Below are 287,643 nucleotides of genomic sequence, written 5' to 3' on the forward strand. Positions count from 1 at the left end.
GTAGAGCCCCCACTCTTGTCTTATCCAGTGCCCTTAGTCAAGAACACTTTGGTCGGTGTAACGAACAGGAAACTGTTAAAAAGTAAGCGGAGTGTGTCAAACAATTAGAAATCTCTTTAGTCCGAAATGACTGTTGTTAACAAAATAAATCGGATGCCATCATAATACTCTGTATGCGAAACGTGTTTCACTTTATCGACAAACTGAAGTGGGTTCATTATCGTGGTCATCTCGATTTACCAAGGGTAGACGGACAATAAGTTTGTTTTGAAAACTACGATTGCCGGTGTACCTTGTTAATACAACTGTTTGGTAGCCGCTGTTGCTTCTGGCGTGGTCACTGAGCGCAGTTAACCGAGTCTGTGTTGGTCGGTGTAGTCGTTGTCCTCTCCTGGCAAGTTGTTGTTGAGGTCGATGGTGTGGTAGCCGTAGTCATGAGCTCACGACGATGGTAGCTGCTTCCTCCTGGCTGTTTTCAAGCCAGTCCCAGACCAGAATGGATTGGAGGTAGGGGGGGGGAGAGACTGGGGAAAATGAGAGTGAAAAGGGAAGAGAAACGACGAAGATAGGAAAAAGAATGCTAGGTTAGGTAAGGGTGCAGGAATGGTGGGAGAATGAAAAGAGGGGTTACAAGAATGAAGACATGGAGGAGGGGGAGATAGTAGGTAAGGACAGGAGATTATAGGAAGGAGTGATGCCAAAGGATACCAATGAGAGAGAAAGAAAAGAATAGGAATAAGAATAGAAGGGACAGAAAAAGAGATGAAAAGCGCCTAACAAGGACCAACGCTTATCTACCAGCCTCGAGCTCTGTGTCTGCGACCAGACAACTGCTGATGATGAAGCGTAGAGTGCTCTGGCACTAACATGTGCCACCTCATGTCTCTCTCGTCCTATAGGCCGGCACTGCTGTCTCGAGCTGAACAGCGCCTAACAAGGACCAACGCTACCAGCCTCGAGCTCTGTGTCTCCAGACAACTGCTGATGATTACGCTGTCTCGAGCTGAACAGCGCCTAACAAGGACCAACGCTTATCTACCAGCCTCGAGCTCTGTGTCTGCGACCAGACAACTGCTGATGATGAAGCGTAGAGTGCTCTGGCACTAACATGTGCCACCTCATGTCTCTCTCGTCCTATAGGCCGGACTGCTGTCTCGAGCTGAACAGCGCCTAACAAGGACCAACGCTTATCTACCAGCCTCGAGCTCTGTGTCTGCGACCAGACAACTGCTGATGATGAAGCGTAGAGTGCTCTGGCACTAACATGTGCCACCTCATGTCTCTCGTGTCCTATAGGCCGCACTGCTGTCTCGAGCTGAACAGCGCCTAACAAGGACCAACGCTTATCTACCAGCCTCGAGCTCTGTGTCTGCGACCAGACAACTGCTGATGATGAAGCGTAGAGTGCTCTGGCACTAACATGTGCCACCTCATGTCTCTCTCGTCCTATAGGCCGGACTGCTGTCTCGAGCTGAACAGCGCCTAACAAGGACCAACGCTTATCTACCAGCCTCGAGCTCTGTGTCTGCGACCAGACAACTGCTGATGATGAAGCGTAGAGTGCTCTGGCACTAACATGTGCCACCTCATGTCTCTCTCGTCCTATAGGCCGGACTGCTGTCTCGAGCTGAACAGCGCCTAACAAGGACCAACGCTTATCTACCAGCCTCGAGCTCTGTGTCTGCGACCAGACAACTGCTGATGATGAAGCGTAGAGTGCTCTGGCACTAACATGTGCCACCTCATGTCTCTCTCGTCCTATAGGCCGGACTGCTGTCTCGAGCTGAACAGCGCCTAACAAGGACCAACGCTTATCTACCAGCCTCGAGCTCTGTGTCTGCGACCAGACAACTGCTGATGATGAAGCGTAGAGTGCTCTGGCACTAACATGTGCCACCTCATGTCTCTCTCGTCCTATAGGCCGGACTGCTGTCTCGAGCTGAACAGCGCCTAACAAGGACCAACGCTTATCTACCAGCCTCGAGCTCTGTGTCTGCGACCAGACAACTGCTGATGATGAAGCGTAGAGTGCTCTGGCACTAACATGTGCCACCTCATGTCTCTCTCGTCCTATAGGCCGGACTGCTGTCTCGAGCTGAACAGCGCCTAACAAGGACCAACGCTTATCTACCAGCCTCGAGCTCTGTGTCTGCGACCAGACAACTGCTGATGATGAAGCGTAGAGTGCTCTGGCACTAACATGTGCCACCTCATGTCTCTCTCGTCCTATAGGCCGGACTGCTGTCTCGAGCTGAACAGCGCCTAACAAGGACCAACGCTTATCTACCAGCCTCGAGCTCTGTGTCTGCGACCAGACAACTGCTGATGATGAAGCGTAGAGTGCTCTGGCACTAACATGTGCCACCTCATGTCTCTCTCGTCCTATAGGCCGGACTGCTGTCTCGAGCTGAACAGCGCCTAACAAGGACCAACGCTTATCTACCAGCCTCGAGCTCTGTGTCTGCGACCAGACAACTGCTGATGATGAAGCGTAGAGTGCTCTGGCACTAACATGTGCCACCTCATGTCTCTCTCGTCCTATAGGCCGGACTGCTGTCTCGAGCTGAACAGCGCCTAACAAGGACCAACGCTTATCTACCAGCCTCGAGCTCTGTGTCTGCGACCAGACAACTGCTGATGATGAAGCGTAGAGTGCTCTGGCACTAACATGTGCCACCTCATGTCTCTCTCGTCCTATAGGCCGGACTGCTGTCTCGAGCTGAACAGCGCCTAACAAGGACCAACGCTTATCTACCAGCCTCGAGCTCTGTGTCTGCGACCAGACAACTGCTGATGATGAAGCGTAGAGTGCTCTGGCACTAACATGTGCCACCTCATGTCTCTCTCGTCCTATAGGCCGGACTGCTGTCTCGAGCTGAACAGCGCCTAACAAGGACCAACGCTTATCTACCAGCCTCGAGCTCTGTGTCTGCGACCAGACAACTGCTGATGATGAAGCGTAGAGTGCTCTGGCACTAACATGTGCCACCTCATGTCTCTCTCGTCCTATAGGCCGGACTGCTGTCTCGAGCTGAACAGCGCCTAACAAGGACCAACGCTTATCTACCAGCCTCGAGCTCTGTGTCTGCGACCAGACAACTGCTGATGATGAAGCGTAGAGTGCTCTGGCACTAAACATGTGTCTCTCTCGTCCTATAGGCCGCACTGCTGTCTCGAGCTGAACAGCGCCTAACAAGGACCAACGCTTATCTACCAGCCTCGAGCTCTGTGTCTGCGACCAGACAACTGCTGATGATGAAGCGTAGAGTGCTCTGGCACTAACATGTGCCACCTCATGTCTCTCTCGTCCTATAGGCGACTGCTGTCTCGAGCTGAACAGCGCCTAACAAGGACCAACGCTTATCTACCAGCCTCGAGCTCTGTGTCTGCGACCAGACAACTGCTGATGATGAAGCGTAGAGTGCTCTGGCACTAACATGTGCCACCTCATGTCTCTCTCGTCCTATAGGCCACTGCTGTCTCGAGCTGAACAGCGCCTAACAAGGACCAACGCTTATCTACCAGCCTCGAGCTCTGTGTCTGCGACCAGACAACTGCTGATGATGAAGCGTAGAGTGCTCTGGCACTAACATGTGCACCTCATGTCTCTCTCGTCCTATAGCCGGACTGCTGTCTCGAGCTGAACAGCGCCTAACAAGGACCAACGCTTATCTACCAGCCTCGAGCTCTGTGTCTGCGACCAGACAACTGCTGATGATGAAGCGTAGAGTGCTCTGGCACTAACATGTGCCACCTCATGTCTCTCTCGTCCTATAGGCCGGACTGCTGTCTCGAGCTGAACAGCGCCTAACAAGGACAACGCTTATCTACCAGCCTCGAGCTCTGTGTCTGCGACCAGACAACTGCTGATGATGAAGCGTAGAGTGCTCTGGCACTAACATGTGCCACCTCATGTCTCTCTCGTCCTATAGGCCGACTGCTGTCTCGAGCTGAACAGCGCCTAACAAGGACCAACGCTTATCTACCAGCCTCGAGCTCTGTGTCTGCGACCAGACAACTGCTGATGATGAAGCGTAGAGTGCTCTGGCACTAACATTGCCAATGTCTCTCTCGTCCTATAGGCCGCACTGCTGTCTCGAGCTGAACAGCGCCTAACAAGGACAACGCTTATCTACCAGCCTCGAGCTCTGTGTCTGCGACCAGACAACTGCTGATGATGAAGCGTAGAGTGCTCTGGCACTAACATGTGCCACCTCATGTCTCTCTCGTCCTATAGGCCGACTGCTGTCTCGAGCTGAACAGCGCCTAACAAGGACAACGCTTATCTACCAGCCTCGAGCTCTGTGTCTGCGACCAGACAACTGCTGATGATGAAGCGTAGAGTGCTCTGGCACTAACATGTGCACCTCATGTCTCTCTCGTCCTATAGGCGGACTGCTGTCTCGAGCTGAACAGCGCCTAACAAGGACCAACGCTTATCTACCAGCCTCGAGCTCTGTGTCTGCGACCAGACAACTGCTGATGATGAAGCGTAGAGTGCTCTGGCACTAACATGTGCCACCTCATGTCTCTCTCGTCCTATAGGCCGGACTGCTGTCTCGAGCTGAACAGCGCCTAACAAGGACCAACGCTTATCTACCAGCCTCGAGCTCTGTGTCTGCGACCAGACAACTGCTGATGATGAAGCGTAGAGTGCTCTGGCACTAACATGTGCCACCTCATGTCTCTCTGTCCTATAGGCCAACTGCTGTCTCGAGCTGAACAGCGCCTAACAAGGACCAACGCTTATCTACCAGCCTCGAGCTCTGTGTCTGCGACCAGACAACTGCTGATGATGAAGCGTAGAGTGCTCTGGCACTAACATGTGCCACCTCATGTCTCTCTCGTCCTATAGCCGGACTGCTGTCTCGAGCTGAACAGCGCCTAACAAGGACCAACGCTTATCTACCAGCCTCGAGCTCTGTGTCTGCGACCAGACAACTGCTGATGATGAAGCGTAGAGTGCTCTGGCACTAACATGTGCCACCTCATGTCTCTCTCGTCCTATAGGCCGGACTGCTGTCTCGAGCTGAACAGCGCCTAACAAGGACCAACGCTTATCTACCAGCCTCGAGCTCTGTGTCTGCGACCAGACAACTGCTGATGATGAAGCGTAGAGTGCTCTGGCACTAACATGTGCCACATGTCTCTCTCGTCCTATAGGCGACTGCTGTCTCGAGCTGAACAGCGCCTAACAAGGACCAACGCTTATCTACCAGCCTCGAGCTCTGTGTCTGCGACCAGACAACTGCTGATGATGAAGCGTAGAGTGCTCTGGCACTAACATGTGCCACCTCATGTCTCTCTCGTCCTATAGGCCGGACTGCTGTCTCGAGCTGAACAGCGCCTAACAAGGACCAACGCTTATCTACCAGCCTCGAGCTCTGTGTCTGCGACCAGACAACTGCTGATGATGAAGCGTAGAGTGCTCTGGCACTAACATGTGCCACTCATGTCTCTCTCGTCTATAGGCGCACTGCTGTCTCGAGCTGAACAGCGCCTAACAAGGACCAACGCTTATCTACCAGCCTCGAGCTCTGTGTCTGCGACCAGACAACTGCTGATGATGAAGCGTAGAGTGCTCTGGCACTAACATGTGCCACCTCATGTCTCTCTCGTCTATAGGCCGGACTGCTGTCTCGAGCTGAACAGCGCCTAACAAGGACCAACGCTTATCTACCAGCCTCGAGCTCTGTGTCTGCGACAGACAACTGCTGATGATGAAGCGTAGAGTGCTCTGGCACTAACATGTGCCACCATGTCTCTCTCGTCCTATAGGCCGACTGCTGTCTCGAGCTGAACAGCGCTAACAAGGACCAACGCTTATCTACCAGCCTCGAGCTCTGTGTCTGCGACCAGACAACTGCTGATGATGAAAGCGTAGAGTGCTCTGGCACTAACATGTGCCACCCCATGTCTCTCTGTAGCCGCACTGCTGTCTCGAGCTGAACAGCGCCTAACAAGGACCAACGCTTATCTACCAGCCTCGAGCTCTGTGTCTGCGACCAGACAACTGCTGATGATGAAGCGTAGAGTGCTCTGGCACTAACATGTGCCACCTCATGTCTCTCTCGTCCTATAGGCCACTGCTGTCTCGAGCTGAACAGCGCCTAACAAGGACCAACGCTTATCTACCAGCCTCGAGCTCTGTGTCTGCGACCAGACAACTGCTGATGATGAAGCGTAGAGTGCTCTGGCACTAACATGTGCCACCCATGTCTCTCGTGTCCTATAGGCCGCACTGCTGTCTCGAGGTAACAGCGCCTAACAAGGACCAACGCTTATCTACCAGCCTCGAGCTCTGTGTCTGCGACCAGACAACTGCTGATGATGAATGTAGAGCACCACTTGTCGTCTCGTCGGAAGGTTGGAAGGCAGTAAGGGTTGAGAAGGAAGAGAAGGTGAATGAAGGGTGGTAAGTGGAAGGAAGAGATAGGAAAGGTTTGATGGAAAGGAAAGGTAATAAGGGGTGGAGAAAGGGTAAAGTTGGATTTGCAAGGAAGGAGAGAGGGAGTTGGATGGTAACAAAGTGTGAGGTAGAGGTGAAAAGTTGAGAAGTTTGAAATTGGTGTGAAGCAAATGTGTAGAAGGCAAAATAGGAGGCTATTGGAAGGTTTGTGGGAAGGAAGAGGTTGGAAATGATGAAATGATGACAAAGGGAAAAAGAATTTGTCTGGGATGAAAGAAGATAATTGATGAAGTATATGTGTGGGAGCAAGGAGTGAGGTGGTGGAAAAGGAAGGAATGGGAATAACCTGAAACATAAAAGAGAAAGTACAACTGTGCTAATATATGCACCAAAAGCATTGTGAAGCTAATTATCATTGTGTAAATATGTGCTGCCAATTACTTATACACCTTATACATGTGAAAATGAGGTGGCTTGATGGATAAAAGAGTGAATTCCACAAAAAACCTAGAGGCAGTTCCTTCCAAGCCAATCCATGCAAGTAGTGGAAGAAGTAGTTGAGTGCCTATGTATTTGTGTGTGTGCTCTGTTGCATGCGCGCTTTGAAGTGAATGCAACAAATGCAGATAACAATTGTCATTCAATGGAACTCAACTATGTCATTCAATAAAGTGACAATCTAAATACACAAACACTAAATCTTAATGCAAAGCAGTTACATGAATCAATGTGTCTACATTATTATAATCTTGAAAGGTGACATTGCAAGTGAAATTACTAAATACATGTGTCAAGGGAGTTGAAGAGATGTGTTGTGGATGCAGGTAACATTCTTATTTCAAGAAATTTAAATATGTCATTGAATGAAAGGAACTCAGTTTAATCAAAAATGTCTTTATAGTTTGTGCCACTTACCTTATGGGCTGACCTGACCTGGTTTTAAAAGCTGGTTTACCAAACCTGTTATCTGTAAATGATGAAGAGCACACATTAATAAAGCAATGGTATTTTGAGGTAACTGTAAACCCAATACAATAACTTCTGACCAAAATTCCTTCAATTCTAGACCACGTGTAATAGTTTAAGAGCACCTAGATTGATAGTATCTGTATAGCACCAAAGAATGAAAAGAGTCAATTATTATCATGAATAGAAGGTCAGAGTTCATGAGTAACATTAAAGAAGCACATGACAACCTAGGAATAAGGGGAGTTAAGAGTTACTTAGCTGTAGACTGTTACTTCATTACTCATTAAATGTGCAAATACGGTACTCGATGATCCATATTTCTCAATATTCTTTGTCTAACCAGCATGTAAATTCCTCCATTAATCTTGGTTCCAAACTGTGTGTGAGTCTCAGTTGTATATGCACCGGTGTGTGTGTGCCTGTGAATGTATGTGTGGAAGTGAATCCTAGGAGTGCAGGTAATAATTGTCATTGCAGAAAATTAAATATTTAATAATAAAGAAATACAGTGGTACTCGACAACGAGTTTAATTCATTCCGTAACCTTGCTCGTATGTCAAATTGCTCGTATCTCAAAACAATTTTCCCCATTGAAATTCATTGAAATGCATTATCCGTTCCAGCTCCCAAAACACCACCTCAGTTGTTTTTGTTAAGTGTTTTTGAATAAGAAAAGTGTAAATTTACAAGAGAAACATTTATTTATGAATACAAATACATTTTTCTATAAAAACATATTAAATTCTTTGTTGTGAAGTGTGTGGGATCTGCTTTCAGCAAATCACCGTAAATGCTCGTGCCTTCTCACACATGATGCTTTGTGTTAAGGTTCCTCCTTGAAGCTGCTTCTCTGTCACCCACACAATCAGTAGTTTCTCCATCTTTTCATGGAGAGAGTCCGGAGCTTATAAATTATTGTAACGCCCCTAGCTGCGTTTACCCTTTATCAACTCTGTTTAAGCTCAAACATCATTGATGTGCTACACACGTACATCCTCGCCAAGTCAGTTTACTCGCACACCTTGCTCATGTTTTTCTACGATTTCGCGCTTTAATTCAATAGACATCATCTTCTTCTTCGACCCATGGTTACAAAAATAAATGTGATAATGTTTGTAAATGTACAAAAAGCAAAAAAACGCGAACCCAACTTATCAAAAATGCTTCGAAAACGAGGGAACACAAGCACACAGACTGAGTCTAGTCTGAGGTGAGAAACAGTTAGACGCTGCACACGACCCCAAATATCCGCCCGCATGTGGGGTCGTGTGCAGCGGTGTAGTGTGCGATTCCTCGTATCTCAAATCTTGCTCTTATCTCAAAGCAAATATCGCTCGCTCGGCGGCTCGTATCTCAAAACACTCGTATGTCAGGGCACTCGTATGTCGAGTACCACTGTAGTTTAAAATCTATTTATTAATTGTAAAGACAAAAACACTGTTTCCTGACATGAAGACTTAATGGATAAATGTACACACACAAACACATACACCCGAGACAGAAACCAATACACACAATGCATGCACAAAGCAGGTATTGTTTCACTGTGCTCGAGGACTACACAGAGTAACAAATGGTTAGAAGTAGTGAGTGCCTATGTATTTGTGTGTGTGTGTGCTTGCATGCGCGCTTTGAAGTGAATGCAACAAATGCAGATAACAATTGTCATTCAATGGAACTCAACTATGTCTTCAATAAAGTGACAATCTAAATACACAAACACTAAATCTTAATTGCAAAAGCAGTTACATGAAATCAATGTGTCTACATTATTATAATCCTTGAAAGGTGACATTGCAAGTGAAATTACAAAATACATGTGTCAAGGAGTTGAAGAATGTGTTTGGAGTGCGGGTAACAGTTTTATTCAAGGAAATTTAAATTGTCATTGAATGAAAGGAATCCTCAATTTTAATCAAAAATGTCTATATTAAGTTTGGTGCCACTTACTTATGGGCTGACCTGACCTGGTTTTAAAAGCTGGTTTACCAAACCTGTTATCTGTAAATGATGAAGAGCACACATTAATAAAGCAATTGTATTTGAGTAACTGTAAACCCATATACAATAAACATTCTGACCAAACATCCTTCAATTCTAGACCACGTGTAATAGTTTAAGAGCACCTAGATTGATAGTATCTGTATAGCACCAAAGAATGAAAAGAGTCAATTATTATCATGAATAGAAGGTCAGAGTTCATGAGTAACATTAAAGAAAGCACTGACACCTAGGAATAAGGGAGTTAAGAGTTACTTAGTGTAGACTGTACTGCATTACTCATTAAATGTGCAAATACGGTACTCGACTGATCAACATATTTCTCAATATTCTTTGTCTAAACCAGGCATGTAAATTCCTCCATTAATCTTGGTTCCAAACTGTGTGTGAGTCTCAGTGTGTATATGCACCGGTGTGTGTGTGCCTGTGAATGTATGTGTTGGGAAGTGAATCCTAGGAGTGCAGGTAATAATTGTCATTGCAGAAAATTAAATATTTCATATAATAAAGAAATACAGTGGTACCTCGACATACGAGTTTAATTCATTCCGTAACCTTGCTCGTATGTCAAATTGCTCGTATCTCAAAACAATTTTCCCCATTGAAATTCATTGAAATGCCATTAATCCGTTCAGCTCCCAAAACACCACCTCAGTTGTTTTTGTTAAAGTGTTTTTGAATAAGAAAAAGTGTATTTACAAGAAGAAACATTTATTTATGAATAACAAATACATTTTCTATAAAAACATATTAAATTCTTTGTTTGTGGAAGTGTGTGGGATCTGCTTCAGCAAATCACCGTAAATTGCTCGCCTTCTCACACATGATGCTTTGTGTTAAGGTTCCTCCTTGAAGCTGCTTCTCTGTCACCACACAATCAGTAGTTTCTCCATCTTTCATGGAGAGAAGTCCGGAGCTTATAATTTTGTAACGCCCTAGCTGGCGTTGTACCCTTTATCAACTCTGTTTAAGCTCAACATATCATTGATGTGCTACACACGTACATCCTCGCCAAGTCAGTACTCGCACACCTTGCTCATGTTTTCTACATTTCGCGCTTTAATTCAATAGACATCATCTTCTTCTTCGACCATGGTTACAAAAATAAATGTGATAATGTTTTGTAAATGTACAAAAAGCAAAAACGCGAACTCCCAAACTTATCAAAAATGCTTCGAAAACGAGGGAAACAAGCACACAGACTGAGGTCTAGTCTGAGGTGGAAGAAACAGTTAGACGCTGCACACGACCCCAATATCCGCCCGCATTTGGTCGTGTGCAGCGTTTGTAGTGTGCGATTCCTCGTATCTCAAATCTGCTCTTATCCTCAAAGCAAAATAATCGCTCGTCGGCGCTCGTATCTCAAAACACTCGTATGTCAGGGCACTCATAGTCGAGTACCACTGTAGTTTAAATCTATTATTAATGTAAAGACCAAAACACTGTTTCCTACATGAAGACTTAATGGATAAATGTACACACACAAACACATACACCCCGAGACAGAAACCAATACACACAAATGCATGCACCAAAGCAGGTATTGTTCACTGTGCCTCCGAGGACTACACAGAGTAACAAAGTGGTTAGAAGTAGTGAGTGCCTATGTATTGTGTGTGTGTGTGCTTGCATGGCCGCTTGAAGTGAATGCAACAAATGCAGTAACAATTGTCATTCAATGAACTCAACTATGTCATTCAATAAAGTTGACAATCTAAATACACAACACACTAAATCTTAATTGCAAAAGCAGTTACATGAAATCAATGTGTCTACATTATTATAATCCTTGAAAGGTGACATTGCAAGTGAAATTACTAATACATGTTCAAGGAGTTGAAGAGATGTGTTTGGAGTGCGGGTAACAGTTCTTATTCAAGGAAATTTAAATATGTCATTGAATGAAAGGAATCCTCAATTTTAATCAAAAATGTCTATATTAAGTTTGGTGCCACTTACCTTATGGGCTGACCTGACCTGGTTTTAAAAAGCTGGTTTACCAAACCTGTTATCTGTAAATGAGAAGAGCACACATTAATAAAGCAATGGTATTTGAGGTAACTGTAAACCATATACAATAAACATTCTGACCAAATTCCTTCAATTTCTAGACCACGTGTAATAGTTTAAGAGCACCTATGATTGATAGTATCTGTATAGCACCAAAGAATGAAAAGAGTCAATTTATCATGAATAGAAGGTCAGAGTTCATGAGTAACATTAAAGAAAGCACATGACAACCTAGGAATAAGGGGATTAAGAGTTTACTAGCTGTAGACTGTACTGCATTACTCATTAAATGTGCAAATACCGTACTCGACTGATCAACAATATTTCTCATATTCTTTGTCTAAACCAGGCATGTAAATTCTCCATTAATCTTGGTTCCAAACTGTGTGTGAGTCTCAGTGTGTATATGCGCCGGTGTGTGTGTGCCTGTGAATGTATGTGGTGGGAAGTGAATCCTAAGAGTGCAGGTAATATTGTCATTGCAGAAAATTAAATTTTCATATAATAAAGAAATAGTTTAAATTCTATTTATTAATTGTAAAGACCAAAACACTGTTTCCTGACATGAAGTCTTAATGGATAAATGTACAACACACAAACACATACACCCCGAGACAGAGACCAATACACACAAATGTGCACAAAGCAGGTATTGTTCACTGTGCCTCCGAGGACTACACAGAGTAACAAAGTGGTTATTCCTTGACCTATAACAATTGTAATGACTAAATTTATCATCGTACCTTTGCTAGAAAGTGTAGTTTGATGCTTTACAGTCGTGCAGCTCTGCACAGAATTGACCTGGCGAGAAGTCTTTTCGTAGCTTGCACACAGGTGAGCACGAGCTCTGGTCAGGGTGAGTCTCGCAACCTGCGGACTGCACGTGATTTTTTGACATCTGGGCTAGAGCGTGAACCGCTGTCTGTGTTGTCCATCTGTTTTATAGGACATCCTGGAAACATGGCACATTACCCCTACCGGAGATATACAAAGGGAGGACAAGAGGTTGAGGGGAGAAGAAAAAGAGAGAGCAGTTTGAGAGAAGGGCGCGACGAGTCATCGCCAACCAGCAGCTGTTGACTAAGGATGTACCTCGAGGTACCACTTTACCGAGGTGAATATTCATTTGAACACTACTCTGATGAATGCTTGTGTTAAATGTGATTCATTTTGTGACATTTCTGCCAGTCTTGGAGCAACTGTGGCTGAACCTGCTTCAGAATGAGATCCCCAGTTTACATTCACAAAACCTGGACAGAATGTTGCAGTTTATGATGACGACACTGTCCACATTGGAACTAATTATGACAAAAAACAACATAAAGCAATCATCACATTTTTTGAAGAAAATTGCTTCAGAAAATATTACACTTGGCCTTCAAAGCCTGATAATAAAGACAAAGTAGATCATATATATTTGTATTTGCATGGAACTTATATGTATCTCTCCAGCATCCAACTTCCATTCTGATGTTTTTGTCATCTTTTTTTCAGATCTCTCTCTCTCTCAACGATCTCCTTCCACTCTCCAACGATCTCTGTCTATTAATTACTTGAACAGCGTTGTTTGTAATAATAAAAAAGCTAATCAAATTTAAAAGTCCACAATAATAATTTTTTAATAATTTTAATTGCATCAGCTAAACAGTTAGACAAGTGCCTAATAGAAATATATAGATATCTATATCTAAAGTATTTCAAGATTGCAATTAATGCCGATATAAGATGACATTGACTTAGCAGTTGACATATATAGACTTTCCCGTGATTTGAGCTTACGTGATTTTTCAATTTAAAAAGTTTTAAATTTTATTTTAACATTTTCTTCTCAATTCGAATTAATAAGAATGCAACTACAATTGTTAATTTTCTTCTAAAACTAGAGGAAGAAACACTGCTCATACGACTTCATGTATGTAATGGTCACTGAGCCCGCCTGCGTAAGTTGGCTCTATAAATGCATAATAATAATAAATTATCAAAAATATTGATTTATAAATTAATAACAAATTATTATAAATAATAAATGCAAAATTTGTAAAGCGCATACTCCCACTCCTAAGGAGCATGGTCTTAGCGCCTATAAGCACAAGAACGAAAGATGGACAGCATGCGAGAGACAGAAAAACAAACAAATAACATAAGAATTATAAAAGAATCAACAACGTAATAAAGAAAGAATAAAATCAAATACAGAAAACACAAAGAGGAACCAAATAACAAGAACAAGAGCTGAGAGTAACATGATATTGCAAAAGGAAGGGGGTGAAAAAGGACTATCATTATGGAAAAGGTTTCTATGAGTATATAATGTTTACGGAAAAGGATCGATTGAGGTGTCTTCAGCGCACGTTCAAAGGATTCAATAGTGGGTAGGTGGCGGATATGAAAAAAGAACGATCGAGTTCCATGCTAGTTCTTTTTCACACCATTCCCTGCTCGTATTCCATTTGCAATACCATGCTCCTCTCAGTTCTTATTTGGTTCCTCTATGCATTTTTTGTATTTGATTTTATTCTTCCTTAGCAGCAGTGTCGTCTGTTTTTAAAGGGTCTGCAATAATCGGCGAGTGATAGACTCAGGCCGGCCTCTCGACAGCGCGTTGAAACGGCACGTGGCCTCCTGGTTAATCGCCGAATGAAAAGCCATTTAAGTCTCTTTGTACCGGTGTGCACGATTTCCGCCGGTAAGCTTACACGACGATTAGCGGTTTTGAGTCGTAATTAAACGTCGTAACGCGAACTTCGTGGTTCATTTCATTATTAAACGTATTTTATATGTGTGTTTTTTTTTTAAATCATTACTGTGTTAGATAGGATAAGTGTTTACAGTATGTTATTTATGTACAGTATGTACGTATGTTCCGACTTGCAGCGAAATTCGGTTTACGACGCGACGTAGGAACGGAACAAAGTCGATCATAAGTCGAGGACTGCCTGCACACTTAGCCTCTTATATATGGTCCTTTAACCGTTTTCATGGGGGCGTTTGCATAATTCAATAACAGCACAGGAAATTCATGATCTCAGAGGCTACAGCAGGATGTGATGGACACAAACATATGAGATCGAGAGGCTGAGATCGATACGACAGCCAAGGTCAGATATACTTCAAAATTCATTGTTAGTTGAGCGGAGATATTATTTATCATAAACACTTAATACATAATATATATATAGCTGAATACTTGAATACAGGCCCGTTCTTAGCCCCCGCGGGGCCCGAGGCAAAGGGCATGTGCGGGGCCCTCACGCCACGATCACACGGTTTTAGTTGGATCTAAAGTCACTTTTTTCCTCAGGATATCTCGTCTTTTATCATTGACAGCACGCTGCATACACATTACAACATAAGCCTACGATTAATTTATTTGTAACGTTCAATAGGTTAATCAAAAGCGCGGGGCCCTAGGCAGATGCCTCGTCCGCCTGCCCCTAAGCACGGCCCTGCTTGAATATATCATAAATGAAATTGTAATCACTATAGCCCTATCATTGCATACTGCATAAGCGCTCCTGCATTTGCATAGGCAATCTAAGGTCATAGCTAGGTCACTTCGTCCCAAAACCATTTCGCCCTACTCCAGAAGCCAATTAATTCGCCCCACGAAGGTCCATTTCGTCCCAACACAGAAAAGTCAAATCATCCCAAGCCTAAAAGGCAATCGATCACTATTGAAAAAAGTGGCTATATTAACTAATTAACTGATTACCAAAAAAAAAAAAAACCATATATATATATATAAATATTTATACCCCTAGCAGCATCGGAAACCATAAGCTCAAGGGGTCCACCAAGTTTGTCTTGATCCGACTGTGATACAGGGGGTCAAATCTATCGCAATGCTTGACTCGTGGGGCATGGCGCTGTCAGCGCATGCGCACATAAGCCAAGTTCCACGCTCGCCGAGGCGAAACCAGAGTGCGGGAGATCATGCCCACATATAGCGGTCGTGACCCTAACAATGGCAATGACTCTTCGCCATGGCGTGCTACATACGACACATGCGGTGCAGGCAAGCCGCCATTTTCAAATGTGTGAGTCTACACTTTCCCAACAGAAAAGCTTCTCAAGCGGTCAATTTCTATACTGATACATGTGTTCGACGCTTCGATAACAGTACGTATAATTTTTATACTCTATATTAACATAGTTATTGAGATTTTAACTACAGAAATGTCCAAATTTAATGCAGAATATCATCTAAGAGAAAAAAGATTAAGAGTACACATTAAAAAACGCAATAAATGCACAAGTTTTCCAGACAGAGTAGAAATCGTGCTCAGGCAGTTCTGAACGCTTGCATTTGATAATTCTTTAGCCGTTAGCAATGGAGAGAATTTGGAGCTGTCAGAATTTCTCAAATTGCGATTTACGAAAGTGGAACGTAACAGAGCTTCGACAGTTCCGTCTGTTTACTGGACGATAGCGTTAAATGCCAGGTTTCTTCGGCAGTATAATATTTTTCTCTTATTTATTGTGGGTTTGGTTTTTTTTTTTGTCTTGCAAGTCCTGGCTGTGTGTGAACTATGCTGATTATTAGGCTCATAACCTTTCATGTTTATTTGTTCAAGAAGCAGTGTTTGTATGGTAAGGATTTTTGGTGTAAAATGTACTTGCTTTGTCACATATTGCTGATAATGTTGACAGATTTGGTCCTTTGGACTCTTAACTCTGCCTCTCAATTTTATAACTTTTTAGGCTAGCTTAAACGACTTTTTCAAACACCAAACTTTCCACTGCAGCAGCTATTAAGAATATTTGTCAAAGAGCAGCATAAGGATTGTGTTCCCAGTGGTGAACCAAAAAAAAAACTTATATAGATAGCCCATTGACAACGATTGTGACTGGAAGTATCATTTCAGACAACTTTAATGGTCTTTTTCAACAACAAATCATAATAACTGCATAATGGTCAATAATTATTTTACTGTTATTCTAGATAGCTGGCTGCTGGCATTTTAAGATGAAAGTGGTCACAGGGTGTGCAACTTCCACTACAATCTATTGAACCAGATGCAAGCTTCATTAATTAGAGCTATAAGCTGATTCCTCATGTCCTATGCTCCAGTTCTCCTGCACAAGTCATTAAGTAAGTGCAATTTACTTTTTGATTCATAATATTCATAATCCTTGTGCAGAAAGAAAATTTATGAAGCATGTGACCATTAATGGTCAAATGATTTCTATGTTATTGTGTGCTGCAGATTTAAGGAAGGAGAAAAAGATAATACCTGAACTGTTTGAACACAGTCATTACACCACAGATAGTGTAGCTTTTGTTGTGATGCTGCACTATGAGTGTGTTATTATTATACTTTTGATCTTGATTTGTGAAATCTTATTTGCCTTCTATATTTATTTCCATGCAGGTAACTACCAAGAATCTAGCTGAATCTGCAAGGGACAAAAATGTCGGAGGTGGAGAGTGATGACAAAAATGCTCCCACTCAACCCAAAAGGATACGGATAACTCCGATTAGATTTCGGTCTGTTTTCATTTCCTCTGCTTAATTTTAGGGAATTTTTTTTTTGGTGGACATCATGTAGGACACAAGGCTGTGTCTCTTTCTGGTAAAATAGCATACAGTGATGAAACAATTTTGTACAATAACAATAAAATGTTTCTTTAAAAAAATGTTAACAACCTATCAGCAGCTGACAGTTTTAAATGTACTAAGCTGAAAAAGTTTATGCAAATGTATTCATTTGACACAGGGATGCACAGCTAACAGCGAAGGAGAGAAGAGCCGAGGATCACTATATGCTGACCATTCAGTTATGCAGCAATGTCCACCACCATTGCCATACTCTTTGCCACTAGTGGTTGGCAACCATCTCAAGGGTGTCCCAGTAGCAGCTTTCAAAAAAGGACTGTTTCACCTTTGCCTTCACACCCCCAGCGCCTTCCGATTCCATTGTCTGGTTTTTCAGCCTGCCAGCATAAAGACCCATAAACCCTTGGAAGGTAATTTAAAGCCATTTGTTTATAATCATTTTAGCTTTTTTTTCTTCTTACCCTTGGCCAAGAGTTATGAACAGTGCTTTATGAGTTAAACTGGAAGAGGAAAATCCCAGCCTTTTGCCATAGTGAAAAAATTTGAAACAAATATGGATCACATATCAAATAGATATGACAAATGGTAAAGAGTAACAAATTAATGGTATTTTCCAGGCATTGTGAACTATAGCAAAGCTAGCAAAGATCAGTATTTTACATGTTTTCTGCTATGTGTTCTTAGGTTAGAACTAAACTAGAGAAAGTTGGGATGCAACAACTGTCTCTTCTGGAAGAGATGAAGAATGATACAAACAACCTTAAAAGGATGTTTACATGGATGGAGGAAAAAGAACAGGAAAGGCAATGACACGGGAAATCTGCCAGAGGGGTTCCAGTCTCCCTTAACAATCAGCAAGATATGTAGAGAGTCTTGAGGAAGATATGAAGACAGACCCATAAAAAAGGACATGCTTGTATGTGCTTTATTCTGATTTGTTATAGGAGGAGTCAAATCTTTTTTATCTGATTCCCTTTAAAGGTTTCCATACCATACCATTCATTGTATAAAACTAATGACATGTTTGCAGTACTAAAAAGGTAATAAAGGCATTGTTATGGTGGCATTGATTAGAGCAGATAGTAAATTTTCTGTACCCACTTTTTGCTTGTTGTATGAAACTTCCTGAATTGTTGCTGTCTTTTTTTTTTTTGGGGGGGGTGTCTTTAAATACTAGTTGTCATAACAGGTATTATAATGTTGCCCACTGCAATTTTTTTTAAATGATGTGTATTTATTTTGTCTGTTTCAGGAATGCCATTCGGTGATGCGTCGGGCTCACATTAAAAGCATGTAGTGATGGGGCATTCTATCTGTGCTATTTTAACTGAGTTGGCCTGATCTTACAACTTCAATGGGACTCAAGAACCACCCCTTCATTTTACAAACAGTTCAGGGTAAGGATTTAAATATTTGACTCTGTGTGTGTGTGTGTATACGGTACATTAATAACATGTCCTGTCATAAATAGACTGTTTGGATTGTTTCTTTATCTTTTAGTTATGAACCTTAACCTTTGACTCTGCTAGGTGCAGACAAGAATTTCGATGAGTCATAAAAAAAACATGACAGGAAGATAAATCAGGCCTGGAGAACTGTCCCTACCTCATTTTATTGTGATTGAATTACATTTGCCAAAATAAATATGGACAATGTTTTACGCAATTTCTAGTGACTGTAGTCCTTTAATCAGCTGGTTAACACTGTGTAGAAAGGAATTAAAATGACAGTTTATAGACATCTTTACAGTTCCCATGTATTGGGATTGTTTTTGAAATTAGAATTTCCAGAGTTTTTCTGCCTATAGAAATTCTAACTGAAAATTCAAATGCAGTTCCACTTGTAGTTCTTTCTGTTTATAACGCTTTAAATTTTATGCCACTTTACATATCAGTATAATTTGCTTGTACCTCTTTTTTGTTTCACATTATATTCTGGATTTTAGGGTCAGTAACTACAATTAAGTGATTACTTTTTTATGCAGACCTCATATTCTTATATTGTTCTATTTTTAGATGCTGCAAGAAAAAGTTATCCTGAAGCTACAGATGCTGACTTGCATGCATCAACTTTGGTTAGCTGGTGCTAGGGATCAAAGAATGGCAGAAGGAAGGGTTGAGCACAGCCTATACGTCAGTAATTGTTCTGGGGTGGAGAACAAGTAAAGCTGTGCAACTTTCTACCTACAGTTGTAAAATTCTTGTACATAACCTGCATATACTAAATCTGGATTTATATAATTATATAAAACTGTGCTGTGATTATTATTTACTCTAAACCATTAATTTATCAATGAGGATATTTTCACCCGATCAATAAGAGATGTTGTGGTAAATTCAGAATCATTTATATGTTTACAGTTTTTTCTAATACCTTCTAAAATTCTTGAACATAATTGTGTTTCAAACATGTGTTTGATGTTTCCTTTTCTTATGATAAAGGTGCAATTTAAAATTTTAATCTGTTTTAAAGATTGTAGTTAATACCATAAGCTGCAATCCAACTAGAACCTTTTATAGTTAATTCATGACTTTGATTTATTTTTCGAAATGTCTATTAAAAGCATCACTCTTTTTTGACAGCAATTCAGTTCATACTTATCATTTGATATATTGTCATAGGATCTTTGAACCTTTTCTTTGGGAAAATGTAATTAGTGTTAAGGAAACTGCAATTTATTTTAATTGTTTGTCAATGGATACATGTTTTGCATCGTTCTACAATTATAATTAAATAACGAATGTTGCATTAATATATCAAGAGGAAACATCTTTTATGTATGCAAAACAGACAATGCTTTAAAAAAATTATATATATTTTTAAAATTATTTTTTTTATCAGTTTGCTTTTTTATCCTTATTTATGATAACATTTTTCCTTGATAAATGATAAATTGTTTATGTATACAAATGAGACAATGCTTTAAAAAATTTTTTATATTTTTAACATTATTTTTTATTAGTTGCTTTTTATCCTTATTTGTGATAATATTTTTACCTTGATAAATGATAAATTGTTTATGTATACAAATGAGACAATGCTTTAAAAAAAAATTTTATATTAAAAAAAATTTTTTTAGTTTGCTTTTTATCCTTATTTTACCTCAATAAACGCCAATAAATGCAAATCATGTTTGTTTGTTTTTTATAACATTTTGCACTTTTGTGCATCTTTTGCTGCTTGTTATATTATATATATATTGCAAAATACACAAATTATTAATCCATTTGATATTGGTATTTTTAGGAATTTTGGCATGTCTTGATTTAGAAATATGTAAATCAGATATGCCGAATCCCTAAAAATACCAATAATCTGAAGATTAAATAGTGGGATATATAAAAAAAAAAAGATGGGACGTACCCATGAGCCATCAGGGTTGACTAGCGGTCACAAGGGGGAGAGAGCGCCACGTTGTTTCACAGGTAAAACCGACATGACCCCGTTGTTACGGCCCGGTTTCACTTTCGCTATGGGTCGGACGCCATTTTGCCACATGGCCCCCGGATACTCAAGACATGTGTCCCACCTGTAGCCAATATTCCTTTGCTGCTGGGGACGTTGTTCGAACTATAGAAACGCAATTAAGCTCATATCTGCCTATTTTAAACAGAACCATGCAAATAAGTTTAACCACAATTTTACTTAACAAAAATGGTCTCTTGGCCATTTGATTTTTCTCTTTAGACTATCTTTGAAATTTAAGATTTTGTCATCATTTTATTGAGAACTTAAAATGGACCATACAGGGGACGAATTAATGGTAGGGACGAAATGACATGTGTGTGTATAAGAGCTATATAAAGAGAACTACCGAAAGATTTCAGTGCCAGTTGAACTAGATAATTTGTTAAACCACGGGCTGGTGATCTTACTCCGTGAATTAATACTATGGATACCGCATGGACAACATTATTATCTCAGTCTCACCATCCGTCGCCTGTATCGAGCAGACGATAAATAATACCCATAGTCCATTGCAACAGTTTTGACGTCACGAAGCGGAAGGTTGTCGGAAGTGCAGTTTTTTACGCACAGCTGCATGGATAATAACTAAGTAGGCTCTTGTAGCAACTTGCGTGGGTAATGCATGCAGGCATATGTAGAAGTCTCCGTAGATTTACAGGTGTTCTTCGCAGAGAAGAGTTAACGCAGCAGGTAAATTGGTTCGGTTAGTGCGCAGTATTCGTGATGCACAGCTCCACATCGTATGGGAAGAATGAAATCAAGAGGATTTCGCCGATTGTAAACATTAGACCATGACGAGGTTGGCAAGGTAACGCGTTAAGTCAGTTTCTAAAAATCAACGTTGCGGATTCAGACGGGCTGACGGAAATCAAGAGTTTATTTGGATTAGTTGATGAAGGAACCGAACGATTACAGCATGGACGTGTATTTGTGATTACAGCTGTCTGGAACTGACATTCGAGAGCAGAATTCGTCTAACATCAGTGATTCATTGCTCGGTAATCTGGAATTATCATCAATTTATAGTTGCTTATCTTGGGTGGTGCAAGCGACAACAATATTCTTACATGCTTACGACTTATATTTTTAATGTAAGGAAACTAGCTGTCTTTTTTAAAATAAACGATTGTTTTCGTCTTTCTTTGCTTCTTTTATTATCTCTTTAGTAATGGCATCAGAATGAAACCAAATCGGCAGATGCAATACTCATAGTCACTTATGAAAATGAAAGCAGTGATAAGAAAGTGAATACGTGTGTGTATGTGTGTATATAATGTGTCCATGCAAGTATGTATTGTTTCCCATTTACCGCCATATTTTTCACAGTGCAAACCCATTAACAGATGTGCATTTCATTTATACATGATCCTGAAAGGAAGTGCAGTATTTATTCACTGCATTATGTCTCTCACAGTTTGCTACTTAGTTATTTGAGGTCTAATCAATATGGAGACCTACTCTCAGGTACTTCTTTTGTTGTTCAGAGTATTTTAGTGCAACTTTTAGGAGCACTGTTTTACAGCAGTAGAATAGACAGCTTGGATATGGTTTTAGAGGTGTATACATGTCGGCATAAACAAAAGTCCATTGTGTCCATTGTTTTTCTAATTAGTTTTTCTCAGTACGTTGTAGTAAGACTAAGAATGGTACTGCAGCTGGGCAGTTTTAGACATGTCCATTTAGTGTTGAAGTTTTAACACATTCTGCTGGGCTTAGTTTTCTTAGTATCTATAGAACATGCTTTTATTTTAAGTATACAAGAGGCTCACCCTTAACTTTCCCAAAATCTCATTTTTGTTTCATAATTAAAAATTTTCATAGTGTGTTGGTTTTTGAGTTGACAAATGTGATTTTGTACATGATATGTTGGAATGTGTCTGGGTGGGAGAACTTTTAGCACAGATTTAAAAAAATGTTAATCCTGCATCTTTATTGCTAGTCAAGTTGCATTGTAGAAGATCAGCTTATTTTCTTTTCTTCGTGTAAAGAGAGACATGAACTATTTGATAAAATGATGCTCTAATTGTTGGGGTTTTTTTTTTGCGAGTGTTGCATTAGATCTTCCATTATCAGAATTTGGATATTTACAGTATAGTACAGTGCAGTAGTCACTAGCATTGCATTACATGTCAGTAATTCATAATTTTATTAAAACCATTTTATAATTAACATATAAGCATTTTATAATTTATATAATTAACAAGTAAATGGTTTGCCATTTTATCTTCTTTCTTTTAGCCATAATTATGATTTTAATCAGTCATCCATCCCAAATCATCTGTAGACTTTTACTGTGCAAGCAATCATTTTTTTTTTTATATTGTTAAATGTAGTACTAATACTGTCATTCTGCATTTCTAGGCCTCTTCAAGTGTTCAGCATATTTGAGTGTACCCTTATTTAATAATCAAATGACTTGCTTTTTTTTCTAGAATTCTTTCACAATTATGAAAATGCCATTACATAAGACAAATAAATTGGTTTGGAATGAAATAATAAATAACATTTATTGGAGATTTTATTTCATTACACATTATCAGATTTAAGCTTTTAAATGTTTAAGTATTGTTTGATATTTTTTTTAGGCACACATCTTGGGTTAAATTGATTTAAAAAACATTTGAAAGAGTTACAAATCAAGCATATTTATATTGATGAATTCAACTTTTGTCTATTGCAGATTCAAATACCATGGCATAGTGCAGCAGCTATAGAGTTCATCAGAAAGTAAGATCTTTTGCATCCAAAACCCTGCCATCAGAAGGAAACATTTAAACATGACTGAAAATGCATCAGTGCCTGTTTGCCAGAGTGGCTATAATCATAACCGCACTTTGGTCTTGTATGATGCCTACAGTGGAATTCCTGGCACTCTTGCAATTAATGCTATAGCTTTTGTTGTAAGTTTTTTTTCAAGAAATGACTATATATGACAAACTGCTGAGTTAGATTTTTAATTATAGTCCAGTTTAGTATATTTTGTTGGCTTTGAGTTTTTGCCTTTCAATTTGAAATACTAAAGCTGAGGATGGTATTTTATGTCGATATTAAATGATCATCTTTCACTGACCAGTATCTGCAAGAATTATCTACCAACCTACACAATATATAATTTACTTCCCTGTTTGCCTAATTTATAAACATGCATCTGTATCACAGCTCATTGGAGACACATTAAGTTTAGATCCTCTGTGTGCTCAGTCTCATCATGTTCTTGCTTTTTTTTCTAATGCTTATTTTTATGCCAGGTACTACTGCTGCTTTTTACACTGCTGAGAAAAATTGCTTGGGACTATGGACGATTGGCACTTGTCAATAGGACAGAAGAAAAGTAAGTTTTGTGAACCAGTAGAAAGTAAGAAAAACTTTTCAAACTTATTTTCTGATGTGGCACTACCTTTTGCAATTGGATCTTGTTAATAGTGTGTTATGTCAAAACAGCTTCAGATTGACAGTATACGTTGCTAAGTCTTCAGACTTCAGGTACAGTGGAACCTCGGTTAGCGAACGCCTCGGATAGCGAATTTTTCGGTTAACGAACAAAAATTTCGTTAAAAGTTTGTCTCGGATGGCGAACAAAATTTCGGATAACGAACAGCCACGTGAACCACACGTGACCGACCAGCATGACATCATTCGCGCTCGAGACACAGTTACGATCAGTCGTTCCTTACCTGTGCGCATTCTTCTTATTTAGTGATTTGTGTGCTTTATTTTAATAAGACAATCCTCAATCATGGCTTCAAAGAAGATTAAGAGCAATTAATAGTAGTGAGGTAATTACAAGGAAGCGGCCAACAATTGAATTGAAAAAGGAAAGGATTTCATGAAGGTGGCATACGTCTGTCGGATTTGTGATGTCGTATTACCGAAGAGTTTTACAAAAAAGGCAGAAGGAACAGACACTGGACAAGTTTTTTCCTTTAACCTCAAAGATACAGAAAAAGGGAAATCACCCCGATTTTATAATGTCACGTGTGCTCATGGAGGGGGAATCAGTAACTACACCCCTTCCTCCCCACACCTGCATCCACCCACGCCGTCAAAACGGCAAGTTTTCTGATGTTTAAATGCTTTCATTAATGTTTTTTCATGTTTATTTAACTCCATTTATATTGCATTATAACTGTTCTCATTAAAACATACCTATATAGCCTGTAACTTTCAAACATTAGCGAGTCAACAGGGGCTGGGAACCAATTAAATCTATTTCCTTTATTTCTTATGGAAAACATTGTTTCGGATAACGAACATTTCGGATAACGAACAGCTTTCCAGAACGGATTAAGTTCGTTAACCGAGGTTCCACTGTATTTTATTTTATATAAATGGTTTTTATTTATGTGTTTGCCTTACATGATATATCTGTAAATATATTTATTAACTTTGTCTGAGGGCTGAAACCTGACTAAGCATTGAGGCTCGATCAAGTACTTACTAATAAAATATAAACCTGTTTCTAAAATTTTGAATTCTAAATTAATTTTTAAACAAAGTTGTCAACAGATGGTAGTCAGATGTGATCCGAGCTGCTTATTTTTCTCTTATATTAGTGACTCTTGGAACCACCTTATAAACTGAAAATATCATCAGTCTGAATCTTTGTGATATGGTCTGAGAAGAACATTGCTGTCTTTTGAATCCTTCTGAAACACTCATGTTGCCAGATTATGATTCTTTATTTCACATATTGATCTGATTTTCTATTTTTTATCATAATTGACACTGTGGTTGTTGGTGTCACAACTTCCTTTTCATTTCTAAGTGTGCCACATTGTTGTGAACAAAGGCACTCTTAGATTGTTGTCAGTGGCTTTGTGGCATGTTCTTGCAGGTTAAATGAGTTAGCCTCATGCCCAGTCCTCCTTTTGTGACTGGACTTTGGGACATGGGTGATTTTGGGGTGTTACATAGTCTGTAATGTTTTTATGCAAGGAAAGCAGAGCAAAATTGAGCACACATATCATTCAACCAGTTACTTGCTACATTTAAAATTTATTGATTGCTCTCTATAATTAAATGTATAAACATGAATTATTTAAAAAGGAAAACAAATATGATCACAATAATTTGATCAGTCAAGCAGCATCTTTTGAGTCCTTTGCTGGTAAAAAATAGTGCAAATTGATAAAAAGTAATTATTGGCTGTTTGCAACAATAGTACATGTGTTACTATCACAGTATACTACTTCCAGTGCTTCATTCACTGGATCATTTTTCAGCTTATTTAATGGAGAGTAAGGAAATATTTTAAGAAATAAAATCAGGTTTTCATCATTGTTTTTTTGCAAATAACTCATAAATTAATATTTGTTTTTATTAATCTACTTACTAGATTTACTATTTAGCACATATAAATGCAAGGAGAATTGTAGATGAAAAGAAAATATTTCTGAATTTTCTTTTTCAGCATTTGTCAAAATCTTTCAAAGTAAGAATGTGACAGAATTTACTTGAAACGATGGGGTTTATAATAGTTGATGTTTCTTTCCAGCGTTTTGTTAGCATATTGTGTTATCTTTCAACATGGACATATTAATCAGCGCATATATATATAATTTTATCATTTTGTATACTGTATTTTTAAATGTATGAATATAAAAATTGTTCTACTTATGTTAAAGAATGAATCATTATCTTATCAGTTTTCTTCATTTCTTAATAATATGAATAAACATACTTCATTTTAAAAAGACAATTTTTTTTAAGTTGAAAGTTATTCAGTTTAACATTTCATCATTGATTGTATGTAGTTTGCTTTTATGATTTTTTTTCATTTATTTACAGTTGCACTTATACATTAAAAAAAAATCTTTGTTAAATTGGCTTGCATATTATTTTCTTCTTTATGTTTGCCTTGCAGAAAACAAATCACAGGATACAATGTGTATGAGCACAAAGGAATTTGTACCTTTTCTTGCACATGGGTCTTGCACTAAATTTTACTCTCTTTTCATTAAAAACACTTCTTGCTTCTAGGATGCAAGTCATTACAGGCATGTTTGTAACAGCATTGATAGTCTGGTGAGGGGACATTCATCCAGAGTGTGGTGCACTACAGACATAATTGGTGGACTGTATTATTCCTCCATGTGTAAAAGAAAATCTGCTATTTATCTGACTAGATTAGATAAAATATAAAGGAAAACACAAGACATATTTTGCTTTTGTCTTTTCGTACATTTTGTTTTTAATTTTCCTCATCAGATCATATTGGAGGGCTCACCAAACTCCATATTAACAGTTGGTTATTGTTGACAGTGTAATGGAGTTTGTAAAAGAAAAACCCAAGAAATTTAGGAAACTTTTCACACATGACTTACCTGCTTATAACTTGTAAACCTTTCTGGCTTTGTTTCTCTTGGTGAGCGTACAAGTCTGCTGATACCATGGTATGTGTCCAAAAGTGATTGGAAAGTAGAGTGTATGTGTGAGAAGTTTCCATTTCATAATGTACATATCTGTCAGTAATGACCTTTGAAGCACTGCATCTGGAATTAAAGGAGTAGTTTCCAGATCATCTGTTAAAGTATTGTGAAGGCATTTAAAAGTAATTTCCTTATTCAGAAATATCTTTTATTTGTTTGCCTGAATTCAGAGGAATAATACAGGCTGACTTTGGGTGGTTGAAAACTGGTGGAGGATATGCATAGGGAGTATAACCACTTGGCTGCTGGAATAACATGGCTTTTATATATCATTTATGCACATGACAGATCAGCTTTTTGTGCCTCATTTGAGATTAACAATAAAACAAGAGTAAAGAAATCTGTTTTCTAAAATAGTTTACCACTAGCAATCATACATCGCTTTCCAGTTTTATTATTTCTAACCTTATTATTTCTAGACTACTGCATCTCTCTTCTTGCTGGCTGTCCACAGCACCTTATTGATAAGCTTCAGAAAGTCCAGAACTCGGGCTGCTTGTCTCATTTTCCGGACTCGAAAATCTGAACATGTCACACCACTTCTTCATTCTTTTCATTGGCTACCAATTACAGCTAGAATAGGCTACAAGCTCTCAAACTCTATGCTGTGGATTCTTTGAAGGCTTCTCCCCCAACTACTTTACTGAAATCTTGTCTGTCCATACTCCTGCCCAAAACCTTTGCTTCTCATCAGACTTGCGCATTCTATCCTTCCCTCCCACAAAGACAGTCGCATACGGACAACGGACGTTCTCTGTGTTGCTAAGGAGTGGAACTCTCTTCCACATCATATTCACCACGCTGAATCCAAGGCTACATTCCAACATATCTGTTCACAAAGTAATATCCTTGAATTACTATTCTCAACTCCCTTGCAATGTCTGTCATCCTAACCATCATGTAATGACTCCATCTCACACTACCTTCATCCATATAAAATGTTTACCTTCTACTCTTGTACTTCATCTTCATGTTGTTCAGTGTACCTATACGTATCTCACTGTCCACTGGCTGTTATCATTTATCATTATTGGTCTGCGCAGAGAGTGCGATCTATCTTGGTCGTGATGCTGCGTGTTGTAAGTTCACATTACTATTATTAACCTTAATAACCATTTATACCTATTTGTCTATGACTGACTGCTGTTAATATCAGTCTAGATGATAATACATTAACATTCTAAGGCAAGTAAGCAAGATATAATTTAAAAATATCTAGTATATCTTTCATTTTCCCACCAGACTTGCTCTTCATCCATTCTCCCATTCTCATTGAATGGCATGTTGAAAAACGTTTGCTAATAACAAAAACAGTGCACTAAAGTAAATGAAACTGGGTATGACCATTTTTTCACCCAGTAAGAATTCTGTTGACTCTAGGAAGTTTTTATTTATATAATATCAACACATACTTTTAGCCCCCCCATAAAAGTAATGGCCATAACATGAGCTGCTTTATAAACTGAAACTTCTGTGTGAAAGATTGGTTACATTATGGTGTAAAGGTTGACTCAACACAATCCTTTTCCTAACAATTTATTATGAGAAATAATCTCTGAACAATGGCTTAATTTGATGCTCGATATTCCTTTATTTTCATGTAAGTGAAAACATTAAAAAGGTTTATAGGATACTAAATTTGAAATATTGTTCATGTTGCAACTGCTGTCTTTAAAACAATACTGTAGAAAGAGTTGAAGCTGAATAGTTTAGGTGGATTGGAGACAGATTGTTGTATGGGATTGATATGAAACAGTTATGACTTTTGCTTCTTCTAATGCTAGATGCATGTGGAGATGAAAGTTGCATCATGCTTTAGTTATTGGATTATGAAGATTTTATAAGGAAGGGTATACTAGGTTGCATATTAATTTGTTAGAGAGTTAAGTTTTTGAGTACTTATATAAACTATCGAAGAAAATCTTTGTCTTGTAACAAGATGTAAGAGTTTGTCTTCAATTAATATTTTTGTATACATTTATAACTTATGCTAAACAGATTTAGGCCACAAACTTGAAAACCGTGATATTTTTCATTTGCTGATCTTTCAGTCTTAATTCATGTTTGAAATAATTCCCTTAGGGATTTTATTTCAAGCAAATCTTTGAGTTCTTGAATTCCTAAGGCACATGTTTTAACTAGAGTAAATATTTTTATCAATCTGGAAATAATATTTGGCTCATGTACTTATATCAATGTGGAGTTTAGTGAAGATGTGTTGGTTTCAGATGGACCTCTCTTTTCTACGGAGACCACGATAAAAGATCACTTGGATCTCAGGAATCAGTCGACACAACAGTCAATTTACAGGACAAGGTTTTTATGAAGCACATTTTTCTGCTTACCGTAAAGTAGAAGAGCTGTGTTTTAACTAAGATATGCATTTACTAGGCAAAAACTGAGGTGATTTCATGTCAGTTGAATGCAAACCCATCATGCAAAGAATTCTACTATTGTTATTTTTAGTGTTATCTGTTTAGAAGTTAATTGTAAAAGAGCAGAGAGTGTGGTATTTGTAATAGAGAAAGACTGGAGATTTTTTCTTTTTCAGTTACATTGAGCAAACCCATTACATGCACTACATTTTACTTTATTTTAGTGGTGTCTGCTAAAAAATTAATTGTAAGAGATCCAGAGTAAGGATGTAGGTAATAAAGATTAAATCAATTTTGATGTAATGCATAAAGAAATTTTGTTTATGCTTTCTTCACCAGGGAGTGTTCAGGTGGATAGTGGCTTTTGTCATGCTGAAGTGAGTACAATTCTGGTTTTTCTTGAAGCTTGTAATTCTATAGTTTGTTGTTATTTTTTTAAATAAGCCAATCTATAGATGCAAAAGAAGCAGCAGATCATTTCTTTTGGGGAGGTTTGGTGTGTATATGTGTGTATGTTTTTTTTTTGCTGGTTATGTTAAACTGTGCTGTATTTTATTTTACTCTCAGGGATACAGATATCTTTCACAAGTGTGGACGTGATGCAGTGCAGTACTTGTCATTTCAGCGCCATCTTTTGGTTTATGTAACTGTCATTACTGTCATCTCAGTAGGTGTGGTCCTTCCTGTCAATTTCCAGGGAAATCTACGTGAGTGACTGAAATATTTCGCCCTTTTTTTACGTGGTGTGAAAGCAGTGTATTTCATGATGGATTGTATTAATCTTAAAACAGTTTGAGCATATTTCAAAACGGAGGTGTGATATATGTTCTGCATAGATATTGGGAGTATAATTTAATTGAAATATTTATGGTAATGTTTGAGATGTGTACAAAATAAAGATGAATATTTATCTGATAATTTGCACTGCAAAACATTTTATAATTGACTGTTTCAGTTGGCAATGCTACTGAATTTGGCCATACTACTATTGGCAATCTGGACTCAGAGTGAGTTACATTAAATTGAAAATGAGTATTAGCCCTCCTTTACTTGTTATTTTTTTCTGATTTTACCTTCGAATTCAAGAAAGGACTGTTGTGGATTTCTTTATAGTGGCCTTTTTTAAAATTCTCAGATTTATTTTAAAGATTATGTGGCATATGTGTTTTAAAATTCTAGACCCAACATTCACTTAATTTTTGCATATAATAGCGCCTACTCCCTGTGAGGTTACTCTCAGTTTTAGAGGAATACTTTATGTTCTTTATAGAAACATAACTAAAGACAAGTCAGTAACTTAATGCCTGTACTGGATTTGCAGCCGGTAGATGTGATGGGGTGAGTTTAACAGTGCATAAAGGAATATATAACTCCAAAACATATTGGAGCTGTTTTAGATCTGGTAGATGAAGCAACATAAAGCAACAACAGTCATTGTAATGGCAGCTTTTGTTTCATTTAATATCTAGATTTTTCCCTGTGAATTAGGAAATCAGCATCCACACTACTTAGTTTCTAGAATGTGAGAGAGAACTTTTTTAAAAGTATTTTAACTTTATATATCAAAAATGTAAGTTTCATGTTTACTTTATGTCCAGTTAACCTTTTATGTCTTTAGTTCTCCACTGCTATGGGTACATGCAACTTTGGCTGTACTGTACTTTATCATTCTTATCATCATTCTTCGTCATTTCCATACCAACCTGGATGTTGAAGAGGATGAGCAGGTAATGAGGAAATATCTTGATGGACTGTTTTAACGAGCAGATTTTACAGTAAGGAATACTTTAACATTCTTCCCAACCTAGTAAAAATGCTGCATTGTGACAGTGATTTTGATTTAGTTGTATGCTACTCAGGTATGCATAGACTAATTAATGTTCTCAGACACTGCAGTCACCACTTTTATTTGCTGTAATGTACCTGAACAGTATATACATGCTAGAAGTTTTTTCATTCTACAGTACACATTCTACATAAAGCAGTAGTTTATTGTGACTTGCTTACAACTTAAATAGAGGAAATGCACTTTGTAACTTTTATTTTCAGGTGTCTCGTACCCTTATGATTTCCAACATACCACACAACAAGTGTTTTGCTGAAAACATTCAGCTGCACTTTAGGTAATTTACTTAGTAGTGAAATTTGTATAACAATATTACAGATTGGTATAGACAACAACCAGCAAAAAAAAAACTTGAAGAACTTGAAAAAACATTTGGTTCTTACTGTGAAAGCTAGAAGTGACAGGAATTTGCCAATATATAGAAGATGTTTGATGCTAGGGAAAACATATTGTAATAAAAATTAGCCTAATGCAAGATGCCTGTAAAATTGATTAATTATCAATAATAACTGAAACATCAGATTTGCAATGATGATTTCTCTCCCTAGAGAAGAAATATTGAAATTGATGATGGTATCTTGGTTTTTGTGTTCTTTTATAAAGGTGAGGTAAAGATTCATCTGTGTAAGTTTTGTGTTTGTTTTTGAATAACATTGCTCTTCATCACATGTAAAAGATTTCAAATCATATTTTCTGTTGCATGTGCCAACAGAGAAGCATACCCAGAAATGACAGTGTGTGACATTCAGTTTGCTTACAACATCACTGAACTTGTGTCCTTGGACAAGCAGAAGTAAGCATCATTATTGCTGCTATATTTCTTTCTTGATAGTTGTTTCCTTCTATCTACAGAAGAAATAATAAGATTGAAAACTTGGCTCGGTTCATACTAACGACAGAACTAGAAGCTTTAGAAGCAAAAGAAAGGAGAACTTGGAGTCAATATTAACTTGTACCATTAAAGCATTTTCATGAACATATTCTTGTTATTTGGTTCCTCTTTGTGTTTTCTATATTTAATTTAATTTTATTCTTAGTTTAGTATAGTTGTTTATTCTTTTATAGCTGGTATATTATATGTTTGTTTTCCTGTCTCTTGTATGCTGTCCATGTTTCGTTCTTGTTATTAAGCGCTAAGAGCATAATCCTTAAGAGTGTGAGTATGCGCTTTACAAATTTTGTATTTATTATTATTATTAAATATAATCTCTTCTCTGATTTGATAAGATTACCAGATTACTTAAAGAGGAAGGATCAGCGGTACCTGATGACACTCTTAAAATGCACTTTTTATATTTTTGAAAGTGATTTCTGCAAAAAGTTGCAATAAAGCACAAACAGTTGGTCACAATAATTTTGTTTTTATAGATACATGACTCTTGCAAGAGATTGTTAATGAAGCAGAGCTAGTCTACTGATGTGTGCTGGTGAAGAATTGACACTAAACAGATGGCTGGTCATTTAAACCAAAATCCATATCTCCCCTCCTGCCTGAGACAAATTGACTTTACCATGAACATATGTTCTATGTAAAACAACATCATCCCAAACCGAAAGTTGGCCCAGGCTAAATAAATATCTGAGGAATAACACCTGAATGTCTGCATATGCATGTAATAAGAACCTATAAACCAAAGATTAATGATGACAAATGCTTTTTTAAAAAAGAAAATTGCTTATCCTCCACTGTGAGATTTTAAGTGACCATAATAGCAATAATAGAATTTGTATAGCACAGTTCCCCCACATGAAGACAAGTTCATTGCACATCACAAGAGATCAGAGGCAGTTGGGAAAGAGGCCGTGTGATGAAGAAGTCACAATTGAGTACACACAAGCATAACATACTTATAGAAACATGCACTGGTTGGCATTACAAGAACATGAAAGAATGCAGAGATATGAGTGGTGGGGAGAAGGGACAATCAGATGAACAAGTAGGTGTTTCCAAAATGTTTCAAGTCCAGATCAGAAGGCATGTACCGACTCCATTGTGCGGAGAGATGGAGGTATGCCATTCCAAATACTGAGCTCTGTGGAGTTTGTCAAGCAGGTGGCCAAGAAGATTTTTGAACAGAGAGTTACAGTAGTCAAGTCTGTGCAACTCAAATGCCAATATAAAGATGCTTGGACAGCTGCAGATTCATTTAATAGGAACCTCCATACTAAAAAATAATGACGAAGGCTTTTTAAAAAAATGATTTAAAAGAAAATTGAGTTATGCCCCATTATGTGATTTGTTTTTTGAATGTGTATTGCCAAGCCATTTTCTTTTAGTAAGATGGCGGCTGAACTTGTTTGAAAAACACATGGCTCTGTTGATATTTGAAATTAATATCTACTCCTGTCAGTCGAGGTCTTTGGGCCTGGACGGATTCAACTTTCGCTGTTGAGACTATATGGTAGCTATGATTGGAGCAGTGTGGTTTGGGTTGAAACGACAGGTGACCCATAGCAACACCATTTGGTTTACTAGCAAGTACAGATGGTACAATTCATTCCAGTTCTGCTGTACAGATGTGAGACATGGACTTTGTTGATTTGAAAAGAACACAAGCATTCATTTGGCCATGTGACTTTGGCATGACATTCTGTTTAAGACAATCCTTAAGAGGGCCTTGGAAGGATGGGGGAGGGGTCAATACCAAGGTGGACAAAGAAGGAAACATAAAAGAATGGACTAGACATTCCATTCAGGGTTTGCTCCCCACCACCCAAGACATGCCTAATTGGCAAGACTTAACAACCACGGCATCTAGCCATTTGTTCCCCATGATGACCTGTACTGATGAACCAGCCTGAATGCTCGTTGGCTGGTTCCAGTCAAGGGATAATTGATGAGTATAATAAGATAACACTAGCATGTACATTTCTAATTTTGAAGCTAAGTATAATGAAAGTGCTTGTTTGAGCCCCATTTAGATATTGCATCCTTAAATTTCTGCTTCTGATTCAGTGTTTCTTTTCTTGTAATGCTGAACACAGAAAGGCTGCCAGAGAAGCTAGGATTTATTCAGAAATGCAGTTGCACAAAACTGGTAAACGACCAGTTATTTATCCGTACACCTGTGGTCGCTTTTGCTGCAGCCCCTGTTGTGGATGCAAAGAGGTAGGAAGGGTTTTTATGTTACCATTTGTCTTATGTTTTAAAGTACAAAGTATGTGTATCAGATCTTGGTATTTCTATTGTTACTTTGACCACATGTTTTTAGGAGTTCCAGAAAGAGTAACCTCTGAAATTCTAGTAGCTTACTGTGTTTCAAGACTGATTTCCAAGAAACAACAAAATGAGGATAATGTCCCACTATTTGCCATCTTGAAGAAAATTTATTTTTGGATGATTGAATGTCAAAGGTATGTGCAAATTTCATGGAATTAATCAAAAAATCAAAATCAAAACAGACTTTATTGTCTGCCCAGGAGACCCAGGGCAGAAATTTGTCTTTGCTCACATACCCATACAGACATTTAACACACAGTTAGGAGTAAAAGTGAGGAGTAAAATAGTGTTGATTGCACCAGTCCATCAAAGCAGTGTATGTTTATCCTAACAACAAACCTTGGGTGACCAAGGGCCTAAAAGCACTGCTGAACAAAAAGAAACATTTATTATTGATGTTATTTTTTTAAGGTTGGTGTTTTCTTTCTTTACATTCTTGGTTGCTATCCATTTTTGTAAGGGAAAATGCCTTCACCTTAAGATTGGTTGTGGTGAAAGGATCTTTGTGGATTTATGATGTAGTCTGATTTTTTTGTGGCTTCCATAGCTATGTTGTTGCTGATCTGCTGTAGCACATAATGTATTTTGTTGTCTGGTGTCTTTGATGCTGGATATTTAAAGGCCCCAGTGGAGGCAGGCCTATGATAGAGAGGCCCTACCCTTTCTCTGAGCTGTTGATTTTATTTCGCATATGCTGCCTTTTTCTCTTTTGGTTAGATTGTGCTGTTTTTAGTGTGTATATTTCCTACCTTTTTTAAAAAGTGCTTTTAGGAAAAAATCTCTTAATGTATATTTGTTTATGCCCTTTTTTTGTTTGTTTTGTTTCTTTCAACTATACTGTTTATTTTCTTTTTTATTTTGGTTTTTGATTTTGATGCTTGTTTGAATTTTAAAGTTTTCCCTTGAATGCAAGATTACTTTAAAATGAGTTGGGTAGTTTATTACAAGATAATTCTCCAGATCTGTTTTAAAGACTGTTTCATTTGCAAGATACCCATGGACAGTTCTGGCACAGAAAAAGGTCCAGATTTGAGTTTCCCTGATGATGCTAGTGCAGTCTAACTCTTGGCAACACCTGTTTTGTTTGTACCAGGCAGGCCACATAAAACTAGTACATCTCTATGCAATCAGAGGGGGAAGGAAATGGACAGCATGTACTGGTTTTATGCAGCCACCTTTTAACTCTTCAAAGCTTGCAGTGTCCGTGTTAAGTTTAAATCTACATCAACCAACGAGTGTTTTAAAAAACTATTAAATAGCCTAACAATGGATTTTTATCATGAACTATTATTATTCTTTATTATTGAAAGTAACTTGAGCTTAATTTCTTGTTCAAATCATGTCAGCCTATAAAGTTTTATCTTTATTAAATATTTGTTATCCTTTCTTCTTTTATTTATTAGTTTAATCTGTTATATTTCATTGCAGTCAGTTTGTACTTTACTGAAATTCTAGGTTGACCATCCTGCTTATGTTCTGTATAATTTTTACTTTCTAAAAAATGTCATCATTTCGATAGACTTTCATTTTACAAGACTATTTGACCTACTGAGGGATGGTTTGAGACAAGACCATGTGGGAGTACATTGATTGCTTTGCTCAAGATATTTTTAAGCTTGTCTCTTTGTTGACTTTTGAGGATACACTTTAGCAGGGCTTGGGATTCTGCATATCAAAGATTTTTTGTATGTTATATAGCAAGCTCCATTTAATCTCATTCCAGATATTTCAGTTTGATGGGATCTTTTAAGGAACAGATTAAGGTTTTTTTCCCCTCTTCTTTCTTTTTTTTTTTTTTGCTTTTTATTATCATTTCCTCAGTCAGTCATCTTCTGTGTGACAATGCCATTTCTAGCGAATAGTTATAGTTGAAGTGTTTGTTTATGGTGGAAAGGTGGATGCCATTAACTTCTACATGGATGAGGAGGCAGAACTACAGCGTGCTTGTGATGAAGAAAGAGAAATTGCTCATAAGACTGCGATTGGAATTGCCTTTGTTACTTTTGAGTCTGAAATGCAGGCTCAGAGGTATGATATGTGTATATATATATTTAGGCGTGTAAATTAGAGAAGCTGCTTTGTGAGACAGTTGTAGAAACTTTAAACGTTGAGTGTAAACTCTCAGCTTTTGAGACTTAGTAGATGACATGATGTCAATGCCTTCTTGTCCATCCCTACTGTTTAGCTGGATTGGTTGTGGGTTTTTTAAAAAAACAATAGATTTTTTTTTTGCTTTTATAGCTGAGACCATTGCTCATCTGACCAGTTGAGTGACCCATAAACGCTTACTGTCAGGGAGTCAACTTTTGATACCATATAAGCATTAATAATAGCAGGCTCGCATTAGTAATCAAGAGTATGTCTTCAGTCACAGTTCTCCAAAAATAAGAGATTAAAAATAGCACACCTTATCTGCAAGATTTTTTGTCACAACTTTACATATCTTTAATTGTAGAACTTACATTTCAGAAATTTTTTGAATGAAATATGAATACTTCTTACAGAGTGAGGGCAGATTTTCGTGCAAATTGCAAAGGTACACACAATCCTCAGATGTCCAGCGTGTATATGGAGCTGCATGTTCAGGACTGGCAGGTGCACTTTGCACCCCCTCCTGAGAGCATATATTGGTAAACTGTCATGTTTTCATAAGTGTTACATGACTTTTCAACTGGCTGTTTTCAAGAAGGTTGAACTTATTTAGAATGTTCTGCAGCATAAAATAAATATATGTTCAAATTATGGTATCTTTTCTTAAGATGATTTTTAGCCATCAGCATAGGCACATATACATAAACTGAAACTATAAATTTGTAGTGATCTTTCTGAATTCATATACTACACATTTTATTGATGTTCAAAATTGGACAGCTGATAATATCTTACAAGTGCTGCATTAGTGAAACACATTTACAGTTTTGATAAAGTTACTTACTTTTTTCCCATTTGTCTCAGGGAGAATTTGTCAGTACCTGAGTGGAAGTGGTGGACAAAAGCTTTCTGTATTAATGGATTCCTGCTGGTTCTACTATTCTTCTTGACTACACCAATCATGATTCTTCACAGTCTTGACCTTCTTAACATAGACATTAAAAAGCCTGTGGAAGAACACCTACATGTAAAAAGACTCTTTTTGTTTGTTTCTTTTCTTCATACTGTACCAGATGATATGATTATGTGGTGTTCACCCTACTAGGTACCAAATTCTAGCTATCCATTCCCAACTGGCCAGAGTTGACTGTACAGTGGTTTTGTGGTGACAAGAAGGAACCTTTCATGCCTGTGGTTTAGCCTGCCTTCTACCAGCTTCTTGCTTGTTGACTTCAATCCTGGCCATTTTGTTTGCACTCACTGTGCGATGTTTGCCACTCCTAGTCTGAGCACAGATGGAAATAGGTGGTAAGGTAAAAACCGTACTGGCAAATGACACCTCATCCTGTTTAACAAGGCTAGACTGCCAGAAATGCTTTGTTCTTTGCCAGCATGATGAAGCAGGTTTTTACATCACCACTGCTGGATGAGAGACTAGTGTGTCTGCCTGAAAGACTGAATAGTTGAAGTGCACTTAAAACATTTGACCAGTTTACAGTGTACATTCTTATTCTTCAGAGACCATTGATCCCTGTTGCTTACACGCAGTCCTAGGCTTCCTTCCCTCCATATCAGACTTGTCAATTTGCCTTAGAGGTCAAAGATGTACCTTAGATATCAAAGAAACATGTGTGGCACGTTCCAGTAGCTACAGGCTCAAATGCATTAGTTTTGAACTAGTTATGTTCTGATTTTGAGTCGATGTATGACAAATAGATGAGGGTGGAGGAAGACACTAAGGATGATCTCAATAAAAGCAGTCAGCTTGCATAGTACCCTTTCATCAAATTTTGTCTGTCAGCATATTAGTGTTTACCTTATGTTCTGCCCTCTACAATCTGAGTGTATGTATAAAGATGGTAGTATTTTCATGCCTACCAGGCAATGGTGTGTTTAAGAATAACTCTTAACAGAGCAACAATGGACTGGTCAGTTCCCCAGCCCTGGACTCCAAACAAGTAGAGCACGCACAACAGTTGCTATATCAGCTGTGGTGCTTAGTGTTTCCCAGGAGCGCCTAGCAACCTCTCTGAGATCAAGGGCTTGGACTGGTGAATGTGAGCCTGAATGCTTGTTTAATCCAGTAGGAGAGATTATGATCTGCAGATCCCTGGGTCTATAAGACCATCTAGAATGTTTTACCTATACCAACATACCTCCCTGCACTTGCTCACCAGTCTGGACCCTACTGCCTGCAGATAGGGACAAGGTGGTGGTGCTCTGAAAAAGCCTAATAAGGAGGTAGAACACCAGGATCTGCCAGTCTTCTACTCATCCTGTTTCTTGTACCAAACCAGGAAGGGTTGTGGAAACCTATCCTGGACTTTACTTGACTATGCCTATCTCCATTTGTGGCACATATTTATTTCAAGTTAAAGATAATGCAATTATTCACTATTCCTCCAAATTTGAAGTAAATTCATTTAGAAATAAATTTATATTTACTTTTCCACATCACTTAATGGTCTCTGTGCTAAACATTGTAAGATCAATATTTAAACACAGCCAAACTATAAAAAATGTTCCCATAAAAAGATATATATAGCAGTTTCACTATAATAATTTTAAAAATGTCTTCATGATGGTACCCCATAACTTAGAAATTACTACAGATATTTGCTTAATTTTTTTTCATTGATCTTTTAGAAAAGACTTAAAACAGTTTCAGTATTGTCGATTTTAGATTTTAGCTACTCCTACCTACTAGAAAATTCAAAACTACCGGGAAACAACTCTCAAAACAGTTCCAAGGAAGGTAACTGTACAAAAACTGATTCCTTAAGTCATATCCACAGTTGCTTTGTCTACATGTCTACATCAAACAAAGAAATTGTCAAATATCCTCCTCCATGCTTGCATTCAAAAATTCAGTTTTGAAACTATTACACATTTTAAGGTGTGATGGTGAGAGTGGTGGTGCTATGTGTCATAACATGTACATATGCATCATTGCTACATTTTTCTGAAACATGGTCTGAGTATGTTTCATTTTCAAGTTTATGCACTCTCTGCTGGTGATCATACATTATTCAAACAAATATGTTTTGCTTTCTAAATATTGCCCCTTATGTGTTTGCAGAGCCCTCTGCTGGTGCAGTTTTTGCCTACCCTGCTTCTTTGGACTTTCTCTGCCCTTCTTCCAAACTTAGTTTACTATTCTGACCAGTACATGGGCCATTGGACAAAGTAAGTCATGCACTTTTCTTTTAAAGACTAACCTGAATGGTTTGCCTTTTTTGCAGATATCGGTAGATATAGGCGATATAAAACTAACCTGTAAATTTCAGCCTCCAAAACCCATTCGTAATTATCTGCTACGATTCACACCTGCAATCAATGAGCGCTGATAACAGTCTACTATGTCACATTGGTACATCATTCACAACATTGCCTACAGTCAACACCAATCAGTGAGAATGTGTGATAGTTTGAATTATTTGGACACTGACAGTCTGCATTTCTCGTGGTTCTGAAAAACTGCTACTTTAGCACGAGAAATGCAGACTTTCAAGATAATGAAATTAGACTTTAACAAATCATTTCACTTGGCATTTTTCTTTATAAGCCCATGGTATTATTTTTAATGTTTTATGTTACTGTATTGTTATTGCTGTTCATGTTTTGGGCAAGAGCTACAAATGCAGTGATAGACCAAAAAATTGTACTGGTATTGTGTATGAAAATGATGCAAATGCTGTAGAAATCTTGTTTCTTTTCAAGGGTTTTTTAATTAAAAATATCTTACCTTTTTGTGGGTTTGCACTATTTTGATACAGGACATCTGAACATCATGCTATTATGCGCAAGACTTTTGTCTTCCTGCTTCTGATGGTGCTTATTCTCCCATCACTTGGGCTTACTAGGTTTGTTGTCATAATTATGCAAGATTTCAGCACATAACCCCATTTGGTTAAGCTGATAAATAATGTTTTAATTATTCATAGCACATTTTGTAATGTGAGATCTTTTTGCCCATCATTTTTTTTCAACTCTTAAAAAACACACACACACACATACGGATGCACACTCTGATTATTTAGACAGAATAAAACTTGACATCTGACAGGCCTAATACAAAAATAATAATAATAGTGTTTTTATATATAGAGAGCTCTTCCCATGTAGGCTCAAAGCGTTTTACAAGTGATATCAATCCGACAAGCACGTAAAACACACCACTCGCGCACATTTAAATGCACATATGCGGTCCCCCCGCACACATAACTTTGTAGAGAAAAGTGTTGGTAGCCGGGATTTGAATCTACAACTTATTTAAATGAATGCTGTAGTGTATTAACTTATTAAAGCTGCTGAAGCATCTTGTTTTACCTTTGATACTTAATACTTTTAGATGGAAGTAGATTCTTAAAATTTATTGTTGTACTCTACAAATACAAAATATCTTTATTAATCCTTTTCAGGAAATTGTTAGATCTGCCAATGGTAAAATGAGAACATCACTTTACATAAAACATTAACACGGTGATTACATCCAGTACATTTATGCTGGCACTAACAGTCTCTCTTACAATTATTAAAAATCTGTACAGATTCTTATAACCATTCAAAAGAGGAAAACTGTATAACATCAGTTCTAAAATATACATGTAGACACTCCAGAAAGTGAGGGCATCTGCATTTAAGTGTATATCCTATCCAGGAGTCAATTAAAACAGATAAATTATTGCAGATAGCATGTGGTTCTAGCTGCAGAAATTCTAAATTGTCCTGTGTAAAATTCCTGTCGGACTGGATGAGAGTCATTGGCTGAGATTGCAGTCAGTTTGTGGATAGGATCTTGTCATACATTGTCTCTTTGTCATTCAGCCCACTGCCAACCACCCTTCCTGCCTTTTTAATATTCGTGCTTTATTTGTTTAAATAAGTTGTTCCATGTTCTGAAAGTTATCATATCCTGCTTTTCATTTCAGTGCCCATGCTTTCTTTGAATGGGCTGTGATTGAGGACCAGAAGAAGTTGCAATGGCAGTAAGTTTGTTTTTTTTTAATTCAGAAAATTATGAAGCCAAATAGTTTAAGAATTTATCAGTTGGATCAAAATATATGGCAGTAATAATATGAACTTTAGTTTTGCAGCACAAGTGTCAAAAGCATCTACACATAGAAAAGCATTATAGTTAAAAATACATCTCATGACATCAGCAGTTTGTTCTTTGTGAGATATGGGCACCTTAAAAAAAAGTTATTCATCTTTCTTGTGGCAACCACAGGTTATGCATTGTTCATGAGTCAGCATATTGGACATGCAGATTTGTTGAAACTGAGATGTTTAGCAGAGCGTATTTGAAAAGCTCCTTGGTCACTGTAGAAAACATTTTCTACTTTTAGTTATGTTTGGTTAGAGTTTAGACCACGTAAAGTGCACTGGTCAAGTTACCACCACTCCTGTTAATGACCTGAAAGGATGGTCAAGGCAGGGCCCATAAATCTGACCAGTGACACGGGACATGCTGGCCTGAAAAAATGGCATCGGGGTGGAAGAGTTTGAGTATCAGCTAACTTCCCTGAATTGGTCTGAGATCAAAGAGTGACCAGAGACACCTCACATGCAGGAAGAGGCAACTCAGCCTGGTACAGATAGAAACACATCACTTTCCGAATCTGCATGCTGGCAAGCAGAGGTCCGTCTCGAGGAGATATTAAGTTGTGAGAAGCAAACTTGTGTAGGTCAAGTTGGTGGGAGTATAGCTTCCTAAAGGACAGTGGATTTTATATATATACACGTATGAACTGGAATGATATATGCGAACTGTGCATGATACATGTGAACTGTGAATTATATACACGGACTGTGGATGATAAGTGCGAACTGTGGAATATGGCTATTCAGTTCCTGTGGAACTTCAGTGTGTTGTCAAGAGTGAAAGACTATCGCCAAAAAGCTAAGTAGCTGAGTATCAATAGCTAGCCACGGTGCTGATATTATTGTCATTTATATATATGAGTTATGTTTTCTTTTGCTTAATTATATTTTCTTTTACATATATATACCTTGTTGATGGTGTGAATGCATGTGTGTGTGTTGTAATGAAGTAGTTGAGTATTATAATTAGTGCGGTCGAATGCTGGTCAGATTAAGTATCCATTGCGCAACAGAGAAACCAACCTTTACAGTCATGCTTACCAATATTTTATTGATATATATCTGCTACAATCCTCAGGTGCATCTTCATGCCAAGCAATGGCTCTTTCTTTGTAAACTATGTCATCACTGCTGCATTTATTGGCACAGCACTGGAACTTCTGCGATTTTCAGAGCTCTTCATGTATGGAATTAGGCTCTTGATTGCTCGCTCAAACGCTGAAAAGGCAGCAGTGCGTAAGGTAAAAGAAATAGTTGTTTATTTCCAATATAAATTAATCAGTCTAGCCATCATATAGTTATAGAACAATAGTACTACAACCCTTGGTCAGTGCCTGTTGAGCCACCTGTGGTCAGAATTATGCAGTTAATATGCCATATGTAATCTGTTAAAGAACTCCAAGTGTCTTGTCAAACAATGCGCCATTTGGTGTGGGGGTGGGGGTGGGGTCACTGTCTTGTGCAGCCACATGTATTCTCTACTTTGTTTGTGCTCTCTTTTTCTGTTGGTGATTAGGTTTGCCAAGTCTGTTGTAGTGGTTTACTGTGCTGGTGGCCTCTCTTTTTCTTTTTCCTTTGCTGCTACTTGCTAACTGTGCCTGTCTGTTCTTCCAGGGGGATGTATGGTTTTAGTTTTTTCTTTTTAGTCTTGGTTGTAGAAGGTTTGGTGTCTCCTTTCTGCGGGTATCGCTCTCTCTTTTTTTAAATCCAGTTATCTATCTTATATTAGTCTAGAGTTTGGGTGGCTTGTTGCTACTGATGCTACTGATGAAAGTGTATTGTGCCACAGTTCTTTTGGAGGGTTGAGGCAGCTGTTAAGGTTTAGTGCCAGTCTGTATTTGTCTAAGAAGTGTTTTAGTTCTTCCCTTTCTAATTTGTTTTCATTACACTCTAGCAGCACATGAGTGGTGCTTAATCTATCCCCACATGTTCCTGAAGTAGGTTCCTTGTATCTTAGTTAGATACTCTCCATTAAGCCCCATTCTGGCTATTTTGGTTTGTTCAGACCCATTTGACTTTAGGAACTTCATAGTGTCACTAGACCTGTCATCTTCAGGGAAAACATAACATTACCATAGCATCGACATAAAGAGCTCCACCCTAAGTTTCCCTTTTTAAAATTGGCTCTCAAGATATTAAGGTGCTCAAAACATTTATATTACTGAGTGCTTTCAATATATACACAATGTATAAAAACATTATTTATCAGTATAACATTTAGGCCTATATGGAATGTCACTGAGTCTTGATACACAACTGCAATTTTTGGTTTTATGACCAGGCTTGTCAATAAACAGTGGCTAGTCTAAGATGTTTTTTCCTAGGTGTGTACTTTAGTCATATTGCTCCAGTGCACATACTACCATTTACTGCATTCATCTCCAAAATACTGTTTGATTGGTCATCACTGATGATGGCTACAACAGCATAATGAAGCTAGCATGTCATAACAATATTTCTAATGATTTAGTGTGTCCTGACATTTCATTTACCTCTCTCTTGATCTAGTGTGTTCTAACATTTCATGTACCTTTCTCATGACTTAGTGTGTCCTATCAATACTTCACCTATCTTTCTCTTGAACTAGTATATCCTAACATTCACCTACCTTATGACCCAATGAGTCCTAATAATATTTTACCTACCTCATCAGAGACTTAGTATGTATTTAGCATCCACAGTTTATGCCTGTGTTTTTGTTACACTTCACTCCTCTTGCAAGGCTGTTGGCATGTTAGCCTATCAAATGAAATGTTCTACCTGAATGTTTTTTGACCATCTCCCTTCTGTAACAACATTGCTGCTATATGTTCTCTCTTTACTTACACAGGTGTGCACTACTTTACACCTTGCGGATTCTATTATATTGTATGTATAGTATATGGTCATTCTGATTAAATATGGGAATTTCTGTCTCTCCAACTACCTCATTCTTGCTACACCTCAACACATAACAGAGGGAAAAAACATTGTCTTACTTCATCCTAGTGTGTCCAAAAATGTTATTCATACCTGAAAAATGTCTTTTGTATTATGGCAGGCTGTCCTGTGGGATTTCCAGTATGGCATGCAGTATGCGTGGATGCTGTGTATTTTTGCTATCATTATTAGTTACAGCATCCCATGCCCATTAGTTACTCCCTTTGGTAAGTGCAGTCTGTCTTATAGGTAAAAATTTGGCTATAGAATGCTGGATTCAGGCTTTTAACTTGGTCATAGTTAAGCTCATTGAGCCTTCTGTTCAGTATGGAAATGCACTATGTAAATTCTTTATTATTATTTATTAAATTCTGCGTTCCATTTTTGTAACTGGTCTTTTTAGCTTATATCTTTGAAGCTGTTTATCTCTTGATATATTTGATAATCTGATGTATTTTTCATTTGCTTACATACTTAAGATGTACATGGAAAGTCATTTGGTCCAAGTTTAGTTACTTTTGAAGGGTGGGTGTGTTAATGTTCTAGTAATTATTGTTCAGATACTTTTATATTGCTGTCCTATGTATTAATACATGAACACTTAAGATATACTTTTGCAACAGGCCTAGTGTATCTGGCATTGAAACACCTTGTGGATCGTTACAACATTTTCTTTGCCTACAACTCCTCTAACATCAATCGGCACATCCACAACTCGGCCGTGACTTTTGTACTGTGGTCAGTTATAATGCTGCAGATTTCTGTTACATTCTTCACAGGTTTGCGGGCAGGTAGGAAATATTGCACACCATATGCAAAAAGAACTGTAAAATCTCATTGATTAGGTGGTGGTGTTGAAGTTGTGCTGTCTTTGTATATGCTTTTGTTGATATATTTCTTAAGTTGGTCTGTTCTGTTTTGTTTTTGTATATTTGTGTGTTTTACCTTTTTTTCTGTATAGTGCAGTAAACCTATTTTAAAAAAGTAAAAGTAGCAGGAAAATGTTACATTTTGTTAATTTGATGACCCAGTTCATTTATCAGCTTATCAGAATTTGTGGAAATGAAGGAGCATGCAGTGGCATTGGGTCTTGGGGGTTTAATTCCATGCTGACAGTGAATGATGCTTACATTCTTGCTTCCTCAGTATCTTTTTTTAGGGTTTGTCCCCTGGTTCCCATGCCACTGGCATGAAAGATGATATAAAATCAAGGAGATATAAAAGACTTTGTTAAGAAAGTATTAAAATTGACACATAAAAGCATCATCTCTTCCTCTCTCTCTGCCACACACACACACAGACCTTCAAGCACATGACACAGGAGCATGCCTTGGCATAAATATAGACAAATATCACATCATGATGAAATTTGTGTAGACAGTCATCTATTTAATCAATATTAATACTTGATTATGATGATGATACATTTGTGTTTACAGAGGGCATGGACCCTGTATTCATATTTTCTTCGGTGGCTCTCTTCATCAGCATTATAATTTTTGTGGGCCGATTAAGCTTTGGATGGTTCAGGCACCTGAGACCAAGCCGATACAGGGTAAGAGCACTAAGACTTATTTTAACAGTTTGGATATTAGCCTACCCAGGTTTTGGCCTGCATTTAGTCATATTGTCATTACATAGCCAAACTTACTATCCATTTTGACATTCACCCCTTATCCATAGTGGGGTTTTCCCCTTTACTGTTTGAGCTTCAGAAACAAATCTAGTTTTCTTACCACATTTTTTTTGAATAGAATAGAAATAATTTAATTAGAAAATAATTCTTTACAACTGTGCATCATCCATTGTTTTTTTGTTATAATGCAAAGGGTTAAATATTAAATAAGTATTCACATCTTTAAGTTTATAAAAGTTTTCATACTTTTTGTGTTTTGAAGAGATTATGTTGCATTTAATTATTTACTGTTTGCATTACTTTGTTACTCAGTTTGCAACTTGCAATTTATTCACATAACATAGACATATTTGCATTTTAGCATTTAAAAGTCTTCTAAAAAAGAAAAGTGAAGTATGGGTGACCATTTTACTTATACAATGAGGTTTGTGTCCTTTTAGAAAATATGTGCCTTTGACACTTACGGTAATGCTTATCGTCAAAGCACTGCTATACTATTTGAAAGCTTCACTTGCAGGTATTAAGAACATCGATCATTTGCTATTTAGATTTAAGCTGTTTTTAGAACTCAATATTTTGATGATTTTCATGGATTTAGTGTGTTCGTTCTATTCTTTTGTGTGCTGCTGATTAAGGCATATCGTAACATTCTGCCCACAGAGGTTCATGTTTAGTGCCAGCATGCATTGGTAGTATTATAATTTTATGTATGTGTTTAGCTTTGCAATATTCAGTCCACATAGATTCACATTTAGTGCCAGCATGAATGTTTAACATACGTTATCAGTCTGTTTGTTTACCGTAAAGTTTGAGTGAAAACATTCATTGTGCCTTGCACTTTCCTTACAAAATATTTATTGTGTTATTTTTGGAAATGCTGGACTGTAATACAGTAACATCAGTCAGTTAAAAGAGTTGACTGCTGGCTACTGTTTGTGGTATGCATGAATGTCAGAAGCAGGATTTTTTTTTTAATCTGCACATCTTGTAGTATGCCCAGTATGCAACCCTGTTTTATGGTGTTTTTGCCTTGATAGGATATCATGAACAATATCCTGATGAAGTGTTAAGACAAAATATATTTTAGTATGACACAAACCCACTTTAATATTGATGGTACATAATCATGATCACTAAACACATCCCACTGTAATGTTTGTGGTACATAATCACAGTCACTAAACATATCCCCTTCTGTATCCCATCCTTTCCCTCCCTTACAAAGGACACTAGCTAGAATTAACCATAATGTTCAAATATAAAATAAGGATCTGTAAGAAGCAGCTAGGAAATGCAACAGAGGAGAAGAGCCTGGACAAGGCAGTCAAGGAGAGCTTCCTTGAAAGAAGACACAAAATTCTCCTGAGAATCTACATATTCTCAATAATCATGCCTTACCTTTCTTCCTCACTCTTTCCCTCCAACACTTACCCTCCCCAGTTGCCAGAAAAAAAACCCAGAGTACAAATGTGAGCATTTCCCTTCAAAACTTTCCATCAGCTTGATTAAGCTCCGGTTCAAATACTGCCTGTACAATATTAAACATTTTAGGCTCCATGTTTAGTTGATTCTATATTTGACATTTATGTGAAGATTTTCAAAAAGCAGTGTAGAGCTGTCTGACGTACTTTTGAAAGAAATAGTTTATTTGAAGGTAAGCGACTGAAAGGCTAATCATCTGGAGGGTTAAATGTTGAATATATTACCATAGTATTTGTAATTACACGAAGAGAACCTTTCAGTTCTGGAGAATTTGTTGTCCAGGTACACACGACAAGAATAATTGAGATTCAGGTATGAGCCCTTCATTTCCTAACCCCCCAGCACACACACTCCTCACCCTTTCCTACCACTTACAGGATTTTTTCTTTTCTTATGTAATTTGGATTGTTTGCTTTTAAAACATATAATGTTCAAGAATAGTAAGATATACAATATTGAAGAAATATAGATTGTTATATATCTTTGTCTTCAACACTACAGTCATCAGCCATGGGAAATAAAACATGTGGAATGTCTCATCTGTGACCATTTTATTGCACTTGTCTGATGCAATGCTTCTTAAAGAATTCTAAAATGCTTCTAGTGATATGCTGAATGATATATTATCCAGGTTTGATTCTTTTTTCTGTGTTCTCATTTTTTTTTTTTTCAAACTGTCACAAGCTTATACTGTGGAGTATCTGTTCTTGTCACAGAAACTTGATCAGTATGTTCACTAGTACAGTCTTTTCTGACCAGGTGTTGCTGTCATACAGAAAATCAGAGACATTAAAAAAAAAAAAAAAAAATAGAGACATTTATTTGAAGACGGTCATGTGTTGGAGGGGCATTTTTACACATCATGGCTGCTCTATATTTAATTTTTAATGCTGTTATTTGCCTTTTTTTAGAGCTTTATTTGCAAGGAACAGAGCATCCACCTGTTTAAAAAATTGAATAGTAACAGATTTAGCAACCAGGTAAAAGTTATAAATTAGACCTGACTTTATTAAAAATGAGTATTTCCTGAAATATCTTGTGCAAGCAAAGGTTTACCTCATTTAGGTAAGGAAACTTTCCAAGCCAAGTAACCTATATGCAAAACTGCTTTTATAGGGAGTCACCCTTTGAGATCAGGAAGATTTTAGATCTAAACAATGTACATGTATATGCAAAACTGCTTGCAGAGGGAGGCAAGATTGTATTTATTAAATAATAAAGTTTAACATAAAAATATATCTGTTACCATACAATACAAAATCCTTTCTGTAACAGTTGGTGCTTAAAATAAACTTTCTTGCTCCCACCCACCCCCCTTTTGTCATTGTAAATTTGGAGATCCTCATCATCTGTGCGCTAAAGGGGTCTTCTAATGATACAGTCTTCTCATATAAGATGCACATATGATTATGTGCTGTAGCAAGTTTCCCCTCAGCACTGTTTGCATGCCTGGAAAGCTGAGATGCCTTTTTTTGAATTGAAACTGCATGAAAATCTTAGAACACTTCATATTTTATATTCCATGTTTTCATGCTTATATTTTCCTTTATGTTTTCCTTTACTGTTACTGCAGTCCACTTTTGGAGGACCTGCATTCTCTGATCTGCAGGTGTGTAAAAGATTGTGTGTGAGCGTGTGTTTGTGTGCCTTTCTATACTAGGAAATTATATTCACAACTAGCCGCTTTTTTCCATTTTATTCAAGTACTACTTAAGATATTCACGTCATGGCACCAGTACTATTTTTCCTGATTAGCAAACAGGTCTTAAAGGGATTCTAAAGGCAAAAGAATCGCGTAAAGAGTAGGATAAATTTGAATCTTGTCTATTTATATGTGTGTTCATGTGGAAAACGTTGAAGGTTTTTAGTAGAATGTTGTGTTTAATAAGAGAAATTACACGGGACTCTTTTTTTGCCTCCACGAAGTCTCATTCTCCGTCACGTGACCCTATGACATGTGGTTTCCATAATGAGAACCATGCCTCGAGAATGTGCTGCACCCAATTGCCACGAAAAGATGAAAAAAAGATTCCAAATTTTCTTTTCATCAGTTTCCGAAAGACAGAGTCTTACAAGCCTTACACAGAGTGCGTCATGCGAATAAACAGACTACGTCAAAACTTCGCAATGATACAGATACAGACACTTCCTGTCAGAGACTGATGTCACAAGAAGACTCTGACATCACAAGAAGACTTGTCTGCTTGATCATCTCGGGAAGCTATCGTGGTTACTCGGCGGAAGGACACAAGGGTCGATTTCTCTGGATTTTTCCGATTTTTATAAACATCGGTAGCCGAAATAGTGCTAATAAGTGGTAATTAAGTGAGAAACAAATCATTTATTTCTCCTGGGTTGCTCTCGTGCTCTGTAATTGTAACTAAATATATTTTTGAAACGTTTGAGCGTCGCCAGAGCCTTATCACAAGCCTTGAGTATCCCTTTAAGCTCACTGTGTGCAGAAGGATCTTTTTGCCTCTGTTTATGAATATTTCAACAAATACCTTGTTTATGACATACATATTTGCACTGCCTTGTGAATAAAATATTTGGCTTTTTTTAATTTACAAATTTTGAATAACAGTTTTATTGCTTGATAACTATACTGTAATCACTTTTGAAGCAGTTATAGTCAGCATGTTAGATGTGTTTGGTGTTTCTTGTAGTTTTAGCCACAAATGCTGTGTTGTAGGTAGGAGTTACAGAGATATAGAATGTGCAGTGGAATGCTGTTGTACATAGTGTTATGTATTCCATTTTGCAATTCACAGTATGATAGCTGTCTGTTATTGCTCAGATGGGGTGTAAGGATGTCTCTGATTTTAGTTGTTTAACTTTGTTTGAATATACTATTATAACGAAAATACTAGGGAAGGTTACAAGGCATTTATATCCAAATAAAATATGTAAAAAATGAAATTTTTTTTCAACATGGCTATTCCTTATTGTTTTATTTCTTCACATACTTTTAGATGACTTAAATTACAAATAATAATCTTTTGGCACTGTCTTTCCTGAAGTATTATCAAGGAAAATATGATTATTATATGTTTTATAAGTTTTTTTGGCATGACTCTTATTTGTTTTGTATTTTTAATCTTTTGGACAGGTAAGTGCCATTTATATGATGATAGCTCACTGTGTCAGAACCTACAGAAGAAGTTTCCTCTTATACACAGTCTAAAATTAATGCACATTAATGTCATTAGTATTCATAAAAAATAAGTTAAATACACATAAACCATATCAAATTATAAAGATTTTATTTTGTAAATAAATCAGTTTTGTAACTTTTTTTCCTTCATTGCACAACATCAGGTTTGGTCTTGACATGTTTTTCTTCCTCTAGTAATAGGAAATATCATTATACACCATCTTTGTGGTTATTTACATAAATATAACGATGATTTTCCATTACTTTGATTTGTTTGTATTAAGTCATTTAGGAACTCCTAAAGATGGTTTTCATATTTTTATTCTTAAAGCCATAAAAATTGATGCACAGTTTAAATTTAAAATTTAGGTCGAAAGATGTTGTATGGCATTTACATAATTTTGCATTTTCTTTCCAGCAGTTTGATGAGGGGGATGCATTACCTATAGAAGCAGATGCCACTCAGAAGGTGAGGAGAAAAAGCATTTGTTCATAATCACTAATTGTAAGTCAGTCGTTATGCAATGGTGGAACCAGCAAGTGCCAAAAGAATAGCCAGAGGTGCTTACATTTGTGGCTATATTATATATACATATGAGAAGCATATGGAGTCTGTTATTTTTTGATGCAGTTCTCATGAAAAGTAAGAGTCAGCTTTCCCTTTTGAGTGCATGTTGTCATTTTTTGGTGGGGAGGGTTGTACGGAGGGGGTACGATTTCTTTTTTATTGTTTAACAGCCAGCCAGTTGGTCGTCCCTTAACCAGTACCTGTCGTTTGTGGAAGCATGGGGATGTGGCATCTGACACTATTGCCTATTTTAGGTGATAGGAGCAGGTTCTTCACAAGACGACCAGTTCAGTCTTTGATGTTTGTAAGCCAGTTCTTTCTCTGGCCACCGTGGCCCTCGATTACCTTGAAGGATAGTCTTTGTCAATGTGTCATGCCACATGGCCAAAGAAGACCAGCTTACTTTGCTTGAAGCTGCTTACTTCTTCCAGCTGCACCCTGTTTATGTAGATCTCTACTTTGCCGCTGCCATAGATCATAACTTTGCTCTTTTCAGTCTCTTGTTAAGGTCTTGCAGTTTTTTGTTAGTGTCTGCTATGTTGTCTGCAAAGATCTATGTTGTCTGCAAAGATCTATGTTGTCTGCAAAGATCTATGTTGTCTGCATAGCATAGATTGCAGATTGGCCTTCCATCAATGAAAATGTAAGTGTGATGGTCATGGAGAGTTTTCATGCATGATGTTCTCCAAGAACATATTAAACTGTACCGGTGATAGGGGACATCCTTGACATACTGCAGTAAGTACCTATTTGGTTATCCAGTAGTACTGTACTCGTTGAGCTATTATATAGAGTTTCTGTGACTTGAACAAGACCTTCTTCAATGTTGACTTTATACATCACATGCCATAGCCCCTCAAATTCCTTATATAAAGGTGTGATAGAGGTTCTGTTGAAGATGCTTTTCTATAAGGATGTGACAGTTGAAGATTGCTCAACTGTGGGTCTACATTTAAAGCCAGCCTGTTCTCTTTGCTAGCAGTTCCTCAGCAGTGGTGCTGATGTGGTTCTGTATGATCTTCAGGACGATTGTCAGGTGTTGCATACAGTGTCCTGAGATGGGATCTGAACCCTGAGCCGCTCACTTCAGTGGTGACAAGCAAGTGTTTTAACCACTACACTACCAGGCGCCATCTTCAGCATGACTTTGCTTGGGTGGCTTATGATTCTGCAGTTCTGGCACTGTTTGCACTTTCCATTGTGTGCATCTGTTCTTTGAGCCATTCTTTGCATTCCCAGACTATTTGGCACAGAGCAGTGCAGGAATTTGTTGTTTTTTCCCCACCCTGCTTGAGCAGCTCAGCTGGCACATTATCAATGCCTGGTGACTTACCTGACTTCAGATTGCATACAGCTCTTTAGACCTTTTCCTGAAGGACTGGTAGGTCTGCAGATTTGTTGTTTTAAAGGATGTTGGTTGTACGGGTCTTTGCAGTATTCAGCCCATCAGTCGAGTACAGCATTGCTTTCTGTGAGAAGGTGACTATTGATGTCTTTAATGACTAAAGTCTGGTGTAGACCTGTCTTAGTGAGGGCTGTTAGTAGTTGGTAGGCATTTTTGCTGCCACCTCATGCCGTTCCCTCATGTCATTTGCTCTTAGTCCAGTTCTCCCTAGCTGCCTTCATCCCTTTTTTGATGGCATAGTTCACTTCTTTGTATGTGGAGGCTGCATTTCTTTTCACTTTTCAAGGCCTTCGTTTGGTCACAGAGATCTAAGATGTCATTCATGATCTATGGCTGTTTCTTATTCCTTTGTCGCCCTAGAACTTCCTGGGCTGTTGGCTGTAGCACCTCTTTGATGTGTCTACATCACACTACCAGGTTATGTGCAGCGAAGTTTCCTCCAACTGTGGCCTTGAAGACTTTTGCAGCGTTTGGGTTTTGCAGCTTCTCCAAATCAAAGAAAGCACATTTTGAGGGTGTTTGAGAGTCTCTGGCTTTCAACTTCATTAGGACAAGGTCATTGGTCAATGCCTATGTCAGCACCTGGGTACATCCGACGGTAACAACGGGTAATCTTAGTTCCCAGCTTTTGTATAAGGCAATATACATTTTCCTTATCTTTTCATATCACTTGAATAGGTAGCTTAATAACTGATCTGTGTTTTAGTAAGTTTGAGAAATTCTGTGAAACTGCACCATTCAACCTTTAAGGATTAGAGAATTTTGTTTTGGTGATGATTGGCTGACCCTTCTATTGGATCTGCAAAACTTTTTTTTTAAACTATGGTCAGAAAGTGTGCATGTATGTGCATTGAATAGATACATTTATCATGTCATTTAAATTGCATGTTGTACACATTCTTCCAGTTTTTCAGATTTGGGAAATTGTTTCTTTGCAGCCATTTATTGCTGAAATATTGCTGAACCAGGCTTCCCCTGAAATGCCCATTTCATCTTCTCAACATTCACATCCTTCATATGGAGCCACAGCAGATACTGCAGATGTCCAGTCCACAAATAATCGGGGTTAACCTAGTAAGCTGCCCTCACACTGAAATACCTATTATTTGTTGTGGGAAAAAATCTAAAGAAACATTAACAATGCCAGAAAATGACACCCTTAACCATCAGATTTCACACCTAATGCATTAAGATGTGCTGAGGCAGTGGATGCCGACTTGTGGAGACCTCCAAAACCAGCATTTTATGATTTGTTATTAGAAAAACATTTCTTTATCTTGATAATAACTTAGCATGCAGTGTACATGAAATCATGACATTGTCAGGGATCCAGCAAGAAAGTGTCATGGGTGTCAGCAAGAAAATACATCTAACAAGCATGGAGGACATAATTTGCTTTGATCGCTGAGCAGATATTTTGTGTTGTTTCGAGGAGCTAAGAATTGTGATAATTGTTGTGTGATTTATATAATAAATTTATCTGTAGTTGCTTCCCTGTTAAATAGAGCAAATAGATACTGCTGTATCTGTATATAAAATTTTAACTTCTTTTGCTTTTGAAGTTGTATTTACATAAAGTTTCCTTTTTTAGGAGTGGGGGTAGGGGTAGAATTGGGCATGTGGATATTATTTCACAGTAAACGACAAACTTGTATTCCATGATGAAACTGCTCCACAGGAGAGAATTGTTTTGATTTTTGATATTGTCTATTGCATTTAATGACCGAATATTCCAAGTACTTTGGATTTTGCTTTTTATCTTTGGTCAGAATATTTTTTTAAAATTCTCAGTCTTTGCAAAGAATGTGTATTTGAAAAAGTCAAAAACGTTTTAGTGTATATATATATATACAAACATTAGTTGTATATTAATTTTACTGTTTTCGACATCATTATAACATTATATATTGTTTTTTGTTGTTTTTTATTTTCTGTTTGCGTGTTTGGAGATTTTTGTGATGTGGACATTAGGCTGTAGATATTTGAAACTATTGTGTTTTGAACACTAGTCAGGAAGTATATATTTATTAAATACTCAAATTTAACACATCCTTTAAATTCCGCATTGTACACATTCTTCCAGTTTCTTAGGAAAACAACCAAAAAAAGCCCAGCTGTCTTCATCTTGAAATTGTGATGATGATTGTGTCATTTTCCTTGTGCTGTGACAATATTTCTTATGCATTTGAAGTGACCTTTAAAACTCAATGAATGTGAAGACTGCTTAATGTTAGTGTTGTTTTTACTGTGTACTCGTTTTTCCTTTCTGTGCTTTAAATGTAATTTATTTTTAAGTAATCTGAAAATTTTTTTCCCTGCAGTCTATGGCAGATTTTTCTGTCATGATAATAAGGTCACAGATGTCTTATAAAAGATTATATCTTTTTGTCTTTGTATATTTAGCTAAAGCAATGTGTAAATGGATTCGTGCAGTTTATCAAAGATCACGATTAATACAATTATATATATATATGAAGTTACAGATATATAAATGGATTCCTGATATTGGTTAAGATTATGGAGGGCATTAAACTCCTGCTTTCCTATTGGTGATGATTAGCTTAAATCATTGGATTCTGGTGATTTGGGTGTATTATGAGCTAATTTTGCTTACAACAATATTTTGCTTCTTGATCTTCTCCATTCATTTTTGTTTGACTGCACTGCTTTTTCTAGTATGAACACTTGGCTGGCCATCCATAACTGTGGGATGCTCTAGCCAATCTCTCTCTCTTACACGATAATTTTCAAATAATCCCTTCCATTAAAATCACTTTCCTAACCTTTACAAAAGCTGAAATCTGCATTTGTTTAAATGCAAGTGAATGCACACTGTTCTCTGTTTTGTTAGAGGAACCCACTTGGTCTTAGTAGCATATTCAATGTAGTAAGCTGGTTGATACTGTAGGTGCAATATTTTTCAAGTGGTAAATGCTTTCAGTTGCAAATAAATGTTGTTCATGCTAACCCCTTATCTGTGTTGTATATAAGCTTCTGGTAAGAATGAGGTAATGAATAAAATGTCAGTACCCATATTTTTAAAACGACTATTTTCTCCAGAAGTTGGTATTACCTAAGTTTTTGTTATATCCAAGCATGTGTCAGCAACATTTGTTAACAAAAAAATTCATTTGAACCCTCCTGAAGACAGAATGAAATATGTTTCTTCGATAGGACATATTTCAAAAACAAGGTACAATTATTACAGAAGTAAAAGACAGGCATTATTCATTGTAATGAGTTGTAGTAGGTCTTGTATTCTTTCATGTGAGTAGTATCCTGCATCTTTGTGTGCATCATTCAGATGATGTCATTTTCAAGAAAAGTAGACGTTGTGAAGAGGCAGTTGAATAGTTTCAATAAACAGTGTACTTTCTCTGAATGTCCATTTTTCCAACCACTGACCTTCACCTGTCTTTACTCTCTATTTCTGGAACTACAACTGAAGATCAACAGTCTCCACTTTCCTTCACCTTCATCTGTTTGTTTGTCAAGGTGTTGTGTGTTTGTGATTCATTGTATGTATTTGGGGGGGGGGGGCTGTGTGTGTGTGCAGGACTTATTACATATTGGGTAGCTTTCTAGGATTTGAATAAATTGTGTTTAGCTGGGTCAGCAGAGTCCACATCAAATCTGTAGAGCAGAATCAGTACTCCCAGGGATTCGTACAGATTCTACCTGGTAGGGAACTTGATATTATGGCTATACCAGATCCTATCTAGTAAGCTAGATATCAAGCTTAGACAGCATGGAGCTCCCATCCTTGAAAAGGGTGGCTCCCAAGTACTTGAAGCTGTTTACCTCTTTGAGCTGTATAGAGAAAGCATCTAACAGAGTGAGAGTAGGTAACGAGTGAGGGACCAAAAGATTGGTTATCTGCTTTAATTGAGGCAAAGGACACTACTCCTGTAATGCTAGGCCAGGAATGGACGATTGAAACGTTACCACCGAAAAGGTGAATAGTTGATGTTCCATTTACCTTGACACTGGCTGCAACTGTATGGCAATAGTGTAGAGATGGTTGGTCAGTGACAAAAATCTTTTAAATGTCACGGCGGATTAAAGCTACATGTTTAGATAATTTAACACACCCACTCATTCTTGGCGTACGTTACACCTTTTTTAACTTAATTTCCCAAAACGAACAAAGATGTTTGAGCTGTCACCTGTGCACAAGCTATGGTGAACCAAAATGCCACACCACTTTTGATACCAGACTTTATTCTGAACATCAGATCACCAGAATTCAAGAAGCTTCAAGCAGATGACACTAGTCTTCAGAGATTGTGTGCACTTGTAGTTGAGGGCTCTCAGAGTGAGAATGCTGAGATCAGATAAATGGAGAAGCAGGCCCTCCTGTATCAGCAAGTGAAGAAAAGGGAAGAATTCAAACAGCTAATTGTCCCTACAGGAAAACGTGAAGATCGCTCATGAAAAGTTGTGTACAGCTCGTATGAGTGGTGTCCTTCGCTTACCAGACTTGAAGGGGCCAGCTCTCTGCATTTTCGTTTTCTTCTTGAATCTGCTGTGCTTGTAGTGCCTATTGTACCAAGTTGCGCTTTTTTTTGACGTCATCGGCATTGTGTTTGAGTGTGCACTTGCCTGTGGCTGTTTGTTTATTCATCTACTAATATCAACTTTCTCATTGCCAATAGTCTCTGGCTAATGCCATCTAAGTTTCTTCATTTTACAAGTCTTCCCTGGGATAGACTTTACATCAGTGTCAGTCATGTGTTTCAACACTGTACTGTAATTTCCGTTTTGTGACCATCTTGATATTCTCCTGATGATTTAATCTCCCTATTTATTGATCTATTCTGCTCCAGTCCAATGACTGTAGATCTGTCTCACTGACATCTTGATCTATGAATGTCATCCAGCAGAACAACCTGGCATTCCCATTAACTTTACAGAACCACAGCAATTTTGTCTGTCTTGTGTTTTTGTGTTTGTAATGTGTGAAGAGCCTGGTTTTGGCTGGGATACTGCGCTATAAAAGCTCACACCATTATTATTATTACTATTATAATATGGGAAACTCCAATAGTCTTTATTGGGTAACTGGCCACTTTATTGGCTGGGAGTGAATGGCCATGTGCTATGTCAACTCAACCAAAGCTCATCAGCACCCCATAGTGAAGTCCCAATCATCGATGAGCCATTTAAGAAGGTCATAATGAATATTATTGGCCTGATCAAGCCAGCATCAGAGGGGGTTCAAAAGTATGTCCTACCCGACCCAGTTTGCAGGGGTGATGGCCCTGAAAAATATAGGCACTGAAGTGGTAGCCGAAGTGCTCTCAGGAATTTGGTTCTGGGTGGGAATACCAGAAGAGGTATGCAGTTTGTGAGCAAGGTCATGTCTGAAGTGCCAGACCTTGTGTCTATTTAGTCATAAAACAAAAAGTCACTGTAATATGCTAACCAATCTACCATGTTTCCCAAACATTAACCATTCAGATATGAGTAAATCAAGAAATCTTTTGACTTGGATGAATTATAGTTCAAAATGATGGATGCATAACAGATTAATTAATTAAAGGTACATGTAAAATACACATAAAAAAGTTCAAAATGACACATATAAAACAGATTAAAGGTATATTAAAAATATACACATAAAAATGTACTTCCAGATGTGAAACACTTTCCAGATGATAACCTAGACCTGTGCTTTACATCACAATTATGTCATATTTTTTATCATCTAATTTTCATTTATGGTCAGAACTACGAAATGTGGATAACGTAATGCAACTGGAAGAATGTAAGTGCACTGATGTAAGCTAGTTTTGATGAGTGTGTTACCTTTCAGTTTTGGCTTCACACATTTTAGTAGCTTGTACTGTGCCAGAATATTAAATTTCCTTTCACAAATTTCACATTACGGTCTTAATTGGTGTTACTAAGTTGTTAATCATAGATAACTCCTGTTGCAGCCTTACGTTTCCTGCTGGTGGGATTTACAACACTCATACCTGTCTTTTTGGGCCTGGCCTTTGCTTGGCCCTTTTTGGGACTAACATTCATCAGTATATTCATCCCACTTGTGCCAGCTTTCTGAGCTCTAGCCTTTTCTAAAGACTCTTGAACTACGGAGAGTTTTTCCTCCAACTGTAAAGTCTGTTCAGCAAGACGAAAAATAACTGTCTGCAGTTCAGTTCTCTTCTCAGCAGCTTTCGCTTCGAAAAGATTGAAATTTATGGAAGATCCACTCTTTCCGACAGTGAGCGTCATCTTTGTTCCAATTATTGCAACTGATAACTCCCCTGCTGCGAAACTGCTCCTAAGAAAGAAGGCATAATACATAACACGTAAGCAGTGTAGAATTCATTTCTAATTTAAAAAAGCATGAGACTATAAGTTTTCTAAAGCATGTTTCTTTGAAATTAATTTTCATTTATGAATACTGGTAGATAAATCAAATGATTACTTTATAGAGCCAACAAAGGTTTTACATTTTAAATTAAGCAAAATTTTTGCCCTTGGTTAACATTATCATTCTAACAACAATGATACATTGGTAAATTTTAAATCATATAAGGTATGAACATCAATTTTAAAATTGTGCCTAAGCACTTGCTCCCTTAAAACTTTTATCCTGTTTCGGCATATGACTTTTATGCTACTGTATACTACAGTATGCTCCTGAACATTTGAATTTATGGATGAAAAATATGTGGTCTATACGTGACAGTCTCATTCCGGAATATTCTGATTAAGTGTATTTACCTGAATCGTGTAAGGAAAACATCAAGTTGACTAATACTAACGAGATCGCACTGCGCCTTCAAAGCTTCTTCATCATATTCATTTTTCCACACATCCACGCCATCCGTGACCACGACGACCCACGAATCGTCTGCTTCTTCCAAACGTGTGAAGCACAAAAACTTCTGACGGCCATTCTCAATACTCCGGTGTACAGAATCCACCTGACACTTTTTTAAAATATTAGTAACTGCACTCATTTTAAATACTAAACGTCTCGATCTGTAGCACAACGAACAGTTTCTCTCGAGCTTGTAGCAAACTTCGCACTCGGAAACGAGCGTTTGGGATAGCCACGGACGTATATCGTAATGTTAGCGGGATAGCCAAGTCTCAGAAACGCACACCTGTATATCCGGACATGCGCATAGCGTGCGATTCTGAAGAGCGGCAAAAACATCATTGGTGAAGATGCGATAGTTGTACACGTTACCACAGCAACGATTTTTCTTCCGCAAGCATGGCAGACAAGACTGCACCAGACTCTCAGCTGCGACTTGAGTGGGTTTTTGGCTACAGAGGCCACCAATGTCGCAATAATCTTTATTACACAGCTAACAAAGATTTGGTTTATTTCGTGGCAGGTGTGGGTATTGTTTACAATGTACGGGATCGAAAGCAAAAATTTTTCCTTGGACATGATGATGACATTGTAAGGTAAGCATGGAGGATTTAATTCGGTGGCTGTTGTGATTCATCAAAACAAACATGCGACATTTTGATATCTTGTTCAGATTTGCCTTGAGTAACGCTACATCATGTCACGACTTGCACGGCTCACACAGACACGTACATATACTGTCGATCGATTGACTTAATTGTACTATATGTGTATGTAGAAATTCATATACATACACAATATATAAATTATATACATACACCTATATACACATTCATCGCGTTATGGTGTGCGATATAATTTTTTAATGATCGACCAATACTATGAAATATCTTATGTGCACATCCCTTCCACAAAAAAAGCAGAAGTATAAATATGCAACATATCTATCATAAATTATTATCATAAATTATTTTACCATTCCCGTCTCTTTCCTACATTCAATCATTTATTCATTCACCAACCCAACAGATCAGTGTGATAGTTATTCTTTAATCAGGCTTTAAAGTTTCATTAAATTAGATTTTCTTAGTATCATCCTGACTAATTTTTATACTTTACTTATATTAATGTTAAACACAATTTTTCTAAGTTTAACGCTGCATCCAGACCGGACACTGGTGGCAACAGGGCAGATAGGGAAAGCACCCTACATATGTGTATGGGACACTGTAACTACTGAAACTGTGTCCATCTTAAAGGATGGCCATCAACATGGTGTTGGCGCAGTGGGTTTCAACAAAGAAGGCACTGTAAGGTTCATGATATTTTATTCATTGTTTCATTTTGTGCATTATTTTTTATCTAAAGGTATTTTAACCTTGAACAGACACATGATAGTCCTGATATTGTAGACAGTAAAAACAAGTATTGTGATTTGTTAAAACCTATAGCAGTTTATAGGTTTATAAAGAATTAAAGGAAAGCAATGTTTTGAGACAAAATTGTTAAATTTACAAATAAACACAAGTCATATTTCAAAAAGTTAAAGCACACTTGGTTTGTCTATCAGCGACTGGTTTCAGTTGGGATGGACCAGCATTCTGTGATCAACATCTGGGACTGGAGAAGGGGCAAAATTATAGCAACAGCAAGAGGACATTCAGACAAAGTAAGAATAATAAAATATATAGCTAATACTTACTAGCCTCGGTGATATCATGTGTATATATATATATGTGTGTGTTCCAATAACATTTAACTTTATTTATTTATTATTAATCTGACAAGATTAATTTTCATAGATTTTAATAAATCTCTTTTTCACAAAGAAAACAGGAAGATAAAGAAATAAGAAAAAACTTCTTTTCTAAAATTATTTGTATTTTTCTTCATTAACATCTTCAATTTCATCGAGATGGTGTGTTGATGTCATTGTGAATTTATTTACTTTGTTAGGTCTTTGATGTGCAATTTCAACTTTACAAAGAGAATATGGTGGTCTCCTGTGGAGTCAAGCATATAAAGTTTTGGTCTCTTTCTGGGAACACTCTTTCACCTAGAAAGGGAGTGTTTGGAAAGACAGGAGAGATTCAGACTATGCTTTGTCTGGCTTTTGGTCCTGAGTCCACAACTTATGCAGGTACCCTTAGCGGTGATGTGTACATTTGGCGAGAGAGCACTCTGGACAGAGTCGTGTCACTGGCCCATAATGTGAGTTCATTCTGATAGACAACCTTGTTTTAATTTACAGTCATAGCACACATTTGATTTACATTCAGTTTGAATTTGTTTTCAAGTTAAACTTATTCAACAAAAAGTTGGTTGGTAAATCTGTGGGCGAGTGAGTATATGAGAAAGTGTTTTGTGTGAGATACCTTAAATTTATATCAAGCTGATTGCCAGACTATTTGCAGTGGATCACACACAGATCTTAGTTCTTTATATAAAATAAATGAAGACTTTTAATAATAAAACTATTTTGAAAATGTTGATCTTTTTGATGTGGTCTTAATCAGCAAACATGGAACTTTGTAGTAGGACTTAACATTGTTGAACTAGTGTGGTGATATTTTTGTATGTAATATATATGCATGAATAATTAGTGAACTGTCTGTATTTTAGAAACTACTGCTTCACATAAATGTTGATAGCAACTGTAACTATGAAAATCACAGGGTCCAGTCTATACCCTTGCTATGTGTGAAGAGGGATTTGTATCTGGAGGTAAAGATGGTATTGTTAAGTTGTGGGATGTGGACTTCAAGCCTGTCACAAACATCAGTCTTGTCAATGCACCTTCTGGCTACAAAGGTAAGAGATAACTTTAACAAAATCCCTGTTTACCATGTTGAGAGACATTTTAATCATGCTGGGGCTAATCTACTCAGCCAGCAGATGACAAACCATGAGAAAAGGCATCAGAAGCCTTCATTCATAGCCCTAGCAAAAAGTTGTCACTATAGCATTATGTCACTAAAAGAGCATTGTCATTTAGATTCAGACTATCTGTACTGAGAAAGATAGAAAATGTTTGCAAAACATGACTAAATGTAAATGGCAAAAGTCCATCCAGGTAGAAGCAAAATTGTTTCTTCTGTACAGGACTTTGCATCAGGAGTGTTTGTTCAAGAGGTGACTATGTTTTGATTGGAACACAAGAAAGTGAAATCTTTGAGGTGCAGATAAAAAATCGTGAGAAGCCAAAATGTTGGGTGCAGGGTCATGCAGAAGGAGAATTATGGGCCTTGGCTGTCCACCCCAAAAAGCCCATCTTTGCTACAGGCAGTGATGATCAAACTGTAAGGTAAAGTACTCTTTAAAAAAAAAGAAGCAATTTCCTACTTGATTTGTGCAGGTTGTAGATAAGCAAGGTCTTAATCAGCAAACATGGAACCATTGTAGTAGGACTTAACATTGTTGAACTAGTGTGGTGATATATTTTTCTTCAACCCTTTGGTATCATTGACAGACCTTTTGAGACCTGTTTTCATACAGCACCCACTTCTTTGCTCCGATAGGGAGCTTGTCTGATAAACAAATGTTTTCTAATTATTTTATGTAACTTGTAGTCAGTTTATTGTTCTTTGTGTATGTTTGCGAGTGTGTATATTTATACATGTATGCTACCCTTGGTATTATCTTGGATAGTGCAGTATTGTGGTCACAGAACAGATAGGTATGAGTCTAAAGTTTTAGCTAGGGGATATCCCCAATTTTGTTCATGGCATAACATGCCTATACTGTTTTGATTTTATGACTATACAACCTGATTCTAGAAATAGTTTTTGTTTTATTTCTGCATTTGCTGGTGATCATCAGTTTGAAGATCCATAGTCACATTTTATGTTTGCAGATTGTGGAATATGAACAGCTATGAATTGCTCTCTAGAACTACAGTGGAACAAAAAGTGCGCTCCTGTAGCTTTGATGCTGAAGGCCAGCACCTGGCCTTGGGCATGATGGATGGCTCATTCCTGGTTCTGAATACTAGGTCAGTTGTCTTTAACTAAAAATTCCTAAGGGTGGCTTTGCAACGATTTATCAGTGAACGATTTATCAGTGGTGACTGATCCTGAACTTTACAGAATGCAACATGATTTATGAAAAGATATCTATATACTGTATATATATCATTTAAATCTTTTTGTTGCCATAGTTTTGATATGTTATTGTTCTTGTAAAACCATATTTGTTAATTTTTTTTATCTGTTTACACATTTCATTATTTACTCGCTTTTCAAGGATTCAGTTTCACTTTATTTAAAATACCTCACTTATCTGTTTCATCTACAGAGATCTGTCAGAAATAATTCATATCAAGGATCGCAAGGAAGTGATTCATGAGATGAAGTACTCACCCTGTGGTAAATTCCTAGCTGTAGGTTCCAATGACAACTTTGTTGACATCTACTCTGTAGAACAGCGCTATAAGCGGGTGGGTACTTGCTCAGGAAGCTCCAGTTTCATCACACATATAGACTGGTCTGTAGACAGCAAGTTTTTGCAGACCAACAGTGGCGCTGGAGAACATCTCTTTTTCAGGATGCCAAGTGAGTAGCAAATTCTTTATGAGAAGAGACACAAACTGCTTGCTATTACAGTATCATAGAGACAGCAGTATTATAAATCAAAGACAGTATAGAGGAGCAATAGGTGTGGGTAACATAGGGACAAACAACATATGCATTGCAGAAGGATAAACAACAGTACCGATGATGAATAGAGACAAAGACAAAGAGAAACCAAGTGACAAGGACTGAGAGTATCATGATTTTGCAAAAAGAAGACTATGTAGTAGGAAAGTAGCAATATGAATTAGACCAAAAATCTGTGTAATGGCAGAGAATGTGACTGTTAAAGTAAAATCTGAAACAAAGAAAAACCAAGGCAATTACAGGTAGTAAAACAATAACAAAAAAAGCTTAAGAGAAACAAAATGCAACTAAAAGAACCTATGGGTATGAATAAACAGAGACTTTGCACAAGAAAATAGAAAAGTCTCAGGAGAACAAAGCAACTCAGCCTGTCAGGTGTAGCCTTGTTTCCAGAAAAATGGTACTAATAATTAAGGTTTGTTGACTTCAGGATCCTGATAATATTTACACATGTACAGTAATGCTTAGTTTTCGTTCAACTGGTTAATAATTCCTCATTAATTCTCTTTTGGGGTGGATGGGGCCAGAAAACCCTCAACAGTTTGAACTATTTAGTTAGTTTAGTCCTTGCTACTCCTTGAGGAGGACAGGGCCACAACAATACCTCTCCAGCGAGCCCAGTTTTGGGCAGTCCTCCTTTGTTGGGCACAGGTAGTTCCGGCATCCTTTACCTTGGAAAAGAACAGAGAGCGAGGAAAAGGAAAAAGGCTGTTTGAACTGATTAGAAGCTAGTCATTACCAGACTTCAATATCTGTCATAATCATGTGTGCATGTGCTCACACACACACACACAGAGTGAAAAACAGAAATATAGACAGATCAGCCTAGGATAAAGTCTTGGCTCAATCATTAAAATAGCTTCAAAATACCAAAAGGTGTTCACAAATATTTTTCAGTCGGCATAAAATGGTAAAATGGATTACAGATGGGGCATGGCATACATCAAATCAACTCATGATTTGGTTGAACTGACTAATAAAAATGGCTGAATGAACTGGTGATCTGTTTTTTATTTTATTTTTTTTAGCACAATAGATCATTGATTATGGGAATGAACATGTGTTGTATGCAGCTGGGAAACAGGTGACAAGCAAAGAGGAGATACAGAGCATACACTGGGCAACATTTACTGGAGTGCTAGGAGCTGAAGTCAATGGTATTTGGGAAAAATACACAGACACTAATGACGTCAATGCCACAGATGCCAACTTCAGTGCACAAGTTACAGTCACGGGTGATGATTTTGGCTGGGTCAAACTGTTCCGCTTTCCATGCTTAAAAAAAGGTTTGAAAAAATTTCTTGGTATTAATAAGTTTCATTCATTTCTTCCTATTATACCTTAACATGTAGAGCTGCAACAAAGATATCCCATTCTTGACTGTTTTTGGCCTATATATTTAAAATGCTTCCCTCTTTGTGCTGGCAGTTTTCTGGATTTCAATGCTGATTTTCATGTATAAATAATTTAGACCAGAGTCTGCATTAATAAATTCTTTGTCAGTTTCTGTGACATTTGCTTTTTCCAATTCAGTGGTTGTTAGCCCTAATCACATCAAGGTAGTGATCATCAGGGAAAGTATTAAATTTTAGAAATATTTTTGCATTTTCCTTCTATTTAAAGGCTATATGGTTTCACTTTTGTCATATTACTTGTTACTGAACCAGTACATACTTTTACTAACATAACTCTCTGATGGAATTTACTTATAACAGTTTGAGATTATTTTTTTCAGGTAGTGCACACCCTTGTAATCTGAGTTATGTGACTACCTGTATAGATGTCACATTAGCAGATCATTTTTGTGTCTAAGGTAATGAAGGCACAGAGTGGGTACTGTGTATGTAGTTTAACACGACATTGTTAAGGCAGGAGAAAAAATATCTTCTCCCTATGAGGTAGGCACAAATGAGGGAAACATCTAAAAAAAAAAAATCATTTATCTTTATTTTACATGTAAGTCTTACATAATTTACATTCTTTGAATTGTTGTTAACATTGGACTATTTTCTTGCTCCTATGTAGGTGCTAAATTTAGGAAGTACGTGGGACACTCTGCACATGTCACAAATGTACGCTTTTCTTCAGACAAGCAAAGAGTGATCACAACAGGTGGTGCTGATCATGCCATTTTTCAGTGGCGTTTCCTGTCACAAGGCACTGGTCATGATGATGATCTGCCTGATGTCCACAATGGTATATGTAATTTTCTCTCATACTGACTCCTAAGTGATAAGATATAAAGGATCAGAAGAATGATATTCATGCTAGATTTAATATTTCCCATTTTTTCTTTGTCACTTTTTATGACACCCTTTCATTAATCGCAAGATACATTTTTTTCCTTCCATGATTCCATCTTTAACAAATTTGAATTTCTACAATGCTTTTGTTGCTATGATTAGTCATAGTACAACAAAACAACTTGTGTTGATTTATATTTTAAATTGATGTGTTATTACAGATCATTCTTTGTTAACATTTCTCGTCATAAACTGTAAATCTCTCTAATTAACCATAGACCGACAGAACCCTTTTGATACTATGCATTTTATAGCCTTGTGCACATTTAAGAAATCTAACACATTATTTATACACATTGTTTTTTTTTCTTCATATTCCAGCTTATGTGGATTCCAACAGTGAAGGAAGTGATTCTGAACTGTCAGATGTAGCTTCTTTGGATTCTGATGTGGAGCAAGAGAAACAGATTCAGTATCAGCGCTGCCTGTATCGTGAAGATGCTGCACAGATGAAAAAGCTTATACAACAGGAGATAAAGCCTGGAGAAAAACGCAAACAAGGACCCAATGATGGTCTGCGACTGGAGTATGTCCATGGGTAAGCTGTATATAGATTTGTCTTGGTTTTATAATAATAATAAACGTTCACTTATATAGAGTCTTATCCTGTGCTATAGAGAAGCTCAAGGTGCTTCAAAAATGACGTAAGGTGGTGTGACTTCAAAATAAGGTGATGACAAAATGTCGGTGTTTAGCAGACTGTACTTCATGCCAAAGGTCAGTGTCCACATACAGCATTAACCACAATCTGCAATGAAACCAGAATACACTCCATAGCAAATGCAACAAATCCAACAGACGAATGAACCCCAGCACATGCAAAAGTTCACTGATCAACAAAGGTCAAACATACTTGAAGCCCACACAAGTGCACCAAACGGGAAGTCTGCATGTTGAAAAGGAATTGAAGCCACCGAAATGGAATTGGCACCGCATTCCAAACTCACGATGGCAGGTCCATCAAAAACAAACAAATTCACATTAAGTCAGCATGAGGAAAATGTTAGAGAAGACAAAAATACAACAGAGCTCTTCCCCCTCCAGCCAGTTAGGTGAAGGGACATCACTTCCTTACTGACTACTAAATTATCATTGCGTGCTGGAGAGGTTAGCTACTAGTGAAAGTAGAGTAGTAATTATATACTATTAAGCTTGTATTTTTTAAGTAATAGGAAATTAATATTATTTCCTGCAAGTATACTGTATTTATGAATGATATGCTTGTTTTCTGTCATTTTTTAGGTAATCATAAGAGGTGATCTGGATTAATTTTGGCTTCAATTCATTTCCAGATATCGAGGATATGACTGCCGCAATAACCTGTTTTACACCCAGACAGGTGAAGTTGTTTATCATGTGGCAGCAGTTGGGATAGTGTACAACAAGGAGAAGAACCAACAGCGATTTTACACGGAACACTCTGATGACATTCTGTGTCTCTGCATCCATCCTCTTAAAGACCTTATTGCTACAGGACAGGTGTGTATTACTGTTCTTGCAGGATTAAACTGACAAATTCTATTTTGGGGCTCAACTTTGGACCAATGTTGCAGTAGTGTAACCAAGTAACCTACATGGTAAAGATAACACTTAACATAGGCCATAGGTTGTTGATACCTTTATTATGATGACTGCTTGCTATCTGCCTGTGCAACCACTGCCTAGTACTCAAGTAAGCTGCTACATGGTTGAGATGGTTGAGATCCAGGGTGGTGTGGTTACTTGTGACTTGCTCTTCCCAAGCTTCTCTTGCTGACATCTGTCATGCCACACTTCTCCCTCCCCGGGCTGTTGTGCCAAGGGTGCTGTCTCTATTGGAGGACAGCACTGATTGTGTTGGTGGGGTCTTCTTAGAGGAAGTGCAGTCCACTTTGTCCCCTCTGGACAATACAAACTTGCACACCAACCAGTGCTGTTGACCAGCGCTCCAACCATTCAGCCTCCACCACAATAAAAATGCAGGACACATTGTTTTTGTGTTCGAGAAAATGCTAAAAATCTGAAATCATTTGAGGGCCGTGCCAGTGAGGTGATCAACTCTATAGAATTCAATGCACCTTTAATTCCTCATCTTCACTATTCTGACTGCAAGTCATTAAATATTTGACTCTGTACTCAGGACAAGAGTTTGGACAAACTTGTTTTGATGGTTGTTGGTGTAGGTTGGACGAGATCCTAGCATTCATGTCTGGGATGCAGAAACTTTGAAGACTGGAGCCATTCTCAAGGGCCAACATGAAAGAGGTGTTTGTGCTGTGGATTTCTCAGGTCTGTTCACTCAGTCAATGCTGCCTGAAATTGCTGTCAGGCATCATCAGGGCAGTCTAATTATTAACATTAGTCTTTGTATTACATATTTCTAAGGAAAACTGTTTATCAATGTACAAAAACCACAAGTAAGCTATTGTTATGATTCAGAGAAAGAGCAAGGAGATGCTCAGAAGTTGATTAAGGAGAAAGTACAAAAATATTTTTCATCAGAATTTTATCAGTTGCAATGTGAAAGTAAATTTTCTCAGCTGCTTGTTGCAGAACATGAGTATGTGCTTTTACAGCTCTGATTTTATGATGTGAATGTATGTTCTTACAGCTACTGAATTTATGATGTTAATGTATATATTTTAGCTGATGGCAGGCATCTTGCATCAGTTGGGTTGGACGATAACCACTGTATAGTTGTGTGGGACTGGAAGAAGGGAGAAAAACTAGCTACCACCAGGTTGGTTTACAAATTTGTCAGTATAATGCTGTCTTGTGATTGCAAGGGGGTATTTTTTGTGTGTGCGAGAGAGAGAGAGAGAGAGAGAGAGAGAGAGACAGACAGAGAGAGAGATATATTTTATTGTTGAGTATCCTTAAAGATTGGGTAGATATCATGTTTTTAATATATTCTTCAGGGGACACAAAGACAAAATTTTTGTGGTAAAGTGGAATCCTTTTGATGCAACCAAACTGGTCACAGTCGGTGTCAAACACATCAAGTTCTGGAATCAGACAGGTAATAATAATGAAGAGGACTTTTATACTGCACATTTTCTCACTGGGCAGCAAGCAGTACGCTTTACAGTTTGTCATTTTGTGGATATCATCTAAACCACTTAGCTTTCACTGCTTCATAATAGCCACACTATGAAGAGAGTTTTAATGTAACACACATACAAAGAAACAATGCAGCATCATTATTGAGGATTTAACATTCAGTATGGACAGTTTTATGCATTTGAGTTGTAACTATGAAGACGTTCACATCTGCAGGTGCAAACTGTATAGAAAGAGCTAAAAGAAAATTCAGATAACACTTTACCATGTACATATTTAGATGTTAAGTGTGTAGACCACAGTCGACACTGTTGACAACTACTTTTGGTAGACATTCAGAATAGTGTGATATACTTAACTTTTAAAAATCATTGACTAATATTTAGTATTTCTTTTCCTAGGAGGAGGTTTCACTTCCAACAGAGGTACAGTAGGTCAGGTGGCTAAACTATGTGACATGATGTGTGTGTCATATGGTAAAACAGCAGATGTTTGCTTCTCTGGAGGCGCAGATGGCAACATCTTCATATGGAATGGATTGGTCCTCCAGAAAGTAGTCAAGGCCCATGATGGCCCTGTTTTTGCCATGCACTCACTTGACAAAGTAAGCTGTGTGTGTGTTTGTGTGCACACGTGCATGCTTGTGTTTTATGTGGGTGGGCATGTTAATATGCATGCATATGTGTGCATATGCATGAGTATGTGTGTATATGTGATGGAATTAGGTGCACATATTACTAACTGTTATTCCTGTGTTTGTGCTGGAATCCATTAGTACTTATTAAATATTTTTAGATGTTCATATGAACTGCTTAAATCTTTGTTGCACTATGTCTCTAGCAACCTGGCAGTTTGTAAGTTTACAGGCTTTGTGGAAAATATGAAAGCTTATGCAACCAGAACGTTATGATTTAAAAAATATCTATCTTTTAATTTTGAAAGCTTGACATTCTGCAAATATTTATAATTCTGCAGGGCTTTGTGACTGGTGGCAAGGATGGTGTTATTGGTCTTTGGGATGACCAGTTTGAGAAATGTCTTAAAACATACAGCATTAAAAAAGCATCCATTGCCCAAGGGTCAAGGGGCATACTAACATTGGAATCGCCTGCTGTACGTGCCATTGTACTAGGTCATGGCAAGATTTTGGTAGGCACTGTGACTGGAGAAATTCTTGAAGTGGACAAAGCTGGACCTATGTCTATTCTAGCACAGGTAACTTTTGGAAACTGGTTGTTCTTATTATAAGTAACAATTTTTTAATGATCTTTTTGATCCTTTAATTGAAATTGTCTTGCAGAATTAGCATGGATGTGAAATTTTGTGTCAAAACTAGCTACAAAACAATGCATGCTTCCAAAGAAACACACAAACACCTCTTAATGAGAAAAGAAAAGAAAAGAAATCAAGAATTATCTTCTGCAAACCACAGAAATGTTTGACACATTCTTCAAGATTTTTAAAAGCTGTTCTTGTAGCAGATATTTTTATTTTTGTTTTTAGGGCCACATGCAGGGAGAGCTGTGGGGGTTGGCTACCCATCCTGCTAAACCCTTGTATGCCACAGTCAGTGATGACAAGACCTTGAGAATCTGGTCTTGTGAAGATGCCCATCAGCTTATAAGCATGAAGGAACTGAAGCATGCTGGCCGTTGTGTTTGTTTTTCACCTGATGGAAAGTTCCTTGCTGTTGGGTTTAAGGATGGTATGTCAAAGCTATTTGTGTTGTTGTTTTTTCAGATATATAAAATTGGCATAAAATATTCAGTTTAGTTTTCTAATTGCAGGAATAGTTTAACACCACACATATAACTCAAGTGCAGATAATAAAGTTTTCAGTAACATTTTGCATTTTTCGAGGCCAGTCACAGATAAAGATTTGTTAGTGAAAGATTATGGCAAGGCCATAAATGTAATCAATTTCAATCATTGTAAGTTTTTAATCTTTAGCATACGTTTGTTTCTTTTGTTAATTCTAAAGGAAGTTTCACAGTGGTAAATGCAGACACATTGGATCCCGTGGCATCATTTCATCACAGGAAAGAAGAAATTTCAGATATACGTTTTTCACCAGGTAAATACAATTTTCTCAAAGAATGCTTTTTAATAACACTTAACAGTACTGTTGCCTTGCATATTGATAGTCTCCTCTGACTTTATCCACTTCCTATGCTTTCGAACAAAATACAATTTCCAATGTATTATTTTTTGTGACATATTTGTCAATATTGTACACACTTGTTCTTTGCAGCTTGTTACACTCCCTGCTTTAAAAACCTTTAGTTCCTAATTTCTCCAAAAACCCCCAAAGAAACCCAACCTCTTAAGTCATCTGATAATTGTGGCCTGATAAGGTTAGTACTAACTACTTTCATCAACTTGCTGAAATTCTCTGATGCTGACCACATACTCTTTGGGCTTTGACTGCCATATGCATACATGCAAGTCACCAATGTGACAGAATCCCAGGAAAAAAATTCATGTCCTACTATATGCACCATCTGTGGCTTACAGTTTATGTTTTTTTTTCACACGGAGTGACATGACGCTAACAAGGCCAGTGGAAAGTCCATCAGCAGATCAAGTGTGTTGGTTTACATCTTATGTATGAGAGGTGTAAGAGTACAGGAGGTCAGAAGTGGAAGGGAGGATAGAGAGTGTCATTTGAAAGAAACACAGGGTGCAGGACAGCTGGACATGCTGATAACTAGACCAAGAGATGTAATGGCACCTCGCTTGACCACTAGTAAACCCATTCTTCCTGCTGCCTCTTGCATTTGCATTTTATTGAGAAAGTGTTTGAGTGGAGACCAGGGGTGCTCACATAATCACCTCTTGTTTACAGCACTGATCTTATACTTGATGAAAACTGATAATGATTTATAATGTTCTCAGTTTATTCTAGAAAACCTCTTTTTCTCATGCAGACATAGGAAAGTATTTGGCTGTAGCATCCCATGACAACTTTGTTGACATCTATAATGTCCTGGGTAGCAAGCGCATTGGCACCTGCAAAGGAGCTTCAAGTTACATCACTCATATTGACTGGGATAAAAAAGGTGCACAGTATTTCATCTCTGGTTTAAGCAATCCTTCCCTTCGACCTCTGTATATCACACACACACACACACACACACATTCACATACTGAAAAATATGATGTCTTTAGTTTCCTGTCCTGAATGTACTGCATTTGAAATACAAGATGTATTGTTTGTATTTGACAAAGTGAAAATTGTTTGCAGGCAAAGTTCTTATGGTGAACTCTGGAGCGAAAGAACTGCTTTTCTTTGAGGCTCCTAGAGGAAAACGAATCACGATCAACAGCTCAGAGATTGAAAAATTCAGCTGGTCAACATGGACAGGTGTGCTTGGTGCAGCTTGTGAAGGAGTGTGGCCTCCAAAAAGTGATGTAACTGATGTCAATGCTGCATGTTTGTCACCTGATAATACTCTCCTGGCTACTGCTGATGACTTTGGTTTTGTTAAACTATTTAGCTACCCTGTAAAGGTGAGAATTATTTTGATGCTCACAGTTTGAATTATTTTTTTGAGAATTGGTTACACAATGCAATGATTTGATAGAATTTTGTTTGGGCCTTCATTGTGAAATTGTTTTCTTCTTCTGTTTTAAATACACAACATTAATTTTTTAAAAAAGGGAAAAGAATGCATTAATATATATAGCTGTTCCTTTTCATTCCACAGGGGAAGTTTGCCAAGTACAAGAAGTATGTTGGTCACAGCGCCCATGTCACTAATGTTCGATGGACAGGTGATGGCCGCAGACTGATTTCAACTGGGGGTGCTGATACAGCTGTGATGGTGTGGACTCGTCAGTCTGTAGGAGAAAGAGGACTGTCTAAAGGAGATAGTGATGACTCTGATACTGACTCAGAAGAAGAAGGTGTTTTCTTAATACACTGTTGTAAAATGAGTGGAAGGAAGAACAGAGAAATCTTAGCAGGACACTTCCTTGCAAGCATATGCATCCATTAGACAGTTGCAGAGTAACCAAGTATGTTTATGCTTGCTGGAAATAATGTCTTGACAGTGACCAAGCAAATATCTTGCAGATGGAAAGCAATATTGAATACCAGCAGTAAAATAAGACTTGATGGAAGTAAATCTTATGAGTGTTTGGTTTGTAATAAGTAGTGTTCAGGCCCAAAACACTGTTGTCTTAGAACCATGTCTCTGGTCTTAGGACAAGTTCATTATATTTTAATAAACTATCTCATAGATAATTTGCTTGGATTTTGATACAGGTTATGACAGTGATGTAGAGAGGGAGAAGAATATTGATTACACCACAAAGATCTTTGCCACATCTGTTCAGAGGAAGGAGGGTGTGCGTCCAAACCTGCAAGAAATTGAGGAAGTTAAAAAGTGAGGATAAAAAACATGTGTAGATGTAAAAGGATATCTTAAAGGTTTTGTTTTGGATGTGTGTGTGTATGTGTGCATGCACAAGGGAGACATACTACTATGCTGAGATTGTGTGCAACTGATACATTTGTTTAATGAAATATTGAACAATTTGTAATGTATAGACCAGCTGTCAGTCGTAATGCACCAGAGCCTCCCAAGGTGAAGATGGCAGAGCCAGTTACAACAGGCGGCAAGAAGAGGAAAATAACACAAGTGACAGTGAGTTTGACACAAGCACAGTATCACTGGACAAAACAACTTGCCACACAGTATCACAGAACAAAACAACTTGCCACATACACAGTATCACTAGACAAAATAACTTTCCTTGTGCATATTTACAAAAATCTTCAGCAGGCAACCGAACAAAATTTTTACAAAGTGCAATGCATGAGTGAGAGATTTGTCTCTTGAAAGATGAAAAGAGCAAGCAAGCAGAGTAAAATTGAATAGAGGTTTGCTTTTCACCTGTAATGTATCAAACCAAGACAAAGTTTACCTCTGACCTTTTAGTCCTTAAACATCTTCAGCCACAAAAGACATGTTTATTGGTGATCATTTGAAAATGGCTTTTACTGTTTGAGTATCATTATTTTTCTTACAGAACCTTGAGTTGGAACGCATCCAGGGGTACAGAGGGTTTGATGCTCGCAGCAATTTGTTTTATGTTAATGATGGCAGTGATATTATCTTCCACGCTGCTGGTGCTGGCATTGTGCAGAACCTGTCCTCAGGTAAACATGCTGTCCCTACAGAGCATTGCGTTGATAGTTACTTAAAGAATGCACAATGGCAAAACCTGGCAGATTCCTACTTTTGCTGATACATTGTAAAATCTGATAACCATTTGCATGTATAGCGTATGCAAAATAGGTGGCATACATTTTCTGCTTTTTTACCTTGAGATCGATTATTTGTTGTGTGCAACTGTTCTACCTTTTAAAAATCATTCTACTTCAAGTTATTGGCTTGTTTTGAACTCAGTTTATGAGAGAAAAATCAAAATACAATAAAAGAGAACAATTGTAAAAATATATAATCATAGAAAGAACCTCCATAAAGCTTAGATCCAAAGAATTCTATAAGTTCCAGGATGGTTAACTTTGGGATCATAAAAGATTCTTTTGCCATGAAGAGATATACATTTTGTAGGATGTATTCTAAAAAGAGAAAGGAGTTCAAAACATTTTAAAGCCTTTTTTTTATATTGCACTAATGATTACACTTTATTTCACTACAGGTGCTCAGTCATTCTACCTTAAACACACTGATGACATCATTGCACTTGCTGTCAATAAACATCCAAAATTTCGCAATGTCATTGCTACAGCACAGATCAGTGATGTGCCAACTGTGCACATCTGGGATGCCAGCTCAAAAGATACTCTGTCAGTCCTGCAGGGAAATCACAAAACTGGAATATGCTCTCTGGACTTTTCTTGCACTGGCAAGATGCTTCTGACAGTTGGGCTGGAGAATGAGCACAATATTATTATCTGGCGGTGGCAGGATGGTGAGAATTTTGTCATACATAGGCCATCTTGGAGCAGATTGTGAAAATTACATAATACCTTTTTGATGAATTACTGTGATCACTGGTCACATGTCTAAAGGACATTTCATTTGCAAAACTGAGAGGATAATTAAATGTGGTGAATTTGAATAATTTGGTGTATCATTCTGTTGGTCAGGCTCAGATTTTAAAGGAGGTGACTCAGTAGCAAGTTAGATGTAAAAGGTATTTGATTATCATGATTGTGATGATGGTGATGATGTGCATTTCTTTTTTTACAATAGGTGTCAAGGTGGCAGGTGCACCAGGTCACAGCAAGCGCATTTTCCGAGCAGAATTTCGGCCTGACTCTGATACTCAGTTTGTGACTGTAGGTGTCAAACATGTAAAATTCTGGTCAGTCGCTGGAGGCCAGCTTGTTGGGAAGCGGGGAATAATTGGTGCTGTGGCCAGTCCATCAGGTCCCATGTACAAAATGCAGACCATGCTATCTGTTGCATTTGGGACGGTGAGTGTATGATGAAACAAGCTGGGATGATAGTGATTATGTAAAAATGTTGATTTTCTTGTGATGAATGTTGATTTTGACTACAACATTTTTTAGTGTTGCATTTATTGTATTTAAAATAATAAAGGTGATTTACTTTTGTCTGATGTAAGAACAGATTTGTTCATATCTGTGTGATGTGAGTGTCTCTGTGTGATTAATATATGTGTGAATGTGTGATTAATATATTCTTTTCTTCTTTTTTCAGAATAATGTGACATACACAGGAGCCATCAGTGGTGATGTTTATGTGTGGCAGGACTCAAGCCTAACACGTGTGGTGACAAAGGCACATAATGGACCTGTTTTTGCCATGTTTACAACTCTTAGAGATGGTCTTCTTGTCACAGGTGGAAAGGAAATATCGTTAGTAGTCTTATCTTTTAATAGAAATAAATGTTTGTGTGTTGTGTGTGCATTTTGTATGATTGTAAATTTCTTCTGTTATATAGATATGATTATTAAACCAAAGCTTAGCATAAAAGACCTGATTTTGTGTCCTGTCCATTAATTTGGAGGGTATATCTAGAATTGGGTAGATAGAGGGTGGTATTTCATGTCATCTGGTAAGTACCCAAAAAAATGTTCAACAAAACTGTAAGGAGTAAAATTTTACAAAATAAAAGCATACAATTTAAATGTTGTCAGGCCAGAGCAAGCAGTTAGACTAACCAGCAGTACTTGTTCTTCTTACCTACCTCCCCCAAGTTGAACCATTCTTTGCTGCTGTAGAGTACAGGTGGATGCAAGCCCATATTGATTAGGTGTTCAAGGAGAGATAATTTACCAAACCTCATCCATGACTTTTTTGGGAATGTTCCCTTTATTCCAGTATCTAAAGAGCATGAACATTTGATATTCTTTTCTACCATAAAGAGCAATGTATTCAAATTGCAGTATATTATGTGCTGCATGAATTACATGATGTATATCTATCCTTTTTAAAAATTTAGATCTAAAGACAGTGGACCTGTTAAGCTGTGGGACCCAGAGATGAAAAGGTGTCGAGCGTTTCCAATCACAGAGGCTGGAACTGCATTGGAGAGTGTGAAATCTGTCTGTCGAGCAAAAGTATGATAATTATGAAATTGTAGAGTTTATTGGTGTGATAGTTTAATGGCATGATTTAAAAGCTATTCATAGCAAGTAGTAGATTTCATCATCAGCAGTTGTCTTACTCAATACTTTTTAAGTCTGACTAGTCTTGACTCCAAAACCTTTTTTTTTATTTTACAGGGAAAAATTCTTGTAGGTACACGTAAAAATCAAATTCTAGAAGTGAATGAGAAAACAGGCAATATGCAGCTTCTGATGTCTGCACATGCTGAGGGGCTGTTGTGGGCACTGGACTGTCATCCCCTAGCTGCCCGCTACATCACTGCTGGCTTTGACAACACACTCCGCCTCTGGGACATACCAAACAAGGTTTGCATTACACTAATGGATAATGGATAGCTTGACCCCGACTTTTTCTAGTAAGCCATTGTCTTTTTATTATTAGTGCTTGCAACCTTTTTTTTGTAGACAATTTTACAGTTATACAGTGTTTGGATTACTCTAAACATCCCTCTTCTTCTGATGTAGCCTTCTGTGAACCAAGCAATAGTTAAGATTCATTACTTGGAGTTTCACTTCCAGAGAATTTTTCCCCCTCAAACTCCTGTATCTATGTTTAGGCACAAACAGAGGAGATAATCTATGATGAATGTGATAGTAATCTAAAAGAGTTGAATATCCACTCCAAGTCCAGGAAATTCTTTTTGTAATCACTTTTTGACCTAGTATCTTTCTTAAACAGTATTTATACTTGAACAATATATTAATCACCATAAATTTTTCCAAAAATAATATTGAATTTTTTTCAGTCAATGGTTGCCAGAATGGAAGTTGGAAGTGCACGGTCTGCCTCATTCAGCCCAGATGGAGATTTGATTGCAGTCGGTCTGAAAACTGGTGAATTCATCTTGCTGGCCACAGCAGGCTTCAAGCTCTGGGGACGTAAACGAGATAGATCTGCTCCCATTAATGATATCAGGTAAGGGCCTTAAGTATCTGTTGTAGTGATGTTCTGCTTGTATGATTCCCAGTGAAATCTGAAACAATATTAATCTTTTTACAGGTTTAGCCCAGACTCCAAAATACTTGCTGTTGGATCTGAGGATTGCTGTGTGGACTTTTATGATCTGACTTCTGGTCCTTCCCTAACTCGCACTGGGTACTGCAAGGGTATCCCTAGCTTTGTCATCCAGATGGATTTTTCAGCTGACAGCCATTACATTAGGGTTAGTTTTGTATTAGAAAATCTTTTATTATCTGTCTTTTTCACTTCTACCATATGGCATAATTGCAGGAGAACTAGAATTGCTTGTGATTATCATCAATAACATAGAAACAAGCCCCTACCAAATAAAACGTTTCTCACTCACAGCCAAGCAAAGGGAGGATCTATAATGAATAACACACATATATTTTAAAGGAGCTTGTAACATGGAAGAGTTATGCCTTGCTAGTGAGATGCCCCGTATTCTAGTGGTGATAGGGGAAGGCAGAGCGTGACCTTCTCCTGCTGCCTTTACCTTCCTTGAGGTATTAGATCCTCTTTTTGTTGGGTAGTCAGGTGGCATTTTCCAGTCATACACATGAGTCAGCTTCTCCTGAGTTCCTCAACTACCAAGTTATGGAGTCACATATTTGCCAGATTAAACAATGATAATTAAGTTAATTTAAATAGCGCTTTACCTCATCATCAAAGGCTAACTCAAAGTGTTTGGAATACAAACACAGAATAATAATTATACATACATGGATACATGCAACATAATGCCCAAACATATGTCTATAGAATGCTGTATGGCAACATGAAAGAGAGGAATCCTATAGTTACTCCCAGCTTGCTCAATCCATTTTAAAATCTATGTGACAAAGCCATATGCATTTATATATTGTTTTTATCTGGTGCTATATGAATTGTTGAAACACTGCTATAAGCTTCTGCAGAAAATTATAGAAGGAAGAAAGATTTTTAGTGCTTTCATACCAGAACGCCAAATCAACAATATTTAAAGATTGTGAATGGAGTGGTATAGCATCTTCTGACAGGTTTTGTAGTGCAGATCTACTGTAATATAACAGATTTGATGTTATACCTCAGGACTTACTTGCCCCAAAATTATTTTTTATGAATGATATTTATCCCATTTGTTGGCAAGGGTAGCCTTACTTACCCTTGCTTATATATATATTTTTAAAAGCATGTTAAAGCTGCATTTCCTTGTATGACAGGTAAGCACTGGAGCTTACATCAACCAAGTGTTTGTGGTACCTGCTGGCAACCTACTAGAGGATGAGGCGATCATAAACAAGATTACCTGGAATACCTGGACGAGGTATAAATCAAAATAAGTTAACATTTCCAAAATGGGATGAGCATTTTCAGAAGTAAAAAGCAGTTGAATAACTAATTGGAAAAAACATTTTTTACTGTGAAGATATCAGTATTTGAGGTGCCTTACTGGTCACAGTAATTTTTTTTTTTCATTTCTATGTGGTTTTTTTCCTCATTGTTAGTGTCCTTGGGAAAGAAGTTTTGGGAATCTGGCCTAAGGATTCAAGTAAAGCTGATATAAACTGTGCTGACCTGTCTCATCTTGGCAATGCATTGGCTACTGGTGATGATTTTGGATCTGTCAAGTTGTTCGAGTTCCCTTGTCCAGACAAGTTTGTAAGTATCTTGCATCATAACTGGTGAAGAAACATGAAATGTAGGGAAATACAAAATACTAGTATATGTAGATCTTTAATGGTTTAAAACTGATGTTTATCTGAATAAAGAGAATGCAAACATTGTTGTTTATGTACTGCTTTTAAATGGAGTTTTAAACAAAAGAACACAAATATGCTTAAAATAAGGCATTAAGTTTGTTAAAAACCTTGAACATAGAGTGGTTGCATTTTTGCATTTATTGCATGTGCTCTCTCTGACTTTTTCTCCCTGAATTTGCCTGTCAAAATAATCTTGCTACTGGGTCATGTTACTTTGCTTTGTCTCTCTCTCTCTCAGAACATGGTGAGTTGGCTACAGGTTTGTGTTGCATTGCTTTGTCTGTCTCTCAGAACATGGTGAGTTGCCTGTTAGTGCATGTAGCTAGTTTTGGAGTAAAGTAGTTCAGAATAAATGTGGATGATGGTCAGAATTCTGTTTTTCTGCATGGCTCATGTTCAGCTAGAAAGACCTGCCTACATAGCTTTGAGCAATTGTGTTTGGATTTTTTGTTATTTCTGTGTTTAATAGAGGTTGAAGAATTGAATATGTTTTTTTGAACAGTGGTTAAACTAAATTTTTTTACTAAAAGGGTCTTTTGGCACTTTGGAAAAACCTTATATCCCAAAAAATAGTAAAAGAAGAAAATACTACAAAAACAGATTCTAGCTTAATGGAACCTTATTAATATCCAGAGTTTTATGGTGGGGTTTTGTTAGATAATTACTAGATATACAAAAGAATAGGAGCAGTGCACCCTCTAGTAATTTTCAGAAGAACCAAGTCCTATCATTTCAGGTATTTCTTTTTCGTTTAGTATTAGAGCAATAACTGCAGCTTTCAAGTCTTATGTTGTAGACAAAGATTGTCTCTTATTATACTAGTAAATCCTTGAGTAGATACATTTAGATCTCTCTGTAACAGTCCATATCTGCTCTCACATGTAAGCTTATAAAACTGTCATTAATAATTGTCAAGGTGTTTTTTTCATGTGTGAACTTTCCTTTGTATGATGTAACATAACAATTAAATGGCCCTTTATTTGATGTAATATAACAAATGACACTTAATGTGATGTAACATAACAATCGGCGCTCTATTTGAATTCAATATGCACAACTTGATGCACTTGCACAGACATCGTTATTCTGTGTTGAAGTTTTTTTTCCATTTCTAAAGACTTTTTATGATACATTAGCCATTCCTATATGGTACATATATAGAAATCAAAACTGTTTTATTAGACATATTTAATTTATTTACATTAATCTGACATTTGTAAAAGATGGGAAAAATGTTAAACAGTACTAATCTGAAAAATACATGCTGCTTATATACTCTTTTTTTGAACAATTGTATGTGGCTGGAGAGCATCTACTATATTTTATCATTATGCAAAATTGTACATGCATGTTTTACAGAAATGTTGGTTATTGTAGAGTAAATGTTTACTTCCTGAAGCTAACCTTTATCACATTACAGTAATGCCTTTTTTTATGTCAAGGTTTTCCAAATAAAAATTGTTTTTGTCATGATTATTAGTTTCGTAATAATCTGTTGTCACTGAGAAATAGAGATAAAGTTAAGATAAACTGAGTCAGTTCTAAATTTGTTGTTTGTTTTGTGGCGTTAAACTAATAGTTAACTGTATTTAATTTATTTACATTTGAAGAAAATAAATCTTAGGTGTTATAATTATTACTAATGAATTTTTTTTGTCTCAGTTTATGTCAAGATACATTGAATCCTAAATGGCAGTTTGTTATGTTTAAAATCATACAACAGATTTATAATATGCTAATAACAAACATGAAGACATTATTAGTTTGAACATAAAAAGGAAAAAGTTTTGCTCAAAGTGACCTTGATGGACTGTTCACACAGGCACCTCACAAAACATTTGTTGGCCATTCGGCACATGTGACGGGCGTGCGCTTCACATTCGATGATAAATATCTCATCAGCATTGGAGGCGATGATTGTTGGTAAGAACTTGATTTTGTACCATTCTAGTTTTTTTTCTTTTAGCTCCTTAATTATAGGCTGAATGTAATATTATTTACAGATTTGTGGGTTTAGGTTACTGCAAATCACCAAATCTTAAAACTGAGGGGATAAATATTGTTTGAAGAGAAATTTCTTGAAAGAAAACTTTGATGTCATCCTTTCTTTGAAATGTTCAGAGTTCTCTCTCACAAGATGATGGGACTGTGTGCATTTAGAGGATAGTTTGCTTTGTCTTCTCTGGTTGTCATCTAGTCATTTTCTTTTCCATTTTGCCTATTATTTCTTCATAGCCACCTTCATTTCCATAGTTTTTCTTTTTAGTTAACATATTTTCAAATAAAGTAAAACATTTGTCTTTTGCAGCATATTCATATGGAAATGCATTTGAAAGGATTTGCTTACAACCCTAGAGCTATGACTAACAGCAACATTGTCAACACTGCCACCCAGACAGGGCCGTGCTTATGGGCAGGCGGACGAGGCATCTGCCTAGGGCCCCGCGCTTCAAGGGGCCCCGCGCTTTTGATTGATATGGTAACTAGGCATATGGAAAACCGTGTGATCGTGGCGTGAGGGCCCCGCACATGCCCTTTGCCTCGGGCCCCGCGGGGGCTAAGAACGGGCCTGCACCCAGATGTGTAAAGAAATTGTACTATATTATTGTAATATCTACACAGTTATGGCACTTAAGTTGAGGTTCTCATCTGCAATTTGATGATTATATAGGCTCTAATATTTCTGTTGAAAAAGTTTCCCATTATCCCTTTATATGAACATTTATATCTTTCTTGATATCTGAACTTTTCACTTTTATCCATAACAGATTATCAGTTAGCTTTATCTATATTAGATTATATATCTTCCGTCCATTTACTGATTTACTTATACACAATTTTACTACTGTCTCCAGCTTAATTATCCCTTCACAATTTGCACTTCAAATGTGAATGTCTTCATAGCTACAGCTCATTTTCATCAATACACCATTTTGAATAAGCTAATGTTCTCCTTATCTTTAGACACATTTTTAGCTGCTGTAAAACTTTTTTAAAAACAAATTCTTTTTCATAAGACAAAATCAAAAGGGGGCTGTAGGTTCAGATTGTCTGCAGTCACAAACCTCTGTGGATGTGGAGCCTGTTAAAAGTGCTGGACTAGCTCAGCATGATGCACGTCCTCAATTGCTGCACTCTAGATAATTTTTGTCTTTGTCCTTAATCCCTTATTGTGATAATTAGTCCTTATTTGTGATATGTGATACATGCAGTCTCTGTGATAGTGAAGTTGGTATTACACAGACTTAATATATATAGATATTCTAATATAACTTTTCATGTACTTATAAATGTCTTCACTTTGTTTTTTTCTTTGTAGCAGTATAATCTCTTCTTAGAAATTTTGCATATCTGACTTACTCAGAGCTACTATATCTTGTCATTCTTGTGTTATTTATTTGAAAACAGTCATGTGATGTATAATAGCAAGTTCTTAAGCTGTCTTTTAGAGCGGCTTATATTTAGCTTTACAGTTGGCAGTGGACAACTGTTAATAAGGAATTGAAATAAATCTCTGAGCTGTGACATAAATACCTTATATTTAACATGTATTGAGATGTCAAATGTTGTGGCCCTTGTCCATTTCTACAAATTTTTATGAACATTAATGTTCTTACAAAACTTAAAAAAGAATACCTGTAGCAGTAGCAAATCACGGAATATTTGCACCAATTTTTATATTGTACGCCTTGTTGTGAGAGACGTTTATTTTTTACTGTGATACAAAGTATAAATGTTGATCAGTGAAAATTTTGACCTGATCTATATTGATGTAATATATGCAATGTGCCTTTTTATGAGATCGTTATGACTGGTGTAGCACTATAATTACAAAAGTAGCAGACATTTGGATTCAGTAATTATTTAGTGACATTGCACTTCTTCAAGAAGGTTGCACTTAATTGAAGACAAATGTAAAATAAATATTTAATATGCTGACACGATATGTCATTTTTATGTATTATTTATCGTGTATCAGACTGGTTATTCTCACTGGCAGGGGAAGGCGTCGTGATCTGGTATAGGCAGTGCACTCAAAGACAAATGATATATAAAAAATAAAGCAGAGTGGCGGACAAACAATCACATATTATGATCAGCACTTTGCATGTTAAGGGAAGTGAGAAGATTTCTGTCGAAGAATTCAGTTATGATTATAAGGCTAAATTGTTATCGCCAAGTAGCTGCCGAATGACAAGTTGTTGACAGAGAAGCGCGTATGTTTGCTCGATGACCCTAATCTATCTACCCACCACTGTATAGTCGGTCAACATTTTTAAAGGGCGCCCGACGTAACTGACGTTAATTCGCTCACTGGCAGCGCGAAGTACCGGTAAAAAAGGCCGGTATCCCCGTCGTGGCATAGTGAACATAAAGCATAGTATCTGTATTATAATTAAGTTACCATTACAAGATCCATTACCGGTTTAAATTCAACATAAAGCAACTTGTGGCAAAGTTTTTGGTGTCGCTGACATATAATTTTTGGACACCATTATTATCGATTTCAAATCGTAGACACACTGTAAGACAGATCAAGAGGGAGACAGACAAACCGAATTAATTGAGATATTCTTTTGTCAGCAGATGGCGATTGGGATTTTTTATACTGGGGGAACAAGAGTGTGAACCTCAGCATCCAGTTTCTCCCCAGAAAGCCAAGCGTATACATCTTCCTACGCCACGGCATTGACAACGTTGATAATAAAATATCGCGGAAGCATTTAATTACGTGTAATCTGCTCTACATAATGACATTACTATATCAGAGCAGATTACACGTAAGTGCGCAGCTTGAAAAACGATCATTGATGTCATATATGTTTACTAGTAAACAAAGTTCACTATAGTTGATCAGCATCTATCAGATAAAACATCTCTTGCAGTTTGACTAAAGCGAGAACAATGGCAGTCGATGATTCTGAATCTGATTTTCGTCGTCCTCTAATTTTATTCTTGAGGACGAAAAGTGAAAATCGTTCAATAGGAATCTTATAAAATAACGGTCGACGTAACGCTAGAGTAACGTACGTAGCACCGCTTTCTGATGTTCATGATTCTGCGCCATGTCTACGAAATGCGTGTATATATATTTTGCGACCGGATTCAAAACAGCTTCACGTAAGATATTGTAATTTACTGAACAGATAAGCGTTGTCAACATCGATTAATATCTATAGTGTGTTTAGTGCAGAATGGATGGTGAGCGCAGCTCACTGCTGATCGAGAGGAAGGAATCCCATTCACTAACAAACCCCAGCAGATATGTCCTTGGAGCTCGAGTTCTACCGTGACAGTGCAGCTAAAGAATATAGATAAATGTATATTTTCTGGCGAAGCAGCGCTGTGGTAAACTCGCTTTGTCTGTGGCGAGTCATGTATGATTTCAGATCTTCTCTCAGCATGACATGTTGAGAGTGAACATTGTAAACCCTGGGGTTTTGTCAAACTTTTATTCTGCACTGTTATTTCTTCCGCGTGATTTTTTTTAAAACAGAAAATGAGTAAAACTTAGATACTTTTCCCCATTATCCCCTCAGACAAGCACTTTTCAATCAAATAAAACCAGCTATAAATTCTCTGGAAGCTTTTCGATCGGCTTACCTCTCACAGGGTTGGCCGTCCAATTAATTTAATTAAATTCCTCAAGCCACATTACTGAAATCAACTAAGATAATTGTAAATCCTTACATCTATATTAACTTTGAAGATGATTTATTCAAAGATTATCCACTATGTAGATATATACGTCCGTGGTTATCCAAGAATGTCGGGAAGCGAGTGTACGGAAACCTCCCCTTCAACTGCCTGTGGGAGAACGTGACAACGATTACTCCCTGCCGGCTAGTAAGATAGGCTACCCCCACGAAATGTCCTCTAATGTGAGTTGAAGAGTGCAAAGACTTGTCCAAAAGGTCATTGTATTCTTGCAGACAAGATGCCGTTGAATCTGCCTATTGTAGAACTTGTATTGGATCGTGGGGATATAGGTAAATCGCCATATTTGTTCTTTCTTGTAGTAACGTTTGCTCCCTAAGGTCTAAGTAGGCTAGAGGTCTGTCGCAACTACCTACAATCTCTTTAATAATTTTCTTCCTTATTTAGCAGATCTTTCACGGGCTAGTTGTTACTGATTTGTTTTCATAATTGAAACTCTGAAAACTAATAGAAATTCCAGAAGATATATCTGTAATATGCTGTTGAAATGTCCAAAGGCAGTTTGTAACGTATGACGTAGTCTCATTTCGCATGCTTCAGCTGAACCTAGTAACCTTCATTGGACTACAAATGAAAACAAACAAACAAATTAAGTAATGCGTCAATACAATATCAGTTCCAGTTTTTTAGTCCTACACATTAAGTGTACATTAAGGTTGTATAGCTCATGATAATTTCTAGAACAAATATCCTCAACAAATAACTTAAAGCAAAATATAAAAGAATATTTAAAGATTACAAATACTAGATAAAATTGGTTAATCAGTAGGGATAACCTACAGAAATACAAACCAAGTCATAGTTTTATTTATATAATACTGTATATCTATACACACACATGTTGATCATACTACAATACACAAAACAGCCCAAACTTGTTATCTTACTACCATCCAACACAAATACTGGGTGAGAGGCATCACTAGGAATAACTCTTGGTGGTGCTCCATTCTGCCACAAAGTGTGGCAAGAGGTAGGGGCAGCAATTATGGGTGGTGAGATAACGATTGGAGATTGCAGGAGTTTAATATTTAGAATGATGTCAGTGTACACTATAACTGCATCATAGGCAGTGGCATAGGAACCAGGGGTGCAGCCACCCTCTCAAAAAAGATGCCGAGGAAAAAAGAATGTGAATGTCATTCACTCTCAGCATTGAGGCCCCCCCCCCCCAAATAAAAAAGCACAGCATCTTCATACATCACTAATAAGTTATCAAATGTCTAGCTTCATTTGAAATATATTTCAGTAATAATTGCAATGATGCATAAACAAGCCCTGTTCTAATTAGAGTGGACATTTAGGAGGTTACTTCTTACAGATGCATACCTAAATAACATAAATTATTTGATGTGGGGTGATTTTTTTTTTCTTCTTTTCCATCAGGGAATACAATGTTCTTTTAAGGAAAATTATTTCCTAAATCACAGCAAACCAAAGACATTTTCTGCTCATACAGATATTAATAAGAAGTTAATACCAGCTAAATTTAAATTTGGTTTATTTTTTATGATAGATTTTCAAAATTTTAAGAATTGTTTTATAACATTTATTGAATTCTTTTAAAATTTAATTGATATGCATTCCAAAATAATGTGTCATATACAAGGATAACACTTAGAAGGCCATGTTGCATGCACATTCTTCATAAGCCATTTATTACATTTATATGAGTTATTTCCTTGCCCATACAATTTGTATATCATATGGTATCACAACAGGGATATGATACCAGTATTGCACTTAGTAATTTTATACTATTGAGATCCATGATACCTGCTTTTGAAAATGTTTCTGCCCCCCACTTTTGTGGACAGCTGTTCACTGTTAGTGTTAGGATTGTTGATTACATGTCTTTGCTTTGCATTTTTTGGCAACTTATTATTTGGAGATTATCAAATGTTTTTAGGAATGAACTACCAGGGATCTCTGACCAGTTAATGCCGGTTCATATAAATTGTTTTCTTGCGCTGTAGAGGGTATATAATCTACAGGAGGCAGTGAGCTCATATCATTATACTTCTGTCGGGGACAGCTAGGTTTAATTTTTTTTAAAGTTAGCAGCTCTGATGACAAATAAAATTGACAATAATTCACTTCTAGGTACTTCATAAATCTGTATATTCTTTCACTAAACCAATAAATTTGATGATATAGTAGGATATTTCATGAAAGGCATAAATATGTGAAGTTACAGGTTACTATGATTTCAGGCCTGGGGTTTAACATTCGTGGTGGTATTGATCTTCCTCATGCACCAAATGACACAGGTATTTTTGTGACACGCATCAAAGAGGATGGTGCAGCATTCAAAGATCGCCGTCTTAAGGAAGGTGATAAAATTTTGGAGGTATGTAAGGATAGACTTTTATTATAGTTTATGTATGTCCGAAAATTTCAATGGCAATTAGCTAAGTATTTGCCCTCTAAACAATAATAAAAAACCCATTGACTTGGTGTGTTCCTGCTGCATCAGCATCTGAAGAGATGTATGTGCGCATTTTGCTTCCACACTGTTTCGTTCTTGCTGGTCCATTTACCATTTCAGCTAGGCATGTTATTTGTCTTAGTGGATAGTGTTGTCCAGTTGCTTCTGGTGTTTTTAGTATATGGTAGCTCAACTTCACCCGTCTGTTTGTAGTGATTAACTGTGTGCAGTGCCTCCATTTAAAATCCAAATGTTTGTACCGGTATCCTTAAGCCATTTTTATTACTTTTCCTTTTTTGAGGTGGCAAATTTTTGTTTTAAACGAAAAACAGGCATTATTATCCTGGGTTTACTTGCTTAGAATTTTGCTTTTTGCTAATGATGCATTTGAATCTTTTCATAATTGTGCTGATGCATGACACACCAACCACCAGTTGTTGTAGACACAGCATGTTGTTTGATATCTAGACATTGCTGTCTGTAGTACGATTTTAATTAACCCGATAAATTATTTTAAGAAGACACATTAAATAGTTCATGCTGATAACCTATATATAAAATTAATTCTTTTTTTTCTTTTTTTTTATACTGAATCTGTTGATGAGATTATGGCAAGGTTCTCCACTTACGTAAAAACATTTTTCACAATAAAGTTAAATTTCTTGTGTGCAAATGATGCGCTCATAAATGTTTGCTGTTGCTGCCTAGATTGTGTCTGTCTGCAGACCATGGTGAAATTTTCTGCAAAAACTTTTGTTTTAAGGGAGACTTCATGCATTCTTCAGCACTTTAAATGAGGAGGCTGTACCTTAGTGGCTGGACGGATTTTGCATTCTTAAGTGCTTTGATTGTTCTGAGATGCAGTCTGTGTGTTCACTGTTGAGATTTTTTTTTGGCAGTGTGTTTTCATATCAGGCTACTGGACTTGCTTAATTGATGTTAGCTTGTGTTTTGTGTCTGGTCAAGATACTATTCTGCGCTAGTGCATAATGCATTCTACAATATTGATTTCCATTACATTAAGAACCAGTGTATCATTCTGATGTTAAATTTAACCATGGTTATTCTTTCAAAACATAATTTATATTCTGTGCTAGGTCTGAATTTCCTGTAACTGGTGCTTTCCCTTTCATTGCATTTTGTAATTTATCCACATTTACAAGCCATGATCAGCACTAAATGATAGTAAGGGTAAAAAGATGATTCATCGAAATTTAAGAATGTCAGGTTATTGATAAAATTTGCTAGCTTGTCTTTGGTGCCTGTGGATATGAATTTTTCTTTTTCACATAAGCTGGTGACTAATCTTCTGGCCAAAGTCATCTGTGCTCACAACTCTCCTGAGCAACTTGCATTGATCATACTGCCTGGGAAAATTCTATGCTTCTTGACAAGCATTGCCTGCTGATGAGCCTGTCATTAGTCTGTGTACGTGTACATGTTTGTACTAATGTGTACTTTTTACCTTTTGTGCATTGTGCTTGTAACATATCTGAATAAATGCATGCTGTAAGAACATTTCATTGCTATTGTGTCTACCTGACTTTTCATGGGCAAGATGGCCAGAGGTATTCTTGCATAATTTACTTTTGTGGTTAGAGGGTTCCAACCTCTCTTCCCCCTTCACCTTCTTTTGTGTTGTCAGGGGCATGGGACTGTTCCTAACTACAGAGATAACCCAGAACAATTGTGCAGATGCAAAAAGAGGAAAGAGCAGATTTCACTGCAAGATAGAAATACATGGGCACATGTTTAATTGAAATTGGTAGGTTTTGAGTAAATTTTTAAAAAAGAAATATGCATGCATTCACAAATAGAAGAATGCATGGTAGACATTTACTCCCTTTTAAAATACATCATGATGGTAAAAAAAATTGTGTCACAAACTTTGATGGCAAAGTTCCAGACGTGTAAATTCTTCATCCTTAAATTCTAAACTACCTGTCACACCAGAATCAAGATTTTTCCCCAAGTATTTGTAACCTGGAAGACACTGCAGTATTATTAGCTATATTTGTCTCTGAATTTGTTGGTGTCCTTTTAGTTCACTTAACCATTTTTATAAATAGTGTTTGTGTTAATTTTTTTTTTCGTTTTATTCAGAATGTTTGGATTGCTGTACCTGACTGAAGTAATCATGGAATTTGACTCGCAGAGCATTTTATTATTCTCTGTAAAAGAAGTTGAGCAACATGTTATTGTTGGACTAATGTGCTATGTTGTTACTATTTTTTAAAAATTTCAGAATATGAGACCAGTGTGCTTGGCTTATTAGATGAGGACTGCTTTTTAAAATTTAAGTTGTCAAGTGTGTGCTGTCATAAGTTTTCTCATGTTTTCAAGTGCGATAAAGCATGAAACCAAGTTTGGTTTCAAGTTGTACAAAAATAAGTATGGAAAGATCAAACATTTTTGGATATGAAGTTCAAAAGCTTTCTCTCAGAAATAAGTGATCAAGAATTCTAAAATAGAACTTCAGTGTGGAGTTTGATCAGATCATGTTAATTTTCCTCAGTGGGTGTAAACAAATATTGTACATTAATGGTTTATCATAAAATAGATGTGGGCAGTGAACCTGCATATTAAGGTCAGATACTAGACAAACTGAATTTGTTTTGCAGGTGAATGGCAAGAACATTGAGCGTGTGACACATAATGAAGCAGTGCAAATCTTCATAACAGCCGGAAATGTTGTACGAATGAAGGTGCAGCATGGAGCATATGCATACATTATGGTAAGATGTTAAAGAGGAAGGCAAGTCAAAACATGATTTGTGTACGACAATCATTTTCATTGGGATGCTCTTGTAGTTCATAACATATGTGCTGTAAGGAGAAGAGCTCATGCAGAACAGTGGGATTGTGTGCTAAATGTTTTACATAGCATTGTACTAGATTAAGGTAAAGCAGTTTTTGTCTCATTAAGATGAAGATCTGTTTATGTTTCCAGAAAAACATTGAGGCAGGCCGTGGTTTTCAAAGAGGTTCATCTTCCAAAAAATATATTGCCTGTGCAGTGGTTTTCCTTGCAATTGCTGGAATTGGTGTATTTGTGGTTCTTCGGCAAAGACAGCAGGCTTCTTAACTATGTAAAATCTGTATAGAGCTCTGAGACTGTTGGCTGGATGGTTGAAAGAATCTACACTATTTTCTTTTTTTTTCCCCCAAAATGTGTATATATACACACACATATTTTCATCTAGATAGGAAACTAAGTCCTGTTTCTCTGATTTTGGATCAGTGTCTTCTGTGCCTTTGTGGTACTCGGTTATCTGAAAGCTTCAGTGACATGAGCATTACCATTGTGTCATTTTCCACATCTTATTCTTATTGTCTGCTCAAATAAATTACAAAAAACAAGCAAGAACATGCATTATTACTGCTACTGCTAAAGAGCTAGTTGATGGTTCTAATGGAACTAAAATGTCTCCTTTTTCTGTGAGCATAATGTATTTGTAATAAATTTTGAATACCTTCAGTCTAATAGGTTTGTAAATGAACAAGTTAAATTACTGATAAAAAAATGTTTGCTTTACATATGAAGGAAACCTGGAGAGAGGAAAGAACTGCTTCCATTTTTGAAGGAAGCCCTAAAAAATTAATAATGAATTTTTGCGCTTGATACACTATATTTAATTTTCTCTTTCAGTAACAAGTATATCAGAAAAATTTCCAGCTGTTAAAATATATTAATGACATAATGGTTGACCAAGTTGTGACGATGAATGCCAATTTAAGATAACATGAAGAATAACTTTTTTCCTATGATGGTCTTTTGGACTGAAATATGCTATATCAGGTCTACTTCCTCAAGATTTTCTCTTATCTTGTTTAGTGGGAAACACGTTTTTGTTTCCCATTGTTTATACAGACCTTCTGTTGCCAATTTGTGAAATGTATACTCTACTTCAGCATTCAGTACTGGTCTTGTAAAAGTATTTCAACAAGGACAAAGCTATAAAGGGAAATCAAACATAGGCATAACTATTTGTCAGAAAACAGCTGTTGTCAAAGGCCAGGTTATTTGAATGTTCTGTCTGGAGGCTAGCCACTTGTGCAAAGTGATTTAATGATTCTTGGAGGTTTTCTTAATATCTTGTTAATCTAAAGGAACGCATTAACATATCAGCAAATTTTACTGCATCTGCATTTGGTTTTCCCCAGTTAAAAAGGTGTGCAAGTAGAATATGAGGAAAGGCATTCTAAGCTAGCAACTATTTCTTAAGGATGCCATGCTTGTAGGTATCTGTTAAGAGGTTTCCTATTCTGATTTATACTGAAAGTGGCAAACTGAAAAAAGGATTTTGCTTGTGCTTTGTACAAAGTATTGGTATTCGCTGAGAACAGTTTTAAAAGATTCTGTTATTTAAAACCTGTAATATTTAAAATTTTATTTGGCAGCAAAATATAAAAGATGTCGGTAACTCTTGTTTATTTATTTTAAACCATTTAGAATTTATTTTTAGTTTTCACATTACATTAAATATACATGCAATATTTCCCATCATCATATCCTGGCATTAACTATATCCACTTACCAAAGAAGTGATAAAATTCTTGTTGCAGCAGCATATGGTTTTGCTTGCATAGTGTATAATGAATCAAATGTGTGGTGATAATGCAAGTTAGTGCTGTAAATGTGTTCACCTTTACCCTGTAAAGCCGACCACTGCTTTGCGTAAGTTTCAAAACTGCCTGCAACCCATGAACGTTTAATTAAGCCTGAAAGCATTTTATTCATAGAGGGAGGAAATTCCTAGTGATATAAATTAATTTAAATAACAGCAGCTTTGCTGTTCAGGTTTGGAACAGGTGTGTCATCATCTTGTGTTGTGAAATCTAGCACTTTATCGTAGGGTACACATGCATCAGGAACTGCACTCATTTGCATATTATGTATTATAAACAACAACAAAAAACCCCAACTTAAGTGCATGCATAGTCAACCAGAATAATTTTCCACTGTATTTTGCATGATGTTTGAACATTTATCTGCCTCAGTTAAATTGATTTTAAAAAGTGCTAAAAGCAAACATTTCAAGCATGTTGATATTTGTGTAGGTGGATTGATCATTTTTTAAATTTCAGCATTGATGATTTTCATTACCTCTGCTTGCAGTAATTCATTGGTAATGATTGGTTTGATGCATGTAGAAAGAAACTGTTCTGTTTTTACTCATAATGCTCATTGCAACTGCCTTATTAAGAACCAGAGTATGATCATGTTTTCGCTTGCAGTAGAGAATGAAGACCTTCAGCAAGATATGCTGACTGGTCTTTTTTTTTTCTGCTTACATGTGTATGGCATCACTAAAGTTAGTGGTGGATGGTGTAATGTCTACATTTTCCCTTTGCATCATTATTAATTATGGCAGAAAATGTAAAATTTTCTCTCATGCCAAATGGTGTGCTGGTGTAGCTGAGGAAAGCCATTTAAATTTAGTGTTAATACACTGAAGATGAGCCACTTTAGAAATGTAAAGTGTTTGACTCTATAATGCTTCTGTATTTTTAGTCTTGAGATATATATATACAGACTAACATAATGGTAGAACAGGATTAACAGTCTTAGTTTATTATCAGCTCATGACCTGATGTTGACTTTAGGTGGCATCATGATTAGTGTGTTGCAGAAACAATTATATATATATATTTTTTAAGTTTTGCATTTTTTTGTGTTTCATTTATCTGATGTCCAACTTTCAGCAAATGCCTGCCTCTTCATTTAAAATTTTACATTTTCACACTACTTAATCGTTAAAAAAATTTCATTATCACCTGTTCCATAAGATTTGTCCTCAGCTTATCTGGCTTGTTTAAAGCAGGTTAATGAGCACTTTGGTGAGGTGATATGCTCTCCTGGCAAGTTGGTTAACTTCTTTCTCCAACTTCTCTACCTCTCTCTGTTTGATTGACACAGCACTAAAATGGCATGGTAAGACTGATTAAAAAAATCAGGAACATGATTCATGATTAAGGTCTTTTAATGCACAACTTCTTAGTACCTGTTCAAAAATTTTCTCAAACATCAAACTGTCAGTGAAAACATTGGGTTGTGAGAGGTGTGGGGAGAATATGGCCACTTCAGCTTGTCCTCAAGTGACAGCAATACTTAAGCAAAGCTTTTAACAAATACAAAACACACTTTTGTCATAGCACTTTTCTCTTGTATGCAATAATGGTCTTATCAATCGAAGCAACTAAAAAACTATGCCATCTCTGCAAAACAATTTAAAACTAAAGCTTTGTCTTTAAACAAAATCAAAACAATTATGTATATGCATGACCTATAAAGAGACACTCTGAAAATCACTTCTTGGAGTTGCTAAGATATTCCATTTGAACTAAAATGCAGCTGCATCAGATAGCTGGCTTTACAAATCTTGTTCAACCTCTAGCAACCTTCCAAAACCCTCGTAAAGCTCCTTACTAACCTACACCTTTTCCCTCATGTCAGACAGCTCTTAATTTCTGCAAAGATGGTGTAGACATATTAATGTGATACAAATAGAAACTATATATTAGTCAACATCAGGAAGTAGTTTTCTTGCCCAGTCGTTTAAAAACTCCTGTTGCTAAAGATTTTGAGACAGCATCTGAAGTGCTGGATGGATCAGCTGGCAAAGGCTTGGGACCCAGCCTTGACTTGATGTCACCTGCAAGAAGAGTGAACAATTTCAATAGATCCCTTTTTGGGAGGGTTGGGTATGGAGAGGTAATATAAAACTCCTAAAGTGTGCATATGCATTCATTCATTAATGAAGCTGGCTATGGATTTGTTCTCCTGGAAGATAACTGAACAAATAATCCTGCCATTATAAAACCGCTGTTTTCAACCTGACATTAAAGGAAAAAAATGACACATATCAACATATGGTGCTCTAGCCATTGGTGGCGATGTGGCAACTCTTTGCAACATTAAAACCACATCACAATTTGGATGGGCATGTTGGAAACAAGTAAGCATGTGAAAATCTGGGACTATTCATATATACTTGCACGGAATGTTTGGATGCAAGTGTCAAGTTTTATTTACCAAGTGCAATTTCTGGCTCAAACTAGTGCATGTGATCTTATTTTCTTGCAAGTATTCCCTTTCATCTATTTGGTTACCATTGTTGTGCTAATTTTCCTTTAATTGGAATAAATACAAATTAAAAAATAAATGAAAAAAACTGTAATGAGTCATTAACTAATTGCTGGTGCATCATTTTGGCCACTATCCTATTAACAAACAAAATTGTGTTCTTGTTCTCCATGGTACAGTCAGTTACAATTACTGTAAACGTTAGGTACCAATTATACCTCTAGCTGTTAATTTTTGTCTGTTAAGCAGACATTTGTAGACAAGATGAATAGCTTATTTTGCTTTACCTGTACTTGAAACAGCAGTAGTAGGACCAAACCCCTGAGTGGTGCTGCTGGCTGGAGCTGTGATGACTTTTTTCCCAAGCCGAGTCTTTGCACTTGCATTATGTGTTGGAGCATCCATAGACAAAAGCCCGTGCGAGACTGATGTTGTGGTGACTTCAGCTCTCTGGATGGCTAAATACAGTACATCATTTGAATACAAGTTTTAAGGAGAATCTAAGGAACAATGCTACCTTCACAATGAACACGAAGCAATGTTGATAAGTAAAACACTCTTTCTTTGCTACTTTTTAAAACATGCCTTTCTCCAGCTTGTGAACTGCATCCATCTAGTGCTATTGGTGCGCCTTTCACTAGATATGTCATAAACAATCGAAGAAATTGGCCACCCCACTTTTAACAGAGTCACTGAGTTCCTATCACTTTGCAGATTTCTTGGATCAAATCTATGCACAGTTCCGACTTGTTACTCCAGACTCACCAATCCAAGTTGACTGGGAGGAAAGGATTGCAACAAAGAGTGCATATGATCTATAACTGGGGGTAACTTTAGGGGGAATTCAGTTCTGGCAAGGGGAGGGGGGTTGTGAGATAACAAGTTGAGACTATATTTAATTGTCAACAGTCATGAGCTACCTCTATTGAGTGACTAATATTCTCAAACTGAGTTACATAATATACTCTAGGAAACCTCTTGAAGATCTTTATGTACTTTCTAATAATAATGCAAAATCTATGAAGCACATACACTCCTAAGGAGCATGCTCTCAGTTTTTAAGAACTAGAACAAAACATAGCATAGAAGCAACAGGAAAACAACCTATGAACTATAACAGAATAACAGCACTAACAAAGAATAAAATCTAATACAGAAAACACGAAGAGGAACCAAATAATTAGAACAAGAGCCAAGAGTAACACGATATTGCAAAAGGAAGGGTGTGAAAAAGGACTAGCATTATGGGAAAGGTTGTTAGGAGTAATGTTTACGGAAAAGGTATATTTTCACTGCACTTCATGTCTGATATTCTGTAATGATTCCTTAGATTTAAATACAACAAAAAGTTTTTTTCCTAAATGAATGCTATCTTGCATATTTCTTGAGAAATGATCATAGCACAGCAAAAGATGCATGTATGCGTGCCTTCAAAAATGTTATGCTTTAACCACTACTACAAAAGTAAACATTAACAACAAATTAATGCTATTCACAATTATTAAATCCAGTATCTTATATAACAGTGGTTCTTAAAGTATTTCGGACTGCGGGCCACTTCACTAAAGTGAAGAACAGAGCGGATCACCAAGGCCTAAAATCACTCTGTACCAAGAATTTCAAATTTGCTGCATTTGTTTTATTACAATTCAAAACTAAATGTACTTTTGTCACAAAAGTATAGTAATAAGTTTATATAAAATTACATACTTCGCAAAGTACACATAAAACTTAAGGAAAGTGCACTCCATTACTAAGGGGTAATGGATAAGGTGCTTAAATGACACAATGCTCACACTGTAACATAAAGACTTGGTAAGTGAGCGTTTTATGCGAATGAGCAAATGGACATGGATAAAATTAAAACTCGCGTGAAATCAATACTGGACTAAAAAGCATATCTGGCGATTTAAACATCCCTTTGGTGACATATGATGACTACTAGCCACGGACCACCTCACTTATGAGTGTGGCCCACCGACCACACTTTGAAAACCATTGTTCTGCAATTAAAGGATTATAAATTTTCAGGTACTTACATTTTTTCTTAGCAACTGACAGCATATCATCTAGAGAGCTGGATGATGATGTGATCACAGTCTTCTTTAGCTGTGGTGACACTGTGGTACTTGTCACTTGTACTTTGAAAGGCTTGATATTTGACAAACCAGTCACCTTAAAAGTTTTAGGCTCAAGTGAAGTCTTAGGAGATTTAGAAACGGCTGGGACTGAAGAATCTTCAAGTGTCACTGACACATTCTTACGTGGAATCTTCTTCCGTTTTTTAGTGGCTGTAGGGAACTTTAAAACACCAGCATATTCTAATGGGCTGGTTGGAGTTCCACCACCATCATCATCATCATCACCACCTGCCAATGCACTTGATGCTGGTCGTTTTACAGCAGATTTCCCACCCAGACGATTGAAAACAGAGCCCTGGAGATTTAAGCAGAAAGTAAATGCTTGTTATAAATTATCTATCATATATATATATATGTCAGGCATAGCAAAAGGCTTTGACTTGACCACTAACACACCCAACCGAGCACTAGTCAACGCTAAGACTTGGCAATACCAATATTATAGGTGATACTATTTGGTGACACTTCATACAAAGTCACTGGTTTCTGTGTTCTCAGTATAAGATACAGAGCAGCCTTCCGAGGCACGTTTTTGAATGGCTGAATTCTCCTTTCTGCATGGGCAAGCATAGTCCAAGTTTCACATCTGTAAAGCAAGATTGGTATCATGAGGGATTTGTACAAATTGTACTTCATAGTAAACCTGTGCCAGACCCTGTTCAACTTAGCCACTGCAGTTGTAATCTTGGTGCAGCCAATCAACAAATTCCTTATTCTGTTTTACTGCTTTTTCTGTTGGTGCCAAGGCAGAAGGCATAGTACATTTTCAGCTGGAGAAGAAAACTAAGCAAGCCACAATTTGCAGCTAGCATCCAGGCCGCGGTTAAGAGATATGTACACGCATTATCATGATTGCAGTTATAACATAAAAATTGTTGTGGAGTGGTATCTTCAAATGTTACTGAACATATCGAAACTTGGAAAGAAAGAACTTTGTTGCTGTCGCGAAAGATACAGCTTCCTCGAGTTTTATTCCTAGGACTGGTAACAGCAGCTCATCGCCTTTTTCAAAATTAATGTCAGAAAACTACTGCTAATGCTGCCACACAAAAATTAAAATTGCTATTCTGGATTTGAAAATAGCATAAGATTACAAAAGCCATAATAAAATCCCCTGCAATGATGGTCAAGATATACTTCAAGAGGGAAGAAAAAAAAATATTAAGGATTCACTTTTTTTAAAGTTTTTATTTCCTGATTAATACAGTAAAGAATACAGACATAACCCAGGGAAAAGATTTCTCCCAACAGATTACAGGTTGATATTTCTATAATTAAATAGCTCTAAACAATACCTCTGTGGCAGCACCTCCTGATACTGGCATGGTGACTTTAGGTGAGACATTGAGCCCTGTAGAATCTGCACCCAGCCGATCAAATACTGAGGATTTTTTAGCAGCATCTTCAAAAAAAATTATATGCATGAAAAGTACAGTTAGTGTACATTGTCCATAAAAAGCTGCCTCATAATGGTTTTTTTATTGATAATTAGTATTACTACCTTAATCCCACCAACCCCACAATTTAAAAAAGTAAAATTTAAATTGAGTGAATGTGAAACATTTGTATTCATATAAAGTAAAATTTCAGACCACACAATGAGGTGAAACCTAGTCAAATGAAATGTAACAAATGTAATAAAGAAATAAAGAAACCTTACTACTGTCTAGTGACAGTCTAGGAGCTGGGGGCTGATTCATTGGAGCAGCATCTGGTTCCTTTGCCAAAAAATGATCTATCATACGACTGGCAGCTGTCAGCATAAATATTACATAGAATAAAATTTACAACTCCCACCAACAAAACCGTAAATCAGAATGCATGCTTAATAAACATTACTCTGATCCACACATGATCTTTCCCTCTTAATGTTAAAAAAATGAAAAGCTGCAAGAAACAAACTGTGGTCACTAGCACAGTATCTTGGATGCAGGGATTATTCCTAAGTCATAAAATCTGTTAAAACTAATCTAAAATTACTCCAAATCCCTCCGCCCTTCTGACCTGTTGACCGCCTTGAACTTGGAGAGTTTGAAGACAAGACTGAAATGTTCATCTTGGCACCTTTAAGGGCTTTTTCCTTTGCATCCTGCATAAAAAACATCTGAAAATGACATCAGCTGGAAAGCAACAGCTGGAAATATTAAATGTGTTCCTCATGAGCTTGCATCTCACACACACTACTAATGTACGTAAGCAACAACTTTAATTCAACATTAATCATAGAACCAAGATATGGCCATCAATTAAAAAAAAAAAAACCCCAAGCAGTCCTCGTTTATTTTTTAGCCCTTGGTAGTGTTTTCTTATCAGTGGAGGGGCTCTCCTCCGTATGCTTTACTTGTATTTTGAACTACGTTGATGTAACGATTGTTTTCTTGTCCTTTTTTTTTCAGTTGGTGGGTCGCACTTTGTGACCACCAATAAACTTACGTGTTGTATTGTCCCTCCGTGTGCGTGTTCTGTGTTCACTGAGGAGTAATTGGCTTCGTTGCTCGCGCCGGGCGCGTGGAAGTCTGCCTGTGTGATTGCAAGTGTGCCTGTGAGAGAGCGAGTCCCGCAACGTCCGACTGTGTTATGTGACAGGGACAATGAACTGTAACATACTCAACAATTGCTAGAGCGGTTTAAAGTTGGATAATAGAACTGGAACCTCGTTGCTAAACAGAAGAGAGTGCGAGGAGTGTAAAATCTTCATACCTGGATTGTAAGATTTGACTATGCTGTGACTGATCGGGTGAGTGCCCTGTTTGTGAATATTGCGTCTATTCTTAGATCTTTGTCGCCTTTAGAACGATTTGTTGACAAAGGAGTATTTGTCTTGTAGTCTGTAAAGTCCTGAGCCACTCGACAATGAAATGAACATGATTTGGGCAGCCTCAGGCAATCATTTTGTTGTGTGTTGAAAGAATGCACTTTTTTCTGGCGCGAGCCTCAGAGTAAGCGGTCCGGTGGCACAACGGTTAGCGCGCCTGTCACCAATACAGTGAAGGTTGGCTGCCCAGAGTTCATTTCTCGTCTCGGGCACGCTGTTCTTTCTCTGCACGTGGCATCTGTTTACAGGGCTGGCTGCTTGCCGTAATATCGCCTTAGTTGCTGACACGGCGTAAAATTATTAATGTCACAAAAGTGTTAAAAATCTCCTCTTCCTTACCTGATCATGCACAACTTTTGCATGTTTGAGAATTGCAATGATATCCCCAAGACGTGTAACACCCATGTCATTCAGATATTCCTTTGTCAGGTCTGTAAGCATTCCCTTCTGGATACGGTTGTCCGTAAAAAGTACAGCATAGTGAGTTGCATCACCTGCTGGGATGCCTGAATCCGTAAAGAACCTGATCCAGTATGATGTCTCTGTTGCTGAAAAAAAACAACTATGAAAACTAAAAACGAACTCCAATCTGATGTTTGTTTATCTGCAAATCAACCACATACTGATGCATATTATTTCAGAAAAACTTCTGCTTTCATTGAATCAAATTCCTTTCATCTTAAAGGGGACAAAAACCTTCACAGACTTAGTATTCATTGAGCTCAGTCTGTAGCTTTATTTATCAGTAATTCAACACGATATCTTGGATTGATAAAGAAATTAATTTCTTTTTTTCCCAAGTACTCTCTCACACGTGCACTACACGGTATAAGCTAAATTAGTAAATATAAATATACGCAACCAGAGAAGTGCTATAGAGTGGATAAGCATAATCATTCTGTGCTCTCTCATGTCTTTTCCCTTAACAAACAGGTCTGAGTAGTATATACATACCGGACTCCGTTCCAGACGCCATGTTCGGTGTAATTCTCACAAGAAAAAGCCAATCGGCACAGCTTTGTTATCGCATAAAGCACGTCGACCATAACAAAAATGGCGTTCTGGTAAGCGGAAGTATAAAAAATTGACGTCACTCGACCTCCGTCGTCTGCTCGTTGAAAGCGCGCTGTCGTCTGCTCCACACCCGATACTAATATAAACCGATACAAAAACTAAAATATCCTTATCACGCGGTTAGCACTAATAACTAAAGGTAGTTCGTAAATGAAACTCATACCAAACATTATTATAAACCGATAAAAGTTTAAAATATTCCCATAAAGCTGTCCATTAAAGACGGTTCATTAACGGCACACAACTCCACGCCACTCCAAGCCGCACTCCCCTCTCAAAATCGATTGTACCCACTCACCCCTCTGAGAAAATAACATCGACCGCTTGTAACTTGTGCCAGCAACACAAGGGGAAGCTACTCTGCAATATCATTAAAAGGCGGCATCTATTGCGAAGGTTTACTTTAATGACCCCTCAAAAATAAATTGGCGTTCGATGACCATATAAATATTTGTTTTCTTTTTCGTTATCTTTAACGAGAATAGTTTAGTTATTGTATTTATCCTTCGAAATTAGCAGCTTGCTAAGACGCTGTAAGTCGGATATTTGTGGTCGCACGGACCTTAATTTAGTCCGTCCGTAGTATGTACTGTATTAACTGTTCGCGTTCTTCACTACCCTTTTATATTGATGATAGCATTTATATCCAACATTGGTAATGAAATTGTGTACACTTCTCACTCTCTGAAAATTTCGCCATTAAATTAAGTAATGAGTCATGGCAGCTGCTCCTTCGTGGGACGAGTTTGTTACGGGTGAGTTCAATTAAGTCTTCATGCAAAGTACTGCATGATAACAATTTGCCATTCACATTCTCACACTTAGTACTTGATTACAGTTACAGCGCGGATTTTGTGTCATCATCAAAGCCAGGTGCAAAGTGCTTTACATGCAGGCGTCTGAGCAGACCTCTTATAAAGGGTATATATTCATCAAATGCACTTTAATCATGTGCACACACAATCTATATGTCAACACATCACCACTCATAATTACAATCACGCGTTCTTTCATTCAACACATAAACGATCTGCCAGTGGGTTTTTAAATAACAAGAAACCCGAACTGTTATTATAACAGTAAATAATGGATAATTAAAATTTTCTCTGACCCAACCCATGGAAGACCACTAAGGATGCTAATCACACAAAAAAGAATTCAGATCTTTCTTTTTACTTTTGAGAAAACCCAGTCACGCTATAACGAAACTATATCAATCTGTACTCGCCTCACTGCAGTGAGCTTTCACTAAATGAATACGTTTTCTTCTCAACTTTCTTCAAGCGCTCTCCTCCTAATTAGGACACCCGAATCTGTTGCTGCCACAGTGTTAGTAAGGAGGATACCTTTTTGGTGTTAGTGCATACAGTAGTATCACACACACAGATTCAGTTCCAAAAAACAGTTGCTGCTATAAATAGTACTAGTTATAGTACATGCAGTAGTAAACACATTCATTCATTCATGCAGTTCAGAAACAGTTGCTGCACGGGATAACATAATACACACACACACAAATCAGAATGTCAGAATATTTTCTGCTCTTGCATTTAAATGATGGAAAGTTTCTGTTAGTCTTTCATTTGTGACAGAAAAAATAATAAAAATAAAAAACTGATGATTTATCAGGTAATAATAATGTTTGTATTCCAATCCATTATTGAAACAGTTTATATTTTAAAGATAAGTTTTTTCAGGTGGTAGATTTTATGTGGTTTTCATATTTGTAGAGCATCTTCTTCAGAGTGGGCTGTTCAGTGGAGTGTGTCTACTGTCGCCACAAGGGGAGAGCATCTATACATATGGTTCCTTGCAGCATTTGTTCAAAGTCAGTTTCTTTTCAACAGCAATAAACTGTGCATTGTTTCTTCTTAAATGCTGATAAAATTGTTGGAATGAATGCATTATAATATCACTGTGGCTGTAGCCTATGAAAATAAAATGACAGAGCAGGGGGGATGGAGTCAGGTGAAATTTGTGATGTCATCGGATTTGTCTAGTTGGTATATGATGCAATCATGATGTGAATTCTTTACAACAGTCATCCTAAACCTAATCATAACCTTTATGCTAACCCAAAATAATATATCCAATCATCTGGATAATCCTTTGCCTGGATAGCATGTGTGATTTTGCCCAATTTCTGTCATGTGTTGACAAAGATCCGAGAATAAACTACATTTGTGCAAAATATTTTCACATTGTTTATTATATAATTAATACAAAATAATTTTTGGAGCAAGAAGAAAGACATTTCTTATTTCAATTACCAGTTTATTCACTTACTAGCATGGTGGGTGTATGTGTGTGTGCTTGTGAGATATTAACAAGCATAACTAGATAGTGACTATAAAATCATGATATATTATTCGTATTATTTATGTTGTCACTAAATGCATATGATGGCAAAATCACAGCCAGGGTGTTAGCCAGCCATATAATGTGTGACCTTTACCAGCCTTTTCTTCTTGAATCTCCATTTCTTTTGATCAAATAAAATATCATATAATACAATGTTTATTATAGTTGTTAGAAGCAAAAAACATTTTGTTTTCTGTGGCAGGATGATGCTCAGCAGTTTTTGAGAGCCTTTAGAACAATATCAAAAAAAGCAGAGGAAGAAACTATACAAAAGGGTTTCCACCTGAGTCTTGATTTGAGCCTGAAAAATAAGGTTTTCAAGATCTATCACAAGACGTACACCAGGTTAGTATGCTCTTTTTAAACAGCTCCTGAATGTTTGTAGTATTCAGAGTTGTAATGCAGGAAATAAGAAATGCTACTCATGTTAAGAAATGTAGAAATGTAGTAAATTCATCAAAATAAACATCAAGGCTTTTGTTGGCAAGGTAGATATGAAGTGAGTAGACTTAGAAATAAGTCTTTGATTACACTTTGTCCATGTAAAATTCTCAACAAATTTCATGGACTTTATTTCTTATTTTTTTGACAGCATCTACTCAGTGTCAACTGACAATCAGATGGGTTTGCTTGTCAGCAAGTTACCATATGCTGTGATGGTCTGTGTGTATTCTTCTCCAGTAACCTCTGCTAAAGCTGTCAAACAGCTGGAATACTTCTGTGACAAAATGCATTCTTAAAATTAATTGTAGCATCTGGTTATTGTCTTAAAAGATTCAAAATAAAAAAAGAAAGTAAAAAGGTTTACAGCAGCTACCAAATGCAGCATAAACTTTTCCATGAAGAGTATCTGCATTGTATGGTTCATGATGTACTATCTGCATTCCTATGAATGTTCTTGTGTTTCTAAGTATTGTTATGGTGCCTCATAATGTTTGGACTCATACTTATAATTCACTTTTACTTAGAAACATATTGTACAGATCAAAATTAACTTCAAGTAGTACAATGTCTTTTGCTGTAAACGTCTTTATCACTGTGTTCCTGATGACCTTCCTGCCTTGACCTCCAGACTCCATTCTGCCCACTTCATTCAGTGGCTGATACACACCTACTTCCCATTCCCAGCATATACAGCTTACAGAGGTCCCTCTCTCTTTGCCAAGCTGTTTGAGTGGTTTCAAGTAGCTGCTTAAGACTGGCCACTTTAACATGACTTTCAAACACTTCAGAATCTTGAACTTTTATGGGATCAATGTGCTTTACAAATCACATAAACTTATAATAAACTTAGACCATTTTTCTGGAGATATATTCCCAATACTGCATCTGATGATAAGTTCATCTGATCTCAGGAGCCAATGATTAAAAAGTCTTATTAACATCTATTTTGGGACGATTTCTCTGCAGAATAAAAGATTGCTTTATATTGCTTTCAAATGTTGTGTGTTCATTTTGGTAGATTTTCCCTCTGTTAGCTCATCGTGAAATGGAATAGTGCTCTCCCAACTGGCTTTAATGCTGTTGTTAATGTTTTCTTCATTTGCTTCTTAGTTTCCGTCATTATTACAAATATAAGGGTGTTATTATAACATATTACAGTAAAATATTTGTTGAATTTAATGTAACTAGATATCTTGCAGTAAGAATACTAATGGATTAAAAAAATTTTTTTTTAAAATTTGAAGATAAGAGTAGGTGACATTATTACACATTTGCTTGGGGAACAAAAAATTTACAGGAATGAAGGATTTATATCTACTTTTTAAAAGTTGTTGAGGCCAGTAATGAATTTTGGTGAGGGGTCCATTGTGTTATTAGGTGAGTCTTTGAAAAGTGGCATTTAACAACTGTTCACAACATCTTCACCAATCAACTGCTTCTCCAATCCTTCAATCACAGTTCATTCCTACTAAAATCTTAGTTTATAAAATGTGAAGAATATCGACCAATGTTATTTGACAAATCTTGCTCCGAGGACTATAAGCAGCTTGAAATAGGAATCTGAGATTAAGACTACAGTCATAAATGGTGAGTTCAAATAGTCATTCAAAGAGGTTGTGCATTCATTACCATGCCAGATGGGTTCATATTTCATGCAGTGTGTGCAGCTTAAGCATGGGACTACCATTTCATCTCTCAGTAAAGAAAGTATGTTCTGAATGTCCTATGGATTACACCAAATCTTTGCCCTGATAAGCAGCACAAGGCAACAACTGGGACTAAATGAAAATTTTAATGACTGCAAATGTCATCTTTGGCAAGTAATTTAAGTTTACAAGGACGAGCCCACAATGCCTGAGCCTTACCCTTTTGACTAAATACACCAAAAAATCTTTGATGGTGAAAGCTTTTAAGTCAAATGAAATAACCAGAAATAACATGGCAAAAAGTAGCTAAAACAATACAACAGAAAACAGGTTTACAAGTGTCACCAAATTTTATTTCCTCAAATTTAAAAACACACAGACAGTTTTTCATAACCATTTTCCCTTGTTTTCAAACAGATATCTTCTAGAAGTAAAAGATGTCAAATACACCTTAAGTTGGTAACATTTAAACACACTAAGGTGAACTTTTTAATAATTTTAGTAAATGAAATATCTTGCAAACTGTTTTAATCGTGCACTTCATGAGCAAAACCTACTGAAGCAACTTTGTCTTAAAAATTATTAGTTGATTTTTACTCAGAAATAGCCTGAAATAATTAAAGGACATTACATAGCCTTGGTCCCACTAAATTCCGTAAGTTAAGAGTCTAAGATCCCAGGTTTTCTTTCCTGATCTCCCAAGTGCATTTTCTTTTCATTTCACATGACAGGAAAGACACAAGCTATCACATACATGTAGTTTGCATACAGGATTCATAGTGAATATTGAGTAATAGTGTTCTTTTTTCAAAGAAAAACATAATTATAAACAGGTTGTAATAGTCCATACTTGACTTTGAAATTCAGGCATTAAAAAAAAAAATAAATTGGTCCCTCAAAATGAAGCAAAATTTAACAAATTCCATTTCATTTCACTGAACAACGAGGGTAAGTTCTTGATGATAAAGTCCCTTTAGTACACAGGAGTGTCCAGCAAAAACTATCACAGATTGTCTCAAAGCAATGATCTGATGACCCCTTGAAATCCTTTTGCAGTGAAAATAAAAGAAGTTTAAAAGTGGACAGATGTGTAGATAATGACAATCGTGGAAAAGATTTTTCACTAATAATGTGGTACAATAAATGATGTACAGCCACCAAGTAGAAAAGAAGGCTGTATAATATTGTTGCCAAAGTATCAAATCTCAAAACTGATAAAATTCAAAACTGTTTTCAACAATAATCAGCAAGAGAAGCAGTTTTATGATTATTTTATCATCATAAAGATAAATATAGATTAATGGTTGTACAGAGCAGCAGCACACTCTTTTCTTAAATCTTAAATGAGATGCAACTGAATTTTAATAATTCACACCCAGACTCATTTATTAAAGTGAATACTTACATCTGAGAACAAACACTTGAAGCAGATTTGGTCTATTTGAGGAGGAAGCTAAATGACCTGTGGCATTTACCCTTGAAATTTAGTAGTTTGGCACTGTTGTTTGCATCGTGCATGTATCTTGGTATCACATGTAATATACGTAAGCATGCAAGCATGGATGGGCACACACCCAATCACTCATGCTCATATATATTGTACTTCCATATTTATTATACCCTACCAAGCAACTCTTAGGGATCAAAGTCCTTGGAATTTTCAAACCTCATATCTTAAATACTTTCATCTTTAAGAAAAAAGAGAATTTTCTTTGCTAATCTCAAAACATTGAAATAATTTTAGTTTTGGGTTGCACTCAAATAATGATTTTTGCAGCAGTTTATTGTACCATGCAAAAATTAGCAGACACATTTCTCATGGTATAAATTTAAATGACTCATAACAGCTCACTATGAACAGCAGAAGGGGTGGGATAGTACTTTTAACCAAAGCTTTGAAGCTTTGGTGTACACTTAATTGATAAAATAAATTCCTTAAACAACTAACAAAAAACAGCTCCTCTGACTGCACCAGAAATTAACAGACTGGATGGAAAATAAGGAAAACTGATAAATTGTAAAATGTTTTTTCCAAAGTAAAAATGGAATATAGGACTCCAAGCAAGAGCTAGAAAAAACATCTTAAAGACGTTAAAATCTACTTGAAAACAGAAGCAAATAATCTACAACACCTTAACTGATCAGGGATGGACGGGGGCTTTAATTGCCCAAAGTCAATAATCCATGAACTGGTAGTACAATCAGTAAACTCATGCTGCTGTGACTGAGACAACTCATCACCAAGATAAATTTTATACCATGAAGGTGAATGAAACTTTACCATGGAAGTTAAGATCTGCTTCTGTATGGCATACATATGAGAATTTTTGAATGAAGGTCAAATTGGGAAAATAATGTCCCACCAAAAAAAGTTGTGAAATAAGCTGCACAAGAAATATTTGTAATCTTGCATTTTTCCTTTGCTGCCATGATCTATTCTAATTTTTTTCTTTTATGCATTTGAGCTTCATCCAGCTATCTATTTAGATTGTTTTTTTCGGATGATACCAGCAGCAGACCAGACTTCCTGTGCCAAACATGTAAACACTGCCAAGCACTCATCTTTAAACACTACACTTTCTTTTAATGTTAGAATAACAACAGCCCTATAGCTAAACATACTTTTTGGTATGGTTATATGCACATCTGTGATGAGATTTCTAAATCATTAAAAAAAAAAAAGGTCTTATTCCTGATTTCGCAACAATTTTGGGCAACATATCTTCTTGGATATTTTCAAACATTTCATGAGGTTTTCATGAATAACTCTTGTGTATGGTTACACTCCTGTGCCCTCTTTTTAAAAAAGCGAAAAAAAACAGGCTGTTTTGAAAAGTCATTAACAATCTACAACTGATAAATATGGTAGTTTAAATCTTTGATTCTGCTTTAGAGACATCGTATACATTTATTTAATTTTAACCGTGGTGGTATTTTTTCCCAATACATAATGGCTAAGGCATTAAGAGGATGTAACAGCCTAAGAAACTAGGCCACTATGCAGTACTAATTAGGAGCCAGAAAGTCACGACTGCAGGTCACATAATGCCAAATTTTGAAGGACAGATGGTTTCAAAGTGCATAATATCTGAACATATTTTATGACAATTTATTCACCTAACACAATACTTTGTGTTGGTACTCCCATTAAAAAAAAAGTTCACATTTTAAAGCTAAGCCACACAGCAAGTCTTTAAAAATCTTTAAAAAAAAAAACCAAACCAAAAAACAAAAAGAAAAATGTAGTTGAAAGCTTCACATTAACAGCAGTTGTCAAATGAGGACTTGTGGTTAGTGAGATCAACAGTACACCTGAAACCTAAAGTTATTACACAGAAAAGTCAACAATGCCAATTTTTATGATTCCCAAAATTTGTGTTGTGTACACATGTGCATTGCATTTTGTATCATGTGAGCCTCTAAGCCAACAACAACAGTAACAAAAGAATCAAAATATACACTGGAAAAATCTGATAATACAACATTAGTCAGCGGCAAATGACAAATCACATGATCACACAAAATATCACAAGAGTACCAGCAGTTTGAATCTTATTGCTGCTTTTGTCCAGTTTGTTTGATAGCATCATCAACTGCTGCCTAGTATGTACCATTAATACCAAAGTTCTTTCAACTTGATCGTTAATGGATTGTGTTTTTTTGTATTCACTTTAAGTAACAATGTAAATGAAAAAAGTTAATGATGCATCTTCCGTACCTTCATTTCTAAAAAGAAGCATTCTAATGACTTGCTAACTTAAGACTATGCACTTAAATCTTTCACTGACATTTTACTCTAGATATACTTTTTCAATGAATAAATTTATTCACAACAACACCACATGCCATAAAAAAAACCAGTTGTTGAAGACCACTGAAAGCAAGTTTAAAGTTTGTTCACGTTAAACTTAAATCTACCAGTTTTCTTTTTTTCTTCCAAAGAAACGTGTGTGTAGGAAAGTGAAAGAGAGGGGTGGGGGGTGACCACTACAAATGGAACTATAGATGTAACAGTCCTTTCAGCTTCAGTTCTGCTTATAGATGTTACCTGATTTATTTCTCCTGAATGACCATGGGTTAACTTTTAAAATTCCTGCCAAGTCAAGATGCAGAGTTATGGAGTCATTTTTGGCACAGATCAGCCATAACCTTTCATTAATAGTACTACTAACTATATGTAAACCTACATTTTCATACAGGTGCTTGCAATCACCTTTTTGGTTTCTACCATCCAAGCTTATTCTAAACAGTTTCCCAGCATGTAAGATGTTAATTTAGAGGGGATGTACTGGAACAGGGTTTGCTGTATTACTATTATTAAGTAAATGATACATATTTTTTACACCTTCTAATTCTTTTAACAGATTATTATTGCAAAAAAAAAAAAAAAAAAAAATCCCCCAAATTACCTCATTATACTACTACTAAATAAAACATATTTATTATGCTTGTCATTTTATCCTGTCTGCTCAATGGGACAAAGGGGTAAACCTAAAAACAAACAGCAGCACACCACACCCCACAACTGGTCATATAAATCATTAAGCACAAAAATAAATTTAGCAGTTGAATGCCACTGACAGCAGTGTCATCTCAGGACAGTAACAAACCCTGAAGAACTTCTAAGGCGTACAAATTTAACTTTTAACAGTTTTTCAGTAGTTTTCCAAAATTTTAACTCATGATCCTAAACAGTCACTGAGCAAAAAAAAAAATAGATAACTGACGAATGATAAAATCTGACATGAAGTCTACTGTCTATTATTGACTTCAAATTAATTAAAGTGATCAAAGCAACTGAGGGTGACCATAACAAGGAAAATGGGGTAGAATGTCAGCCTGAAATTGTACCATTACCTTCACTAGTGTTTTACAGCCATTTATATACTTAAAACACGTAAAATCAAGGTTGCTTGGGATAATCTTCATATAAAGAATAGAAAAGATTGAATTTAAATGACTATGAATAAGTATATTTTACCTTAGCTGAGTAACATCAAGACCTCTTTGGTAAAAGCCAAAAAAGAAGAAAAAAAAAGTAAAAATATCACTAAGGTTTTTCTTTTCCTGCTTTACTCAAATGTCTTATTTCTGAAAACAGCTCCCTCGGTTAAGTTTAGACTCTTTCACTGATTTATATGTAGTTATCACAAGATGAAATGGTGAAAAACGCTGAAAAAAGATCTAAGACTACAAGTGTTCAGCAATATCAGGGTAAAGATGAAGGCAGATTATTTTTATGTTGAAGCTGAGAATGCATTTGACTTCTCTCTGAAACATCTTCGTTCACGACACTGGCTCCTCTATGGCTGTAAGCAGGGTCTGACAGACTATGCGGTGTACAGTCGATTCGGCATGATTGGTCCACAAAGAATTTTTGTGAAGCCTTGAGATTAACAGCATTAACAGTGGCAGTCTTGACGATGGTACAGTGGTGGTCCCCTGTGCTACCACTGTCAATGACAGACACAGGCTTTGTAGAAGAAGGGTCATTACTGTAACTGGTCGGAGTCCTGTCTGCCCTGCGATCACAGTTTTCTTTGGTCCCAAGAACCTCCAGGATGTAGTCCAGCAACACAGAAAAGAAGTCATCCACACCTTCAAAACCTTAAAAAAAAACCCTTTGCTTCATTAACTCTCATTATACAGCTCTCTTAATTCCAAAAATATTATCTTTAACAGAGCCTACTATAAAACAATATTCAGTTTATCTTAAAACTTTACAATAAAGGTTACTTTATTGGTTTAGGAGTACTTAAAATGATTAAATACTTATGTAATTTTGTTTAAGTACACAAAAATATCTTTTTTTCTTTTTAGGAAAAGGAATAGAAAGATGAGACAAAGGTTTGCATGTGGACTAAAAGTGGTTCTTTGGTTGGCTCTATAGGTAAGAAATATCTGATTTTGAGTCTGAAGATGAAAATTCCTATTTAGATGATGAGTCCTTTGTAGTTTCTGATGAAAATAATGATGTGGAAGATGGAGATAATGGAAATATTAGTTTAAACCATGCGACCACGAGTTGTGAGTAAGAAATGCTAGCTGAACTTTTGTTTACCTTTCATTAGTAAATACTTGATGACATCTAAAACAGTACTTTCCACAAATATTTACAAGAGTCTTTTGTTATAATGTTTATTTAGTGTGCCATCAGGATTTTCAGATGCATCCTTTGTATAGCATCATTGTGTACAGAAGGTAAATAAGTTAATAATGAAACAAAACTGAAATATCCTTAACCAAAAAATGAAACATTTATTTAAAATATTAGACATTCTTTAGTTTGAGGCAGGAGACAATTACACTGTTAATTTACTTTGGTAATTATACCCAAACATATTTTTAAAAATTAACTTCTATAAATTTCATTTTCTATCTTTCACTTTTTATACCTTGAAAGTTTAATAATTTTCCTTTAGTTTTCTATCAGCAAGACTTCATTTATCATCACTTTGATTTGCAAAGAAATTTATTGTGTTGCAACCCAAATCATAGCAGCAAAGACAGGGAAAGCATCTTTGGATAGCAATATCTATGGAAAATGTGAATCAAGTTTATGAAAAATTTGGTATTCTTTATAGATAATGATGATTATTATTATTCATAATTAAGTCAAAGATGTTTCAATTTCAATGCTTCCTTTTTTTAAATTTACATTATCATAAAATGTTCATTCATTTTCCTCTAGTTTGGTACATAAGTTTACTTTTAGCAATACATGTGCATTTCATCAGCGAGGTTTTATAACACAACCAAAAACAAAGTAGCACCCTAAATCTCCAGTATAGTAACAGTTAAACTAAATTTCTCATCAAAGGAACTAACCAGGCATAGACAACGTTCCTCTATGAATTATCCCCCTTAGCCTTTTTCTAGCAAGCTGTCTGCTGTTCTTTTGACAGCAAATTTAAATAAAAATAAAGTGGCCAACTGACAAGGAATATGCTCGTCAGCTTTTTTTAAAATAAAAAGCATGAATTTATAGTACAAATAGCAAAAAAAAAAAAAAAAAAAAAATAAGTAAAAAATAAAATTTTTCTAAACTACATTTTATAAATACTGAAAAAATACATATAGAAATATTTTTTCATTTGTTGACAGTACAAAAAGATTTACGAAATTCATATGCAGCGTTCAATTTTTAGAATCTGTGTTACTATGGATTACAAATTACACTTTATCCTCTTTCCTACAAGAGAGAAAAATCTTTGTGCCAAGTAAAATTTGTAAGAAATGTTTTATTTTTAAACGAAGGATTTCATTTTATAAAATGAATTCTTACGAAAATTACAATTTATGTTTCTGTACATTGCAGGTTTTTTGTAATTGTTTCAACCTACTATACTTAAACAACGGAGCATAAATAAAAGTTCTGAAAGCTTACCAGGGAAAGAGTTAATATCTATAATGGCATACTGCATGGTTTTGCAGTCGATGATGACATCAATTCCTAAAAGACGAAGTTCCATAACGTTGCCTATCGCAGCTCCAAGTTGTTCCAGAAGTTGCCAATCAGGTTTGATAAGAGGCTCATCAATGCTCTTCATATCCACCTGTAACATATAAATGATATCCACAACATGCATTGATGCATGGACGTGTGCATACACAAATAAAAATGCAAAAACATTTTACAAACGCTTTATGTGTTTGTTGTGTTGTAACTATACAAGACTATTTAGAACCATGTCTGGTACATGCATGCTACATAGAAGATTACTTTAATTATACAGTATTGAGTCACTGGCTTGTTTATCGCAAGACAAGCAGATGCAATAGTATTTTGTATTTTTGTTTTGCCTTGTCTACTTACAAGATGAAATCTCTTTTTTTATAACTGCAAATAATACATCTACATAACGTAGCCTCAGGTTCTGATAATTGTAGTGCTCACTATTTATTCTTCTTGGGACATACTGCAGATATTTATGTAGCTACTTACTGAAACAGCACTCAAAGTACTCTGTTGTCTTGCTTTTATTGCATGAAGTGCCAGCGTAATTAACACTTTTGTTGGCTACAGATCAGCTTAACTTCCCTAAACCCAGCCAATGTCCCTGATGAAAACAAAGAAACCCCCCACCCCACGCCAAGGAAACACTATAAAACCTCTTTACATCATTAATAAAACTGACAATTCATGCAGTAGCCAGTGCTGATGATTCTTTGCAGCTCCTCTCATCATACATATTAACATTCTTTATACAATGATGTGCAGCCCTATGCTCTTCGAGGAGTAACAAAGACTAAACAACAAAACACACAATGATGAACTACCCTTCTTCACTGGAATTAAAACCCACTTTTTCTATTTTATTTCTTTTAATGGCTTCTTAAGTCTTGAAATAGATTTGTGGCATTTTTTTTTTAACAAGATAATGTCACTGCACTTGTCTATTTTCTCATTCATGTAAGAGCAAAAGTTTTCCATCTTTTTTGAAACAGCATTTTGTTCATTAACTTTTAAGGCAGCTCAGATTAGTTCATAACTCATGATTTAAGTATGTTCTATTCATTACAAGATGCTCCTGGCTTCTTTCTCTCACCTCATTCAGTGGATGTGAAGAATCAGGTTTTGACACTTCTTGAGTGTCAAAAAATATTGTAGGATAATCTGAAAGTACAAAACTGGCATGTGGTGCTGTTGTAGCCATATACAAATATGAAAATTCTATGTGAGATAGTATAGCCCAAATTACATAGAAGCGAAAAAACTCCAACAAAACAATGATGTCATTCTGAATGCAACTGCATGTTAATTTTAATGGCAAAACCCTTGTAAATAAAATCAATTTATTATAAACATCAAATTCTTGGAAATAGGGGGGGGAGGGGAAAATCACATACTTCCAGGGTAAAGATTTTTAAGCGAAGGTCGCTGCACGACAAACTGTCGGTTACCAACAACAAAGATCTTATACAGAAGAGCGTTGTGGTTTAAGAAAGACTGAGCCACACAAGGTGGTTTCACATCACGCAGGCTTTCTTCGCTGAAAATAATTGCCATCTGGAAAACAGCAAACAATAGCAATCTTATGTGACTATTAACTGTAATGATAAATAATCTTAACTCTGCTCAGTTAAAAGCACAAAGAAACTGATAATACCAGCCAAAGTACAAAATACTAACACTTTTAAGTGTCACCATGAGTGACAGCTGAAATGTTAGGTTGATGTTAATATTACAGTAAAACAGTACAGTATGCTATACCACTAAAGCACAAATAAAAGTAAAATACCTCATGAGCTGACTTTGTCCCATGTGAAAGTATTGGCTTTGCAACTGGAAAGAAAAGTTTACATTTCAGACTGTTGCTGGCAAATGTGTGCCACTTATTATAGCCTTCATGTAAAAAGACAAACGTTTGCCCTAAAATGATTAAAAACTCTTCAATGCTACCGAAATATAAAATTCTTAGGGTCACATTAAAAAAAAACCATATATAGCAAAGATAAGGACTGTGTCTAGATGCAAGTGTGCTCTAGTGTATGTGTATATCTTTGTACATATCTGCAGAAGTACCTAGCTATTGACAGAGATCATGTGTCCACTTGCAAAGAAAACACAAAACACACAGCACTGTGCATGTACAGAGGCAACCAGACCCCAACACCTACATGCAGACTGCTGAGCAAGAGGCATCAAGACTAAACTCTTAAGAACTTCTTCCAATTATGAGCATTTGTGGAATTAAAAGCCTCTTATCTGGAAAGAGGTGACTTAGATGGTGCTGATGTTAATTTTCCTCATGCCACCTTATGCGCAAGTTTCAGCAGCTTGCTTGAAATAAAGGTGAAAAGTTCTGTTAGAAGACAAACAGAATCTTACCAATGGGAAATGTAACTCCTGCTTTGGCTAGCTTTTGTTTGTTTTCCTCCACATCACTTGAAGTCAGCTCCACAAAAGTAGGGATGATCACACGTGAGTCTGGAGATAAAAAGTTCAGTGACCATCACATGGAGCAAAATGCTGACCACTAGAAAAGCTCTCATGGTCAGGAAAAAAAATTCATGTATCCTAAATCCTACCTTAGTATTCTTATTTGACATACAAATTAAATTTAAGTGTAGCAAAAATAATGATACAAGACTGATAACTATGTCTAAATAGTAACCTGCTGAAATAAATACCATATTAATAATTCATAGTAGCAACATTCCTTAAAAAAAACAGTCTAATCAATTTCTGTTGCTGTACAACTAGCTTAAGGCCACTTGCACTGTCCTCTCTTATTATACTGTTCTAACAGAGAATATACAACTGCTTTCCTCAATAACTAGTCCACCTAAGAGGTTACAGACTATTTTTGTAAACTGTTATCTTCAATACTTTAACACAAAGTAGAGCAGAAAGCTTTTCAACAATGTATCCCATACAGTGACTAGCTTCCAAAAACCTGTGGTGGCTAGGTACATCTATTCAGGGTCCAGACTATAATATTTTGTGCAGTCAAAGTAAATGCAGACAAGTAGGGATTCAAAAAACAACTGTATTCCTAGCTTCTAAGTAGCACCATCTTGCAAGCAACTGACTGCTGACAGTCTCTCATTGTTACATGCAGTTTGCTACAAAGGACAACAATTCCTGTGATTACAAACACAGAAGTACGATGGGGAGAAAATCAAGCACAATAATGCATATTGCCCATGTAGTGTCTCCTTGTCATCATACTTGTTAAGAGAATTGTACTACCAGAATAGTAAAGGCTTCCACAGCCTAAAGGCCAAAGGTACAGCCTAGAGCCTGAAGAAAGGTAGATTTCAGTTCTTTTCTTCTGCCACCTGAAATTATTTCTGCTAGGGGAGAGGCCAAGGTGGCTTTTCCTGTTACAAGCCCCAGGCCATGAACCAATAAACCTCAGTTCCAAAGTTGAGAACTAACCACTAGGCTACAAAGCCTCCCAGTACTAAGTCAGTTTGCGACAATGAAGAAGTTGCAGCACCTCTACATATAAAATACCACAAATGTTCAACTTTAGGTAGGTGTTGTAGTTTGATACACATTTTGTTTAGCATAAATTTATTGAAAACAATTGAAAGAAAATGTCTGTATATTTGTATTTACAACTACAATGAAACCAGCATTAGGCAGATCAAGCACAGTGCATGCACAAAAGAAAATGGACATGCATGGTATCTTGTGCCATTTCAAGAATTTGCTGGATTACATGACCCGAGTCTTCCGTAAGTTGGTGCAAAAAGGATAAGTAGGCATGTGAAAGAGGAAAAGGACACACAATTCTTTTTGACCTGGCTTTTGTTTTTAATAAAACTTTTACTGGTTCAAAGAACATCACACACGGCTAAACATAGTAACACACACAGCAACTGAGCTGAGCAGGATTGCATACAGGGAGCATACTTATGGTTTGAAGTTCTCCAAGTGTGCATGGGTTATCATCCTTTGCAGATCCAAATCACTGGCAACATGATTCACTGTCCTCAAAGTCAGTATTTATTCTGAGTAGAAGAAGATGGAAGGAGACAGCACAGTCTATTTTAAGTCCTTTAAGAAGACTAGAAGACTTAAGAAGACGTGAAGCTTCCATTGTTCCAGGAGCAGATCACTGGAGCACAGTTTTAAAACAGAGAGGAAGACTAACTCTAAGCAGCGTAGATACAACTGTCTCACTCCTGCATACCTCTCTGCACAAGATCACAGGTGCAGACTTGTTGATACTGCTTGTATCTGTCTAAAAGTTGGCGGGTGCTCTCCAGTGGATCAAGAAGAATACACTCAGGGTGCCGATCAGTATAATTCTGAAAAAAAAAAAAAAAAATCACAAGAGCTGTCATCATACAACACAACAAATGTGCTATTCTAAGTATTTCCGACTGCACCATTTTCTTCCATGAGCAATATGGATAAACCAGTTTTGGCAACAGTAAAAACATAAAGACCTCTCTAAAGTGTAGCAGCAAGAGCAACACATCTTTTAAATATCTTTAAGTCACCACATAAAACCAAACCACCTGATTATCAATTTTCCTACTTTTAACAAACAAGCTTTTACAGTAGAAGCATATTTTTCAAGCTGGTCAACAAAAAAACTTTATAAGTGGAATGTCAAGTTTATGTTCTTTTCAAGGTCTCATACATTTATCTGCAAACTTAAAACATTCAAAGGCATAAAATGTAGATGTTTGCTCTGTCCACACATGTTGTCATTCTCTGTGTACAGGACATCAAGAGGTCCCTTTCACAGGAAAATCTTATTAGATGTGCACCGTTTGCACATCATTGAACTGTAAACAGCAATATCAACGTTCAGAGGAGACTAAGAACCACACCAGTCACCCACAATCTGGACTTTTCAAGCATGCCATTCAGCACCCAGTGCTATGTGAAAACACCATGAATGGAAGTTTTCAAGCATGGAAATCAATACTCAATACTGTGTGGAGTACTAAGTACAAGAAACATTTATCTGCGTGCAGCTGAACTTTGGTCTAAGCAAACTTGTCTCTGGCCATCAATCGAAAGAAGTCATGCAGATGCTGAGTGTTAGAACTATTCCCTCAGTCAAAAGAACTGTACGTCTATGCAAGTTTGAGGTAAGTGCATAAGCACCCACTAGAAGATGTTCCACCTGATAAGGAACTAAGCATGAAATTCACAATGCCATGGACAAACATAGTGCTGTGACTCAAACATTGGTTAATACTTAAATCAGACTGTGTGAGAGAGATTATTTGTGAGAAAGGGGACGAGGATGAAATGGAATGTATACCCAAACAGCTGCACCACAGTCTGTTATTAAGAGACTCAAGTCTAACAATTGTAGCTGCTAATGAATTGAAAATGTAGCATTAATGAAGACTAGGGTTACTTATTATTTAATAATATATGCCTCCCTAGGTGTGATCAACACACCACAAAATAGTTGTAGCTTCAGTGTGTGTGGGCACACCTACACTGGGCTATTTGGCCTTTTACTGCATGTTTTCCTCCTCCTTTGTACTCTTCTTTTCAAAGCAACAGACATTCTCATCTTTTGCTTTGTTCTTGCCTGCATCGCAAATGCAAAATACAGTCAAATCTCCCTACTATGCCACCTACCGGGACCGAGCAAAAGTGGCATAGTAGCGAGAGTGGCATAGTAGAGAGGGTTCGTAAAAACGGCTTTATTTGTTCAAGTTACCCGTCAGTCCAAAGCAGGGGTGGGCAATTAATTTTCCCAAGGGGCCGCATGAGAAATTGGGATGGTTTTAGAGGGCCGGACTAATATAGTTAACTCAGTTTTACCTAATACTGTATGTATAGTATATATACTGGCGGGCGGGCCGGTCAGAGACAGGAGTCCTTTGCCCAGGTCTGGTCCAAAGCTCTCAAGAATCGTCGGCTTCGCTAGCTGTCTCCTCTCATTCTCGCCCTCACCTCTTCATCCTCCACCCCTCCCAACCACATCCGCGCACCTGCATCCTGTCGCTAGTCGACCCCCTCACACCTTCCCTCTGTCACGTGGCTGTCACCCGGCCAGCGACCACCCCCCCACACACACATTGCCAGCCTCCACCCTCCCTGTGTGCGTGCTAGGTTCCATCCACCTAACTGCGATGTCCCACACTACCATACAGTATAATAATCGAGCACTGTGCGGAATTTTACAACTTGTGTCTTTTAACAGTCACACAAAAGTGGCATAGTAGCGAGAGTAGGGGTGGCATAGTAAATTTTTTTTTACATTGAATTTATAGTCGGGACCGAGCAAAAGTGGCATAATACCGAGAGTGGCATAGTAGAGGGGTGGCATAGTAGGGAGATTTGACTGTACCAAAGAGATTTAAATAAAAATATAGATCTTACTTCATGCTTTATGAAAGGAATGGTTTGTTCTTCATTAACACAACTTTAGATACTGTGATACTAATGTGAGTTTTCTTTTTTTAAAAGTGAGAGAAACTTGTTACAACCAAGACTCTTTATTTCTGGTCAATTCATTCAATATGTTCTGAAACAGACACATTTAGAATGTCTGTTGCTCTAACCCTTGTGCACTTCCTATGCATCCAAGCATCAAACACTTCAACATTTTGACTGATATCTGTTCTTAAAATAACAAACACAAGCGCACAGTGTCATAAACATGGATGCATGTATGCTAAAATTCATATTTTGAAGATGCACTACAGAACATCAAAACAGATCCTAGTGCAGTGCCGCACATCACATTTACTTAGGAGGTAAAGCAATACTCAATGCAATGTGTTTGTTTTGTGATCTATTTTTAGTATTCGCAGCATGACATGTCACTTTTCTCTAGGTGGAGTTAAGCATGATTCAGAAAAACGATTTTAGAAAAACCATCAGCAGTTGTGATGTTGTAAGCATTTGCATCATCTCCATTCTGAATGATGTGCTTAAGATTTGCACTCCAGCTGTGCTTGTATTATCTCCAATCTGAGTGATGTGCTTTAGGTCTGCACTTGAAACTATTTTTCCACAAGGAAAGCTCCAATAATAGGTTCCATTAGATGTCAAGTATCTAATCTTCCTCAACATAGGCAGATTTAGGCTAGTATTTAACTGTTAATGCAAAAAATGTGTACTGTGTAAAAACCACAGCAGACTAGACCATGTTGACAACTGGAATAAAATTTCTCAACAGGTTACTTGACTTTAAAAGAAAAACCCGCTCCAACTGTAAGGCTAACCTGAAAAACAACATATGGCCCAACTTGGCAAAGGTACTGAACATGAACTGCATGGCTCGGAATTTAATTCCCTGCCTGCACATAACCATGTTAAATGTCAGTTACACCTCAACTAACACGTTTGTTGCCATGAAACTTGGCAAAGTTTTATCACTGTCATCTTTGTTATAAACAGCTACAAGTAAACTTCACACTAACCAGTAGCCAGCCAATGTTGTGAGCTGTCATAAAACGTTATAGCAAGAACACCAACCACCCCTGCCCCATAATGAGATATAAAAAAATCTGAAAAACATAAATAATATTTATAAAGTACAAGAAAACTCCATGTTTTCAAACACCTACAAATTCAAGTACATTTATTTACATGTTGAAAATAAAGCTCTTAAAAAGCATCTTATAGCACTTGTATTTTTTCTGCTTTCATTGGGTCATGCTTGCTAATTCCACTACTGTTGCGCTTGGTTGAAGAGTTACAAGGGGACTAACCTTCTAGGTAAAAGCAATCAAGGTTTTAATGAAGTATAGGCCACTGATGTGCGCTGGTAAAGAGAAAACAGGGCACAAGTAGACTCTTTTAAAATGTACATAATTTATGTTTTATCTTGTGAAAGTAATAGTGTTGGGCAAATGATCACTCAGAAGCACTCCATAAATGTACCTAATTTTCAACATGATTTATGCAAAAAAAAAAAAAAAAAAAAAAAAAAAAAAAAAAAAAGCATAAACTGTTGGTTATAGTTTGTGTTAGGAAGGTAGCAGTAATTGAGATCAAGTTTATATTGTGAAATATGTCCATGAACATTTTTGGGGTTGTATCTAAGAAAGGGTTTCAATACAGGTCTTAATGTGATGGCTCTACTGTGCTGTTCATTCTGCATGAGAATAGCTCACTCCCCAATCCCCTAAACTATTAAAATAATCACTAAGAACAAGAAAGAGAGAGGGAGATAAATGGTGAATTCCCACATATGCTTATAATCTTGCAAGAATTACCAAAAAAAAAAAATTCTTGATGCACTTTTAACACTTTGAAACTAAGAATATCCAGCCTCAGATGTCAAATTATGATATGCTTCTATCAACAATGATAATTTGTATGGTAGAGGGTTTGTGGCTAGATAGCCACCATAGAAAATTATCTGTGAAATTTCTGGAAAGTTTTCCTCATGGGGGCTTAAAAATGGGAACGAAAATAGGTGGCTGAGAATAAGTTAGCCCGTATGCCACTGAAATAAGATTAAATCTTAGCCGCAAGGTCTTCGCCATGTCAGAAGACTGTAGGTGAATGTTCTTAATGAAACTGGCAAAAGTCTTAAATAAATATGATTTTTATCTTTTTTTCTCTATGACACTGACTTAAAGGAGATCCCAACAGTGCTTAGTCTAACCTGTTATGCCAGCTATAGCACAAAAACAGACTTTATAAATATATATGTTTATGTTTTTGACTGTGATGGAAGGAAACCAGAAACCAGATTCATCTTTTGTCATGTTGACAAGTAATGCTTTCTTAAAATTTCCAAAACTTGACAAACACCTGCAGAAAATGTTTGTCACAACCAATCAACTTGACTTCCTTCCATACATACTTGATGCAACACACCATATCTTGAATATCCCTGAATAGCCAGGGGGCTAATGTTTCCACTTGCAGAAAGGCCCACCACACTTGTAATGTCAAGTATAAGGTACTAATGCACTAGTGTCATGACTATGCCTGCTGTTGTTTTATCAGCATACTTACAGTGGCTAATTTTCATGCACTGAACACTCATCCCCCTAGTTAATGAGATAAATTATATAGTCTCAAGTCATAATCTTGCCAACTACTCTTTGTCATCACTAGCTATGAATTATATCCCCCCTTTAAATTATGGTGTTACCATGTCTTGCCCAACATTTGTGTTGGACACATGTTGGCAAGATGAAAGCTAGGACTGTACTTAAAAATAAAGCAGAAATAAAATTGTACCAAACAAAGTAATAAATACATCAATAAGAGTTACTGCTTGGTGTTAGCAGCATGCATTAACGATTTTACAGGCAACTGGATTTGTTCCCCACCCCGCTCCCACCTGTTCTTGTGTTTGCTGAAAGCCAACTGCTACAATGTAAGGGTTGCACCATCCCAGCAATGTGCAATGCCAAACAGAGAAAACCTCTCACTTGCTAATTCAGGGGACAACATCAAGCACTGATTAATGTTAGAGTGGGCTCATGACAAAGCAGATACAGCATAGTTTACTATGCTAACCACTCTTATCTGGGCGATACACTGACAGCAAACTAGTCAGCTAGACCCGCCTACTCCTCCCCCAACTGCTGAAGGCTGAATGTGTGGCAAGGAGTGGCTCAACCTTCCGAAGGTTATTCTAAGACTATGTTGTGACTGAGGCACTAATGCAGCTGACCAGAGTAGGCTGTACCCGATATGAGCAAACAGTGATAACCTTGATCGTGGCCTCCTTTTTATTTCTATGCAGAGTAGAAAAGCGATGCCAACATCTGGGTTGCACATACTCATTTTACTAAAAAGCTGACTCAATGTTAATTGTATCAAAACTGGTTATGTGCCAGCTTTTCCCTTGTTTTGAAGGTAGAGAGGGGGAGGTGAGTGTTGCTGTTGGTTTTTTTAATTACTTTAACTAGTCGATAGGATGCTAGTAATACCAGGAGCTGGCTAATGACCGTCATGGGAGTCGTTATGAATTTTACAACGAATACTGGCGCGGCGCATCTAAAGGTGATTGGAACGTAAGCTTCTCCTTGTTGTCAACAAATAGTTCACGGGCGCACACATCCACCCACCTCCACATACGCACGCACAGCTGCCATCCAGACAAATATGGGCAACAAACACGGGCGATGATGAGAAGGCAGCCTGGTGAAATGTGGAGACAGCATAAGCTAACCAACGCGTCTCGCACGTCAAGAGCTGTTGCAGCCTGCAGGAATCTCTCCTCCCTCTTCCTCCCACCCCCGTTCCTTTCTCGCGCTCTCTCAGGCACACACAATCGCTTGCTCCCAACAACCAAGATCGGACGGCAAAGCCGCAGATGAACAGGTGATAAGAGGTCAGTGCCCCGAGTTTCGGACTTCACGACGCGGTGTGGTATGAAGCTTGAGGCAGTGAACATGACCTACATCCTCCACCGCGACTTGGATGATGACCCCTACTGCAGGCATAATCATAAACAATGGCCATGCGTTGTTAGCATAAAGAGTGATTTCCGACAAAACACTTATATGAATAATGGGTGTATGTGTGGGGGGGAATGTTCCTGAAATGTATAGAGATGAACGCGCATTATTTCATAAACGAAGAATTCCCCCCCACCCAAAAAAAAAAAAAATCAACCCAACTAAACATTAATTCCCTTTTGCTTTTGCTAGCTCTATAACTAAAAGGTTAAACGCAAATTTGATCATCAACGTTCAAAAACATGTATAAAAAAAATTTTCGACCTTCCCAAACTACAAAGAATATCTGTTACAAGGTCTTATCGTCAAGGTGTTGATTTTACTTATTACCCACATACCACCATCTAAACCACTCCCGTTCTTTTTTGCTCAATTCCTTGATGATGATGTGGCGCTAAATACGTTTCTGAACCACTGGTTTAAATTTGTGGATCTGTGAAAACTGAGCAGCTGCCGTAGTCTCTTGTATAAACGGCAGTGTCGATCCTGCAAACTGCTCAGCTCCTCCGGAGCTTCCAAGGATCCAAAGGTGAAGCGATTCTCGCACCACTAACTAGTCTGCCCCCACGACTTTCCTAAGCTGACGCCACTGTCGCCCCGAGCACCAAAAGGGTTAATGTCGTAGGTGTGCCGTGTCGGCGTGCACCGTGATGTGAAGACAACACAAGCTTGGACTTCTAGTTCCCGCGACACGCCGTGCTCACCTGCGACCTAAAAAAATGCTTTTGTTGGCCCACCTCCTCCATGTTTACCGCCACTACACAAATCTGCGGCTCAAGCTCGCAGCTACTCCGCACCCTCTCCCGAACCACAGAACCAAGAGAGCCGCCGACGCTAAACATCGTTTTATCATTATCTGTACCGTTGACGTTCACAAACAAACGTTATGCCCTTCTCGACATGTTACCTTTGCCAGCTATCCCACCTTTCAACACCCTGCCACGCCCACCAACTCCACCACCCCACCCTTCTTTAAGGTACAGTCCCATAAATATCTGCATAATAACCACTTGCAATGATGTGTCTGCTTTTATGCCCAGAACTGCACGCACTGCACACATCATCTCCACCTTTTGTATGCGCACGTCCCCATTTCCCGTGTCGATTCGCTCAGTTTCGATTTGTCACACACACTTAAGACAAGAACTACCCACTGCTTATGCTCCCAACAAGACGTCAGCCGAAGCTTGCTTTGATCCTATGTTACAGCCGCAATAAAATACAAGTGTTTAAAATGTGATTAAGAGCTGATCAGAAGCTGATGGTCACCAGCAGGCTCATTTCATTTCCTCTTTCCGGCCACGTGCAGGAAGACAATGTCATACAAAATATAAAGTGCGCCCGTCACTTCCCCGCCAATTGAACTATTTCGTTTCGGCCGATGCGTGACGAGCCGTATCACATGACCACAGACCGGAGATAGCTAATGACCCCATGCGCAAAAAAAGGAACGTGGCAGAGCAGAACCCCCCTCCTTTTTTTGGGGGGAAAGGGTGAGGGTTGATGGGGACGTGGTGGGTAACGTATTCGACCTTGTATTCTCTTGTGTTGAAATCCAGATCAAAAGAAAGACGAGAAGACAGACGACTACAGATAAGATTCTTCTTTCAGGCGTTGGGTTTCACAGCGAGACATGGTTACTTAGTAAGACTAACATCTGCTGTTGTATCGAGTCTTTCGTGCTGGTATTGTCCCAGGATTAGTTTGGGTTATTGAAGGCGTAAAACGTATGCATCCTCGTAGGACAACTTGAATGTGATGTAGGTCTCTGATTTCACCCTTCTGACCCACCGACGTCAAATAAAATTACGTCAACGTTTTACGCAAGTCACCACGTCCTTTGCAGTAGTGAGGTCAACACATACGTCGTCTCCATCTCGCTTACTTCCTCAAGTCCTTTGTCTGTGTGCGTGCGCGCATGTCGCTTTAGTCTGTTTCGAATCTCTGCTGACACACGCACGAACTAAACTATCCACTGTGTATGTTCACAACAAAACAATAATAACTGAAGTTGGACTGGTGTCTCTTCGCCTTACAGGCTTGAGGGAGGAAGCTCTCCGCATTTTATGTATATCTGTTTCACTTGTTTGTTTTTGAGGCCATTGTATAGGCAAGTGCTTTCTGTTTTCGTCGTCACTGTGCGAAACTGACTATTTATTTATTTTTTATCACGTCTTATTATGTGTCACCACTCTCTTTTCCCTGCCGCCGTAACGGTTTCAAGTCGTCACTACCATTGACCTTCCATCAGCGTCAAACGATCATGTTTGAATACTTTTTCTCTGTCTTGTGACTACAGATCCCAGCCGTCTCTTGATTTTTTTAAAATTTACATTTGGCCTGAGTATCGACTGACGGTGTTCGCCACCGACGAAACATCGACTTTACGACCTTTAGATGTGAACAGTAACAGCTCACAATCTCTACATATGTACTTCACCTGAGCAACAATGACTTTCAATCTGTGATTTTTCAACTTTCCCGTCGTCTTTTCTACCTGACATTGTAATTGTTTCTCTAGTCATCACCATTATGGACGACTGATTGATCTTTTCTCTGCGTTCGCTATGTGCGAAACAACACCTTCACGACCTGTAGATTTTAACTATACTAAATCAACATCTTGGTCTATAAAGATTTAATCCAGAAGCGCAAAGACAAAGAGACACGGGATTTTCGTCCTTTTTTGTAATTTTGTTTTTGTTAGGCGCGGCTAAGGCTTTGGCCGGAAGCCGCGTTATATAAGCTCATTTACTGCTATTATGTATAATTCAATGTCAATGCCACCTTTCTCAAAGCGATGATTTTTTTTTCTTCAAAAGTATATTAACAAAACCCCTCAATGTCTTTCCTGCTGTTTGGATTTCTTCTATTCGGGGAGGGAGGCAAGGTGGCTGACGCGAGTAGCAACTTGTTTGTTAGGAGCAGCCTGCCCACACTGCACATACCGTGGTGGGAAGTTCGGTGGAAAGGTTTTTACCTGTGTTTAAATCCGACTCCCCGGAGGGAGTGTTGGGCGCAGAGCAGCGCTGATAGGCGGGTAAAAACTAAGTGGTTACGCTTTCTCGTGCATTGCAACACTGTTTACCTACGGGTCGTCTCACAGTCCTTTGGCACCACTTTCTGTTGTTCACTCAGTGCTGTCACTATAATCTTCTCCAGTAATCTCCATAGTTGCTGAAGGGGGAAGGGGGCACGCTAAAAGGCAGTGACGGTGCGGAAGCTGACAACAGGATGCACTACCAGTTAATATACATGCACGAGCAAAAGCGCGCTTCCGTCAACAAGGTATAATCTTGGATACTGCGTGGGCTGGTATATAGCAGGAAGGCTGGGCAAAAAATGAATGAAAACCTAGCACACACATATTAAGTACAAAGTGTTAGTATTCTAAGCTTCACGTCGTGTTGTTCTGGTAAGTAACTTGCACGAATAACTTACTTTAACATTAGGAATAACGTATATTATGAATAGCTTACCTGGATATTATGAATAAGTTTCTGGGCTGTTTTGTTTCCATTGTCGGCCTTTGCCAAGATGTCAGTCACCTTGTGAACGATGGCATCAAACGGACCCTGTGCTTCCAAGGGCTGACCCAGGTCGATCTGTAAAAACAGAATAATCAGTCAGGTCAATAAGTAAATATAGAAGTCATTTCGATCAACAATCAGGCAGGTCGATCTGCAAAATACGAACTTCCCCTCCTCTCCCAAATATTGCTGTGTAATATTGGTGCGGGATCCATAATATTAAGACTTCTTTCGACCTACTGTTTATCGCCGACTTTACTGGCTGATATTCCTGCTGCATATTAACAATTGTGACAGCTGTTAATTAAAAACACCTATCTCTGAGAAGGCATGAAGAAATGATGCCATGGAAAAATCCCCAGATTAAATCGCAAACAGAAAATTAAACCACAACTCAAATCAGTGCAGCTGTCATTCACTACACAGTCTGCAGTTATGTCTAAGCTGACAACTGTTACTCTGTGTAACAATAAACACAAACTGGAAACAAACCCTGAACACACGCTTAATAAACAAAAACTTCCCGTTCTTGTATACTAGAGCACAGAGAGAACATCGAAATCATAGATGTTCATGAGTATTAGAAGCGAAACTTCGAAGTTCAACTAGTACCTGTAGCCCCATTAACTCGCTGAAAAAAATGTGTATGACACACGCACCAGGAATGATGCTGTCTCATCATTCACTGTAAGAACGGACAAGTACAGTGAGGGTGCCATCTTGGCGGATAGGTGTTAAAATCTAGTTAGTACCACTGTGCACCAATAATAATAGAATTTGTATAGCGCGGAAGCAAGCTCGATGCGCTTCACGAAAGTATGGGGCAATGGGGTCTGTAATGTAGTCTGCAGTGTAGTCTTCACAACTGAGTACAAACAAGCACAGCATACATAAACGAGAATGCACCAGTTAGGAATACAAAAACATGATAGAAAGCTGAGATGGGAGTGTGGCGGAGAAAAGACAAAAGGATAGATAGTAATAATAGGCATTTCTGAAAGAAATATGTCTACATCAAAAGGCGTGTACCAAATACGCTGTGCTAAGAGATGGAGGCAGGCCATTTCAAATAGTGGGGTCTGAGGAGAAGGAAAGGAGCGACGGCCAAACGTCTCCAGTCTGATACGTGGAATAGAGAGATCCAAGGTGGGACGAGCGAAATGACCTGCAAGGTTGGTATGCCAACACAAGCTCAGATAGACTGGGGCAAGGTCATGAACAATACATAACAAAGCATGGCGAGCTTGAATGGAGATCACGGAGAAGCGGTTTGTGACATGGTCGGCCTTCCGCTAACGAATACAATGCGGGCAGCACTCTTCTCACCTCTGTGGAGCTTGTCAAGCAGGCGGCCAGCAAGATCTATGAAGAGGGAGAGATACAGTAGTCGAGCCTGGACAACACAAAGGCCGGCATAAGCTGCTTGATGGAGGCGACAGAGAGACTTTTGGTGCGACTGATCCTGGGGAGTTCAAAATGGGCTCGAAAAATAAGTTGACATGATTCTCGAACGACAATGAGGTTTTGAAAAGAACTCCGAGATTTCTGACAGACTGGGAGAAAGTGAGTGATATAGACGGACACAGACAGCGTATGTGCAGAGGCTATCTGGATGACTTCAGTTTTCTCCCCACTGAGCTTTAATTTGTTCTCCAACATCCAGTGTTTGAGCTGAGTACCGGTGAACAGACATTGGAGTTGGCAAGCTGGGTCAGATATCAGAAGCTGAGTATCATCGGCGTAGATGTGATACTGCAAGCCAAAGTGGCCGATCACAGGGCCAAACAATAGAGGCCCGAGAACTGAACACTGAGGCAATCCAGAAAGCACAGCAGCAGGTTCTGAAGCAGAGCCGTGGACACCAACGGACTGGGTGCGATCAAGCCCCAGAACGCTCAAGCATCTCGTACCTTGAGACATTTCAAGCTTCCTCTCGGTCTTTGCTTACTATTTTATATGGATATTACCTACATCCAGGCAAGGGTGGGGTATAAGTGGTAATAGAGTTCATAGGCGTGCGTCTTTTTCAATAGATGTCAGCCGTCCAGGTCTCGAACACACGGTTGCACTGTTTCCCAATCAGAAATATTTAACATTTAGTCTACACGTCACCAAGAATGATTGGTTGTATGACAACTGCGCGAAGCAGTGGTTCGTTAAGTGCAAAAGAATTTGTCTGTTTGTAAAGATTGCAGGCTTTCGGTTTATGAAATAAACAAACTTCCTTCTTGAGATCCCATATCCCGCCACGAATCCAGTCCAACTGGGTCCGGTGCGCACACTTTAAGGAACAGCAGGAGTCAGACTAACTTCTAATGCTCCACTGCCTCGACTTGCATAATCTGCCCGACAACCCTGACTATTCAAAATGTAAATACATGTGTGGGCCACCTGCAAAGGAACTCGTGAAGAAACTGTAACGTTACTTTGTCATATATGTAGTTCCTTTTGGGACTCGCATTTTATACATTTACAATTCTACAGCGAAGGCATAACCTAATCTAGTCACTGCTGTGAAAACGTTTCCATTGATTTCCCATGCATGTAAAACACCAATATGCAAGTTGACCTTTGTTTCAGACGTTCGTTAGCAAGGGAGGTGCGGGAACTGCACGGAGTGATAAAGCAACAATCGTATCCAGAGAGCCTCCCGGCCCTCAAAAATTCATCCGACAACCAGGCCTGCGACCAACTGTCCCACCCAAGCAAAAAAGAACGCGTGACCCTAGACAAGATGTGAGCCGACGACCTGTCGCTCGCGGCTCAACAAGCGAGCGTTTACCTACTGCGCCACCGGGGCACCCCCCGAGGTAAGGATGAGAGCTGTTTCATGCCTGCTCCATCTCCGTCCTTTATCGCACACCACCTGGCTCCTTCAAGTGCAGCTCGAGAGATGGGTATATACCCCGCGTGCGAAGTGTCGAGACGAGGGTGGAGAGGGTCAAGGTAAGGTGCCTATCTATCTTAATGGCATCTTTGGTCAGAGCTACAGTCCTTGTTCGCTCTTGCCCTCTCGCCGAATGGCGCTCGACGGACGTGATAGTGCGTTTCCGATGATTTAATAGCATTGTCAGCCGACGAATATGCTAATGACTGGATGCGCCATTCTTTCCTCATCCCATAGCAAAGATTTTCCTATAAGTGGCAGTAGAAGTGGGTGAAGGAGGGAGGCAGAAAGGTAAGAAATGATGAACAGTTCCATAGCAGGGCGGGTAAGGGGGAGAAATAAACGTGTGGTTCACCGTGTCTAGGGCACGATGCCTAACCCTCTTCTTCCACCGCTTTGACCATCCCTGATTAATCAGGCACCCGTACTGCTTTGCTGCTGCTGGGTGGAGGCGGCGGTGTGTGTGTGTGAAGGTTTTAGGGGTGAGGGTGGGGAGTTGATGGTTGAGGTGAACCCAAAACTCCTCCTTGCACTGACCACTAAGCTACAGAGCCCTTCCCGAAGACGAAAACAAAAGACAATTACCCACAAAACATCACTCGCGGGATGACGAAGCACCTTACAACAGGTAAACTGATTTAAATATGTAACTCGGTCAAGCGTGAACGTACGCAACGGTCGTTGCGTCTGAATGCCGACAAGCGTCCTCTGGAATGAGAAATGACTACGTGAAAAAGGGTCGGGACAAAGAAATGCTTTAATAATAAGGCAATCCTTAGCTTCGTTTTGAGATTCAACATCTCAATAGAAAAAGGTGCGGTTGGGCGACCGCTACAAAAACATTTTGTGAAGTTTGGAGTAGAAGAATTAGACTACTACTACAGCACATCTTAGCACTCCTCGCCAGGAACTTGTCAGTGTAGAGTAGAGCGGCCTAGCCAGCTATCTAAGTGACAGGCGCATTCTAGATGGCGCCGCCCTACGACCTCGCGAACAGTCGCGTTCACTGGATGATAGGCAACAGGCGGACATGAGTGAAAATGGGGAAATGAGGGGGAGGTGATCTTGTGACTTTCAGGATACGACATCACTACTGATCAATTCCTGATTTAAAAAAGAGCTGATAATAACATGAGATGACTGGCTGAATGACACAGTTAATGGCTTCTAGGATTCATACTCCCAAAAGGGATTCATACTCTCAACAAGAATATCTTGAAACTAGCGTTCGTCTAGATTTCGGATATCATTTCTTTCACACTAGAGGTAAGGCAACTCCAGAAAGCGTATCATGATGTAGCTCCTAATGTTGATGTACCGAATTGTTTCAGAATGGGAAGAAATGACATTTCTTTCATTAAAGATCAAACATGGCACAATTTTTTCTGTATGGATCTGAGGCACAAAAAAGTCACCTTTGATAAACAGTTTTAACCCTCCCCCCTTTACCTTTAGATGACAGTAAAACTCTCTTTGCCCTTCCAATCTGTGCCGTCTACCTTGAGATTGTTTAGAAATAATAGCTCACAAAAAAAGTAAAAAATGTCTCTACCTCACTACTGCTGTCATGGATGACCTAGTAAACTCTCAATTTTCATAGTCTCTTTCAACTGTTTGAGCAAGAGAACTGTAGGCTGGTTGCTTCATAAAGCATAAAGATGGCTACTAGCATAAAGGCTTCTTAAGATGATCAGTGGTAACTCATGGCGTCTGGGAAAGGGCACAAGTATAACACTGAAAAATGCTATGCCCTACAGATGATCTCAATAAATATCCCAGACAAGTGATAAATCTGAAGGCAAATTAACTCTGGTAAAATTAAGAATGTATCAGTTCCTACTGTCTGTGTTTCATTCTACACCAGATGAACAACAATCACACAGGGTGAGGTGTGTACAGCTGGGTTTATGGCAGAAACAATAAGTTGTGCCTGTCTGACGTTGACCAGTTTTTCTCATTCCTGGACATAATCTCTAAAATACGCTAGACCAAACTTTTGACATCTTCAGAGCAAACAACAACAAACACTGCTGCAAAACTAAGTATTTTGAATATTAAACTGACATATGCAGAAGAAAAGATACAACATTATATGTATGGCATCCTCCTTTAGCTACAATGGCAAAATATAATAATAACAAAAGACAATGAACTGTCCTCCCATGTTAATTTCACCTCAAATACCCAAAACAGCAATGTCATGGGTCACTGGCTCCCATCTTCCCTTTAGAACATCACGTGCTTTGGATGTAGCACCTGTTCACACAAATGATAGGCCAAAAAACATGATCTACAGATGAAGCAAGTTTTAATCATCTGTCCTTGTAACTAGCAATTGTGGATTCCTTTAGAGATATGGTTCAGTCAGATACAGTGACCGTGCATGCTCACAAACCAACTGCTTCAGGCCAGCAAATAAGTTTTTGTTTGAGAGAGGGGGGGGGGATGAAAAAGAGAGGAAATTGGGGAGAAGGGCAGGAATAGGATATATATATATCAGGGCACTGCCTGCCTCAAATACCTCCTAAACCATGTTTTTCTTTATGTGTTGCAAACTAAAAATAAAATAGCTCTTTTTAGCCATTTATTATTTAACAGTGTTAAAAAAATAAATGCAATAACTCTCTGGTATAAAATATTCAACTTATTTTGAATCACCATGTCTATTTCAACAGTCTAAGTGCCGTGAGAAGCTGCAAGCTGTCATGTAAGTCATAAACTGAATGAACACTAAAAACATGTTCACCACTCTTCAAAACCTCTCTGCTCTGGTGTCCATCACTGAAGGCCGAATCATGGAAAATTTTTTTAAAGATATACCTTACTACTTAAAAGCAAAAGCTTTGTTTCTACACTTCTTCTGTGGTAAACTGTTGTTTTTAATCTATCAGTCATCACTGATCCAATTCTGCTACTCACTGTACAAGATAAGGTTAGTGATAGACACAATACTTTCTTTCATACCCATTTCTTTGCTGCTTGCATTTAATATACTGAAACCAATATTTTCAAGGAGAATATTCCACTTCAAAGTTGGTCAATCTGTAACTAGGCATGCAACAGGAGCATTAAGTTCCCTAGATTTAGCAGCCGTCATATCATAACGGTCTGTGAGACTGGAAATAAAACCATAAGTTTGGTCCACTTCAAGTACACTTAAAATCTTCACTATGATACTGTGAGATAGCAGTCGAAGTATTCTGATCTTCTAATAACTGAGTTGGTCTTTGTGAAACAGCATGGTAAGGGAGTGGCAGATGCAAACAAGATAGATACAATACACATACATGGAAAAGAAAAGATGCCACATCTTAAGTGAAAAACATATATTTTTACATCTGTCATGCTACCTTTTTACTTTATTATTACTGTTTTACCCTATTATAAATCATATTATGTCACCAACCCCACAACTGCATTTATGATAGAATGGATTACCCTTAGAGTTATCTCAAATTATGGATAATGTCATCCCTTTATGCTGCCACCCTCATCTCTGGCCCAACACTTGTGTGGGACAATGGTGGCAAGATAACAAGTTGGGACTGTATAATTATGTGGACTGCTTTCAATATACCATGCTCAAATTTATCAGTAACAATGACTACAAAGCTTAATAATAGACACCAGAGTGGCACAGTTCTGAAATTCTTCTCCTTCTAAATTCAACAGCTGAGATTCTGTACACAGATGTACTTCCACAGCAAAATCATGTGATGGTGAGCATGGTGTATTTTTCTATTGAAACTAGAAGAATGTGTTGGCAAGCTAAATTACATGTCTAAATTTCTCAAAGTTCTCATCATTATTCTGAATCAATAATCTGAATGATAATTATAACAAAAATGGTGGATAGTGAATGGAAGACCAGAGTTGCCAGTTCAGCTATCAGTCTGACTAGATCAAGCATCATTTTGTATGATACTGTGTAATAATCAAAAAGAGCACAGACAGAAAAATGGTGTCAGTCGTACAAAGGACCCTCAATGAAATACACTTTATCCTGATGCATATAAATTTATCAGCCACTGAATGTTTACATAAATAGCATCACAAGTTAGTCTATTATTTTAGACACTAACACTGGGACAATACCACTTATCAAAGATAATAGCAGTCTCTTTCAGTGGATAGGGATGTTGACAAAAATTAGTAATAAAACTCTAAATGCTGAAAATGGCAAATATTGACAAATCTCATAAAAATATAGCAACCAAGAGCTAATACAAATCATTACTGTTTGGTTTAACAAAAACAAATATCAGTGTCACAACCATTAATGACGTTACAAAGTGGACTAATACTGACACAAGCACAAGTGTTAATCATAAAATTAATCACTAAAATGTTTACCTTTACAAGTTCAATCCCAGCATTCCTGCAATATAAAAGAACCATTTATAAAAATGAAACCTTTATTAAGTACAAAGAAAAGTCATTAAGAACATGCAATGCTTAGACTGCTCCTATAAATTGGCACTGACCATAATTTTATGTTGGCTATATGCCCTTGCCCACAGACTTATTACACTTATAAGTGTACTAATTGGCCAGCTTCATTATTTATTAATAATCAAAAATAAGCTCAACAAACAGTAGACTGGGACAAAAATATAAGGACAAAACACTACACTTATTAGTGATATTTCAAATCTTGCCATTACACTGATATATTTTCTGTACAGTTTTGTATCTAGATGGATGAGACTTCATCTAAAATTGGGTTTTTAAATATGCTGATCAACATGTACATTAATCATTCTATAATGCAAGACACCGCAAGCAAATGTGGCTGGTGGATCATATTCACTAAAACATCTATCATAACAGATATTATAAGTGTTGCTACAGTACTAAAATATGCGGTTTCATGTAACAGGACTGCTGGCTACTCCCAGCTCTACTTTAAAGTGGAGCAAATTGTGCTTATGTTAGCAACGCTAATGACGGTGACTGGATGAGTCACCATAAAAGGAGGAACTGCGTTTGTGTGTGTTTTAGCGCGTACAGATCCCACAAGAAACTGCGTAAAAACTGCACTGATCCTACGTACAGACAAGACATGCGAGCGATTTTATACACAACGCGCTTGCTACATCGCGTGGTTCTTTAAATCGGAATAGAAACGGAACGTACTCACCTGAACAGTAGCCTTTGCTCCTCGAAATTAAGCTTCTTGCTTTTCTTTTCGCTAATCCAATACCCCACCCGCTTCATTGTCATAGCTTACTGGCTGCCGTCGATGTAATGGTCGCTGCCAACATTGCAATCAGGCGTCACCTCCTCAAAATCGAGTAACCACAACTAAGCTCACGCAACTGGTTTGCTCCGAACCTGCCGCTGGTAAACATAGCTAACCTTTGCGCCTGCGCACACAAGCCAGTACGCAACAAGTTGTGCTTTTGAAGTTGTTTTATCATCTCCTCTTTAAATAATAACCTGCCTTAAAATATTCACAAAACCTTTTGAAGATGAAGTGATCTTTTGCATAAGAAAGTTTCATTAAAACGATGTTAGGAAAAAACACTGCAGGTGATTCAGTGACTGTGTACAGCACTTCTGTGACACGAAGTTTGCGGTGAAAAAAACTACACTCAGTCGTGTTGCTCTGAATCTTATGAGAAAAACCTGTGAAAATAAAGTGTTACTTTCCTTCATATGCGTTTCACTTTCAATCACCTTGAAATTTATAGTGTTTGGCCATCAATTATAAAATAGTCCCAAACAGCTTTGTTAGCAGTTTGTGCGAATCTATGAATATGGCGGCATGCTAGTGATGTGGACGTGAGTTGCCAAGTGCTGGATGAGTCAGATCACGAGTATTTTTTTTACCTGTGTCTTTGGTATGCGTACATGTATTTGGCATTATTTATGATTATTTTGCTATTCATTCGATCGTGTGTGTGGTTCCAAATTACAAGTTAGCTGAAGCTACTAATATACGGTACTGATGAGACGCGCGTACGTACACGCTGACACAGATCGAACCTTGGGGACACGAAGCATCATGATCATATTATATTACGCTCTAAAGTACTTCATGAGAGCCAAAAGTATTCTATTTAAAGTGCATTACTTGCCAAAATACATCGATTTTCAATTTATGGGATACAACCTAACTGGCATTGATCGAATGATGAATGTGCACGGTTTCGCACGAAGATATGTTGATAATTTTAAATGTAGCAAAATAACTTTTGAGCCTTCAGATATGCCAAGCCTTTAAAATCCATGCTAAATAACTATAAGAGCACCATTTGTTAAAAATATAGGAAAATGTCAATCCTTTAAGTTTTCTTCATAATTTGTTCTGTATTATGTTCATATTTTAGGTCTTTCATTGAGTTAGTACAGTATAGTGACCTCACAGCAATGGTAGGAAGAAAATACATTGGGAAATGAAATGAAAAACAGTGTATATCCATTTCATTCTTTTCACATAACTAATTCACGTCTTGGTTCTTTATAGATTTTATATGTAAGAAAACACAGCAATTTAGATATTGCTATTTTTATCATCAAGATGAGACTAATAAAAATAGAATTAGGAAAAAACCTTAGAAATATAAGCTTAGGTAGAAGGCTGAGATAGTTTATCAACTAGTGATTATTTCGTTTACTTAATTAGAAACTGTAACCAACTTAGAAACCTATCATGCGCAAATTTAGTACTGGATATGGTGCTACCATGTTTCCCTCAAAATAGGACCTAACCCGAAAATAAGCCCTAAATATAATCACTAGTTAAGATGGTCAGCCAGGTGGATTTTGTTTGTCCATTGATGGACATTGAATTATAATGAAATTAATATAGTACAATACAAAACATCTTTATTAATCCTTTTCAGGAAATTATTTTTCTGCCAATGTTACTATTACATACAACATCAGACATTGCATGACACTTTAAGAATAACATCAAATATAAACATACATAGAAACAAAAAGGAAGAAAGACTGGGTGCTCCGGGAACTGGAGCCAGCTTTATGGGAACTTTCACTCAAAGACGTGTCCTAACCATGATTACGTTGTATATGTATGTAAATAGCGTTATGATTTATGATGATATTCTAGAAGATGAAATGACTGTATTCGAAAAATGTAAATGTTTGTACTTAAAATAAATAAACATTTTGTACTTGAATAAATGTACATTTTTGTACATGAAAAATAAGGCATTTACCTAAAAAAATGAGACATTCTCTGGAAATAAATCACACCAAAGTTCCATTATTTTGCTGCACAGTAACTAAAAATCCTGTGACTGAATGCTGTTGTTCTGGTGACAGGAATAGTTAAGATATGGTCATCAGATGAAGAGCATAGCTGTCTGGCTGGGATGTAGGGGAAGAGAAGTTAACAGAAATTTGCCAAGTATGAGTATATTCAAGTTTTTCTTAGTATCTTCACCAAGACTTGAATTGTGATTTTTTTTAAAAACATATCTATCTATTTCTCTTCATGCACCAGGTTACACATAAGGCCTCAACCAGAGTCTGCCACTGATGTCGATCGGGTGAAACCTACTCTAGGTGACCACATGTCCAGCCCTTTCCTTTCATCTTCCTTTCCACTGTTCTTCTCCAAGTTTCTTTTGGGCGGCCTTGTTTTCTTCGGCCATCTGGAGTCCATCGTAGGGCAGCCCTGGAGAGGTCTGCTGTCTGCTGGTGGAGCACATGTCCAATCCATCGCCAACGCCTTTGCTGAACCTGCATGGTGATGGACTCGGTTTCAGTTCTTTGGTGGAGTTCTTCGTTGGTGATGATATTTGGCCAAAAGATGTTAAGTATTGGCCTGAGGCATCTGTTTTGGAAGACGTCAAGTCTGTTACTGATGGTCTTGGTCATCTTCCATGATTCTGATCCGTAAAGGAGGGTGCTGATTACATTTGACTTGAAGATTCTCAGCTTAATCTTCTGACTGATGTTTTTTGCCTTCCATGTGTTCCTGAGTGAGGCTTTCACCAGTCGGGCTCAAATCTCCACCTTCATGTAACAGGGTAGATAGGATGCGGTTCTCTTACCCCAGTCTTTCCACAACAACAAAAGACAACTCTTTCATGGGTTCGGGATCATTTTACTCCAACGCCAGTCGATGGTGCTGGCTATGGCAGAACTCTACACAACACACTTGCGCTCTCAGAGGAATGTCCTCCCACCTCTGCGCTGACTCCTCACGTTCTGACCACTGGCCTCTTCCCCCGACCTTTGTGCTGTACTCCCCACAAACACACTTGCGCACCTACACCCTATCACTAGTCGACTCCCTCCAGCTCTCCTTCGGTCAGGGATTACCTCCCATCGCCAGCCTGTACCTTCCCTGTGTGCGTGCGTGTATGTGTGCGCATGCCATCTTCCATCCTACTCATAGTTTGATGCTGTCTTGGACTCTGGCATTCACTCATACTTTTTGTTTTCTTTGCTCTGACCTTCAAGCCAAGATTTCCAGCTGTTTCTGAGAAGGCATTTGTTTTTTTCCTGCATGTCTTGGTGGCGGTGTGACAACAGGGCAATGTCATCAGCAAAGTCCAAGTCTTCCAGTGTTGTTGTTGCTGTCATAGTCATGGTCCATCTGATCACTCTCCTCTCACTGTCGGTGGAAGTTTTAAAAATTTTTAAACATAAACACGCATCAATTCTAATCTGAACAAGTGCATTACCGTAGTTGAAAAAAATTGCATACTTTTACAGTATTTAGAACCTTTAAATTTTTCTGAACATAGATTTTATCTGTAAAGTGATTTTGTAATGCTTTATAATTTTTTTTAGATTTGGTACTTATTTTGACAATGACAAGGTTTATGGAAATAATATTCTGAAATATTTTTGTTTTCAGACAAAAATCATCACCAGGAGGATGACAGTTTGTATCCAGTTGGGCAGTTTCAGATAGTGAAATTTTTCTAAGCAGTTTTCTTTCAGAATATGACACGAGCATGAAATTCAGACAGCGGCTTGCATGGTTAGGTGTTATTCTTTATTTATCTGCTTCTTTTGGCTTTGTCTACTACATCTTTGAAATCAGTGAACATTTTAATTCATATGCATTAGAACATGTCCAAAATTACCATGGAGATTCAGCAATTAGTTTGAGTAGCTCCTTTTGGCAGCATGTGACAGATATTCCTATGGCAGTGTGGCTGTTATTTTTCTTGCTACCTTATCTGCAAATATTTGGCATGTTGTTGGCTGGAACAAGAGCAGAACCATGGCGCAGTACTGCATTTCTCTGGCCAGGCATTGTGTTCAACAAGTGGCAGAAACTGTACAAACGTTTAACTGGTCATACACGACAAAGCAAGCCCATCAATTCAACATTTGTCTTCAATGGACATGTTGTTATAGACACATGATTCCATGATGCTGATAAGTATTGAGATTTGATAGAATTGAAACTTTTATATGTGCGTATGCATGTGTGTGTGTATGTGTCTGGGGAATACACAAATGTATGCATACAAGTTTGATAAATTTTGAAAAATATCTTTTGGCTTAAACATTTTTCTGTGCTTTAGTTAGAACACACACACAATACTGGGTGTTCCTGTGGCCTGGTTGGAAAGACTTGTCAAGTCAGGTCATGAGTCATGGGTGTGGATATCACTGAGAACTTTATACACTGAAGATATCAAATTGAACAAGAGTAAGAAATTTTTTTAATGAAATTTAACTTTAAATATCCCTTTTGGATTATATAAAAGGATCATGAACTTTTTTTTCAAGGAAGAAGCCACTTACCATCACTGTCACTCATTTACAAGAATCATATTAACATTTTATTTTGGAACTTGAAGTCTGGTGGTGCTTTGTGTAAGTTACTGGTATATTTGAATAAGAGTTACTCTTTCATGTAATTGAGAAGTCCTTTCTTACTGATTTATAACTTTAATTAATTGACAGTTGTCTGGTCTTTTTTTTCTTTTTACAAAAAGTTTTTTCCATTAAACTAAATATTTTAAAGTTTTTTTAAAAATTACTTTTCATGACTTTTGAGTAAGTCTTACATGAATGCCAACAAATAACTGACAAAATGAAAAATTGGTAGTTGACACAAAGACCTTAAGAGCATGTTATTTGGAATAGAACATTAAATAATTTGTATTTCCATACAGCCTTATATGATAAAAAAGAAATATTTTACAAAAATATTCAATTTACTCTTAATTTCCTTGCTTGAGTTCATAAAAAAAAAAATTTATTTGATGGGGCATAATATTGTGAAAAACGATCACATTTACTCTTTTTTTTTGTTTGTAAATGGCTGAAGGAAAAAGAATAGTTGCTAATTGAAAAGTTAACGATAATTTATCATTTAAAAAAGATTTTGTTTGGTTACTTAATATTTTCATGAGATCAAAAGGTTTAGTCACCTTTAACTTGTATTGAACTGTGAAGCTTGAACTATATCTGTGATAAATCTTTTCATTTGGAGTGTAGCAAAAATTCTGACATTGTTAATAATGGCAGAGATGTGGGCATGGAGTTAAAGTACTGGCAGGTTGATTGCAAAGTTGAGTGTTATAAGGTAAAGTGCTAGTGAAATACACAAGAGAGGTTTCCCCCCCCCCCCCCGGCTTCTTTCAGGGAGATGAGAAATCTGATTTTTTTTTCTATCTTTAGATTCTCTTCTGTGGACTAGGGGTGTGTGAGTGTGCATTATTGTGTCGGGCATGTTGTATAAATTTTAAGATTTCCACTTTGAGCTTCCATGCAGTAAATTCTGCAGAACATTTTCAAGACACTTTTGAGGTTTTCTTGTTTGGTTACCATAAAATCAGTGGTATGAACAGACCATGATTGCTTATTGCTGAAGTTTTCGTGAGAGAATTATATGGATTATTTCCTTTATTCTGATATCTTGAGGGGTGCCATTGATTGGTCAGTGATTTAGCTATTATGTTTGGTATTGATTGTTTTATATAGTTTTTATTATCTGGATTCAGAAATCCTAAATTCTTGTGCATTTAATAAGTGAGCATCATTCAGCATATTATTGTCTATATGGGAAGACTGTAATTTCAAAAAACTTTGTAATTCAAGAGGTAGTTATCAAAGCTTCCAACCAGACATGCTGCTATGAAGAAACATTCCTGTCAGAAGATTATTGGCTGAAGAAACATTTTTTTCTGACTGATTTTAAAGAAAATATGATGCTTAGTTTGGATGAAAAGTGATTTGAGCATGTGATTTTAAGCATTAGGAGAGAATGGAAGTTTCTTAACTTTGTCATTATGACAATGTTTTATGAAGACAAAATATGAAAGTAACTTCATGAAGTATGAAATTTGTTCTTTTAGAAATAATCTTTTCTGAGGGTTTACTATGCAGTTTGGTAATTTTTAAGCACATGTGGAACAGGTTATTGCACATATTTACAGTTTCTTTAGTCCTGTTTCCCTCTTCGTAAGAGATAAAACTATTGACTTCTGGTGGAAATAATTTTAAGAAAAGTATAGGTCAAGATAAGTTGACACATTTTACTTACAAGGTGATTGGTATTATTTTCAAAAACATGGAATCAGTATTGTTGTCATGTGCTATCTGCACTTAATGAACTGAAACTCTTTTTGTGCAATTTTTCACAATACCCACTTTTGGCACTTTACACTGAAATCCTTGAAGTCTTAATATGTGAGAGACAATGTATTGGTGGATGTGTTTTTGTAAAATGGAAAATGCCTACCCAATATCTCTCTTCTTCTTTCTCTTTGTGTGTATGTGTGTTTACAACGGTTAGGTCCTGTCACCAATACAGGATGGATAGCTTCCAGAGTTCAGATCTCATCTTGAGCACGCTATGCTTTCTACATCTGTTTACAAGGCTGGCTGGCTTAGTAGTTGTTGGCTTGGTGTAAAACACCAATCCCCTTGTGTGTGTGCATGAATGAGTGAGAGATTTGAGGTTAGAAAACATTTTTTAGGAAGAAGATTATTTCTTACAGATTTGGCACAATTGACAATGTGTTGTCATTTATTGTCATCCATCTTTTTTCTTTTTTTTAATTTTATTTAGGACCAAACAAATAGTTTCCCTGACTTTACTAAATATTCACAGTCTAAAATATGGAAATGCATTTTAATATTAAAAAAAATCAATCATCTTAACAGCTATCACAATATTAGACTGCTAAAATCAAACAATGTGGTGTAACAAAATTCAATAGTTTAATAGTCTCAAAAATCCAAAATACTTAAGTGAGGCTTTCTGCATTTAAAACATGGTTGCTCAGCCAAACCAGGCTTTACACAAGTGGAAGAACATGAGAATGGAAGTGCCATCTAAGATAAAACATGCATATGCTTGCTACCAAAATTTGGTACAAGTTCCCCACCCATGGGCAGACTTGCTCCCTACCATAAATGGGAACCCCAAAACAAGCTTTTGCGTCACGTTCAGTTTTTCAGAGTATCGTCCGAAAATATTCGCGAAAGGTGATGCTTGCACACTGGACAGCTACAAGAACCGTCTGGCCACCCACCAGGCGCTGAAGCTTACGACAAGGGACAGGACCAGAGAGACTACCACCAGCAGCAACAAGCGTTTTCTGCGCCTCTGCCGACTCAACCTGCCACGCCTGTCGTCGCACTGCTGGATCAGCTGCAAGCAGTCGTCGTACATGAACATAATCATGCGCCATCGCTCCTGCAGCACCTCAATGTTGTTGACTACTGTCCGTTCTCCCAGCACGCGCAGAGCCAGCTGGTGGTAGTCCTCCTTCGCCTGACCATACGTTCGTTGGCTCTGGTCGTCGTCTCGGGTTAGGCGCTTCTGTAAAAGCATGCAGGCGCACACACACACACATGCACGCGCGCACCACGCAAAACAAAACAGGGTTGGTCAGTCAATCATGTAGCTTTGTAATATGTGAATAATACTGTCATTTAAAATGTGCATGTGCAAACAGTTTTAGATAAAGGAAGCGAAAACATGGATACACATTCCTGACATAAGTACATGCTTGACCTGAATCATGCTGTGATACGTGATTGTTTACGGGGCAACTGAGTTAATTAACATTGTACAATGGGAGTGTGCTTGATCCTACAATTCATAACCTACTAGGGCTTATCATACATTCACATCACAACATCCAAAATATGAATTAGACAGTTCTCCTTGGATTGCTCTTGCGCAACTGTTTAACTTAAGATTTGAGATGAAAGATCACTTCTCTGCGGTCACTGGGATGGGTGGCGGCTGTCATACATCGAAAATTGCCTTTCTGCATCTTGAACAATTACTTTGAACACTGTTCGTCCACTTGTGTTCTTGGTTTCGCGAGGGTTCGTTTTTGATTTCAGTACACAGCTGTGCTCGTGAGGATCATTACATTCATACCGGGGTTAACCATAAGTCGAGTTATATTTATTTTCCCTTTCGGAAAAAAATCATAACTTTATGTGTACAGGATGAAAGGGATATTTCACTCGATTATGACAAGTAAGTGTGTGTGTGGGCGGCCCTCACGTTTCACTCCGCGAGTTACTGGCAGTCCTGGTTTTGGGGGCTCTCGTGACTTCATAGAGAAAGCGAATTGATACAGAAAAGGAGACATGTAGACACAACATATCACTACAATCACGATGTATAGCATCGTGGTCACAATGACATTTTGCCACATTCAGCTAAACTTACACATAAAACCTCAGCAACCAAAAAACCCAATAAAATACATCACGTTAAATCTCATTTATCCAACCCTCAGGGTAGTATGGATGAATGAGAGCTGAAAACCCGAAATCGAGAAGACGGGTGGTCCTGTACTTAAAATTCAAACACGTAGGTCTGCAGCTGTAACTATGGCAACGCGCATTCTGCTAAACACTCTATCAGGTCATAGGCCACGCCCTTTGGCTGGCTCTTCCAGTACACTTCATGTGGTTGTTGGCGGTGTACATCTCTCCCTTAGACCACAAACAGCCAAATATTAACTGTAGCACATGATCCTGACTGCAGCCATTGAAAGGCTTTGTTTTTGGCGACATATGACGGTCTTCACACGTGCATTCTCAGAAGAGCTGCCATTCCTTTGATTGAACAGAAATCCGCTTATTGCTGCTGGAGAAATTTTTGGGACCTGGTCTCAAGCAAAGAAAGGAGAGGAAAGAAACCCAAATGAATTGGCAGCAGACGAGACATCCACTTTCTTATGGACCCGCCAACCCCTCATCCTTAAAAGAAGAAGAAGAAGAAAAAAAGTCGGGTTGTTGAGAATTATTACTGGGTGCAGAAAATACTGCTTTAAGACGTAACATGTGATGTTTTTATACTTTGTTATGCTTTCTATATATGTTATCCTCTATAGCTCAGTTTGCGTGTGTGTATGCGCGCGGAGAAAGGGAGCTAAAAATCTGAACACTCTAGCAATAAACGCGATAGACATCAGTGACGCTGCCAACAGCCTGTTGCCGACAGTAAAGAAACAGCAGACAGCCAAACTTTAAGGCTTTCTGCAGACTAGAGATAAGATTTAAAAGCTGTCCTCAGCACCTAACAGTTGGAATTCAGGCAAGAATGCAAATATTGAAAAAAGAACATTAGCTTCAAGTAAACACGAATTTTGGAAAGGTGCCTCCAAATAGGAGGTATAAAACAAAACATGGAAAAAAATTTGCGGAAATAACAGACTTGGCAATGAAGCCAAAGGAATTACCACGGACGATCTAATGAAGGATATTGACGCTAATGAAGAGACAGAGTTCCGGACCAAAAGAAAACAAAAATATATATTAACCCCTTGATTGTGATACACCAACACACACAAGAAAGAAATTTAGTGACAAGCACAGAGAAAAGACGGAGAAATGAACAGAGTACACACACAGAAGTCCACTCCACATTAAGACACCGACTATCCGTTGGAGGTGAACACCACTTACTTTCACGCTCCTTTTTCGGACAACACCCGTGTCCGTCACACCCAGAAAAGTTGTCTCCATGACTTGATCAGCCATGTTGCGTCTTTCCTCGCTGAACGGTCCACCCTCAGGGGTTCGCTGGAGCTGAACGTCACGCTGACCACTCTTACGTCACATCATCCACCCCGAGAAGCAAAGCAGCTCATATATTTATGTGGCGAAGCTGGAAAAAGTGCGACTTGATGTTGACAGTGACGCTGGACGAACCGGGAAGCGATGGCAGCGGTTATAATAATTTGCAATTGTTTCGATGACTTGACAGTTGTATCCTCTGCGGTAAGGAGTATCAATTTCATTACCCCTGGCCGAATTACAGTCAGTGCGAGATCGAATTTCTGAATTACCGTCTATGTGGCGGGCGGGCACAGACCAGCTAGAGTATTCCCGTACACCTGCACGGTTCGGTGCTGCTGACGCCGACAAAGCCAGCACTGTACATGCACATGCACATCGCAGTGTGATTTATGTTGGCCCGCGTATCAGGAGCTGAACATCTCTAGGATGGAAGAACTATTCTGCAGAAAATGTTTTCGGGGGTTCGCTGGATATCATTGACTCAAGTGAGGATAGTTAGCGTAGAGTGGCACCATCACCTGGGCACTGGTTCTGCCAGCAGCTCAGGTGAGCGGACGTTTAGCTTGCCCTTGCACATGCTTGTGAACAGCAGCACATCTCCGTAGGAACCGCCCACAGCACACGTGTGCACCTGAGATGGCGGTTATAGAAAGGTAAAAGAGGCATGCGAAACAGCAGGTGAGAAATTACCGCAGCCAGGGCAAGCGGTGCTGGCAGAAGCGTGAGGATCGAGTGAACCTGGGAACCAGCTCACTAAGCTGCACTTTTGTTCGTCTTTAACACGCACACATAAGGAAACACACAAAAACTTCAACACACTCTTTCACTCTCTCTCTCTCTCTCACACACATACACACACGCGCGCGCGTATTCCAAGAGCGCTGACTTTTTTCTCTCCTTCAACTGTTTATTTCGAGCTTGCAACGCATGCATCAGCCAAACAAATAGGTTCGGGTTAAGGCCAGGGTCATGTACTTCGGTAACGGAAGTCTCTTGACCAGTTGATTTATTTGATCTTTTTAAATGTTAATGATGGTTGTATAGCGCGGAATCCCAGCATGTGGCCAGGTTCTCCGCGCATTACGTTACTTACTTGTCCATGAAAATGGTTTATGATTTATAGGGAGCTGGTATAATTTATCCTAATAAGCGTAAGAGGGTTGAGAGCACCTCGTATGGTATGATAGGAGTTAAAGTGACAGACTCGACAAACTCTCATTTCGTAACATCAACATTTTTTCTACGTAAACGAGTCGTCCTGGTCGAGGTTGAAAGTGGTTGACGCCAGTGACCCTCAGGGTGAATCATTGGTGTGACCAAGGACCGTAGAGAGAACTTGATTTATCAGCGACTTAAATTAGTGGCTTAGTTACGATACATCTTGCGATCAGTGGTGGGTCGTGTGCTTCCAGCTTGTCATGGAAAAATGTCCCAGTAAAGATTTTTGCTGTTAATACCTATTTAAAAATGGAGAAAGGAAGTATATCGCAGTTAGGGTGATTTAGGTGCTGACTATATAATTTATAACTGCACATATTTCTTTGTGACTACGTGTTTACTTTGTTTTAAAAAAAAACTTCTTAAAGCACAAAATATTTGTTGCTTTGCAGTATGGGACAAGACTTTTTTTTTTTTTTGCTGTTGGTTGGTTTCACTAAACACGGAAATATTTCTTGGATTTACCCAACTGTGTCATTGTTCATACAGACAACATCCAACATTTTTGTTTCAGGATCGTCACTGTCGCCCCTCCTTCCACTACATCCAACATCGACTGGTCATCCTCTCTTGTTTGGCGTCAACTGCCATGTCTGCGACAGCAACTGAAACCAAAAGGACACTGAGCGACGAAGTATGATCCAGTGAACAGACCCTACCACTCTTCATCTTGTTTCTCTCGCAGCAGCAACAACAACAATTTGTGTAACAGAATTGAGAATGGCCATTGGAGTAAAACGTGTGAAGTGGAATCACTTTTATTATTTCTTTCTCTGATGGTCTATCAAAGACATTTTTTTCTTCTGAAAATAAAGAAATTCTTTGTAGATCCAGATGAATATGAAGTGTATGTTAATGTAGCGAAGCTTAGATGAAGGGGCAAAACGGAACATGTTTACCCCGCGTTAGGAGACGATCGAGAAAGCGGAATGGCTTTCCAAACCGTTATTACCTCATCGTCCGATCATGGAAGCTGAGCCGTAGTCAGTTATAAACATGTTTTCTTAACTTCTAATGAGCGTCTATATTCTCCCACCAAGTGGGGCACAAATAACTTGTCAGAAAAAAATCGAGCAAAAAATATATAGTATTGGAGTACAATAAAAACCTTCACATAACAATCAAACTGCCTATAAGTCTTATAATGTTTGTGATAGTAAAAAGATACATTTAAATTTTTAAGTACATTTCTTCCCCCACCCCCTATATCCTCATCATCAGTTGTAGGCCTTGAGCTATTTTGCCTGTCGCAATTAACTTTATTCTGCCCTTCATAGTGTTTAAAAGTTGTAGAATTAGCCCCAGAACAAGTTTCACAGCTGTCAAAGACCAGCAGACCAGAAAGTTTATTTAAAAAATGACAAATGAAGTATTAATATAAGGTTTGGTGTGAACAATCGAATGAATATTAATTAAACGTCCAAAACAAAGTAGGTTGTCCTGCGTGTTCGTTATTTTCAACATGGATCATATTGTGATAACAACATAAATATAAATAAAGAGAGGAAATAAGATGTGTACACAAACAATGCCTGTAAATACTTAAACACATGTCATGTTAAACTGCCGTACAGTTTGTGTTTTACACCTGAAATACCTGGCTACACAACAACACCATAACCATTGTGTAAACTAGAGAGTAGAGAAGTAAGGATGAGTTTCATGAGATGTTTCTAGGTTCTCACCCAGAGCTAGCTGCCAGGGCAGAGCTCTGTGTCTAAGACACTTGGACGCCATTCTCATATCCTCGGGTTTTATCTGAAGAGAATTTATTTTAGAGACTCTATCGTCGACATAAAGACATTTTTGTCATTTTATGTTTGACCTATGGGTGAGATATTTAAATCACAGTGTGTTTAAAGTAAAGGTAAGTTATTTCTGTCACGAAGCTTCTCTCATATTAAGTTCGGTTAGTACGTGTACACAGAATATCCTCGTCAAAGGTCGCCTGTTACTTGAGCAAATGGAAATAGTTACAAGAGGTCGCCAGCAAGTCATCCACACCTTAAGCCTCACGCTCCTCCCACATCTACTTTAACACCTTTCATTCCCCTCTCCATATTCTCCATGGATATCCTTATTCCCCTACAGAGCGAACTCACATTAATAGGAAAACCTCCCTTCAATATTCAAAATAAGAACTACACAAATCTCTTTTCTCACACCAAAATAACTTAGTGAAAAGAACCGTAAAAAACCACGAAATAAAAGAGTAATAATGTCGGCATATTTCACATTGTACTAATCAAAGTTAGATAAAATAATCGGTTATCTAAGACACCATCTTAGCCCGCTCCTGACAGTTTCTTAACGCTCGAAACAGTTGTTGAGAGAAAGATACAGAGACTGACACACACTGCTTTAAATATTCCGTGTAGACTGTCAGGTGTGGAGATGGGAACTGTTACTATTGTATTGATGTAGTCGGAGATGATCATCCTGCTGTAAAAACAAAGGTCGCAGCCACCCGACCTTCTCGAACACGCTGACATCGAGGTCTTAGTGCCTAATTTACTATTTTCGTCCAATCATGCCTCTCTGTACTTCATTTGTTTTGACGCAACGTGGTCTTAGCTGCTGCCTCGGCGTAAACAGCTTTGCCCTCTCACACCTGATAACATCGATAACAGATAGGAACTGTCGAACGACGTTTGGTGAGATGTCAAAACATTCAAGAAGATCATCAAGATCAGTCACATGATCTAAATGTTCTGAATATTTACCTCATTTTCATGCCGCAGTCAGCAGCTGTTGACACGGGAGATAAGAGGTTGTTGGAAAATGCATCTTCAAGTGACAAGAATCCTTTTTCCAAAATCACCAATGTATTGTATTATAAATTGGACGTTTAGCTGATGATCTGCCCCCACCTGGCTGTAGGGTCATGGCCATTTGAGAGCTCACACACTGTGCATCATCCATTTACTTTGTCATCCTCTATCTACACTAAGAGCTAGGGTCAATTCCATGATAATCTATAATAAATACACATGATTGAAGAGCTCTCTGCTCCTTTCTTGCTCATATGTGACGGGATTTATGGACTCTACCTGGTGGATTGAGCTGCAGAAAGACAAAATGTATTTCTTTTATAAGTACAGTTCATCGCATTATGAACCTATACACGTTCATGATCATACACAGAAACTTAAAAAAAGGATGCTGTAAATTTTTTTTTTTCTCACATCAACAACACTCGGTATTCTTTACCAATTTTTGATGTCATCAACTTTGGAGCCTGATTACTCGAGAAACAAACAAATTAGATGATATATATACATAATAAACACACCTTTAGCATGAAAAAGTGAACAAGTGGGAGATTTATGAGTGATTGTCAGTGATGGAGATAGGTGTGAACACGATATACATCAAAACCACAATTTGCAGTTCTTGGAGAAGGTCACGAGTTTACATTTTAGGGAGATTTAGCTTACATCACAAGTGGCCCATAAACACCACCACTATAATTATTTGGTTTTCCAAATGTCAACACAAGCTCAATCATATATAGTCACAATACTTCCTATGTGTTTGAGATTATTTGTATTAAGTCACTCATAATATTATATGCAGCTTTCAATATGCCCGCTCATTACGTGAACTATGCAAACGATGTCTTTACTCCAGACTATCATAATAATATTCTGGCTATTAGTAATAAAAAGATGTTTTATAACTGGAACGACTGGGACCTTAGGTACCAACAGTGATAGTAGAGTGGTATTCCAGTGGTTTATATTCTACCTGATATAAGTGGGCTGTGAGCCAATGTTTGCTTTGCTTTACAATGGCGCTCATGTGAAGTGCACTCTGACGTAATAACTAGACAATATAAATAAACAATCACACACTGTGAACAATCTGCAAGATGAGCTCAAACTATGTTATTTTATACTTATAAACCGTATAGGTAACAGCTGCTACTTAAATAAAAGGGGGCCGGTGTGACAAACCTCCTTTTTTTTTTTGGTGTTTTTTGTTTGTTTGTTTGTTTTTTTTTTTTTAGCTGGGAAGGGGACAGGAAACGTAGCTGGAAGGGGGAGGAGTGAAAGACAACGATTGGTGCGTTTGTCGGTGTGACCAGTGGTTTGTCGGCGTGCCATGCCTGTGATGGCCGACCGGCCTTTTAATCAATTAGTGTTGATAGACTGTTTTTAGTGAAGAAAAGAGTTGGGGTGTTTTGAATTTTATTGTTGTGACTGAGTTTTTCCTTGACGGGAGCTGGGAGTGTGTCGGTACCCTTAGAGACTATCGTGCTATTTCAGGTTGAGGCGGTCGGGCTATTACAAGTGGTGACTTTGTGTTATTTTCAACTGGAGACTTTTTGGGAAACTGCGCCGTCCGTCAGAAGAAACATTGGATATTCTGAGACAGTGGAAGAAACTCTGTTCGGACTGTGGGTTAAGAACTTTAGATTTGCTTTGCGGTTTTTTTTCCAACAAATTATATTGTCTTATTTAAAATTTAAATTGTTGTTTTTATTTAGTTATATTCCTAGTCTGAAAGGCACTGTAGTGTGCAGGTGACAGCCGGTCATTTCGCGAGTGGTCCGGTGGCGCAACGGTTAGCGCCTGTCACCAATACAGTGAAGGTTGGCTGCCCAGAGTTCATTTCTCGTCTCGGGCACGCTGTTCTTTCTCGTGCTCCTTAGGAGTGTACATATGGGTTTTGCCTTTTGCGTTTGCATCGTCGTCAACATCAGCAGCAATAGTCTACCCTCTAATCGTTGACTACAGTGTAACAAGTTTCGTTTTCTACATGATGTCACAGAGTAAGATAATAGCAGTGACGTGACCTTTCATGAAATAATCAAGACGCCCTCCAATCTTGAAGAGATCGCCTCGTCGCGTTCCTGACAGTTTCTAAACGCTCGAAACACTTGCTAAGAGACAGAGAGAGAGAGAAAGCTGAACATTGAAGACTGACACACTGCACTGCTTCAAGTATTCCGTCTGAACTGTCGGGTATGTTCATGTGAAGTGTCAATATTATATTGATGCAGTCGGCTTTGTAAATATGTCTCCCTTTCTATTTGTGTCTTTGCAATATCATATTACTCTCACCTCTTGTTCTTGTTATTTGGCTCCTCTTTGTGTTTTCTGTATTTTATTTTATTCTTTGTTAATTACAGTCGCTTATTCTTTCATAGTTCATATGTTATTTGTTTGTTTTCCTGAATGTCGTATGTTGTCCATGTTTCCTTCTCATTCTTAAGCGCTAAGAGCATACTCCTTAGAAATGTATGTGCTTTACAAATTATTATTATTAAGAAGTCATCTCACTGTGCGTACATGAGATGGTGTGCATGGACAGTGGCTGACTTAAGTAGACAAACTGTTTTGTGGAACTGATAACCACAAGAAAACATGGGAGATAATTACTGTACGCCAATAGTGATGTTACAAGACAGTGAATTAAAACATTTGATTTGTAGAGAGCTATTTTCGTGAGAATGATTAGCATCCTTAGTGCTCTTCCCTACACTGGTTTTGTAAAAGATTCTAACTATTCATTTACTAGTTGTGATAATAGTTTGGGGTATTTTTGTTATTTCCAAACCCACTGGAAGATCGTCTGTGTTGAAAGAAGGAAGGCGTACATGTAAGTGCGGTTGGTGAGGATGTAAGAATCTACAAGCAGCAGAAGGCAGCAGCAGTGTTCTAGTTGTTGCTCGGGATAAAGTGTCATTTTAGATTGGAAAGAAACAAAACCAACAGAGATGGAGAGAAAATTTAAGAGAATATACAAAATCAAAGGGGCACAAAAAGGCATCTTCCTCTCTTTAGTATTCTTCACAAAATGATCTCCCCTCTAGTCGTTACAACGGTAACGAGCATACAGGGCGTTATCTGACGTGCAGACGCATGGCATCACGGGGGAAGATGAGAGCAGCTAGCTGACGTCTGATAAAATCGGTTATCTAAGACGCCATCTTAGCCCGCTCCTGACAGTTTCTTAACGCTCGACACAGTCACTGAAAGAAAGATGCTTGCACAGACTGACACACACTCCTATAAATATTCCGTGTAGACTGTCAGGTGTGGAGAAGTGAACTGTTACTATTGTATTGATACATTCGGCATTGTAAACATACCTCCATGTCTTTGTGTTGTTTTTCCCTGTCAGAGTATACGTGTTCTCTTCTATTAATGAAATTAGCCTTGTAACTGTCTTGAATGCTACTTATAGCTTCATATTCTGGGATAATTGGTTCTCTACTGCCGCATATAATGTGAAAACTGACAAAAACCTGCTTGTGTTTCATTATTCCTGTCAAGGCGTCCTTCCTCTAAGAAACAGGCTTAAACTTAACAAATGCAGTTTAATGTACAAAATACTAATGGGTAAACAGTATCATAGACTCTCTTTATTATTTTCCCCCAAGAACACTAGAACTTCTCCAAGACTTACTATTTCCATTTCTAGACTAGACCTTTTTAAATCAAGTTTGAAATACTCTGGATCAGCCTCCCTCTCCATCTTAGGCAATTAAACTTCATGAAATCCTACCTAATCACATTCAAGAAAATTAGATGAGGCCTAGGAAATCTTGTAAACATATGTTTTTTCTTAACCATCCACTTAACTTACCTTATTCTCATAGTACTTATAATTACTTCAATTAGTTAGTTCTTTCCCCACAAAGGGCGAGGGCTAAATGGAAAATGCATTCTCTTACTTATTTTACCTCTCATTAATAATGAATTACCATTGTCATTGTCATTTAATTGGTTGCTTTCTGCCCACTTTGTTAATATTTTATTTAGAATGCATGTAAAGACTTTTTCCTAAATGTATTAGAGAGATATCTCGGTAGTTACCTGACTGGTTGCTTTCACCCTTTTTTGTATAGTGGGATAATAACAGATTTAGTTCATTTGTTGGGTCATAGAATGGAGCAGTTTAACAAGGGAGTAATAACAGGGGATGCAGCTTTTAATATATTATTGACAATACTATCTGGGTCTGCTGATTAAGATTATTTAAGTAACTAATTGCCTCTTTGACCTTTTCTGTTATCTGATTGTCCACAGGTTGGACATACAGGTGAATTTGACTACTGGTACTTTCACAAGGGTTATCTTGACCATCAACATCCATCACCCCTTTATTTAGTATTGTTTGGAAGTGCTTTACCCACCCTCTTCACCGATTTGGTCCACTACAGGCTGTCTTCTGTATCTCCTCATTACCTCCCAGAACTCCTTTGGTTTGTTGACTGCATTTTCTAGAGACTTGAATTTTAATTGATTGTAGTTTTGTTTCTTTACTGTTAGCAGATTTCTATCAGCTTTTCTTTCTCTGCTATAAGCTGTTCTATCTTCCTGTATTTCCTTCTTTCTACACTTTCTTAGACACTACTAGTCACTTTTTGTCTTTACACGATTTATGAAATAATGTATCAAAGGGAGAAGCATGCCCTATTGTGTTGTAACAAGTTATATTACTAACCGTTTCTCTTATTTATTACCTTCATATCTCTTGAATAGACTGTCTTTCCTATATACCTTTGTTGATTACAATTTGCTGTCACCTTTGACACTGTGTCTTTTGTACTTTGTGTGTTCATGCATGCCAGACACACTAACCTAGTTTTAGTCTTAAGCTTTGAGTGATCGCTTCCATTTGTGTATGTTTCAACGAATGATACTTGAAAATTATTTTATTATGAATTTTAAAAAATTTTAAGTAGTAAATATTTTGCTGATTTAAATTAATATAATAAAGAAATATTATACGAGAAAGACTCACGAAACTTCTCGTTGTTGCACGTGCTTAACAGGTGGATACAAATGCTGCGATCCTTCTTATTTCTCCTGTGCGTGTCTCCTTGTCTCCTGACGAAGGATACAGGAAGGTAAAACGTGTTGACTCTTCTTGACTTTTGGCTGACAATGCATGCAAAAGGTTTAACAATCAGCTTTTTATGTAGTCAGTAACAAAATGAACTACGTGAACGCTTGTCAGTCGTCTAAATAATGTGTAAATAATGACAAACATTAAAATAAGAATTGTTGTTTTAGTGACATGTTTGACCATAGCCTATTGTCTCACAATGCTGGCTTCACTTACTGGAGCGCCCAGTCTTTCTGTCTGTTTGTTTTTATGTATGTTAACATTGAATGTCTTACTTGAGGTATCATGTGATGTCTGATGTGCTATTTAATGGTAACACTGGCAGAAAAAAAATTCATGAAAAGGATTAATTAAGATGTGTTGTAGTGCGTGATACTGAGGGCATACAGTCGCCAGCGAAATGTCTAACGAGCATCAATCCCTAACGTGTAATAAAATATAGCAACTGCAGTAGTTTGGGGCGCTAGAGAGGTGGTCCTGCACAGGTCAACTCCTTGATGTTCGTGAGTCAGTTCTTTCTCTGACAACACTGGCATCGACCCCCCCCCCTCTAAGGTAACTTGAAGGACAGATTCTGACAGAGTCGTGTGGGGTCACGTGGCCAGACCTCACCAGCTCCCATGACTTGACTATTGCAAGAAGAGCTTCCTGCTGTCCTACGAGTGTTGCAGCCGAGATTAGTACCAAGTCATTATTTGTATGTTCCCTGTACAAGATCACCAGTAGTCCTCTCAGCCACATGTTCTCGTATTCTCTTCTCCTTATCGGCAAGCAGAGTACATGTTGCACATCTGTAATGCAAGGTTGGTACTACAAGGGACTTGTAGAGATTTTAGTACTAAACCTAATTTTATGAGTGCACCAGACCAGGTCCAACCATTTCCGCTTCTGTTGTTGCGGATACCTTGGATGGAGCTGGAGAAGGTGGCGTCTAAGTACTTAAAGCTTCCTAACTCTTCAAGCGGCATCCCGGTCATCTAGATACCTGCTTTACCGTGTTAGTCTCCATTGTGTGTGTGGTCAAACTGTCTGTATGTCTGATGGTAAGATCTTTATTAGTGACTGGTATCAGTAGCATGCTAAGCGTAGGCTGCAAATCAGGTTTCCTGATGGAAATGGAAGTGTGATGGCCTTGGATGGTTTTATGCATGATGATCTCCAAGAAAAAATTTAAAACACACACATACATCTGATGTGGGTCACCTTTGACGTACGTATACTGTCGTATAAAACTATTCTCTATTTTGTTATCAAACAGTATTGGGTTCCTTGAGCTTGTTATTTAATGCTTTTATGACTTGAACTTAACCTTCTTTGATGCAGTTATTGACTCATCGCCAAGCTTCTGAGACTCCTGACAAGCTCATAAACAAATACAGAAGTAAAGCGGCTATGTCCTATACAATATCAATATAGCATAAGGTCTCTTGTTGTGAAAGAGGAGTTAAAATATTAAACATTATTGTAGAAGGAACATATAGCTCTAATGAGACACTAATTTAAAAAAAACTCTATGGTCTAAAAATTCATAAGGTATATGTTTTGCAATAACGGATCGGAGGAGGTGTTAGATTTTTGGAGGAAGTGGGGGTGTTAAAGTAAAAACAAAAATAAATAATTGATAACATTGAATTATTAATTTTCAAAAGTACAAATTCTAGATGCCAAGGCGAAGACTGCAAGATAAATACCTGGCAGAAAACAAGCTGCACGACAGACGACGATTGCGATCAGCCACACGTCGTGTGCTACAAACACCAGTGTAGGTGTGAACCTGGATACTTCATAACAACAAATGATACGTGCACTAGCAGTGAGTAGAAAATGGTTCTGTGTGGTATGCTTGATCGCAAGAAACTCGACTATGTTTTCGGCTTGTTAAAGTTAGGGACGGAAGAGCTTTTCTATGATTTTCGCATTCTTAAAGGAATAAATTGTAAAACAACATAGCCGCATTTAGATAGACTGAATAAAAGGAAGAAATAATGAAAGAAAACACGTGGGACGGAAGAAAAAAAAAGAAATTTATTCACTTGATTATGGATGTTGTTCGAAATGCGTCAAAATGTAGAACAATTAACGTGAACTTAAAAAGTATGTAAATAATTGCTTACCACAGTTGTTTATATTAGCGTGCAGCACAGACGAGTTGCAGGAGAACTTTACAGAATATCCAGACAGCGGGATACGTGGAAACCACCTTGATAGCTCGGATAGAGTCAGTCTGGAATACTGCAAGGGCAGGTGCCAGGTTGACAAGCGTTGCCTCACCTTTGATTTCAAAGGTTTGTATGGGGAAAAAACCTTCAAACATTGGTATACTAGAATGATCTTAGAGATGGAAGGTTACTGTGTACTCTAGAACTGCTAAAGTCTGATTCATGTGTCCTGCGCTGTTCTATTAATAGCACGCTTTATCAAGAAAATCAACGGAAACCCCGTAAAAAATGGGAACAATGTTGAAATATTTTGTGTCTTTATATTTTTGCCATTTGTATACGCCTACATAAATACTACAAAAAACATTTTCAGAGCATACTTAACCCGCCATCATCTTCAAACATTTTTTTAATGCAAAGGGGATACTTAATACATTTAGTTAGGATAAAACAAAGTATGTGCTAACATAAATTGATACCTGCACAGTTTGTGGTACTAAACCCTGCACACAATGACTTACTTTTACTGCTTAAGGTCATGGAATGTTTACTTAGTGTACAGCTAAACAATAGAACTCTCTTCTATTCTACTTCCGCCACCTATCCATCATTGAATCTTTTCAATTTGCACTGGACACACCTCATCCTTGAGCAATACTAACACAGTCCCATTATGCTAGTCCTTTTTCAGCCCCTCTTTCTCCACTTTTTCCGTTGATTGCTTCTTCCCTACTCGTCCTCCACTGCTAAATACCGACACTCTTAGTTCTTGTTCCCTGATTTCTCCTTGCGTTTGCTACATTTGTTTTTATGAGTCGTGTTCATCATTCTGTTCCTTTGATGTCCGTGTCTCCTTCTTCTGTCAATCGCTAAGACCACGCTACTTAGGAGCGTGAGTATGAGCTATGCAAATCACACATTTATTATTATTTATTCTGACCAAAGCCCCCTTGCAACTAACGTTTGTCTATCTTGGCACTCCTTGCATACAGTTGTTTTTGCAAGAACATTGAATGACAAGGGATTTAGGTAAACAAGAAAGAAGATTCGTAACTATTTTAAAGTCTTTAGCTCAAATACAACGATTTAGAAATATATTGCGCTTGGATAGTGGTTATCCTGTCACACTTATATTTATAGACTACGATCTGGGAAAATACACTGTCATTTGTGATAAAATGTTTTCTCATCGCTAATCATAGATAAGTCCCCAGACTTCCTCAGCTCGCCCTGCAGCTCTGACACTGAGAAAAAGACATCCAGGACTCTAGCATCAGGACTAAGGACTGACAAAACTGGGGGAGCACAGCAGGAATGGAGAAAACATTCCATTTTATAATTATTGTAAAACTAGTGTCTGACAGGCATGCTCCTAGCAAGACAAAAGTAAAGAATTACAAATATGCAACAACGTATCGCGCGTTTTGCTGAAAACCTTTAAGTAATAGAATAACCTTTCGGGAAATGTTCAGATAACTTGCTTTCAGTCTTCTTTGCTCAAAATGTTTTGCATCAGGTTCAGTTATGTCTTTCTCTCTACCTCCTGTGCCAGCCCATGGAGGTCTCTGTCGGCTTCATGCTGTTACCGCTCGTGAGTCTCCCTCAAACTGGTCTCCTAAGACGAGTAAAGGCTGGACCCACTTCCAGAAATCCTGCCAGTCCACTTTTGCTTCACACAATAACTGGTACAACTTACTGTGTCACAGCAAGATGGACTGTCCTGACCCAAACAGCGATTGTTTGTCGGGCAGATGCTTGTGTGATTTAAGCTTCAACTTTAATGAAAATAAGAAGGAGTGTCATGCTCCACGTAAGTCAGAACCAGTAGAATTATGAGTAGTACTCAGCTTTTCCCCAAACGTTGTATAACGTTGTATACGTCAAAGTCGTTACTAACTATAACTTTATTACTTCATAACAAACTGATTGTTAAGGTTAGAGGAGGAAGTGGCTATGAAGATGAGGAGGCAGAAGTGACATTAAAGAGGAGGAATAAGAATATGTACATATGATAGTCAGATACTCGTAGACATAGAGCTAGAATAAGGGGATGGCTAGTGTTAACGCCGGTCAGCAAGTATGACTATCTTGTATCAGAGCAGTCTGAACTGTGTATTGCATGCACATATAAAGTGTATGCCCGAGGTACTCAGTCTTTTCCTTGACTGTTGTATGATTAGCTATTGAAGTTGTCATGATTATTACCGTACTTAGACTTGATTGCTTCCGTCATTGTACGAAGCTCCACTTCGCCCTTTATAACAATTTCTTACGAGCGGAATGATTTGTTTGTGTAAAAAAATAGGGACATGTCAAGACTGGCAGGACAAAGGAGGCAAGAGTGGTGTTTACACCATTCAGCTACCACTCAACAAGGGACCTCAGACAGTGTGGTGCGACATGGAGTCTCCCAGAGGCAGCTGGCTGGTACATGTGGTCGTGTTTGTCAGTGTATGACTCAGGTGGTCATTGTGCACTACTCGGGTAGCATCTCTCCTGCACACTGTATACTGCTCGCAAAAGTGCAACACCACTTATACCCAGGGTCACATACAGCTCATAGTATCCACGAATAATTTTTCTTTGATATCTTCCAACATTGTCAACACGAAGCAGGAAAGTATGCTTGTCCATCTTTTGTTTTTCATCAGTTTGTCTATCTCGCTGGTAGACTCCGTGGGTTGAGGGTGGTTCTAGGCAGGCCTAGTGTGTTGGTGTGCATGTGTCGGTTATTTGTAGTCGCATCCTTTAACCTCTTGCATCCATTCCTGCTTCATGATCAGGGACTGTAGGTTTGATAAGGAGTTGAAAAAATGCTATTTGTAATCGCGGCTTGTATCATGCATTTGTTATGTTTATTATGTTCCCATATAATTGATCACAACCACTTGATGCCACACATTTACAAAGACACATTTACAGCCAGGAAACTGTACATTATGTTCACATTAATGTCACTATTATACTATTATACCATGCTCACATAGCTTATCGTAACCGTGAAGTGTTGACATTATAATCATGATAACAGCTAATAAAGTCGCAAGTTGTTATATTTTGTCAGTTATGACTCATCCTCTGTCAACTCATTAAACTGTAATTAGTGTTGAATCCGTCGAGCATGCTGCGCTTTGGTACATAGTAACGACCTGTGAACTTGTGTGATGTGCAGGTGTTCCACAGACGTCGCGACTTCTCAGTTGACTTCCACCGGAACTGGACAGAATATGAAAAAGGTTTCGGCAGCATCTCTGAAGATTTCTGGCTGGGTAAGATTGTTGGACATATCTCTCTCATTCTCTTGCTTTACTCCATCCTCCTGCATAATTGTAACCTCAACATTTGTTTTTACATTCAAAGTTAGGCTGTAATCAGGTATTCTGTTTCATTATGTTGTTTCTGTGATGTATACTGGTTGATACAAAGGTTGCTGTTTCTGTTGTTCTATTATATTTTTGTTCGACAATGCATATTGCTCACTATTTTGTGTACTATTTCCTTAGCTTGCTTTGTTTGCTGTGATAATGATGGTACTAGTTATGGAATGAATGGATGGCTGATGATCCTGTAGTGTCTAAGCTGCCAAAGTCTCAAAAAGAAAGAAACACGATGGTTGCGAGGAAATACAGCCCTGCGGCATATCATGTGGTTTGTTTTCATTTTTATTTTGTTTTATATTTTTTGTTTTGTTTTCTGTAGGATTATCTGATTGCATGGTGTGGATTTGTTCAGAACTTTATTAATGCACAGTGGCTAAAACATTTCGTGCAGTTATATTACAGTCTGGCGGCCCGGTGGCGCAACGGTTAGCGCTGTTAGCGCCTGTCACCAATACAGTGAAGGTTGGCTGCCCTGAGTTCATTTCTCATCTCGGGCATGCTGTTCTTTCTCTGCATGTGGCATCTGTTTACAGGGCTGGCTGCCCTCCGCCAAGGACGGTCCCAAGCCCGGCTGAAAAAGGAGGAGGGTTGGGCGTGGGGCCAGCACCCCCACCCCGTGAAACAAATCCTTGCTACTAAAACATCGACAACAGTTAAGACTGTAGTCGATGGCCTATGCCCCAGGAGGGGCGAAGGGCCTTAATAAATAATAATAAAATATTACAGTCTAAAATTTTGCTTTGTTGTGAATAAGGATAAAGGGTGCAAAAATGTCCTTCAACCAATCTATTTATCTATGTTTGTCTACATCTAGTCTGAAAATGGTCTTATAACCACTTGTGTATATTCAGGGCTTCTGCTAAGGCTAAATTCTTTAGGGTCCCAGGCAGAGCCGCCGAGAGCCAGCCCGGGCCCCGGGACAGACGACCTCTCCGGGCCCCTTGTAATGCTTGGGTGTTCTGTCCTTAGACCTTTCTTTAAAAGAAAAAGAAAAGGAGAAGAAAAAAAAATCCACTGACCAAGGCCGGGCCCCCTTGACAGCCGCGGGCCCGGGTACAACAGACCCCCCTGTCCCCCCCTCTGGTCCCAGGGACCCCTTCTTCAGATTTCTAAGTGGTCCTAGGCTAACTCTAAGGGGTCCCTTTACAATGTGAAAAAAACCCAATTAAATCAACAAATCAACATACTTTGTTCAACTGCCTTTCATGCACACAAAGCACTGTAATGTCGAGTCAGAAACGGCGAGATTTCTGTGCCGTGAAGAGTGTGCAAGCATCTGTGATGAGCTTATGCTCACTGTACTTGGGGTGCTCACTTTCTTTCCTTTTCTGAGACGATGATTTTAACCACGCTGTCCATGATGGAACTCTTCCCGGTAAGGGGAAAAAAAAAAACTCAGTACAAGGGAAGTAACTCTCACCCTGTAGCGGACGACAATAGATTGGGCTACGATGTCAGACACTACACTTACCCAATTTTGTATCTGTTCTTCGCCCAAATTTGAAGGGGTCCCTGGGACCCCATTGACTAAAATTGAAGGGGTCCTCTGACCTTTCAATGCGTACTGTACGCAATTTTTTGCGTAAGCAGAAGCCCTGTTATATGTGTCATAATTATAGTTTCATACCATTTCAAATATATATCGCTTTGTGTGTAAATACAACTCTAAATATCTGAGTTTGCACGTGTATGTGTGTGTCTGTATTGACACCTTACCACACTAGTCTGTGTTGCTCTCTTCTCTGTGTCATACAGTAAACCGACAAACTCTCGCTTTCCTTCTCAGGCCACACTGCTTGAAATGTTCTCCCTCTCTTCGCCTTGTGCCTACATCCGAAGCCTTCAAATAATTCCTTAAAACTTTTCTCTTTTTGAGAAATATATTTTCAAATCCGGAGGACAGTTCTACCCACTAATTAATTCTTCTTCAAGTGCTGGTGTTATCTGTTGTACAATTTATGTTCATGTTTGCTTTCTGATGCTTATCCTAATGTTTCTGTATGGTTGACTGTAGGTTTGTTATTTTTTGTATACAGCGCATTGACCTCGTACTTACATGGAAAATGCACTTTATTATTGGTAGTAATAACACAACAGCGCTCAAAACTCAATAAGTTTGTGACTTACTTTTTTATCATCTGAAGTCTAGGAATAATGTCAACATTTCTGTAACACCATGGTAATGACCAGCGACACTTCTGTGGTTCATGAGAACTCTTGAGCAAGATCAATACAAATATTTCACTACTCGACTTATCTATTAACATGAGATCATTGCCATGTCTTATCTCAGGCCTGTCCACACTTCACACACTGACACATCATGGACGATCATGGCGCTTGAGAGTGGACATTGAGTCTTACGCAGGAAAAGTTTTCTGGGCTGAGTACAACTTTTTCTATGTGTACGGTCCTGAGTCTAACTACCAACTTTACCTGGGCACCTACTCGGGTGACGCAGGTACGTACGTCACCACTCACCACTGAACAGTAAGAAAGAGTGAGACGCAGGTTAGCTGGCAGGCTGCCTGTCTGGCTGGTTAAGAAATAAGTGGATCACTACATTTGTGAGAGTGTAGCTTTGCGTGCATGTGTGCGTGGGTCACAGCGTCTCCTATCGCGCGCGTTTCCTTTGATGTGACTTGAAAAAACAAGTGTAATGATCAGGGAAAAAGAGAACGGAAAAGAGATTTCCGCGGGTTTCTTTCTTGTCTGCTTTTTTTTTTTTTTTTTTTTGGCGTTTTGAGTTTCTGACCGTTTTCTTCAGTGCTGTATTGTAAAGTCCTGACCAAACTTGTTTAAAGAGTAATTTAATTATGTAACATCGTGTTTAGTGAGCTCTAGTCATTGTGGTGTTTTTAATTTGTTTTGAGTCTGTCAGGTTTTGACTGGATGCAAATTATTAAGACAAGTGTTACTGCAATCTAATCAGCATGCACACTCACAGAAACAGCAGAATACTCAAACATTATCTACTAGTGTGCTTAAAGTAAGCAGGGAAATTAGAACAAAATGAAGAAAACTGCATGATTGACATACCGGAATCGTGTGCGGACTTTTCGCCGACGGACGTTTCGGAGCCGGACGTTTCGCCGCATTATGTGTGAGTGAGTGAGTGAGAGAGAGAGACAGACAGACAGACAGAGAGAGACAGACAGAGAGAGAGAGAGACAGAGAGAGAGAGAGACAGAGAGAGAGAGAGAGGGAGACAGAGAGACGGAGACAGAGAGAGAGAGACAGAGAGAGACAGAGAGAGACAGACACATAGAGAGATAGAGAGAGACAGAGAGAGAGAGAGAGAGAGTCATAGACAGAGAGACAGAGAGAGAGTCAGAGACAGAGAGACAGAGAGAGACAGAGAGAGACAGACAGAGAGAGACAGAGAGACAGAGAGAGTGACAGAGAGAGAGAGAGAGACAGAGAGAGAGACAGAGAGAGAGACAGAGAGAGAGAGAGAGCTTACTTACTTCTCAAAGAATGAAAGTAACTACTAGATTACACAATAATTCTTTAATTCAAACAAATTTTACACACAGACTTCACAGACAGTTCACTTTGATTGTCACAGATTATGCGCAACAGCTTTGAGAAAAAACATTGATACAATGGCGAGAGAAATGTGTGAGCTAAGGGGCGTCCCCAGGGCCGTGCTTAGGGGCAGGCGGACGAGGCATCTGCCTAGGGCCCCGTGCTTCAAGGGGCCCCGCGCTTTTGATTGATATGGTAACTAGGCATATGGAACTTGTAATGTGTATGCAGCGTGCTGTCAATGATAAAAGACGAGATATCCCTGAGGAAAAAAGTGACTTTAGATCCCAACTAAAACCTTGTGATCGTGGCGTGAGGGCCCCGCACATGCCCTTTGCCTCGGGCCCCGCGGAGGCTAAGAACGGGCCTGGGCGTCCCACACTTGACTTCGGCTAAAGGTCCCGCGTGAAATGCCGAAATGAAGTGCCCCGCGCCGAAAAATCCGGCGGTGAAACGTCCGGTCGGCAAAACGTCCGTCGGTGAAACGTCCATGTACCTACCGGAATACATGTATTTAGAGAACTGGCAAAACTTTCAGGAAGACTCAGACTGCACAAATTGACCGGAATCACCGGGTGTGGAAGCGACAACTTAAGACCCCCATGGCTTATCAGTGTGATTTAAAAATCTCCAACATCAATATAACAACAGAACACATAAAAGTACATCCAAGAAATGTTCGTGGAGGGTCACAATTATACTCATTTATTTTTACATATTTTAACTGAGACATTCTTCTGTTTAAAAACTGTTCTCTTCCCTCTTATGTTCTTGATGATATACTGGATTAAGCATCATTAGAAATTTAAAAAAAAAAAATTTGTTTTTGTGTTGCGAGGTGTTTGGCTTTGTTATGATGAACAACACAGAAATAGCATATTTAATAATAAAAGTTTCTATAGATGTTTTGTAGTGATAATATATTTGTGCTTAGGACTTCGTGTGTCTAATAGTATACAATTGTGTGTGTTTGTGTGTTTACAGCAGATCGGATGAAACCTAGTGACAGATGGAGGTTTTCAACCTATGACCGAAACGAGAACGACTGTAAAATTTCTAGGATGGGCGGCTGGTGGTACCCGGATGACTGTGGCAGCACTAACCTCAACAGCCCTGATAAAAATCTCATTACTTGGGGTGGCACCCGCCTGACGTTCTCGGAGATGAAGATGAAGCCAAAGTAACACCACCTAGTCTCCTGTACTCACTGCTTACACCGCCAGTCTACTGTTCACTACATGTTCCACTGACAATGTGAGCTCAGTGTAGATTAATCTTTCGCAATATTCTAGCATCCGATTTACTTTGATTATATTGCCTAGTGATTCTATTACACATGTGTTGTATTATTTCTTTCAGATTTGGATTTGCTTGGATAAACTAACATGTTTAAAAACGTAAAATCTAAGTTTAATTAATTAATTTACCATTTAATTGTGCCTAGGTTGTAGTAAACGTGTAATGAACTGTCGCTATACACCTAATAGTTTATGCAATGTTGGCAGTTGACTCGGTGTGAAAAAGGTAACAATCATCCGAGAGTTTCATTTTAACAATTATGCAAAAACACGGATACTGATTGTATCAAACACTGCTGTTCATTATTTCATTACTGACAATAACTGAACATGACTCAGATCATTACATTCTTTAATTGTTTGGCATTAAAAAGGGTTGAAGTTTATTTTGTTTTATGTTGTGAAACTCTACCGTATCCTTGAGTTTGCTTTATTTAAGCCAAAATTGACATTTTCACAAACCTGTGAGCGAAGCATACTTTTCGTAAAAACAAATATAACTACTGCTATGAATGAACAGATATTTTCAAAAAGGAAATAAAATTATAAGTAGTGTTGTTCGTATTTGCCGCTTTGACTAAATGTGATAACATCACTATGTACTCCATATTACTTCCCCTTTAAAATAATGATAACGGTAGTTGATACATCACATCTATTATTTAATTTCAGGAAACAAATAAACTATTTTAATATTTTTTCTACACTGAAGAACTTTAACAGCAACGCGCTAGCAAAATGGCGACACACACCTGACGATACCTGTGTATTCTCTGTATAGAACTTCCACGAGAAACTTTCTTTTACAATATTCAAGTAAGATGGAGGTTTCGAGATCTCGTTGATATTCTCCACCTTCTTCTACGGGGTGTTGATGTAGAACTATTGATTTAAATATCAGACGCTGAGAGTTTAGAAACACTTGAGAAGGAAAGTAGGTATCTTCCAGGTATTGAATGTTTGTAGCAGCGAATAGACATCATTGTTTAAACTCAAGTGACAGTTGAATATGTGGTGTTGTACCGGCACCAACTAGCTGATGTGGTTGATTCCTTTTAGCAGCCACTGTGTTCTGTGTGACTTTGTTTAGATTTTCAACATCAGCTACAAAAGAGAATGTGCACGTGTTAGTGGGAAAGAAATGGAAATTTGACAATCTTTAAAATCGATGGGTTACATATTCAGTTAAACATCAGAACACTTCTTTCAAAGTACCAAAAGCAGTCATTTACCAAAATTCCAGGAAAGGTAAGTATGATTAAGTGATGCAGAGTGTATTAACAAAATGTTAAAAAATCAGAAGCATCAAATATTCTCACCGTTACTGTTGCGTGCAGTTAAGGGACAGTCTGCCGTCGGGGCATCAGCAGTAAGCAAGCCAGATGTGTCAGAATTACCTGCTAATTCTATTTTTAAACAAAATAAAATTCTGTTTACCAATGAATTCGGATGATGAGAAAAGAAAGTGGTAAAGTAACCATGACAACAAAATATATAAAATGGTTTCAAGATAGATAGAAAAACTGAACAGAGCCTCATTCTCACTACATCCAACCAGCTCCAACTATTGGAGTAAGAGAAAAACTAAAATAGCAATACAGAATTTCAACTCAATAACCTTGCTTTTCAGAAAACTGACCTTTTGCCTTTAATTTCTTTTCTATATTGATATATCTGAACTACCAAACTAAGTAATGAAATTAATTAAAAAAAAAAATCCCTTGAGAACTATTTCAACATCCCGGCTGCAAGAATAATGAATTTGCAACAAATACAAGTAATTCAAAAAAACGTGTAAATGTTACAAATTCTTATTCAGTCACAATGTGTGGAAATCTGGTTAACGTACATCCTGAGATGGGTAGTCAAGACTGCAAATGAAAACTATTCACAGGGTTGTCCATGGGACATATTTTTCTATTCCGTCCCATCCCGTCCCATGGCAATTTATGTCTGTCCCATCCCGTCCCATCCCACGGGACGTTTCCCATGGGATACCCATGGTATTAACAATCCTATGGACAACACTGAAAACCACTTTTCGGCTTTTGTTCTATAATTCCTGCTACTTCACATACAATAGATAATTCAGAGGAAAGATTTAAATCATTGATGAATGAAATAACAGTAAATTTATTTTGCAATATCAAGTATCGACTACCATGGGAAATACAAATGTGTGCTGTCCCATCCCATCCCATCCCATGGGACGTTTCCCATGGGATTCCCATGGGATTCCCATTCCTATGGACAACACTGACTATTCATGCTTGTATCTTTCGTCCATCTCTCTTTAACAGAGTGCAGCTAATGCTGATTTTTTTTCTAGCCCTTCATGGCACTCATGAAAAGGAAAGTGTTCCACATTTGCTAAAAATCAAGGGGGAAAATGGCTCATTGTGCTCATACTCCCCAAAAGTTCTTTGTGTAAAATGTGACAGAGGAGCAGAGGCCACTTTGCATCGAACATAAATGAAAAGCAGAATTGCATTATCATAGGTACACCCCTTAGAAAGAACAGTCAACATGACTGTCTCCAGCAGATTAAGAGCCTGGCTTGGCAGCTTCATTCACAACTGTTGACATCAAGTCAAAATGTGGCGTGCACATACATAAATTTTGAGACCTGGAAATACCTACTGCCTGTTAACAGACTAATATTCTTGGACAATAACAAAGTTAACTGCATTCTCTAAAACAGATTGTCCAAAAGAAAATGTGAAATTTGGCAAGATCTGACTCTTTCAAAAGCATTACAATTTTCCTATGTTTTCTACATATAAAAAAATTCATATGAGAATTACTGAAAAACATAAATGCATGCTTTACCTACCTGTATAACTGCTAGGTGCATTGTTGACATAGCAGTCAGGTAAATTAGATGGTGGGTATTGGGTCAAGCAGTTGGCCAGGTGTGGCAAGGCAGCTGTATGGTTTCCAGTCAGAAGGTATAGCTCAGCTAGTGCCAATAGAATTCTGCACAAAAGGATAACGAGTATATGTCTATATTCAACACATGCATGTACAGGAACAAATAGAACAGACACTGAAATATAATGTGTTGGTCTTTATTCTCAACTTTGGATTTGTTCTAGTAACTTAATCTTAATATTTTGAGTCGGGCTTGAAAAAAAACACGACCATACAAGGCAAGATAACTGAAAATATCCTCTTTTTTTTAAACATGTTATTGGACAAAACACAAAATGGAAAAATAAGTTTATCTGTGACTTCATGACAATAGTCAGGAGTGAAAAACACCACCATACAAAACAGTGAGCTATTATTACTGTCGCGTACCATCCCAGACGTGAGACGTCGCATCTTTAACCGCTCGCGCAGCCGGAGATGGTTTGCGACGTACCATTCGAACCGCAGCTGAGCTCAGACCGCACAGCAATGACAAAGACAAAATTCACGTTACAAAACAAATTTATTAACCACGTAAAATAATGCAAGAGAAACATTTTATAAATCTCTAACACCTACATAAAAAAGGATAGATTAGAATAAACAAGAATAAATAAAATAAAACAGTTGCCCTTTGCACAGGCGAGGTACAAATTAATCACAAAGAGGACACACCACCCGCACGTTTAGCGGTCTGAAACCGCTACACACGCACTGCGGGGGTAGCAGGTCAAATGTCCGCTCAAGGTGTCCGCTGTGCGGCAGCCCGCCGCCCGCTGATTTTTTTTTTCCTAAACGTCCCAATGAAGGGAAGAACTTCGGAAGCCTTCGGAAGCGTGACGTCAGCGACCTTGGCCGACCGCGCTCAGAGAAACCCTTCGCTTCAATCTTTGGATGCTATGAAAAAGCTATGAAACTTGCTCTGGGGCTTATTCAACTACTGTTAAACACTATGAAGGGCTGCATTAAATTAATTGCGACAGTCAAAATAACTCAAAGCCTAAAACTGATGAGAGGTAAAGGTAAAATAAATGAGAGCCCAACAACGCGACAGAGAAAATGTTTAACTACAAGTAGGTTAGATTAGAGAGCACTGTAAGCTGTTCTCTGTGGCCTAGTGGTTAGAATCGTCGTCTCAGAATTAATAGGTGTTGTGTTGGGATGTTCTCGTTCTCTAATATGATCAATTTTCTATCAAGCCTTTCATGAAAACCTATTGATTGCCAAGTGAAACCATATAATCATATGTAACCATATAACAAGTGACCATTAGTTTTGCTTGACATGATCGACTATATGTTAAAATCTAGGTGGAGCTAATTTTTTATGTATTTTGTTTATTCTTTCCCTAATATGAACAACATTCTATGTCAACCATTTAATGAAGACACACTACTATATACACAGCGATCTTAGAAATGGGGGTGGGTGGGTGGATTATTCTTTTAAAGAGGGAACTATATACAGTATTAACTTTCTATCATCAAAACTTAAGTGAGCTGCAACTGTCGTGCTGTTCAGTCAAATGTTTGTGTGGGAACTATTGCATCGCAGAAGTTTGTGGGGAAGGGGTGATTATATATATATAGGCATAAGTATATATATATGTGTCAGGGGTATTAGAAAAAAAATATATAAGCAGATGTCTGTGTGTGTATATGTAGAGTGTTTTATATAAGATTATACACAGCTAGATTACATTATTTCTCTTGGCAATCAATAGGTTTTCGTAATCTAGCTGTGTACAGTCCTTTCGATAAACACATAATCTCTACTATCATACTTTGATATTGAAATGTTCCTATTTTACACTAACAGATGCTTAAAATTGCGTCTGTATAGTTATAATAATTATTGCTTTTGAAAGAACATATTTTTATTTTTATATGTATGTTTCTTTCCTCAATTCGAACCACTCCTAGCTACTGCGAGATTAAGTTGTTGGATACGCTTTTGCGAAGTGATGTGTTATTTCAAACGATCGAGCTAGTATTCAGCGATCGATGGGTATATGTAAAGTTCACGTTTAAAACATACGAAAAGTAAAGGGCTGATGTATAGTGTACGTGGTGACATTTTTAGTAAAGCTATGCACTAACTGAAAGGCAAAGGCAAAAGCTACGCTAAGCAACGACTTCAGTCGCTTCCTTTCTAAAAAGTGAAAAAAAAAGCATTCACATATAAAATGCATAATATGTTTCTCATATATTCATACAGGGCTAGATGAAAAAAAAACCACTCAACTTTTGCTTATTCTGTTACCCTGAAACATGTATACTCAAAGCTCAAAGTCCCAAAAATTTAATCAGAACCCTAAGAGGGCATGTAGAATAAACTGTATGATACGCAATAATGAAATATGTGATATATGCACAGTATATCTGAAGAACTATAATACACAGAAAGTAAATGAAGACAAAGTAATTAAATGTTCACTATGTACACAAAAACAACTTTGATCTTAATTGTTTTTCACTGAATTTGCTATGATATTGGGAATTGGATTATTCTTATAAATTTTCTTAAAACATCTTTCTTAATGCTACCAGATATTTAAACTTGTATGAGATTGGATTATCTCAGCAGAATTTGCAAAATAATTTACATCATGCTCTTTTCAAAAACTCCCATAAAAGTATAAAGTGGTATTCATACCCAACATTATTTAGATGGCATTTCTTTTACATAAACATACATTTTACATAATGTAATGTTCTCAAATGTTCTTTACTCAATTTTGTTGAAGATTCAACAGCATTAAATAATTGTTACTGCAATTTCTCATGTTGTTATCCATTTGTAGTAACTTTTAGTGAATGAACATAGCATTGAAGTAATGGTAATTGTATATTAGCTCATTGCTTTTCTCAACCCCATATTTGCATGAAAGGTTACATACAGTTGTACTAAAGCATCAAAAAGTGTTAGTAATACATATATCTACAGAGTAATAATCTATACACAAAACTGAGTCTATTTGTAGAAGAAGTGTTGCTTCAGGGAATGTAGCTTGCAGGCTCTGCCTTTCAGCACTACTGTCATCTGTAAGGTACACCTGAGGTCCTCTATTACCTCTTCCAAAAAAAGCATCAGATGGCAAAAGTTCTTTATACAGTAACAAAGCATTTGTTATTACTTCTGTTGCTTCAGAAGAAACAATAAGGCAGCCTAAAGGGAGTCCACCTGCAACAGTGAGTGAGAAGAAGGAAAACTCTGAAGTCATACCTGTCCACAGTCCCCCCCCCTCTGAGGCATCAATAAAAACGAGTTCACCACTTGCACGGTGCAGTGTGTGCATTCTCATAATGAGGGGAGTGCAGACAGCTATGGCTATCTTCCCTGATGCTGTTTGTTTTACCTTGCAGAACTCCCCATTTTGTTCTGCATTGAATGTCCTACAAGCTGTCTCTAGGCTGTCAATCAACTGTTTTGAAGAGGTTGGAGAGTATTTCTCTTCAAATACTTTCCTGTACAGCCTGAAATGTAGGGGGAGGAAGAAATTAAATAGTAAAGAGTGTCTTAAATTCTTTGTTTGAAATAAATTACAGTTAATTATTCCAATGGCTCAGTCCTTACATCGACCAAATACACATGTGATATTTGCTCATCAAAAGAAGACTTTACTACAAGAGCTAAATAATGCTACAAGAATAAAATAAAAACAGATACAAATTTTAAAAACTGACATGTTTCATGATTGCTCTGTCCAAACTAAGGATTCTATCCTGACATTCAACACCCCTTATAATAGAAGAAAAATAGCTCAATGTTCAAATCATACACATTTTAGCCACTATTTACTTCTCATTTCTTCATCAAATCAATATTGCAGTTTCTGATAAAATTCTATATCTTTAGTGTTGTTGTGGAAGGATTGTGGGAAGAGCCCGATTCTTACCCTGCTACATACTGAATCATTTGACTGCTCTGATAAGCAAAGACAAACCTGCTCCAGCACTCTGACAGGAGCTTGTCACGAAAGAGTGGGGATAGGGCTGTGGTGTGGGTACATCTATTTTTGCTCTAGAAATGACGTAACTTCTCTCTAGAAGTTTCGCCATTTAAGCGGGTGCGGATGGGAGCTTATGCTTGTGGTGGCTGTGAGGCGTGATTGGTTGTGGTGTGTCATGTGGCGTGACTGGCCAATGGAACGGGGGTTGCGACAGAAAGATCTAGACGGCAAGCTCAGCGCTTTCGCTAAAAACTCCTGGGGAGAAGACATCAGTGATTTTCGCATCTCAAGTCTTCGCTTCCACATGTCCTACCATCAAACCTCAGGCAAAAGGAACTCTTGAGGAAATAAGGACATCACCCCAGAGAGAGAACTATAGAGAACTATAGAGACGATTCCTGTGAGGAATCGTCCCAGTCTTCTTCGTACTTCTCTCGTCGCGTGCCGGTCAACAGAAGACCGAAGTCTTAGAACAATATTTCTTCTGCGGCGCGGCGAGAGAATTCTCCATCCGACGATAGCCATTGGAAGAATCAAGTGACAGTTGTGTGTGTCCACCTTATAATCAGGCTCGCGTACTCGCTCACTTGAACATTCCAGGCCAAATTCGGCCGCCACAAGCGCGCAGCATTTGACGTCTAACTGTGTGTCTCCTGCAGGGACTAAAACTCCACGCAGCAAAGGCACTTGGACAGAGTTAAGTGACGTGTGCATGAGAATGTACAAGAAAAGTGCTTGTGCAGTGTTGTGAGTGTGACAGTTAATGATAGATCTGACTCGCTAGCTATCTAGATTAGGATTAAGGAATGTAGTTAAGTAAACGGGACAACCTAAGTTAGGGAAACAAGTCATTTACAAATTGACATATTCTTGTGTATTCCCTTTTTGTCGTTGATTAATAATTTCTTAAATATACTAAATAGCCTCGTGTTGTCATTTGGGGTGATGCATGCTGGGGGCTCAACAAGCTAATTTAAAAGTGTAGATCAGCAATTTAGTATAAGCGCATGCGAGAAATGTCGACGTGATTTGGTGGGGTATCGACGGTGTGCTGAACCGGTGACAGAAATCATACCCCCTACCAAATCTACAGACTCCTGCCACAGAGTTTACTACATATGAGCTGTTAAAGCTGCAAGGATGCCCTAATGATAACTCATGAATTACTTGTATGTAAAGCAGATTTCATTGTTAAAGTCTTTATTGAAATGATAATTTGTAATAATTTGTGGAAATGTTTACAGCATTGCTTTACGTTTTTAAAACCTTATGTTTTTGTAGGGAATACATTTGAGAATGATCAGTTCTTGTGAATCTAACGTACATATATATTTTGGAGCCTGATTCATTACAAGAGTTAAATTGTAAATCCAGTTTCAAAAGCTTTTAGCCTCATAGCTTTTATGGTTATTGAAAAATGAAACATTAGATGTCAGCTATTTGTGAAAGAGGTGCCCGCTGTTTTATTTTCCTAATTCGTCTAAGGCAGGGATACAGTGAGAACATACAAGTCTCAGGCTAGCAACATCATGTGGTCTGACCTAGCTAAAGCAATAACTAAATGTTTGACCAAATATCGCAGACTCTTGGCAGAAAAAAAAGGCTCTACGGTTGTTTTTTTGTGGGCATGTAAATGTTGAGCATTTTGTGTATGGTTTAAGCTTAACCAGGTGTTTTGTGAGCACAAGTAATCAAAGCCATGTATATTTTCACTACACCCTTCTTGCCTATGACGTGGAATATTTTTGACAGATGTGTTTACTGTTTTCTAATGCGTTTGCAGATCAAAAGACTCTCTTGTGTCGGTGGTACGGTGCAAAGAATTGCCTGAAAAGAATCATGCGGAGAAACTTGACCGACAAGGTTTTATAACTGTTAAGGCCAAAGAGGAGAAAAGTGTGCTTTCAAAGGTGAAGACCATGATATGCAGTAAGTGATAATGTATAAATATTAGTATATTATTATTATTAAATTACAGATCTATGATTTGTTTTATATACATATTTTGAACCAAAAAGGAGAGGTGTGTAACGATTCGCGATTCAGGCGATATCGTTTTTAATTCCGTTTGATGTCAGTGGAGGGTAGTCGCGCGCACGGTCTTTTACGTCATTTATGAAGTTGACGTGAGCTTGGCACAGCGTAACTAGGACGACGGTAGTCAATGGAGGGAGAAGCCATGCCGACCCTGCAACATTGTACTTATGATTGGTCGGTGTAGGTATTGATTCCATTGGAATATATCAGCTTCGCCAATACAAGTGATGTGGCATTAACCACCTTAGACTCACGAACTTCGTGATATAACTCGTTGGATTTAATCTGCTGGTCCAGTCGGTCATCTCGCCAGCCCGTCAGACAACCATAGGAGAGGGTTGGGCGGTGAGGGAGAAGTGCTATTTTATTTTGTTTCATTCACATTTCATCACCGTTTAATTTCCTAAACATTAAATGTGTTAATCGTTGGCCGGACCTTTTTGCTGAAAAAGGTGGAAGAGTGCGGCGAGCGTGGCTTACATGCAGATGTTTACACGCGCTCGCATACACATTTAAACACTCTTCTCAAAAACGTTACAAGGTGCTGATATAAGTGCTTATTTTTGTATAATATAAATTGACATTTTTCATTGCTAGCTCCCCAGTTCAAAAGTTTTTTAAACTCTTGTCAGAATCAATTGTGCTCCCATGTGTAAAACTTGCTTAAAGACACCTGAAAACAGAAAGACATGGGGAAGAAGCAGAAGCACCATAGAACTGAAATAAGATGTGTGGTGTGAGACTTATTTTAATCTGTTTTTAATCTGTAAACCTATTAACCTTCTTTTATTTACAAATCCCAATTTTCCCGTTTTTATTTTCTTCAGAAGCTGTACAGAAGAACAATGGGTGCATGGATACTTCAGATAACATCATCGAAAAAAGCAGCAGCAGAAAAAGTCGGGGTAGAAAGCAGAGGAGAGAACAAAACTAAATGCTAGGATATTTCAAGGAGGGGACAACTGTGTTTCTGTACCCTGTGAATTTTCTGGAATTTACTGTACTATTATGGCAGAATTGTATAGTTACGTTTCCTTGTTGGAATTTGGCATGCTGAACTGCTGTATATACGTTTTATTCATTTTTGGAAAATCATCTTGGATTATCCAGCTTTTTGCTGCACTGTATCAACCTCTGTATACCAAACGACTGTGTGCTCATTCCCTCTCCGCAACCAGTTCATCACCTATTTCTGATGGAAAAAGAGACTTCTAAGAAACTGAAATTAAAAACTGTGACATCGTTATTATCCTCATCTTCAATTAAGGCCAGGCACCTGAGGTAAATTTTTTTTCATGTTTTATGAGATTTTTTTAGTCACTTTAATTAAAAAAACATTTGGTCTACACATCTGCACTACGCTAGCTGCCCCTCCGTATTCACAAAAACTGCACTCTTCTTTCAAAAGGTCTTTAGATACTTATCTCTTTCTTGAACCAGAGCCTTGATCGTCTAGTATTGTGCAGAGCTCTATTTTTTTTTTCTCTCTCTCTCTCTCTCCTCTTTTGAGTGTGAGAGAGAGAGAGACATGAACTGACTTTTGTATTACACCAAAGAATAGCTTTCAGGTCTTGCAATTATTATTACTTATTTTTAAGTTATTTATTTTAGTTACTTATTACTAATTATTATTACTTAGATTTCTAGAAAACTTGGAACATTAACATTAACGGTGTATGTTATCAGCACCTTAAAGAGACTTTTTAAGTTATCTAAATACGCCAGATAGGCATCGAATTTAACTCTTTAATTATTTATTACTGGAATAGTAATACATGTATCTCAGAAAATAGAGAAGACCAAAGATTCATAAATAATACCTCTTTCCGACCGTACATGAGAAAAACTAATGCATTGATGTGTAACCAACATGTCAGTCTCTGATGGCTACGTAGGGTGGGCTAGTCATACCAGAGACAATACAAGATCCAATTTCAACGCTGAAGTTTCTTTTATTCAGTTTTGCTCGGTGGCTGGCCTGACTTCCCACTCTCTTCACAATTCTCAAAAGGTCCCACGCCACTGTCCGCCACGCTACTTATTTCCCTACCCTCGAACATTCTAGAATCTAGATCCTTCCATCCCCTGCCCCCCTCGCCCTGGTAGATGAAAGATAAACACTGTGCGCGATGTGCTGCCTGCGGAATATCCTTGAATCTTTTGTAAATGGGCGAAAGTGTTTTGAAAAAAAGGGCTGTTATGCTTAGCAGTTTCAACTCATTCCATCTCTGGTTTAGCATCAGGATCACACTCTTTTCATTCTTCAACAGGAGCCGGTTGCACTGCTCGGGCGTAAGGCCTTAGTCTGGACGTAGCAAGAATATAGCACCTGACTAAATTTACGACCGTTGCATTTGTAACGTTTTGGGAAGGGTGTGTTACGAATGTATGCGAGCGCGTGTAAACATCTACATGTAAACCACGCTCGCCGCACTCTTCCACCTTTTTCAACAAAAAGGTCCGGCCGACGGTTAACACATTTAATCGTGAAAGAAATGGAACGATGGGAGAAAGGAAGATAAGATAAATAAACACAAGATAAATATGACGTTTAAACCGGCCTACTGCCCATGAGCTATTGAGCCTTCACTGTCCCTTAGCTGACTGGACAGACGATCCGGTATACCAATTCGTGGCGTTGTAGATAGTATCCGTTTGATATCCACATATACGCACAGATGTCCGGTGGCACAGCTACAGGTTACAAGTCCTGTACTTCAAATGTTCCGCATAACTCTACCCTTCGGTATGGGAAGTATCGGCGACTGTTACGCACGAGATGCCAGTACGTCCAGGATCTGTCCTCTCACACAAAAACCCACTGTATCCCTTGTGATGCTGGAGTAGATTTTATACTTCCAATCGGTAGGTGTTATCCATAGATAAGCGTTAGCATCCGTTGTAACGTGATACTAAAACTTCGTGAACCTGTCCACAACACAGATCTAACCGCTGAAAACCTCCTCGAACCAATACAAACACTACACTCTTCTTGAGCAAATACGATGATAACCTTCATGCTCCACCTTCATGGGGATGGACGTTGGCGTCCGTTAACAAAGTCTTCATACTCTTCGTAGGTCTTACTCCACAGGCTGCTCAGCTCTCTCTCCCCAGAGCAACGTTAGCTTGCCTAACTATCTACTCTCCCTCTAGTGACCACTCAGGCCATTAGCAACGAGGTAACTCAGGTGACTGCTTAGCGATTCTTCCTGGGGTCCATGCTGACAAATCATAATCTCTGTACCGTGTAGTCGGCATGGCTCCCACCTCAATCGGCCGCAGTCGCCGTAAGTACGCCTATGGCAACATTTCCTATGTCAAACACGTCGACGGACGTGAAATAATCTACCTGGGGATTGCGTCAGCGCTTGGTGACTGCTCTCCCCTGGTACCACAGACAACAAATAATTACAACAAAAATAGCATTCGCTTTGAATGGCGAATCGTTACAGCATTGCTCCCTACTAAGCGAATTTTAGCCCGCAGCAAGGGCGTTACTTTAGTCCAACCAGGGGGTAAGTGTAGCTACAGACTAGCAAGTGATTAACTTATGACCGGCCACAGCAACTCGGTTTTCGTTTATAACTTTTGGAGAAGAAGCATAGAACGACGATGTGAAACTTGTTTTTGGTAGATGAAAGTTATATTCCTTTTCAAAATGGATCTTAAACTTGTTAATTGTTATCGCGAACTACAACAAAACACGGCGAAAATGAGTCTTTGGAGTCATGTTTTCGATTCTATTATTCGGGATGTTTTTCAAATAGTTGTACGAGATACGATCAACACACATATATAAGTCGATAGTTTCTCCAACAATTCACCGTGTTTCTAAGGCTCTTACAAATCGACTAAATAGGTAAAATACCGAGCCAGAGAGATGCAAACAAGAAGAAATAATTTTACGCAGTTGCTAGATTTCCAAGCGCGTTTGGGTGCGTAAATAACACCCATATAAAAATACAAGAACCATCTGAGCACGAAAATGAAAAAGATTATCATTCAATAAATGTACAGCTAATTTGTGATAGTGGCATAAATATAATTAACTGCGTTGTTATAAGTATTCTGGAAGTACTCATGACGCCAGGCTTTCCCCGATCATTCACGGGATAAACTCCAAGCCTTTGCATTCCTTGTAGTCACCTTAATTTAAAAAAAAAAAAGCTTGGTCTACACATCTGTACTACACTATTTGCCCCTTTGTAGTTGCTAAAAACACACTCTTCTTTCAAAAGGTCTTTAGAAACTAATTATCTCTTTCTTGAACCAGAGCCTTGATCTTCTAGTACTGTGCATAACTCTATTTCTCTCCCCCCCCCCCTGTTGAGTGTGTGTGAGAGAGAGAGACATGAACTGACTTTTGTATTACACCAGAATGGCGTTCAGGTCTTGCAATTATTATTACTTAGATTTCTATAAAACTTAGAACATTAACATTAACGGTGTGTTATCAGCGCACTAAAGAGACTTTAAGTTATCGAAATCTGGCAGATAGCCATCAAAATTAACTCTTTGATTACTTATTACTTATTATTAAGATTCATAAATAATACCTCTTGACCGTATTGATCTTAAGCATTGATGACTGTCACTTAGGTCCTTACAAAAGCATGAATGGTCCTTACAAGGTCCTTATAAGGTCCTTACTTGGCACCATCCCTGATCCCTGGGAACCCTGTATGAGTCGATGTTGTGATTAGTACTACAACCACAACTGTGATGCGAGTTGTATCTGTACAAAGGGTGTACACCACTATTAATTCGTACATTAAACTCATGCATTAAATTAACATTTTCTGACGATGACAGTGACACCGCCAAATAATGAGGAGATCAGTAAATTGTTTAATGAAGAGGATATAACTATGTTTTATACAAGGTGACCAGACGTTTCGGGGCGCCTGCTCATCAGGCGGAACGTCCAATGTCCCGATTTCTGGCTTTCTGACAAGTCCATCAAATGTCCCGGTTGTCTTTAAAAATCACTTTTTTTCGGCGTTCTTTGACGGTGACGACACCATCATCGGCACGTGTCCCGCTTTCGCCCCCGAACAGGCGGGACACGAGGTCAAAAGCGGTACTGTCCCGCCTAAAACGGGACGCCTGGTCACCTTATTTTATAATACTGTGATTAAAATATGAAATGTAAAAAAATAACCTCATGTACCCGAGTCATAGCGCATGCGAACATACACTGATACATGATAATACTGCTTAAGTAAGTATTTGAAAGTAGACCATGTGTGACCATAGTTTCCCATGTTTGACAATTATCTGCCTTCCCATTGGAACTAATGAGCAGTTAGTACCACAGTCTTCACGCGTCTTTGACACACACACACAAATAAATTAATAAAAATAAAAATAAAAAGTCAAAGCAAATGAGCACACACAGTGCTTATTGTGTATTGGAGTATTCCTGGTTTGTAGTCAAAACGTGAAAACTGGCCCTTTGGAACTAGACACGTGGGTGAGAGTTAACCTCCCTTCTCACTACTCACGTCAACATAAAGTTGACGGGGAACCATACATACAAAACTCACACGTCGATCACACAGCTTTCCACATGACTCAGGTAACCCTCTCCTCCTGTTCCCCGAACACAAAACTCGACGTGTGATGTATAAAAAGATTTAATGAGCATAAAAAATACATACAATGAAAAGACTCATCTAGGGGAGAGTCCCAGTGCTATCCATGCTAAGCGTACTTACGCTATTCCATTGCCGTTACCTTTTTCTTTCTCTACCATTCACTCTCACTCACACATCAGCTTAGCTCTGATGTAAAAGCTGTTATTGTTATTGTGGGTTCAAGATAGTGGTTTGGTGGAGACCAATACTTCCGCCGACAGTCACGGCACGCTGATGGTTTTCACTCGAAAGTGTTGCTTCATCAGCTGTCAGAGAGCAACGACTGCACCCCGGCGACAGAGTCGAGCCTGTCCCAGTCAAGGGACATACATGTGGTGTAGTCGACGACTGATACGCCATGTACAGCTTCTGAACAAATATCACCTTCATGCAAAATTCTATGGTTCTTTGGATTGCGGCGAACCCAGAAGAAGTTCTCTTCCTTTGAGAACGATGACTTCTGGCCTTGGCGTCGAACGTCTACCTCTCACAGGTAGTGCAAGTCCTCTCACAGATAGTGCCCTCTGCCCGCCTTTGACGACGATGATGATTATGATGATAATGATGGTAAAAAAAATCCCAATAAATAATACGACAGAACTAAAATTTTTACCATAAATCTATGGCTTCGTAGTTTAGCTCTTTATGAAACCACTTTCCTGCATCCGGAATGGTCTGTCTAACTCATTCCCATTACAGACCAACCACAGAAAAGATTTATTTCTTCATGATCCAATTGATAACACTAGTATAACATAGCTTATGTTAGTAAATAATGTAGACTAGTATGACATAACTTATGTTAGTAATTGATGTAGACTAGTATAAATTACAGCTTATGTGTCACAACCACGTCACACACTGACGTCACGCGCGTTCACACAACACAAAACACAGCGATCTGCCAATGGGCTTCTCGTGTACTTTACTAAAAAAAAGCCCTTACTTATCCTCTCTCTCTCGGGGAAAGTGGGTAAAAGGTCTGGTAGACCCGAAAACAAATTAAACAAAACCACAAAGCATAAACATTCACTAGCTATCCCATACACTTGACATTCGGCACACTGTCCTCTCTCAACGGTGGTAGTCCACCGTGCCTGTCCACTTCCCGCGGTGTGATAACAATACAAAGCGCCACTCTGGAAGTAAGTCTCGAGCGCACATAGTTTCTCCGATACTATATATATAGATTAAACACTTACTGTTACTGGTTTACTCACGTCTCTTCCGCGACATAAAAGTCCGATCTCTGCGGCACGAACGCTCCTTCACAGTCCACGGCGAACGTACAGACTCACTTACACACACAACACCTATTCCAATAGAATCCCTGTGCTCCCTCGCAGTCCACGGCGAGCGTACAGGTTGACTCACACATGAAAACACATATTCCCACGGAATCTCAGTAGCCAGCTCACACGAGGCTATCCACTTGAAAACACATACTCCACGACATGGGGGTCGCGGTCGCTTCCGACTCGTACACCAAAACTTCCCGCGTCTCGGCGGCTTCCTTGGGAACACACCCTCCCAATGGATCCTTCACCAGCTCACGCTGCCGTCGGATTCCTTCGAAGTTCTCTCCCTCCTAAGTTCTCGCAGAGGTTATCTCTCTCTCTCCCGTAGGTTCTCTCAGGAGTTCTCTCATACGTTCCTTGTCTGGGCAAGCAACTCGCTCCACTATTCCGGGTCTCCGTAAGTTCTCTCATCATAGGTTCTCTCTTCATAAGTTCCTTGACTAGGCCAGGAACTCAAACCACTCATTCCCGGTCCCTGTAACCACACGTACAGCAAGACCATCCGACTTCGTGGTTTCGTTGGGAATCCTCATCATAAGTTCGCGCTTCATAAGTTCTCTCTTCATAAGTTCTCATTCCCGGTCCCTGTAACCACACGTACAGCAAGACCATCCGACTAGGCGGTTTCGTTGGGAATCCTCATCATAAGTTCCTCTCAGCATAAGTTCCTGTAACTCGGTGGTTAATTAATGTACTGAATTTATATCCTACTACATATTGTGCCAAAACTTCAAGTGAAAAATATATTTACTCTAGAAAATTAAATCATTTATATAAATCATTTAGAAACACATCTCTTTACATCCTCAGTCAAAATTCACACTTGTGCAACAATTAATCTGTTACCTTGACTAGGCAAGGAACTTAAACCACTCATTCCCGGTCCCTGTAACCACACGTACAGCAAGACCATCCGACTTGGCGGTTTCGTTGGGAATGCTCATACACTGTTCTCGAAGCCTAAGCTTGGGGTGAACTTTACTCACTACTTTTGTCTGGTTTGCACGAGAATTTCATTTTAACACGGGCAGGGTCACCACTCTCAGACTCACTCGCTATCCTCGTGACCAAGGGAAACAACTCTCGTCCCTGACACAATACATGTAAACTACACACGTCCCTGACATTATGTTAGTAACTAATGTAGACTAGTATAAATTATAACTTATGTTAGTAACTGGTGTAGACGAGTATAACATAACTTATGTTAGTAACTGATGTAAATCATAAGACTGTGTATGTGTTTCATTGGAACTCTGTGTGTTTGAAACAGATTTCGTGCATCGTCTTGTGAGCAGTTGTGTATGATTTAATTCAAATGGGGCTGAACTATACAAATTAAATTAAACTAATACAAGAAATCACGATATTGTACATACAGTTTCAACTGGTGTGAATAATTAATGCTATAAAATTTTACAGAATTTAAGGCACACTTCTCACCTAATTCACAAACTCACCGAGAGTGCAATGACCAAATAGGATGTTGTGTCTACATTCCTACCTCTAGTATTTCTGTACCACCAACCTGTTGAGCGGCCCGGTGGCGCAACGGTTAGCGCCTGTCACCAATACAGTGAATGTTGGCTGCCCAGAGTTCATTTCTCCTCTCGGGCACGCTGTTCTTTCTCTGCACGTGGCATCTGTTTACAGGGCTGGCTGCTTGCCGTAATATAGCCTCAGTTGCTGACACGGCGTAAAACACCAATTTCCCCTTCCCCACCCACCAACCTGTTCTATTTGCTGCATCTCATGGTGTGCACATCTCTTACATTTGTTACCAGCTTGTATACTTTGTTTTGCTCGTGTATATTGCCTGGTAGTACATTTCTATAGAATTTGTGTCACCATCTTATATAATTGGCTTTGCCCCATATACATGTATTGCAGTGGTGTACATGTCTCTTGCATTCGTCTGTGATGTATAATTTTCTTTATCCAATGTGTATCTATTACACAGTGTGTACACCATTCCTGCATTTGTGTGTCACCATAATTTGCTGATATGTGAATAGACTGATACTCCTTTTTCAACATCCGCCAGTAGTGTGCAGGTGTAAATGCTATCACTCTATGTATCGCGAAGTGATTTATGATGTTATGAATTTATGTATAATTATATATATATATGTCAGAATCCATGTTTGCTACTCACTGTAAACTTGATTAAAGAAAGTTCTGTCATCTGGTGTCAAGCACTTGTCGTTTGCCAAGGACGGGCAAACATCCCTGATTTGTAAATTTGCCTGGAATGAGATAAACAGCTTGAATATTTTAGTGATTAGTTCAAGAATTACTTTCTGATCAAGCATATTACCAATCAATCAAAGGCCTTAATTGAAATATTATATTTTATTCAATTTCTTTTTTTGTTGTTGAAAATATATATATATACAGGTAGTCCTCGACTTACGACGTTGATCCGTTCTTACGCGGCGTCGTAAACCTAATTTCGACGTAAGTGGGATCCTACGTTCATACAGTACTGTACCATAATAACAGTACAGTACTGCAAACACTTAGCCTATCCAAACACCTATCCTAACACAGTACCCTACATAATTATCAATAAACATAAGTACAGTACAATATTGTGCAGTACAGTACGTTTTGTTATCACTGTCGCTTTCATAGGAGCAGATCCTGTCACGTGTTCAAGGATGCGATCTTTATCCTTGATAATCGTAGCGACAGTCGAACGACTAAGTCCTAATGGCCTGGCAATTTCTGTTGCTGTTTCCCCCTTCTCAGATTGCCTTATGATATCCACTTTCACCTCCATGGTGATGGCCTTCCTTTTCTTTGATGCACTGACCTCGTAAATCGAATGAGCGTAATATAAAGCGTGGTAACCACAAAACGACGTAACTCGAGACCGTCGTAACCCGAGGACTACCTATATATAATTTTACCATTTAATACATATATTTCCGCATGCTGAAACTCATAAACTCACTTTCAATTTGTGATTATTGATGTTCAAAATAAACGTACATAAATTTGTCATCTAAAATTATTTGTTAAACATGACTGACTGCAGGACTGGAGAACAATGTCTATGTGCTTAAAAGTTAATCCTGGGCTGTGTCCAATGATAAAATATTGCACGCATTATTAACTCAAAAAAGTACGATATCATGAACTAATATCCTATACACGGTTTTGATTATATTTACCTTGACTTTCACTGCCGATTTGGTAAGAGTACTACCACTATCTTGCATATGTAACAAGCAATCATCCTCCTGAAAGCACAACGAAACACCGGATTTTATATAAAAGCGAGAGACCGAGGTGAAGCATGTATTCGAACACTTCATGATTCTAGATGTAGTAGTTTAAATGCGATTCATATTTGTAACCAACACGTCAGTGTCTGATGGCTACGTAGAGTGGGCTAGTCGTACCAGAGACAACACAAAGATCGAATTCCACACTGAAGTTTTTTAATTCAGTGTTTGCTCAGCAGCTGGCCTAACTTCTCTCTCTCTCTCAAATTCACAAAAGGGTCCTACACCATTGTCAGCCCTGCTATTTATTCTCCCTACCCTCGAACATTCTAGAGTATCTAGACCTTCCCCGCAACAAAGACATTCTACTTTGTCGCAACAAGACATTCTACATTGTACACTACTAGAGTGCTACACTTACCGGGGGAAAGAAAAAAAGTTTCCTTCCAATTTTCATTCGAAAGAACAGAAGCATCAACCTAATTCCAAATAAGATTTCCCATTGAACAAATCTGCAACATTATATACATCAAAGTTTCGTTAACATAACAAGTATTACACCTCCATGTACATCAATTCCATACAACATTTCAGAACTACCCTTTAAAAGTGTCTGTCAAAATAAAGTTATTAAAGAAAAGGATCAACCGATCATACATCAGTTTCCATTACAGATAAGCTAAACCACCTGTCCAACACCTCCATTACTTCATTTATGGCCCACCATACAGACTGCATCATCTGGTGGGGAGCTTTCTGACTAGAAGCTAAAAGACTTGCCATCTCCTGTCGGACACCATGCAACCTCGCCCTGTCCGACTGATTTCAACTCGCACATCAGTCTGTCCACCGGTCGGCGGATTCTGTCAGAGCGGCGTAGAGGTTGCTGCTCTTCACTGTCGCTCTCTGTTGTCTCCTCTCTTTCATCTTCCTGCTCTACTTCCTCCTGCAGGTTTTCTGCAGGTACCGCTGCTGGGATAAATTCTGGTGCCTCTGGCCTTAACTCAAAACCTACTTCGATGTCTGGAACTTGCATCAGTTCGTCATCTTCATCATTTCCATCATCGGGAGGTGTGACTGCTGCTTCGTTTGCAAGTTGCCTGGGATTGTTGTTTCTGGTGGTTCTTTCCTGGACCAAAGGTGGTGCCCAGCCTAATGCACCCACTGGGAGTAATAGATTCTGATGAAGTGTCCGTTTTGATCCAGAGCCATCCTCTCGTTGAACCACATACACCGGTATATTGTTCATTTTGTCCAGCACGACAAAAACTCCTTTCTCCCAGCGATCATCCACTTTGGATGTAATTCGTGGCCCCATGTTTCTGACCAGGACTCTGTCTCCCACTTCTAAAGTTGCTGCCAAAGCTCCTGCATCATACCTTATCTTGTTCTTAAGTGAGGCCTTTTCCATTTGCTCTGCGGCCATTCTGTATGCACTACGGAGGCTTTCTTTCAAGTCCTGCACATACTGCCTGCAGCTCTTCCCTTGTCGCTTCCCTATGTCCAGGCCAAATGCAAAGGTCGACTGGCAGTCTCGGATACCGTCCGTAGAACAGGTAGGAGGGTGAGAATCCTGTGCTGCTGTGTATGCACGAGTTGTAGGCGTGCACTACAGACTTCAAGTGTTTCCGCCAGTCTTTCTTCTGTTCAGTCTCTAAAGTTCGCAGCATACTGATCAGCGTTCGGTTCCACCTTTCCACAGGGTTCCCACAAGGGTAACAGGGTGTGGTCCTGCATTTCTCGATTCCGGCCAGACTGCACAGTTCTTGGATGAGTTTTGACTCAAAGTCCCGACCTTGATCAGACAAAATTCTGCCGGGGAATCCATAAGTCATGAAGAAGTCGTTCCACAGAGCCCTGGCTGTCGTTCGTGCTGTTTGGTCTTTCGTCAGTATTGCTTGCACGAACTTCGTAAAATGGTCCATGATGACCAGTATGTTCTGCTTTTCACCTTTGACCTCAATGGTGAGAAAATCTATGGTCAGCAGCTCCAGTGGGTGTGATGTCACGATGGTTGACATGGGCGCTTTCTGCGCATGCGTCCCACTGCGAACGCACCGTTCGCAGCTCTGAATTTTCCGCTTCAGATCAGCCGCCATGAACGGCCAGAAAAAACGCATTCGTGCGTGTCGTATGGCATCGTCAAAGTGGGTGTGGTAGAGCTCATCGTGCACACCTCTCATCGCCTCCTGTCGCATGGAGCGGGGTACCACCAGCTGCACCCGGGTTGATGTGGCGTCAGACACGCGCCGGTAGAGCACACCATGTTCTAGCATCAGGCTCTTCCTCTCCCTGGCGTATATCCTGGTCTCTGGCCCCGTCACTGTCAGGTCGGTTCCCTCTGTGAGCGCTTGGCAGACAGCGGCTATGTGGGGGTCTTGCTGCTGTAACCTCCGCCAGTCGTCGACTGTCAGGGTGGCAAAGTCTTGCTCCCCGCCCTCCGGCTCTAAGATGCCGTCTGGAATGGTGTTTGGGTCCCTTACGACAGCTTCGACGGCTGGGGAAAAGTTGTCAGTGACGTCATTGTCACGTGACATGGGCGTGGTGTTCCGGGCTGTCTGCTGAAATGAATGGAATGTACTGGCCTTCCTGCACTTTTGGCTGTCAGTATGCTCACAACTGCACTTCGATTTACGACTTGTCGATTGTCGTCTTGAAATTTCCTCGCTTTCTCCAGGAGGAACCCAACTTTCTCTAAGGCGTCTCTGTACTCTTCTTCTTCTGGCGGGTCCTGCGGTCGCCTTGACAACCCGTCCGCATCTGTGTGTGTTGAGCCCTGTTTTTACACGAGGTCAAAGTCGTACGGTGACAGGGATGACAACCATCTGTGGCTAACGGCGTCTAACTTTGCATTCTTCAGCACATGGCAAAGCGGGTTGTTGTCAGTAACCACGGTGACGCGGGAGCCCAAGATGTAGTCGTGAAACTTCTGTCATGGCCCATTTCAGAGCGAGAAATTCTCGCTTGTGCGCGGGGTAGTTCACTTCTGTCTTGTTGAGCCCTCTGCTGGCGTATGCAATTACCTTAAGTTTGCCCTGTTGATGTTGGTACAGCACGGCTCCAAGACCAGTGCCACTGGCATCACAATGCAGGATGAAGGGCTGGGACTGGTCAGCGATGCCCAGAATCGGCTCTGTCAGTAGCAGTCAGTGCTTTGATCAGGGACTCAAATGCACTTTGTTCTCGCTCTCTCCACAGGTGAGATATGTCTGACGACAGATTGAGTGTACCCGCCTTCTTAGCTGTTTTTTTTTTTTTTTTTTTTTTTTTTTTTGAGCTTGTGGGGTACATATCCAACAGTAAGGTCGTTCAGAGGCTTGGCAATTTGCGCGAACTGGGGAACCCAGCGCCTATAAAATCCTGCAAACCCCAAGAACGCCTTAACATCCCGAACTGTTTTGGGGACAGGCCAACTGGTCAGGACCTCGATCTTTTCAGGATCTGGCCTAATGCCTTCTGCGGAGACGAGGTATCCTAGGTGTCTAACCTCAGTGGTGGCAAAAATGCATTTATCGGGATCAAGTTTCAGTTTAAAAATACGCAACCTCTCCAGAGCTCTAATTGTTCTATCTTCTAGCTGCTGGAGGTTAGAGCCATGTACTAAAATGTCATCAAGAAAAATGATCAGCTCTGCCAAGTTCATGTCACTCAAACAACAGTCCATCAAGCGCTGAAAGGTCATGGGGGCGTTGACAAGGCCAAATGGCAACCTCTGGAACTCGTACAGTCCAAACGGGGTGGTAAATGCAGAAATCTTCTTCGCTCGCTCGGACAGAGGTACCTGGTAATACATGTATGCCTTTGACAAATCTAGGCTAGTGAAACACTTAGCCCCACTCAATGTTAACATGGGTGGGAGCCAGAAATTTTCCTGGGACTGAAGATTTTTCAAGAGCCATGTAGTACTAGAGCATATGCATATAACGCATATGACACATGGTTGCATACGCGTTTCACATTTTTCACATACATAACACACATAAGTCATACAATGTCTTTAGTAGTTAACAATGACAAATGTCCAACTTTATTAACCCTAATGGGCAATTATAACTTGGGAAGTGTGTTCTGTTACAAAACTTTAAAAAAACTGCTAGTTACAATATTAGGCGAGTGGTGCATTATAAGAACGTGCATTCTTATATATAAAACATTCTTAAGGTACACCTATATCACACACCCATGCACACATACAACTGACAATTAATCTATAATCTATGGTTGAGCATGTGGACTGCAGAGGTTGTAAACCATTTCAAGTCCCTATTGCTTTTGCATATAGGCATAGTATGTTTGCCTGCCTGAACTCAGTATAACAAATTCTCCTGCTAGGACATGTTCTGGTATGGACAAAATGCTGTAAACTTTTCTGACAATTTGCTGATCATAAAAAGGAATCCAAATTTCTGTGCTTAACACCAATTACCTTAGAAAAATATGGACAGTATGGTTCAAACTGTTCATATCTTAACTTCTAATGAGCGTCTATATTCTCCCACCAAGTGGGGCACAAATAACTTGTCAGAAAAAAATCGAGCAAAAAATATATAGTACTGGAATAGAGTAAAAATTTTCATATAACATTCAAACTGCCTATAAGTCTTATAATGTTTGTGATACTAAAAAGATATATTTAAATTTTTAAGTACATTTCTTCCCGCTGCCCCCATCGCAATGACTACTTATTTTTACAACGCTCAATGCAGTGTTCCTTTCCGGGTCTTATTACACCCTTACTATGGACTGGAGAAAGACAGGAAAGTAGGGTGGGTATAAATGACAGTAAGGAAATTTGATGCTCGTGCACTTTTCGTGTGTTTGTGAGTGTTAAGGTAAAGTGCTGTGAACCCCGCTTGAGCGGCGAAAAAGGCTCTGTAGAAACAGATGTATCAAGGAATTGCAAAACCGTCTTGAAAATATATATATGGGCTAAGCACTTAAATAATATGTTAGCCAAGACGCAGGTACTGTGAAGACAACACTAAAAACGATTGTAGAAGTAGGGAACTAGGTTCCCTCAACCCTCCTCCCAGGAAAGAGACGGTAACCAAACACAGGCGAGCAACAACAACCAAAAACAATAATAAACTTATTTAATTTTTTTCCCGAATTACCAGCGCTGTCTGAACTCAGGCGGCACGCATACAGTTCTTGTAAGTCGGTGGTGGTAGAGCACTCACTACCTACGGCGTATTGAAACTATTTTTCTACGCTAACATCTTCCGTAGCTTATAAAATAGAGCAGCGGCCCCTCTCCTCAGTGTCTGCGCCCTAGGAGACTGCCTGTAGTTCACCTAATGGCAGAACAGGGTCTGATTACAGCTCGACGTTTTTTAAAAGCTGCGTTCATCCCGTTACTGCAATTTTGTAAGGTGCGCTTCATGTGATATTACACTATATAGCAAAGTCCAACAAATAAAGATAAAACTTTTTCCCTAGCTTTTAGTTCTTAAAAATTTGTTTTCTTTCGACTTCATCGAGATCGACCGGTTAGAAGGACAGGGGTTGGGGGTAGGATGTGCATGTGTACTGTACGTGTACCTGAGCCCGTGGCTGTGAATGGGGTATGGCCTTGGTCAGTAAATTTTTTTTCTTTCTTCTCTTCCTTTCCTTTTTCGTTAAAAAGAAAGGTTGACGTAAAATTTCTCATTCTGGGGATTTTTCCTGTGGAGCGGGACACTATATACAGGTTCTCCATTTACTAACCACTCACGTGTCGGTGTAAACGACTCTATTTTCAAGTAGTTATATGGATCATAGTGTACTTGTCCTAATGTTTGCAGTCTACATTACGTTACTGACTGAAATATAGTTATTGACAATCGATAAGCATATTATTATATACCGGGAAAAATAATTTACTGTAACAATCAAAAGGCGCCCGGGGAAGTCGTCTGCCACTGCTGGCTCTCGGCGGCCCTCAGCAGATCAACCGATTATAAATGGAATAAACTTTATTATTATCACATCAAAAAAAAAAAGAAATCGTGATTGAGTTCTCCGGTCGTCTCCTTTCTTTACCCGGGGGTCTCCACGGAGGCCTGCGAAATAGAGGAAAAGAGGAGGTAACTCCAACTAACTTGCGGTTGTTTTCCGGTCTCTGTTGCTAGGCGCCAGCGGAAGCTGAGGATTTTGAACGTCGTTGATTTTTCTTGACGAGACGGACTGGAAAAATCAGATTCAGTGTTGATTGATTAACATACTTTGGGTAAAACTTTTTAAAAATGGAAATCGTGTACATAAAATGTTGGCTATAAAGTTGGTGGTTTTATTTTTTTCATTTTAAAATATGTGCTAAGAATTGATATAGGAAACTTTGCACGACAGTTAAATGTATTTAATTGATTCTTAAGGTAGTTGATTTTCTGTTTTAAAGGGTCTCTGTCATACTGTTTGACAGTGAGAATTTTATGAGATATGGCTGAAACGGAAACGACACCAGTCAGGCAACCAGAACCAATCATAATAAGTATCAAGCAAGCAAGAAATATTGTAAGCAGGCGTTATTATATATTAAACAAAAAATTAGATACACCTTATTAAGTGTTAGTGTTTTTAGCTGCCTACACCAACCCACCCACCACACATCACACAACCTCTGGTACTGCATAAGCAATGTATATTTTGAATGTCATATATATTGTCATATATTCAATATATTTTGAATGTCATGCACTTTTAAATTTATGTACTTGCACATCTGATTGTCACTTTTAACCAGATATTTTTATGATATTTAAATGAATATTGTTGCTGTTATATATATATATCATCAGAGGTGTGCCTGATATATTTGTTGAATGTTTCAGAGAGGTTCTAAAGGAGATGTAGTTACAGTGGCAGTAAAGGTGGAATTTTGTGAGAAACTTCTTGGTGAGTCCCCAAAAGTTGACTGCACATCAGATGCACCAGCTGAATTCAATTTCAATGCAACACTCAACTGTACATTTGATGATCCACTTGCTATTGATGAAATAGCACACAGACCAGTTGTCTGTAAGTTTTAATTTGTGCCAAACCAGTATTTCATTAAAAATTGAGATAGATTTAATTTTAAAAGATTCTCAATTCATTTTAAAGAGAATTTTCTCTTAGCATAAACATGGTGTGCAACCTTTAAAAACAGTAAAGTTTATTTACCATTTGACTTTGTTTTTATTTCAAGCTTTTATATATAGAGATCATCTATGTGTTAGCTGAGGACATTTTTTTAAAATGCTACTAATGCTAATAGCATAATCTGCCATTGTAAATTAACCCTTTCATGGGTCATTTTGTATATTTTATATCTACTTCTTAACCAGATTGGTGTTACAAACAAGCCTATCACTTTAGTATGTATTATATAGAAAATAAGTCTATTTGAAAATAAAGTGAATAGCTAAATTATTTAATCAGTGACATTCGTTGAGATTCTGCCAAAAGAAAAGAAACAAAAGGAAGAGAAAACAAATACCTTGGGTCAGTGCTCTGTGGATCTCCTATTTTTGCTAAAAGGTAATATTCATTGTATCTGTACCAAAGCCTGTAATATTCTGCTTACACCAGATTTTAAAAAATGAGAAAGACCAAATCTGAATTTTTAGCTTTTTTGTGATTTTGTCAGAAGTACTTATAATTTTAGCAAGAATTTGAATGATATAATATGGTTACAATTCAAGTGTAAATTCTTGCTTATCATTGGAAATCAGTGATTAACTAAATGAAAGAAAGTATGACATCTTGTTTCTAAACTTTATTTTTCCATCCCAGGAGAGACTCACTGCAAACAGACTTTGACCATCAATTCATTACCTGGATCACCTTTTGAAACAATCTCCCAGGAATATCCTTGTGTAAGTTTTTTTTTCTCCCAATCACTCTAGAATCATTGTTTTACCTTTAGGATGAATTAAAATCATGTTCTATGTTTCTGATCGGTTCTATATCTTTATAGTCATAAATGGAAATCAGAACTAGTGAATGATATATATATATGGTTGCACACAATCATGCATGCACAGGTTATAGGATTCCCGCTAATTTCAGTGCTCACAAAAAACTGCACAGCATGTATTTGGTGAGACACATGGTGAGACATGTCAGAGGAATTTTAGGCATTCTCTTCACTGAATATAGAAGGCAAAGTGTATTGGAAGATATGTAAATAAGAAGAAATTATTTTTGTCTTTTTATCTCTAACTTAATTGAGATAACGAAAGTATTTTGGTTTCCTGTATATTTATTGTGCAGTGAAAAAGAAGGGTGCAATTAATGAAAATGCATTAGTTTCAATGAGTCCCTCATTTTCTTTGAAGGGGCCTTTATTTCTAAAGAGGCTGACAAGTGCTTTCCTTTTTCAAATCCTAGAATGTTATTTGTATATATGTATGCATATGTACATTTACATATACTGTACATATTTAGGGACATCAATATTAAAATATTATGCAATGTCATTTGCAGCCTGAGGTTGATATTGAGATATCTGTCAATGAACCACTTTTGGATGAGCACCAGTTACAGGAGGGAAATCTTGTCACCATCACTGTGGAGTCCCTCTTCTCTCCACCTGATACTTGGCAACTGTCAGGCCCGCAGTATTTCTATATTGCTTCACTGCCTATTCCAACTACTTCTGAGGTAGATAAAATATGCTTTTATATGCACATGTGTCAAGGACTTTGGTGCCAAAGTTATGGATCTTTTAAATTAAAATAAAAACCACAGAAATTAATAAATCACAATTAAAATATGAAAAATTGTGACACATGCACAATTTTTTTTTATAAATTTCTTTCCTAAATAATAATAATTTTCCAAAAGATAAAGAAGGGAAACAAGTAGACCTAGTTCTATATAAAAAAACACACACACGCATACAGACACACCCACAGAGTAAGCACAGACATGCATTATGCAAGCACACAGCCAGACATTTTACAGGGCAGTCACTGACTTTGAAACAAATATTTTAAATTAAAGGAGGTCAAAGAGTTTCAGTGATGAAGGATGACAAGTTATTTGTTATGAGTTGATGGGGCTTGGTAGGAAAAAAACCCTCTGTACATCCGTCTTAGTTAATGGGACTCAAAGAAAAGTGGTGTCAGAAGATGAGTAGACCATTTGTGCAGGAGTGAATTCAGAAAGATACTGAGGGTCAGTGCTAGGAAAAGTGTAACAAGCAGAGGAAACAACATCACAAAGCTGCTTAGTCAGGGTGTGATTTCAAAAGTGTAGTTTCAAAGTAATATAACAGCTGACAAATTATAGAGAAAATGTTATGTGAGCCATGACTGGAAGTGACTGACCAAGAAATATACTTTATCAAACTTTGTAAAGGGGTAGTAATGGGAGGTTAAGAACCTTATCTAAAATGCTTTGACTGGGCCGTGCTTACAACAAAATATCATTTTTACAAAAATATGTAATTCTAATAGACCCTTAATTGTTACTGTGTAAAGCTGCTAAAGAAAATGTTAACGAGTTTGTCTTAGAAAGGATAGAGATACAGAAGAAAAAAATAAGATGTAATGTCAGCTGAGGTTAAACAAATTATACTTATTAATGTAAATAAATAATTGTACAGAATTGAGGTGCTGTGCAATGGATTGGTTTTCAGGTGCTATCTTTACTTGAAGGAGAAGAACCAAGAGTAGGAAATGAGAACAGAATGTTGGATTCTTTGGAATTTCTTTATTCTCATTATGTGAAAATAGTGAACTTGCATGGTTTATTGAAATTGCTGAATGACAGATATTACAATATTACAAATCAGCTATCAAAATGGTTGTATTACAGGATAAATATTAAACTATTTCCACTATTTTTGATTGCATTTAGAAATTCTTCTAAAAGACAGCTGTCTTCTATTAGGTATTAAAATATGTAATGAAACATTTAATAAAAAGAGCATTTATAAAAGATTCCTTTAAAAATTATGCATGATATTATTTGAGGGAAAATTTGAGAGCAGATGCTTTAAACAATGAGAACACCCTTCAGCATTGAAGAATTGATTTGTTAGATCTTTGACTGCATGTAAATTCAAAGTACATATTTCAGTCTTCATATTTTCAGCCATTCAGTTTATAGTCGCATAAAGCTATTTAAAGGCCAGAGTTCTACCTTATGGCAGGAAAGAATGATTTGATCCATGAAGCACATTCTTTGTTGACTTATCTATGAGTCATTGCTTTGGTCATTGCTTCAAGCTGGCCCACTGCCTACCTTGACCTCACTATCCTTGGCCGAACCATTTTTTCCTGCCATAAGATAGAAGTTTGACCTTTAATCTCAAACTTGTTAGTCTTTCTGTAACAAAAGAAACAAGTTTGATACAAAATAGGCATCAAAAGAATATAATTAGAGGAAGGAGTTCCCTTGAACCATTATATTCTTGGCACCTTTTGTATTTAAGTTTTTTTCATTCTTTTGATTTTCCAGAATTGGTATGTGTATTTTTAAAGTTATAGAACTGTACGTATTGCTGTTCATTATTTAATTGACAAAACTACCTTATGAAACTAAATGATTTTACTTAAATCAAAGAAACTTTTAACTGATATTTTGGACTACAATATTTTTAAGATAGAGTACATACACGTGTGAGAGAGTTGAGAACTGGAATATTTGGCTGTACAACTATATAAAGTAATTTTTTATGATCTTATTATACTTTTATATTGAAGAAATATTGAGAAACTTGTTTGCTACCTCATTTGAAATAGACTGGGAATTTTTCTTTTTTACAAAAAGGTTAAATAAAGCTTAGTAATTCTCACATTGAAGCAAGAAATGACATAGCTGTAACTTTGCAGAAGGAAGCCCCTGTTCTATTTGTTGGAGGAGCACTGAAGCAAGGAGCAGACAAGGAACTTCCAAACAAGCAGAAGAAATGGGCAGCACCAGGAACAGCTACTGCTAACAGTGTTTATATTCCCAACAGGTCTTTTGTGTTTCAGAAATTATGGCAGTGACTTTGATTTTCATTGTATTTATTTTGATCAGTTGCACATATTTCTGAATTTATTCCCTTTCGAAACTTGTTTCACAGTAGCAGTAGTAAAATTTGTGCAGATGTTTCAGCTGAAAGTTTAAAATGCTGTTTAATCAATTGCTATTGCTGTGTAATTAGAGTTGTCAAGAATTTCATGTTTTCTTTCCCTCTAGTTTCATAGCAAGTGATCCAGTAGAAGATGAGGATGGAGATTTTAAAGACAGTGAGGATCGTCATCATCGTCATTCAGCAGAGACAGAAAAGCTCAGAGTTGTGTGGAATATAGAGCGCAGATGTTACATGGAGCCATTAGCTGTTAAAATGTATGTCATTTTTTCCTGACCTGATGCAATCTGCTGAAAGCTAACAACATTAATCATGAATAAGTCTTGTGTATATATATATTTGATTGAATAACATCATCTAGTCTTTTGGAAAAGAGGTATTGCTTTATGCTACAGCTAATGCCATAATGCACAAGAAATATAAGGATATGTTACTAAATACTGCCAGAAAGCCTGTTCTGCAAAATGAAGACTGCTTATACAGTTGCTGCTCATCTGACAATATGAGGAAATTAACAAACTCTTTTGGTGGGCTTGTGTCCTGATGTTTACATCTATGTCCTATGTTGTCAACATACCTGGCTGATGGTAGGCTGCATTGCTGCTACTACTCCCCAGTCAAAGCAACGGCAGACAATGAGGACTCGAAGTCATGAAGTTATTTTTAAAGTTTAGAATGCTTAAATTGCTTCTGTCTTACAGTTGGAATGAGCCTCAACACAGACCATGAGTATAATAATAGGCAGCATTTTATAAAAGATCTGTAGTTGTGTCACCTACTGCGCAGCATGCACTTGTGTACATCTTCTGAAGATAATGTATAGCTCATATCTGTAGGTTGTGTGTTTAATAAGGCGACCACTTGCTGGCGGCCTGTAGCAGCTGTTACCATGTACCAAGGTACACTCTAGGCCACCCTCTGTGCTAAGCTCTCAGCCAGGCCTTAAGTTTAACTTACCTGCCTTCAATCTTTTATGTAAATCCTGTTCATCTTTGTGAATGAAACATTCTTCAATAATTTAAAACTGAGTTACAGTGGCATCCTTTTTAATAAAAAAAGAATAATTATAAGTGAATCTATAATGTTGTAGTACATGTGTTTATAATAACTTGGGCAAAATTAAAACTTCATATTGTAGTGTTATTAAATATTGGCAAAATCCATTCCAGGTTCCAAGAATCAGTTGCCAAAATGCGCTTTTGGCCAGTGGAGATTTTTAGATTGCCACAACCTTCAAGTGGAAAAGGAAAGAAGGTAAATAATGGTTGTGCATCAACATCACAGTTTCAGTTTAGTGTTCTTTTTTCCTAAAGTTAAGTGGATTTAAATGAAGGATTTAGATGTTGTGAATTGTTTAAGCTGAAAATTTGGGGCTGGAAAAACATCATTTATTTATAGTTGCATCTAAAACACAATTCCAGGCTAGTTTAAGGAACCAGCCATGTTTTATTGTTGAATGATGTCATAGATGCAATTTTTACATGATAGTTCAGGTTAGATCTCCTAAGCACAGCCATCAAAATGGATTTGGAAACAATGCTGTACAGTTTTGAACCACAGTACAGTGAGGAGGGTGTAGCAAGTCATAGAATGCAGGTGTGACAAGGGATAAGGTTATAAACGATAGCATGGAGTATGGCAACTGAGTGTTCACTATGGTAATCATTGCTAAAGAGAAACAATATTGCCATGCCAATGATCTCTTAGTGGAGAATAGAGGAACACCATTAGTATTATTGCCTATCATTTCTTCTATTGTGTTGACTCCCATGGTATTAGACGATGAATTTGTACAGAGTTTTGTGCATGAAACCAATCTTTTCCATCCATTTTGTTGTTTCTAAGGTATACAAACAGACTTTGTCTTAGTTTTCCTAAACTATGTTGTTGACACACCACTGTCAGTGGTTTTATCACATAGGTCATTCAGAATGTCAGCAATGTTGTATTCTACAGGAAGGAATTGGAAAATTATAATTTGTGGTTTGGATTTTCAGCAGTTTGGATATGGTAAATGGGTAATAGTATTTTCATGTAAAGGTCATAAATAAATGGTTTCGGCCATTCTTTAGTTTCTGTATATGCTTTTGGATATGTTGGTCTTACTTGTTTATGTTAATCTTAATCTTCAATTTAAACTACTTATAAATACAAGAAAGATTACTTTGATTTAACTAGATTGCCTTCAGTCCAGTATCCTGAAGGGTACTTTTAATTGATGAAAAAGTTTTAATAGATGTTTCCTCTTTCTTCTCATTTTAGTAGAATCTCATAGATTATGCTGATAGGTTTATTTCAGACTAATATAAACCAGAGCGTGACATAAGCTTTTGATGAGAACATTAACCAAAAATCGACCAAGTTCACTAAAGATCATGTTAGTGTTTTAGTAAGTTTAAATATTAACTTACAAAACTATCTGTAGTTAAGGCATCAGTAAGATATTTTAGATCTTCACATTTCACAGCCTTAATAGAAGTATTTAAAATATAGTCCTAGAAAATGTCAATTTTAATGTTTATTGGCAACCAAAATTTGTAATACCAAATAGTGCAGATATAAGTCTAGTAGCTCAATCTGTACTATGTTATAAATACAAGTTAATCATAAATAGTAGAAGTCATATAGTCAATGTTACATTTAATATGTAGTAAAATACAGTTTTTTTTTCCCTGTATAATTCCTGTTGGCTATAGAACAGAAATAAAGATATGCTATGGAGATAGTACAGACTAAAAGCAAAGCATATCATTCTTGTGACAAAGAGGCATGGATCTTGAAGATTGGCAGATAGTCATGCAAGTTTCATTTCTGCTTCCAAGAGATATCTGTGGGCCAAGAACTTCCTTGACTATGTATTGGATGTGAATTCTGCTTCAGTCATATGCCTCCGGTTCATGTACCACTGATTCATGTGTTTAGAATATGAACACAATTTTCATTTTCCATAGCTTCATGTATCAAAATCATTGTCTTTGTCCAGTTTGAACCCTAAGAATACTTTTCAGTGTATTACATTGTACTACATGTATTTGTTTCTTTGATATTATATATTGCCAATTCCATTATGTAATAATAATTTAAAAATTAATAACCTTGTGACAGGAAGATGAAGGTACTGTCAGTTTCCATGGTGTATCATTTCTCAACTTTTCACCTCTCCTCTATCCTGGTGGTAAGCATAGTAACATTCTTCATTGTATAGTCAAGCATAGTCATTCTTCAAATAGTTCATAATGGTGTTATTATCAGCTGACACTAGCACAAGCATTAATGGTTAGAACTGATTTTTTTTAAGTGTTTGATTTTCTTGAAGGATCTATCAAAAGAATGAAAGATGATTTGTTGTTAAATGCTGCTAAATTTGTGGAACAAAGACTGTTTATAGAGTGGACTGCCAACATAAATATTTTGCTTTAACTCCTAAATTAAAGCCTTTGTAAATGAACTGATTTTACTATCAGCATGAAGAGGAAGAGTAGATTATGCAAGCTTTTGTGTTGATGCAGGTGTAAAATCTCAAGCTTTGTGGTCTGTCGTGTTTTTCATTTATTATCTCTAAGCTGGGAAGGGCAGTAATTCAGTGATTTGTGTCCATATTATGTATTTTTAGGTGTAATGGTATAAAACATTGAGTGGCATGCTGTGTCTAAGCATTTTTGAAAGTGTGATGTCAGATTACTCCACTTCCTTAATGATTAGAGATTAAACAATATTTAGACTGCATTGCAGGTAGGAAAAATTAAATTATTGTTTGTACCATTTGAATAATTTTACTGGTTTTGCATTCTGTAGTTCTTGAATACAAGATAATAGAGCCACACATTGTGTGTGCATATTTTCAGTGAAAAGAATCCGAGGTGCATTCAAAGTGCTTCCTTACACTGATCATCTTCTAAATGAAAAGGCAAGACAAATATTAAAAAATACTTCTTATGCATTATTTTAATTTTAATTATATTTAATTAATTTTACATCAATTTTAATCAGATTCTTAATTATAGATTTGTATTCTCACTATTCTGTCACAATTTTCATGAGAATGAGAAAAGCCTGTGTTCAACTTAGAATTGTTTGTATCTAATCTTTAAGGATAAAGATAACTAAATGCCACCTCAACTTATGTTCTGCAGACAAATCGAAAGTCAGGCATTTGTGAGGATGCTTGCAAACTGGCCATGAACCAGCTTTATCAGACCAGCATCTCGCCTGCACCCAAAAAAGCTGGAAAAGAACCTGAAAAGAAAGTAGAGGCCAAAAAAGCGGTAAGGGAATGAGGGAATCATAATCATGCTTTTTTTCTAAAAAATAAAGTTTCTTAGTTTTTTTCAAATCATCAATTTTTATAAATTCTGCCTATCCAACATTCTCTAAAAATAGTACATCAAATTATTGTGTGTGAATATTAAAAAAAAAAATCAGCAAGTGTAAATAAAAGGAGAGTGTAGGAAATGGAGTCATTGAGCATTCAGAGTTTAATTCATTGCCAGCAGCTACACCAGCCAGTATGTATAGCTGGCTCACAATTCAGCAGCTGGTGAATTCAGATAATTGCTGGTGTTTTTCCAAACTTGTATTTAATATTCCCCTTCCAGAGGTCCAGTAGTGTTTTGCAAAGCCATCCCCAAGATGCAGAGGTTGGTATGCCTGGTATATAAACAGTGGAGTGGTACACACTGTAATGTACAGGAGAAAGTAACAGCTTTATTAAGCAGCTTCAAAAAGGAAGACACACGCTAGACAATGGCCTTGCACGAGGGACAGTTGTTGTATCTATGCTGTTCGAAGTGAATAAAATAATTGATTAGCACTTTAACAATGGCAGTATTTTGTCTGCATGTCTGGAATTTTTACAGAAAATTCAGCCAGTAAATACCTGTTCATCGAAGCACTGAAAGAATATTGTTTTAAAGCCAGAAAAGCATTATATAAAGTGGAGATCTGTGTGTGACTTTTTGAAAGAGTTTCTTCCATTTTGACTGCTAGCTGTTAGTGGAGTGCATTTTCCTTTAACACTTTCAGAAAATATATTAGCAGTATGGACTTTTTCCCCCCCAGAGAACAGCCTAGATACCTGTCATAATCTATTCTTCTGCTCTAACTAACCCATTTAAAAGTTGTGAAGGGTGTTAAATCAGAAAGTATACAGAAGTATCATAATAACCCTATTTATGTGTTTATGAAGATGGACTGATGACTGGCATCAAGTTGTCATTTGCGTCAGCCTTGAGCAACACAAAATTCTGGCCTGATTCAGCAGTAATTGGTTATAGTTAGTGATGGTAAAATTGTTTGGAGATAAACTATATGATGTTTGATTGGTATGTTAAAACTTTGCAACACAAAGCATCTCAAAGATTAAGACTACTGAACTGCATTTTTCATATGAAAATGACGTGTAAAAATGTTAATCTATGACCCTCACATGTCTTGCTTGTTCCCAAGAAGATCACTGTGACCAGTGCAAGTGTGATAATAATATATTCTGCCCACAATCAGAAATATTGATTAGACATTTCAACTCAACATATATATTCATGATGGATAGTATATTAATGGTGTGTTGAATAAGTTACCCCACTAACTTTTGATGGAAAAGAAAAATGGTATGGACAGATTTGATTGTTTGTTTATGCTACTGCACCAAGCACGTGGAAAAGCAGAAGCCAAAAGGACAGGTGACAGCTGTTGCAAATGTCTTTGTTATGATTATGATCATGGTTATATCATTCTTTTCTGTACACTGTGCGTTATCTGAATGAAGTTAAATAAAGACCTAAATAAGAGCAGTGTGCACAGTTTGTTTCACTAAAATTTATTCAGAGATACTTTGGTGTTAAACTTGCTGAGCAGGCCAAAGGAGCCCAGGCACGTATTTGTGTCCTTTTTTGTTTAAAGCGTGTCTTATCCTCAGATTCCCCAGTCTGTTCACTGTATGCTTGCTATGGAATATCCAGCATTATTCAGATATCCTGTTCAAACTTGCTTATGTGACACTGCTGAAATATAGGTCTTAAAGCATGCAGTTGTTAAAAGTCAGAGTAGGACTAAGCTTTGTGCAGCCTTTATATTTGCTGAAGTTGATGGAATGCCAGAATAACCCTTCATAACAACAAGTTCTTTTATAGAGTATTTTTATTTTTTGTCCTGCAGGTGTGTGGTGTGAAAACTTCCTGTTTACACATATTTTTGTTTTGCAAAGTTGAAAGTTCTTTCAAATATGTTTGGCTTTGTGTCTAGATGTTTTTGAAGAGATCAAAGAAATCTTGGAATGTGTTGTAGTTAAAGAGAATGGAGGGACTGGAACACAGTTTGAAAAAAAATTCAGCAGAAGGGTTGACCAAAGAAGACGTACATGCATGAGCACATTGCATAGAAATAATACTGTAAACTTTATGTGAAAAGAATCATGTTACATGTATTTTTGCAATTTTAGTCAGAAGGATTATTTTTGTAGTGTGGGAATTACTGTGGCTAAGTAGTTCATTGGGCATCTTGTTTGTTTTTCCACTAATATGGGTGCTGTTCGTGTTCGATGTTTGAATATTGGTGTTAAACTAATTTTACAGGGTGCACACTAATGCATCTAGAAGCATGCATAAGAGTTCTAATAATAAACTGGTTAAACTGCTTTAATTGATAATATCTTTACACTGGTAGTGATTTATTTACAGTGAAAATAAGTGCATTTTATTTGCAAGTAGGAAGAACTGAAACATGAGTTAGTGACAGAAAAAAATTATTGGTTATGAGCACATAATATAATTTTTCCTGATTTCGTATTGCACAAAGCACTGATTTTAAATTTAAAAAAACCTTCCATAAAAGTCTGTAAATAAAGTATACAAGTGTGCTAGATCCTGTAAATATTAGAGTGCAATGCTTAGAAAATATTCATGTCATTAACATTTTGGGACTATGCATCGTGGCATTACATTTTAAATTCAGCAGGTAACATGCACTAAGTCTAAAATCTCCTGCTAGGCTTCTTGTAAATAAACTAAATAATAATAGCCAATGTTTAAATCTAGAACTATTTGACTGCCATAATTGGATGAGGTCCATGGTGAAGCAGGGGGAAAAGAGCATAAATGTCTTTTACTATGCGTGTTGTCTATTTTTGTGCATTCAGAGTATGTTGTCTATCTCAAGAAGGTTGCATTGTCAGTAGGCATGTTTCATGGAATATAAGCTTTCCAAAAAAAAAAAAACAAAAACAAACAAACCAAACCCCCAAACTGTGGTTGTGACCCATTCATCCAGACTGCTACATACACACATAGGGTCCATGTCAGATGTTGATGATGATGATGTAGTTTTATAACGCGCTAGTATCCGCATCACAAAGATGCGCTCAATGTTGCAGAAGTCCATGACATGAAATGGTTGTTTGCCGACTGTTGGTTTTGGTAGGCACTGAATGTTACAAGTTTACAAATATTACATTTTATTTTATTTTCGACTTTTATGTTGGGCCTCTTCAGGGTGCTTCATTGATAAAGTTAGACTTAGCATCAGATGAAGGGCAGATACCTGTAAATGTGGAAGGGCAGATGTATGCTGATGCCAAGTCCTACATCATGATAGAAGTAACACTTGCCAAACCTCTTGTACCAAGGCGTGCACCAGAGGAAGTAGCTAGAAGGTAAGTCTTATTTTGCATCTCTTCAGCAACCATCTAGTTTGCTATAGCTACAATCTTTCTTGCAAACATAATTTCGGATTTGTTACAGCCATTGAACATGGCATTGCTTCTCATTGTAGGATTTCCACTTTTTGTTGTTGAAAAATGCCATCATACTATATTCTTTTTTTGGTGAGTAGTGAACACGTTTTGATTTTTCAGAGTGGCAGAACTTATTCCACCCCGCCCTGCCTTTCCTAGGAGGACAGATAATGCTGAAAAGGTAGAAACCAATATTTTGGAAATAATGTACGAGCACATTTGCACTTGTACATTAACCTGTAATTTCTGGGATATATGCTGCATTATTGTGCATACAGATGTGTCATGAAGATGCATGTACACGCTTACCACAAACACAATGATATACAGGTTGCTTTTAAAAAATGCTAACTCTTATTGGTTTTTAATTGCTTGCAGAATGGATAACATTAACATGAAGACAGTTGTATTTCTGTAAGTGATTTAACTATGTTGTGAACAGGCAGTTGATGACTTCCACCAGCAAACTGCATCTGTGGCGGCCCTGGTTTTGGAAGAGTTCAGGTTGGTCTACTCTAATGATTTTATAGATTTGTAGCTGTTAATATTTTTAGAATATTTTGAAATTATTTATCTCTAGCAAGGATACCCAGCACTGTCCAGATGATGCCCCTATGCCATATTGGTTGTGCACTGATGGACCAGATGACAGGGCATCTGGACATTATGAAATACCACCAGTCCTTTATGGTAAAGAGAAGATGCTATGCGTAGGGGATGTCATATTAACCTGCCTGGTTGATTTATTTTGCATAATACAAAGACTACTTTGTTGTAATAATTGCTGTGTTTTTAAAATTGATCAATGTTTAAATACAGCTATTTGTACAGCATAGATTAGAAATCAGGAGACTGGAGAAAATTGAACAGTACTGTGAAAAGTACACGCATCAATAGTAAAGAAATATCAAATAACCTTATATTTAATGAGTTAAATATATACCGAATCAAATTCAACTGCTAGTTAAGAGTGAATGACCCAAACAGCTTAGTACTGTTTAACCTTGACAAAACAGGCAAAGTTAATAGGATCATAAATGTTTGGATGTTACCCTATATGGATTTTAGTTTGTTTGGAAGAACTATAGGGCATAGGAGGAGTGAAAGAATGTTTGCATGCTTTCAAGGAGAGACATTAAGATTGTAGATGGAATAAATAAGCAAACAACAGTGAGGATTTTAGCATAATATATTTACAGAATATTTGGTAACTCTGTTAATTGTATCCCTAAATACCTGCAGTTACAGTTAAAGAAACATAAAAAATTAATGATGACAAAATTTTGATTTGGCGTTACTGATTTAACAAATATTTCTACAGATACAAAAATCATTAGAAAATCTTATCTTCCCTCTATGCTTGGGAAGATGAAATCCACTTTCTGCCCATTTTTAGCTAAAGGTAAAGGTCGTCCCCTTACTTTTTCGGGTCATTGGGACTGAGGTGTTAGAGACCTGACTCTTCTCGGGGCCAACTTTACATGAGGCCGTTGCCCATCTCCTCTCCCCCTCTATGGGGTTAGGTTCCCATTCCTGCCAGCTGGGTCGAAGGTTGATGGGGGGAAGTTTGCTGGCTAATTGGTATCGAACCAGCATGTCTCTCGAATCAGATGCCAGTGCTCTAACCACTCAGCTATCCGCTTTCCCTATTTCTAGCTAGCCTGAGGATGAAATTTATTGATCATAAATACTTTAGAAACCCAAGTTTCTTCTGACGTATGCTCCTTCTGTCTACACATAGTGAAGCTACATGCAGAAAATTGTGTATTTTTCTTCACTATGCATTTAAAGCCAGAGAAAGAGCAGTCTCTGATCTGAAAAAAATTTCTTTTATAAGATATCTCTGGTTGAATGAAAGGGGATTTATGTTTCATTCTTAGGGAAATGTTTGGAGAAGAAATGAAAGCTGATGGATCACAGAGCAGTGAAGCCATGGAGCAGAGGTAAGGCTGTCAAAAAAGTTGGAGTGTTATACAGTGTGCAATATACAATTTGTGAACATGAACTTTGAAAATTTTATAAAAAAACTAGTTTAGATACTCTTAAATTTTGCGATTTTTTTAAAAATCGAATTAGCAGCAGTACAAAAATTGTTGCACTACCTACAAATAAGTGTGTGTACTTTATATTTTGATGATTGCAATAAGTGTAAATTTATTAAAACAAAAAAAAAGTATGGAATTTTGATTAATTAATTCACTTTATGCTTGCATTTGTATTTACTGCATAGGCGCCAGAAGCTTATGTACCATCTGAATTCATCAGGAAAGTATTTTGCCTTTAAGGAGCAGTTAAAACATTCAGTAATAAAGATAGTCCGTGAGAAGTATTTGCGGACGACCAACTTTGATGACAGACAAGAACTGCAGGTAAGATCCATCACATTAATGTTCAAAAAGTAGATATTATGCAAGAGGAGTACTTTGGCCACCTTTAATTTACTGTGTAGTATGTTCATTAAATTGTGGTATTTTGAAGCAAGTTTTATTGTACCTTACATATGTCATAGTTATAAGTCATCGTGTGGGAATGATGTATCATGTTTGAGGAGTTAACCAGAAGATGAAGATGGACATGCCATACACTTTCAGAGGTTCCTGAGTGAACTGTATGTCTACCTTGTAGACCAGATGCACCAGTCCCTAAACAAAGTGCTGCAGATTGAAGATCAGCCGCCTGTTCCTCCATCTCTTACCACCTCTGACAACTGAAGCATTTTGCTCATGAGGCTGAGATCAACCAGAAGTTTGCTCTGGCTGCTAAATACTACCAGGAAGTGTGTCAGACTTGAGCAATTTGCTTTCTTTTTTTTTTTACATTATGTTCATCATATGATATATAAAACATTTGACAGCAAGTCTTAAACATATATAACCTTTGAAACAAAGGAATTAATGTGACATAATTTAGAAAATGCTGGATTGTATATAGTGTGCATTCACAGACTTCCTAGCATAACCTGGATGTCTATTAAACGTTGGATAATATTATATATTGTATATTTTGTGATTAATACTTTGTTGCAGATAATTATTCGTGATGAACTCAACGCTGACAGCTGGTTTGACTATGGCACATTTTGCCTATATGTCAATGATGTCATTAAGGTATGCATGAATAAATCAGTCAGCATGTACATTTCATTTACAGTTTTGCTTTATAATTTAAATGCAGCCTGGTAGATAACTGACTAGAAGAAATTAAAAAATAAAATCATGTAAATAATCAGTATTTTGTGTTGTTTGTTCCAGGCAGAAGAATGCTTCAACAAATGTATCTCTCTCAATCAAAAACACCTCTCAGGGTGAGTCTGTGTGCAGTATACTTTTTTCTCATGTTCTACTGTACAAAAGGTCATTAGCACTGGATTATTTTTATATAACAGTCTTATGGTGTCTTTACCCAGTCACTTCTTTTTTGCTGTAATGCTACTGGATTTCTACAAATCCGTAACTTTTCCCTGAAAGGATTCCATTGCTTTAGTAACAGTGAAGGATTAATGGAGTAAACTTGTTGGTCTGATATTTTCCAGGCTTATTCTGTGTGGCATAGTAAGCACATTTTCCGAAAAAAATGATACAGCTGAGACGTTTTTTGAGGCAGCCACAAATGTAGATCCAAAGAGCATCTTAGCTTGGACAATACATGGTAACCATGGGTTATTTTTCTTTTGATTTGGTTTAGAGTGCAGAAGATAAATATCAGTATTAGTGTGTAAATTGGTTTTTCATTTTTTTCCATTTTGTTGTTATATCTTGGATGGCCACATATGATATCAGTACAAAAACATTTATTCCAACTATTTGAATTGTAAATAAAACGAGAAATTAGAATCAAAATCAATGTTTTTAATTAAAAAAAGAGAATTTTAACTATGTGATAGTATGATAATGATTAATGTAGAAAGTATGCTAACAATTCTGACTGAGCTTCTGAAAGAATTATATGTAATAACTTTTTGTTCATAAAAATTGTGTATTCCTTATTCTCATTTCATAAACATACATGGTCCTCAGGCTTGTTTTATGATGCCATCAGCAATGACATTGGTGCTGAGATGGCTTACTTAGAGGCTAACAAGTTGAATGTAGCACAAGCCCGTGCTTTGCTTGAAGCAGAAATGGAGAAAGAAAAGAAAGAAAAGGAAAAACTAAAAGAAAAGGAGCAGGAGGGCAAGGCAGAAATTGTTTTGGATGAAGAAGGTGAAAAAGGTAGTAAACAAAACAGTTTTTATGTGAAATGCTCGGTATGTATGTTGTCTGAGTGCATACAAATTGTGTTCATGATCTCAGTCATATGCAGCAGTCATTTGAATAATGTAATTGTAATTTGAATAATCCTGCCTTGTGAGTTTAAGTGCTATGCATGTCACCTCATCATCTGCATGTGATGTCATTACAGTTTATTTTGGTGGTGTTAGTGACGTTGATGAGCATATCATTTAAATACTTTCATTTCATGACCTCTTCAGTCATCTAGTTCAAAGCATTAGTAAGTAGACTGGCACATAATATTTTCTTAACTCAGCTGGGGAGCCTTTTACTGAAGCACAAGAGGCCAGTAGCACTGCAGCTTTAGAAGGCAAGCAGCACCTAGTTGGAGACATTTCCAAGGATAAGGTTCAAGCAACAACTGAGCGAAGGCGAGGTGAGGATTGAGGCAGGTCAATAATGGGCATTTTAAAGGGCATTTTAATAGAGCTTGGAAAACTTCATATTTTTTTTTCCCAAATTATCCATTTTACAGAGACTATAAGAGAAGTAAATACAGATTAACTTGCTAAATTGTTTTTGCAGTTCATATAATGTTTGTGAAGACATCATATTGTAAGGTAGGAAGCAATCATTGATATGTCATATAGGTGACTCAAAGGGCAAAGTCGCACCATTAAACAAAAAAAAGAAAGGTAAAGAGCATGATGAATTCAATATTTGTTATGAACGACATTTATTAAGGTGTTCCTTTACTTCATTCAAAAACCAGCGGGTCATTTGGTGTGTCTTGCATAAGTTTGCTTGAATGAGTGCATGTAATGAACAGGGTGTTACATATCAGTTTCTTCTTCCTACTGTACCAGATAACATGACTATGTGGAGTTATCCAGATTAGCTACTTCCATTCTAGCTGTCCGTTCCCGACTGATCAGCAATGTGTGCCAGCTACCTCGTTTCCGCGGTTTCTTGCATATTTGCAATGTGAGGTCTGTGAAGTGAGGTGAAGTCTCCTGCTATCTAACAAATGGTCACAGTATACCGACTGCCTGTCCTGCTCAACGTTTCCTTGTGAAGTTTGCCGCTAAAAGGAGGGTGCTAGTGGTCAGAGACGAACCGCGGCCGGAAAGTAAACACCTCGGCCTGTCATATGCTTTTATCTTTAGAGCTCTGTTGGTAAGGCTAGACATCCATTTAAAGCGCCTCGTCCCTCTATACCGAGAGACAGCGGTTCCTCGACTCGGGCTACTTTCTTCATAGAGAGAGAAGTAGAGGGACCAGGCGAGCTGGCGATTCAAGCACTTTTTAGATAATTTTGAGGTAGAAGGTGTCTGTATTAAGCATCATTCGCAATATGTGCTCCCGTTAGTACGCTGTTCCATTCTATGAAAGAAAAAAGGGGGTCACCAACATATCAATGTGTTTTTCACTTCTGTGTGTGCATGCGTGTTCATGTAATTAGATTGCCTACCCTTAAAAAGGTATGTGCGCATGGTCGATGTTTAAGAATGCGGCAGGATTTTTCCAAAGTGCTGGCGTGAGTTTTTTCCGCCACCTAATCGCTGGCTGAGGTTGGCCAAGAGACGTAAAGACTGGATGTAAAGACGATCTACTGCTTAATGCACAAGACGCCACCCAAGTTCGCTCCGATCTTTAAGGTTTGATTGTTTCTGACCTCGCTGGGGTGAAAATTTCACCCAACGAAGTCAGATTTGGAACCTGCACAAAATTTCCTTCACCTGTGGATTAGCAAGGTTTCGACAGACCCTCATCAACCAGGTTTCCCTACCTGAGGCAAGGGTGACTCCTATCCTGGATACTGTGGTCCGGCTTTTGTCCTCAACCACTTGTCTGTTCCGAGACTGGTTACATCTTCTGGGTCTCCTGAATGCAGCATCAGATTGCTGACTGTGCAGACGCCATCTGCAGAGGACGTTTTTAACCCACTCGAGGCCCACTTCAGGTCGGTTGAACGACCAGGTGCCACATCATCTCTGGGCAAACAACACCTTCAGATCCGATCGAATAACAAGGCCGCGCAGCTTTGACTGGAGCCGCCGAGATCTTTCTATCAAGTGTATGAGCGAGTGTGACTGACGCAAGCCTTGGTACCTGGAACGTTCGGTGCGAGAGAGCGCATGAGTAACGAGTAGATGAGGGATGTTTCTAGATAACATTTGTACTTTGTATATAAGCACTGAGTGAGAGCGAGGAGTAGGGCAGTCGCAGCTGTATTTGTAGTCAGAGTGAAACAGCAGAGTTGCGGAAGGTATTGTGGGCGTGTGTCGCCGATAGCTTAATTGTTGTGTCGCCTTTGGTCAGCGAGTGTCGGTGTGATCCAGAATTGTGAAGCAATCCCTGTAAAAGATTATCATGTCCGACAACACTGCGGCAACACTTTCGCCAGCAAAGAGGGACTTTCTCTCCAGTGTGTGCTTACTCATGTGGCACATTCTCGCATGGTGCCACCAGCACAATGTATCATGTTGCGGATACGCCACGTTCCGGGGATGATTGAATGCGGTTGCAGATTCATGGGTCTACCCTGCCTTTTCTGCTCAGTAGATCAGCTTGGAGGCTGGAATTGAGTTATATCTTACAATTTATGATTGGGATGACTTGGCCAGCCTTTTTGCTGGTTACCACACTCCCCACCTCATATTTATTCATCACATAGTCATGTCATCTGGTACAGTATGACGAAGAAATTTAATTTTTCATGGTAAAATTCCTTTCTTGGAATACTTACCAGATGACATGATCGCTATTTCCATCCCACATCCCTGCTGTGGGTCTCCTTTCAGTCTGGTGAAAAACTGGAGAGGTGAACTCACAGGCTATAGGGAGCCGAATGGGGGATAAGTTGGTTGAGTATGTGTTTTCATCATTCATTTTTCATTGCTGACCAATCTGGAATGGACAGCTACAATTGAGGTAGCTAGTCGAGATAACTCCACATAGTCGTGTCATCTGGTAAGTACTTGAAGAAAGGAATTTTACCATGAAAAATGAATGGTATTTTTTGTTGTTATTTTATTGCAGTTAATTTTATTGTTATTAAGAACTGGACATGTTTAATGTCATTATTGTTTTGTTTGTAGTTTCTCACTGAAGAAAGAAACTGTTGAAAAAATGTTCTGCTCATTACTCCAAACAAAAAGGCCTATCTTGACATTTATCAAGGATGGAACAAAATCAAAAGAATAAATGTCAGTAGAAGATGACATGCTAAGTACATATTTCAGAATAACCGCTAATAGTATTTTAAACTCTGGCATAATAATGTGTACACTGATGTCAAACACAGAATCACTAGAAGCGTTGAGAAAGCAAAAGCTGCTGATTTTTGTATCAAGACTGCTACTTTACAATTTGGAAACAGTTGTTCCCTGTTACAAGCAAGACTGTCTTCCTTTTCTTACAAAGAATGCGTCCAACAATTTTGTAGGAAGCATGGCTGCCCCCTTCATGGCCCCAGGAGACCCTAATCACCACAATGAAACCATGGGCACATGTGTGCGTGTGTGATTATATGTTCATAGTGAAATGGCGCAGGTTAGTCTGCCATGGCAATATCTCAAAAATGGTCCTTCAGGGATGGCATGTGCCGCTAAGGTAGAAGTGAAAGAACTGGTTGGCAAACGTGAAGGAATGGACCAACTGCTCCATGCAAGAATTGCTCACCCTGCCCAAGACTGGCCCAGATGGTGTGCCATGGCCACTGCTGTATTTAGTCTGGTTCTGGTGACAGGTACCAGCAGCCCAGCCCACAAGTGGATGATGATGATAATAATAATAGCCATTTGTTTCTATGTAATCAGTCAGATCGCTTCTTTGTTTCTTTGAAGTAGTCTATGTTACTTCCAGGTCTGTACTTTCTTCATATGATTTTCAGTCCTTTGTCATTCTCTGTTTTAAAAAATCAACTCAGGGACCATGATTATTCTCTTTTTGTGGTCCTGTAGTCTGGAATACCTTACCTCTCTCTATCCAACACTAAAGAGACTGCAGACCACTGTTTATTTGTCTTTAAAACTTTATTCTGTTCAGTGTACCAGTCCAAAAGGGACTTCCTTCGCCACTTCTCCAATGCACAATTTTCTTTTCCAATTTTAGTTTATTGCAAATTTGAATAATGTATTAGCTGATAGGAAAGTCTTTGATTGTAAAACTTTATTTCTCATTTGCCTGCACAATTGAGTGTATGAACCAATTGGATGGACAGAAAATGTTTTGAGTGTTATTTCTTTTTATGTAAGCACCATGAGCTCCCTCTTCAGGGGAGGGTATATGTAGGTTTGTTTTCATTATTATTATTTCCTTGTGAAGAATCTCTATAAAACAGTACATTAATAAAAGTGGTTTTGGTTAATGTCCTTTATTCCTGAAATTTTAAACAAAAACATAATGCCTTTTTTTTTTACAAGAGCATTACTGATGTTAGAATTTAGATGACAGTAACTAGAGTGCATGTTTACACCTTTCAGGATGCATGCTGGAAAAGACCAGGTTTTTGCATCATCTAAAAGATGTTTAAAGATGTACTGCAAACATGCTTTTTTTTAAAAAGTATGCATTAGGTACACTTTGCACATGTCGTCGTTTGTTTTAATTTTTTTCCTTGTTTATGTGATGCCTTTAATAATTGTTTTGAGTTCCTGTAGATGCCATAATAGTGAGCTGCTGTTTTTATTTTGTTGCCATTATAACTCTTGGTGCTTTTTTTTTGTATGCCAACATTCCTGACTGCATGCCTGCCTGCTTGCCTACCTCTCAACATGCCTGCCACGTTGTTCAATGGACTATTTGGTTCAATTCTGCATCGTTGTGGTTCTGAATTGCCTTGGACTTATTTTGCACTGCATGGGGTATTTATGCATGGAGATAGGTTCAGTAGTGGGCTCAAATTCAGGAATGAAGTCTGTGACACCTTCTCGATCAGAAAACATTCAAGCCAAGGCCGAACTGGAGATTAAGGAAGAGGCAGCTCCTTCTCCTGTCAACCCAGTCCCAGCCGTCAGCATCTTCATGCAAGCTGTGGAGTGGCTGTTGAACGTCAAGGCTGTACATGTATGTAGCATCTGTGTCTTTTCTTTTGACATCTTCTACATTCTGATTCTTGCTTATGAGAGGAATGTTGTTGACACAAATACTTTGTGTGTGTGATTTACACATGGTGATCTTAGTGAACTTGTTTATATTTCACTCAGATATGGGCATCACTTTTTGCTAAAGAATTGTTTGGGAATAGCTTGAATAAAAAATAGTCATATGAAGTATTTTATAAAAAGCACAGCTTGGTTGGTTGGTTTTCATGCTGTGCCAGCGTAATATCATGGGAATATAAAAAGCACAGAACAGTGAGAAGCTGAAATGTCAGATACATTTGCGACAATGAATTTTACAGTTTACTGAACTAGCTTTGGCTCATGAGCTTCTAACATCTCCTGAGGGGAAAACATATGCCTATTACATTGCTCTTGCTCAACTGAAGATACAGACGGAGGAGTACGAGGAAGCAGCAAATAACCTCAGCGAGGCACTGCAGATAGATCACCAGGTTATGATTTTGCATTTTGCGCTATTTTTGTTGTAGTTTAGTTGGTAGTAAAAGTTAAGTGGAAAGAGGGTATTATTGTATTTCCATGACTAAAATACAAAGTGGTTAAAAAGTGCAGAAAAGTTTGTAAATGTACTGATCAAGCTAGGGTGTTAACTCTTCATGTTTTAAGTAATGTTTCATTAAATAAGTACTTTTTTTTTTTTTTAATAAGTTTAAACTAACACATGGTAGCATAGGTTTGCTTATAACTTTATAATAGCCAGTGATTATACTATATATATATATCTTTAAAATTCTTTACATAATTGAATCAATTTTATAGTTTGACATGTAATCGACACAATGCAATAAATGTGTGAGAATCTTACAGAAAGGACGTTGGCAGTTAAGCTAATCAAGAGTTAAGTAGGCGGTAACATTGTGAATGTGTGTTAACAGAATCCAAATGGCTGGGCTCTAATGGGACATGTGAGGTATCTGATGGGTGACAGAAATGCAGCTCAAGAGTGCTATGAACGCACACTTTCCTTTGTAACAGATGCTTCTGATACACACTCCATTTATCTCCGCCTGGCCTTCATTTACCTGCATAACAAAGAGGTTGAGTAGCAAGATTTGTTTTCAGATTTGTTGAATGAGTTGCTGCCAGAAAAAATTTGACAACAGTGAGAATTAATATAAATTTTTTTCATAACACTTCTTTGTAACTGCAGGCGAAGAAATTATTTGGCAGCTTTCATTTAACTATCATCCGATTGTTGCTTACAATATGCCAGTATGCAACAGGAAATGAGTTGCCACAGTTGCATGAGAATGAAACTAATTGTACATTTCCTTTTAATGAGCAGTTTCAGAAGGCCAAGGATACCTTCTTGTCAGCCTGCAAGCGATCTCCATCGTGTGTTTCCTGGCTAGGTACAGGCATTGCTTGCTACAGGGTGCGTTCAAATTTACTTATTAAAATGTTTTTGTTGCTTATTTCGGGAACGTAATGATACATTAAAAAAAATTGTCGCCTGAATCTCTCTTCTTTGTCAGGATTATTTCAAAGAATGAATAGGGTTAACTTTATAGTATCCCTCAAGTTAAGCTTAACAATATGGCTATTAGTTTAAATAGGTAATACAGATTTTGGCAGTTAGTGGGCGTAAAATGATATTTAGTTTTACAAGTAAAATAATTTAGTTCTGATTTTCAGTTGAATGAACTGGAGGAGGCAGAAGATGCACTAATGGAGGCAAACGTTCTTGATAATAAAGACGCAGAAGTGTGGGGTTATCTTAGCCTCGTCTGTCTGAAGACTGGTCGAAAGGTGGAAGCAGAACAAAGCTATAAATATGCCATCAAGGTGAGAGTCATGAGTTTACTACGTGTATCAAGAATTAACAAAGATTTGTGATATTTTACGTTTCATTGAAGTAAGAGACAGATTTACCATTAAAGTATATTTGATAAGGTGAATTTGTTTCAATGTTTACTTCAGTGCGTGTTTAAGATGTGCAGCAACAAAATACATTTCTTTTGCAGTTGAATCTTGAAAACAAGGACCTCTTGGAAGAAATTCGTGCAGAGCAAGAAAAAGCAGGTTTTGGCAATCCTGAATACTAAGTGCTTCAGATAAGTAGAGATAACTGTGACCAACACACGACTTGAATTCAATAGGGATTAGCACCAGGAAATAAAGATTCTAAAGAGTCTTGAGTTAAACAGAAAAAAGAGCATATATTGCCTGACAACCATCATTTTAGGGTTTGTGCTGCTTGGTGCAAGATGAGTTTCATCTTTTAATATTCCTGGTATCATATTATCTGTTTAACAACAGATAATTTATTTAAACAGTATAGTAAGGTAAGGTTTGTCCCCTGTCAGGTGTCAGCTAGTGGGTCGACAGAGGGAAGTTTGCAGCACTACAGGTGTATCAACCGGCATGCTTTTCAGTTTGGACACCTAACCACTATCTACTTCCCCCAAGCATTAAAATAATTAAGATACTGATGATGATATCCTAACTTTGTATTGGACTGTCAGATCCCCTAAAGCGCTATTTTTGAAAGACAATGGAAGGAACTAAATAAATGAATAATGAAGAATAAAGTTTTTTGATATGTGGTAAATTACAGTATTATAACCTGTGATAAGTAAAATTTTATGACACTCAGATGTCGTTAATGTTTATTTATTTTTAATCTAAATCAGTTTGTGGATAAATTTTCACTCTTACTTGGACGGACTTTGTAAATAGCATTCTGATATTCTTTCTTTAACCAACATTTTTATTTATTGCACAGTGGATTAATAAAATAATAATGAAATAATGGTTGATTTGTTCACAGTCCGTTAGACAGAGTCAGCGTAAATGTTTCTTTGATATTTTGTATGACTGTATATGGGCGAGGGGAAAAACCTGATTGTTTCTGATCGTTTCACGCATGTGCCTTGTACTCTAAATACTGGACTGAGGGATGGATCCCACAAGCTGAACGAACCGTCACAATCCTGTAATTCATTGATATGTTAGATTGACTTAGATAAAATTGTATCATTTACTTAAATCTATTGAAAAGTGTAATTAATGGTTGTGTGCCATTTCAACTGCTTAATTCCTGCATGAAATTCACACTCATTGGAGACAACAACTAGAAGAAAATCGGGTCAATTTATTGTAGCCAGGAAGACCAAAATATTGTTTGAAGAAGGAACTATTTTTGATATGACCAGCACTCGGTGACGAGAGTCTGTGGCCGTCTGCACGGCTCGTGAGATGGTCCGTGTGTTGACGAACTTACTTTCTGAACTCGTCATTGGCCTCCAGCACGGCGTGGGCGGAGATGCTGTTGCTGATGCTTGACGCCACGATCAGAGTTGGCGACACGTCCAGGTCATCGATCAGCCTGCAAACAGAACAGAATGCTCAGCTGGACAGGGAGGGCCTGTGTCACATCTTGCAGCCTGTCTGGCCAACAGAACAGACTGGTTGGTTGGTTGGTTGGTTTAGTAGGAAAGTGCTTCCACTTGATTTCGTGTCCAAAATCTTTGTTGCTTTGTGAGGCAGACTTTGTAGCTGAAGATGCGTGCGCGCGCTTTGTGTGTGTGTGAGTGTTTGTTTTTGATACAACCTCATGGTACGGCATTAAATGATTTTTTTTTTGGATGGCAATAATCAAAGGATTATATAATTTTTTGCTAATGTTGATGACTCACAACATGTCAGTTATGCCGATGTCGCCGATGGTGCCCTGCTGGTAAGGGAGGTCCAAGAGGAGAACGTGGAGCCCAGACGGAAGGCGCTGTGGAAGTAAGGCTGCGGGCAGTTGGCGTCAGGCGACAGAACATACACATAGATGATGCCAGCAGTGGCCGAACCCACGAACATGACAATGTTGCCGTTGTAGTAGCCGGATTCTATGGTCGACAGGTTAGGACCCTGAACGAAAAACAGACTTGGTAATAGACTCTGCTACATGTCAGGTCGTCTGTCACCTTCTGCTGGAAAATATATTTTATTAAATTATGCACACTAAGTAAGAAAGGTGAAAGTGTCTCTGTGACTTGACGGTTGTTCATGAGTGAGGCGTTGACTCCTCGTATATTGGGACTAGCTTGTTGTAAGGGCAGTGCCCATCCTCCCTCGCTATCTTCCGGTTCAGATATCGTTGCTCTAAGGCCTAAGGCACATGCTATCCGTTTCTCACTGTACAGTGGCTTCATGAGTACAACAACTGTACCTCCCATTGTCTAGTGTTCTCTTTTGTACCGGTCTAATGCATTGTTGAAATGTCTAGAAAATTAAAAGTACATCTTTTAAACATTTCTTACCAATTCTAAATGAGTATCAAAAACTCAAACTCAAAAGAACAACTCATTTCAACGTTTACAAGAAATTACACATTTTGCTGTGGAAGAAGAGCGCAGCTGTCAATGTCTTACGAACCAAGAAAGGAGAGGTAGCATCTCGGTCTTGCTGGGGAGAGTGACTGGGATTGGTGAAGCCTCCGTTGAAGATTTCTGGGTGGGTCTGGGCCGCCACACGCTCGATGTTGTCCACCAGTGTCGTGCGCACTTGGAAGGTGTTGCTGTCTCTGATGGAGATGCCCCGCCCGCCAAACAGGAACACGTTTTCTAATCTCAGGGGACTCGTGGAAACTATTCCGTCTTCAATACTGATGGCAGCACGCCCTGGTGTCAATAGTAGGTTAGATAGCCTTTATTGTACAGCAGTTATCATGGTAACAGAAGGTTATATAGCCTTTATTGTACAGCTGTCGTGTCTCTAATGGCAGGTAAAATATGGCCTTAAGATAAAACAGAGAAAGGAATCTTCAACGACACAATGAATTCAAAGGAAAACTGCACAAGAAAGATAACCCATGAAACCATTAGAGTGTACGTGTTTGTTAGTATTCATCATGGCTAGAAATCCGAAATGGATATGGCCCGCAGGCCGAAAAAGGTTGGGCATCACTGCCTTACACCAAACGGACTGGATGTCAAAGTGTCTTGTTACAGTCTCGACTCATTATCTCGCCGACAAGTGGTGCATCAAAACAAAACGAATTTTTACAGCTACTTGCAATGATGGATCCTAATCCACTTCATGTCGCAAAGCCCACCTCTCGACCAACACTTGTATTGCACAGCTGGTGGCGAGATAACGAGTTGTCAACTGTTCCATGGAGGATGCTGAGATAAAGATGTAGTAGTAGGTAGTATCTGTTTTTTTTTTTTTTTTAAACAAAGCGAACTAATGTCAAACTTTCTCACCAAGTTGAGTATCGTCAGCCAGCTGCGCCCGCAAATTACTGTCTGTTGTTTCGATCACTGTAGACACAATGTAGACACATGCTTAAACAGGGCATTGTACAATCTTTGCTTAATTCTCACTACTTAAGTGAGATTAGGAACATGGAAGACGGCAAAATTTGTCTTAAATGCATTCGATTGAAATGAAAGGTTAAAAATAAGAATTAAAATTTGCGTTAACTGTAGTGGCGTTAATCTGGAGCTGGATTTTTTTTGTCATCTTTTTTGCTCTTGGCTTATAGCTTATATTACCAAAGCACAGAAGCATCGAACCGGAAGCCAGGAGGACAACACGCGCTTACCGCCTCGTTCAAGAAGCTCCTTGCCGCGTCGCCAGTCGGCGTAATCGTACTCTGGAATTTCGTTGACGAAACCTGCATCCAAAGTGATGATCCACTCTGTGTTGTTCTGTACAACCCACCTCACCTGTCGGGCCTGATACGTGGAGTGCGCGTTGTAGCGCCTCATGTTCACACCTGACAAAAGACAGGTGTTTGGGTAATAAACATTGAGATGCTGCCGGCCACCACCTCCATCTTTCCCTGTCTCTTAGAATAAATAACGTCGATGTCCAAATATGATATGCATGGTTTTTTTTTTTTCAATTTGGAGTCATGTTTAACGGTTATGTTACCCCTGGCATTAGCAATGTGATCGCCCATCTTACCTAAATCATAGTCGCTGGGGTCCAGGTAGTAGCTGTTCCACGACCGGTTACCCAGAGGGTATATGGTTGACACTAAGTTGGTGTCTAGGTTGATCCGGGCCACAGCGTTGTTCCTCTGTTTAAAAAAAAAAAAAATTATTACCCACAGCAGTTTCGAGTTCAGGGGTGTTCATCAGGAAAACCACCTGCGAATGTAGATCAGGACGTCATTGTGACGTCACTTCTAATTCGATCACGTGACTGATTTCACGCGCTAAATTGCGCGTGGACGATACGTTGCTTCATTAACTGACGTTTGCTTACCGGAAGTGCCACATACGCCATCAGGCCGTTGGGCGATACTATGACGTTTGTGGGTTCCATGTTCTGAGCAACACTGATGGGGTTGCCTTGGTTGTCGCGTACAGGTCTGAAGCGGAAGTTGTTTTCCGCCAGCTCCCTGCAGTGAGACAGGATAATATTGTAATGAGCTGATCTCACAAAATAACGGAATGCTCACTGTAGATAGAACGAGTATAGAATAACAGCGAGATATCAGCTGTAGTCAATTTATTTTCAGGGTTTTGATAGGAAAAAAAAAGATTTATTTTCTTTGTTTTATTATGCTAGGAATGACTTAGTATGAGAAGTTGAGATAGAATAGGAAAACTATAATAGACTGTAAATATAACCAGTGACAGGAAAGCAGACATCAGGTCAGCACTAGACAAATCCGTTATGGAAACTTAGGAAATCAATAGCATTCCCTTTGTCGTCTTTGCACTTCAGTTGCATGTAGTCCATCCTTCAACCCCTCCGCCCTTCAAAACAAACAAACAAACAAACAAACAAACAAACAAACAAACAAACAAACAAACAAACAAAAAATTAAAACAACCCTCCCCTCCAAAAATAAAACAACAAACAGAAACAAACAAAACAAAATACACAAACAAACAAAAAGCTCAAAACAACACTTTGACTTCAATAGCCTTTCCAGCTCTTGGAATCCACAAGGGTACCCGGTGTAACCCGGAGGATACAGCCACTCACGTAAGGTATCCTGCCCGATGCTGCCTGAGAAGAGAGCAGAGAAGCCGATGGTGGTGACAGTAATGACAGAGCTCTCGGTCAGGTCGAATGGGAGGCTGATCTTAGTCACCGTGCCCTCCGGGTCGAGGACGGAGCTTAAATCTTGGGCTGGGCGGCCCTGGTTGGCCACCACCAGCACGTTGCAGTCTTGAGCAAACTCCATGTCCACAGGCTGTGAACCCACTGCACGGGCAAAACAAGTCTTGTTCAGTTAGATATTTAAAGTGTATTGAAAGAAAAATCACACTGAGCCAGTCATTATTATCTTTGTGTATGTTTGAAATTCTTTCATCGAAACAGTTTATTAGCTTTCCTGGAACAGCATTTTAAACACGATTCTTCAAAGAACAAATGACCCCACAGAACTGATTTGGAGGAGGAAAGATAGAAGAGAAGGGTGGATAGTGCCGGATGCTTTACCCGTGAGAGTCTGAATGATTTCGAGTGTTGGTGACACGGGTGACAGTGCACGGTAGATGCGGACCGTGCCGTCCGCCGCAGGGTTCGAAGGGTCATTGAAAGAAATAGCCAGGCGGGCGATCCCCCCAGGCTCCACCGGACGGCAGAACTCGATGTCTAGCGGTTGACCACGGGTGTCGGAGTCCAGCTTGAAGACCGTGACAAGAGTGGGAACACCCTGATACGAAAGGGTGAACACCGACAGGTGACCGGGCTCCTTAGCTGCAGACAAAGGGTGAACAAGTCAGAAAAACATGCAGTGAACAGTCCATTGTCAACACAACTCATTAATGTTAGAGCCAAGTGACTTATTAAGACTTGTCAATAGCTTACTGAAGCTTTTGTGGATGTATGCCAATAACAAAAAGTTTATAAAGCTGGACGCGAGACTCCTAAATAACACACAGGGCTGTTCAGTTCGATTCTGTGGACACGAGACTCACCAGTGACAAAGAGCAGGTTGGTGGCCGGGTCATAGGCTATTCGGTTGTACGTAGAGGAGTTGAGAGTGTAGCCTCCATTGAAGTCCTGCAGCTTGACGAAGGCCCTGTTCCTCAGCAACACGTAGCCGTGGGCAACCGCGACGATCACCAAGGCGATGAGCAAGGCCTTCATTCTGTTGACGAGGACAGTCGCCAAGAGTCACAAAGAGAAGCACCCTGACTACACACAGTGACCTGTGTTCATTTTGAAATAATAATTCCCAAAATATAAGTACGTAATCATGCGTATTTTTAAAGAAATAAGCCATCAAACATCGGCATTCTTACTTGCCACTAGGAAAGTAAAAGAAAATTACTCTTATATACTGGAGAGTTCTGGCGATGTGTTTGTGGCTGTGTCATGATGTTACTTGTAGACCAGATGGTAAAGAAAGTGTCGATGCTGCACGTCTGATGTTTGATCTTTGTTTAAGCTTTTTACTAGCAATTGTAGTTCGTAGTTGGTTTTAACAGCTCATGCTTTTGTATAGTTGGCACTGCTGTATGAATATCTCTTCGCTTTATTGAAAGTTCAAGGGTTGCCTGTACTGTATGTGACTGGATAGCAATCGCTTTTGAAATGTTTTGAGCTAATTCTTGAGTAGGGTGTGGGGACGAAGTTCGCGCGGCACATTAAAACAAAGCATAGATATGTATAGACAGAGTTCTGAACAAAGTGAATCCACTGGTATTTGTTGCTGTTATCTTTAGGATTTCCTAAATGAGTGCAAACTAACTCCATCTGAGTGTCAAAAGAAAACATTCAGCAACAGCACATTGTGTCCTGCTCTGTTTTCGTTTACCAAGGATTATATCTTTTCTCTTCCTATTTAGCTCATGAATACTTTTCTTTCGTCACTTCCTGTTTTATCCAGGTGTGATTAAGTAAAAAAAAAAAATTAGTATAATATTTCTCGTGCCTCTTCGTTATAAAATACCACCGGAATATTATTTTTTGGGGGGAATACTTTACGTTCTATTTTCAGCGATTTTCGCCGAGCGCTCGTGTTGTCCTTTAAAGGAAGAAAGGAATGTAATTATTGTGGCAACTTAGTGCAACCAGTTCAACCGACTGCTTCACACGATAGACACCCAGCAGATAGCTGATCCCACATCGTTTATTAGTGAGTTACAAAAATACAGTTTTCTACTAGTAATGCTATCTTTTAAAGCTCAAATACACGATATAGATATATATTGTTCCTATTGAGAGAACAAAAAATAATAAAATAGAAAAAATAGAAACAATTTCTTGCTGTGTTAACGACTGTCGTACCTTATGCTTTCGCGGTGTGCAAGGAAGTTGACTGCAACTTCAGAGGGTGAGTATCTGTAAAAACTTTGTTCTATCGGACAGCTACTGTATCCGGAATATTAAAGGTCAACATATGTTTTGTTCTCATCCCTTCCAGTCACGCTATCAGTTTTCTCTTTACAAAAGGTGAGTACCTGTGTTTGTCAGCCGCCATCCTTGATAAGCCAAAGTACGAAACAGTGGCATGGTAACCTACTATCAAACTTTCGGCATGTAGGACAGGTCTAAATAAAGAAGCTGTAAAAAAAGGAAAAAAGAAAAAAAAAGACCGAACTCTTTCAGTAGTGACAAGTCAGAAAGTGTTCAAGATAAACATATCTGACCATGTCAGAACTATTTTGTGGCAACGGCCATTCGGCTGAACTATTTCACTGAAGCATGATCTCCTTCATAATCAGAAATGTACAAATATCAGGATGAAACTTTAGTTCAGGAAACTTATGCTGGTATATTAGAATACTAGAAAGGTGGTTGTTAGCCATATAAAACACACGCCATTGTATGATTTATGATGCTCGCTCAATTGGAAATGAATCAAAATTTTAAGAGGACAGAAAACAAAAGAACTTTGCATGTGTAAATCTCAGCGTGTTAAAATGAAATCAGTTTTGTATACTACAGCTATGTACAAACCTTTTGTTACGGCTTTCATCAAGCGATTCTTGTTGAGATTACAATGAAATTACCTAATTCCAAAAAGTGAACTCTATATTAAATTAGTGAGACAAAAGTGAGGTTCAGAACATGCTTTCTTCTAATATTAGTTTATTCTTACATCGTTCCAGCTATTGTTGAGAGTTGGGATTTTGCGAAATGTCAGTGTGTGTGTTTCACCAGCATTCAGTCTTCAGACTAAGCTTAAATATCTATGGAAAATAGTTTTCAAACAAACTTTTGAAAAGGGCGAGCGTGCAGGTAGGCATACCTGACCAGGAGAGCATTGAAAAGTATCTTATTCTTGCATTTGGCATTCATATTAACTAAGGCAAGAACAAAGGCTAATGTAGAGAAAGGTAATGTTATCTTTAACCTGCTGAGTAAGTCATTAGTATCGCTGAAAATCGTGACGTCGGCTGCAGGTGAGACAGCAGTTTGTCTTGACACACCTTATCTCTTAACCTAGCGATACCCTTTTGGAAGGTAGCAGGTCTTCATCTCTCTCTCTCACACAGAAATATATGTTCCAGTTTTTTTTTCGTGAGCATGAACAGATTGTAAAATAGTTCTCGACATTTCCTTTGCCTTTTTTTTTTTAAAGATGGCAGACGTATTCTCCACACGGTCGATCAATCGATTCTGACGGAAGTGACGTGATGCAAACTTTTTAAAAGTAACGTCGATGCTGTGACAGTAACGCAATAGAAACGAGTACAAAATATTTTTAATGTCAGTGAAAGTCATCTCTGATGACTAAACATTATCAAGAGCTCTCCTACACCCAATTCACGTCGTTGTTGTCGCTTGAGAAAACAGCGATGAGCTCCCCTTAAAGCTCGAAAACGCTCGGCCAGTTGTAGTCACGTGATGAGAAATTTGCACGAAAAAAGATGTGCGTTGGAACCTGTATCCTTATACCGCACCGAGGTCTCCATACAAACATAAATGGGGCAAAAAAAAAAAAAAGGAGAAAAGTATGGGCCATCAAACCTCAGTGTTAGTAACTGGTACGCAGCATGAATAAACTTGAATCCACTATGAAGCTTGAGTTTTCTCGGGAGGCAGAGCTGAAAGTAGTGTTAGGGGAAATAAACCATCCGTATAAACCTCAGGGGATGAACGTGAACGGGTCTCAGCTTAGTCGGGTGGTCAGGTCTCATCATAAGCCAAGCATAAGTAAAGAAAAGACGACACATGGAGAAAGTAGAGCACAAATCTGCGTCAACCTGCACATCAAGAACAGATAAGGATGCACCAAGTCAGTTTGCCATCAGGATCAGATCACAGACGGTACATTGTGCACGTCGCAGTCAAGTCTTTGAAGTCCTCCTTCACCAGGTGAATGTCGTTGAACACTTGACCCACTTTGGCGAAGTCGTGTGCAAAGGTCACTGAGGTCCCATGGTTCGGGACACTGAAACTGTAGTCAGACTTAGTGGAGCTAGGTCCTGACTCCATTGCCAACAATTTTCCAGTTCAATGGATTTTGGAGGCTGAACGCTTGTCTGGCCTTAACGGTTGCAGATGTTGTCAGCGTCTTGATGGTGATGTTGTGCGGCACCACAAGGTGGCGCCTGGGTACACTATCGTAGCCTCGTAAGTTTTTTTTGCATTCACCTGCGCCGACCGGCAACCAAATCAGCGAATAGCATCAAGAAAGAGGAGCTGTCGTTCAAGCCTCACCGACGGAATGATCTTGGGGATTTTCTAGGCAATCCAGTAGGTTTCTGGAAAAAAAGTCTACAATTTTGTAATATGTAAAATTTTAACATCCACATGGCACAAAATCTAACTGCTTATGTGTTCGTATGTCTGTTTTACTTGCTGTATACCCTAGAGGTGAATATTTGTTAATCATGATAAACTAGTGTTTTGAGCATCCACGGACATTTAAATACACTAAAATTTGTATTTTTTATTGAGCAGGTGAGGGAAGGGGAGGTCGAAGAATGGATGACTGCATATTCTTGTCCAAAACTATCCTTAAAGATACAGGTATGGTTTAAAAAAAAAAGAGAGAGATAAATGTAGCTGTCAATCTACTCACTCAACATCAATAAGACCGTTCATCTGCACTTTGGAATACAGGATGTTGATCTGTTCTGATGACAAGTCCAGCTGTGCCAGCTGCAACAGACGTCGGAAGTTCGTTTACACATGCAGTTAGCAGGGGACATGTATGTCTGTTAGTGTCTGTAGTGCACAACAAGTGTGTATATATATATATGTGTGTGTGTGAAGCTGAAAGATCTTTTCCCCTTACTCTGACAGTGTCTGTGAATTCCTTCTTGGTGATTTTGGAAGGTCCGTTTAGGTGAAAGACCTCAGAGGGCGACATGGAACACTGCTGCAGAGCTCGTCTCAAGTGTCCCACTGGATCGGTGCGGAATCGAACCATTTCTTCTACAGTGTACTTTCGTTTGGGCAGAGAAGGCAACACTCCTTCGTACTGAACAGTGAAACCTCTTTGCTCCTGAAGCTTGCGAGCCAGTTTCACGAACTCTTCTTTCACAAACACGTGCTTGAGTTTTTAAAAAAAGAAACAGAATTAGCAGTTAATGTATCAAAGGAGAAAAAAAAGAGTAATCTTGATGTAGATGCGGTAAGCAAAAATTTTACACTGGAATATTTTGCCTAAAGTCAATCTTCTGAAAAGATGTTTTATAATGAATATATTTTACAGATATTTATTGCCGTCTGATGCACTGTTTACCGGTATGTCCAGGTGTCGCAAGGCGCTCGAGTCATTTTCTTGAATGGCTTCCAGCAGCAGCATGGCATTGTCTCCGTCAAACGGGTTGCAACCAATCTGACAAGGAAACAAAGACGACAGCAAAGACAAATTTAATAATTCTTGGGGTCAATCACGATGTTTGTTGCGATATAACCCTACGATTGGGCCTGTGGAGTGCATCTTCACAGGTTGTAAAGGATGATGGACGACTGACTTACTAGTTCTAGACTTCCTGGAAAATTTGTCCTTATTCTTTGGTCTTAGCATCTTTTTGAGCGCGTTCTCTCCGGTTTCTAAAACATCTTCCAATCGATCAAAGCGAGATGTCCTTTATCATCAAGGATATTGATAAATTCCTTGCTAAAAATACATAACCTACCAACCCCTCGAATAGAAATCATATATAATGTCTGAAAATAGGTTATGGATAGTCATAAAAGGGTATGTGCCAAGCCAGAACTTTTGGCTGGCGAGGAAGGAAACAAAGAGTAAAACCATTTTTGGTAAAGCTTACCTTGAGGACCTGGAGGATGTCGTTCTCACGCAGGCCGGCCGCTAGGTGGGGGATGCCGTCCGCGGAAATACGGCAATAACTGACATCCAGCTCCAGGAGGGTGCGGTTGTGTCGGAATACCTCGCCCACGTGTTGCCCACCCTGGAACCCGAGCCCCGCCATGGCCATGGAGAAACACTTCAAGCCCACATTTTCCTGACAACCAGCATCAGACACTTATTGACATCCTCCTCCTCTCCTCCTCATCAATCATCAATCATCATCAATCAATCATCATCAGAGCACACACACACCCTCATCACCACTTTCATAATTCGCTCTGAACATCGAATGAATTGAGTAGTATGGTTGCTGAATACAGCGAATACAACTCGAAGACGTGTCCTGAAGTAAACCGTCTTCAACTTAACTACGACCATTAAGGTGAGCACATGCACATCCAACAATGGACAGAGATGGAGGCAGCAGTAAAGTACACACAGTACCTCAAGTCCTTCAGCCAACATGGCGGCTCCTCGCGAACTGAAGTGATTCCAGTTGAGGTCTAGAAGCTCAAGCGATTCGTTTTCACACAGGGCTTCCTTAAAGCACCTTGCTCCGATTTCTTCAAAGCTGTTGTGAGCCAGTCTAAGATGCTTCAATGCTGGGTTGACCTGCAAACTCAATGTTTGAGTTCAGTACCAAACCATCTTGCAGGATGGAGATTTCGTGAGAATGAAAGAAAGCACATACAAAAACAAATAACTATGAAGTGTGTGTGGAAGTCATCCTTATATGCAAAAGTGAAAATTTGAAAATGTCATCGCATGGTTTATAGTTTTGAAGTTTGGAGTAAATAATCATACGTATAATGAGAACTGATGCAGAAAAAGAGAAAAAATAGGACCGTTAAGTAACCAGTCAAACAAGTCGTAAATAAATGTATTTAATCAGACACACCAAATGGAGGCTGCAGCATTGAATAATGTCAACGACCTTGCAATATGCTAACAGGTAATTGCAACGGGTAGCGAAGTGGTTAAAGCACTCGCTTGGTACCATTGCAGTGCGAGGCCTTGCGTTCAGATCTCGTCTCGGGGACGCTTTCTGTTCACAGAACTGACCGCGGGAGTTTTCTCTGGGTACTATAGACATCCGCTCCCTCTTCCCTCATAGTCAAAATCATTGGTAGAAGCACTTTCTCACCAAAGGAACCAACCAGCCCGGTAAATGTGACATAGAGGCCGTTCTTTGTTACAAGGAATGTTAGTAACAGAGCTTCACACACTACTCACCGAAAGGACTTTCCCAAAGTAAGGGGAACAGGAGTCGTCTATTTGATTTCCTGTCCGAGAATACGATGGATAAGCACTTGACATACACATATAAAATGTTGCCAACCAGCTAAATCAAATAAATCTTTTATTTTACATTGTTGGTCGTAAATCACGAATAATACTAGGATATTTAAAATATATGACTCGTGTAATTTATTAACCAAAAGGTTACCAAGACATAACTGCAAAAGTCGGCATAAAAATAAACATGTAATTTGCTTTTTTCTATTTAACTTTTAAAAAAGGGAAATGCTGCCATGAATCTGTATGTAATTATACTTGTTACTAAACCTGAGAGATCCAGCTTAGTAATGCATCGGTTGTGGACGAGCAGGTCACAAATAGCTTTTGCTCCGGCATTTCCAAGTTTGTTTTCTGTCAACACCTTAAAAATAGAAACAATATCAGTTTAAGATTGATACTTGGCACGCGAGCTTCACACCTTTAGTGTTTATGTATTAAACTGAATTTGTCAATTTAATTTCAGAAATTAGCGAAGACAATTGTCGACGCTTTTCTTCATTAAAATAATTTCTCCCAGAGCTGAGAAGCAATAAATTCGTTGGTAGCGACAAGAAAGCAGTGCAAACTCCAATCAGAAGCTGATGACTCATACCAGCTCTGTTATGTATAGATTCTCCTTCAAAATGCGGGCAAGAAATTTTGCTCCTTCGTGTTCGATCCCGTTTCCTTCAAGATTCAGCTTTTCTATAATCGTATTTCTCTGCAATAAAACATGAAGTTCTTATAAGTCTGTTTTCTTTGCAAATCATCTTCAGTATGATGAACCTTGTTAACTTTTAAATACATCTTGATATGTCCAGGCAAAGCTAGTACTAGAGTAAGTCCATCAATGAGAACCAAAAAGAAAAAATCTGAAACTGGAGTTTTAACACGAATTAAGGCTGATTGTGTTTAGAATTCTGAGATGAACTTGCCTCTAGTGGAGCGGAAATAGCTTTGGCACTAGCTAGTCCTAAACCGTAAAAGCGAAGGCTGATGGCCTTCTTCTGCAAGCTGTCCAAGAAGGAGGAAATCGGGGTCACGCCGAGGTCATCACACATCTTGATATATTTAGATTTTCCCGTCAGGTCATCGTCACCCCGATGTGGATTTAGCAACACTGTCGAGACACACTTTAGATTGATGAAAAGCCGTTATTTAATGGACGAACACACACACACACGACTTATTTGTTTCTATCCTTCAGCTTGCAAAGCATTCATCGGCCAGTCAAAGGTCAATGCCAAGGAAACCACAGCAAAATGAGAGAAAACTTTACATACATACGTCCGAACTGCACACGACAAGATTTATTAACTTTTAGATATTGGATATTATTGTACTGAATATTATATCTTAGATGTTAGATACAGATGTGCTGGGTTTAACTGCAAGAACTGTGACCTTTGTACCTTCTTCGTCGAAGTCTAAGTCCGTTTCATAGCTGTCGTCATCAGAAGAAACGAAGGAGAGAGAGGCTAGAGAAGACAATTCTCGCGACACCTTCTTGGGAGGGATGGAGGGTACCGGGCTTGTCGTCGTCACAGTCGATTGTGAAGTTTTCCACATCGTCGATCTCGACAAACACACCTTCCTACAGAGATGACCAGAACGAGCACAGCGAGGAAGTGAAAGTATATTTTTGGGAGCTCACAGCTTTGATCTTTTTTGTTCGTGTTTACTCTCTGCTTGACATACCCTATCCAGAGTCACACGAGAGTGACTGTTAGTGATGGTGAAACTAATTAATCGTTTTGACAGTAACGAAGGAGGATTTCCCAATATGCATAGTCGTCATATTTGCTTAGTTTTATTTTATAACATGAAGGTTAAATGGCTAAAAACTTTCTAAAAAGACGGAAACAAATAATTATAATTTTAGTATTCTTAAAACAGTTTTGATGAAAATAAATCGCTATACTTGTAGTATCCTTAAAGGAAAAGGAAAAAAGGCAAACATATTAATTTCAGTCCAACTCGCCATTTCCTTCCCTATTTTAAAATGAAATGTCAAATCAACGAAAGCATGCAGGATGTTGTCAAAAGCCTCGTGAACAATGCTGTTTAAATGCATAAAGCAAATAGAGAAGGTTATAGATTACGGGTACAATAATTAAGTACCTGAGGTGTTTGTGGAGTTTTGACAAAAGCAAAATCTTTCACTTCCGTGAAGAAAAACTCGTTTTCCTCTACGATGACCTCCAGCCCAGAATCCCTGGTTAGGGCTTTCGTTGCCGACGACGAACTACCGGCCATGACAGTAGGAGGGAGAAATTGAAAGAGGAAGAGAGGTGTTGGAACTGTCTCTCTGCTGTGTCTGTTCCCGATTTCTGTAGGATATTTATTAAAATATGAATATAATGAGGGGAATATTGTCTTTGTACAATATTGAACTATTTCTAGTCAACATTAATCCACCCACCCTCCCATATATATATACACACACATTTAAAAGAAGTATTCTGTGACTAAATTTTAATAGACTAATGAACCTGCACAAAATGTATTCCACACACGCACACACGAAACATGTGGTAGTAATAAAACTACGACTTTGGTCGGTCCTAAACCTCTCTTCCTTCTACAAAGGACTTTTGTTTGTATAGAGTATCTTACATTTTTTTCTGCCCGGAAGCCTCGAATTTAAAACGAAAGAACTCTTTCTTTTCGCCTGCGAAACATGAACACAAATAGTAAATATCATTTTAAGAAAGCCTGGACGTCGGTGGAGAGCCAGGAGCCCAGTGAAGTCGCAATGTTATCAGCTCCCAAACAACTTGGCCTCCCAGACCGATAGGCCGAGGTCCTGCTTTTATTGAGGAGAAATAAAGGCGCCAAGTAACATGCTGACTCCGATAATACACATACATTACACTGCATTGTGGCCATGACAGCATCAGGATCGGTAACTCTACGCCTTTGAAGTGCTTATCGCCCTTGTTCATGGCAGGCGAGACTTGCACAGCAGCTCACTGCCTCGTCATTAGCAAGTCTTAGGCGAGAAAGATATGGTGGAAAGGGGAATAATGGTAGCTGGTTACTTTTGGCATTACTCAACCGATTCTCCCCCATACCAGAACCCCAGACCCTGAGCAGGAGGACCAGGATATCAAAACTGCAAGATAGCAAAATATTTCACTTGCTAACTCACGGAGAAGCTGGCGAGGCCAGTAAAATGTGTTAAGTAAAGGAAGAAATAATTCTTTAAATTTCTTTTTATACGATGGTTTTTCTTGTGAAAATGAGAACGCATGATTATGCTCAAATTAAAAAATAACTTAATGACAGAAGCATGTCATTACCAATTCTCCCGTGAACCAAAGAAAGAAAAGAAAGAAAAGAAAAGTAAGATATTTGTTTTTAACTTAATTTTTATCTGTTAGAGTTAGCAGGAAGATTATCTGAGTATAAATGAAGCTTATATCTGCATGGAGTTAAATATCATCTGAGGTACAGAGCTGAGAAATAGAAAACCGGTTGAAGATTTCAAACTGAATTAACTACACTGTAAATCGGATTTACTTACAGTGGATTATTTAAATGGTTTCTTTTACTGCTGGATTACAAATTCTAGGCAACCAAAAAAAGACTAAACTGCCAGAAGTTATAATCCTTGAAACTTTAACACGAGAAACACGATCTCAACTTACGATGGTCCTCCGTGGCCCAGAATCACACATCCACCTGACAGCCGCACGAAGTTTGCGGCATCTTCACAACTTGGTTCTCTCGATAATGGTTGTTGTCGTCTGACTACCTTTTTTTTTGGCAACAACAAATTGACAGGCGTTAATACCAAGAGACTGAAAAGAACAAATTTAGAAAGTGCGGCATAGCAAGTTATCTGTCCTTTATGGAGGAGCCTCGTGCTGGAAACGTGAGCCCACTATCGTCGACTAAAGAGAAGATCGATGACTGCGCTGTGAACAATCCGCAGGACTGCTTGGTTGCGAGGGTCGGACGTGTTCGCAAGCAAGGACTATATTGCCCTGCGCAGTGACTTTCGTCACTTCCGGTGTTCATTTATCTTCCTGGGCAGGAATCAGGAAGAGTGGTGTCAGACTTGACGGTGGGCTGTAGAATTCTGGTTCTTTGGCCAAAGACCAGGGAGGTGCCTCGAGCGAAGCAGGTTGCAGGTGATTAATGGAACTGCCCAGATGACGGGACTTTGCCCCGAGGCATGATGGCTCATTCGTACATCGTTACTGTGAGTTACTGCTTCCTGCACCCGATACCCGCTGAGTTAAGTACCTCAGGAGTCAGCGATGGCGGGTGTTTAGACCCGTGTTCAAAGTGTAGAACACTGTTCTGAATAATATTAACACAGTCAAGCAATCTCAGGCCGTTTCTACCAGTCGTTTATTGAGAGTCTTTTATCTTTTTAATTTGTGTGCTGGTTTCGCAATCTCTCTGTTCATTGAGAGGAACAGTCTGAACAGTATTGTCCATATCTGTTGTAAGATAATTGTATCACAGAGAGACTTAGCGTCTTTATGTAACCAACAAATAGTAAGAAAAGCTTCCTGCATTTTGTCAATACCTGAGCGCTTACTGACGAAAGAATTTGTGTTATTAAGCTCAGGTAAACGCTATGCCATGCCGATATGTAAAAGCTATAGGCACCTGAAATAGTTTGTGCCATGTGCAGTCTATATACTCAACCTCAGATGAATTGTCAGTGGTGCGTGCTTGCGTGCGTCTGTGCTTGTGTGTAATGTTGTAGGTGCGCACATGAATGACTTGATGTAAGTTTTTTGTGTTTTTTATATGACTGTCACTTGCCGATATCTTTTCATTTGCTCATTTATTTTCACTTGCTGACACCTTTTTTGTGTTGCACCTTGTAACGAACTTTATTTTTGTGTCTAGAGCACCTCCCCATGTTCCAATTGCCAATTGAGACAAGTAAAGTTGGTCATTGTCATTGTCAAACTTCTAGCTTGACAGAAAAGAGAAGGACTCAGAAAATCTGGAAAAATATTCTTGTAAATTATTTTATCACGGAATTTGATGAACAGACATTTAATGGTAAGTTCACACACACACACAACAACGAAAACCAGAAGAACCCATCCCTCCTTTATTTCATAATTTTGGTCGTTCCAGGAGTGTTCCCCCCCCACCACCACATAAAACACTCTCACCTACAAAAATACCAACAGCATAAAAATCTCCAAAACCACATTCGATGTCTTGTGACAACTCATGAGAACACCATATTCTATAAATAACCTGCCAACGCTTAATGTCATGAATGACATCGGTGATCCTATGACACACCTGTGACACACTGCTGTCCATGTCACTTCAACACAAACCTGTGACATACTGCTGTCTTTGTGCTTTACAGCAAGTCTGTACCACACTCCTGTTCCTGTCACTTCAGCACAAGCTTCTATCCCGCTGCTTGCCATGACCCCTCTGGTGTCCACGTCACACCAGTCCAAACATTGCTGTCCAGGTCACACCATCACAGACCTCTGTCTCATTGCTGTCCAGGTCCATGTCACGTCAGCACAAACCTAAACCACATAGAAACTGTGTCAGCAAATCGCTTTTTAAAATTATTTGTTTTTATTAGTAAATTTTCAAAGGTTTCACAAAAACCTGAAGTAAAGAACCGAGAATGCACGACCACAATTAGGCTTTTACGACCTCGGAGTATGTACGAGCATCCCGACATTACAACACAAGGACGCCTTCATTTAGCAAGTGAGGAGCGTGAATAGTTCAAGTCCTGTTCTGGGACAGTTATTTAAATTTATTTATTGTCTAATCATTCCTCACCCTGTGTGAAGTCACTCGGTCGGTGACCCTTGTGGTAAAGTGCTAATGACCTGTGGCGACGCATGCGCAGTTCTTCTACTTGAGAGCTGACGGTCAGGGGCATTGCAATTTTCGTCGGCCTCGTCTTCCAGCAGTTTACTGGGAATGAAAGCCGATCTCGGTCATAGTGTATTAGCTACTACCACACACTGGTTTGTACAACCGCTTTCCGTGCATACACACTGATCGAAGAGGTTGTCCATGACCACGTACTGTGGTTTCCTTTAGCAGTCCGACCTCATCTATTTTCCACTTGAGTACATACAGACTCTGTACAAATGCCCGGATGTTTGTTTCACTTAAAGCAGAGAAATAGAACTTGTCGGCCACCAAATTGTCAGATCAACAAGCGTTATCAAAAGCATTGAAAGAGTTTGAAGCAGCATGGTCATACCTGGAAAGTCAAGAACAAAGGCCACGCATCGCACACGCTTGGACATAAACCAGAAGAGTTACCCTCATTGATTGGCATTACTTTTCAAGACTAAAAGACAATAAAAATGGTAATGATGCTAATTAAGAATAAGTTATTTCGTTTTTTTTCACATTTTTGGAAAAAATATTATGGGATAATACCGCTGTGTGTGCGATTAGTTGTAATCTTCCAAACAAACACAAAAAGCTTTGAAGATTTGCGCAAAAACAGAGAACTCCCTCCACGTATGTTTATTCTTTAAGAAAAAAGAAAAGCATAAAAACTGGGACAAAACAAGTCATCAATGTAAAGGCAATCCAAGAAATTGTTAATAAGTTAGAATGTTTCCTTACAGTTAGAAAGACACTGTTATTTCAAGAGAGGCTGTGATGTTGGAACAGTTTCAGCCTGTCAAATAATGGAAGCAAACCAGATGCTAAGAACAATATCAGACCTAAAAAGCAATACATACAATCCACACTTCCCGTAGTAAGCTGGACTTAACTCGCGAACAAAGGGTACCCGGGATTTTCTCAAATCAATCAAGCGATGGTAAGTGTTTAAACAAGCTCCAGGTTCAGTAACACAGTTGTGAGGGGAGGTCAGTAAGCACAGGTTTAAATGCCACAATCCACACCAAGTCGGCGACAACAATTATTTGTTTCACATTTTCACGTAACACACAGAACAAGGTCCCCGGACAGCCATCATCACTTTCACACAAAGTATCATCAAGAATGAACTGTTCTTGTTTGTTAGGTCGACGGCCGTTCACAACATTGAGATTTGTTTGCCATCAAAACCACAATTGTTTTAAAAAGTCCTTCTTAGTTTGCTTGTCTTTAAGTAATCCGCAGAAATAACTGCATACTGTAAAACAGATTTAAAGGTCTAGTGGGGTGAACAATTTTTTAATGATTGAGTAAAGCTCAGTGCAAGATAAATTACCAAAATCTCTAGGTTAAATAAATACCTTTCTTCCATTCTCGACATACACGAGCATAAAATTACCATGCACAGAAAGAGATCAACAACATGGACATAAGAACTTGAACCATATATTAATTAGGAATATCTTTTTACACACGTGAGGTCACAAATTTGATTTATTTCTGTTCATGGTGGTGTTTGTAGACATGTATCTTGAGAACGAAAGGGTTACTTGTCCAGATTTTTCGAAAATATCTCTTGCACTGAGTTTCATTCGGACAGCAGAATGTTTTTTTCACCCCATTGGGCCTTTACAAGTATACCTGTGGGATAGGTGTGAGCGACAGTTGCTCTGCTATACAGTTTTAAAACATCTTATGACATTATATTTCTGGTAATGTTTGTAAGAGATAAAGTTCAGTGTGTCGCAGCCTGAGTGGTTGTGAAGAAAGACGTTTGGCGTTCAAAGAGTTTGGAGAAGCCGATGGTTCTACCTGACATCAATCTGTCCATCGTTTTCGCCCACAAGACTGAGCAGGATATTTATCTGATCCTCTGTGATCTTGATATCTGTAGCCTGTACGATGAGAATACAATGAAGACAAACAACTAGAACACAAGAAATACGCGGATATTACTTTGTATCAGGAATTAAATTAGACTGAATCAGAAGAACATTTTAGTTTTGTCGATTTTACGTTATCATTAAAAGAATGTGGATACTCAGGAATATGTATGGTCAAAGCAAAGAAATGATAATAAAAAACCACTTTATAAGAATAGTTTACATAGCCGTGCTTATTTATTTCTTGAGACAAGAGCTGTGTACCTTGACGATGGCGATAAAGTCTCCTTGGAAAGTGTGGCGACATCGCCATTGTTGGAATATTCCTCAAGGTTTGCAAGACTGTAGCCAGTACTAGACATCCACTCTCTTAATTTTGTTAGCGGATCTTTCTGTTTGGATATGCATTGTGAAATGACTATGCTCGTCAGAACATTTTTTCCCATATTATTACAAATAATTAAAACGGTTGAACGTCAAATAACTTTTAACACAAGGCCTATTAGTTAATTTCCCATAGAGGAGGATACTAACTAAAATGTTTGATATAAAATATCTATTATTTGCATTTAAGCTAAAAAAAAAATCAGGTAATAGTAATCAGGTGGACCGGAAAAGGTTTTCACTTGACTCATTCTTGAAATATATCTTTCATCTAAGAACAAATGAAACACTCCTTTACAAAAAAACTTCACTACACAAAAATAATTTACTGTTTGCCTTATTAAACATGTACATTTCTTTAACTACAAGGAAATTTGCTTCAATAATTTCATTGAATTCCCAAGACACCAAACTGTAGCATTCTGACCTTAAAAGCTTCCACTAGGTCTAAGCCAACTTCCTTGTGGAGCGCTTCCAGTAGACGCCGCCATGGGACCTTCAGACTGCGGGATGAGGCCAGCTTGTCCTGCAGCTCCTTGAACTCTTTGCTTACTTTTGTCGTCTGCAGCAAATAGGGATACATGTTAGTGAAGGATACATATTAGTGAAGGATACATGTTAGTGAAGGATACATATTAGTGAAGGATACATATTAGTGCGCACGGAATATGTGGGAGACAGAACAGACCTGTATGAATGCTTTGATGCTGCTTGAGCGACAATGGGACACATGATAATGCCTGTTAATCTTAAATTAAGGAAAATAAACAGCATGATGATGAAAACTTGTTACGATGATGATGATGATGATCGTGGCTGCAACAGTAGTAGTCCAAAGCTCACCCCTAGGTCCAGTAATTGTAAACTGCTGTTATCGTTTTTCTCGACTCCTACAAGAATAACGTGGGTTCCCTCTGGACTCAGAGAGTTAAATCCCAACTGTGGAAGAAAATAATAGCATTTAGTCTCAGACACACAGCCTGCAGGGGAACACAGGCCGACGAGAAAATGTGTGTGTGTGTGTGTGCTCGACAGTGCGCGTTTGAGATGATGGAATATGTCTGCGAAACGTTTCTGAGAGAGACGGGGTGTAGTAGGTCGGTGAAATAAACCACGTGATGCAGAAATAATTAAGACATATATGAGCAAATTTTGAAAAACATGGACAACTCGCGAAAGTGACATACAAGTGATTTACAAATACTTGACTAATGACTCCTAATGATTGCTATGAAAGTGAAGAAATCGTTTACTCAAAAGAGATTCACATTTAGTGTGTTCAGCGACTCGTTGGCTTGCAGGCCCCGAGCCAGGGAGGCAGAGCCCTCCGCGGGCAAGCGGCAGTAACTCGCGTCAAGTTTCCGCAGCGTGCTGTTGGCACTGATTGCCTCCCCTAGACCAGCGGCGCCCTCCAGTCCGAAGCCGTTCATCGAGAGACACACTTCCTTGAGGCCTGCGTTTTCCTGAGAACCGCGGAGACAGTGAACTGTGAACTGTGAACACTCAGTGAAGTTTATTGTGCAGTACATTGTACAATCAGGGAAATTCCTTGCAAGGTACACAATCGTGTGACAGAACTGCTCTCACGCGCATGAGAATTTTTGTATTCAGTTGACTACACATGGGTGGTTTGATTTATTCTTTTGATTGATAGAGTGATTGATTGAGAGAGAAATACAGGGATCTGCTGAAAAAAAGCAGGTGAACGTTCGAATGGATAGATACGTGAAAAGGGGAAGAGAGGATGACCGTGCATAGAGAGGGTTCATTAGAAAAAGAAATGTTAACTCTCCTCCATCACATTAATCAACGTGGTCATTTTGTGATAAAAGTCTGTTACATACCAGTGTCGTAGACCCAATGCTATAGACACGTGCTGCGTACCTTTAGCCCCTCCGCAATGAGGACACAGCCCCTTGTTTGGAAATGATTCCAGCTGATGTCGAGACTTTCCAGGGTGGTGTTGTCGGACAGAGCCTCCTTTATCCATTGAGCTCCCGTATCCTCAAAGTGGTTGTGGCGAAGGCTGAGGTGACGAAGAGTGAGGTTCTTCTGCAAACGTGGAAGAAAATGGATGGATGGAAAGCCCCGAGGGAGTGATGGAAAACAAGGGATGAAGAAGGTGAAGACGACATGAAGAAAAGGTCTCTTAATTTTGTGAGCAGTCACAGTCACCTTCCTTCATGTATTCCCTTACAAGTATCATAAAAGATTCTCATTACAACATACAAACCGTCCAGTATATATATAAATAACACATTGCCACGTCACTCACTTTGAGCATTCTGCCGAGGTTCTCTGCCGCTGCATCGCCGATCTCATTACCTGCAACACATATGTCGTCGTTGAAATTTTCACACAGGTAGGGTCACCATCATTTAGGCAAGTGTGTGGGGGGCAGAAAGGTCAAACAGACCTACATACAAAAGTGAACTTGTTCATATATTCTTGAGGATTCTTATCGGTCAGCTTACCTGTCAGGTCAAGCCAGTCGAGACTGCGGTTCTGTAGAAGAAGATCAAAGACATACTGGCCGCCCTCGTTTCCCAACTTGTTCTCCGCTAGGTTCTGAAGAACAAAAAAGCTTTCGGGAGTTCCAGAAATATTATTTACTGTCTACGTCAACGACGTGGACATATAAACATGACAGTTATCTGGTTATTAACATTTTTCATTTAGTTTCCACTAATCACACAAAGCTTTTAAAGTCAGTTTTTACAGCGCGCGCAGATTTTATGGCAAACATAGCTAATTGGTTAAAACTGAAATGTCTACAACAACTTACTATACATTTGTGTTAAATACTCTCACTGTGCACCAGACTCTGACCTGGTTAGTCATAATAAGTCAAAGTTCAGTGTTTACAGGAATGTGTTCAGCAGTTGTGATTTTGATTACTGATGATGGCGGCGAGAATAGAAACAATGCAAATGCTTTCACCAGATATATAAACATTATCCTTCAGAACATGGCACTCACAAAATATGTTAACATTCAGATATGTTCCATAAACATGTTTCTTCAGAACATTGTATATCTCCTTCAGCATGGTACTCACTAGATATGTTATATAAACATTCTCCTTCAGGACATGACACAGGTGATGTGCTCCTTCTGAACCGATCCAGTTTCCCTCCAGATTCAAAACTTCGATGGACGTGTTGATCTGCAGACGACATGGGGAAGGTTGAGGGCAAAGGTTAATATGAGACAAGGGTCACAAGATGTTAGTGGATGTGTCACGATACTGAGTGGATGTGATAACATGCTAGTGAAGTCCCAAGACTACCAAGCGAACATAACAAGAATAGACGATAGCTAGAACAGGTTTGCATGGCTAGAATAACTGTCAGCATTTCTACAAGTATCTACACGTGTTGCATCACTCAAAAAGGTAGAGAAATTACAAAAGAAGAGACAGAGAGGCAAGCCCGCTTCCCTTGGCTGACATACTTCCAGAGGGACCGCCAGAGCCTTCATGGCAACGGGTCCCAAGCCGCGGTAGCACAGGTTGACATTCTCCTGGAGCATGTGTTTGATGAAGTACCTGCAAGGTACTGAACATGTCAAGCGACATCAACAACACAGGTAGACGGGTAGGTGGAACAAGGCAGGTAGACAGGTGGACGGACAGACAGACGGAGAGATAGATGGAGAGACAGACGGGCGGAGAGGAAGGGGAGGAGTCGGGTAGAGCCGGTTGTCACCTGATAGGAGTGATGTTTTGCTGACGGCAAGCATGCAGATACTTGGACAATCCTGTGGTGTCATTGTCGTACTTTTCTGGGTTTAGCCACTCTATTCATTCAGACAAACAGTCAATCAGTCATCTTTAAGAAACAAGTAGACAGAGCTAACATTCTTTCCTAGCGAGGCCCTTAATACACAGCGAGAAGCAAACGATCAAAAACTAAGGATTTATTATTAAGACAAGAACAAAAAAATATTTAAGCATCATCATCATCATCATCATCATCATCATCATGGTGGTTGTTCGTCATCGTCGCCGTCCCTACCGTCATCGTCATCACCATATAAGGGATGAAGAACATTTCCAGAAGTAATCGACCTTCTACAGGGGGTCAGCCACGCAGTGAGGGTCACGAAAGGTCAGTCGGGGGAGAGGCCACTTACTCTGGTCATCGATCTCAAGATCGGTGTCGAAATCCTCGTCCCTCGTCTCCAGCTGCTGGATCTCGTCAATAAAGACATCTGAAAGGTCGTCCATGGATGCGTGTTCCACCGATTCACCTTCCTCCTCCTGCTGCAGCCTCCCAGTGACGTCATATCCGGCATTGCTGACCTGGGTGCTGCCAGTCAGCTTCTCCTTCACGCCGTTCTTAGACTTCTGACCGTAGGCAGTCCCATCCCGGTAACCATCGATCGCCGAGTCAACTTCATCACCGGAGCCGCTGTGTTTCTCGCCCCCAGATGCTGTGCTGTTGCTGCGAGACTCATTCTCAGCATCGTATGTGTCATCATCATAGTCCTTCTGCTGGATTATGTTGTCGAGTTTGTGGAAACCCGACGACATTGCTAAATTCGTCAGATTGGACATCGTCCGAACTCGACAGGCCGCCTTCGACTTCAGGAACCTCGGTGATCAGAACTCCGTTCAAGACTTGCTCAGGTGTTTGGTCCGCCATGTGTGGAAGCTCCATTGTGTTTGGTAAATATAGTTCAACCCTGTCTTAATCTACACATAAACCCGCAATAATTTGCAATAATCCCAAACGTGGAAGAACAATTTTAACACTCAAATAGTAGTATATAAAGTTGTCAATCCCTCCCCGTGCAACACAAGTAGTCCTCTCTCCATTTTCCTCGAATACACTTTGGTGTCTCGCCGTAGGTACACTCGTAAAGTCAAGTAAAGGTGCTTGCCTCGTTGTATACTGACATTCAAAGGGTTCTTTTCAGCTCATGTTCTCTGGAGCCCTTGGAGGCACAGCATACGAGTCCTGAGCTCTGTGTCGTATCTAAAGGTGCAACGCACACAAACACACACACAAACTTCCATTCAGGTCTGGAAACATGCCGGGTACCTCACCCTGATCTCGGTCGTTCTGCATCAGAGACTACCCGTGTGGCAGGTGCGCTACAGTCTTCCTTTGTTTCGAGTACAACTCGCCAGTCAATATTTCGTCTTTCTGTAGCAACTGCTAGCCCAGTAGGACAAAAAGAAAATTGCAGAGCAGATCACTCGTGACGACCTCAGCAGTAAGGCAACCACACTAAAACTCGGGTGCACACAAAGCGGAGACTAATTGAATGGAGCCTCGCTGATTTTTGCAGAAGATTTTGACATCTAGAAACGGTCCCGACAGAGGGTGTCGTCAACAGGTAAGGAGACACCGGGCACTGAGACATTCTTAGTCGTGAAAAGAAGGTAATTTGTGCCAGTCTGGTTTAAAAAATGTTATGTCTTCTACTGTCAAACGAAAAGCAGACAGAATGGCACTACTCTGGGTCAGTGAGGGTTAAAGACTTTCAGGTAGGAATGCCGACCAGCCCCCTTCCCCTATCCCGAAAAAAAATAAAATACGAAAGCTAAAGCTAATTTGTCTTTTGCTTTGTATATATAATTGACACTGACTTATTCGTATATTTTAAAAGGTGGAAACTAATATTTGGTCTTTAGTTAGCTATAAGTGAAAGTCGACAGACCCTGACCATGTGTTTGTGTTTGTGTACACAAAATTTCGATAGTGTTACTAATTCCAAATACTTCTTGTATTCATAACATTTAACTCATGTTCTCTTAAATGCACTGAACACACTAATGACACAGACTCATTATGCTGTGCACAGCTGTGGATGGTAAAGCAAGGCGACCACAAAGGCTCGCTCCCGTTACAGTGTTTGTACATTAGCTGCTAAGGAAACGGACAGCAGTCAGCTACAACTGAAACTACTGATATGATCAATCAACCGTGGAGGAACAAAACTATCGAGCAGAAAGAGTAGAAACTATGGTGGCTCTGTAGACACAGTCTGCTACTAGCTCAGTATGTTCATGGTACCCCACCCCTACCCCGAAACAAATACAAGCGGCACCCTGATCGCAAACACCCGCCTCTACACTCTGGTGTCGTGTGACGAGGGTGTATGTTGTGTTTTCTGTTTTCTTCTCTCGTCCTGTTGTGTAGTCGCCAGAAGTTCTTAATGCCTCACAAGTTGGTCCACTCATCTGCCTCCATCACCAACTTTCTAGAACATTCCAAGATTGTTGTGTTCTCTGCAGCTTACAGGAGTTTGCAAAGCTTTCAACGCACACAACAAATGAAGTTTGAGTTCAAAGCTCTGAACTGCTTCGATGGATATGTTTCTATAAGTTCTGGTGTGGGTGTGAAAATTTATATGTATGCATAAATACGTGTATAGCAATGTACAGACCCAGAATATAAATTGTTCTCAGCATCACCTACAGCTGGAGTTTCAGTGATGTTTGTCCAATGAAGAACTTAAGACATGATTGACACGTGCAGATAAGGTCAGAGTGTGTATGCTCTTTGTCCAACATATACACTCAAACATGTCTTCTGTGCCCACACGTATCTACACACGCAACAAACACAAGAACTTCCCACCAGACGCTGCTAATGTTTGTTTTGAGGAAACTTTAGAGACGCCATGTTGCGTGACATGATACCACGTGACACACTCACCTGGTCCTCTTTCATGATCACTGAGCGTGGTGATAGCCATGGCTTGTCACCACAAAAGAAACCGAGCTTGGGAACAGTGCTCACCTGGCTTCGTGTGTTTAGTTGTGTGTCGCAGAACTGATCGGGGAAAAATACAATCACTGGTGCTTGCTTACTGAGGCAGAAATTGTGTGTGAGTGTGTGACTCCACCCTTCCCACCCAACATCTGTCAGAAATAATTTACTTAATAATTCATTTAATGAGCGAAGATTACGCAATCTCTCAGTAAAATATTGACACTGTATCGAGATTTGTTTTTTTTCTCTAATTCATTCTTGACAGAAATGTGTCTTCACATCGCACAGAATATACAAACAAATTTGTGCATCAGAGACAAATAAAATATTATTGAGGAACGGACACCAATTAAAAGCTTCAGATGCCAACAAAACAAACAAAGAGTTTTTTTAATCTCGCTCAGAATCACTTTCATCTTTATTTGCTCCATTCGTTCGTGGTGTAAAATTTTGTCAATGCATACAACCGTAGGATAAGTGCTGGACATATGTACACTACATTCAGTTCTGTTTTCGGAGATCCGTATGCACGGTATGTTTTTAACTCTACTAACTGTCAACAGGAAGTCGCAAATTAATATACACACTCTACAACAATTCTACAAACAGCGCGAGGGGTTATGGGAGCAAAGAACAATAACAAAATGTCTGATTGTGCTCAGCGTTGTGGAAAGAATCATGAACTACTTGGAAGGAGGACGTGTTGAAGCAATGTTGACAGGTAAGTGGTTGATAAACCAACAAACATGTATAAAACAGAATTGCCTGCTGTCATGTAGACGTGTTACAAGTGCTGGCTAAACTCTGTCGACAAGAAAACAGACCTTTTACTACAGTGGAACAAGTGGTTCATGGTCTGGACCGCTGGAGGACGAGGACTGGACCACGACATGTAGGAGGTCTTCCTCTCACACGCCAAACCCTCGCTCTTCCTTCCTCTCACTCCATCCATCCCGGACTCTCTCGCACACACACACACACACATATTCATAAACATAAACCTTTCTCTCTCTCACGCACACACAAACTTAAACTTAGTAACATTTTTCTATGGTCACACAACTGGATGCAATTTATATTGACTAAAGCCTCTGTGTGACACTGGACCTGGTCAAAGGGCTAGGATCTGGAGACAAAACCAACAGAGAAGGTTGTGTACGTGCGTGCGTGTGTGTGTCTATGTCTGAGAGAAGGAGAGAGGCAGACGAAGAGGAGAAAACAATGTTTTTCCTGAATCATGGAGTAAGGTGCAGGAGGGTCAGGCCAGGTCATCGTTTCAACTGAGCGATCCCCCTTTGTGAACATGTTATTTATTAACGGGCTTGATCGTGCTTCGAAAACTAAAATTACTACTGCATGAAAACTATAATAATAAAATAAAATCAACGAAATTACCATCACGCAGTATAAAACTTACCATCACAAATTATAAACATGTGAAAGCCTTAAAAAGCCGACTGGTTATTTGGCCTGAAAGATCTGTTCTGAATGAATATTGGAGAATGTATGTGTGCGCGTGCGCGTGCATATGTGTGTGTGTGGACAGGAGGGAGATGAATTATTGTTTATTTGACATAGAATCCGATGGCAAGTCCTGACACTGTACAGTCTGTGTACAGGCTGATGTCAGAGCACGTGCGTGCACAGTCTCATGCGCTGACCACTCGACACACTTCTGACCAGCCAGAAACATATTTAGTTTGAAAACATCTTTTACAGTTTTGTTTTCTGCGAAGTCCTGTCCTCACGTGATGTGGAAAACGTCGTTCATGAGGTAAAGTTTCATGTTTATTTACAGTGAATATAAATGCTAACCTGTGTTTTCCTCTCATCACCCATCGCACCGGCCGTGCGTGTTGTTGTTGTTGTTGTTGTTGTTGTGATGTTTTATCTTACGTTTGGTGCGCATGCCAACTACACTCGCTTCACCGGCTACACGGACATAAACTCTTGTCAGGAGGGAAGCACTGGGGAAACAACTTCGTGGACACGTGAGGTGACGAACGACCTGGTGAGGGTAGTGAGAGGTTCCTCGGCTTCTCGAGTCTCTCCAGGTCCGGCAACTTGTCAGCACATAAACAGTAACACCCACCCCGACATTTTATATCCGTCATGACATTCATCCATCTCTCATCCCTTCCAAAATAAAAAAAAAAAGGGAGAATGAGATGCATCATTCAGCTGAACGAGAAGCAGAATTGACCGATGGCAGTTTCGCTGGAGTTTTGACCCTTGGTGCAAGATGTAACAGTAAATTCTTTTTAAATATGTGTGGGCCTGCGGTGTTTTCATGACAATTACTCTGTATTTTCTAATGTTTTTGGTTTGTATACAAATTTATTTACAGAATTCGCCAAAGTATGTCTTTTTTTTTTTGCTCTTGAAGACATTTTGTTTCCTAAGTCCATAATTGAAAGTTTTAAGAAATTTTTCGCCAAAATCTGTCTTCTACCCCAGTCACCGTGCCAGGCTTTCAATAAACATTCAATGACTAATCAGTCTGCTCGAGAAAGACGACCCACCCGAAACTGGAAAGAGGTCTAAAAAAAGTCAATGGAAGGACAGAAAAATGTCACCAAAACATTCGTACTTGTGAACAGGCAGCGGAACCATGAAAAGTAACAGTTACATGAAACAATCACCAGACTCAGTGCCACCCGTTCCCCACCTTTCCCCACCCCTTGACTTGTCTTCAGCTGCTGGGCTCGACTAGTACCACGGAATGACAGAACGGGAGCACTGGTCGTAGGCGGCGGCCGTGTTGTGGTTGACATCAGCATAGCCGCCATGGCCGCTGCCTAAGGCTGACATAGCATAGTAGGCCGCCTTGGCCGTACCGTAGTCCTGCGCGTGAACGCCGCTCATGCTGCCACAGGATCCCACCACCCCGGGATCCTTGCTGACCACGTGAGTGGCCGGGGACGAGGCTGGCGACAGTGTGTGGTGAGAGCGGAGGCCGCAGGGGGTGGGGTGAGGGGATTCGTTGTAGGCCAGCGCCGCTGCAGCGAAGGGTGAGGCGTGTTTGTCGTGCGGCGAGACGGAGGCCGGTGGGGTCATGCCGTAGGCCTCGGCCAGCCCGGCACACGGCAGCGACAAGGACAACGCCGACGGGTAACGGTAGCCGGACCCTCCTTTCAAGGAGGAGACGGACGAAGAGGAAGAAGAAATGGGAGAGGAGCAGGAGGAAGACAGGGCCATGGCGGAAGAGGCGTGTGAGGAGGGGGAAGAGATGACGATGCTGGGGATGGAGAAAGGAGGGGGCTGGTCTCTGTACTCTCCCCCCGCGGGCGGGGTCAGCAGGCTGCCTGTAACGTCCGGGTACACGTGGTTCACCCTCGGGCCGAGGCCGTGATTGTTGTTGTTATTATTGCTGTTGATGCTGCTGCAGAGGTTGTTGTTGTTGTTGTTGCCGTTGCTGACTGCCGTGTTGTTGCTGCCACTGCCGTTGACCGCGGCGTGGCAGCTGCCACTGGAGCGGATTACCGACTCACGACTTTCGTACAACGAGCGCAGAAACTTGGAAGCCGTCATGGCGTCCACGTCAGCGGTGGAAGCATGCGACCCCACCCACTGGATGGTCGATTTCTTAGCTGCCTGCGCGTGGTAGCTGCTGCTGCTGTGGTGTTGCTACTGTTCATGCTGGTGACGCTGCTGCCAGTCCGCCCTGCCCGAGTCTGGAACCGTCCGGATGTGACGTCATGGACTCGTTGTCAAGGAAAGGTAAGTGACGGTTCATGACAGCCTCCAGCTCCTTGACCGTGTTTGAAGTCACGGGAGGAGGCAGACACCTCCACTGCCGCTCCCTAGGGAGCTGGCTTCGCTGACATTGTCACTATTGCCACCAGCTCCCCTCGGCCACAAGTTGTTATTGTTGTTGTTGGTGTTATTGGCCGGTCGCGCATTGTCCGTAGTGGGACTCTGCACGATGGGTGAAGGCAGGGACCCGCCACTAACTGCTGCTGCTGGCGATGGCGAAGACGAAGGTTTCAGCGATAAATCCTGCGGCGCCGACCCCACGCCCGTCCTCGATGGTGGACTGCGACCGACATCCTTCCCGTTAGGGGAGCTAAGCCTGCTGTCTAGGGGAGAGAACCGGGGACGCCTCGTCCGCTGCCCTTCTCCAAGCCGGCGTCCAGTTCCTCCCGCTTGCGCTTGCGCGGCCGTTCCATCTTCCTCCTGCTGTTCTTGGAGTCCTGGGTCGAGCCGTTCTTTTCTGCGTACTGACCCCCGCTGTCCGTGCCCGTCTCCACCACGTCACTGTCAGACAGACCGTCCGTGTCCCCATCGCCACTGTCCCCGCCGCCAACGCTTCCCAGTCCCACGTGCGACGGCGACCGCGTGGAGAAAATCTTCTGGTTGGATTGAGTCCCTTTGTTGCTGTCTTTATTCTGGTGGTTACTTCCCTTTGTCTTCTCGTCTGTGGTAAGAGAGAGAGGTCGGGTGGGGTGATGTTACGGTCAGTTTGCTAAGTGAATAAAAGGTACGAGCAGATTGTTCTATAATTAGGGGAACAAAATGTAAATAACTGGCTTTGTATATCTTGTCTTTTGTATGACTTGGAAACCTAAGCTAGGATAGTTTACACTTATTTACCAAACATAACTTAGTAATTGAAATGACATTTGAAAAAAAAATACGTTTTATTCCGTCGTCAGCGTGGTCTGATTCTCACCTTTATCTGTCGACGACCCCCGGTCTTTACCCGAACTCTGAGAGGCGGTTGCTGGGCTGGAGGCTCGGGGCTGTGCCGGAGACACTTCGCCACACATCTGCCACATGTTCATCACGCTGTTGCCTTTCTCCACACCACTGCAAGCAGCCAGACAGACACACGTCACACACCTGGCTGCGCCGATGACCGGCCGGACTGCTGACGTCACAATCTCCAAACTAACTGTTACAGCTAAAAGTGTCAACTAACGGAGCTTTCACTGAATATTACACGCGACAATAAGGGTTAAGCTGTTGATTATGTTTAAAATAACTTGGTGATCTTGTGCTAGCCCCCCACCGTGGCCCTCAACACTAAACAAACATGCACTTAGTGTCGGCATGATTTGACCCCTGACCTCAGCACGTAGTTGATAGACAGGATGTTCTGATCGTCGGCGTTTTTGCCGTTGAGAAGCGTCGTGGCGCAGGTCTGGATCCACACGTAGCCGCCTTGCCGGTTGAGTAGCCGATAGTAGTCGGTCATAGCCTGGCCTTTGGTCAGCACTGGACAACACAGGTGAGAAGGCTTTTGAACGGTCAGTCTGTTAGGCCGGTACGATAGAAAATCAGTGAAGAAGCTGTTCGCGGTCAATGACAAGCCCATACCATGGATGACAACATCCACACACACACCAACACACACACACACACCAACACACACATATGTAGGCTATATATAGCGACTGACCATTGACGTGTGCCTGCCTCAGGTTGGCTATGTCCCCCGCGTGACACATATCATACAACGACCTGTTGGTCATGTCCTCTGCCGACAGGTCCATGAAGTCCGAGACGCTGAGAAGACAAATAAAATACCACGTGACCTGATGTAGTCTATCAACGCTGATAAAATATAAGTGTGCCGCCTTTATATATATACACACACAAACTGCCTGACATTTTGAAGTAACGTAACCAGATCACCTGTAAAAAGTGTCATGGTGTGTGAAAAGTGACAAACTATGTGAAGAGTGCCATGTGAAGTGAAGTGTGAAGAGAGAGAGACTGGAGTAGCCATGATGCTCAGTACAGTGTGAGTGTGGCGCGTGAGGCGAGGGCAAAGGTCGGACACTCACAGCGACTCGCAGAAGGTGACGGTGAAGTCCGGCGCCATGCGGGTGATGAAGGTGTCGTGCTCCAGCCGCAGCTCCGTCACCGTGGGCGGGGGTAGAGCGATGGCCACCCCCACCAGGCCCAGCACAGGTGCACCGCACTTCCGTCCCAGTCCCATCGTCATCTGCGGCCGCAACTGGCCGAGCACGTGGACTACCTGCAGTGAAACACACGGTTATACACGAAAGACAAAAAAATAAATAAATAAAATTAAATAAATAAATCATCGCTGTACGGTAATCAATTACCATTTTAAATATCGAAACTACGGAACATCAAAATCTTGTAAGGAGAAGACTGCATCTATTTATGAAATATAAATTAATATTTAACCGAAGTTAGGTTTATGTGTTTAAACTATGCTTAGAATCTGAGAGTCTGAACAGATAAAAAAAAGTCTCTTAAAAAAAAACCCGAAGGAGAGCTAAAACCAGGCTAAAAAAATGTAATCAAGTCAAGTGCATAAAAACACAAAGTGAAGGACACCGTGGCTGTTGTCAAGACCGGTTAGCTGAGATCAGCCAAGCATGAAGCAGGAAAGAAGCATAGAGGTGCGTCACACGAAGGTCGAGTCTAGTGCAAGAAGGAGAAACTGGAAAACGGTTTGTATTAACGTTCATCAGGGTCCTGAGAGACAGACAAGAGTTTAAAGGTTGAAGTTAGACTACATAGTGGTAAGACAGCGTCACACTAGACAGTAAGTAGAAAGCGTCAGGTGGGAGAGTGAGCAGCAAGCGTCAGGTTGAAAAGTCCTCAGAAAAAGTCCGAAAGGGTTAGCCCGGAGACACCACAAGACAGACAACCAGTGCGGTTCATGGGGTCAGTGACGTCACACTAACCCGGTAACCAGAGCTCTTGACGTGCACGCCTCTCTTGGTCAGCGTGGATTTCATACGCAGACAGAAAGAACGATCGCAGCCTTTCTTGGGGTTGGGGTTCATCACGTAGCCTGACAAGACAAAACGTCACACAGTCTCACTATTTGTCTACATGGCACGGTCAATGCATAATTCAGAAACTCTTTCCTAGAGAGAAAATCTCCAGAAAAACAAACAAATGATGTTCAAACATCGTTCAACATTCGTCGAGCATAAACATAACTTAACTCATTTCTAATTTGTGTCATACAAAAATTTGCAAAGAACTAGAAAATCTGACATTCACAATATTAGTTTTCTGCAGCTTGTGAGTCCAGGGTTAATCACCTTGGTGTCTAAAGAAAAAGACTGTCAAGTACTAACCTCTGAGGTCGTGTCCTGGTGGGGTCATGCAGCGAGTTGTGCCCCCTGATGACGGCGACCCTTCGTCTGAAGAACCCGGAGAAGACAGACCGCTTGACGACCCTACAACGTAACAAGCACGTAGAAGGTATGTCACCACGTAAGTTAGTTTACAGACGGAGCGTTCTATACATGTAGCCATAAAATGTTGTGGGTATAACAACAACCTAAACACCCAACCCACTTTCGCAAAAAAAAAAAAAAATAAATAAATAAATAAAAAATAAAAATCTGCGAACATTGGTACTACCACACGTAATGGGAGTATTACCGCTACAACATAACAAATTCCGTTAGAGGTACCACGTGTAACGCGATTTGTGACGTTTATTCCCTCAAAAAGAAGCCAAAGTTTGTAACTCACCCTGAGGCAGACACAGCCCAGATGCTCGGCGAGTTCCGGATGGTCCTGCTGGTGGACATAGTCAAATATACTGCTCCCCGCCATTTCAACCTTCACAAACCAGAGGAAAAAAATTACAAAACTTCACATGCAGGTTGAAATTCAAATTTTTCGGAAACTGTCCACATACAAATGTTTATTCTTTTAACGGTGAGAAGGTGTGGAAATTTCTGTAACCACTGGACTTACACACCCAGACGTTAAAACAGATAAACATAGACATCTACCTATATAAACAACAACAAAGGTATATATATATAAAGTTTTTATATGTTTATATACAACCAGCGTTTATGTTTGAGCTGATTGCACTTTGGTGAATGTGCATTAATGAAGAGTATGAAAGTTGTAAAAAAGAAGAAAGAGAAGTGTGTCGAAACACCGACAAACAATGGTTACTAATGAGTACTTCGTGTTACAAATACGATATATCAACATTTAGAACACATCTGTGTGCTGCGGAGAGAACAAAGCAACAAGTGTTACAAAATATTCATGCATTATGTTTGCATTTCAATGATTTCAAAATTTGAAAATTTGAAAAATTTAAATGTTCTATTTTATATTATGTCAAGACAACCTCAACTAATCCTTTCTTAGAATATGTTTCAATACACTTGTGCTCATCTGTTTAACTCCTTGGTCGACTCATTCGAAGCACAGAACAAGGTGAAAAGCTTTCTCATTTCTCTCTCAGTGACCCCTAGGCCAACATGAAGGGTGGGGACAACAGCTAAACCGACATAAGAGAAAACTGATTACAACAAGGATGAAAGCAGCAATGAAAGGTATCAGATAACCTCTTGCACTTGTCTTTTTTCCCATTATCTTTTTTTTTTAAAAAAAAATCCATCATGAAGAAACCGTTGCGCAACAAAAAAGGAGAGACATAAATATAGCTGTAACAATAAAATATTTTTTATTTACATAGGAATTTTTTATTTGATTTTATCATAAAGCAACTTCCGCCCACGCTAGACCTTCAAAGTTTAATCTCCATGATTCGGTGAGACAATGCCTTGAGCCTGTGTCTACAAACGTGGTTTGGCCGAGAGGAGAGATAAACATCTCAACATCACAGGATGCAGTGACTTACTTACTTGTCCTGCTTTACATCAGCCTGCTTGTCATGTAAGGATGTTTGCAACTTCCTTCCATCATTTTATATATACACACGAAGCTGGATGATGGAAGCCCCGGTAAATAAACTCCCAACATTTGAAACTGAGATTTTTAATATCATAAATCACTAGGTATCCCAGGTCTTGTAAAACTGAGAAATGATAATTTTAAAAGTGAGTATGAAGGATACATGTATGAAAATATCCAAATATTATCAGAATATTCCGTAATCAAAATAATTATTATAAAATTTTACGGAACGATATATCTTCCAATACCGAAATGTGAATGATTTTTTTTTTTTTTGTTCGCATTAACTATTCCAGTGTATTGTATTCCCTGTTGACATTGGATTTCTGTGAACATTGTTGGAATACTAATGTTCAAAGGTGTATAAGAGAGCTTGACTACAGAAAAGAATTAAGGGAACAAACAATGAAAAAATTCTTTACTCTGAACGGCGTGTAGGCCAGGAGATACATTTTAATCAACCCTCCTCTATCAAGCCAAGTAATGAATGCTTTCCTGATTAAGATTGGAGTAGCCATCAGTGAGTAACAGCTAAGTTCCGGAGACCATCTTCTGATTCTGCTTGATGTATGGTTCACAAGATCTCTCATCTGCTTTTTTTTTTCTGTCTCTCTCTCCTGGTAAGTAATCCGCCAGTTCCATCGTAAAGTTATTACAATGCCAGCCTGTCTTTTTTGTGTTGCAATGACCTTAAAGATGCTTGTTGTAAGCAGAGGACTGATTGCAGCCGGGTGGCCAGGGTGTGGGGTCAGTCAAAACAAACAGCGCATCTTGAATTACCGCTGACAGGCGCAAGGCGCGAGGCCGGGGCAGCGGAAGGACCGCCAGCCAGGCTGTGACTGACGTCCCAATCGCTGGTCACCCTCGGGGCCCCGGCCACAATTAGGCCCCTGTCAAGGGCAGGCCCTGCTCCGGCCAGGGCTGTCGACTGTCCAGGCAGGGAAGCTCGAGGTGGGGGGGAAGTGGGCACTGGGAGGTAGGTCCCCCCGGACAATTAATCCTTTCTTGTCAGCGCCACCAATGAAGTCTGTCCCTCCGTGGCTTCTACCCCGGCCACCCTTCGGCTTCATTTGGTGCCCCTCCCTGGGGAACCATAAAGTGTGCTCCGTCAATTTTTCCTCATCTTTTCTTTAAAAGCCGACGGCACGATGTGCCGTGTATTTTAAAGGGTCCTTGCCCCCCCCTAAGGGTCCTGCGCTCCTGCTACAACCAAATTTTGTGCCAATAATTTTGCCGGTGGGAGTGGGGACAGGAGGGAACGAGGAAGGGAGACGACCGAGTGAAGAAGGGAGAGCATCGGCAGCCTTGCCAAGAAAAGAGTGCGGGCTCGGCGTTGGAATTTGATTAACTTAAATTCAAATGACCTCACGACTGGTAATCCCATTTAACCCCAAGATGGATGGCCCGACCGCTGTCGCTTTCAATGGCTCCTCCCTTCAATTTGCTCACTCGAAACATATGAAATTGTTGAGATCCGTCATCGTAAATTTGAAGGTGATTACCTAAGCCACTCCATTTGCCTTTCATACCGAAGACTTGCTCTTTAGATGCGGGGCACGGCAGGGGAAACAATCATCGTGCTTCTCTTCTTGCTGTGATTATTGCCGTCGTATTATTCAATAGTGCCGAGTGTGATTAAGTCCGGGCATTTGTCCAGTTAATCGCCAACAACGACCGAAGACTTCAAAAGGCATACTTTAACGAAATTTCAGGAGCCGAAACTCAAATTTCATGCGCAAGTTGAAATCGAAACTTTAAGGAAATTCGAGAAAACTTGGAAGTCCGCGCCGAATGGCGTTGCCAGCGCGCCTTGCTTGCCATCAGTGTGAGTGCAGAGAGAGAGAGAGGTCACTGAGAGAGACATGAAATGTGTGCAAATGGGCCGTCACCCAAATGCGTTATGTAGCTCAAGCTTTCTGCTATTCCCTCTGTACTGAACAGTAAAATGTTTTTATTGAGATGGAGTAAACAGTACTGTACTTGGAACGCCAGTTTCATTACTTTTTATTCGAACAAGTTCTCATCGTTACTAGTAGTAGTAGTGGGGGAGTCTTCTTATGAACTACATTTGTTATATACATAATTTAAAATTTTATATACACATAAATGTATATATATATATATATTATACACAAAATACACATTCATTTTTTGTAACTGAGGTAATCAAGGGAAAAGTGCGAACCGCAAGTCCGTAGTGGCGGTGTTGAGCATTTTCCTTCCAATGAGTAAGATTCTATGAGGACGTGCCATATCCGAACTGAATTCTGGGACGGAGGCAACATCTTCACGATAACTACTTCACGTAATCAAGTGTACGTGAAATGTACGTCAAAAAGCCGTGACCAACCCGTTCTGAAAACGAGAAGGTAGGTTGATTCTTCTGATAGGAAATTAGAGATGAGTGCCCAGAGAAAGGCCCCATTGACCGGTCCTGATCATCAGGTGCCAGATCCAGGTAGCAGATGGAGCGCTTGTTAATGAAACTATCTGTTGTAATTATTTATTGCATTATTCTGACCGCTGTTGCCCGTAATGCCAAATAACAAAAGTTCGCATGACAATTGCTGTGCTTCTGCCTCTGGACCACAAATTTTGTTCCCTAAACGTCCCAGTAAAAGGAAAAATGTCGGAAACCTGATTTCCCCCTTCCTCTCCAAAAGTCCCAGTGAAGACAGCTTCCCCCGGAAGTGTGACCTCAGAGATCTTGATACAACACTCGAGATAGTCGTCAAATATATTAGATAAGTTTAGCTTACACTGTATAGTGTCAGGGACTCCATTGCACGGTGGTTAGGTTTTGGGGAGTCGGGAGAATCACCTACCGAGCCATCCAACAAACCTGAAGTCAGCAGTCCAGTCCTTTCAGTCCCTGTAATGTTTATACCAAGAGTATACCGCCACGGCACGCGTACTTTCAGATTGAGAGATAGGCAAAGTTGATCTTGCGGCATCTCCAGATGGAAGATAAAGATACAATGGAGCTCAGGATGAATAATTTAAGGCGGTATTTGTCCTAGAGCGCAGGAAGTTTCCTACTAAATGTGTCATAAAAGCCTCCAGACGCATATCTCAAGGTCTGTCATAAAAAAGGACGAGAGCTTATCACGAGGTATTTATACATGCGTTGGTCTCACGAGACAGCGACTTGTCACAGTGTTTGTCGCTCGGCAAGACAAACTTCTCTGGTCCGGCCATAAAATACAGGATGGTTTCAGCCACACAACAGTCAGCTAGAGTCCCACAACTGACAAAGAAACAGTGGTAGGTCTACAACACATCACGTGACTACTATACCAGTACTATGTCTATCATACAACAGGCAACATTACAGGTGCTGGTTCAAATCCCTGTCGAACAAGTTGGAGGCTGGTCAAACCCATTCTGTTGCAAAGCTTAATTAAGACACGAGAAACTCCAAGTGGATTTAATTATTCTGCACCCATCACAGACTCGACATGAATTCCAGCCCTGGACTAACGAATAATTTTTAAAAAAAAACAAAGAGAGACATGGAGGTGGACAGAGCAAGCCACTCACCTGTGAGAGCCCGAGATATATGGACACAGTTTCGGATATGTACAAAAATCGTCCATCGTTTCCCAGGATGAAGGCGAAACCATCGAGAGACTGCAATAAGAAGACATACGGATAGTTTACTTATTTTTCGCTTTGAATCAACACTCTCTCTCTCTCACTCATTCTAAAAAGGGATGAGAGGAGATGGGTGTACACACACGCTCCTCCCACACTTACAAAATTAGCTCTGTTTAGCATGTGAAGATGATTGCATTTTCAAACACTTTTTGCTGTGGATTTTATCCCTTCACCTCCCTTTCACCAAACGATACATCATCCAAAATCAACGCCGTGGGTAAACTCTTTATACAGAATGTAGAACTTGCAAAAGCAAGATAGTTTTTCGTTTTGGTTTTTTTTTTTCACTCCTTGGGGACGTCTGCACAGAACCTTTAACTCTCAACTTCAAAATAAAACCAGTAAAATGCCAGCCGTTACACAAAATTGCAAAGAAATACTGAAAAAAATGTCGTACACAAATAAATAAAATTTAAAAACAATAAAAAAATAAAATATAACAACTTGGAACGCACTTCGCCACATGGTCTATGGAACACTCTGGGCATTCAGTGTCCAATGTGCATTTTTATGACCCCAAAAGCTCACTCAAACAAATAGGTTTAGTCTTCCAAAGAGTAATTACTCATTATCCTAACATTAACATGTAAGATGTTAGAAAATGTCTAAGTGCCAATATACGGTCAGAATTCTCATACACACTTTGTTTACATCTGAAATAATCATTGACATTAATTACTTTCTGAAAGGTTAGGTCTGTCCAATAATTTCCAAAGAAGCTATTTTTATGGAACAAAAAAAGTTATTAAAATTTTTGTCAATCGCAGCTTAAGATCCTGTAAATAGAAAACATGGTATGATTGCAGGGTGTACATAGTTGAAGTGGACTAGGAGTAAACAATATGTAGACAAGACATAATGTAATGAAACTAAAGTGGACATAGGCTGAAAGTCTGTTATACATAATTGCAGTAGAATTAATTATTTCAGTGTTCACACAAATAATCTTCCCACACAAGACAGCAGTGAATCCGTCCACTGACAGCAGAATGTTGTTGTACAGACGGAAACATAGACGGAAGCACCGCACCCAGTCATAGTGCAAAGTGTTTCTTAACAAAGTCACCTGAATACCGGTCTCTTGATCATTTACGATAATCTTATTGTAATCCAGCAGGCAGCAGGAAGAAACTGTTTAAGTGAATAGATCAGTTTAACGACCAGTTGTCAGCCTGTTAGTTGGACAGATCGTGCAAAAGCGCAAACACTTTACCGCCGCTCGCTAATCTCCGCCATTTTTGGGCCACGCGCGCCGATGGCCGTTAGCGGAGGTATTTCGTCTGTCCAAACAGTCAGTAATTTCTTCCAATATTTGCCCAGCAAACGTCTTGTGGTGTCACACTGCAGTTAGGTCTCCACCCGCCCCTTCCCTAGAACAAAAACACGCGCTGGCGAAATAACTCCGAACATGGCCGACCATCGTCGTCTTGCTCTCGAGTCGACGTCTTGGTGATGGTGATGCTGCTGTTGCTGTCCACGTCGCTTTAGCTAAGGATGATTGGACAGTGGATCATTGGTTTACCGAGAAACCGTCAACAGACGAGAAAATGACAGTGGTCAAGATTAATTGATTAACTTGATGTTCCAAAAAAAAAAAAAAAAAAAACAAAAAAAACAAACAAACAAACAAACAAAACCCACCAACCAAACAAACAATCAATCAATTAAACAAACAAACAACAAAAACAGACAAACAACAAAAACAGACAATCAAACAAACAACAAAAACAGACAATCAATCAAACAAACAAGCGCGCGGACACACACACCTGTAAACAAATAAATCTTTATTTACAATCCCAACTCGCTATCTCTCAACCATTCGTCCAACACAAATGTTGGGAGGAGAGCGAGGATGGTGACACAGGGTAAACAATCCCTAAATAAGAATAAATAGGAAATCTGTTCTGCTACAAAGTCAGGCGAGAAGTGAGGTTGGCCGAGATAAATATATATAAGATATTATACATATAAACACATACACAGACAGTCTTAATGTCAGTATACAGACAGCTGTTATTCAGTCCTCCACTCCATAGTACGACAAATACAATAAGATGTGACAAACTTTTCTCGGGGATTGCCGTTAGTTTCCTTAGTCTCTCAAGTATCCCGAATGTTGACAGACGCCAGTCCGTTGTAGCTACTGGCCGCGAGGACAAATATCTGCACAAGGACTCGAACTGTTGTCGACCTGTAAGGAGTCTGATTATTCATCGTCGTCGATGAAAGACACAGTGGTGGGACACACTGTGTGTTGATGCAGGCAGAAGTGTTTCCTTTCTGCTCTCGGCATCCACAACACCCATCGAGGGGGAGGGAGAGAGAAAGCAAGTGAACAAACGAGACGTGAAGTGAACAAGGGAGGAAGAATAGATTACGCAAATTGTGTTTACTTTTATTTTAAGGCAGACACCCGTGAACATCGTGATCTCGTGTTTCCTGGGTGTCCGCGTGAAATAGGGTGGCGGCGGCGGTGGTGGAAAAGGAGTCAACATGGCAGGGTGCCTCTCTTCAGGTTCAACTCCCCTGTCCCGAAAGAAATTTTTTTTTTGTTTTTTTTGTTGTAAGTATACCTTACCTGCTTCTGCTGATTTGAAAGCAAGGTTTCACTTAACCCCTGAGGGTCAAGGTCCTGGAAGTCACGCTTCAGAGGCTGCGACCTTCATTGGGGATGTTTGGGGGAAGAAAACAGCTACAGGGCAGACCAACAAACCTGAAGTCAGCAGGTTCGTAACCTTGTACAACCCTGCACCTTTCATAACAAGAGGGTGCAGGGATGACACACGTGCTTCCAGATTGAAAGATACGGGAGGTTGCTCATGCTGCATCTCCAGATGAAAGATCAAGACCTCATGGAGCCTAGGATGAATAATTTAAGCTGGTATTTTTCCTAAAGCGCAGGAAGTTCGCCTCTAAATCGGCCATTAAAAGCAAGATGCATCTCTCAATGTCTGTCATAAAAAGGACGAGAGCTTATCACAAGGTCTCCGGCGTGTTTATACATGCGTTGGTCTCACGAGACAGCGACTTGTGCCAGTGTTTGTCAAAGTGTTGTAATACAAAACACTTTTTTTTTCGTAAGTCTAAATTATAAGATTCTCTGAGGAGATAGTAATCCTCTAACTATATTTAACATCCTTTTTATGCATATTCGTGGTATCAGTATGTAGAAAGTTGTTATTCAAATACTTTTATAGATATAAGTACACAACCACCCACTCACTCCATTACACTTATTCATTAACTTAGTTTTAAATTAAACGATTTCATGAACTTGTTGCACTAATCTCTATCAATGTTACCGAATCTCACAGTAAAAAAGGCTAATTTGCAATTGTTTTTGTTTATTATATCGTAATGCGAGGTCCTTTCATAACGAAAGAGATGACATCTTCGCTGATTGAAAGATTAATGCCGTGGAAGATATTTTAGCATTTTTCTTAGAAAGAGAAAGCAAACTGTCCATCATGAACAAAACGCCAACGGCAACTTCATCTTGCGTGTCTTGCCATCAGACAAGACCGCATCACCACCGCAGGGTTCGAACTGCACGTGCAATCGTGAGATCTGTTTCAACCGTTCCTAGTCAAACGCTCCTTTCTCGGCGTCCACGTCTCCACATTGTCGAGTGGCTGTCGGTCCATTGATAAGCAAAAAATTAAGACCTAGAGCAGTGTGATTAGGGATCAATGCTTTGAGACGTGTGGGTTATAAAATAGAAACTCGATCAAAAATAAGGATAAAGAAGGGAGGGAAGTAGAGCTAAAGAGTTTCTGTGTACTTAGGTAAGCAACATTTAAAGACCGTCCCCAGTGGTGACACTGTGGTGTGTGAACAACAGGGCTTTGCTGATCACTGTTATCAATGCATCAAAAAAGTTTTAAAAAATTGTAAGGTTAATAGGCACTTTCCTTTAGCAAAACAGGATGGAAGGTCAGTCAAGTTTTTAAAGGATATGAAGAAAGAAGTAGGTTTTTGTATTAACATGTGACAAAATCAACCAAGTCTGTAACAGAGGAAAACGTGAAGAACACAGCAAAAGAAATTCAGTGGAAAAAAAAAACAGGTCGTGAAATAAGTCAGCTTTGATAGTGGCAGACAAGGAGGAGTAAACATGGTCAAGCGTCAGCTGGAGTACACTCCACAAGTAACGGAGTCATGTTGTGTCCACCCATTCTTATCCATTTATAAAGCAAGGAAAAAAACTTCAGAATTTACACTGTAAATTCGTAACAGTGTAAATGCGTTGTAATGTAAATTCAAAGCAAACATACAAATGCTCGAATGTTGTGGCATGAAAAGGATGGGAAGGCAGCGGATGAATAAAAAAGTAAAAAAGTGAAAACAAAGGCTTTTTGTATAACGGGATAACAAGTGGGAACAAGAGGTGTCAACTGGGGTCTAATACAAACTCAGAACATTGCTGTTACACAAATACAAACACTATCCAGAAAAAAAGCATTCAGGTGTGAGCAGTGTGGCACATAGAAACAGAAACCACCAGGGTTGGCCAATGTCGCCCTTGATAAGAGATCTCCCTTGTGACCAAAATAAAAATTCGTCTTGACATGTGTACTGCCACTAAACCAGTATTTACAAACCTTATGATTAAGTTTACTGAAGAAGTGTACCAGTCAAAAATACAGAGGACATCAAGGAATGTTTTACTGTCTGTGGCAAAGAATCATGCTTTAGAGGCAGCCCATGTCTCCATCCACTTATCCAACTTGGAGATGCGCTACTACACATGCGTTTGTCCACGTGCAAGTGCTATGCGTAGTCTGCTTACTAGCTGCGAGTGGCTCACACGTGAAGGCGTGAGGGAGGAAGTCATTTGCATGGTAACAAAGGAGAGAGAGAGGAGAAAAAAAAAAACCCTCCCGACAAGACCAAAATAGTCAGTTGGTTTCGCAGCACGGGGTCCGTAACAGCACGACAGGAATGCCTTTTCTGCCGGCCTTTTGTTGGCCGCTGGAAGCTCCCGCCCATAATTTGCTCATCGGAGCTGAGTTACAGGCCAGCAAATTGCCCCGAGACGTCGTTGCAAGCAGCCATTGAATATGACAAACATTGTTTCTCGGTGTTTCTCTGCTTCTCCGCCATCCTCCTCGCACGCTCCAACGACTTTTGCTGCGGAAGCACCTCTGGCCGTAAAGACGCTGATCGATGGAAGAGCGAAAAACAGCAGACGACGAAAAGGTGAATTTCTTTTATCGGTTGAGGGTAGGGGAAGGAGTGGTCGGGTTTCCATCAATAGCTTGTCAGATGGAATATCGAAAGTCACAAACAAAAGTGAACAAGCAAACAGCAGCCGACCATTTCTCAGAGACTGGTCGTCCAAGTTTTGCAGACGGCAAATCTGGGTGAATTACCTCCCGTTATTTTCCTTCCTTCCTTCCGTCCTTCCTCTTGCCTCCGGTTCTTTCACTCGAGCATCTCTTACAGTCACCTTCATCCACGAGGTTCCTGTCTTTCGAACTCTTCGACCTTTCCGTCTGTCCCCGCATCTCCGGCGCTGGCCACAATTTCCAGGGGCCATAAAGCTTCAATGGGGAACAAGTAGGAGAGAAATTAATTCATCGTGGAGCCAGCGAACAATAACGACCCGCTAAAAATTTGATTATTGGCCTAATTAGGGTACGTCTCCAGCGAGACGATCAATCAAAGACATAATACTAACGCCATCCACGGGGGCGGACACAGTTATTAATGTAGCTGAGAGGAGAGAGAGAGAAAGGGGAGAGAACTTGACCGCCTTCTCGCGAGTTGCGGCCCACAGTCGGAGGGGCCTCGCAGATTGAGGCTGAGCCGAGGAGGAAACAGCGGCAGCGAGAGCGGGGGAAACCGAGAGGACCACGCATGCGCATCACGTAGTGATCCCCCGAGACCCGGCTGGCAAAACTGTTTCTCGCAATTTAACAAATTGAATATCAATGCATCAGAGCTATGGTGCTGCCCCCTGTCACCTTCCGATGTGAACCACAGGAAAAGGAAAATTTCCGCTTTCTTCTTCCACACAACCACCCACCTCCACCACCCACCACCTTCTTTTTTTTTTATCTCCTGCCTTTTTTTCTTTTTTTTTTCTTTCCTTACTTTGAAACTTTTTTCTCGTATATGTATACCCTTAAATTTTGTTCCACACGCGTGTCTGCTGAAATAGCTTCCCTGGGTCTGAGGGCGTGTTTCAAATGGAATTTATTTATCATCCTTCGTTCCTTCTTTAGTCTGCATCTGTTGTCTGTTTTATTTATTTAATTGCACTTTGTTTTAAGTAGGAAAGACAACAGTACAGGGCAGTACAGCTCTTCGCGCCATCCGGAAGACAGGACAGCTTGAGGTTCGCTTTAGGCACCATCAAAGGAATCCTTTCTGATTTTTGAGCCCACGCAGCCATTATTTTCTTCGTCTTATAAGTTTTGAGATACGTTGAAGAAGGCCAATAGTAAATTTTATATCGTTAGTAACTTCCATACCCTCCCACCCCACCCCACCCATACAAGTCAACTTTCGGGGAATTTTCCAAAGCAAGTTCTATGATAATTACAGCTCTCAAAGTGAAAGTGAAGAGCTTGGGTTCAAGTCTCTGATATGAACTACGTAATCACGTCTGACAATTGTTTCCAGCCCCTGTCACTCTTGCGGCCACCGCGTGCCATAAAGTGGCCTCCCTTGACGCGGCGCTCGCCTCCTGCAAATCCTGGCCTCATCCCTACGTCATCAATATGCAGATGAGGAGGCCTGTAAACCAGACTTAGAAAAGCATCGGCTCGCCCTGCCAGGCTGCACTAACCCCCGACACAAGGAACCTGTGTGAATCTTATTAACAGCGTCCCGAGCTGTTCCTCCCGAAATGCTTCCGTTACAAAGTCTGCGTAGGTGGCGGTAACAATCATACATAAGCACATCAACATTAAAAACACTTCTTCACTTTGGTTTCACAAATAATCGACATCATACAGGTAAACCCCTCGTACAAGTTTTTAAAGCCATTTTTAGTGAATCTGATAAAATTTGAAAGCAACGGAAATGAGGCATTGGATTAAAAGGACATCGCTTATAATAATAATAATAATAATATAATAATAATAATAATAATAATAATAATAATAATAATAATAATAATAATTCGTTTCTATTAATTAGCGCTTGTGAACTTCTTTCTTTCAATATTTCTGCGAAATCTCTCTCTCTCTGTATTGTTCAGTTACATTGCTCCATATTGTATCGATGTAGATAAACTTACCTGCAGAATATGAGTTCCGTGATGAGATTCAAACAGATCGAGGGCGACTGATGAGTTACCCCGTCGTCGAGGAGGTCCTGCTGATGGAGAAGAGGCATTCAACAACCATTCAGTTTAGGTCTGTCTCACGTAATATTCAAAATTTCTGCATGGAAGCCTAATTATATAATTAAAATGATACAAAAATCACACATTTTATCTCAAAATGAAGTTCTCCAGAGCATAGAAACAAAATTAAATCCTGTGATACCTCAGAGAAAAGGTGAAATCAAGCACACTCGAGCATAATAGGCAATATTTGCAAACGTGCCGCGGTAATCTATTCTACTTTCTCCAGTCGACAGACGAAGCTTAATGGACTTGACAAAAATGTGCCAGACCTTTCTAATCAGATCACATCTCGCTCGAGGATCACGACTGATCTTGTTTTGAACATAATACTTCAAGTGGAACCGCTATTCTAGTTTTGAGTGTGAAAAATATTCAGAATTTATGAACGAATGTTATTACTTTTATCACCCTCCACCAGCCTAACACATCCGGGGTGGTTTTACTACACAATATAATAACATGATAGCAACACAAAAATATTGATAGTAAAATATATTATTAATAAATATAAATTATTATAAATGTATAAACTCATTGCTTCAACGTCAACAAAACAAAAACAAAAACAAACAAACAAAAAAAAAAAGAAAAAAAACAAAAAAAAAAAAAAAAAAAAAGAAAAAAAAGAAAAGAAAAAAGTCAGAATTATAAATGGTTAAATTCTCTGTCTACTCTGTGTATATTTATTTTGTTTTCTGGAGTGCGAGCGCGCGTATAATTGTATGTGTGTTTGCGCGCGCGCACAGGTGAATCCTACTCGCATACAAGGTGTGAGGTGCGATGCCCTGAAGTTACAAAGAGGTGGCGCTGCTGTACAGGAACCCGGGGTTTAAACATCGCCCATTATCTGTGGTCTTTACATCAGACGTTGTTCCGCGACAGGGAAACTGCGTCAGAGTGGATGAGGGCGATGGTGGGGCTGCGGGGTGCGGGGGAGCCACGGGAGGAGCAGAGATCGCCGAAGGGGCTGGTAGGGGGCGAAATTCAATCATGGGGAGATAAGCTCGGGCATGATAGGCAAAATTTACTGATTAAGATGTGACATTTATTGCATCACGCCGTATTAGCTGGTCTCACAGTCCTTCCGCCTGCTGATCGCCCCAGCGAATTGGGAGCGATCTCGGGGACAGAGTTATGGTGAATTAATAAAGCGCTAAAAAGTATTTTCCAGGCAAACTAAACCCGATAAACAGACAATGGGGTTTTCTCGATAGTTTTCATTTTCCCTCGTGTGGCCGTTTTTCTATTCCTCTAGCCCACGGTGGCGATTGAATGGGAGATGCTGTGGGTTCAATGCAGTCCGAATAACGAGCATGCTCATTGCTTCATTTCAAATCCTCGAACAAGATTGCCCGATCCCCAGCCATCGGTCAGCTTCGGGAAAACAGCAGTCTGTAATGAAATGAGAATGAAGCGCTTACCCACGCACGCACACATACACACACAACTCTATACACAGATTTGCTGGAGAGAAACTTTCTTTACAGTTAATGTTCTGAGTAATCGAGGCTAGGTAGAATACAATTCTTTGCAAAATCTTGGCTTTAAATAAATATTTTGGTTCATCTGTTCAAATGGTTGTAATCAAAAATGCTTTCAGCTCCATGCAGAACTTTAGGGAGTGAAACGTGTAAACAACTGTTTACTCATCAGACCTCAGGGTAGAAAACCCGAGATGGTCTAGAATACAGATTTCAAAGCCAAGGGGAGATAAGTGACAGGTCAAGAAACACTACAATGACCTCAAATAATAGCCAGACGAGAAAATTAAACTGCGGACGGTGGATCAGCTCGCGGCAATGTGTTTTTCAAGGCGACAGGCAGATGTTAAATTAATACCAGGGGTTTTCTCTTTATTGTTATTTGATGATGATGCTTCAAACTGTACGGTCATAACCTCAAGGGAGATTACCAGCTTTGGAGAAAAACTCACAAGAAGGCAACATTTTGCTTGAGGCTACACCAAGTCTCGTCGACCGACATTGTGAATTATGTTTTAAAAACAGCAAAGACTGTAGCCAGAAGTTTAAAAGATAACTCTTTAAGAGAATTGGAAGTTAATTAGAATTAGAAGAGTTGCAATTTAATGCAAGAAGGACCACTGCCTGACAGCTTGTTAGCATTGACAACTGATGTCTACATTTCTAGAGGTCATAAATGTGAAGCAGTTGAAGGCGTTGGGGAAGATTTAACAAAGATGAAATTTAACTTTAAGAGTCAGTCTGACGGAGAACAGACAATAGGTGAGGGTACGGATTTGAATGGAAGTGGCACAGAATGTGGTTTCTTACATTTATGAGGGATGGCTGCTAATTAAAAAAACAGTGCTGAATAGAGCTCTTTCATTTGGCGAATTATATTCTTTATATTATGCCCGAATAAGTTTATTTTATGCCTGAATGTTTTCAATAACATTGAAGTCCTATTGTTTTTGGTTATTGAAAGCAGAACAGGTTTTGTGAAAATGTAAACAAATACAAACAATAGCAGACTATTAATCAACCTGTAGATAAAAGTTGTGTGTAGTTTTCTTGACAACAGCTTTGTTTTAGACGCTCCCCCTATTTTATTCCTCAAACAATACTGTGGCAAACAGTGCATAACAAAATTGTTAAAAAAAAGACAGAGTTAGGATTTCAAAGATTTGATGCTTTGTCAATGTTTAAAATTACAAAGAATGAAAAATCAATCATTAACATCTTCTGCAGCGAGTAACCGTTTAACACATCCAGCTTCTTCCTCACATTGCATTTTTTTTTTTTTTTTTTTTTTACATATCTTAAATACTCTATCACTTTTTAACAAAATTCTGTCTTTCAATGCACAGTCCGTATCTGACTTGTGACGCAGAGGTGAATCCAATAAAATTATTAAAAATAAAATATATATCCTTCGCACTATTTCTAGTCGCCCACAAGACTTATGTTGTTGCAAACGGTAGTCGGGATGGGTGTGAAGACTATAAAGATAAGCATGTACAATCTTGAGTGCTGCAGCAGTTCCCAAATACGACCCACGCCAGACACGAAATTATTTCTTTATTTCACCAGGAATGGATCGCACTCCGACCAAAAAAAAAAAAAAAAAAAAAAAAAAAAAGAATAAAAAAATTGTGGAGCATCGGAGTAAAGCTGTGTCAGAGTACCTGCCTTGCTGTAGATAATCTTTGCCTTCCGCCATCATACCACCTACCACCCACGTCGCCAAGTAAATCAAATGACACAGCATCCACAGACTCCCAGCCACCCAGCCGTTTAGATAGATGCGTTACACGTCTTACTGATAAGAAAATGAATTGATTGATCCCAGCACACATGCCGCCTCTTGCTGCTGGAGATTTTTGACCGCTTCTATCTCGCTTTTCGTGACTTGCCATTATGTTGGATCGTGTGAGTCCGTTCGCCACTGATTTTACAGGCATCGGGAGTATCATAATGAAAAAGAGATCAGCAACGATTTGTGTACCAAGAACATCTTTCCAGCTTAACATATATGATGCTCATGATGTAATTGCTTCAAATGTGTTTCACGATCTGTGTTGTCTTGTTGTTGTTGCTGGCTAAAGACATCTTTAAGATAACAGACATTGCGAGCCGGAGAACTGAACTTGGAGACCAGGTCATTCTAATCCAGCAATTTCACGTTGGAGTCGCCTTAGAGTCTCGCTGGGTATCATTTTTTTCTGATGACTAAATAAATAAATCTCCTTACAAGATACTGTTTCCCAAAGCTGGGTATATACCCACGTCAGTTCTTGAGATATACTCTAAACACGTGACCATTCATAGCTAATGAACATCATCATGACATTGTGGATACATTTGACATTAACAAATTTTTTAATAATTATATTAAAAAAAGATTTTTAACCAGTGAGAGATATGTAACAATATGTTAATTATTCGCATCTATGTACAAACGTGACGTCACGAGTTTGGTTTCTTTATGTGCATGGGGACCATAGGCTTTTATCTCGAGGACTGATAACAATTTATTTATATTCGAGGAAACAGTATTTTGTACGGATTTACTCCAGTAATAAAAATTGCACCCCAGTTGATCTTTAAGAGTGAACTCAGCCTAATTGTGGTCTTGAGTCGTTACTTTGCGGTTTTTAAAGACTTTTAGATCTTCAGAAAACCACAAAGGAGAAGGCTGAGTTCTAGGGTAACTATAACTACGCGAATCATGTTTGTTTTTAAGATGGAACATGGAATGACAGAGTCGGAAAAATAATTTCAACGCCACACTAGCTGTAGTGATTTCTCAAGGCAAAAATCTACTGGAGTAAATTTTATAATAAGCCAGAAAGGATGTAAGTGGTCGTCATAAAGCGAAACAATTAGCAAAATATAGTACAAGCCATCGGCCGCTCACAGACGTTCTACAAGCTGACTCAGTGAGTCTTATAACTCACGAACATTTGTCTGGAAAATCTGAGAAGAGCTATTCTTCACTTTTTTATGCTGACATCGGCGTCAATCGCGAATCGCATCAGCCAACAGCGAGACGAGGGTGTGTGCGATAAATCGAGGCAGACCCTTCAAGTAGCTAGAACCTGATTGAAACGAAGGGAAAAGCAGGGGCAGAGAATCTTGCCGTGCCAACGCGATACGGTCCAGGATGTTTCTCGGTCCTGCAACGAGGCAGAAAGATAGGAGTCCCGGATGGTGTCGGGCTTTTCTCCTAGTGACGGGCTGCCCTGGTTCTTGGTCTTCGTCCTGTCTCGCCACTCCATCGTCTTGCGATCTGGTTAAACCCATCTCCCCCTTCATCCTCCCGTTACAGAGCAGGGGGTCTTAACCAGTTCCTAAAGCTCTCTACATTAACATCATAATAAGCACACCACGCAGTGTGTGATACTAGGACACTGAGCATTGTCTACTTGTTTTTTTTTTGTTTGTTTTATTTAGAGGGATCACGGAATTTTCGTGAGATGGTAACTTTTAAAAAAAATATGGCAAAAATTTAGGCGAGAGAATGATGCTCAAGAAAACTTGGTCAATGGAATAATGTTGGCAGAAAGATATGACGCGCGCAAAAACAAATGGTCACCGGAATAATGGAGACTGGAAAACGACAGAAGCAGAAAATTGATTAAAGGAGTAACGTAGAAGAGAATGTAAACAAAGGAAATTATCCATTGAAATAACAGGCAGAAAATAGAAATAAACAAAATGAGTCAATGGAACGATGTCAGAAAAAATGTCAACAGAAAAAATGGTCAACCTACTACTACTACTACTACTAACAACAACAACAACAACAACAACAACAACAACAACAACAACAACAACAACAACAACAACGCAAGAAAATGACATCAATAGAAATTTGGTCAATGGAATGACGTAGGTAGGAATTGACGTAAAATTAGTCAATGGACGATGTCAGAGAAAAAATGTCAAAAAAAAAAAAAAAAAAAAAAAATAGCATAGCAAGAAAATGACGTCAATAGAAATTGTTGTCAATGGAATGACGTAGGCAGAAATTGACGTAAAATTAGTATGGAATGACGTAGGAAGAAGAAGTGTTCCTCTTTGCTGTCAGCTGCGGTGCAGACATTTCTGTGGGTGAACTTTCGAGAAGCCGACATGACAGCAAGAGCAGTGATTATAAGTCAAAAAGGTAGACAAATAGGCAAAATGTCCACACACACACACCCTCAATCCTATCCTGCCCCGAACTCTCACCTTTGACGGTTTTGACGTGGTGGCCAGGATCTCGATTCCAAGGTGGATCACCGTGACCAGAAAAGTCCCGCAGTTTGAGGTAGCTGATGGACAGTCGGATTATGGAAGCTTTGTCCAGTTGACTAGTAATGGCCGCTGGCAAGGGAAGTAACTTGGCTAGCTCGTAGAACTCGTAGTTTTCTTTCCCTCGTCTGGACCGAGCCGCGTCACGTGACTTTTCCTTCCGCAACTCCAGTATGCTGCAAGCACATGGGACAGCAAACTGGACTAAGCAACAGCGGACTTAAGAATAAAACAGACTCAAAACTTACATAACGCTGAATCTTAAAAGAAATTTAAAGCAAGAACAGTTGAATGCATCCATTATTATTATGTTTTCGTGTTTTTCTTTTGAGTAAAGCGCTTTGAGCTCTCCTTTAATGGTGGGGAAAAGCGCTATACAAATAAACTTATTATTATTATTAACACTTGCACAGACCATACAACTTATGTAAAAAGTGCATACTTCACTGTATTAAAAATATTTTACAGTAAAAAAATATTTCATCATGACGGAAATGAACGCTTATTGCTGAGTATTTTGGGGTTGGAGAAATTCCTAGGGTTTGTAAGGTGAAAAAATAATTTAATATTGCGTAAAACTCGGTACGCTGCATAATGTTGAAGATGAGCATTGACGAGAAGCCTACGTATACATACATGTAAAACATTAAACATGAATTTGCTCATTAAAGAACCCACAGATATCAAAAGCATTAATAGTTGGAGTATCTTTCAGGCCAAAGTTAACGGGACAGCATGCGTTGATTACCTATTAGCTATTAAATTACAATGACGTAACGGTCATCAATTTAACATCAGAATTTTTTGAATTATCGTTCTATTGTTTAATTATTTAAATAAAAATAACTGTGTGTAGATACTTACATATCTTTTAAAAAAGTCGAGCTAACCAGATTCCTTAAACAATTCACACAAAAAAAAAATAAATAAAAATAAATAAATAAAGCGTGTACCTAAAATTAATACAGGTCACAGATAAAAAATGCCACGACTTCAGCCCTCATTTCCCTACAGCCTCAGAATTAAATACGCTGTAACTTTTAATGTAAGTTCTCGGTGTCTTTCTCTTTAGCTTAATTAATGTTTCACCTGTCATCTTCTCATGATGCTAAGGAAACAAGAACATTAAGTGACAGAAACATTTTTTAAAGAAAAATAGAACACGGATAAATGATTAAACTCTACGCCAGCAAATTTCATATGCAGTACAAATATAATGGAACCACCCACCATTAAACATTCAACTAATTCGGTTAAATGAAACAGTAAAAAATAATTTTACAAAGAATTTATGTATATTGAATTTGGGTAGAGCAGTAACAACACATTCGCGGCTCTAATTTTAAGTAATATGCTTTCAGGGAAATGAGAGAGAAAGAGAGAGAAAGAAAGAAATGACAGAAAGAGAGAAATGAGAGAGAGAGAAAGAAAGAACAAGAAGGAGTGAAGGCGGGACGATCAGGGTATGTAGACAGTCCAGCACATTTCCATGTACATGTGACATTACACGACACCTACTCTGACAGCACACACACACACAGACATACAGAGCAGACACATTTCTTATGACCTAAGAGCGGGAGGTAAACGTCCTCCGTACCCCGCCTGTACGCAATTTTTTTACGTCCGTAGTGACTTATGTCACGCATGCATGCACCGACACGTGTCCTCGTATGGTGGCCAATGAAAATGCAGTACCTCAAAAGGCTTAATTAATGACTGCTGTTCTCGGAGCTGCTACAGCGAAGTGGGTAAAGGGGGGTGCTTTTCGGTGCAAAAAGTGTAAGTTTGTGTTTTGATGAATCTTTTATTTTCTCTTTGGTAAACATGCTTTGTTATTTATTTCTGTTCTGGAGTACATCCCCCTTTCCCCTTCTCTCTGTGTGTGTGTTGACCTGCTAGCTCGACATCAATGATGAAGATAGCTCTTGGGGTTAGGGTTGTTAACTCTTAGTGTTAGGGTTCTGTTATTTTGGACAGATAGATAGATTGAACAGACAAAACGGTCAACGTCCAGGTTATGCTGGTTAGTTCGACTGTTCACGCATGCGTAGAAAAGGCCAGTCCCCTAACTAGTGGGGGAGGGAAAGTCAACTCCACCTTGTTCTCCTAAGGTTTACATCACAGACCTTCCTCACGGACAAACGGTTACAACCGCAAGCCAGAAGTGTATGCGATAATTGTAGTCATTCACTGACTTACACGCATAAACACACAAGTAAATGCATAAACACAAAAAAAATCATGTTCTACGCCGCCCACACGTTATTGTGTTTACTAAAAGTCTTTTTTTAAAAACCCGAAGGGAAAATGCTCATTTATGAATATGACGTATACGGTCTTTTTGTTTCATTCGTCAAATCCCAGCCGCCCTCCAGTTTGCCCTCGCGCTGCCCTCCACACATCTCAACACAAGACAAAGCCTCCAAAACAATCTCATTTCGTCGCCTTGTTTGGCGGGAGTAGGAGTGAGAGGAAGGGGGGCAAGACTCCAGAACCGTGACAGAGATAGATGCCACAGCCAGCACGACACGGACTGCACCGCCCGTGAAAAGCTACCTATGAATAAATTTGCAGCGGAGGGACTTGAGCAAATCAACTCAAGCTTTGGAGTAGAGAAATTTGATTGATGACGGCCATATTGGAAGGATTTGCTGTTTAATCAATTTCCGGGCGCGCAATGCTGTTAATGTCTCTGAAGAGGGTCCGCTGCAGAAAGTCATCCACTGCGAGGACGGCGCAAATGCGGAACATGGAAGGGTAGAGGGGGGGATGGATGGAAGGGAAGACAGACATCTCCGTCCTCACCCAGCAAGGTCTTTGCTGGTCCAGGCTCTGACCCCGAATGTCCTTTCATCTCAAGTGCAAAAATGTCTCCATTTCTTAACGATCTAGTTTGTCAGTCAGTAGTAGCTTATACTCGGTGAAATACCAGCTTGAGCTTATTTAATCTCGCACGCAGGCATGCGCACTTTTTGCAATGTAAATTGTATTTTGGAATGATAAAGAAGTTGATACTAATAAACTACTTTTACCTATTTTTTGCACATATCTTCTTCTTTATCTTTAAATCAGTAATTATTATTATTATTATTATTATTATTATTATTATTATTATTATTATTATTATAGCACATTTCTTCACTCGTTGCAAACTCCAAAAAGAGTACAACATAAAATGCAAGATGGTTGGGGATGGAGATGTGGTTGACTTGTGGAGTGAAAGGAAGGTGGATGGACAGATTTGTCGATTCAGCAATGTCTTGTTTTTTCATATATCTGCGCTCCATGAAAACATATATCACCTGGCAACAAGAGCACAAACAGCTGTTTATACCTTTAGTGGACTTGTACTCCAAGCCAACGAAGAACAGCTAACGGCACACATATCAAATCCATGTAAGTAGTAAGACACTAATTATTAACAGCATTTCTTAAGCTGAGATAATATGGATGTCTGGGACTTGAACTTCTCTTTCAAAAAGTACTTTACAATCATCATCATCATCATCGTCATCGTCGTCGTTGTCCGCATCATCATTCGTAAAAGGTGACACAAGTCTGTCATGTCAGGCATTTAACATTTCACGGAATTCCCAGTTAATGTAAATTGCCTGTCAGCTGGCATCTCCAGTTGTACAGCATAATGAAGCAGCAACGTGACATGGAAAAAAATTCTTTGCGGAGAAAGCCTACAGAACTGACCTCTAGATGTCGACACGGTACACCCCCACCATGAGGGACATTGATACAGGAAATCCACAAAACAGTTCTGAGGCAGAGAACATCGCAAGTGGTCACGAATACTCATCCAATGTGCCGTCCATTAAAATCAAAGAGTGAGTTGGCCTCACCATGACTGGGCGACGCCCGGGTAGATGAGGGAGGTGCCGCCCCACATGCGGAACATGGCTGCCATCGGCACTTCCCGGCCATCCACACCTGTGCTCACCTGGCAACACCGTGCCACACCCACAAGTACATCCAGCTGTCCATGCAGACAAGCAGCTGAGATTGTACTTAAATACCTCGCCCCACGGTCCTCCTGATGTCCTTCAAACCGCATACGCCTCTCATCTTCGCTTGAAATCCGCGGCTGGCTCGCTTGATTTTGGCTGATGATTCGGTTATATTGGAAAATGTCAGTTTTGAAGACTATTTCACCCTTAGCCCTGATTAAGTCAGAACATTAGCGTGTAGGGGAGGAAAAAGATGACTGCAATCTCTGGCGCCACGGTTCTCCTGTCCGCCCAAGAAGTCTTGGAGAGGCAGAGAGGACGCCGCTCGGGCTTGCCTCATTACTGACGGGAGATTCGATTAGTATGTTTCTTACAAGCCCCTAATTTATTTCCACTCAATTTCAATAATTGAGTAATCAGATTATTCAGATAGTTTGTATGTTGATAAACCAATTCCTGCGACAAAGCGACAGATTGGTTTGGGGCACCCTAGCTCAGCCCAAGGGAGACCACCAGAGTGTAGAAATTGGACGTGGACGATCTTGCTCCTGTCCTTATTAGATCACTCTGTGTCATCAATAGTTATAGTCCCCCAAAAGCAATTAGGTCCGGCAAAATGTGCCAACTGGGGCTAAATGAATTTCCGTCAGGCTCGCGGGCGAGGCGTCCTAAGCTCTCTCGGAAAGGGAGGCAGGTTGTCTCCCCGCCCTGCTCATTCCAAGAGTGTCACTTAATTTAGCTGGGTGCCTCTTTGGCGTAAACAGAGAGGTTAAGTTTGTCGGTTTTATTGTCGGGGTGAAAACCGAGGCAAGTCAAACACAACTCGGTGCCTAATGAACCGTCAGGGCTTACTCAATGAGTGGCTGCTATGGCTGATGAACTGGCGCTCGGCTGGAGAATGACGGCCACCCGGTGACGACCCGGTGACGCGAAGATCCGGGCACTAGCCGCCAGTAATCTTGTCCTCACTTCCCTCCTTCACATTTACATTCTTACTCCACGCTGCTCTTGTCTCATTACAGATTCTCGTATGTTCGGCGAGATATTGCTGATTTCATTGTGTTTAGTAGGTGTGAATGGTGATGGAGATGTATTGTTAGAATGCGAGCTAATTAACTTGGTGTCTGTAAGAAGATGTCTCAGACTCTTAAATTTTATGGACAAAGGAGGCTGGGTAAGGAGAGCAGGAACGGAAAAAAATACTCAGAAGATATGATTAGACTTTTTAAGTAAGTAGTAGAAGAAAACCTACGTGTTGGTCTTAAAAAAAATAATAATAAAAAGTTCCGACAACGAGACTGATACTTAGTGATACTTAGATTGGAAGCATAAATAGTGAGTTAACAAAATACACTTTATTAGTGTGAACAAATATCACAGGATGGGTCTGGACCTGAATGAAAAATGTTCATATTAGAGTGCTATATAATGCATGATGAAAAATTTTAATTTTTAAAAAAAGATACTATTTTATATTATATTGTATTTTTATTTTTTATTCAAAACATTATATACATATTCGCGGACATTGCAAAAAAAAAAAAAAAAAAAAAAAAAAATAGAGGATGATAACTCACTCTACAGAAGAGAAAGAAATGACTGGAGGAGAGCTATAGTGATGTGCAAACACAGAGGGCCTAATGTTTGATGTGCTCATACTTACTATATATCATATTTCTCACAATGTGGATGTTTTAAGACTACTACGTAGTCAGACGCTTTCCGCTCTATCCACTCTGACAACTTAAAAAATTTTCTGGGTTCAGCCTTGGACAAAACAAGAGACTCTAGAGCTTTTCTAGGTCAAGGGCTACGTAATGCTATTTTTAGTTCTCATTGGCTGAAGCAAGGTCGGGTTAGAGGTCACGACGGAGAAAGCTTTGTATTATTTTTGCATTTACAAAAAAAAAAAAAAAAAAAAAAAAAAAAGATTGGCATTACCAAAATAAGCTGTCACATGCAGCAGTTTGAGGACGACAGTACAAGTCGTCTGCTCCATTTTGGAGAGCTTGTTACACTTGACACACTTTTAAACATCTATGCGTACCAACACGCACTTGGTCAGTCAGGCTTGACGAAAGAAACTTCAAGTTGAAACTTCCCCACTTGTGAATGTATTTGTGAAATATATTCAGTTTACTTTTGTAGAATGACATGTTTGATGAAAGGAAGAAAGAGAAATAACATTCGATTCGCCTACTGGCGCTGTTAACACTGAAGACAAAGGCTGATAGTGAACTGAAAGAAAGTAGAACAGAGAGAAGGGGAAAGAAAAGTGGCAAGGTTGAAAAAAGGAGATTTTTGCCATAACAGCTATCATATTACACAGCGAAAGCCCGCATATTTATGTTTACCTCTTCCGAAGCATTATATATTTAGACAAATGTTTCTTCCGGACAGATAAAAAACGGCGACTCTCGACATGTCCTCTAAAAAAAAAAAAGTGAGAGGGGGTAGACAAGTTTGGATATTTTGGGCACCAAGGACAGGCCTGTGTCCGTAATCACGATCACACTCGTTGCTTGAGAACGGAAGTGTAAGCAAACCAAGAAATACAGTCAGGCAGCGTGTCAGAGAAGCATGAGGTTGGACTAAGCGGTTGACAAATGGTCTGGGATGGGTTGGACACGAGGACCATTTGCAAGTCTGACTAGTCGCACACCTTGTTAAAAGGCTCTCTGGCGGAAATAATAAAAATAATGATTTAAAAAAAGGGATTTCAAGATGTTATATTCACGTACTGATCTACTGAAGGACAAGAACACTTGGAACAGTCACTGAAGACCATCCAGTCTGCCAACTGGATAAACACTTTTTTTTTAACCAGAAAAATCTTCGGCTAACCCAGAATAAATCACAGGAGACCATTTGTTGTCCTTTACAATGTGGGTCTTCTGACAAGGAAGCTATAGTAAATAATTACACAGCTGCTTCGTGTAAAAAGATATACAACCATGTTTACGCTTCACTAAATAACTGACAACTGCAAGAAAATGCTTCCTTCGGCAACTGCAGCTGTAATTTTGTTTTTAACCTTGAATATTCTTTGTGGTTACAGCCAAGCCAAACATCAACAGAAACAAATGACGTCATCAATAACGGTTTTCAATACGTTAAGTTCTTATGGCAAAAGCCTTCGTCTTGTGTACAACACGTTTGGTTGGGAATACACTTGTTTCGAGTTTTGCTATTACCTGATTTTTTTAAAAAAGTGATTCTTATTTTTTATCAGCATTTTGCAACATTCAGTTTAATGGTTTGCAATAGCGCCACCACAGTTTATTTTTCTGTCTTTACTCTCGATGTGTAATTAATTTTTTTTAAATATATTTTCTTCCTATTTGTTCTTTATGTTTCATCGAATTCTTAATCCTTGTAGAAAGTAAGGAGTACTTAAAGTGATTTTTGTTCTTGTCTCTATCCCTGATCTTTGATTCTCTGAAAGATCGGAATTACTACCTTCTTCAGTTTGTTAACTCTTCATTTCCGGTTTTTAGTGAAGATACGAAGTTCGACCGATTAGGAGTGCAACTGAACTGAAGGTGATTTACATTGGACATCATTGGCGTCCTCGAAACTGGATAAAAAGTTTATTGTTTGTAGATGTCTTGTGACGGGAAGGGGTCCATTTAGTGGGTAAAAGGGTGTGAAGGGGTGTAGGGGTGTGTAAGGTAGTGTCAAGGTGAATACACCCAATCTTGCCTACTCCTCCTCTCGCCCTCCTCCACCGAGACTAGCGGCACTGGCCCTGCGGGCAGTCGTAAACGTCACATTGCTGGCTCGCGCGACCCAAACTATTCCTCACCTGGACAGGTGTGATGTTAATAAGCTTGCCTCCAAACCATTCCTATAAGTGTTTGTGAAGTTGGACTTGGGGAGCGGTCCTTTTTCACCTTTCTCCCACCCACCCCCTCTATCCCTCCACGGTCTGTCACCCACCCATCCCCACTCTCCGTGGTTTATGGGACGTGTAGCGATGATGACAGTAATATCTATTATCTTCATAAAACTTGTTGTTGCTGAATGTGAAATCGGATCTCGCTTGTCACGTCGTGCGAGCTTGAGACCCCATGTATCTTTCCTCATCCTTCCGCTCCCTCCATGCCTCCCCTACCACCATACCACGTGACATGACGTTAGGTGGATTACAAAGAAAGAGAACTCGTGCTCGTTTCAGTCAGCCACTGGATGGTGGGACTTGTTCATGCAGTCGCTGTCCAGCGGATATTTCCTATGGACGGGGTGCCACGAAGAAGGCCAAGAAAAGAATGCAAACAGACATACAGAAACGCTTCCTATAAGTATAAACACCTGACACCCGGATATTTGATCACGGGTCGGACCCAATAGGTCGTCCCATGACCTTTTACGGGTCGTTAGGGAGTGAGGTGATGAGATCTCACTTGTCTCGGGGCCAGCTTTACGAGGTGGTGCCCATCACCTCTCCATCGCTGCCAAACCTTCCCAAACTCTTTATGGAGTCAAGCACCCATTCCCGCCACCTGGGTTGACTAGGGGAAGTAAGCTGCGATAGACGGGTGCACTGCACTGACCAATTACACACATGTAGAGTTTCGGTGAACTTGCTATGAAGTTTTTTCTGTATTTTGAGTTTGGCATAGGTTTTAAGACGCAAATTGATATTATACTCTTGTAAATGGAAGGTTTTACTTACGTTATTTTTTTCATATTGGAGCATTTAACAGCATAGACCAGACCATCACAAGTTTCGAAATAAAAATAATAGGTCCTAGGAAGACCTAACCACAGTGAAAATATGAAAACTAAATCGGTATGGACACAACTTGAGATTATCGAGATTTGCACAAATGAATCTGCAGGGAACAGCACAGGGAGGTAAAGGACTCGGCATACAAACTAAGAAAAGGGTAGACCTTCCTCCCCCATGACTCGCCTCTGCTCTTGTATCCCACAGAAGGGCAGAGAACCGAGAAAGCGAGATTTGGTGGAAATGTCATCAGGTGGCCATACGACCAGCCAGGACTAAGGAGATGATGACGATGATGATTTCCAGGGAGTACAAATGTTCAAGTAATCAAAATACTTGTTTTCTCGTGTCCCATCATCTAATGCTTCTATTGTCTATCTCGTAATCGCATTGTAAACAAAGAAGCACAAAAACAACTGGAAGCACTGTACACTACGACAAAAGCAGCTGTATGCATGTCTCGAGGTACAACACGCTAAGATAAAGTAGGTCTGTCCACAGCCTCGTAACTTGAGGCACAGTCCGCTATAATAAGCCAACTGTCTGTCCTCGTAACTCGAGGCACAACACACAAGCAGCTGTCTACATGTCCTCGTAACTCGAGGCAAAACACTTTGATGTACACATCCTTGACTTCGAGTGTTTGGCATGAACCAGAAAAAAAAAAAAAACACGGATAGGAAAGCCGTTTCTGAGTCAACCAGTCCCGTGCACTGGGCGAACTGAGTGCAGTGCGGTGCTATCCACTTGAATGGTTTCGTTCGAAGCTTGCACACCAACAGTAGCACCACGCCTTAGCTTCTGTTGTGTGTGAGTAGGCCACTTGTGACATATTTTAAAAAAAGATCCTAGAGTTTTAATTAACTTCTGATCCGCATAGGAATAGCGGACCTCTCCATGCATTTCTGTTTGTTCATCTTAAAACAAAAGTTGAATGGGATCTCCACACAAAGTGGGAAATTCTTGCATGCAAAACAGACATACAACAAGAGGATAGGAGAAGTGCTGAAAGTTGCAACATTCTGTTCATCACCAAATGAACCATCTGGAAGAGCATTCAGCAAATATAAAGGTTTACCGACAGACCTATTACCTTCTCAACACAGCACCAAGACAATTCCTCGTTTAAGTCATGCTCATTCGACACCTTTAGTTGTTCACGAGTATACACAAAAACATTTTTCTAAAACTTGCGAGGGTGTCTCAAACTCCACCGTCCGACACGATCCTGAGAATTTCTCAATCGACGGCGTCGGCGACACAACCCAAGGTTTGTTGTACAAGTAGGACACGTGTGTTTGTGTGTTGTGGAACCGAGGCGCAAACATATTTCCGAGATATTTCTCTTTAACCGAGGGTTAACAATGACTGACCGATTCGACGGATCGACAGAAAGGAAGAATGGCGGACGCCACGTTTCACAAGACCCTGACAGCGGAAGGGTACACAAGCAAACGGGTTTGCGACACCCGGATTCCGGAGCAGCAAAAGTGCAAAGTGGGGGAACGGGAGGGCGGCGAGCTGGCACTGCCTCATCCCGCGTGGGAGAAAGTTAGCGGAGGTACTCACCACCTTGTTTTGATGGGCAGGCGTGGCGACACTTTCCTGGACATGATCCGCACCCCTGTCCCCCTCGCGCCGACCCTTGACACGACCTCCTAGCCAGAGCGAGCAGCCAGCTCCTGACCCCGGCAAGCGAGGCCTAACGAGGAGTAACCCCCTCCAGCTCGCTGGGAGCAAGGCTTCCATAAGGCGGGAAAAAGGTACAAGACCACGTAACCACATCCGCCCCTTATGTCAGGCCAAAGGCACTTGCCGAATATTTAGCCACACTGACGGCCTTCCTGCTTCGAAAAGGGCGACATTCTTGTTACAGATCTTCTAATCCTCCCCTCTACCCTCCAGGCCCCTGAGATCCTGAATAGCAATGTGTCCTACTCTAATATTTCTTTAGAGTGGAGTGAGGTGATTGTCAACAAAAATTTTGAAAAATATGTCAAAGAAATAAAAAAAAAAACCAACCAAGCTTCGCCTCGCATTCCAAGGAAATTCGGGGAGGAATTGCCATGTTAAACACCAGACTACACACTGTCGACGTAACTGAACACGCTCCCAACCAGAGCTTCGCGCGGTCCTCGTCTCCTCCCTGGCTGCCTCCTCCCCGTCCCTCCGAATCCTGCCAGTCGTAGCTGGAGGTGTTGTGGGGGGAAAAGAGGAAATAAAAAAAAAAAAAAAAGCACTTTGTGGTTAGCGGCGATGACTGTGCCCGCGCTAAGGCCCTGTTCGCACGCTCTGCAAACCTATCTAATGTCGCCAGAGAGGGCGCCACCTCCGCGCTTGCGCAGTTCGTACTACGGAAGTGCGGGCAAGCGCGCTAATCTCAGACCTCAGCCTGCGTTACTACATACTTTCTGCACGCCCTTCTATTTCTTTCTCTCCTTCCCCACCCACTGCTGTACTTGCAGCGTTCTCAATGAATACAGCCACACACACGCACGCACTCACGCATCACGTGACAACGCTTACATAACGCCATCTCCTGACTTCATTCATCCTGTACGATCTGATAACAAAGTTCGTGCAAGGGGGGGTTCTGCTGGTTGAATGGACCAACGTGCTTCTTGTTGGCACTTAGTGCTGTCGCACACTGCACGGTGTTCAAGGAGGTTTGGGGAGGGACAGAGACGAAGCTGAAAAGCAGAGGAATGGAGGGTAAGGGGGATATTAGAGGAGAGGGGTGGTATCTAAAGTGCTACAGGTGGTGACGATGATGAGTGGCCGATTGCTGTCACGTGTAATAAATTGTCGTGCACCCTCTACGTGAGTCTCAGGCCCGGGGATGGGGGATAAAGAAGTAGGGGGGAGGGAATGTGTGAGATGGCAGGGATCCCCAAGACTAAAGTAAATCAGTCACACCACGACGACATGCAGACACATCCAGCAGCGCCACCCACCCACCACGTGTCGTGGCAAGCCCGGAAGTTGGCACTAACAGGAGCTGGCATTTGTGTGGGAGGGTGAGTAGGGAGGGAGAAGGAGGAGGTATGCCAGTGAACTGACACAAAATGACAGAGACACGCTTTCAAACGTACGTGACGGTGGGAAGACAACCCTCGCCAGCTGAAGAGTCACGTGATCGCGATAACGGTCGTTCACGCTCTCTCGGTGCTTGATTGTTGACGATTTCCTCGGTGTCACGCTGACCTAGCGAGAACGCTGGTGGTTGGAGGTAAGGGTGAGGGGTCGGGTGGGAAGCGGGGTTGTAAGGTTTAAAAAAACTTGGAGCAGACAACTCTAAGCGCCAAGTGTTTTGTAGTCGCTGTGCGCTGCGATATTTTGTACCCTATGCTTCGGATAATTTTAAAGGCCTTTGCCAGACAGCTCCTCGTACAAAATCATGTTCTCGGTTTAAACTTAAAGGGCATTTCCTTGTTAGTGTTACAATTAATTCTCAAACATGTACTTAACTGTAAACAAATTAGGACATGAACGCTAAGTATGGTTATTTCGCATCGGATCTGTATTGTATTGTGCATTGACAGTTATACCTGACAGGTGCAAGAAAAAATATGTTCAGGCTATATTAGGACACTAATAACCGTATGTTGACCAAAATGGTGTCAGCTGGTTTGCGGAGGGTGTGTCCTATCTACCCCCATTTTTGCTTTTTGATGTCTTGGTTAGTGGCATTCTGGGTGGTTCTTTCCCACGGGCTGCTGTTGGAGACCTTTTCAGGCCATCTTATCCGGATAAAGAAGCATCTTCAGCATTAGCAGGACCTTTACCGCAACTTAACAGACTTTAAAAATGCATTTGACATAGTCTGCAACGAGTGGGTATGAGTTGTGATGCGAAAATGTAACATTGAACAGGGCCCCATCCAAGTCATCGAAGTGCTGTATAAGAGATAACTAAACGAGAGCTTTCTTTCACACGACAGTAGGCATCTGTCAAAGGTGCCCTCCCTGTGCTGTTCAACATTTTTCTAGAGAATAACATGCGCTAAATCCTTCACGACCATTTCACTTCCCTGACAGCAGGAACTGTCGGAGAACTGCAAGATCTTACCTACAAACTGACAGATAGTTCGAACGCAAAAGAGAAACCAACAATGACAAGTGTAAAGTCTCATTTTTAACGGAAAAGCAGAGATCTACATAAACGGGGCACAATAGAAGAGTTAAACAGCTTTAGGTACTTGGGAGCCACCCTCTCCAAGGATGGCAATTCCTTGACAGATTCTGGCATCAGGATCTCAACATCAACAGCAGCAATGGCTAACATCAAGTTTACTAGAAAGTACAACCTGTACAAGTCGCTTGTAGTACTAATCAGCTTTACAGTTGTAAAATAAACCTTTCATGTGCTTCAAAGTACCTTGGTGGGTGGTCGACACCACGATGGCCAGAGGCAGAACTGGCTGATGAAAGTCAAGGAGAGGACTAGTGGTCCTGTGAAGAACACCAAGACAGACATAAGGTGATGTGTCTTGTCAGCTGCCCCAGGGGTTGAGTCTGTGCACCAACTCGGCGCAGTGTTTTAGTGCCTCGTTAATCCACATTACAAGCCTGGCTGACCGACTTCGCAAACTTAAATAAAAGATACTGGCGTGGGTGGACACGCTGAGTCCCTGAAGTTTTCCTGTAGCGAAAAAAAAAGTAGCCAAAGGTATGCCGGGACGTGGGCGGCAAACATCACACCACAGTCTCACACCATCCGTAAAGGCCGCAAAGTAGTGAATAGTTAAACCTCCGACTCGCCCTAATGTTCTAGTAGACTGTTAAATGTACTGGCAAACAAGCTGAGTATTAATACTTTGACCAACGATCCAAAATCCAGAATGTTCGCCTAAAAAAATACTGATTTCCTGCAACCTTCACACACAAAAAGAACCTTAATTAAAGGTTATTCAAAGAGACAACAACACCTAAATATGTGCAAGTGCACATCTTAGTAAAAAAAAAAAAAAAAAAAAGCTTGGAGGTCCTCTTAACAGGATGCATGTGACTATGCAAACACTTGGTAATATATTTGTCAAAGTGTGTATAGTTAGTTACAAGCCGAGTCAGGGAGTGTCATTGTGAGAGAAGTGCGGTTCGTAGCACGGCAGTGACAGGACTGCTACTCGGTGATAAAGCCAAATATTTGTTGAACATGTGTGTAATAAAAGTATAAATATTTCACATGCTCTGGTTCCCATCCCCCTAACCCCCGCCACAAGGACGACGACAACAGTACATGCTGTCTGTCCTCTAAAACACTCCGCCTCTCTCATCCCCCATGCTGTTCGAGGTTTTAAAAAAATGTGGTTCATCATAAATCGCAGCTTTATTTAAACTGAAATATTTGTGTAGCCAGTACGACTGTGTTCTGCAGATAATGTTGTAGTAGCAACGTACTAATCAAAATAAATCTGGACATAAACATGGTGTGTGCGTGTGTACGTGTTTGCCACAACTATCTTCTCTGCAAAACACATGAATGTAGGTTAGAAATTAGAATGGTGTGGATGAACTAGAACCATATACACACAGCCACACGAATGAAAGTTAGAAAATAGACAAAATTGTTGCAGTGAGATGCTTAAATGTTGTCAGAGTAAAAATTCAATTTTCGCGGAAAATAGTGTGCAGTCGGTAACAGTAATTTCAAAGTAGTACCAAAAAAAAAAAAATCAACCAAAAAACAAACAAACAAACAAAACAACAACAAAAAAATAAATAAATAAAAACAAAAAACAAAAACAAAACAAAAACAACAAAAACAAAACAAAAACAACAACAAACAAACAAAACAAAACAAAACAAAACCAAAACACCCAGCTGAAAGCAGGTAAAGGTATTACAACTGCATCAGAAGCGAATACTATGTCGTTCAACTCTACATGCAGTTACTCTCTCTACCCAATGATAACTACTCCTGAATCTCTTGTGCTCTGCTGTTACAGCAGCAACAACAACGTTTACAACCATGAAGACGAAGACCACTATGAGAAATCCATCAGAACATCAGGAACAGCCACCACGACCTGACCACCGTCAGAAGTACTCACCTGTGCATCTGAGTTGCCATGTAACAGGGGTGTAGAGGAGATCGCATGATGATCGGTGATTTGAGTCAAGTTCTGGTGTTCACAGCGAATTTAGCGAATGCAGTCGTACAACAAGATGACGCACAGAAGTCCTGTCACAGGAACTGACACAGACATGACACCAGATGCAAGCACGGAGTGTTACAGAATGGCGCTGTGTCATGTGACCACTTTCATGAGAGTCGGGATTCCGTTTGTCAAAACCCTCGCGGAAACTCGTATTCCATGGTATGTATCATTGATGTTAAGGAGAGCGTCTGTTGGGGTAGATGAGTACTCAAGCTGTCGTCTGCCGCATGACAAACGCGAAGGATTGAAGCCTTTTTCGAGGTCGGCGTCATAACACCTGATATATTGCTTTCCGTCGTACAGCGAAATAACAAGCCGTACGTTTGTCTCCCCCTACTTTCTCAACCATCTCTTTACTGTGCCATCACATCCTTCTGTAGAAGCAAGCTGACTTTTAAGAATATGATTTATGCGGCCTAAATGATTGACGATTGACACCAAACACTTAAGTAACAGCGGAAGGTTGCTGCGTGCGGCGTTGCTGACACATGGACAGGATTTGAACCCTTGGCTGATGACGACTCGACCACGAGTTGCGCTGTACCACCCACGCCGTGGAGCGACAGCCTGCAGCCACTGGCCGTACGCTTCACTGTCGTAACACGCTTTCTTATCTGCTGCATCGTGACAGCTACCACAGTTCAAGAACAATACAAGGTAAGCAACAATACTTCAACCACCGATTTGGGATTTCAAAACCCCCTCATTCTGGATTTAAAAAAAAAATGAAACGTTGCTGATGCCTGTTATCTGTGGTTATCTGTAGAGAAGATGGACTTGCACAACATGCGGACAGTTCTTCTAATACACCGAAAGATGTTATGGGAACGAAGGAAACCGAGAGAAGAAAGGATAGACGAGGAAGGAGAGAGCTTCACCATCCACAGTCCTGATCGTTTAAGAAATAATGAATCCTTGTAAGCTGCATTACCATTTGATACAACTTACAGTAGAATCAGCTAAAAAGTGGATTACATATTTTATATTATTCTTTTTTATTGCTTCATGATTTGAGACGCCATCTCCAATGCTGTTCAATGAACACACGTCAGCACTCGATGGACACGCTGACCATCTTTGTGAAGAGGCTTTTGTCCTGACTAAATCCCTTCCCACCCCTTTTAAAGGCTCATTTACATCACAGGAATAGTTGTGAAATAGTGATTGTATCACTCAGAGGTATCAGCCTTGCTCTGTCAAGTCTGTGTAACCCTCCACATTCCAGGAGGCAACTCTGGTGACCACGAGCTGGACTGTTGGATGATCTCTTTACTGATGACGTATTCGGCCTTGTTCCCTATATATGTTTTATGTTTTAATTTTCTGTCATAGGGAAAACCCATAATATTATAAATTACTCCGTATTGCTGTATTGGCTTACTTCGTGTTTATTATCTATTGTAGACATTAAGTGCGGTCAGTAAATAGAACTAACCCTGGCTAGTCCCGTGAGGACCTTAACTGCACGTATACTTTCAAACATTTCAACATTTCTACATCATAGTAGTATAAAATGCATATACAGAAATAAGAAAAATCAGCCAGGCTACTGGCACAGTAGGAGGAATCCAAAGTATTGAGGGAGGACCCAAGGGAAGACGTTAACGTCCCACTAGGCACTCCTTCATAGCTCTGCACATTCCCACGCCATAGTTAAAAAAAACCAACAACTGTCAATGAAAAGATATCCCATGGTTTTGTGGCCGTAGGTGCGATATGTAAGTGGTTCGTCGTATCAGGGCATGGTTATATAGAACTTGGAACCCAATCCTGCACTCCCGCCAACTGTTATCTTCCATGGAAAGGAGATAACTCTTGCCGCTGGCTGGACGGGAGAAAAATTTTGCAATCACAGGCGATGGTTAGCCTCGAACCTGCCCTCTTCTGCTCGCAATGAGGGCGTAGTTAGACAACTACGCCCTCTTCCGGGTGTGCGGTGCTCACCCAGCTGTCAGTATAGATGACTTTCTGAGCTATTGAAATCCCGAGAACTGTTTTTCAATCGTCGCGGCTGTTCCCTTAGGGCTGTCTGAACACACACTTGGCCAGATTCTCGATAAAGTTTTCCTGTAAAGGATTCCCACGCCGAAGCTTTGGACAAGCTGTGGAGACGACAGCTAGTTGGTACTGCGGGGAGGGGAGATGCGGAGGTCGGAGGGCGGAGGACGGGGGCCCAATGTACGTCTTTAGCAGGTACGTCACGTCACGGCACGTCCGCTGCACTGGCCAGGTGAGCGAGGACACAGAGATATGCAAAGGCGTTCACTTCACTTTGTCACGTAGGGGCGTCTGTCAGGTGGACGATGATCGTTATCCAGGACTGTAATCAGCCTACCGTGCGGAAATATGTTAAAAAAAGTGCACAAAGTACTTTTTCGAACTTGAACGAGGGCTGATATCACCGGAAGGGACAGGTGTCTCCATCTCGTAATGCACCTGGTTAACCATGCAAATAAGGAGGTGGTAGCATCTCTGCATTCGGATAATATAATAAAGTATATATAATCAAAATTCTGACGTCTTTTCTTGTTCTCTTTAATTAAGGAACTCGAAGGCTTGCTTACATTAGAGTTTCTATGTCTTCCACACATAACATGTCCATAAATTTCACACGAGGAAGTTTTATTTTTGTTATGTTTCCTGTTATATCAAAATACAAAAAAGCATATAGAAATGTAGGAGACGAACGCAACTTTCAGATAAATAATTTCCCTTGTTCCTTACTGAGTCACGAACATTTTTTGTACATATAGTGTCAAATTAATGCCTTCGTGTGGTGAAAAAAAATTGTGAGAGAGGAAATACTTCTGCTTTTGCGTTAGCGTGAAGTGTTGTCCTTGCGTTCAAATGGTTGCTCTGACGAAGAGCTAATTTGTAGCGCAACCTGTATAAAATGGTGATTCCATCAGTTGATGACTTGTCCTGTTCAGCCTGGAAACAAAATGTAGGACTGAAATGTCATTATAAGAGGTAATTCAGAAAGTTGAACTATTTCACCCTCAGGGTTAGAAGCCCGAATAAAACGGGATGGCCCCTTTAAACAGACGTTCCCTCGTTAAGTGCAGAGTGCGCCGCGTACTAGTCACGTGCCCCACTGCAACTTGGACACTGCGTCGACCTATTAACGTGGTAGTAAACACTAGAGTGGTCGTCACTTGTAGTACGCTACGCGCATTTTCTTATCGTCAGACATTGCGCCAGGGGAGCTTATCGCCATTCTTCACCATCACGCACGCAACATTCGCAACATTGAAATAAAGGTTGGGTTTTTCTTTAAAATGTCTGTTAATTAGAGATTAGCAACGGTCAAAATATATTTCAATCTAGCATTTTCAAGTGTCATTCTGTTATATTTAAAAACATTTTTGAAATATTTTTGGGTGAAATTTTGATGTGAGAATGACATGATAACAGGCATTTCATTTTTCTTTCATTGTAAACTTCCCTCTGTTGCTGCGCTATAAAGTTTATCCCATCATTTACAAATTTTCAATGTCTCCTTATCTCGCACCTCAAGTCCTAAAGAAAGAATTCAACTTTTGGTCTTATCAAAACCCATTGTTGACATCTGTGCACTCTAAGACAAAAGTCAGGAGATGAGTGCAGTGTCGGTGACTGGGATGGACAAGGTAGTACGTCTACCTTCAAGGGTTCTATTTATGGTTAGACACGATTTTAGTCCCTTTTTTCTCTTGGACACCAGGTAGCTTTTAAATATTTTTGGTAAACACGATCCAGGTGGAGTAATACATCTTGCTGACTCCGCGATGTTGATGAACTGTGTCGAGATTCTGGCTTTATGCATAGAAAAGTAGATTATTATCATCATCATCATCATCATTATTGTCACAGAGTAGTAGAAGAAGTATTGCAGTAAACATGTGTGCAGGTATAATTAGGTCAGCAGCAGTTGTCACCTTTTCTCAACAAATGGTGACCAGCGCATTTTACTTGTCAGCCACTCATGACGTAGCATCTGTGACATCATCAACGGGCCGTCATTGCCGTTGACAGAATTGACAGCGTCACGTGATTACAAGTCAGCATCCGTGTCCGCTGCTACTCTCTGGGAGGAAGGGGCGGGGGACAAACAACATAAGCATCATGGGCCGCAACTTTGTCGCGAAAACATTCGCCAACCTGTGATTTAATTACGAGTGAAGCGAACCGTGGAGCGAAAATTATGTTGGTGATGTCATTGCTTATGCGCTCGCATTTCTTATGATAGAAAATGACTAGAAAAGCTGGGGTGGGGTATTAGTGGGAAAGACAAAATTACTTGAGTAAAACTTGGAATGATTGCAGCATTTTACCTGACAAATATTTGAGCAGACTTTATTAAAAACAATAAAATATTTTTTAAATCGAAATTGACATCAGATGTCTTCCTAAACTGATTTAATTATTTTATTCAAAGATGGCCACAGAACTATTGAGAACGTGTTGGTCGGAGATGAACATTTTTAGTCGATTCCGTTGTCTTTAGTCGAAAAGATAAACTACTTTATAAACAAGAAGGTGTGGAGGGAGGGGGTGGGGAATGCCGAACATGCGAACGCCCCCCAGTACATTAAGAGACGTCTCTCACGTCTGTAATACTGATGTGGAAAAATGCTGCATGAGTTAAGTGGCGACGTCTGGTGACTGGGTAAAATGACAGGAGGCTGTCACTGGTATGCAAATCAAAGGGATGATGGCATTCGAGTTTGTAGGCGAGGGATTTAAGGGACGTGTAAGTTATGCGCGGAGGAACTCAGTACAAGCAGCATCCGCTCGCAGCGCCACCGCCACACAGAGGACAGAGAGCTGATGTAAAGTTCAGACAACTACATGTTAATAAACAATGTCTGTGTATAATATGTATGATAAGTATGTATGTAGATATTCATCACAATCACGAAAAGCACGGAGGTGTTCATGATGTTATAATTACTCTTGTTCACATTGTTCATCACCACGAAGTGTAGTGTTCTGTCTAATCACCGTCATTTCATTATTTTAAGATTTTTTTTCTGCCATCAAAGTAACTGATGTAGATATATTTTATGATGTTCCTCGCACTCATTCTCGTGTCAGTGATATCACCACGACGATGGTCATCCACATGACATTTACCATAACATTCTCAATGGTCATCCCCATGATGCTCACCATGGTTATCCCCAGAACATTTACTAACACATTCACTATCACCTCACTGTGAGCAAAGCATCACCAGCACATAAGTTTTCCTTCCGTAAAGGTTGATATGAATAATTTTTTCTTTCTTTTCTTTTTTTTTTTTTTGTTCAACGTCATCATTAATCTTCTACAAACTGGGAGTAAATCAGACTTGTAAGTCTGTTGCAAGTGACACACCTGAATGTTTGGCATTCAAAAGCAAGTGCAAACGCGCTCCATATTGCGGGTCACGTGTCACCCGTACCACGATCCGTCCACCCGGCCACAGATGCTCGACCTGTCGCTGTATCAGGACCCGTCATCTTACAATGATCCAGCAGCAGATGCTTTACACCCCAACTCCCTTTTTGTTTTACTGTCTTTAATTACTTTTACTAAGCCTAACTCTTTGAAAAAAAAAACTGAGTTGACTAAATTGTCTTTAAGGAAACATTTTTACCTTGAAAAGTGGGTTTAGATAGAAACATTATAAGACGGTGATTGAAAAAAAAAATGCCATAATTGTCTTTCTTTCCAAAACATTCTTTGTACCATTTGTAAAGGAGCAATAACAGATGGTAAAAGACAAACAAATACAACAAGTTTTTTTTAAAAAAAAAATAGTGTGTCAATCTGGAATATAAATGTTATCAATTAAACCTAATCGTAAGCTTCCTCGCTCTTGATTATGGACATCAGTTGTGTGTTTATCTCCTTTCTCTAGGGCAATGGGATGTGGATGTGGATAATGCTGATTTTTGATTTGGGTCTAAACAAACACACACACACACACACACACACACACACACACACACACACACACACACACACACACACACACACACACACACACACACACACACACAAACACACACACGGGACGACCACTCTCGACGCAGCAATTACCGCTTTGTCTGCCGTTGACAATGTTTGTCTTTTTTCAAATTGGAAATAGTCATCTGTATGCACGAGAAGTACTTGTGAGACCACAAAAGATTTCAGCTGCTTCACTTTCATGTGTTGTTCATAAAGGTTGACAAAACAAACTTCTTTTCTCTTTACGCCATCTCATGACAAGCGCAGAAGATGACTGACGGACCTCCCACTGCGCGTCCTGCTCCAAAGTTCTCTCCCCTTTCCCCCCTGCTCTCCTTGTTCAGCAGCAGGAGATGGAAAAGCAGGCAAAGAAGAACTCGCACAAGGAAGATAAGCGAAGTGATAAAGTTATCCAAGCCTGACTCCGCCTCACTGGTCTAGCATCGACCCATGGAGCCTGGGCTGTGTTGCGAGGGGCGTGCCCGTACGGCCAGGCAGTAGGTGGTGGCCAGACTTCATTAACATGGACCGCATCACCTCGCCAAAAGCCTGCTGCTGAATCCGCTGCTGTGCCTACCCAAGCCTCCGTATTATTGATTCCCGGGAACATCAGTTCCGTGAGGAAAGCCTTTTGTAGCTCACCGCCAGCCATCAAGCTCCTCCGCACGTTGTTTGCATCTTCACCTCACCAGCCTCCGA

The 287,643-nt window shown here is 39.1% G+C and overlaps 15 protein-coding genes and 2 long non-coding RNA genes across 36 annotated transcripts in view; 7 read left to right on the forward strand and 10 right to left on the reverse strand.

Annotated features, from left to right (window-relative positions):
- The first annotated feature begins 14,314 nt into the window (after positions 1 to 14,314).
- LOC112570879 (CSC1-like protein 2) lies at positions 14,315 to 55,613 on the forward strand. Of its 13 annotated transcripts, XM_025249569.1 has the most exons (27): positions 20,960 to 21,223; positions 21,356 to 21,413; positions 23,096 to 23,315; positions 23,664 to 23,746; positions 26,279 to 26,302; positions 29,072 to 29,159; positions 29,558 to 29,595; positions 29,786 to 29,925; positions 30,174 to 30,225; positions 30,837 to 30,945; positions 31,268 to 31,341; positions 31,777 to 31,857; positions 34,050 to 34,173; positions 36,179 to 36,312; positions 36,789 to 36,914; positions 37,240 to 37,402; positions 39,455 to 39,561; positions 40,152 to 40,238; positions 41,307 to 41,363; positions 42,557 to 42,719; positions 44,519 to 44,624; positions 45,021 to 45,188; positions 45,837 to 45,952; positions 47,798 to 47,827; positions 49,089 to 49,124; positions 51,088 to 51,138; positions 53,581 to 55,613. In XM_025249569.1, the coding sequence occupies exons 3-27, from the start codon at positions 23,193 to 23,195 to the stop codon at positions 53,710 to 53,712; spliced, it is 2,412 nt and encodes an 803-aa protein (XP_025105354.1). In that variant the 5' UTR covers positions 20,960 to 21,223; positions 21,356 to 21,413; positions 23,096 to 23,192; the 3' UTR covers positions 53,713 to 55,613. The 13 variants fall into 13 exon arrangements, with proteins under 13 accessions (XP_025105355.1, XP_025105357.1, XP_025105354.1 ...); XM_025249570.1 differs by lacking the exons at positions 20,960 to 21,223; positions 21,356 to 21,413 and adding an exon at positions 14,315 to 14,487; XM_025249572.1 differs by lacking the exon at positions 26,279 to 26,302 and adding an exon at positions 25,826 to 25,846 and having other exon boundaries at positions 20,959 to 21,413.
- On the reverse strand, positions 54,550 to 59,723 carry LOC112570881. Its single transcript, XM_025249583.1, has 2 exons — positions 59,375 to 59,723; positions 54,550 to 58,928 (listed from the first exon to the last, which is right to left on the reverse strand). The coding sequence occupies exons 1-2, from the start codon at positions 59,611 to 59,613 to the stop codon at positions 58,556 to 58,558; spliced, it is 612 nt and encodes a 203-aa protein (XP_025105368.1). The 5' UTR covers positions 59,614 to 59,723; the 3' UTR covers positions 54,550 to 58,555.
- A 47-nt stretch (positions 59,724 to 59,770) lies between these two features.
- LOC112570878 (echinoderm microtubule-associated protein-like 6) lies at positions 59,771 to 83,727 on the forward strand. 3 transcript variants are annotated; one of them, XR_003100713.1, is made up of 38 exons: positions 59,771 to 60,070; positions 60,625 to 60,784; positions 61,045 to 61,143; positions 61,431 to 61,685; positions 62,150 to 62,285; positions 62,577 to 62,778; positions 63,328 to 63,465; positions 63,768 to 64,024; positions 65,203 to 65,415; positions 66,155 to 66,325; positions 66,754 to 66,970; positions 67,725 to 67,911; positions 68,595 to 68,700; positions 69,058 to 69,151; positions 69,330 to 69,430; positions 69,873 to 70,075; positions 70,447 to 70,686; positions 70,975 to 71,176; positions 71,453 to 71,545; positions 72,399 to 72,530; positions 72,716 to 72,981; positions 73,179 to 73,377; positions 73,739 to 73,859; positions 74,024 to 74,120; positions 74,506 to 74,635; positions 75,142 to 75,414; positions 75,699 to 75,922; positions 76,170 to 76,327; positions 76,915 to 77,032; positions 77,198 to 77,386; positions 77,827 to 77,996; positions 78,081 to 78,243; positions 79,244 to 79,347; positions 79,529 to 79,682; positions 80,022 to 80,027; positions 81,606 to 81,706; positions 82,092 to 82,171; positions 82,356 to 83,727. XR_003100713.1 is itself a non-coding variant. In XM_025249564.1 (37 exons), exons 1-37 carry the CDS (start codon positions 59,874 to 59,876, stop codon positions 82,114 to 82,116), a joined length of 5,901 nt encoding a protein of 1,966 aa, XP_025105349.1. In that variant the 5' UTR covers positions 59,771 to 59,873; the 3' UTR covers positions 82,117 to 83,727. The 3 variants fall into 3 exon arrangements, 2 of the variants coding, with proteins under 2 accessions (XP_025105349.1, XP_025105350.1); XM_025249564.1 differs by having other exon boundaries at positions 82,092 to 83,727; XM_025249565.1 differs by lacking the exon at positions 80,022 to 80,027 and having other exon boundaries at positions 82,092 to 83,727.
- LOC112570883 lies at positions 77,919 to 85,515 on the reverse strand. The gene is made up of 3 exons (XR_003100714.1): positions 85,388 to 85,515; positions 79,599 to 79,702; positions 77,919 to 78,054 (listed from the first exon to the last, which is right to left on the reverse strand). It is a non-coding gene; the product is annotated as an uncharacterized LOC112570883 (long non-coding RNA).
- A 79-nt stretch (positions 85,516 to 85,594) lies between these two features.
- On the forward strand, positions 85,595 to 93,589 carry LOC112570882 (synaptojanin-2-binding protein-like). Of its 2 annotated transcripts, none has more exons than XM_025249584.1 (4): positions 85,595 to 85,773; positions 87,715 to 87,851; positions 90,551 to 90,664; positions 90,880 to 93,589. In XM_025249584.1, exons 1-4 carry the CDS (start codon positions 85,722 to 85,724, stop codon positions 91,012 to 91,014), a joined length of 438 nt encoding a protein of 145 aa, XP_025105369.1. In that variant the 5' UTR covers positions 85,595 to 85,721; the 3' UTR covers positions 91,015 to 93,589. The 2 variants fall into 2 exon arrangements, with proteins under 2 accessions (XP_025105369.1, XP_025105370.1); XM_025249585.1 differs by having other exon boundaries at positions 85,637 to 85,773; positions 87,699 to 87,851.
- Positions 93,590 to 93,895: 306 nt separating this feature from the next.
- LOC112570880 (uncharacterized protein C19orf47-like) lies at positions 93,896 to 101,076 on the reverse strand. Its single transcript, XM_025249582.1, has 8 exons — positions 100,927 to 101,076; positions 100,312 to 100,520; positions 99,162 to 99,246; positions 98,818 to 98,910; positions 98,453 to 98,559; positions 97,056 to 97,452; positions 95,304 to 95,474; positions 93,896 to 94,585 (listed from the first exon to the last, which is right to left on the reverse strand). Exons 1-8 carry the CDS (start codon positions 100,946 to 100,948, stop codon positions 94,461 to 94,463), a joined length of 1,209 nt encoding a protein of 402 aa, XP_025105367.1. The 5' UTR covers positions 100,949 to 101,076; the 3' UTR covers positions 93,896 to 94,460.
- A 306-nt stretch (positions 101,077 to 101,382) lies between these two features.
- On the forward strand, positions 101,383 to 104,840 carry LOC112571189. Of its 3 annotated transcripts, none has more exons than XR_003100765.1 (5): positions 101,383 to 101,442; positions 101,885 to 101,967; positions 102,777 to 102,874; positions 103,610 to 103,752; positions 104,000 to 104,840. XR_003100765.1 is itself a non-coding variant. In XM_025250021.1 (5 exons), the coding sequence occupies exons 1-5, from the start codon at positions 101,758 to 101,760 to the stop codon at positions 104,145 to 104,147; spliced, it is 516 nt and encodes a 171-aa protein (XP_025105806.1). In that variant the 5' UTR covers positions 101,392 to 101,757; the 3' UTR covers positions 104,148 to 104,840. The 3 variants fall into 3 exon arrangements, 2 of the variants coding, with proteins under 2 accessions (XP_025105806.1, XP_025105807.1); XM_025250021.1 differs by having other exon boundaries at positions 101,392 to 101,801; XM_025250022.1 differs by lacking the exon at positions 101,885 to 101,967 and having other exon boundaries at positions 101,392 to 101,801.
- A 988-nt stretch (positions 104,841 to 105,828) lies between these two features.
- On the reverse strand, positions 105,829 to 135,134 carry LOC112570001 (inositol-tetrakisphosphate 1-kinase-like). Its single transcript, XM_025248150.1, has 10 exons — positions 134,917 to 135,134; positions 134,130 to 134,154; positions 126,839 to 126,964; positions 117,143 to 117,260; positions 115,330 to 115,428; positions 114,740 to 114,783; positions 114,348 to 114,507; positions 114,047 to 114,114; positions 112,885 to 113,053; positions 105,829 to 111,104 (listed from the first exon to the last, which is right to left on the reverse strand). Exons 1-10 carry the CDS (start codon positions 134,997 to 134,999, stop codon positions 110,707 to 110,709), a joined length of 1,290 nt encoding a protein of 429 aa, XP_025103935.1. The 5' UTR covers positions 135,000 to 135,134; the 3' UTR covers positions 105,829 to 110,706.
- A 270-nt stretch (positions 135,135 to 135,404) lies between these two features.
- Positions 135,405 to 138,676, forward strand: LOC112570004. Its single transcript, XR_003100567.1, has 3 exons — positions 135,405 to 135,619; positions 137,067 to 137,151; positions 138,613 to 138,676. It is a non-coding gene; the product is annotated as an uncharacterized LOC112570004 (long non-coding RNA).
- A 3,105-nt stretch (positions 138,677 to 141,781) lies between these two features.
- Positions 141,782 to 145,544, reverse strand: LOC112570002. Its single transcript, XM_025248151.1, has 2 exons — positions 144,657 to 145,544; positions 141,782 to 142,545 (listed from the first exon to the last, which is right to left on the reverse strand). Exons 1-2 carry the CDS (start codon positions 144,729 to 144,731, stop codon positions 142,231 to 142,233), a joined length of 390 nt encoding a protein of 129 aa, XP_025103936.1. The 5' UTR covers positions 144,732 to 145,544; the 3' UTR covers positions 141,782 to 142,230.
- Positions 145,545 to 150,557: 5,013 nt separating this feature from the next.
- On the forward strand, positions 150,558 to 164,599 carry LOC112571288 (fibrinogen gamma chain-like). The gene is made up of 10 exons (XM_025250182.1): positions 150,558 to 150,955; positions 153,026 to 153,201; positions 153,775 to 153,849; positions 155,510 to 155,661; positions 155,981 to 156,133; positions 157,560 to 157,817; positions 158,313 to 158,434; positions 159,180 to 159,276; positions 161,681 to 161,848; positions 163,900 to 164,599. Exons 3-10 carry the CDS (start codon positions 153,785 to 153,787, stop codon positions 164,097 to 164,099), a joined length of 1,215 nt encoding a protein of 404 aa, XP_025105967.1. The 5' UTR covers positions 150,558 to 150,955; positions 153,026 to 153,201; positions 153,775 to 153,784; the 3' UTR covers positions 164,100 to 164,599.
- Positions 164,600 to 184,715: 20,116 nt separating this feature from the next.
- On the reverse strand, positions 184,716 to 187,072 carry LOC112570380 (uncharacterized protein K02A2.6-like). The gene is made up of 3 exons (XM_025248798.1): positions 186,694 to 187,072; positions 186,303 to 186,412; positions 184,716 to 185,840 (listed from the first exon to the last, which is right to left on the reverse strand). Exons 1-3 carry the CDS (start codon positions 187,070 to 187,072, stop codon positions 184,716 to 184,718), a joined length of 1,614 nt encoding a protein of 537 aa, XP_025104583.1.
- Positions 187,073 to 189,346: 2,274 nt separating this feature from the next.
- LOC112570615 (cilia- and flagella-associated protein 70-like) lies at positions 189,347 to 214,135 on the forward strand. Its single transcript, XM_025249146.1, is given in 33 exon segments — positions 189,347 to 189,487; positions 189,656 to 189,771; positions 190,089 to 190,275; positions 190,678 to 190,776; positions 191,032 to 191,114; positions 191,725 to 191,901; positions 192,881 to 192,913; positions 194,079 to 194,206; positions 194,431 to 194,580; positions 195,493 to 195,577; positions 197,429 to 197,498; positions 198,169 to 198,230; positions 198,457 to 198,588; positions 198,919 to 198,960; positions 201,808 to 201,968; positions 202,170 to 202,230; positions 202,492 to 202,553; positions 203,930 to 203,992; positions 204,280 to 204,418; positions 204,641 to 204,749; positions 204,752 to 204,825; positions 205,076 to 205,156; positions 205,301 to 205,353; positions 205,582 to 205,697; positions 206,066 to 206,260; positions 206,577 to 206,696; positions 206,911 to 206,955; positions 211,203 to 211,330; positions 211,668 to 211,820; positions 212,262 to 212,423; positions 212,672 to 212,761; positions 213,022 to 213,171; positions 213,351 to 214,135. Coding segments are annotated over 32 exon segments (3,366 nt in total). The 5' UTR covers positions 189,347 to 189,487; positions 189,656 to 189,696; the 3' UTR covers positions 213,432 to 214,135.
- A 325-nt stretch (positions 214,136 to 214,460) lies between these two features.
- LOC112571032 (mesenchyme-specific cell surface glycoprotein-like) lies at positions 214,461 to 220,735 on the reverse strand. 2 transcript variants are annotated; one of them, XM_025249816.1, is made up of 8 exons: positions 218,323 to 218,459; positions 217,594 to 217,729; positions 217,291 to 217,405; positions 216,926 to 217,099; positions 216,585 to 216,641; positions 215,755 to 215,999; positions 215,025 to 215,247; positions 214,461 to 214,714 (listed from the first exon to the last, which is right to left on the reverse strand). In XM_025249816.1, the coding sequence occupies exons 2-7, from the start codon at positions 217,651 to 217,653 to the stop codon at positions 215,035 to 215,037; spliced, it is 864 nt and encodes a 287-aa protein (XP_025105601.1). In that variant the 5' UTR covers positions 217,654 to 217,729; positions 218,323 to 218,459; the 3' UTR covers positions 214,461 to 214,714; positions 215,025 to 215,034. The 2 variants fall into 2 exon arrangements, with proteins under 2 accessions (XP_025105601.1, XP_025105602.1); XM_025249817.1 differs by lacking the exons at positions 214,461 to 214,714; positions 215,025 to 215,247; positions 215,755 to 215,999; positions 216,585 to 216,641; positions 216,926 to 217,099 and adding exons at positions 218,782 to 219,042; positions 219,264 to 219,436; positions 220,579 to 220,735 and having other exon boundaries at positions 218,323 to 218,544.
- A 1,234-nt stretch (positions 220,736 to 221,969) lies between these two features.
- On the reverse strand, positions 221,970 to 227,410 carry LOC112570381 (leucine-rich repeat-containing protein 74B-like). The gene is made up of 10 exons (XM_025248799.1): positions 227,254 to 227,410; positions 226,777 to 226,961; positions 226,455 to 226,562; positions 226,125 to 226,223; positions 225,008 to 225,175; positions 224,523 to 224,717; positions 223,988 to 224,083; positions 223,538 to 223,795; positions 223,322 to 223,401; positions 221,970 to 223,001 (listed from the first exon to the last, which is right to left on the reverse strand). Exons 1-10 carry the CDS (start codon positions 227,408 to 227,410, stop codon positions 222,947 to 222,949), a joined length of 1,401 nt encoding a protein of 466 aa, XP_025104584.1. The 3' UTR covers positions 221,970 to 222,946.
- A 3,574-nt stretch (positions 227,411 to 230,984) lies between these two features.
- On the reverse strand, positions 230,985 to 239,393 carry LOC112571240 (leucine-rich repeat-containing protein 74B-like). Of its 2 annotated transcripts, XM_025250112.1 has the most exons (14): positions 238,096 to 239,393; positions 237,669 to 237,759; positions 237,415 to 237,508; positions 237,020 to 237,127; positions 236,436 to 236,529; positions 236,237 to 236,286; positions 235,846 to 236,013; positions 235,230 to 235,424; positions 234,805 to 234,900; positions 234,389 to 234,523; positions 233,842 to 233,969; positions 233,507 to 233,589; positions 231,629 to 231,766; positions 230,985 to 231,363 (listed from the first exon to the last, which is right to left on the reverse strand). In XM_025250112.1, exons 1-12 carry the CDS (start codon positions 238,517 to 238,519, stop codon positions 233,556 to 233,558), a joined length of 1,617 nt encoding a protein of 538 aa, XP_025105897.1. In that variant the 5' UTR covers positions 238,520 to 239,393; the 3' UTR covers positions 230,985 to 231,363; positions 231,629 to 231,766; positions 233,507 to 233,555. The 2 variants fall into 2 exon arrangements, with proteins under 2 accessions (XP_025105897.1, XP_025105896.1); XM_025250111.1 differs by having other exon boundaries at positions 231,629 to 233,589.
- Positions 239,394 to 241,071: 1,678 nt separating this feature from the next.
- The window catches only part of LOC112570382 (protein trachealess-like), a 61,913-nt gene continuing 15,341 nt past the window's right edge, over positions 241,072 to 287,643 (reverse strand). The window contains exons 2-13 of the mRNA XM_025248800.1: positions 266,058 to 266,296; positions 260,254 to 260,330; positions 252,888 to 252,977; positions 248,157 to 248,246; positions 247,808 to 247,855; positions 247,754 to 247,775; positions 247,352 to 247,461; positions 246,476 to 246,669; positions 246,088 to 246,194; positions 245,756 to 245,903; positions 245,359 to 245,495; positions 241,072 to 245,103 (exon numbers count right to left, since the gene is read on the reverse strand). Of these exons, the coding sequence (XP_025104585.1) occupies positions 244,766 to 245,103; positions 245,359 to 245,495; positions 245,756 to 245,903; positions 246,088 to 246,194; positions 246,476 to 246,669; positions 247,352 to 247,461; positions 247,754 to 247,775; positions 247,808 to 247,855; positions 248,157 to 248,246; positions 252,888 to 252,977; positions 260,254 to 260,330; positions 266,058 to 266,296 (1,600 nt within the window). The 3' untranslated portion in view covers positions 241,072 to 244,765. The remainder of the gene's footprint in view (positions 245,104 to 245,358; positions 245,496 to 245,755; positions 245,904 to 246,087; positions 246,195 to 246,475; positions 246,670 to 247,351; positions 247,462 to 247,753; positions 247,776 to 247,807; positions 247,856 to 248,156; positions 248,247 to 252,887; positions 252,978 to 260,253; positions 260,331 to 266,057; positions 266,297 to 287,643) is intronic.

This window comes from Pomacea canaliculata, linkage group LG8 (assembly GCF_003073045.1).
Source record: "Pomacea canaliculata isolate SZHN2017 linkage group LG8, ASM307304v1, whole genome shotgun sequence".
Classification (NCBI taxonomy): domain Eukaryota; kingdom Metazoa; phylum Mollusca; class Gastropoda; order Architaenioglossa; family Ampullariidae; genus Pomacea; species Pomacea canaliculata.

Excerpts from the sequence above, each read along its gene's own strand:
- LOC112571189 (XM_025250021.1), top strand. The coding sequence starts at position 101,758 with ATGAGTCATGGCAGCTGCTCCTTCGTGGGACGAGTTTGTTACGG. Across the intron at positions 101,802-101,884 it reads GTGGGACGAGTTTGTTACGG|TTACAGCGCGGATTTTGTGT; the intron begins GTGAGTTCAATT and ends ACTTGATTACAG. Across the intron at positions 103,753-103,999 it reads TATCACAAGACGTACACCAG|CATCTACTCAGTGTCAACTG; the intron begins GTTAGTATGCTC and ends TTTTTTTGACAG.
- LOC112570001 (XM_025248150.1), bottom strand. The coding sequence starts at position 134,999 with ATGACAATGAAGCGGGTGGGGTATTGGATTAGCGAAAAGAAAAGCAAG. Across the intron at positions 117,261-126,838 it reads AACTTATTCATAATATCCAG|AATTATACTGATCGGCACCC; the intron begins GTAAGCTATTCA and ends TTTTTTTTTCAG. Across the intron at positions 114,115-114,347 it reads TAAAAATCTTTACCCTGGAA|ATTATCCTACAATATTTTTT; the intron begins GTATGTGATTTT and ends TTGTACTTTCAG.
- LOC112570380 (XM_025248798.1), bottom strand. The coding sequence starts at position 187,072 with ATGTATTACCAGGTACCTCTGTCCGAGCGAGCGAAGAAGATTTCTGCA. Across the intron at positions 186,413-186,693 it reads AAAGATCGAGGTCCTGACCA|AGCCGATTCTGGGCATCGCT; the intron begins GTTGGCCTGTCC and ends TGCTACTGACAG. Across the intron at positions 185,841-186,302 it reads ATCAACAGGGCAAACTTAAG|CAGACAGCCCGGAACACCAC; the intron begins GTAATTGCATAC and ends CATTCATTTCAG.
- LOC112570882 (XM_025249584.1), top strand. The coding sequence starts at position 85,722 with ATGCCGTTGAATCTGCCTATTGTAGAACTTGTATTGGATCGTGGGGAT. Across the intron at positions 85,774-87,714 it reads ATTGGATCGTGGGGATATAG|GCCTGGGGTTTAACATTCGT; the intron begins GTAAATCGCCAT and ends CTATGATTTCAG. Across the intron at positions 87,852-90,550 it reads AAGGTGATAAAATTTTGGAG|GTGAATGGCAAGAACATTGA; the intron begins GTATGTAAGGAT and ends TTTGTTTTGCAG.
- LOC112571032 (XM_025249816.1), bottom strand. The coding sequence starts at position 217,653 with ATGGAACCCACAAACGTCATAGTATCGCCCAACGGCCTGATGGCGTAT. Across the intron at positions 216,000-216,584 it reads GGCTGACGATACTCAACTTG|GGCGTGCTGCCATCAGTATT; the intron begins GTGAGAAAGTTT and ends TATTGACACCAG. Across the intron at positions 215,248-215,754 it reads ATGCTACCTCTCCTTTCTTG|GGTCCTAACCTGTCGACCAT; the intron begins GTTCGTAAGACA and ends TTTTTCGTTCAG.
- LOC112570002 (XM_025248151.1), bottom strand. The coding sequence starts at position 144,731 with ATGGCTGATCAAGTCATGGAGACAACTTTTCTGGGTGTGACGGACACG. Across the intron at positions 142,546-144,656 it reads TCCGAAAAAGGAGCGTGAAA|AAGCGCCTAACCCGAGACGA; the intron begins GTAAGTGGTGTT and ends ATGCTTTTACAG.
- LOC112570879 (XM_025249570.1), top strand. The coding sequence starts at position 23,193 with ATGACTGAAAATGCATCAGTGCCTGTTTGCCAGAGTGGCTATAATCAT. Across the intron at positions 31,342-31,776 it reads AACATTCAGCTGCACTTTAG|AGAAGCATACCCAGAAATGA; the intron begins GTAATTTACTTA and ends ATGTGCCAACAG. Across the intron at positions 49,125-51,087 it reads CTGCATTCTCTGATCTGCAG|CAGTTTGATGAGGGGGATGC; the intron begins GTGTGTAAAAGA and ends TTTTCTTTCCAG.
- LOC112571240 (XM_025250112.1), bottom strand. The coding sequence starts at position 238,519 with ATGTCCAATCTGACGAATTTAGCAATGTCGTCGGGTTTCCACAAACTC. Across the intron at positions 237,509-237,668 it reads CAAAACATCACTCCTATCAG|GTACTTCATCAAACACATGC; the intron begins GTGACAACCGGC and ends AGTACCTTGCAG. Across the intron at positions 233,590-233,841 it reads ACTTTATCGCCATCGTCAAG|GCTACAGATATCAAGATCAC; the intron begins GTACACAGCTCT and ends CTCATCGTACAG.
- LOC112570880 (XM_025249582.1), bottom strand. The coding sequence starts at position 100,948 with ATGGCGTCTGGAACGGAGTCCG. Across the intron at positions 100,521-100,926 it reads GGCGTCTGGAACGGAGTCCG|CAACAGAGACATCATACTGG; the intron begins GTATGTATATAC and ends GTTTTTTTTCAG. Across the intron at positions 94,586-95,303 it reads TACTGCTGTTTCAAGTACAG|GTGACATCAAGTCAAGGCTG; the intron begins GTAAAGCAAAAT and ends CTCTTCTTGCAG.
- LOC112571288 (XM_025250182.1), top strand. The coding sequence starts at position 153,785 with ATGCTGCGATCCTTCTTATTTCTCCTGTGCGTGTCTCCTTGTCTCCTG. Across the intron at positions 153,850-155,509 it reads CTGACGAAGGATACAGGAAG|ATGCCAAGGCGAAGACTGCA; the intron begins GTAAAACGTGTT and ends TACAAATTCTAG. Across the intron at positions 156,134-157,559 it reads CCTCACCTTTGATTTCAAAG|CCCATGGAGGTCTCTGTCGG; the intron begins GTTTGTATGGGG and ends CTCCTGTGCCAG.
- LOC112570881 (XM_025249583.1), bottom strand. The coding sequence starts at position 59,613 with ATGAGTGCAGTTACTAATATTTTAAAAAAGTGTCAGGTGGATTCTGTA. Across the intron at positions 58,929-59,374 it reads GTTTTCCTTACACGATTCAG|GAGCAGTTTCGCAGCAGGGG; the intron begins GTAAATACACTT and ends CTTCTTTCTTAG.
- LOC112570878 (XM_025249564.1), top strand. The coding sequence starts at position 59,874 with ATGGCAGACAAGACTGCACCAGACTCTCAGCTGCGACTTGAGTGGGTT. Across the intron at positions 60,785-61,044 it reads GTTTCAACAAAGAAGGCACT|CGACTGGTTTCAGTTGGGAT; the intron begins GTAAGGTTCATG and ends TTTGTCTATCAG. Across the intron at positions 64,025-65,202 it reads TCTCTTTTTCAGGATGCCAA|CTGGGAAACAGGTGACAAGC; the intron begins GTGAGTAGCAAA and ends TGTTGTATGCAG.
- LOC112570381 (XM_025248799.1), bottom strand. The coding sequence starts at position 227,410 with ATGTGGAAAACTTCACAATCGACTGTGACGACGACAAGCCCGGTACCC. Across the intron at positions 226,962-227,253 it reads CTTAGACTTCGACGAAGAAG|TGTTGCTAAATCCACATCGG; the intron begins GTACAAAGGTCA and ends GTGTCTCGACAG. Across the intron at positions 225,176-226,124 it reads AGCTGGATCTCTCAGGTTTA|GTCAACCCAGCATTGAAGCA; the intron begins GTAACAAGTATA and ends TTGAGTTTGCAG.